This window comes from Macaca nemestrina, chromosome 3 (genome assembly GCF_043159975.1).
Source record: "Macaca nemestrina isolate mMacNem1 chromosome 3, mMacNem.hap1, whole genome shotgun sequence".
Lineage (NCBI taxonomy): Eukaryota > Metazoa > Chordata > Mammalia > Primates > Cercopithecidae > Macaca > Macaca nemestrina.
Window position 1 is genome coordinate 170,297,072 of NC_092127.1, and position 288,358 is coordinate 170,585,429.

Consider the following 288,358-nt stretch of genomic DNA (forward strand, 5'->3'; position numbering starts at 1 on the left):
CACAGTCATGAAACTGATTTGAAGTGTCTCCCTGTTCTAAAGGAGGTTGCCCAGATGTCTCTATGACAGTGGGTCTTGCAAAAGGAGAAATGTCCTACGTTCAGGGCCACATTGTTGCATGGTGGAAAACCAACTCTTTCCTTGACTCATACTGGCTTCATGGACCCTGGTATTATTTGCCCCTCAACTTTTGGCAGCCATGGTTTTTCATGTTTCATGTTTAGAGAGCTGGATTCTCTAAACCCAGCTGACTACATTCTTAGAATGATGACAGTGCAGGAGAGGCATAGTTCCACAATTCCAGCAGCCCCCACCATGTCTTTCCTGCCAGAGAAGTAGTGCAGAAATTCAATTCTGTAGCCATTTATTGAACACCTTCTATCTTCAAATCTCAGGCATTTGGAAGAAAGTACAGTTCAACGTATTGGTTTATCTATGGCTCATAAAAGTGATGACCCAATTTTTATACATATATCAGAAAATTAGTGGATATAAGTGCTTAGTAAACAGTATATGACAAACAAATGCTCTTTAATTGATTTCTATAAAAAAATTTAGCTCCTCAAGGGACAAATTATTTTTATTAATTCACTTATTTATGCAATTATTCAAAAATATGTATTAAACATCAGATATTTTCCAGGCACTCTCCCATACAGTGGGAATACAAAAGTGAGTGACTTTGTATCCTTATACTCCATGAGTTTGCACATAAACAGTGAGACAGGGAAAAAAAAGTAAGGATAATAGAGTACAAACAATGTTATGGTAGAAGTCTTTGTCAGGACTATGAGAGATCGTTGGAATAGAGATGTTAGCAAAAACAAGGGAGAAGTCATTTCATAGAGGTCTTAACTTGAAAGACACTCATAAAGCAATTGAAGGAGAGACGTGTTCCAGATGGAAGGGAAAATGTAAATCAAGTCACTGAGACATGACACAACCCAGATCAATAATATGGGAGAAGAAAGATAGAATAGGCTATAGGAAATAGTGCTGCAATAAACATGGGAGTGCAGATACCTCTTTAACATACTGATTTCATTTCCTTTGGATATACACCCAGTAGTGGTGGGATTGTTGGATCATACAGTAATTCTATTTTTAATTTTTTAAGGAACCTCTATATTGTTCACAGTGGCTATACTAATTTACTTTCCCACTGTTTTGTTCTCACACTGCTATAAAGAGCTACTTGAGACTGGGTCATTTATGAAGAAAAGAGGTTTAATTGACTCATAGATCCACAGGCTTAACAGGAAGCATGACTGGGAGGTCTCAGGAAACTCAGAATCACGGTGGAAGGCAAAGGGCAAGCAAGCACAGCTTATCATGGCAGAGCATGAGAGACAGAGAGCAAAGGAGGAAGTGTCACACACTTTTAAACCATCAGATGTCATGAGAACTCACTGACTATCACAATAACTGCAAGGAGGAAATTCTCCCCTATGATCCAGTCACCTCCCACCAGGCCTCTTCTCCAATTTGACATGAGATTTGGGTGGGGACAAACAATATCCCCCACCAACAGTGTATAAGTGTTCCCCTCTCTCCACATCCTTGCCAACATTTGTTATATTTTGTTTTTTATGTGTCAGAATAAAACTTAAAATAATAAAAAAGAAAGAATAGGGAAAAGACAAATCGGAGCATCTTTAGGCATTGATAAAGAGTTTACACTTTATCCTGTGGGCAACAGAAGCCACTGAGCAGAAGAAGGACTTGATTAGACTCAGAGTGATTTGGGGAGATGTAACAAAGCAAACACATCCAGGTGATGCCTGCAGTTTTTTGCTAGAAGCTACAGACTTTGACATACTCAGTAGACATCTGACATGAAAGCAGGAAGGAGCTATAGTCTCCAGAATCTGATAGCAACTTAGAATTTGGACTCTGTGAAGGGCAGAATAACAGTTCCCCCAAATATTTCTATGCTCTAATGTCCTAAACCTGTAAGTATGTCACTTTCCTGGCACAAGAGACTTTCAATAAGGTGTTGGAGCTTAAAAAATGAGGAGAGTAAACTGGATTTTCCAGAGGGGTCCAATATAATCACATACACTTTCCCAGTTTCCCAGGTATGTTCAAATAGAAATGAGACGGAAGAAGAAGGAGACATTTGAATTGTGTGCAAGGGATGTGAGGAAAGGGCCCGTGAGCCACAGAATATAGTTGGCCTCGAGAAGCCAGGAATGGCCTTCAGCTTATGCCCAGCTAGGAAGCAAGGATCTCAGTTCTACAATCACAAGGAACTAAATTTTGTCAAAAACCAAGTGTGTACGAAGACAGATCCTCTTCTAGAAGCTTCAGAAAGGAACAGAGCCCTGTTCTCATAGTCTATTGTTCTAGAGAACCATAAAAATGAATTTATGCTGTTTCAACCACTGTGTTTGTGGTAATTTGTCAACAACAGAAAACTAACACAGATTTGAAGGCAAGAAAGGTATCTAGGTGGGAAGTGGGAGACAAAAGAAGAATCTTTCAGGGAAATTGAAACATATCAAAGAGGTAAAGAAGAATAAAGAGAAGCCATAGGTCCAAGGGAGAAAAAAACTCTAGGAAAGGAATGATCCAAATTGACAACTGCAAAAAGTCAAGTAACACAGGACTGGCAGCTTTGCCAAAGCCAATCTTCAAATCTGCGATCAGAATCTTTAAATAATTAAACCAGAAGGTGAAAGTATTACTGGCCTTCAATCCCTGGATCCTGGGTCCTTTGGACTGGTGTCCTATAACCTTAAGTTCATCATTTACTAGAGATGATTGGACCCTACCTCATTTAAGTCAAGAGAGGAACTGTCTACAGAACAAGTTAACAGCATGTAACATAGTCTCTATCTCACTTCTGACTTAATGACTTCATGTTTTGTAAACTTGTGCCTTAGTAAGTAAAACTTGTTATATTTCAAAGCACACAAAGCACTATCCACAAGTCTAAAAACGAGTAGTGACTTTCTTTATTTCTTGGGATTTCAACAGCAGTTAATGTGGTAACCAAAGTGCCCAAAACTTCTGGTTGATCACTCCACTTTTCATGAATACATACAAAATTTTGAGTGACTATTTACATTTTTATTTAAATGTAGCTGCTTTAGACCTACTTTCTTCACTTGAGGGAACTGGAATATTATATCCCAAGTAGTATATCTCAAATATATCTGTGGGAACATGCTTCACAAATATACTTATGGGAACATAACTTATTGATCTTTGTAGTCCCAGCAACTAATCAATGGCGGGAACACAGCATGTCAGAAATATTCTTTTCCTCACTATACTAGTGAATAAGTGAGATTGGTAATAAATTGGTGAATTCACTATAATACCCAAAACACAATTTGCCGCATAACGTTCAAAGACTCCCATCACCATGCATAATATTCATACTATGTAAACTTACTCTTTCAAAACTTGTAACAGAAAAACCACCTAACATTAGCATAGAGATAATATTCAAAATACTGCATGCTCCTACACAACCTCATGGAGCTTTGTTCCAGAAAGTAATTGTTCCCAGAAAGTACCTTATCCTGACAAGGCTGGTTTGGCAAACAATTATGATGTATGTCCTTGACTGTATTCAAGTTCACTGAACAGTACGTATTTTCTTTTCCGAAATAGCAGAGCATTGTCTTGCCCCAAGCATCCCTGGGAATACTTGGGTGTTATTTGAGATTCTCTAGGCAGCTTTTTGAAAGATTTCCCCAAGTAGGTCTTTAATTGTTTTCTTTGTCCATGTTATTCCAAGCCTGCTTCTGTATATTAGGCCCCAGCTAAAGTCTCCAGGGCTCCCCCACAACCCACCCCAATAAAATGCAATGATTTCACCTCGTGGAGTTTCCAGACTGGTAAGGGACTCAGAAACCACTTTATCTGACTCTGTCAGTGAGAAGATGAGAAAACAGAGACTAAGAAAGCAAAGTGAATTGTTCGGGGATAAGTCTGGGTAGTGGCAGAGCCAGACTTCGATGCTTGGCTTCTGATTCGGAGGTTCTGATTTGAATGTTCCTTCCAAAACTCATGTTGAAGTTTAATTGCCATTGTGATGGTATTAGGAGATGGGATCTTTACGGGATGATTAGGTCATAACAGCTCTGCCCTCATGAATGGATCAATGCCATTATCATAGGAATGGGCTCCTGATAAAAAGACAAGTTTGGCCCCCATTCTCTCTCTGTCTTGTGCATGCTCACCGTCTCTCATTATGTGAGGCCTTCCACAATGTTATGAAGCAGCAAGAAGACTTTCACGAGACACAGCCCATGACCTTGGACATTTCAGCCTCCAGAATCATAAGCCAAATAAATATATTTTCTTTATAAATTACCCAATCTGTAGCACTTTATTACAGAAGCAGAAAACAGAGTGAGATTTTTTGGTTCTTCCTCAGTATATAAGGATGAAATTTGTAAATTATGAAATCAGACAAAATACCTCCTGGAATCAATTCATGATTTCCTTCAACGGAAGTCGTGACTTTAAAAAAAATTCTAAATTAATTATTTCTATTTTGTCACTTTCTTTCAGCCACACTCAAAACATACTGTCAGATAGTTATTCTATTATTCATGTATTCATTCATTATTTTATTATTTATTGGTTCATCTATTTATTATTTCAGCAAGCATTTGTATAGTAGTTTATATTCTCCAAATGTTTCTAGGCACTAAAACTACAGATATCAGAATAAAAATGTAAAGAAACTTTTTGTTTTGGAGTGGAAGGAGGTCACCAAGAAGTTAAGTTTTATTGCCTTTATGTGTTATGTTTTTAATTAATAGTGATGTTGACATCTCTTTTCTAGCAAATTTAGAGGCCTGTGTGAATGTAAAAGAGGAAGACATTTTAAAATAGGAAAGTTCGAACAGGAATCCCCCTAAATACTCATTTTTATTTCTTCAGCAAATTGATTTCCAAATAGTTTAATTTAATGAATGTCTGGTAAACCCCTTTGTAATAATAAGAATTTCCTTGGACACTGACGAAATGAAGGGTAGGAAATAGATTTTTTTAGATTGATAAGAAGATGCATTCTCTTCTATTAACATATTTCATGCATGGCGTTTGGTCCCCTCCTTGTAATAGTTAACTGCTGAAATATAAGAAAGAGAGAGAAGGTCGGGGAGGGAGGAAGGCAGTGAGAAAAGGGAAGGGGAGGGATGGGGAAGGGATGAGAGAGGAGGAAGGAACAAATAGAAAATAGATATAATTGTTTCCAGAATTTCTGGCCAGAGATCCAGCTAGATGTCTTTTCCTTTGCCATGTTCCAGTTAATTAACTGGTTCTTTTAAAATGTAAAACATGAAAATTTCCTACGGTGTCCATGAAGGTGCACCCCTCAGAGCTCCCTTCAGGTGAACCCACTACAAAGGGGCATGGGTAGCCGACAGCCTCCAGCCACCCTACCTGTGGATGTAGGGCAGCGTTCGCACCTCGACCATGTTCTCCTGGGGCTACTCCCTACTGGTGACTGAGCACAGCAGGGACACTGGAGCTTGACCCTTCCTGCCCAACATGGGCTCCTCCAATAGGTACTCTGCTCTGGGAATTGCCATCAGCCTGACTTGTACTCTCAGAGCAGCAATCTGAGGCCTCTTCTCTTCTTGGACCATCATGCCTCCCTCGCTTTCTCCCTGGAGTCGTGCCTGCGCCATGGCTGGGAGACGTCCTCTGCCTTTTCTTGACCATTGTGCCTCCCTCTCTTTTTCCCTGGAGTCATCCTTCCACCATGGCTGGGACGCTTCATCTGCCTCCTCTTGCTCGCCTTCCTCTCTTTATTCACAACTCCTCGAAACAAACATCAATTAAAGAAGCTTCCACACATAGATAATACTAATAATGATCAATATAAGCCTCATTCATTTTTGAGACCTCTCTTAGTAAGTTCTCTTTTTTATTTCAAAATTCTGAGCAAAATGAACCTGCCCACACCCCACCCATCTTAGGAGGAAAAAGAACAGAGAAAAATCATCCACAGTCAAATTTTGTAGACATGATATAACTGGGAGGAGATGTCTGAGTTATGGACAGCAATTGGATCCAATTACAACTTTTCTTATATCTTGGGGCCCCTGAATGCTGACTTCTTCTGTTTTCTAATAGAAATATTGTAGGAAAGCAAGCATGACTAATATGTCTAAGCAAAGAACAAAAGATTAAAGATAGGAGCTTTAATAACCTGTTCATTCTTCTCCTTTGTCCCTTGTCATAATTACATAAACCATCTTTTGTGATGAAGTGTCCAGGGGCTTGCAGGAAGCACTTGTACTGATCTAGGAACGCTGCTATGGACTACATCATTTTCCTCCAAAAAATCATCTCTTTCCCAGTGAAGTAAGCATTGTCATAGGGCTGATGGCCAAGTGTCTCCTAATACAGTGACATACAAAGATGTCTTCTGAGAAAAGAAAATTAATTATTTGACTGTGGTTAACTTCTCCTAAGACAACTTACTGCTGTTATATATTGGTTGAACTACATAACCCAGAACCATTTTTCTTAGATTAATTCAGAAACACCTACAACTTTGTCAGAGCCCAAAAGTCTCTCAAAGGAAAAATATTACCAAAAGGAATTAAGTTTTCACAGTCAATGCCAAGTTTAGTCCAAGAAAAAGTGGGGGTGGAAGGAGGAACTCACTACGGGCCTCACCGCATAAGAGACAAGGGACAGAACCACGTAAGAGACGAGGGACAGATATACAGAATAAAAGGATCCCTTTTCAATGTCACTAATTTCCTGTTTCTTTTCTTTCTAATGAAAATGTTGGAAAATAATACCAAGGCGTTCAAAAATGTTTAAAAGTCCCTTATCCTTCCTGACAGGTATTTTCTCTTACCATCAGTTAAATTAGCAATTTTGTCACTAATAAAGCAAGGTCCCACTTTGTTTTCTGCAGTAAGTTTAATAGGAGTTTCTTAGAAATTAAGATATGGGAAGGGTGAATCATAGTTGCAAAGTAAACTGTTAGAAAGTCATGTAAAATATGCTAACTGAAGACTTATGGTCAGAATCTACCACATGAACTCAAGTAAGCATGGACACTAGGATTGTTTTATTGTTTGTTTGTTTGCTTATTTGTTTTTTTTGTTTTTTTTAAGCTGTGCTCCTCAGAGTCCCCAGGCTTATTGGGAGGACTTTTGAAGAGGGATGGAGACACTATTGGTACCTAATATTTCCTTCTCTGCCCCTTTCTGTTTCTTTGAAATGTCTTAACACCAAATGTGGTAGGCGGTTGATACAGTTTGGTTGTACCCCCTCTAAAATCTCATCTTGAATTGTAGCTTCCATAATCCCCTATGTGTTGTGGGAGGGACACGGTGAGAGAGAAGGAATCATGGAGGTGGTTTCCCACATATTGTTCTTGTGGTAGTGAATAAGTATCACAAGATCTGATGATTTTATAAGGAGAAACCCCTTTTGCTTGGTTCTCATTCTCTCTTGCCTGCCGCCATGTATGACATGCCTTTCACCTTCTACCATGATTGTGAGGCCTCCCCAGCCACATGGAACTGTGAGTCCATTAAACCATTTTTTCTTTATAATTTACCCAGTCTTGGGTATGTCTTTATCAGTAGCATGAAAATGGACTAATACAGCAGTTTAATCTCCCCAAAGATGTCCATGTCCTAATCCCCAGAACCTGTAAATATGTCACCTTACTTGGCAAAAGGGACTTTGCTGATGTAATTAAGTAAAGAATTTTGAGAGGTGGGAGTTATCCTGAATAATTTAATCGCAAAGATCCTTATAAGGGAGAGAGGGAGGCAGGGAAGTCAGAGTCCATGAAGGAGATGTAGTGGCAGAACCAGAGGTTAGGCGCTCAAAGGGGCCCTGAACCAAGGACTATAGGCAGCTTCTAGGAGCTAGAAAGGCAAGGAAACAGATCTTCCCTATAGCCCCCAGAAGGAATGCAGCCCTGGTGATGCCTTGATTTTAGTCCAGTGAAACTCATGTCAGACTTCTGACCTCCACAACTATAAGATAATAATTAGGTGTTGCTTTGAGTCATGAAGTCTGTGGTGATTTGTTGCAGCAAGCATAAGAAACAAATGCACTAATGGACTAAAACAAGTGTTTTCACAACTTTTACATCCATAAGCTTTGTCTGGGGTGTTCATCAGGTATCAGTTTGAAGGCTCCACTCCCCGAAAACCTAATATTGGTTGTCTGTGGGGAAGCCTAAGAATCTGCATTTTTAATGAATGTATCTTCCCCACTCCGTGATTCTGGTTCTAGTGTTTTACCAACCACACTTTGAGAAACATTGACTGAAACCAGGATCACCATCAACAATCTTATGATAGACAGGCACAGTGGCTCACATCCGTAATCCCAACACTTTGAGAAGCCGAGCCAGGAGGGTCACTTGAGCCTAGGAGTCCAAGACCAGCCTGGGCAACATAGCATGACTCCTGTCTATACAAAAATAGAAAATGTTAGCCAGGTGTGGTGACACGTGCCTGAAGTATCAGCTACTTAGGAGGTTGAGGCAGGAGGATGGCTTGGACCTAAGAGTTCAAGGCTTCAGTGAGCCATGATTGCACTACTGCACTCCAGTCTGGGTAACACAGCAAGACCTTGTCTCAAGAAAAAAGTCTTATGTTCCTAAGTTTCTTTGGCAACAATATCCTCTAACTTGGCAGTGCACTTATGTCTAATAAGAAAAAACCATGAGGACTTTCCTTTTTTTCTTTTATCTCTGTGACAAATAACCACAAACTCAGTGATTTAAAGCAACACATACTTATCTTACAGGAAATCACAATGCTAGTTGAAATGATGTTGTAACAGGTGCCCCCTGGAAATTTCAGCTAACATCCCCAAGAAGGATGGATCAGTCACTGAATTTGCATCATGTTACACAGCAAGCTTCCAGCGTATCTTGTAACTCTGTTCATTGTGTCAGTGCATTTCAATGGAAAAGTTAATGCTTGCTTCATCAAAGAAATATTAAATGTAAGGGAATATAAGTCCTGGTCTTGTCATTGGAAAGCCTAGATCAAACACTCTTCTCAGTCCCTGCCCGGATGTAATGTTCTGGGCAAGAACTTTCTCCTCTCTGCACCTGTTTCCCGTACAAACAGGATTTAACTCAACAGTCCTTTAAGTTTCTTTGGCAATAAGATCCTCTAACTTGGAAGTCCACTAAGTCTACTAAGAAATAAACAAAAAACACTAGGACTTTCCTTTTCTCTTTCATCTCTAATTAATTTCATTGGTTTGCTAAGGACATTTATGAATATTAAGATTTTTCTTTTCCACTTTCAGGTCTGTATTTTCCCAGGAAAATTATATCCTTCCAAACAGAGATACAGGTACACCCAGAATATGCATAGTTTCAATGACTGTTTCTTTAAAGCCACACCATCTCCCCAAAGTCAATTGAAATAAAAGCCTAATGGCAAGGAGACCAGCATACTGACAGGCCGGCAACATTGAGTGCTGATGGTGGCACCCCCAGACTTCATTGTCTTCATCCCAAAGGCCAGCCTGACCAATATGGTGAAACCCTGTCGTCTCTACTAAAAATACAAAAATTAGCTGAGCGTAGTAGCAGGTGCCTGTAATCCCAGCTACTCAGAAGGCTGAGACAGGAGAATTGCTTGAATCCAGGACGTGGAGGTTGCAGTGAGCTGAGATCACGCCACTGCACTCCAACCTGGGCAACAGAGCAAGACTCCATCTCAAAAAAAAAAAAAAAAAAAGGCAATGGGCAGGCATACACTGCGCCACAGCAGGCTCTGAAAATGCTGCCAGAGGGTGAGTTTTTCAGAGCTAGATTTCTGATCAGACCCTACACTTGGGGTTTATGCAACAGCATCCATGCCTCTGTGTTTTTTACCTGCCAACTTTCCACCTCAGCCATGACATATGTAGCCCTTGCCTCCCCACCTGCCTAACACACCATTTTTAATTATTCTGTGACTCCTGGGCCATGCTGTTAATCAGCTCTCTCCTTTGTTTCCCCTCCTTCTTTCTCTGACTGGCCATATCCTTATCAGTTCGGCGGTTTGGCATCACTTCTAGGACAAGATAAGTGACAACATTTCTCCACTCTGAATTGCTCACACCAGACCTAGAGCACTCAGATTAGTTTGTGGGGTGTGTGAGAAGCTTGTTATTATATCTCATGAAGGAAATTATGATGTAGGGTTAAGAACATGCACTTTGGAATCAGAAAAGACATCAGTTGAGATTTGGCTCTACCAACTACTAGATATGGAAACTTAACGAAGACCCCCAACTTGCCTTTACCCTGGTTTCCTTATCTAGAAAATGAGGGTGATATTACTTAACTCAGATTACTGTGGATATTAAAGATGATGCTTCTAATACACCTAGAACATATGAAATGGCTAATATGGTCATTCATATTCTTCTCAGCCAACTACATGTTCAGAGCTGTGGCACACAGAATGGCTAGACTCAAAATCACATCACATAAAGACTTGCATCATCACAAATATTTGGCATGAAGAAAGAAACAGGCAGAGGACAGGACTGTTTTCTTCAAATATATCCAAAAACAAGAAAGAAAAATTGCACATGTTGTTGTCTATCTACTGAAAACTGAACAAGTCAATAGAAGAATTTCTTCTCAGATTAACAAATAATTTTCTGACCACTAGTACTGTATGAAAATGGAATGAACTCTCTTAAGAGGTAGTGAGTGCCCCATGGCTGAAGGAATTCAAGGGAAGACTAGCCAACCACCAGCGGGGCGGCAGGGGGCAGCGGGGGGCGGTGGGGGTGCGGGGGTGGAATTGTACAAGGGATCCAAGCATGAGATAAATGATTGGATTTTTATGACATTTAAAATGCCTTCCAAGTTGAAATTTTATTGTTCTGTGATTATTACCAGTCCCAAAAGCAGATGCATGAGATGTTTAAAAGGTGAAAGGGAAACCAATCAGTTTGGCTCCCTGCTAGCAATTCTTCAAAGAGATAGATGGGCTAAAGAGGTTTACCACATTAGTAAAACTAAGGATTGGGTATGCAATGTTTTGCGTCTTCCCTTTCACCATGGCTCTTAAATGTGCTTTTCTCAGCTACAGCCCTGTAATGCCAAACTCATTATGTAAAACCTGAGTGGATGGATACATTGTGAGAGATGCTTTAAAATGTAAACTCAATGGCAAAACCCATTACATCAAATTATGTTTACTTAATTAGCTAAAGGCTCAAAGGTAGTTTAAACAGGTAAACCATCCCTCTCCAGCTGAGAGATCATAAAAAGGGATGTGAAGGATGATAACAAGTATCCAAGGATTTGTAAAATGTCAGGAGCAGCGAGCTAATGAGTATTAAGAAAGTGTACATACAAATGTTTTTGAAGTCTTAATAAAGGTTAGCAAATTGCTCTCTCGCTAGATTGCTCTCTCTCTCTGTTTCTCTCCCTCTTTCTCAAAATGGTTCAAGACTATCTCATGGAAATGGAAATTAGCAGTCTCATAATTGAAAAGAAAATGTATCAGACACTTTAGAAAACATTATTTAGGAGGGAAATTCAATGAGAGCATTTAAAAGAAACCTGATTTTTACACGCACATGTGCACATACGCACAAATTACTCCCAGAATTAGGGATTGGTCTCAGGCCCTGACATCAATGCTGGGAAAGACTTTCACTATGTAATTCTAATCCCTTAAATAAAAAATAGCAATCCGTAGTTTGCAAAGGACTTTCACAACTATCTTACTTCATCTTTACTGCAACCTCTGTTCAGATAGCTGGGAAAATGTGAGGATCAATTGTATTCTTTCTTTCATATCTCAGGATCTGTGACCAACACATATTGTTTAAATGCATGCAACTGGGCACAGTGGTTCATGCCTGTAATCCCAGCACTTTGGGAGGCCAAGGCAGGTGGATCACCCGAGTTCAGGAGTTCAAGGCCAGCCTGGCCAATATGGTAAAACCCTCATCTCTACTAACAATACAAGAAAGTAGCAACCTGCTGAGCGTTCATGGGATGAGTTGTCCATGGGATGAGCGAGTTCATGGGATGACCTGAAACCAATCACCCACTGCATGTTCATGGGATGAGCTGTGTTTTTCTCAAAGATACTTCACCTTTCAAATTAGAATTTGGCGTGGTACAGCATTAAACTTTTCCTACTACTACTGGCAATAATGTTAATATCGAACACTGACTAAGCACATGCCATGTGCAGGAATCAAAATTCAGTACACCAAGAGAAGGAAAGCGTTTAAGATTTAAGCCACTGTCTTGGGTTGCAAAAAAAACAAAAATGGCAAGGCATGAACAGCAAAAAAAAAAAAAGAGTGTCCACTTGTTTAGGATTAAAAAAAAAACTAGTAATGAAAACAGCCCTGGGTCTGGAGGAGATGTAAAAACCAGCTGTTCATCAAGGGCAGCTGAAGGCATGGGAGAGCCAGGGGCACACAGGAAAGCAGCCTGCCTGCTCAGAGTTACAATGCTCCAGAATGCTTTTTGTTTGTGTGAAGGAATGTACAACCCAGTGATTCACACTGCAAAGCTTATACTTAGCTCTTTGCAATGTGTGCCAGCTCCTGGTGTTTTCCCATTCGCTCACTCAGATGTCAAGAGAAAGACAGAATAAAGGTCCAATAAGAAGAACTTGAAGACAAACCGCTATATTTGGATACAGATATAACCCTCTGTCTATAAACATAGTGTCCGTGAGGCACAAAGCTGCTTAATCTTTCTCTCTTTGTAGGCTTCCAAATCCCATCTCGTTTTGCATCTGCTGTGTTTTGTACAAATGCCAATCCCCTCCAATTCAGCCATGATGTCAAGTGACAAAGGGAAATCCTCCTGCTTGAATTCTCTCTCTTTCAGCCTTTTTGCTTCAAGTCTCCTTCAAACAAAGACTTTGCCTCTGATTCCTGGCCTGAGACCACTTTCTTAGATGACACACAGCCTGATGTGACCAAGCAGTTATTTATTTTTTTTTTAAAAAAAAGGTCAATGCCTAGATTCACCCATGATGTAAATTAGAGAGTTGCAGCCTCATCAAGGTCCCCCAATGATGCCTCCCAGTGAGAAAGGAACTATTGGATTTCCATCTGTGTGTTTCATACCATTGGTGGCTATTGTTTAAATAAACATTACTTTGTATAGCTTATTTTAAAAAATTCAATACATGTTGGTGCCTGGTTAAAAAGAAAGAAAATTGCAGTATTAAAAGACTAGTATTTTCAGAGTCTTGTGATGTAAATTGCTAATTTAAAACCCAAAATATTGTTAAAGTGTCTTTATTTAATAGCAGGTGATTGCAAGCTGTAATTTGCAAGCTGTAGATGCAGATGGTAATGTTTTTCCTCCCTTTTCAGCAGTGCAGTACAGTATTTACTGCAGATCTATGCAGACACGGAACAGCCAACTGTGAAAGAAAACACTCTGGAGCAAGATCAACCCCAAAGTTTGTAAGACGAAGATGGGTTTTGAGACCTGCTCATCGTGTCTCAGCCAAGGCAAGGTCGTCTCTTCCTGGGCGTGGAGGGTGCTTGTTCATAAAAAGAAGCTGAAGGTGCAGCCTGTGGGTGTGTCTAGTGCCTGCAAATGTCAAAACATGTGCATGAAAGACTGGTATTTAATTTAGGCTAGACTTATTCATTCTGTGGCTGCAGATAACCTAAAGAAGAGAGAACATGTGGGTATAGGATTGGAAGACAAAATGAAGGACACCTAGTTAAATGTGAAGTTCAGATTTTTAAAAAATGAATACTTTGTTGGTATAAGTATGTTCCACGCAACTTGGGATAGACTTATACTAACAAATTACGTGGCAAATACTTGTATCAACAAAGTATTTGTTATTTATCTCAATTTCAAATTTCACTGAGAATTCTGTATTTTTATTTGTAACACCTTGCAATCTTATGTAGGGAGAAAGGGTGAGAAATAAATAACAACGTCATCTGCAAGTGAAGGTGATGGGAACTGGCATTTACTGAGCACTGACGAGGGACTCACTTGCTGCTCTCCCGTGTAATTAAGGCAATTACTTACCAGGTAGAATTTTTTTTTTTTTTTTTTTTTTTTTTTTTTTTACCAACCACATTTCAACGAGGACATAATTGTGGTTCAGAGAACTTTAGTAATAGTCCCAAGATCATATAGTCTACCAGAAGCCTGAATTTGGTGACCAAGGTTGCTATGACTTTAAAGACTGAGTTATTTCCATAAAATGATACTGCTGCCTCACCTTTATTCATTCTCTCCCATGTCACTTAGGGAACTGGGAAGAAATGCAGTGCCTATATCTAGCTCCAGTGGCTTCCCAACTCCCCAACCCCCACAAAAATGCAAACCCACAAACAAGCCCATCTGTCTTCCCACTTATCTCCTTCCTCGCATCCTTACCCCAGTGGGCAAATAAAAGCACTATTTGCCTGTTGAAGAGGAGTTACAACTCTTTCTTAATTCATGTTATCCAAGTAGCGTCTTTGTAATTATTATATTCTCTTTTATCTTATTGCGGTCTATTACAAAAAGACCAGGGAGGCTGGCTTTCTTTGGGCATTTACACTACTTTTGCAGGATTCCAGGAAGTGGTAACACAAGACCCAAACAGGAACAAGGGGAAAGGGACTGTTGATTGTGCCCTGAGATGTCATACCTCCTTTTGCGCTGTTGCCCAGTCCTGAATGGCTCAGCGATCCATCCCCTCCCCAGTAGGAAGTCCTGATTGACCTCCAGGGTTTTTCAACAGGTGTCATATTGACATTTGGACAAAATGATTTTATATCGTAAAGGACAGCCTGAACATTGGAGGACACTTCTGATTCCTATATCCTCATCCGAAATACTCCAGACATCCATTTAGTCACTTTGTAAACCAAGAACATCCCTGCACATTTCCAAACACCTCTGCTGGTGGAGAGGCACCTCTCCACGGAGCAGTCTGTTGTCCTTGCTGTTCACTAGTAGAGTGGGCAATATTCCTCAGTTCTGGTCAATGAGACATGAGAGTAGTTCTGCTGGGGGTTTCTGGGAAAAATTTTCCCACACTATAAAAGAAGGGCAAGGAAGAAATGGTCTCTCTAACACGGACGGATGTGGTCAAGTCTGCGTGTGATGTCTAGTGCTGCAAAAGCGATTTTTCACCCATGGAAACAAAAACTGAGAATGAAAAGATGCAGAGTACAAAAATGGAACAACACTGGCCCCCTGATAGCATCATTAATCTGCTGAATTAGCAAACCCTGGAGCTGCCCTACCTTGAGGTTCCTGTTAGAACAGAATAAAACTGCCTTACTATTGAAGCATCCTAAGTTGGGAGCGCTCAACCCACTGGCAACTTAGAGCACACAAGCTAGCACGAGGTTACAAGAACATTGAACCTCTGAAAGGAGGATAAGGAAAGAACAACGAAGAGATTAGGGGAGTGTGAGGTGCTAGAGACATTGCTGGGGACATCTTTGGCGTATTATGATCCAATGGCAAAGAGGAGAGAGTGAAGTCAGGAAAATGGAATTTAAACCCTAACTTTATCACAAATTTGCTCTCTGATCTTTGGTAAGGCACATTATCTTAGCCTTAAGTTTCTGATTGAAACACTATCTGGATTAGACCTACAAACCTTGCCACTTCAAAGCCTGTGGGCCACACCAGACCTACCCTGTTTCTCACTGGTGCAAGGGCCCAGTAGCCCCATATACCATCACATCCCATAATGCTACAACCAGGCCTCTTCACTCATCTTACCTGCTCATTTCCTGGGCCATGTGAGCTCTGGGTCCCATTTAAACCCACTCCCTCTTATGAGACCTTGATACTGTGTTCTAAGGCTCTGATTTAAATGTCATTTGAGCCAACAATCAGCCTCAAGATATCTGCTGTGTCTTTTTGCCTGCACCAAATGGATTTTACTCTAATTAAAATGTCTAAGATCGATTGTGAGGCACCCACATTTAAATTACCTACATTCACTTTCAAGGAGCATTTACTATATCTTTTAAATAAAGAATGAATAAATGCTAACCTCTTACACTGCATTCCATCCTGTTCAACCTCTTATTAATGTTTATTTGCAGAAAAATAAAAATTACTTGCCCTCATTTACTGAAGGGTATTATATAAACCACTTAAATATAGTATTCTCTAGCGCCATCTAGGGGATTTCAAACCAAGAGAAAGAAATGGTTCAGCTGAAAGAGAAAAGCAAACCCTGAGAAATCAGCTATGACTCGCAAAGTAATTTCTTACACAAATCTGATTTTGGGTAATCTTTCATTTTCGTTTGGATAGCTGAGCAAGGTCACACATGATACTGCACCTGGGGAACGCCTAAATGAGTAAAACTCGTGACCTTGGGCCCATATGTTGTAGCCTAATATCTCACAAACATAACCTTGAGAGACAAAAGTTTCCCCACTGAAATCAATGCTTCTTTCTAAAATCAAATCATGCAGAATTTGCTGATATTTTTAAAATGTGTTTTCTGGCTACCTGGTACCTAGATATTAATCATCGACATGTAAGAATTCCAGCAAGTGCTCTTTGAAGCTAAAGAAAAAAACCCAGAGTGATTGACACTTTGCAAGGACTGTGTGCCTCCATCCTTAGCCCCTCACACAACGTGCAGCAGATAAGAGTCTCTCCTAAATGTTATTTAATGATATGGTATTGCTTGATTATGGGGATGCCCACTTCTTGCTAATAACTATATGTGACTAAATTGCAGTAGTCTCTGTTAACTTAAATAAGCACTTTTCTGGAAAGGTCCACATGCCCACTTGTGCCAGGTTGGCATTTTTCTCATCGGTTATTGCAATCATCCTTCCCCCAAAGCCAAAAATCATTTAATTCCCATTTTACAGATAAGAAAACTGAGGCAAAGATAAGTAGAATGTCTTCTCCAAAATAACACAATAAAAAAATGCATCAACAGGATTTTGAATCCATGCTATGCTCTAGCCTCAACCAGTGTGCTTCCCCCACCCGTGTGGAATTTCAAATGTAGCATTTAAATATGACTACTAAATGTCTTACAAACTGTTTCAATCAAAGGCAAAGTACACATTAGGCTGACACCACATGAAATTCCTGATACTCAACCATTTTCGACCTATAAAAAAGCTTATGTGTGATCCAACAGAATACACTCCCAAATTCAAAGCTACTTTCAGGCTGGTAAAAAGAAGAAGCTTTTGTTATGGTTATGTAGCATTTCATTTAGATGGAGTTTTTCATGATCTCTTCACTAGTGCAAGGTCCAATTAATTAAACTGGATTACCTCCAAGGATGCAACTTCCTCGTGTATACTTTTGTGATTGTCAAGGCCAAAACTCCTGAATATCACCTCCAGGCTGTATTAATTTTCATTTATCCCACAAGTATTTTGTGACAGTAGGTACTGGCAAGGCAGCTGCAGCACCATTTGTTCATAGTCACTTTGTTGAATGTCTGGCTCTAATCAATGTTACTTCTCAGTTAGCTCATTTGGCTAGATTAGGTCTCCATGCCAGAGTGAAAAGAGGAAGATGATGGGATGGTCAGGAATAAGTGATGGGTGAGAGATGTTTTAGAATGCACCTTATAATATCTTATTAGCTTATAGAAATAAAAAGCACAGTCTGTTTAACATCTGTTCTCAGGCAACCCTAATGTAACCTTCGATGGACCCTACAAAGGCCACGTTTCTCAAAGTGAAGATGTTCAAGGCTTATTGGTCCCTGATCTAATAAAGCTAGTGATTTCTGCTTACTATTCAGTCAAAAGGTAGTTGTTTTACAACAGGGATTATAATCTACTTTTACTTTATCCCCAAATATTTTCTCTTAGTTTTTGCCTTTCTAAATCAGTAGGGACAAAAATAATTAATGTATAAGTATATACAGCCCCTTCCTTTTTCCTAACCCTCACGACTCCCCTCCCTGCCATCACACACACTCACAAAGCCCACAAAGGAAGCATTCTGGAGAGTAATCAAAGAAAAATAGGATGGGGAAAGAAAAGTGGAGTCCACAGAAATGGAGGTAGAGAAACATTTCACAGAAAACTAAAAGACAAAAAAGGAAAATAAAAACTGGGACAAATGAGTAGACACTGTGGCAAGCAGCTAGGAGAATGAAAGGAATAAAATGGCACTCCTTTGATATTATTCAATAAATTCAAATAAAACTATAACATTCTAATTATTCCAGGATGTTAGACTATAGTCCTTTGACTATGACTCTGCAGTGAGACTGGGCTAGGGAGAGTCCCAGGATTTATTCATATTATGCTAATATGGTATAATGAGAAAGCCATCAAGTGCTTCATGCGGAATTAGCGGATACATTCCTGCCCCATCTCCTCTAGTATTCTGGGAATTACTGCATAATTTGGTCTCTGATTTTTATTGCCCATTCTGCACAGCAGCCTGACAGTCCAAGTCTCCACGCTTCAATATGCCCCTTGCCCTCAATAACTCCTCACCCCAAAAATCTCCTCACAGTATCAATTCTCAGTTCCTTCAAACAAGAGGAAGTTTATAGGTTCCAAATGGACAGAGCCCAATAACAATCAGGATTATATTTTTAGTAGGATTCTACCCAACAGAAGGTACCCATTAACAATGCCTCAACACATCTGCAAATCATCATGATGTTCACTAAACCAAATATCCCAGAGATCCCTCCTCAAAGATGATGAAACTCAGACATCAGGCAGTTGAAGCCTCAGTGATTTTCCTGACAGCCTTATTCTTATACTAAAAAACTTCTCTTGGTAACAACAGTAGTAACTGCCTCACAGATTTCTTTTTTTCATATATTTTTTTCTTTCTGTTGACTCAGCCCAAGAGACAGACACTAACAATAATTTGAAGACCTCATTTAATCCTCTATAACACCTTTTATCACTTGATTATCATAATCTGTATCACTATTTTTGAAAATCAACTGACTTCAACAAGCCCCAATTTTATCAGTATACAAAAAAAAAAAAAAAAAAAAAAGAGGATGTCGCAACATTCCTTTTTCCAATATGATTTTCTGTATCCTACTGGATACTTTGAGAGGCATATTGCTCTTGACTAAACTTTAAGTATTTAAGTACTGTGCTTAGTTTATAGTTTTAAATATTCTTGATATAATAAGTTCAGTATTGACATCTTGGATGTGTTGAAAAGCACACTGGCATTAGAATTGAAATACCTGGGTTCATTAAGCTTCTACATTGTCTACAACTACTAGTTTCTTAACTAGTATGAAGTAAGCTTAAATAAGTAACAATTTATCTGATCTTCATTACCTCATCTATAAATTGAATATAAGAAAATTATGTCAATAAAGGTAGGAGAGTGACTGACACAAACACATCGAAACCTCGGTGGTTAAACACAATGGAAAGTCACTTCTTGATGTAACAGTTAAGTATGGATGTTTAGCTTGCTCTACTTCAATATGTCCCTTGCCTTCGATGACTCCTCACCCCCAAAATCTCCTCACAGTGTCAATTCTAAATTCCTCCAAATAAGATAAAGATTGTAGGTCCCAAATGGTCAGAGTCCAATAACAATTACGATTATATTTCTAGTAGGATTCAAATCCGCAAGATTGAAAGAGCCTGGATCCCTGAGTCACTGTGTGGAGGACTGAAGTGACTCAGGGATCCAGGCTCTTTTAATCTTGTATATTGGTCAGCCCCTTCACTGTTTGTTAAGGGCCAGTTAGCAAATATTTTAGGCTTTATAGGCCATATGTCACAACTACTCAATTATGCTGTTGTGGTGCAAAGGCAGCCATTGACAATAGTAAACAAATCAGTGTGGCTAGCTTCAACAAATCTGTATATACAAAAACAGGTGGCATGCCAGATTTTACCAACTGGCAGTAGTTTTTAGACCCCCCTTGGGTTATTGAAGTCATCTTATGGATTCTTTGCAACCAACTGGCTGATGGCAGAAGATCAGAGCATGACGAACAGCAGGAGTTTGTAATGGGCTAAGTTTAAAAATAGCATAGCATAGCTGGGCGCAATGGCTCATGCCTGTAATGCTAGCACTTTGGGAGGCTAAGGCGGTGGATTCCTGAGCTCAGGAGTTCGAGACCAGCCAGGGCAACATGGTGAAATCCAATCTCTACTAAAATACAAAAAATTAGCTAGGCATGGCAGTGTGTGCCTATAATCCCAGCAATTCAGGAGGCTGAGACAGGATAATCACTAGAACTCTGGAGGCGGAGATTACAGTGAACCAAGATCATGCCACTGTACTCCAGCCTGGGTGACAGAGTGAGACTCCGTCTCAAAAAAAACAAAAAAACAAACAAACAAAAAAAAATAGCATAGCATTTATCACTTTTGCCCATTCCATTGGCCAGGACATGGGCACATCTAATTTCAAGGAAACCTGGGAAACAGCTTGTGTTTGCCCAGAAGGAAAAGAAAATCAAGTTGTGTGAATTAATAACATTCTCTATCAAAAACACTATCTTCAATGGTTGTGGAGAGGGTCATATGAGATGATGAGTATGCAAAACTACTTTATAAATTATAATCTGCTATGCAAATGTAGAATGCTATTTTTACTATAATTACTGTATGCAATATTTCTATGAATAACTAACTTACCACCAGGGAGGGATAGCCTCTTTAGAAAGAAGAGAGCTTATGGGTATAAAAGGCACTTAAAATTTTTAGATCAAGCAGAATATGCAGATTAAGCCCCCCAAGCCAAATAATCATGGCCCTTTCCTCTAACTTGCATGTCTTGAAATGTCCTGAAATTTCCTCTTCCTCCATGGTAAAGACAGCTTTGTATGCATAGAGGCAATTACTGAAGCCCATTTTTTGGTTATCTCTATACTCAGATTATTTACTGTACAACAGAAGTTCATTTATAATACCCTTCATTGCCAGAAACAATAAGTTGAAAATATAAAATTGAAGCTATCCATAGTATTAACTAATTAACTAGAAATCCATGCTTAATATTCTCCAAGAGTAAAGCTCTGTGCTGGGAAGATAGGACACATCCGAAAGCATATAAGCTAAGATAAAAACAATTCTCAATGTGATCCCTTCAATCAGATTATGAAGGTCTCACTTCTAAACCATTTAATGTTTGAGATCAGGTCATGGTTTTTTTATCAACAGCCTTTTCACAGAGTAGCATGAGCAGCACAATTAGTTCACTAATTTTAAAGGGTTTCTCATTTGTTTGTTTTCTTTGAATGGTAGAATTAATCGTGGAGAAAGTGAAAATGTCAAAGATTAGAATGAATTTTTATAAAATAGGGTGATAAAATATGGATGATTCATTTATTTACCTAATTTTTAGCAAATTGACAAATTGAAGGGACTTCTTATGAGGCAATTAGCCATCCATCATTGGTTGTTTCGAACAAAGCAAGCAAATCAGACATTTGAAGGAATTTGTAGAGTGTGGAAGGTGGAGTGTAGATGGCTATGTTGACAAGTAGGGACAATGGTGCCTTACTAGGAGTGGTGACCTGGTTAGGTACCTATGTCTCTATGATATATAATCTCTTCACTTCTAAATAGCTAGTACTCAATGGATAGGTGTACATAAGGTCTAGTTTGCTCAAGAAAGTCCCAGTTTGCACTTGTTCCCCAGTATAACTATTAATAGTGTCCTCATGCATGCTTCAGAGTGTCCCAGTTTGGAATGATTCATTATGTGGACATGCTGTCCATGGATATGTGTTCATGACTTGATGTGCAGAACATGGGGAGATGGCACTCAAGCAGCCTCTTAGTAGCCACACTCAAGAGGCTTGAAACCTGAAATGCCCAAAGAACTAAACGTAGAGCAAACAACAGGATCCATGGGCCCATAAGTGAAGGACTGGTTGTAGCCATTTCTCTCCCATAAGCCTGGTGAGAAAAATCCTCAGCAGAGAGAAAATGACCAATAAGCACTGATCTGTGAGCTGTCACTACTAGAAAGAAGAGGTGATTTGAGAATCTGTATGAGCCTTAGCCACCATTGCAAAAAATTCCGGACTTTTGCACCTAAAATAACTTCTCAAAGTTTATAAAGTTCCAGAGTTCCTATTTCTCTTTCAATGTCTCTAACCATCAACTAAATCATTTCCTTATGTTAGCCTAGGGTGATTTTTTTTAATTTGTTCATTGTCTTCTGATTGATTCTGAACTTTATTAATCATAATGATAAAATTTCAAATGGCAGGAGTTCAGAGGGAGCTTAGACAACATCCAATCCCATGCTCCTCAAGATCTAATACACAGAGAGAATGAATGGCTTCCTCCAAAGCATTGACCTTTGGAAGGCTATGATGGCTCTATTCCAGTCTCTAACTCTTTACCAGTATTCCTACCTCCTTTATCCAAGTCATAACAGACACCAGTGCCTGCTTCCTCTTGGTCATCAATTCCTGCATTTTAAGGTAGCATTGACACTGGAGAGGTGTTCTTCTCTCCAGGAGATTTGGGAAAGAGGAAATGAGCTTAGCATTTGGCCAGAAAACGATGAGTGTTCACTTAAGCCATTATTTTTAATTGTATGGATAATGAGAAGACTCTTGCTTTTTTTTTTTCTTTTGATAAGGCAGCATTCACTCTTTAGTCAAAAGCAAATGAAATGCTTCCCCTTCTCTTAAACTCTCTCAGAACTCATTCTCTTCCTAGGTTGGCCAGAAAAAAATCTCTCTAAACTCCGAAATGATCTTTCCATTTGTTCCTTGTTGTATCCCCACAAACTGACCTAGTATCTTCTGCTGAAGGTGCTCTCACTATATATTTGTAAATTAATAAGTTAATGAAGGAATGAACATATTCACCAAGGTAACATGGAGCCAAAACGTAACAGTGTGTTGGGCACTATACAGCCATATGTGTCCTGCCATAGATTATGCCTCATTGTTGCCAAGACTCCTACTGAGTTGAGGAATCTCTAGAACACAGATGCCTAGAAGAACCCAGAGCTGCCTAAGCAATAGAGCTAAGCTAAGACAAATAGGAGAGACATATGCAGAAAACTTAATGACACTACAAAGTAAAGAGATTCTTTCCTAGGGGAGAAAATTGGCATTGCAGAAAAACTGTGAAGAGACATAAGAGGTAAATTGTTTATTGGGGAAGATGGTAGCAATTGGGGTATATAAAAGTGAGAATGAAGGTTGATGGTTGCAGGCAACAGAAATGTTAACTCAGTCTAGCTCAAATAATAAGATTCCATATTTTCTGACATAACTGGTAGTCCAGGGCAGGTAGGCCTCTGGGTTGAATGATTCGGTGACTCAAAAGGTTATCAGACATCCAAGTTGCTTCCCTTGGCTCTACAGAGTTCTCAGAACCAATATGACCTCTGAATGACAGCATGATGACTAAAGCAAGTGTCACATCCAGATAATAATGCCCACAGGAAGAGGAGAGGCAATCACTCCCCATGGCACTCTCTCTATTTTATTTATGTGTGTGTTGTTCATTTATCTTTGGAGAATGCATGCTCTTTATTACTATTAATGAGGCTTGTAATCCCCTGACTATAGTTTTCTCCCGGAACCTGAGCAAACATAATTCTTAGAGCAAGAATTTGCACCTCTCTTTTGCCAGCAAAGAAACTTTTCCAAGGAGTTCTCAGAATCTTTCCCCTCACATCTCATTGACCAAAATTGGATCCCATGACTGTTCCTATCACGTTACTCACAAGACAAATGAAAATCTCCTTGCTACCCTTGTAGGGTTGTAATCAGCTTCTGCTGAGATCTACGGCTGTGTGGAGAGGGGTAAATACCTAAAAAAAAATAAATAAATTTTTAAAAATTTGCTAGGATGGAGGAAGAAGAGGAAGCTGCCGTGTGAGCAACCAGAACGAGAGCGTCAACGAAAAATTAGCAACCTAGGTTAGCTCTGGAACACGTGAAGATTAGAGTAATCCTAAGAAAAATATCTTAAATGGGCATAGTGCTTGACAGTTTATAAACCCTTCCAAATTTCTGAAGCAGATAAATACTATTATCCCATTTTTACTGATAAATAAATCAAGATTCAACTGACTGACCTGCAGAGTTTAATAGTTAAGAAGTGGTCACTGTATGTGAAAAGCCAAACATTTAATTAGTGAAGATTCGTCTGACTCCCTGAAATAAAACTTGCAAGTTAGAGAGTTGTAGAAGGAAACTTCCAAGAAATGGCGAACGCCATGTGAAGCTGTAAGTTAAATAAATTTCGCTTCTAACCATGTTATTTTTGGTACATCATTTATTCCTCTGTTTATTTATTCATTTATTCAATAGGTTGTTACATGCAAGACAAATTGTCCAGAGCCTGGGACTAAAGAGGTGAAAAATTATTTCACCTATGTATGCACTCCTGAGTTCACAATACAGCAAGCAAGATTCAAAGGTAAGCACTGACCACATTTCCTAATTTGAATATGTCATCTATTAGAAAACATGTAAATAACTTTGAGGGAGGAGAAGCAGAGCAAAGAAATGTAACATTCAATGTACATGTTGACTGTAAAATATTATATATTTTCCATGTATATGTAATACATATACATTGCAGAATTGTTCTAACCTAGAGGCAAAAAACTATCAGAAGAGGAGCAGTCTGGCAACCACAGCGCAGCTGAAGTGTTATAACAGTGTACACACACAATGCCTCATGGAAGCACAACAAGAGTGAACAATCCACTCCCAAAGGAGGACATGGGGGATGATGTGATAGAGGTGGCATTTGAAATACGGGCAGTCAAAAATGATTTGGTACTTTCTAGATAGAGACAGTAGATTCCAGGAAGAAAAACAACACAACTAAGACATGGGGACAGGAAGCAACCATGAATCATCAATTAATTGTGGCTTTAGACCAGAACCTTTCTTATGGATGGGGAGAGAGAAATGGGGGTGGGAGGCTGATGGAGGGAAGGAAGAGGGGAGAGAGAGCGAAAGAGAAGCTGGGTAAACATATAATCTAATTCACCCCCTCATGAGATATTCAGCTTCCCAGTTACTCACTGAGTCACTTGGGCCAAACCCCTCAGGATGTGAGTCCCAGGCCCACCACTCATTGACCTGGTTGTATCGTTAAACTTTTCCAAGCTTCATTCTGTGTACAAGCAGCAGAGTACCCATGACTACCTCCTAGAAAGAGCTCTCAGGATACATGATGTTGCTTATGAAGCACGGAGCTCCGTGCTTGGCACATGGTAAGCATTCAATAAATAGTAACAAGCTAACAAAAACAAGAGAAGGACTCTATTCTTCAGTCTTGACACTCAAAGAAGCACCCCTCTCAGGTGCCAGACACACCCCTTCAGGTGAACGAGGTGGCAGACCGTGACCTGACTGTAGAGACATTCCAGTGGACCTCACTTCTGCAGCCACTCTTGGAAAGAAGGTGGAGGTGAACCTGGGGAAGAGTTGAGTGGAACTGAGAGAGGAAGAGGAAGAGAAATACATGCAGAACTACCACGTGATTCCTGGGGTGCCGGGGAGAGAATGTACCCCGAGGTATGGCAATTTCAAAATGAGGACACTAGCATCCACTTTTTATTTGAAGATGTCTGCAAACGAGAGGCTCACAAATTAGCCCCCCTCAGTGGGCTGTGAGGGACCCGGATTGAAGTCTGTCTCACTGTCAGAGGGGCATCCATCCCACTCCCTGTGCTCTGGAGGCACTGAAGGCCACTTGGTATATCTCTGGACCCCTGAAGGGGGAAGTATAGAAACTAGGGGGACACAGTCCTGACACACCACTCTGAACATTAGCCCAGAAGGTAGGCATTGAGGGCTGGCAGAGCCCAAAGGGAGAAGTGACAGCTCCCTCACCAGAAAGCCTATGTGCACCACATCCTCCATCACTGATCCAGCTGAGAGCCCTGACATCAAGCCAGCCAGCCAGGGGTGTAGGATGCTTCCCAGGGCCCCGCCAGTTCCCAGCTCTCATTGCACCCATCTTTGAACCATGGCAACAGTGGGGACCAACACAGTGATGATGTGAAAATTAGCAGCCAGTAGAAACTCAGATGCAGTGGTCTGAATTCTTGTGACCCCCCAAAATGCAAACATTAAAATCCTGACCTCCAAAGCAATGGTAGTAGGAAGTGGGACCTTTGGGAGGCCGTTAGTTCATGAAGGCAGAGCCTTCATCAGTGCGATTAGTGCCCTTAGAAAAGTGACCCCAGAGAGTTCCTTTGCTCCTTCTACCATATGAGTCTACAGCAAAAAGACAAGAACCAAGAAGCATATGCTCCCCAGACACTGAATCTGCTAACACCTTGATCTTGGACATCCAGCCTCCAGAGCTATAAAAACAAGCACTGAGTTTATGGTATTTTGTCATAGCACCACGGATGGACTGAAACACTAGGAAAGGAATTACATACGCAAACCTTCTCCCCATTAACCCAGATGCCGACCTGAAGGGGAAGAAGAGAAGGAAGAGTAGAGCCTTGAATCTCACTGAATATCAAACCAAAAGACACTAAGCTTTGAACCATTTGAACTTTGTAGGTCAAGATTCTGTTTCCTGATGCAGGAGGCAATGGAAGGGCTCATAAGCTAAGATGAGTTCAATCACAGAATACACAAGTGTTGTACACTTTAGTTGTTCCCAGTGGATGAGAACATTAGAGCAGTAACACTTAACATTTATTGAACGCTTGGTTTTGCTAGGCATTAAGTACGTGCATGACTTACCAAATTTAATCCTCCTGTTATTCCTATTTCACAGATGAGGAAACCAAAGTACAGTGGTGAAGAGCTTCATGATTCAAATCTCATATTCTTAGTCTCTGCGGTAAGAGCAGAGGAGGTTAAAGGAGGAGGAGAGTAACAAGCTCATTCGTCCTGTTTCTTGAATGGAGCAGCAAAGGTTACCCTGATGAGAGGTGAGTACAAATATCGCCTAATACCCATGAAACACAATCCAGTGAAAACCATACCTTTCCCCAGTCCATGGGGTATGCCATTCTAAGTCAGATGAAAAGAAAAGTGATGTTCCCAGGCAAACTCGTGACAGGTTTGGACAATGCTTGTCTGTCCCCATTTTTGGTCATAGATCCTCCTTTCTCTGTGATTTGGATCCCAGCTTCCAGGCTTCACAGGTATGTAATCTTGCAACTACATAAACCTGAGTAACTTCACTTCCCCACACCTCAATTTCCCCACGTGTACAAGAGGACTCACAATGCCAACGTTTCAGGATTGTAACAAGGACTGGACAGCACACTTAACATCTGGTACAAGGTAGGTTGTTATTTTCAGCATCTTAAGAACCTCACCCTCTCAGATACCAGTTCAGTGAGAAAGCAAATTTTCTCTCTCCACTACTTAAAAGGAATAGGATAGAACTTAAACGTGTTCACCTCCCAGGGCATTTTACTAGCAGCACCTCGAAAATCAAACCACCTTTAAAACTACAAAGGAATCCGTTTCTAATAGAAAAATATATAATTCCCTGTAAAATGAGTTATTATTCCAATTAAGATATTCTGTGGGACAAATTATTTTTATAAAACAATGAAAACAGTTTTTAAAGTTTTCATTTGTTTCCATGCTCTCTCTTTTCAGAAAGAATTTGAGATTGCAAAGAATCAAAGGCAGCAAAAATTTTGAGATCAATAAAAAAAGAAACAGAAAATCAAAAATCAACAGAGAAAACGGAGTCAGCTTGCTCTTAAAAACTGACCCATCTCTTATAACCAGAGAGATTAGCTTAGACTGTCCTTCACATTATACTTTATTTACTGCCTTGCAAAGAATAAGAGTTGCTCACTGTGTTTATTTGCTGTCCTCCATATTCTCCATTGCACTATTCATGTGTAATGTTAAAAAGAATTTCATTGAATATGATTTGAAGTATTACAACAGGCAGCTTGCTTCTTAATCTATGCATCTTTGGGGTTTTTGAAGAAGAAATTTAATTCTTTGATGTAAAAGGGAACTGTTAAAAGAGTTGGAATCTCTGCACCTGTGTATATGTATTTTTTAGCAATAAAGCAGCATGGGCTGAGAATGAAAAAAAAAAAAAATTAGTCACCCAGAGTGACGGATCCTAAATGTAAGGAAATAGTATTTGTATTGTTTCTAGAAATATATACTTTTAAAGCATTTTCATATATGGTTTTATTTGTTCTTCACAGCAATCAATGAGGAATTCCCACTTTCAAGATAAGAAAACTGAAACCCTAAATATGAAACCATCTTTTTGGATCCCACTGCTATTGGCCGAGACCCAGGGGTCTTAAATCTTTGTTCAATGTCTTGTTACTTCATGACCCCCTATTTAATAAGGGGTAGAATTTGGAAGCAGGAAATGGCTTCAGAGGTTACCTAGTCCATTTTTTAGAGAGCTTGTTTCAAAAATACATGTGTGTTGATATTTATATAAACAGGATTAAATTTCATAAAATAGCATTAAAATGTATTATGACCAGAAGTACATGCTTGACTACACATCTGGTCACTTTACTTCAGGTTTGAGGTAGGCCTGTTTATGACACAGAAATAACCAGAAGGTCAAATTATGGAAATGACCCCGGTCACTTTTGTTTTCTCATTTAAGGCACCAAGGGTCTAACCAGATTCATGTTATCCTCACTGGTAAGTCATGAGTTCGGCATTTTTTTTGAAGACTCCATGGTTAAATAATGCTTAGCAACATCATCTTCCTGAAGCAATTCTCTTCTAGTCATGATTAGCCTTTTCTAATGATTCTGCTCAGCTAGGGTTTTTAGTGTTTTTTAATTGCATATTTTATGATATTTTAATTTTATGTTTATTCATTATTAATCATCTTTATTATATTTTAATTGTCAATGCAGCGTCCTAAGTAGGGAGAGGGAGCACTTCACAAATAAGAATATTAATTTATATGCCTTAAAATAATAATTCAGATTTTAATAAAATTATTTCCCTTAATAGGTCTCCGTGGAATGTAAAACCCCTGCCCTTTAATAAACTAATGACATATGAGGTGAATATCATTAGGCATTGTGCTTACTTCTAACTAAAACATTTTAAGCAGCAATAGAAAATCTTCAAAATATGTACCTAAAGGCAAGCTGCCTATTCCCTCTTAAAAGCATTCTAGGAGTTGCACAAAGGGATACAAATCTAAGCACATTCTCTCTCATGCCTGCATCTGTCAGGAGGATGAGCAAATCAGCACTGCCCATCCCACTGTGGTCTCCAAAACCACTCTGTACCTGACACACCCAGTAAGAGGGAGGGGTTATCTGTCAGCACACCACTCCACAAAACATCTTGAGTTTCAGGATCATTCAAGGTGCACACCTGTAAGTCATCATATTGTCCATTGGCGACACTGGCTACCACTCAAGGATGCCATAGCACTCTAGAAAAATCAGGTAAGCCTCATAGCTTCTCTGCCCATGGAAGGGACTGCTGGTTCAGTATTACAAATGGGGGAGTTGAAGCGAAGGGGAAGGAAGCAACTTTTGCAGTGTTTCACAGCTGCCATGGAGATTCACATGGAGAAACACAGGTGGCTGAGACTGCCTGGCCCCTCATTAAACACATAGTGTGGTAGCTTCTCTAACAAATGAGTGAGCCAAGGAGAGGGGCTGGGGAAGAGACACTTTGGGACTTAGAAAACCAGAATAAGAAAGCCTAGTGGTGGCAGGTATATCTAAATAGTTTTTACCTGAAAGTGCCCAAGAACTATTCTCTGTTTTTCAACCTTGTACGATATGTCCCTGATTTCACACCGTCTGTCCACCTTCTCGACTCCTGGGTTCCTACTTCTGATGCCCACAGCTTCAGGCTGACTCCTTGGCTTTCAATCTCCTCATCCCTCCAGTAGACAATTATGGGGATGATATCCCTGACGCCTGCACCCCACTGAGAGCAGTTCCTCACCCTACTTTTGTCCAGTCAGATCATGGAGGACTCAGTCTTTAGGCAAAAGAGTGTGAAGAGACTCTTGGATTCCCCATTGAGTTCTTCTACTTCTCTGTTATGAACAAAGGGAAGAAGTTGTGTGTGTACTTTTAAGTGAATTTACTTTTTTGTATTGCTGCCAAGGCTTAATTATTGGCAGCAATACAAAATGCTAATGTTAATTCCATTCATTGATGTATAGCTTTCTTGTCACAAAAATTTTAATAATCTGCTCTCATTTTGTAATCAGCAGCAGTAATTTGGGATGCTGACGTGTCTTCTTCAGGGAAGAGGTTACTACAGCCATTTGAAATTAACCTAATATTAACATAATATCCCAATGTCGTTTTAAAATAGTGTTATTATAACGGGCATATCTGTTACTGGTAGGGTTTTACTATGTTCCTGTAAGTCTCGTTAATTTTCTAAATGCAAAATCTATTTTAAAAGACCCTTAATAGAAAAGAAATACAAAAGTCTCTAATCTTCCAATGTAGGTGGAGGATTTTTGGTGTTTTGTTTTGTTTAGCTTAGTTTTTTTTAATTAACTGTTAAAATAATTTCTTTCACATTACTCAAATGTTATCCTTTGGGGTCTCAGAACAAACCAATTTACTTCAATAGAATCAGTGCCATCATTCTGTTTACAAGACCAAAGTTTATTGGAGCATGATTACTAAAAACAACCATCCAGAAAAAAAAGAAAAGTGACTTCCATGAACTCTCAGTTAATGTGATCTCTTATACTCCCCACCTCTTACACACACACTCACTCATTCACACTCACACACACTCACTCCTTGCAATGTAATTGCAGCTCTTGACTTTTTTTTTTTAATTTATTTATTGTTATTATACTTTAAGTTGTAGGGTACATGTGCATAACGTGCAGGTTTGTTACATATGTATACTTGTGCCATGTTGCTGTGCTGCACCCATCAACTCGTCATTTACATCAGGTATAACTCCCAATGCAATCCCTCCCCCCTCCCCCCTCCCCATGATAGGCCCCGGTGTGTGATGTTCCCCTTACTGAGTCCGAGTGATCTCATTGTTCAGTTCCCACCTATGAGTGAGAACATGCGGTGTTTGGTTTTCTGTTCTTGTGATAGTTTGCTAAGAATGATGGATTCCAGCTGCATCCAAGTCCCTACAAAGGACTCAAACTCATCCTTTTTTATGGCTGCATAGTATTCCATGGTGTATATGTGCCACATTCTCTTAATCCAATCTGTCACTGATGGACATTTGGGTTGATTCCAAGTCTTTGCTATTGTGAATAGTGCTGCAATAAACATACGTGTGCATGTGTCTTTATAGCAGCATAATTTATAATCCTTTGGGTATATACCCAGTAATGGGATGGCTGGGTCATATGGTACATCTAGTTCTAGATCCTTGAGGAATCGCCATACTGTTTTCCATAATGGTTGAACTAAAAAAGAGCCCGCATCTCCAAGACAATCCTAAGTCAAAAGAACAAAGCTGGAGGCATCACGCTACCTGACTTCAAACTATACTACAAGGCTACAGTAACCAAGACATTTTTAGAAAAGCATTTAGTAAGTGATTATGAGAATGGGTCTGTCTCAATCTCTAAATGACCCGTTAAAATTTCACTGTGAAATCTTCTATTACAACAGCCAACCCCTAGAGTGTCATGAAACTCAGCCCAAGGAGAAGAACAACAGAGCTGTAACATGTTGAGACTGGAAGAAACTTTTCAGGTCCCTTAGCTCCAAGTTCTTACTTTACCAATCAAGAAGCAAAGTTTAATGAAAGATGCCAGAATCACAAAGATCATTGCAGCCCCGTTAGCAATAGTAGAACCCACTTCAAAGAGCAGGGGGTAAATATAAGAAGTCATTTTTTTTTTCTTTTTGAGATGGAGTCTTGTTCTGTCACCCAAGCTGGAATACAGTGGCATGATCTCAGCTCACTGCAACCTCTGCCTCCAGGGTTCAAGCAATTCTCATGCCTCAGCCTCCCAAGTGGCTGGGACCACAGGCATGTACCACCACACCTGTCTAATTCTTATATTTTTATTAGAGATGGAGTTTCATCATGTTGGCCAGGCTGGTCTCAAACCCCTGACCTCAAGTGATCTGCCCACCGCGGCCTCCCAAAGTGCTGGGATTACAGGCATGAGCTACCGTGCTCGGCCATAAAATTCTCTTTAGTCAGGCAGCAAGAAGGACAATTCCCAAACACATATAAGCTAATTTCTTTTTCTTTCCATCATTAACTCTCAGAGGAAACTGTTAAATCAAAATGTCTTTACAAGTGAGAGAAACGGACAGGGATGACAGCAACATAAAGCTTGAATTCTGAGAATTACACTATAAAATGGACACAATTTAAGAGATGTTAAATATGCAGAAGAGGCCAGGCACAGTGGCTCATGCTTGTAATCCAAGCACTTTGGGAAGCTGAGGTGGGCGGATCACCTGAGATCAGGCATTTGAGATCAACCTAGCCAACATGGTGAAACCCCTTCTCTACTAAAAATACAAAAATTAGCTAAGCATGGTGGTGGGCACCTCTAATCCCAGCGGCTTGGGAGGCTGAGGCAGGAGAATCACTTACACTCGAGAGATGGAGGTTGCAGTGAGCCAAGATCACGCCATTGCACTCCAGCCTGGGCAACAAGAGCAAAACTCCGTTACAAATATATGTATATGCAGAAGATGCCTTAGAGACAAAATGATTTGTAGTAAATAACCAAGATTTTCAAAATGCATCCTTTATAATAAAAGGTACTAGCTTATCTAAAAAATGAGTGTGCCAAGGATAAGGGATGGGAAACAGACACCTTGGGACTTTGGAAAACAGAATCAGAGAGCCTATCATTGGCAGATTAGTGGGTCCCTAGCTCACGACCTTGAGCCCTCCAATCGCTGTGTGTCCCTCTTGTGAAGACACCTTGGGCTATCAGCCGTTGTTCGTAAACATTTATGTCTTAAGACTATCTCCCTTTGTTCTACCTCTGTGCTCACCGCACAAGCTTCTCATTTTAAATTCACTTCCAGAATAGATTTTCCAACATTGTAGTCCAGTTATATAGGTAGTTAAACTTATATTGGTAAATTACTTAAATTGGCATTCAAGTTGATACTTTTTTGCTTGTAGGCTTGCCTCTCGTAAGTTAGTTTATTTGAATCTAGCTTATGGAAACAACAGGAAAAAATATAAGGTATAAGTGAACAGTTGAGACCTGAAGCTGCCTAAGAACAATTTTCTATTTTTTCAACCTTGTGTGCTGTGCCTCTCCCCTGGGATCACGGATTTCCCACTGTCCATCCACCTTCGCCACACCTGGGTTCCCACTTCTGATCCCCACAGCTTCCGGCTGACTCCGTGACTTTCAGTCTCCTCACCCTTCCTCTAGACAATCATATATCCTTGACATCTGCACCTCATACAGGGCAGTTCCTCAGCTTACTTTAGCTTCAAGCAAAAGAGTGTGAAGGTAACAAATTAGAATAAAACCCTAATGCCTTTATTTTTCTTCATCACCACTCTCTTTCGCAGACTGAATCAGAATATAATTTTTTCCCAATTCCAGAGAGATATCTTCTGACTTTAATCCCTAAAACCCACCAGCAGCCTTCCTGTTATTCTTAAGGAGAAGGGTTCCTGGATTCTGCATCATCTATGGGTTTGAGAACCAGAAAGTCTGGGTGACAGGTTAAAATCCTTTCATTAAATACTCACGATCCCCTACGAAAGTCATCTTGGACAGCTCCATAGAGCTTGAGAGCCAGAAAGAGCCTCAGAGACCAACTAATGTGACCCCATCTATTCCACTATGACTCTATTTATACAGCAAGACTTCTCCAAAGACACATATATTAGAAATAAAACTTAATAAACTATTCTGACCCCCAAATCTAGGTCCTTTTCTTATCCCACCAGGCCTCCCCTTTAAGACTTAATTGTATTAGCAGCAAATAAAAGAGTAGAGCATAAAGGAACTGCTACAAATAAATGTTTAAAATACAACCCTCAACAAGCCTTCCAGTATTTGGTTCTTTTCCATATTTCACCTGAAATTTTGGTGAGAAGGAACGATTAAGGCAACTGATATGTTTTGGCTTATCCAAATCTTATCTTGAATTGTAACTCCCATAATTCCCAAGTATTGTGGGAGGGACCCAGTGGGAGATAATAGAATCATGGGGCCAGTTCCCCCCATACTGTTCTCATGGTAGTGAATAAGTCTCATGGGACCTCACGGGAAGTTTTCCCTTTGGCTTGGCTCTCATTCTTTCTCTTTGCCTGCCACCATATAAGACGTGGCTTTTGCCTTCTGCCATGACTGTGAGGCCTCTCCAGTCATGTGGGAATGTGAGCCCATTAAACCTCTTTTTCTTTATAAATTACCCAGTCTTGGGTATGTCTTTATCAGTAGCATAAAACAGACTAACACAGCAACTTTAATTTTCAGCAAGTTCTGCTAGCATTGCTCAGCTGGTAAAAGGTAAGACCGTGTCTGCCACCACAGGAAAAACGTCCTGCATGAGAATGAAGCCAACACAGAAGGTGGATCAGAAAGCGGGAGATGTTGATAGCATTCTGGCAATGTCTTTGGGACATCTGGAAACAGGTAAGTCTGAAGCTAGGCCTGGAAGTACACCTGAACATTTCAGTTATGTGAGGTAAAGAACAAAAATATCATTTTTACTTAAAGTGGTTTAAGTGATAGCTCTCTCACCAGAAAAAGACCTATGCAGTGATGAAGTCTTCATGCTGTCTGAGGGCAAGCCGGAAGAGTCAATGTGAAGTTCAGGAGTGAGGTCTGCACAGTATAGCATAAAAAAAAGCAGGCTGCCGTTCCAGGAAGTGCCAAGCTGGGCCTTGGATTTGGAAAGGAAGTGAGTGTCTTTTCTATGTTTCTGTGTTCTAATGTGTAAAACAGAGACAGTACCTCCTTTGGAGAGCTATGCTGAGGACCAAATCAGCTTACAAGTACAAAATGCTTTGATCAATGCCTGGCACTATAATATGTATTTAATCATATGTGCTTTGATACTAGACACTGGTTCGAAAATGAACATTAAAATGTAATTTACGGTCTTAAAATGCACATGTCACTTGGACCATGCTCTCGATTGCTCAGAGACCTCATTACTTTTGGACAAGCACAGCAGGGAATCTGGGGGAGCCCTGGATAGTGGAGATGGATCAAAGGAGTCACTTTCTCTGCTCTGAGAATTATATAACAGGATCCAAGTTACCTTGTTGTGTGACAGCCTCATTAATATGTGTGTCTTTGTATACATTTTAGCTTACCTTTTTAGATTCTAGAAAAAGCCAAGATGTTATTTTACTCCTTGGCAGCTACAGCTGTAATACTGACTACTGAGTTCTTCAATCCTTGGTGCAAAATAAGGGTGACCAGTCACCCTTATCATTTGTAGCACAGTGATTTTGCCAAGCCTTTAGCTTCTGAGGAAGTTCCTTGCCTATCTCTTCCTCAGGCAGAGCACAAGTCAGAACAATCTAGTAACAAACTTCTCCCCTTCAAAAGTCACTCACTTATGGCAAAGTACTTGCAGGATTTTTTTTTTTTTCGAACTCTTCCTCCCTATTCCTTGTTTGTGATGTGAATAGACCTTGCAGCTAATTATCAACATGAATAATAGATGATGGTGAGCCCAAGAAATAAGTCAAAGGTTCCAAACAGTTTTATCCCCAGTTTCACACACACAGGTGTTCTTACAGACAAGCATTCCATTTTAAACATGTCAGCACATTTGGGGATAGAAACTTTTTGGTCCTAGCCTTCTCACAGTTGGCTCATTAATGAACATTGTGTGCAATCAATAAGTTACCGACTGAGAGACTAAGAGTTTCTTATCTCTACCTTTGCATGTTCAAGGGTCTCAGAAATATTGATGAAACTGCATTCTTTTTTTCTTCTCTCTCTCTCTCCCTCCCTCCCTCCCTGCCCCATGTGTCACAATAATAGTTAGAACAGAGAAGAGCTTTGCCAATGTGTAATTCTTTCTAAGCCCAAAATGCGTCTTTTGGTCACCTTGCCTTTCCCTGTCATTTCATCATCAAGTAAAAGTTCCCACCTAAATGACAGGCCTTTTTAATAATAGGTTGGAGCTTTGCAGCAATTTCAAGATTTGGGGTAAGATGTCTGACATTATAAGACATGATAAATGTCTAGTTAAGGAGGCAGTTCGAAGTTCCACAGAGGCAATGGATTGGGTTGAAACAATGGACATTCTTTATGACAACACTTGTACTAAGTGAAAATGGTGATGCTCACTTTTTTTGGCATGCTTTTGGGGTATCCAATTTTTTACGGTTTTTCTCCTTAATGATTGTAGAAACCATCGTGACAGACGGCATGCTCAGGTAAATGTAGTTGACCAAAAGAATCAAATGGGCCGTTAGTGAATTACTATCAGGCCTGCAGGTATGCATGAATAATTTTGGCTGATATCCATAACATTCTTATCTACACTCTTGCTAGTCTTTGCAGCACACAGACAGGGTGGACACAATTGCCTTCTCTTTGGGCATGCCAGCTAACTGGCACTGCTGATGCAGTCTGCCCAGGGGGTCAAACATCCCCTCCTCTGAGCATCACAGAGGAAGGAGAAAACCACTGCATTCTGCCGCTCTCTTTGGCAAAAGGAGAAGTCAACAAAGACACAACTCTTCCTCCCTCTTCAGTATCCCTAGGGAAGCACACAACAGGCAGAGCTCAATCTCTGGAAGCAAAGAGACCCAAATTTCAGCCCCAACGTGACCAGATACTCACTCTGAGGACTTCAGCACGTGATTGCAATTGCATGATAAACCTTGTCTCATCTGCAAACATGGATTTAATCAACACTACCTTTCAAGATTCTTGGGAGAATTTTATGTCAAGTCACTGACAGAAAGAAGCAGCTTTGAAAAATAGTAGGTACTGGTAAAAATTTCAGAGAAAGTAAAAGAAAAATTTAAGAAACAGAAGTACTTAAGAAGAAATATAAACTATGTTACTATCTGCGACAAAGTAGCAATACTAATATTGTCACTTATCATACTATGCTGGTGTGTCCTCTGTAGGTAGTTTTATGTGGTTATGAGAAGCAGGATTGTCTAAAAATGACTCTCGGGGGTCTCTCAGAATTGGCTGAACAATGAGCTAGTTGGTACTGGGGCTTACTTCTCCCTTCTCCTAGAAAGAACTCCACATAACTCAGCTGCGATGAGGTCTAGGGGCCTCCTCAGCTAGGAGGAGATGCTGCAATGAGCCACAGGCCCAAAACCGCTAGGTGCTGGGCAGCTAGGTTTCCCAGACAACCCCTTTAAACAGCAGCACCCCAACCCAGAGTACTTGGTGCTCAAGTAGTATATTTGTCATCTGCCCCAAAGTCACATGCAGTTGACAAAGCCACTTTCTCACCTTAGTAGCACAAAGACCTATAGTAATGGGAAACACATTTCCTGCCCTAAAATGGTTTGTCCTGCAGCATACCCTTGCCCCAGACCACCTCTCCTTGAGGATAGTGAGAGCTTTCAAGACTGTACATCTTTTTGTCTTGCTGATTCTTGTTTTGTAAATTTCCTGAATACAGCTTCTTCCTTAACCCATGCCCTGTGATACTGTGGAAGCTCTGTGGAATCTTTTGCAAAACTGTCTGGAATTCCAGAATTGTTTTTCAGTCCATCCTAAAGATCTGTTATTGAGTTCCAGTCGTATCATTTATCATTAAATAGGTGGAAATTCTTTGTGCAGAGAACTCTACTAACCCCAGGGAGGCAAATAAATTAAACACCATCGCTGCCCTTAAACGGTTTGGCTTTGTCATCATCCCATTGTCATTCTGTATCTTTAGTAGAAAGGAAAGTGAATACAGTAGATTTTGTAGAACAGAACAGAAATTTATTCTTAATAGTCTCTGTGTCATCCATTGGTTGAGAATAAATTATGAACCAGGAACCCTACTGGCCACTTTATAGATGGTGTTTCCCAAGATTCTCAGACTAATCCCCTGGCAAGAGAACTACAGTTCAGAGAGGTTAAATAACTTGCCTGAGGTCACACAGCTGGTGAGTGATGAAGACGAGTTTTGAACTCAGTTCTGCTCTCGTAATAATAACTTATTCTGCTTCTCATACCACTTGAATAGCCAAAGGGAAATACAGAGTAGATGAATTGAGTTGGACTCAACACCAGCACATTTAGTTTATTTTTCTCCAGTCACTAAAACAGTGCCCCAAGGGCCAGAAAGTCTGCATGTGTCTCTGTAAATGGCTCATTTATTTTCAGGAGTGACTTAGTCATTAAGGAGAAAAATAAGCGGACTAGTACCAGACACACAAATCACTTTCCAAAGTATTTGTGTCCACTGATCAGCACTCCTAACGTTAATATTTAAAGCCCTGTCATATTCGAAATGCTTGAGGTATCAGCTGAGTTTTTAAATTGTGAATATAAAGACACATAAAGACAGAGTTTTTGAAGTTATAGCAAAGTTAAAAACATGCAAATAAAATAAGCTGATTTTTTTTGTAGTTTTGCATAGTCTTTCAAATACTTACTGTTTTGGGGGGCCTGAGGCACAGTTTCCCTAAAGCAACATAAAAGGGTGGGGGAATAAGAAGTGAGGAAGTGTTACAAATGACTTTAATGTACTTTATAAATTTCATTAATACTACTGCTATGGCCTGAATGTTTGTGTCCCTCGAAAATTCATATGTTGAAAATCTCCAACATGATGGTATTAAAAGACGAGGACTCGGAGGTGATTAGGTCACAAGGGTGGAGCCCTCAGGAATGGGATTAGTGCCCTTATAAAAGAATCCCCAGGGCCTTGTCCTTTCCACCACATGAGGATATAGTGACAAGTTGCCATTTATGAACCAGAAAGCAGCCCACATCAGACACCAAATCTGCTGGCACCCTTGAGCTTGGACTTCCCAGCATCAAAAACTATGAGAAATAAATTTCTATGGTTTATAAGCCATCTACTCTATGGTATTCTGCTATGGCAGCAGAATGGACTATGACAACTACCATCAGCGGTAAAGATATAGACCCAAAGGAAGGTAAAATGAAATTCACATTTGTTCATAACCACCTGTGTTGGGTACTATTTGGGAATATAATCTATTTTAGTTTTCAGGTAGTGAACATTTATGTTTATTTTCGGTTTCCATCATCTGAATTACTTCCTATTAGTAATTCAACCCCTAATGAGTCTTGCTGAGAGGTTGTGCCTGCCTGTGTGTTTTAATATTAACACCGCTATATTGGCATATTTCTTCAAAGTCATCAACTTAGGACTTTGAAGTTTAAACCCAAGAGATTCTGGAAAGCATCACCGGAACTTCATCTTCCATCACCCTGCAACAAGCAAGGGTGAAGAAGGATGAAAGAAGTTTCTTCCTTCATCACTGAGCAATAGGAAAGCTCAGGAAATTACTTTCTGAATTGGAGGCTGGGTATCACAAGGCTGGGATTTGTCATCACCACGACACAATGAAAGAGCAATGAGAAAAGGTCTTTGCAGAATGGGAAGTTGTCACTTCTGCACATAGCAAACATCCCTTACCTGTACAGGGAGCTTGTGGGCCATGCTGAAAGGCAGCTGGAGGCATCCAGGGTTTTGAAGTTCAAGTCATCCTACCCTCCCTTGCTCACACACCTAATCATCTGACTTGGTGGGGAGAGAGTGGCCTAAGTGACATTGAGTCATGATGAGGGGTACTTCCCTACTGGCTAGCAGAAAAGTCTGTCTCTTGATAAAAACAGACACTGAGACTTGTGTTTAAATACAGGAAGCACTGCAAAGTTTCATGAAGGCTGTGACAGTTTTCTATCAGAAGATAGCAGGACCACTGGTGGTTTGAGTCTAGCCTTTGATCTTCAAGTGAGGGAAAGTTATATCGCATCACCTCCCTTAGACACCTTGAACACAATGGCGTGGCTCTCTTGGTCATCTTCAGAATGTGGGCTTAGAAGCGAGTTCACCAGGCTTTGGTCTCTATACCCTACTCTTTGTAAGGTATACCTTTTGCCCAATTACCCAGCAATTTATGTGCCTTCATTTCCTCATCTATAAAATAGGAATAACAATAGCAGCTATCACATAGGGTTGCTATAAAGAATAAATGAAATCATTTATTTAATATACCTCAAAAGCAGTGCTCAAAATGTTACCTGTCTGTAAATCTGCAGATATCCTTTGTCTGCTAGATAAGGATGAATTGGCATCATTCCAGTGAATTTTGTGTTTGGCCCTCCCACTTCCATGCTCCCAAACATCATGGCAAGGCCAAGTCATTTTACTTCCAGAAGTTCTCAGAAAAAGCCAACGCGAGATTACAATAAGCTTCACGGGCTTTAGGTAAGGATCAAATACCAAAACTATCAAAATCACCAAAAATGGCTAAATATTGACAGGGGTGGATTTAAAACTTTTCAAAGATATAAATGGGTCTTCTTGCTGTTTCTTGAGTATGCTGATCATGGTCTCACCTCAAGACCCTTACCCACACTGTGCCCTGTGTCTGGAACTCACTTCCGCCAGCCTGCCACATGGTTGGATCCTCCTTGTCACTCAGGTCTCACTGGGCTCAGAGACCTCCTCCATAGAAAGGCCTTCCCTCACTATCTTATTTGACCACCACATTTACAAATATACACTAATCTCTCATTTCGCATTATTTTATGAAGCTCACTGATTATATATTTCATTCATTTATTTTTGGTTAACTTGTTCCCACTCCCATCCCACTGGAATGTGAACTCCCTGAAAGCAGGGATCTGTTCATCTATTTCCACAGGAGCTAGAGGAGTAACTGGCACACAGTAGGTGACCCATGATTATTTACTTAATGAATTAAACAATGAATCCAATCCCATTAACTCCGGTATGGTGCCAGTTAGCAATGGGACTGATAGCTTCAACTTTTTTCAGTTTCAGGGCTTTAGACTTGTCAGGTTTTGTCAAGGTCGCCCAAGGGCAGTGATTTTCATATTATGCTCCCTGGCACAGCTTTCCAGGGCAGACTGTTCCCAATTACTGCTCCACTCAGTCCTCAGGGTGGCTGGATCTTTGCCTCCAGCATAGAGCAGTGATCTCCGGGTACTCTGAATTCTATACAAATATTATTATCACTTGAGGAGTTACGCTCCATGGAGCCAAATGTTTCTAGAAAAAACAGGAGCAAATGGTGTGGTGCAGGTGAGGAACCCAGGTGCCTGACTGCCGGATCCTCAAGCCTTGTTTTAACAGAGCATCTCCAGTTCTTTACAGCTTTACATATTGAACTTCCATAAATTAGAACATGTACAAAAACACTTCACAGCAGCTTAAATCAAGATCTGAGGGATTTATGCAGAGGCAGGTAATATTCTTAAGAGTACCGTTACAGACCCTCCAGAAACACAAATATCTATGCTCCAGTGCTTTCATGTCCACCTCAAATTCATGCCTTTGGATTATGTGTTGATGGCACACTTTTAAATCACAAATTATCCTGCAGAAGGTAATACCTGAGTCCTTGACACCTTAGAGAGAATTAGTTCATCAGGCCACTTTCCTGGAGGGTGTCAGGAGAGCTGGGGTCCTTGGGAAGTGACAGGGGCCAGAGTGGTAGCACTACAAAATGAACAGAAAAGCCTCCAATAGGGGATAGGGGTGAAACCAAGATCATTGACCTGTCCTAATGCCACCCTGGGTTCACACAGTCATCGAATAACATCGCCCTATGTGCCCCATTCTGTCTGTACACAGACCACTCAGCCCGAAGCCACTCATGAGCTGGCAGCCAACAGTGCTTCCCACTCAAGCCTTCTCCATGTCTCCTGCCAGTGAAACAGATTTTCAATGGCCTCTGACTGTGGGATATTGCTATCCATTTGGTGGTAAATTTCCAATGCAGGGCAGCATAATGATTTCCATTAATGCTGATAGTATTCATGCGGCTAAAATCCACATGCCCCCAGCTAAAACATTTCCCTGTAGAAGTTGCAGCCCTTATCTATTCAGAAATCCTTCATTACAGGTAGGTAATGCGTTTGCTCTGTGCAGAAGTCTGATGCACTGTAATGGCATCCCTCATCGTGCCTTTGAATCCTTTCAAACACAAGGGGATTTTTATGTGTGTGTGTGTTTAGTGACTAGGCCTAGACTTCCATTTTTGAGCATCCTGCTACCAGGGTGGATAACAGGAATTGGTGTTCTTCTCAGGCTTGGTATTAGGAGGTTCTTCTCTCTTGTAAATATATTTCCACATAAAACAGTGTTTCTCATCCTGAACACTACTGCCTTTTGCACCAGTTAAGCATTTATTGTGTACAGGCTGTGGGGGGCTGTCCTGTACGTTGTAGGATATTTAGCAGCATCCTTGGCCTCTGCCCACCAGAGGCCAGTAACACTTCCCCCTAGTTGTGACAATCAAAAATGTCTACAGACATTGTGAAATGTATCCAAGGGGGCAAAATTGCCCCTGGTTGAAAATCGGGAACATGAAACAACATGACAGGAAAGGAAAGATACCCTTTCGTGTCCTAAAGCCCAAAATGTGAAATCCAGTCTACACACATGGATACCAAGCCCTACACATTTTATATGTTCTCTTAGCCCCACAACAACTTTACAAAACTGCAATCTTTATTATGTCCATTTTATAGGTAAGGAAACCAAAGAGTAGAGAGATTAGGAAAAGGAAACAATTCATCGTGCCTTCCAATCCTTTCAAACACCAGGGGATTTTTATGTATGTGTGTGTTTAATCACTAAGCCCAGACTTCCATTTCTGAGCATCCTGCTACCAGGGCAGGTAACAGGCATCAGTGCTCTCAGTCTTGATATTGGGAAACCACACATGGAAACCCACATGGATACCAAGAAAGTGAGTATTTATAGGATCAGATAGGGCAGCAGATAGGGTCATTAAGCTATGACAAACATCAGGGAATGAATTCAGATTTTACTGGTTCTGAATTCAATAAAGTAAGAATTCCATAGTTAGAGTGGGGCCATAGAGATCATTTGGGACAACTCCCACATGAAACAAGGGAGGAAACAGGCCCAGAAGTAGTAAGTGATTTCTGAATGATCTCACGTAATACTAGCAGAACCTAGACTAGAATTCAAGTCCCCAAAGTCCAAGCTGTGAATTGATTACTTCTTTCATCCATTAGGCTACTCATCAGTATGTGCTTGGTTTATTCATAATGTACATCTTTTCTATTTCATTTCATATAAAAATGCTAAGCTCAAGTCTGGAGACCCAAGGGGAAAAAAAAAAAGCCATATTTCTCAATAAAGGTAATGGTGGCCATTTATCGAGTGCCTTCTATGTATACCTGGATGAGGCATTTTAAATCTAGCATTTAACTTTGTCATTTTTAAATGTTGTCATTGAATTTTTACAAAAATTCTAGGTAGGTGGTACTATTACCTCACCAGTAATATTGACAGGTATAATTAGGCCTTGCCGTCATATAACTAATGTAGCAGGAGTGGGGAAACAATGCCCAGCATTGTAACTAGACAGACATCAAGACCCCTTCAGGGTTGGTATCTCTGCTAGGGCAGAAAAGAGCGCCTAGTCCCTGCTGTTGGTAGAGAAGCCACCTACCGTGATATGTGGAAAAAGGAGGAACATTTGCAGCAGCATACTGCTGGGGTCAAACTTCGGCTCTGTCTCTTTCTTTACATTTATTGAGCTAATCATAGACTATCCTAAGCCTCAGTTTCCCTATTTGTAAAGTGGGGACTTTAACAGACTCAGAGTGCAGTTAGTATAATTATAAAACAAGACTATGCCTTAAAGTCACAAAACCCAGTTCCTTGTACATAGTGAATGTTTACTGTTGGTCCCCTTTCCTTTTCCTAATCTCTCTATTCCTTGGTTTCCTTACCTATAAAATTGACATAATAAAGATTGCTATTTTGTAAAGTTATTGTGGAGCTAAGGGAACATATAAAATGTATAGGGTTTGGAGGTTCATAAATATCAGAACTTATTATTTCTTACAAATGTAAATGGATCAGGGAATATCTTTAACAGACCAACCCAGGTGACGATTAACAGAAGTATCAGAGAGATGAACTAGGATGCATTCCTTCAAGCACCCACCTCTCCCAACCCTTTCTACCAATTAACAGGTGAGAATTCTGAGAATGCTAAAAGCCTAATAATTTGACCAAGATTTCTCAGTAAGCTCACTGTGCTTTTTTGGCTCCAGGATCCAGCCCTTTCCACCACCTTTCTTGTACTTCCCATAGGCTACCTTGAGCCTAGTTGTATGTAAGCCTCCCAGGATGACAAGAGCAACGCTCATGTCACAGGCTGACTATGTCCAAGTCCCACTAAAAATTTTATCCTGTGTTATCATTGAATTTGAAGAATTAAGATGTGACTAATAACAGAGCAATATCCACCTAAAATGAACTGCTGCAGTGCAGCTCCTGCTGGATCAGCTCCAATCAGCGGGCCCGTACCAGAGGCTCTGGACTCCAGAGATTCATTCAGTTCCCAGCTACTGTCACCACCTCAGAACACCCTTCCCTGATCCTCCACACCAGTTTGTCTTCCACGCATCACCTGTTCGTCTCCACAGCACTTACAGGTATCTGGAAAGAGCATGTTTATTTGCTTCCTGTCTCCCACACCAGAATGGAAACCCAATGAGCGCTTGACTTGCCACTCTAATTCACATTCCCAGAACAGTGTCAGATTGATACCAGGTTCTCAATAAATATTTGTAGAATCAATGAAGGCATGAGTAAATTTGAGCTGGAATGCCTATGCCCTACTTGCGAGCCTTTCTTGCACCCTTGTCCCATCACTCCCAACCCGTTCCAGTGCCATATGTCCACCAAACAGAAACCCTGGAATTCAATGACAGGGTTGAAGCAAGAGTCCTAGCAAGACTACACATTATTAAAGCAATTCGTTCTTTTGAAGCAGGTTTCAGGGCCTGGTCTGGCTGGTTCCAAACCAAAATCTTGGTAGTTCTACTATCTTCCAAAGTTCTGGTGATCTGTAGCCCACATGCCTCTAAGTGTACCATGATTTGATTCCATGCAAACCAAATGCTGAGGAGTCTGTGAGACCCGAGACTGCACTTCAATTCGACTCAATAAACATTTTCCAAGTACCTTCCATGTGCTAGTCATTATTTAAGCAAAACAGAAACTGTATTAGTCAGGAATCTTTAGAGAAACAGAATCAATATATAGATAAAATAAATATATATTATACATAGAAGACTTATTATAGGAATTAGCTCAGGCAGTTACAGAAGCCACTAGGCTGGATTAACTGTCTGCAAGCTGGAGAATTAGGAAAGCATCATTCAGTACAAGTCCAGTCCACAAGCTTGAGCAAAGGGGGAGGACGGTATGAGACCCGGTCTAAGTATGAAAACCTGAAAACCAGGAAGAGCAATGTCCAAGGGCAGAAGGAGATGGATGTCTCCATTCAAGCAGAGAGAGAGAATTCACTTTTCTTTCACCTTTTTGTTCTATTAAGACCCTCAGTGAATTGGATGATGCCCACTGCACTGGGGAGAGCTACAAGGTTTACTCAATTCTCTAGTTCAGATGCTAATGTGTCTGGAAAGAGCCTCACAGAGACACCCAGATATAATATTTTACAGCTACCTGTGCTTTCCTTAGCCCAGTCAAGTGGACTTGTAAAATTAACCACCACAGACATCCTTACCAATATGATATGGGTTGTTCTGGCAATGCTCTTCACCAGAAACTGATATGGATAGAAGACAGGAGAATATTGAATAGAAGAGGGTGGTTCCCCAGCAAAGGCCCTACCCTCAAGCCTGGAAACCCATGGCTTTAAATGGGAACAGGCATTCCTGGTTTTGAGCCCAAAAGTTGTCTTTGGCCCACCACGCTCCCCTATTCTGTGCCCATATAAGCCCCAGATCCCAGGCTCCAGAAGTAGATGGGGAGATGAACAGAAGAACAGAAGAATGACAGAACAGCACGGCAGAGGAGAGAAGGAACATCTGAACACCAACAGGAGTTCAGCTAGGGATCATTGGAGAAGAGATTGGTTGCTGGACAGCCAAACTCCACGGGAAGATGATCTTCCCACTCCATCCCCCTTCCAGCTCCCCATCCATCCCACTGAGAGCCACCTCCACCACTGAATAAAACCCCCATATTTATCCTTCAAGTCCCTGTGCAACCTAATTCTTCCTGGATGCCAGAAAAGGACCTGGGTACCAAGAGGGCACTGAACTGATTAACACTTAAGTAGTCTGTGGACAGCAAAATTAAAAGAGTACACTCTAACGCATGCCCACTTAGGCTTTGGGAGTCACAGATACTCACCCCTAGATGTTGTGGTGGGTCTGGAGCCCCAAGGCACTTGCTCCAGCTCTTCCACCTGCCTGTCTGTGTGCTCCCCCTCCTGTAACAAGGTGGAGGTAGGGGGAGTTAAAGCACTTGGTGGCTGAACACACAAGTCACACCCTTGTTGCACATCCTGCCAGGGAGATAAAGGGACTCTCCCATTTCAAAACTATTTCCCCTGCTTTGAGACACAGGGACTAAAAATTATGTCATTAGCTTAAAGTCCTCAAGAGCACTCAACTCTAGCTGAGTATCCACATGAGGGACACCATCTTAGCCACTCTATTGGGGATTATTTTACCAGATACTTGCAGGATGGCAATCCCAGGAACCCTATAATGCAGCACGGGCCCTGGGAAATTTGATCACAACAAGGAGTACCAGAAGTAAGGAAATAGGCTACCTAAAGGGATAGAAAGAGAATCCAAAAATAAACTCTACCAACTTCAGGCAGTGGAGTAAATGCCTGGGAACACTTTCCTTGGAGACAGATAGACCTGCAGTCTCAGCCTGACTCAGCCTCCCATTAGCTGCATCAACGTGGGCAAACTGTTTAATGTCTCTGAGACTCTGGTTCTTTGTGTGATGCAGGAAAAATAATACACACCTCATAGGTTTCTTATGGTGAATGAATGAATGAATGATTATGTGCAAAGTATTTAGCATTGTTTTAGGCTCACTAAGTGATATTTATTTATTATTATTATTATTCTGAGCTTGCTTAAGTATAGACCTCAAGAGGATCAGCCAAGACCAGTGTACACTTTGGAAATATCCTTTCTAAGGACAAGAAAAATGTCTTGGAATAAGACTCCATAAATCCCTCTTTCACTGTGCCTGACAGAGTTAAAGCAGCTTCCCCAAAGTGCTTTGGCTCCCAGGGGCCCTTTACTTACTGGGAAAATCTGCTTCCTCCCTCATGTGCTCTGCTCATCCTCCTACTCCCATCTGCACCAATTAGCAGGGAGCAGATTGTCAGAGACCCAGGAGAGCACCTTGAGAATGGGAACGCCATGCTAGGAACAGGTGAGCCTTCGGAGCCTGTGCAGGTAATGGGGTCGAAAATGAAGATGTATTCGGGGAAGAGAAACTACAACTCTGCTGATAAAGTGATGAAGTGAATGGAAATGAAAAACGTGGCATAATTTGTTAAGGAAACACTAGCTGCTGCAGATAAAGGCAACGATGAGGGAGGCTGGATATTGTTGAAGGTTATAAAATGAACCAGCAGTCATAACCTGAAGCCTTGCTGTGACACAAAGGAGAGAAATTTTACTGCCAGTGTTTTCTTTATATTTTAAGTGTTTCTATATTTTCAAAGAGGTCTTCAATTCCCTAGTTATCTAGCCCTGCCCACTGAATAAATATAGGAAATGACTTTAGATTAACATAAAAATACAAGTTTATGCCTATAATCAGAGTAACTGAACTGAATATAAGCCGTTTGGATTCTAGATGGTGTATTTCAAATACCAATTCAGAGAGCCAACCCCAGAATATTTTCCTAATCACCCATGTAGAATGGTATTCTCGAGTTACCACTACAATGTAAAACAATTTGACCAAGGAAAGGTGATGAAGTAGATTCCAGTAAATAGAAACTGGTGTGAAAATTTGCCCCATGTATAAGTATGTCCTCCAGGAAGGTTTGTGCATGTTTACCAATCAACATATTTTTCATTACTTTAACCTGTTGTGATAGTGCCTGTCAATCCTTTCTCTCCTAACCATAGATGTATGATTGGATTGGTCTCCTCTCTCTCTCTCTCTCAATCTCTCTCTCTCTCTGTCTCCCTGTCCTTCCCTCCCCCCGCTCCTGAGGAATACCACTGTTTCTGATAGTTTACTGGAGGAGAGATTTTGTGGCTTAGAGGTAGGGCTAGCAAGGGCTCCAAGATGCAGTCACAGAGAAAAGCAGAGAACAAACCTCTAAAAGTCAGAGTGGCTTCCTCAACTGTGAATGACTTTCCCAGTACCTAGGAAGCCTGGCTGTACTTCCCCTTTTGTTCAGGGATTAAAAGAGAGTTATCCTACCAATAAACCCCCTTCTCTTTAAACTAAATAAAGGAAGGCCACAGATCCCACAAGGGTAACCAGCTGATTTACATGAAGCTTAAAGATTCTTCATCGTTTTCCTGACAAGTGTCCCTTTGGACTTTGCTTGAATACCCCCTTGAATGCACACTCATTACCTCACAATGTAGTCCATGCCATTTCTCAACAACTCTTCCTGGCAAGGTACATGGGGACAAATAATAGAAATAAATGTTTCCATCAATTAATTGATCAATTAAGGATGCAGATGAAGCCAGAACAAGAAAGCATAATCCCAATCCTGTTACATAACTTCTCCCAAACCCTCTTTCCCTCAGGACTGGCAGCTATTCACACACCAGTGGATCAGGAAAAATGGAGCCCTTTTCATCACCTTGCTCTCTATCCAGGTCTGGACCACCAGAAGGATAGTATCAAAGGGAGGACAAGAAATTACCCATAAAACATTATAAAGCACGGTGTCTGCCTCCATTAGACTATGGCTGGGCAGCCATAAATATGGCCCTGCTGACTTTTTCTGTCCATGGTTCTTTGTATAAAATTGTGTTTTCAATTCTAGTGATGGAAGTAATGTATTTTTGTCATAGAAAATCCACAAAAATGGTAAATCACAAAGAAGTAAATAAAAACAAACCATAACCCCACCGCCCAAAGATAACTCCTGTCCTTTTGATATATATCCTTCCAAGGGATTTTGTTTATTTATTTACTTTGTTCCTTAATTATAATATTTTTCATAATGTTTTATAATTTGCTTCTATTTAATGTAACACTCTACCATAAACATTTTATTTTATGTTTTAATAACTTAAACAAATTAAGTTATTAAATTTCTTCTCCAACATAATCTTCAATGGCTATGGTGTCCATGTGCATGGAGGTGCCATTATCTGTTTATATGATTCTGCTTTTGAGTGGCACTTAGGCTGTTAGCAGCTCTATAACATGACATATGATGGAGGAAACATCAGGCACTCTGGGACCAGAGAAGAAGAGCTCAGACAATAGGCTTAAGAGGTCGAGGAGAGTTTCCTGGAGGAAGTGATTCTTGAATAGTACTTTTCAGATTGCAAGGCAACACATTTATTTAGTCCTTACGATTGGCCAAGGCAGTATTGGCCTTAACATTTCTCTCAGCTTGACTAAACTTTAGACAGGCTTCTTCATGTTTCTAGGTCACTGACCTCCCTTTACTTACAGCATTTTCTTTAGAAAATTTGTAATTATAAATTCTCCCTCTGTCCCTTTGAGAAGTAAATCTTCTTAAAAGCCTCTTGCTAGGTTTATACTCCAAGAATGCCTTTCTCAAGGATCTGGGAGCCATCCTTGGAAATGTCATCATCAAGGAAAATAGAGTTCCTATCCCCAGTTTCTGTGGAAAGGTAGGAGCCTAGCTTTAGCAGCCACCTTGTTCCAAGTTGGAAAACTTTCTTCTGTCATGAAAATATGAGGAATTTTAGTTTTCCTTTGGGTGAAACCAATTAGCAGAGAGAAATAACCTACAATGACCCCATCTCAGCTCATAAAAACTCTTCAGCCCTTTGTTTCAGCAGAGTTAAGCTTAGACTGAGTTCTGGGCTCTCCTCCCTATTCTTGAATAAAGTGTAGGAGACCCAGAGACCACCACCAAAAGAGCCACCTTTTAGCTCTTAGTGGGCACTTCAATTGAGTCAAGAAACCAAATTGAAAATAGGCAGATTAATAAGAGAGAAGCATATAAATTTTATGAGTTTAACATATACACGGGAATCTTCACAAAAAAAATGAAGCTCGAAGTGGTCAAAGCAAGATATTTTCATACTATTTAGACAAGGAATGATACATTTGAGAAGAACTGACAGGACAAGGAGGATATGGGTAGAGACAGTAAATTTCTACGGAAGTCACTGGGAGATATATGTGGTGTAGAGGCATGTAAAACTAGTGGAAAATAAAGATTAATTCAGTAAGTATATTTATTCAGGTCCATTGCAGCCCCAATTTCCCAGTCTCTGGTGATAAGGGCTATTTTCTCTCAGGTATGGGGAGGATACCCCTCCCAGATGAAGGATTTTTTAAGGTTTGCTGAATCTAGGAAGAGACAGGTCATCAAGCCCTTTCTGAAGTTTCTTCAGTGTTTTTCAACTCAAAATAATCAATATACCAACTTGGTATATTTGGGAATGGCACATTCTTCACTCCTTCAAAAGTCTTCCTTGACTGTTCAATTTTTATCCAGTACAAGTTTTGCTTTGATACAATAAGAGAAGAGAGACATAGTCACTTCCTATTGTGCAAGTGAGGAAAACAGGACTGAAAGAGAAGTGAAGTGACTAGGCACAAAATCCATGAGTACCTAGACCAGATGTTGGTGATATTCCTGAGTTCTCTTCGAATTCCTCCATGCTGCATTGATAAGAGAGGTTGAAATTAACTAGCATGGTTTATTATACTGACAGCCTTACTGACTTGCTGGCTTCTCTATGCTTCTTCATCTACAAAATGAAACCATAATACTACAAACCTACAGGGTACTTGTGAGGGTTAAATGAGTTAGTAAATGAAAAGTGGCAGTTTCCGGCACATAGAACCTGCTATTCTTATTAACATCATTATTATTGTTACTATAGAAGAGCACCGATTTTAGAATCAGAAAAGTCTGGGACCAAATTTATCACCAACTGGGTGAGGGTATTAGGCAATCAACTTGTTTCCTAATAGATTGTGGAAAGATTTAAATCACATAGCAGATGCAAAGCAAATGGTTCACATTGGTCCTGTGGTAGGCAGAATTCTGGAGAGACCTTTCAAGTTTTCTGGTGCCCAGTTATTCAATTAAATACAAATATAAGTGCTGCTGTGAAGATATTTTGCAGATGTAATTAAAGGTCTAAATAAGCTAACCTTAAAATACAGTGATTATCTGGATGGGCCTGATTGAAACATGCAAGCCCTACCAAAGCAGAAAGTTTTATCTAGCTGGTTGCAAAAAACTGAAGTCAGAGAGATTCAAAATGTGACAAGGATTCAACATGCAGTTGATGTCTTTGAAGATGGACAGAGCCACTTGAAAAGAATCTGAGATCAGCCTCCAGGAGCTAAGAATGACCCTCAGCCAACAGCTGGCAAGAAATTTATTTCTACACCCCAAGGAAGCAAATTCTGCCAACAACCTAAACAATCTTAGAAGTGGATTCTTCCCCAAATCCTACAGATAAGAGCATAAATTGGTAAATACCTTGATTTCAGCCTCGTAAGACTCTAAGAAAAAAATCCAGCCAAGCCTGCCCCAACTTCTGGCCTACAGAACTGTGAGATCATAAATGAATGTGGTTTTCAGCCACAACATTTGTGATAATCTGTTATGCATGAATAGAAATCGAATACAGGTCCTGTGTGACGTTTTTGTTTGTTTGTCTTTGTTTCTATTTTCCTCCTCAAACATAAACCCAAAGTAGATGCAGGGGTGGCAACTCAGCCCTTTCCTATGTGCTCACATGTCCCGGCCTAAGGTCAAAGTATTGTATTATTCCCCTACGACATCCTGGCTACACAGGCAAGCATCCTGGTTAAAAGTCTAAGGCAGCCTCAAGAATCCCTTTGAAAATACACTCGCTTTTCAAGCCTCAGCACCAATGCACTAAAGAGATCAGACTGTTTTCAAAATTGAGAAACGCAGGCAAGTCCATTTGTACCTTTTTATTGACATATCTGACCTTGCTGGAAAAGTATGTTATGTTTTGCTATAAAAATTATCAGAGAGTACAGCTTGCTGTGTGATATTTCATATTACAGGACAGAGCACTCAAAGCCACTCTCCTCGAAGGAGCGCTGCCACCGCTGAAAATCTGTAGAATCTTGATGAGATATTTTTTTTTTCCCCTAGCATCAGGTCTGCAATGTTAACTGGGCCTCACTGTTAGCAAGTGATTCAGCAGATGGAACCTTTGTGTGACATTTCCTTGATTGAATCACTCCACCAAGTACAGGTGTAGTTGTGAGTAAAATAATCAGTCTTGGACTTTATTTCTCAAAATTATTGTTTCCTGAAAGCTCTTGGTGGACATTGAGAATGCCTGTGATCATTGGGTTTGTTTGGATGTTGACTCTTTGGACAAATCTCAAAACTATAACCAAAATTCAAGTCAGGGCCAGTGAAAAAAAATAAAATAAGCCCTCTTATCATTTTGTCCAGATTTCTTGTCCTCAGACAGAAAACTTATCCCCTTAGGATAGCTGTGTTACATATTCTAATCTCTACCTACTGTAAAATGACAGAATGTCCATGTTGGCTCTTATTTGTTCATAATTCAATGAAGCATTAACTTATATATGCTAGGGACAGTGACAGATGCTGGGAATACAAGTTTAAAATTAACATAGCTGTGTATTTAAATAGGAAAGGCAGATATTAACCTTTCTAAGGAACTCGTGCTGCCCCTTCATCTCTTTCTATGGATAGATCAGGATAAAAGGCAGATTGTGGAATATTAAGAAGACAGTTGAACAATCAGGGATCACTCCTACCTATTAGATACATAACTTTGCACAAGCTGTATAAGTTCTCTAAACCCCACTTTGATCATGTGTAAAAAGGGAGTAATAATCAGATTGACACAATGAGGGTATTGTTAAGATTAAGGAGAAGTCTTAGTCCATTCAGGTGGCTATAACAAAATGCCATAAACTGGGTGGCCCATAAACAATAGAAATTTACTTCTCAGAGTTCTGGAAACTGAGAAATATAAGATCAAGACACAGATTTTTAATGTCGGGTGAGGGCCTGCCTTTTAGTTCAGAGACAGCCATGTTCTTGCCATAACTTCACATGATGAAAGAGGCAAGGGAGCTCTGTGGGGTCTTTTTAAAAAGGGCACTAATCCTGTTACATGAGAGCTTCATCCTCATGACCTGATCACCTCTCAAAGACCTCACTTCCAAATACCATCACACTGGGATTAGACTTCAACATTTGAATTTTGGGGAGGACAAAAAACTCAGCACATAATAAAAGCAATCAAGCACATTTAGAGAAATTTCTGGTTTGAAACTTGTCTTGGTGATTAATTATCATGTTTAATAGGTATAACCAATGTTACATGTCATTTAGTTATAAGCAAATGAGTTTACTCCCTTCAAAATTGCATATATCTAAGGAAAGAATCTACAATCGGCAGAGTCATAATGATTTACTCTCAGGATAGTTTTTTTTTTTTTTTTTCTAGTTTCTAGTTTCCAGTTCTGATAGTGTAGGGTTTCTTTTTGTATTATATTTCTGTATTTCAAAGCAGAATATGTGTTCAAAATGGTTATGAATATCATAAGGTATATTCCTGTTTTTGATTCAGACATAGGCTGAAATTAATGAAAATATACATTTTTGTTTTCATTTTTAAGTTTGTACAAGAGACTAATAATAAAACAAACCTGATGATAATAAGTACTTCTCAATCATAACCATTTTACCAAACTCCAAAGGATTGCCCATTACTTTCAACACTAGTCATGTTTTCACCACTATGCCTGGATTTTGAGAAATACCTAAACAAAAAAGTTCTAGCCTCTCCTCTAACACAGATCTTTGGATAAAGCACCAATTGGGTTTATATCTCAGTATCTCCATCTGTATAAAAAAAGTGTTTGATATGCTTAAAAGTACCTTTAACTAACACAATTATATTATTTAGTTATATAGCAAAATAAACCTCCATAAAATACGTGAATGGTCCTTTAATGTTTGTTTGAAAACAAAAGCCAAATTAAGATAGCTATTCAAATAAATGCATTGAATTCTGTAAAGCCTCAGCTAAAATGTGTATTCCTCAAGGCAGTACCTGCATGGTATTTGTTTTGTTTATCTGATTCCCTTCTGACCTATTGCTATAAACACCATAGGCACTTGATATATTTTCATTGAATAATTGATTGACTGAACCCACGCAACAGGCTCCAATTTATGTCTCAGACTCAGCTACATCTATTGAACCTACAAGAGTGAGTGAATCAGGACAGAGCCCCAGACACAACCACAGCAAACAAATATCACCCCCCATAACCCAAGCTCTAGGTCTAATTTGGTCATATAATGAGATGTGCAACTATCAACAGTTCTTAATTGGGTTTCACTGCACATGAGAGGGTTTTGTTTGTTTGTTTGTTTCCTTTTCCTCAGTGTGCTAGACCTCAAGACAATACTTTCCTGTGTAAATGCTATTTTTTTTTTTCAAAACAAAGAATGTGATGGTTCATATATCTTTTAGGTCAAATATTGGAAAATGTGAAAGCTTGCGGAGAGAAGCCTTTGGTCTCCTTGCCACTAGAGTGCTTAAGATGATTTTAGGCAACTGTCTACCAAGACTGTGTGCTCTTTCTGCCCTTTGCTTTGTTTTCCTTTGAGGAACCAATCTATTCACTGATCCTGCAAACATTCCTAAGGCATCTGGCCAGACACGGGGCTGGATGTGAAAGTGAATAATCAAAAGCATTCCTGACCTCAAGTAACTCATAGGTAAAGAAAAATATTTAACTGCTTTAACTTTAAGTATTACATTAATCTTTGTGATTGCAATTGCCTCTTAGGAGTGTCTACTTCCCAGGGAGGTTGTGAGATGAAGCTCAAATGAGATAATGCATGTAAAAGAACAAGTCCAAAGCCTCGGATTTTGTAAGTGCTCCACCAATACCAGCTGAAGACAATGGGAATCAGGCCCCCATCGTTACTGATACTTTCAGCGTTTAGAAGAACAACTTTTCTGTTCTTGTGATAGTTTGCTGAAAATGATGGTTTCCAGCTGCATCCATGTCCCTACAAAGGACACAAACTCATCCTTTTTGATGGCTGCATAGTATTCCATGGTGTATATGTGCCACATTTTCTTAATCCAGTCTGTCACTGATGGACATTTGGGTTGATTCCAAGTCTTTGCTGTTGTGAATAGTGCCGCAATAAACATACACCACATGTTCTCACTCACATGTGGGAATTGAACAGTGAGATCACTTGGCCTCGGGAAGGGAAACGTCACACACCGGGGCCTATTATGGGGAGGTGGGGGGAGAGATGGCATTGGGAGTTATACCTGATGTAAATGACAAGTTCATGGGTGCTGACGAGTTGATGGTTGCAGCACACCAACATGACACAGGTACACATATGTAATAAACCTGCACATTGTGCACATGTACCCTAGAACTTAAAGTATAAAAAAAAAAAAAGGAATAGAATAGTCCAGAAAATATAGAGTGTATCAAATCTAGTTAAGTAGGTATTGTTTTGTAACAATTTTTAGTTCTAGATAGATGATAGATTGACCTATCAATAGATAGATAGAATGTATACATTGGATCATGATGTAAAATATGTATCTTACTAAGGGTGAAGGTCAAAAAGGTTTGAAAATGAGTTAGACCATGTTGCCTCTCTTTCTCAATCTTAGGAAGATGCTTCTTTGAATTATAGCAAATTTGACATTTTAAGAATTTTTCCCACAATGTTGAGGGCATCACTCCACTCCAAATAATTTTTTCAAAGAATCACTGAATCCGACATATTTGAAGTATTTTCAACAAGTTGTACCAATCCTTCCAATGATTATAGAGTAGTAAACCAAAACGATTCTTCATTTACTCTTTCCTAGGCAAACCCAACCTTGTTTTATTAAAATTTGTATTACAATTAATTACTCTGACTATAATAAAAGACATCATGTTAACAAAAAAAATAAAAAAGAAGAAGAAGAACAACTTTTCCCCATCAATGGGTAGAAATGTTCCTATGATGGGTGACTGAGAGTGTAACCTTGAGTCTAGAGAGGCAAAGCCATGGGAGTGTGCCTTTCCACAGGGAGGTCTGGGGAAGAGGAAGCAGAAGTCAAAATAATTTCCTTTCCTTGAAACCAGGCTGTTGATGAATTTCTGCTTCAAATATTTGTTCCTCTTTTAGGTATGCTGCTTTTCATTTTCTTAGCCCTCATCTGTCTTTCTAAGGTAGCTTGTTTGCCCCTTTGTCATAGAGTGTCACTATGTTCTACGGTACCAGGAGGCAGTACAGAAAATTGCTCCATGCTGAGACTGAGAGGCTGGGAAGGAAAAGCTGCTCTCCCCAGAAGACAAGACAGACCCTCACGAAGACCTGAGAGATGGCCGACCACAGGGGCTCTAGCCACACGGTGTGGCTAGAAATGCACATGTCATCTTGGAGTCATCTACTTCCTCTCTACACACATTTGTCTCCTCGATAGCCAAGTACTGAAGATTTTGCCTTCTGAGGACTTCTAAAAACTGCCCCTCTTCTCCACCCTAACCAGGGTTTGATCTCTGCAGTGGCTTCCTCACTCTTCCCCTTGCCTTCAATCTTGCATCAAGTCCCTTAGCTGCATTAAAAAAAAAAAAAAAAAAAAAAGGCTATGCTCCTTTCGTTGGTTTCAGAGCTTCACGGTCTGTCTCTTGCCTCCCTCTCCAGCCTCACTTCCACAGTGCTGTCTTCCACTTTGTCCCCCAGCAAGACTGCATTGCTTATAGTTCCCCAGAACACCATGTGTTCTTTCTCTCTTTGCTTCTGCTCATGCTGTCCCTTGGCCTAGAATGTTCTCCCCAAACCCCTACTCATCCTTTGAGGACAGCAAAGGACCTTGCCACCACCTAGAATGACTAACCCACTCAGATTTGCCTGGGAGTTTTTAGGTTTTATCATGAAAAGACCCACATCTCAGGAACTTCATCCCTACCCTAGTCCCTGATCTCCTCTAAGCTTTCTTCACCCTCCCTGATTAGGTTAGGTACCCCTCCTCCATCCTCCTTTAGTACAGATCCTCTGTCATTACCACATTTCAGCATGATTAGATACTGATGTATCTTAACCCACCCTTTGACTCTGAGCTCCTTAAGGGCAGGAACTGTATTTATTTAATTTTCTTCCTCTTTTGTATCCCCATATAACAAATACCTGGAACACAACTGGCAGTTAATAAGAAGGGAAAGGAGAGAGGGAGAAAAAGAAGGATAAAACAAAGGAAGGAACAAAGGACTGAAGGTTTGTTATAGTAAAGCATATCGTTTAGCTCCAAAAACGAAGACATCATGGGATTCTCAGTCACCATATGTATTTTTAAGAACCAGAAATACCATTTGACCCAGCAATGCCACTGCTGGGTATATACCCAAAGGATTATAAATCACTCTACTGTAAAGACACATGCATACATACGTTTACTGCAGCACTATTTACAATAACAAAGACTTGAAACCAACCCATATGCCCATCAATGATCGACTGGATAAAGAAAATGTGGCACATATACACCATGGAACACTGTGCAGCCATAAAAAATGATGAGTTCATGTCCTTTGCAGGGGCATGGATGAAACTGGAAACTATCATCCTGAGCAAACTAACACAGGAAGAGAAAACCAAACACTGCATGTTCTCACTCATAAGTGGGAGCTGAACAATGAGAACATATGGACACAGCGGGGGGAATGTCACACACTGGGGCCTGTCGGGGGGTGGGGAGAAAAGGGAAGGGGAGCATTGGGACAAATACCTAATGCGTCCAAAGCTTAAAACCTACATGATGGGTTGATAGGTGCAGCAAACCACTATGGCACATGTATACCTATGTAACAAAGCTGCACGTTCGGCACATGTATCCCAAAACTTAAAGTTTAAAAAAAAAAAAAGATGTAATATCTATTGATTTATTTTTTTCTTGTAAGTAAACCTCTTTCTATAGTAATACATGGAAGTAGATATCACTGTACTCTCCAGTTCAATTAGATATACTGGACATTGGTTGGGGACTAAATTAGCATAAATGTTAAAAAAAGTACTGTAGCAAATAAGCACCAACATTTTAATGTCTTAACATAATAGTTTATTTCTACTTACACAGAGTTGAATTTAGAATGCAAGTGTTCCTCACTGACAAGCATCTCTGCTCCATATGGTCATTCAGGGTCCCAGGATCCTTCCAACCGGTTTCTCTCTCATTCATTGAGGTCAAAGTCTTCTAAATCTAGGCAGCAAACAGGAAAAGAGCTTAAGGGCAGATGGTGGGCAATTGTATAGACCAGTCCTGAATGGGCTGCTGGACATTACTTCCCTCTCATCCCATTAGCTAGAACTCAGTCACACGACCATGCCTAACTGCATGGGGAAGCTGAGCTGCTCAGATGAGCTGTTGAATGCAAGGTGATGAGCACAAAGCCTAGAATCTTGTAATATGCATTGGCTACTGATATTATTATCACTGGTATTACCTACCCACCTTTATGCCAAGGGCATTCTAAGCTAGGGGTTACCTTTTTTTTTTTCCTGATCCCTCTGAAAAGCCACCACAAACTTCCCACCATCTGCTGTTCCCTTCATCAATCCCACCCTCAGGTCCTTTTCCTGCCTCAGAGATCCTAAGCCACTAGGAGAAGAAAAACAGAGTTCAATTTTTTGACCAGTATTTTGAGAGCCCCCAGATAAACTGGGATTCCGGTATCAGCATGCCGAGCAACGCTGCCTTGATGGAAAATGAAGGGGAGCTGGATATGGTGTTTACAGTGTGCCGTTCATGTAACGCTTCTTTCACCTGGTGGAAGGGCTAATGCTTAGTTGTCCAACCCACGACTACAGGTTCCTCACACAAGGAGCTTGTTTATACTGGCAGATGCGCTTGTGGCTCTTGTCTGACTCATGTACAGTTTATACCTGCCTGGCTATTGCTGTGGTGTTGGGAGCCAGGCCTGTGCCCCAGGGAAACTTGGCCTGGGATAGTCCCTGATTCCTCAAATGGAAGGTGTAAATTAAAGAGAGAGAGAGAGAGAGCGCGCACATGCACATATAAATTAGCAGGATAGATAAGGGACAAGAGTGTGCATTGCTTTAAGCTCTCAGGTAAGTGCCTGACTCATCCATTTAAAGGAAGTTGTGGGCAAGCCAGGAACCCAATTGGCTAAGCAGGAGAGATGCCTCTAAATGCTCATCTCTGCCCACTGGCTTGAGGCCCTCAAGTGTGGTATAGAACTGGAAAGTGTCAAGAGTGACTGAGTTCTTCTTCTGGTATGAGAAAGTTAAACTCATATTCAAACTGGATGTCAAGGCAACATAAAAGTGTAAGAATTCACTACGACCACATATATACTAGATGTCAAGTGTTACAAAATGCAGCACTTTCCATCATCAGACAATGATAAACTATAATGAAATACAATTGCACTTTGTACTCAACCATGCATTTTATGAGGCTTCTATAAAGTTTTACCATCAGACTCAAAAAGCAATAGTAAACCCCTATGATTCCTATGTTCTACTTTCCTGGGTGCCTTCAACAAAAAAAAACTATTGATTTTGAGTTGTCTGAAGTACACTCTATAAAAAATTACCCACAGTCCATGACTTTCTTTTTACCAGGCTCAAATAATAGGAGAAAATAGGAGGTTCCTACAGAATTACACATCCAAGGCAGTGATATAGACTGTGGTTAATGACAGCCAGCATTTCAACTGTGCTCAAACCTGATCTTAGAAGCCCAAATCCTGGCAGGACAGGCCTGTCTTTATGAGAAACCCACGTTCTTTCTAAGACCAACTGAATCAAAATAGAGATAGTAGAGACATATTATTTCAACTACACAGACAACTTTTATCTTCATGCGTTTTTAAATAATTCCTTACTATTTTTCATCCTCACAACCTTCTTGTGATAGATATTAGCCTTATTTTACAGAAAAATAAACAATTTAAGAGTTCAAATAGGTTGTCCAAAGTGATAAGGGTATGTTATAACAGTGACTAGAATCCAATTGTTCTGTTGTGATTCCTGGGACTTGCTCTGTCCTGATTGCCTGCTTCTCACCGTACAGTATCAAGAACCAGAATGAAACCCTATTGAATGTCATATTTTGAAGAAGCCCAGATATGAGACGAGAGAGAAAAATCCGAAGGCTATTAAAAAAATCACAACCACAACTTAGTCCAGAGTCAGTGATCCCCAAATAAAGCTGGGAAAGATGAAATCCTTAAAAAGCAAGAAGAATGTAATCTGGAATGGGTCCAAAGATGATGCCTTCATCCATTCAAGCTGTTGTAACAGAACACCATTACCTGGGTGGCTTATAAACAACACAAATTTATTTCTCACAGTTCTGGGAGCTGGATAGTCCAAGATCAAGACCCTAGAAGATCTGGTATCTGCTGAGGGTCCGCATAGCTTATAGATAACCTTGTTCTTGCTGTAACCTCAACATAGTAATAGAAGGGGCAAAGGAGCTCTTAGGGTCTCTATTATAAGTGCATTAAACCCATTCAAGAGGGCTCCATCCTTATGACCTTGTCATCTCCTAAAGGCCCCCCCTTCATAAAATCATTATTGTGGGCACTAGGTTTCCACATATACATTTGGGAGTGGGTAACATAAAGGTTCAATGTATAGCAGATAAGATGCAAGTTCCAACAATGGCACCATTCAAACCAAGGCTACATGGCACAGGGGCTGGATCACAGCTTTGTCCTGTGGCCAAAAGAAATGCAAGCAGTCATGGGGTCTTATTCTAGATTCCTAAAGAAGAAAGATGCCCTTAGTCTCCTAAAGCTCCTGACCTCAAACCTTTAGGCAAACTGCTGGTAAAGGGGCCCAAATGTTTAATTCCCCTCACACCAGCAAGCTGCTTGTGGTTATAAAGCCCTGCAGGCAAGGTGACAAAGCGTTAAAGGAAGTGTTTCCAACAGTGGGGTTTATTCCATTTCTTTGCTTACTTTCCCTGGAATGCCTGCAGAAAAGAAAGACAATCAGCATATGAACAGCTGTGGACAATTCACAAGGAGATGCCTAGATCTTCTTAACTGATGGGAATTTATTTTCAGGTTTTAATTTAAAACACGGAGCTGACCCAAAACCCATCATTACAGTCACTTGCTTGTGAATTTTCCTTACTAACTTGTGAATCTTCTCCATCACTGTGCAGGGTGTTTTCTGTCTTGTTTTATTACACTGCGTTTTTTCCCTCCCTTCGCTGATTGCTCTGCTGGAGCTTGATGCCAGGTAGGCTGGTGGGCGAGGGTGGGTGGTGTGGCTGTGCATGGAGATATTTGCACCACACCTGTCTCACCTATAGCACCACTGCCTCCAAGCAAAGATCCAGCTACAGAGAGAGTAAAACAACCTCCAGGAGGCACAGGTGCTGCCTGGCTTTCCGTTTGTAAACACGGTTGTCTTGTGCACACCCATAATTGCCGAAATCATTTGTAGCCTCCCTGCCACATTCTTCCCCTTCTACCCCAAATTGTCCCCTGAAAATGTATTTTCAGTTCCTTCTGAGCATGTATTACCCACAGTATAAACGCAGTCATCTGTACAGAAGCATTTGTGGCATCAAGACAATAATAAGAAATGACTAGAAGAAACTGGTGGCAAGTCAAAAGCTAGTAGTAGCTGATAGCTTTTACACAACATGTCTCAGGCAATTTGGTAAGTGTGGTTTCAGCCCACACGTGGGAGACACCCAGCTGGTTAATAGTCTGCCCCAATCTGCATCAGATCTTTCTGGCAACGCTCCTCCCCTCACCCTCATCACTCAAATGAAAAAGCAAGTGAGTGCACCTTTGCTATTAGATGCTGACTGCAATGCAGTCTTGTCTTAGTTCCTGAACTCTTTTATTTGGAACCTATGTTAGAAACAAAAGATAAAAGGTTGTTTGCACATTTTATTTAGCCTATTATTGGAGTTTTAAAAGCCTGTTTTCTTCACCAAAGCCTTCAGTGTCTTGGCAAACATAACAAGTGTGAACAGGCTGGAGTCTCACTGTAACCGCTATCACAGTGCAGCAGCATTGCATGTAAGCAGAGTTGTTACTGCCCCCACTCCACTGCCCCACTGCTGGGTCCTCAAGGCAGGGGCTTAGTCTTATTCCAATATGCATCCCCCCCACCGCCAACACAGAGGTCTGCAGGGTGAATGCTTTCGAAATGAATTGAATGCCAGGGACTTTATATTGAAAATGCAAGAGGATTCCTTTCCTCCTGAAGAGGTCTCCTCATGGGTGATTTTCATTTTCTCCTTTAGCCTCTTCTACACTTTTTTCAAATTTTCTGACATGAGCATTTATTACTTTGATAATCATTTATTTGAAAATAAGTTGTTTAACAATGAAGTCTCCTTAGAAGACTCTGGGACCTGCCACCAACAGGGTAAATTTTTTAGGTGTGAAAAATATATAACATGCAGCCATTTCTATGATCATCCCAACCTTAGCTTTATTAAATCATCATCTGCATGGAAGGCAAGGGGAAGCTCTGTGGGGCCAACTCTTCTGTATCCTTGTAGTTACGAAGGGACAGTTATCTACAGATGGCGTATTTATAGAAGGTACACCTCTTATATGTATGTATCTGTGTATGCATGGGCAAAAATCTCGACTACAGCTTAGGTGGTTGGGCAACATTTGTTCCCTGGTCACAAAAACAATCTAAGCCTAGATTCTAAAGATGTCATAACCTTTTTCCTATGGCCATATGTCTTTTTATTTGGAGACAGGGTCTTGCTTTATCGCCCAAGTTGGAGTACAGTGGCATGATCATGACTCACTGCAGCCTCAACCACCAGGCTCAAGAGATCCTCCCATCTCAGCTTCCTGAGTGGCTGGGACTACAGTCACACACCATTATGCCTAGCTAATTTTTGTACTTTTTGTAGAGATGGGGTTTCGCCAGGTTACTGAGGCCAGCTGGTCTCGAACTCCTGACCTCAAACGATCTACCTTCCTTGGCCTCCCAAAGTGCTGGGATTACTTGCATGAGTCACAGAGCCCAGCTCGTATGTCTTGATAAGGCCCCAAAGGCATAATTGCTGGAGCTCAAGTTTTACCCCATAGCCAATAACAACTTTAGTTTCTCACACTGTGGAAGGGGTAGATTCTGAGCTCTCCTTGCTGGCAGTTACTCCATGCCATGTCAAAGAAAGAGTTCTTCATTGATGTTCTGCCCTGCCTCTGCACCTCTCATGGTCATCCTAGCTGTTCCCTCAGAAGCTTCCCCCATCATCATCCACACCCCTCTCCCCTGCCACACACACACACACACACACACATGCACACACATCACTGAAATTGCTGCCACTCTCCTGGGGGAATAGGGTCCCTTGGAGCAGACATTTGCCTAAACCCAGCCCTGCACTGGTGTTCTTCTCCCAAACTTCTGGGTGTTCCATGGACTAGGAAACATGTTTACCTCAAATTCTCTGAAGATGAGGGTATTGATTTCTCATCTGTTCTGTTTGGGCAGTGACAGGAAACCCTAATGGATATGTGCTTCCTGACTTCTCTCTAATGTTTCTAGGATCTCCTCTGTTTCTCTTTTCATTGGAAAAGAAACATGAAGAGAGAAAAATTCACCTTGTCCTGGTCACCTTTTCTCTTACTAAATAGCTAGATTTGCTCTTGCTCCTCCATACCAGTGAGGGCAACTCCAGAAGCCCCAAAAGGGGCTCAGCTCTAAATGGCTTCATTAGGTGAGCATGGCATGGAAGCCAGGGAGGGCAGTGGAGCATTGACCCAAGTAAACACCAAGGGCAATGAACGGCAATGGCCTATGGGAACCAGGGTCTTGAGGCACCCCAACCTCCCTCCTAGATCTCCCTCTTCCTGGGTATAGGCTGTGTTTAATACCTCCACTGAGGAAGTTTAATAACTTTGCTCCTGACAGTTTTAGGCTCAGACCCTGAAAACATCACAACATGGGAATAGTACTTCAGTTGAAAAATCTAGGAAAGGGCTCTCAACAGCCTGGCAAGGGTTGTTGTGAGATCAGGGCTCCAAAACATGTCTATTCCCATTGTCAAATGTGAGCCCTCAAAAGAAACCGATTTGCAGATATTACAGCATCGTTTCAAAGATGAGGGAACGGAGACAGAACAGACTTAAATGACTTTCTTGGTGTCTGAGAGTTAAAGAATGGGAGTAGAGAGGCTCTCATACTGCTTTAGAAGTAGAAGGTAATGATAAGTGGGCTGTAATAGTTTGAATTAATTTACTGTTTTCCAGAGACTATGCTAAGCACCTTTTATGTATTATCTCAGTTATCGTTCCATCAACTGAATGGTATAGGTTCTGTGATTATGGTCATTTCACAGAGGAGAAATTGAAGGGATACAGAGTTGAATAATCTGCTCAAGGGCACACAATAAAGAGGAAAGACTTAGCCAAGCGTGCACTCTCAACCACTAATTTATGATGTGGTACCTGCGCCCAAGGATCTGTTAATCTATTAGCATTAAAAAGTTGACTTCATGAAACAACAGGGACAGATGCTATAGAATTAAGTGATAAGTTGTGTAGGCTAAACCATAAGTTCTACAGGAATTCTGAGCAGGAAGATATTAAACCTATGGGACCTAAAATTGTCATGGAAGACTTGATGGAAGAGGCTCTGGGTTCCAAAGGATGAAGAGGAGTTAGTTGAACAAAAAAATGGTGAGGTGACGTTTAAGGAAAGTGGCATGATGACAGCACTTAAATGTCAGCATTTATGATGGCAAGAGCAAAGGAATGCAATAAAGAATAACTTGGCATTCTGGAAGATGGAGAGAAGGAAATGAATTAGAATGGAAAGGACAGACTTTGAATCTTCTTTGTCCTCTCATCACTTCATCTTGTTTTCATTATGATTTTTATACTTTACATCCCCTCTTCAGAATCTGATAAAGGCTATGCTTCCTCTTTCCCTATTAAAATGTACATACATGCTAAAATCTGGATTATATGTAAGCCTTACAATAGACCTCTTATATAAAAGACCCTCTTCTCCCAAACAAGCCCATTCATGAACCTCAGGTTCAGAACTCCTGCCCTCAAAATTTCTAGGTTGGAATGGTTTCATTCTAGGTTAAATAAAGCCAGGCACCAGGTAAAATAAGAACTACCTGGAATAGGAAGACCTGGACTCTACATCTTGGTAATTTCAGATTCAGTCTAGGAACTTGATATCCATGTCCTAAAATACTCAATGCCTTCATTTGGGAAGTATTTATAGAACACCAAGGATATACAAGAAAGACTCTCTGTGCTGAGCAGTGAGGAAACAGTCTAAAAAGGGACCCTGCCTCCAAAGAACTCATGGCTAAGCCCCTTGTCTTGATTCTCACTCTGACATTTCTGCTCATCACCTAACCTTGCCATTCTCCTTGAGTTGCAGGAGGTCTCATCATCTTGCAGGGTTTAGGATATACTCCATTACTCTGACACTTCCTTTCTCCATCCTATGTTCTTCATTCACCTCACATTTGCCTGCTGAACAAAGTCTTTTTAAATAATTTCATTCTCACCTATAAGTTTTCTAAAATACAATTTTAATATGTGCATGCTCTCTCTCTATATATATAGATAAATAGATATAGATATGCAGATAGATAGATAGATAGATAGAGAGATAGATAGATAGATAGATAGATAGATAGATAGATAGATAGATAGATAGATTAGATAGATAGATAGATAGATAGATAGATAGATAGATAGATAGATAGATAGATAGATAGATAGATAGAGAGAGAGAGAGATAGAGAGAGAGAGAGAGAGATCTGGAAGATCGTCTGGCTTATAGAGAGCCAGGCATCTTTAAAGTTGAAGTGGTAAAAACTTGACTCCACCACTTCCAGTCAGAAGGTCTTGGAGAAGATGAAAACCCCTGGCCTCAGTTTTAATACCAGATGAGTAGGGATAATCATCATGTCTACATTTCACAACTAATGCATTTTTTAAAATAACCTATACCTAGTGTCTGGCACTCAATAGTTACTCAAAAAATTGTAGGGTATTCACTTCTCCATCTGTATCAGCATATGTTATGTATTACTTCACATTTTAAACTCTTAGCAAAGCCTACTTAAAATTTTTATTTTCAAAAAAATGTTGGAATTGCATGTATTATTTAAACTCAGGAGGAGTGGGAAGGTAGATTTTTGTAGTGACAAAAAAAGCAGTATTAAATAATACCTTCTTCATGTATTGCAACATTTGGCATTACGCCTGATTTCAATTATGAGATGGCATTGCCTAAATACAGTTTTCTACTTCAAATGAAATACATGTCCAAAGGACTTGATTAACCACACAATGAGAGGTGTTTTTTTTTACTTTAAAACATCAGTTATGATTACATGTATTGCTAGGGATAAATTTCAGCACCAGAAAATCTTGTTAGATCATTGTTTGTAATCAATTAGTCAGTGTAGAGGTAGGGCTATACATTCTTTAGCTATCTTCTCTCTATAACTTTTGATAATTTCCTTTATTCTTTTTATTAAAGATATGACACTCAAGAAGCACCCTAAGCAGTTGTCACTGCTTTGCAGATGGTTTACAAGTTACCTCCCTTTCCGGATCAGTTTCTCACTCTGACAGAAAGCAGGGGTCCACTGCCATACTGCCTGCCTGATGGTGACAGGCAGACCCACACTAGACTCCCCGAGGATTTTGCACAAAGCAGACAGTGCCTTGGAAAATCACTGTGGATGCAAAACACCACCATTAAAGAAACTATTTTAAACTAAATTGATTCTTTGTTCTTTAGCCAATTGGTTAATCCTCCTCTTGAGACATGCTTCCATTTAGAAAAGCTAAAAACACGGCTCGTGGCCTGAGACTTAGAGGAGACGAGGGATATGCTGACATAGACATTAAGTAGGATTGAGCCGAGAGGGCAGCTGCATCCTGATGAGCTACTTTAGGATTTGTCCAGGATCTGCAATCTTTTGCGGCAGGAGCACATCAGTGGAAGGGGTAGTTCTAAAAGAAGCCAAGGAAAACTGAGACAGGAAGGCCTGAGTGTCTGAATCAATGATGATGCCAGCCAGGAGGGTCCATCACGGGCATGCCAGCCACTAGATTCCAACAGGGTCTCTCTTCCCTGCTGGGATTTTTGAAATAGCTCCAGCTTCCCTGAACTATGTGAAAAATCTCTGGTAATCAGGTCTCCACCTTCACAACATGGTCCTGAGAGAATCCTTGGGGGTTAGAAGCAAAACAATTGAAGCTGCCCTGCTGAGCTTCCATAAAGGAGGATGGGGGAGGGGAGGTATATGTGGGAAATGGGGGAAATGGAATGAATCCAGGAAGACAGGGTCATAGTCAAAGCCTCATAAACAGTTCTCTTAAAGTAAGTATTTGTAACAATTGTCTTTTTCATGTTTAACTTTTTGCCCTTCTTTCATTATTATGTGGTGTCTGTTCAATGAAGAAATATAGAGAAACAAAATAGAAATGTCACAAATTCTTACAATTATTTCAGTCATTTTTCTATATATGTGTTGTTAATATATGTCTTTTACATAAGTAAAACATATTATAAATTTTTTAACATAATTATGCATTATTCATTCAAGTTTTATAGGATGTATGTATTAATATCTGTAATAATTACATAGAATCCTATTGTATTACTAAGCCATAATTTAAAATTTAGTTTCCAATTTGGGGACATATGTGTTGCTTCCAAATTTTCAGCTATTGTAAGCAACTGAGAAGAGCATTCTTGAACATACAATAATATGCATTGTTCTAAATATCCTGGTAGGACATGTGGCTTAATCACCCTTTTCATCCCAGACCCTGATTTCAATGTCTGGTTTATGATAGGTCATGTAGGCATGGGATGTTTCCTGGGCTAAAAGAAAGCATAGCACCACACACTCAGTCCAAATTTTTCCAGGAGCTGGGTCATTCTAGGCATTCTCAGAGGCTCTGACACTGTCATCACCCTCAAATTTTTATTGAACCATTGCTTCATGGGAAACACACAGGCCACATGCTTCCCAGACAGACCAGCTGATACAACCCTGGTAAGAACCACCTCAGAGGCCACCAGAGTTATATTCCACCCCAACCTATAATGAATCTAGGTCAGAACTGACTCTTCCTGCATCTACCTTAAGAAATTTAGAACAATGACATTATAGGATATGGTTCTCTTACTCCCCCTCTGTTTCAGATTGTTTTGGAATAATTTTTTAAACAGAAACTATAAGATTGATTGGCTTGGGAATCTGTACTGAAGAAGGAGTGAGTTGGAGTAGGTGAGTGTAACTGTCTCCAATTAGAAGTGCCATCCATACATATAATAAAATATTCAAAGGCTTCCCAGGGATGTCAACTTATTCATAATTGATTTAAATGAATCACTGAAATAGAGTCCTTTAATCTCTCATATAACATGTCTCTGAAAAATTAAAATTGGAATCACAGTACAATTTTTTAAAAATCCAGCAAGTGTTTCAATTACCTAGATGGGTTTGTCATTTAACACAACTGCTTCATGAAGCATCGCCCACCCTCGAGGTGGTTCAAGATTTAGGCTCTATGGTCTTTAAGATAAAATATAACCAGGAGGATATGAATGGCATTGTCCTTCATGTAAAAAGTGAAACTTTAAATTATTTCTCTTCTTCAGAAAACAAATGAAAAACAAACAGAAAGAAATCCTTAAACTGCTCACCTTCACTGTATCTACGATGTTGTTAAGTCTAAATGCAGGTATATAGAAGAGTCCCCAAAGTAGGTCACTATGTGGCTTCTGCCCCATGTCATGTTTGGGGGTCTTGGGTGGTCCTAGTTGACCAGCTTCTCCAGAGGTCACTTCTCCACTTTGGTCCAGTTTGCACATGTCAAAGATGAGACCTACTTATGTAGGCACCATCAGTTCAGACAGTGTATTCTCGCAGTGTTCCTGCAACATAGATAGCAGGAGCAAGCTGGTGGCATGGGCCAGATACAATCAGGGATCAGATGACTGCCTAACCAGAAGGGTTTCCGTCTGGAGACCCTTCTTAGAGTTTGGTGGAATCTTCTCCCTTTCTTTTTCTTTTTTTTTTTTTTTTTTTTTTTTTAGACAGAGTCTCACTCTGTTGCCCAGGCTGGAGTGCAGTGGTGCGATCTCGGCTCACTGCAAGCTTGGCCTCCTGGGTTCATGCCATTCTCCTGCCTCAGCCTCCCAAGTAGCTGGGACTACAGGCTTCCGCCACCACGCCTGGCTATTTTTTTTTTGGTATTTTTAGTAGAGATGGGGTTTCACGTGTTAGCCAGTATGGTCTTGATCTCCTGACCTCATGATCCACCCACCTCAGCCACCCAAAGTGCTGGGATCACAGGCGTGAGCCACCACACCCGGCCATCTTCTCCCTTTCTTATACCTGTGTTCAGTCTGGATCAGTTACCAGGTGTTTTTTGTTTTTGTTGTTGTTGTTGTTGTTTGTTTGTTTTCTTCAAGAGAGTTTAAGCTATTCTTGTAAGGATGATGTATTAGTCTGTTTTCACACTGCTATAAAGAACTGCCTGCTGGGTCATGTACAAAGGAAAGATGTTTAATTAATTCAGTGTTCTGCAAGGCTGGGAAGTCTTCAGGAAACTTACAATCATGGCAGAAGGCAAAGGAGAAGCATAGCACATCTTACATGGTGGCAGGAGAGAGGTAGCACACAGGGGAAACTGCCACTTTTAAACCATCAGATCTCCTGAGAACTCCCTTGCTATCACGAGAACAGCATGGGGGAAACTGCCTTCATGATCCAATCACCTCCCACCAGGTCCCTCAACACTTGGGGATTAAAATTTGAGATAAGATTTGGGTGGGGGGGACAGAGCCAAACCATATCAGGTGAGCTTTGTTTTAAGGCTCATGAAAGTTGCATCTGTACTGAGATAGGCTTGTCTCTAGAAATAGGACTTAGGATTTTAGGTCCCATTGTCAAAGGGACCCTGTGATCCCCAGCCAGCATTAGAAATCCCCAGGCCAGTTTACATCATTATTGCTAAATGACAATGTAGGCCCTGCAAGATGTTCGGGTGAGTCTTAGAGTTCTTCATCTTTACAGCATGATGTGTTTCTTACAGTAACTACACCCTGAAATCTCTTTGCAATGATGTAGTGTTGACATCACTTTGCACCAGCTGATGAGAGAAAACTGGGAACATGCCCTCCCAAACCCATGTTCAGTGACATCCAGTTAAGTTAAATTGGTCATGATGGGAATATTTACACCATGAAGTTGGCAAACTCTACTAATCATGGCATTTTCTTTTCTTTTTCTCTGAGATCCAGTTGTTAATCATTTACCAGTAACTCACTGCTTTATAACCTGGCCCACAATCCAATAATTCACCTCCTCTGACCAAGTACTGCTGGTGCAGAGGTAAGCCTTGGGCTGACCACACGCACACTCATAGGAACACTCAAAAAGTATTTCTTCACGAATTAATAAAAGACTAATCTTAGACTAGTGAATGATAGGCATTGTCTTCTATCCTAAGAAAAGAATGAAATTCTTCTCCAGTTCTCATTTTCACTGTAATATTCTCAAGACACTTTGACACCCTGAACTCTCCCAGCAGTTAAAATAAGAAATTAAATTAGGAACTCTTGAGCAGCTTATTATAAATTGCTCAAATGTCCATTTGTCAAACCATTAAGGTTTTCAGAATAGTCATGACCCTTTTCTGGGTATTCTGGTTAGTGAATAATATATACCTGCAAGCATGTCCCTGATGTCCAGTCCCCAGTGAACACTTAGCATTCAGGTATGTTGATTGGCTCATGTTCCACAAACCCCAGAATCAGATCCTAAGTGAGAGCTGCTACTTCCCTGCTGTGAATTAGTATCTTTCCACATGAATGCATTAAATAGCCATCATTAATAATCATTCATGCACGGAACGAACAGACAAAAGATTTGCAGGTTATAAGTCTACACACTAACTTCATTTGTTCATTGATTTATTCAAATGTCATGGCTAAGATAATAACAAATTTTAGCTCTGCTAGCTTACACGGATTTTAACACTTTCTCTGCCAGGCTGCATTACTAAATGATATATTTTATAAATCTTTTGTTTAGTGGAAAAGAATAATTGAATAGAGATCAGACATTAGTAAAATACTTTATGTATCCCACTAAAGACAAATAGCTCACAGAAGCTTTAGTCAAACATTAAACCGCTTTATGTGATCTGCTTTCGCTGTATCCCCGCCCAAATCTTATCTTTAATTATAGCGCCCATAATTCCTATGTGGCATGAGAGAGACCTGGTGGGAGGTATTGGATCATAGGGATGGGTTTTTCCCATATTGATCTTGTGATAGTGAATAAGCCTCCCAAGATCTGATGGTTTTATAAAAGAGCAATTCCCCTGCACACGCTCTCTTGCCTGCCACCATGTAAGGCGTGACTTTGCTCCTCATTTGCCTTCTGCTATGATTTTGAGGCCTTCCTAGCCATGTGGAACTGTGAGTCAATTAAACCTCTTTCCTTTATAAATTACCGAGTCTTGGTTATGTCTTTATTAGCAGTGTGAAAACAGACTAATACACTATGCCAACAGTTCTTTTTAATAAAAACTCTGAAACACCAACAGGCTGCTTGGGCTTAAAAAAGAAAAAAAAAAAGACAATGTCACTTTTGTTTCCCTAAGTCCATAAGCTCTTTGAATATCTGAGGCCAGATTTTTGTCTACTGGAACTCATTAAATGGGATAGAACCAATCACCTATTGTAACAAATTACCACATACTTAGTGACTTCAAACAACACAGGTTTTCATTTTATAGTTCTAGAGGTCAGAAGTCCAAAATAGGTCTTAACTAAAATCAAGGTATTGGCTGAACTACATTCCTTCTGGAGGCTCTAAAGAAGAAAACATTTCCCTGCATTTTTCATCTTCTAGAGGCAGGCTACATTCTTTGACTTGTGGTCACTTCTTCTGTTTTCAAATTCATCAGTGTATCATTTTCAAATTTCTCTCTCTTTTTCTCCTTCCATCATTGTATCTCCTTTCCTCTTTCTGCTTCTTCTACTTTCCTCTTCTCTTTCCCTTATAAGTACCTTTGCAATTACATTGGTCACATAAAATAATACAGAATAACCTCCCGACTTCAAGATTCGTCATTTATTCATATGTCCAAATTCCCTATTGTCATTTTCATGTAAGGTAACATACTCATGGTTTTTAGAGATTATGACATGGTCATCTTTAAGGGTTTATTATTCTGTTTACCACAGTGAGGAATCTGCCATGGGAGACTAGAAAGATAGTAACTTTTGGTGTGTAGTAAAATCAATTGGCAAAGTATTGCCTACATTAATTTGGAAGATAGAAAATGGATTTGTGCACCTGACTAAGGAGATTTCCAGGCAGAAGACTGAAAGTGCCAACGGGCTCTCATGTATAAGAAATAGAGAGATTAGATACAGAGAGCAGTATTAAGTATGCAAACAGAATTTCAAGGAACTATAGAAGATGTACTAGGTTGGAAAATAAAACTATTTCACATTTTTTACTATCTTTAGTCAGTAAAAGAGTCAAAACTAAGAAATAGCCTCAGGGTTGAGATCAAATCAAAGGTTTATCTATAAGACCTTTAGTTAAAACCTCAGAAATATTTAACAGAGTACCTAGTTAGCCCCTCTCAATTAAACTAAAAAGTTTTGGAAAATCTTAAAGACAATGTCCCACAGCACCCTGACACTCTGCCCAAAACAGAGAGAGGTCTGCCTTAAAAAGGATTATGGAGTGACTTTCGAGGCATGAAATCAAATTTATACAATTCCCACTGAGCGGCATGTGGAAAATTTTGTACTAGCTTGAACTACAAGGAGAGAGAAGATTCAAAATGAAAAGAAGTTCTGGATCTCCAACTTTCTATAAGCAGGAAGCAGATTGAGAAAGCTCCTTAGCAGCAAACACAGGCTATATCTTTTAGAAAAGGGAAGACTAGAGGGTAGAGCTAAGACCCAAAGAGAACCATGGATTAGGAAACCATTCTCAAGAAGCAGAACTGGGTCCTAATCAAGGAACATTTCTTTGCCTAGAACAAGAAGCTCTGACAGTATGCACCTGGCTGAATTTCAGAATTGCTATGGGTCAGTGACAGCTATGTGCCTCCTCCTACCCTTCTTCTTTTAGAATGAAAATATCTAATGTGGTTATTTTGACTCTGTCCTCTGTGTCACCATTGTATATTAGGCATCAGGGATTAAGTGACTTATCTTTTTAGTTCACAGATCTCAAGATCAAGAGAAGCTCACTCAAAGTCCTCATCCACATCTAGATCAGATTCAGATCATGAATTCATAAAATTCACTATGGTGTCATGAGTAAGTGAAATTTTGGGAATCCTAAAAGGTGTGGTCATATTACATGTGGAAGAAAACAGACAGCAGGCTATCATTGAATGTTCTATTAATCACCCCCAATAGATCACACCTCCCAGGATACATGCTCTTGTTGATTCTCCTACTGCATTGAGTTAGAGCTTGGCTTCATGAATTTCTTTGGCTAGTTTTACATCAACAAACATAACTGATATGGTTTGGCTGTGTTCCCACCAAAATCTCATCTTGAATTGTAGCTCCCATAATCCCCATGTGTCATGGAAGAGACCAGGTGCCAGGTAATTGAATCATGGTGGTAGTTACCCCCATGCTGCTGTTCTCATGAGAGTGAGTGAGATCTCCAGCAATCTGATGGTTTTATAAGCACTTCCCCCTTCCCTTGGTTCTCATTCTTCTCTCTCCTCCTGCCTTGTGAAGAAGGACATGTTTGCTTCCCCTTCCACCATGACTGTAAGTTTCCTGAGGCCTCCCCAGCCATGCAGAACTGTGATTCCATTAAACATCCTTTCCTTTATCTAGTCTCTTGCAGTTCTTTATAGCAGCATGAGAACAGACTAATACAGTCAATTGGTACCAGGTAGTGGAGCGCTGCTATAAAGATAACCAAAAATGTGGAAATGACTTTGGAACCACATAACAGGCAGAGGTTTGGAACAGTTTGGAGGGTTCAGAAGATGACAGGACAATGTGGGAAAGTTTGGAAGCAGAGACTTGTTAAATGGCTTTGACCAAAATGCTGATAGTGATATGGACAATAAAGTCCAGGCTCAGATGGAGGTGAGGAACTTGTTGGGAACCAGAATAAAGGTGACTCTTACTATGTTTTAGCAAAGAGACTGGTTGCATTTTGCCCCTGTCTTAGAGATCTGTGGAGTTTTGAACTTGAGAGAGATGATTCAGGGTATCTGGTGGAAGACATTTTTAAACAGCAAAGTGTTCAAGATGTTACTTGGGTGCTGTTAAAAGCATTTGGCTTTATATATTCACAAAGATATGGTTTGGAATTGGAACAAGTCTAATAGGGAAGCAGAGCATAAAAGTTCGGGAAATTTGCAGCCTGGTGATGTGCTAGAAAAGAAAAAAACGTTTTTCTGAGAAGAAATTTAAACCAGTTGCAGAAATGTGCATAAGAAATGAGGAGCCAAGGTCAGGCACGGTGGCTCACACCTGTAATCCCAGCACTTTGGGAGGCTGAGGTGGGCAGATCACAAGGTCAGGAGTTCAAGACCAGACTGACCAACAAGGTGAAATCCCATCTCTACTAAAAAAATACAAACATTAGATGGATGTGGTGGTGGGCGCCTGTAATCCCAGATACTCAGAAGGCTAAGGCAGAAGAATTGCTTGAACCTGGGAGGTGGAGGTTGCAGTGAGCCAAGATCATGCCACTGCACCCCAGCCTGGGTGACAGAGCAAGACTCTATCTCAAAAAAAAAAAAAAAAAAAAAAAGAAAAGGAAGAAAGAAAGAAAGAAATGAGGAGCCAAATGTTAATCATCAAGACAGTGGGAAAAATGTCTCCAGGGCATATCAAAAGTCAAAAGTCTTCACAACAGCCCCTCCCATCACAGACCCAGAGGCCCAGGAGGAAAAAGTGGTTTCATGGATCGGGCCCACAGCCTTGCTGCTCTGTGCAGTCTCAGGACTTGGTGCCCTGGATCCTAGCCATGGCTAAAAGGGACCAAAGTACAGCTCCAGCCATGGCTTCAGAGGGTGCAAGTGCCAAGACTTGGCAGCTTCCACACTGTGTCGAGCCTGCAGATATACAGAAGTCAAGAACTGAGGTTTGAGAACTTTTGCATAGATTTCAGAGGATGTATGGAGATGCCTGGATGTCCAGGCAGAGGTATGCTGCAGGAGCAGAGCCTTCATGGAGAACCTCTGCTAGGGCAATGTGGAAACGAAATGCGGGGTTGGAGCTCCCACACAGAATCTCCACTGGGGCACTGCTTAAGGGAGCTGTGAGAAGAGGGTCACGGTCCTCCAGACTCCAGAATGGTAGATCCACCACAGTTTTCACCATGCACTTGGAAAAGTTGCAGACACTCAATGCCAGCCCATGAAGGCAGGCAGGAGCAGGTCTGTATCCTGCAAAGTCACAGGGGCAGAGCTGCCCAAGGCCATAGGAGCCCACTCCTTGCATCACCATGACCTAAATGTGAGACATGGAGTCAAAGAGATCTGGAGCTTTAAGATTTGACTGTCCCACTGGATTTCAGACTTGCACGGGGCCTGTACCCCTTCTTTTTGGCCAATTTCCCCCATTTGGAATGGAAGCATTTACTCAATGCCAGTACCCCCATTGTATCTAGGAAATAACTAACATGCTTCTGATTTTACAGGCTGATAGGCAAAAGGGACTTGCCTTGTCTCAGATGAGACTATGGACTTGGACTTTTGGGTTAATGCTAGAATGAGTTGACTTTTGGGGACTGTTGGGAAGGCATAGTTGTGTTTTGAAATACGAAGACATGAGATTTGGTAGAGGCCACGGGCAGAATGATACGGTTTGGCTGTGTCCCCAGACAAATCTCATCTCGAACTGTAGTTCCCATAATCCCTATGTGTCATGGGAGGGATTCAGGGGGAGATAATTGAATAATGAGGGCAGTTATCCCCATGCTGCTATTTTCTTGATAGTGAGTGAGTTTTCATGAGATCCAATGGTTTTTACAAGTGACTTTTCCCTCTTTGCTTGGCACTTCTCCTTCCTGCCAAGATGTGAAGAAGGACATGTTTGCTTCCTCTTCCGCCATGATTGTAAGTTTCCTGAGGCCCCTCCCACCCTGCAGAACTGGGAGTCAATTAAACCTCTTTCTCTTATAAATTACCCAGTCTAGGGCAATTCTTTATAGCAGCATGAGAACAGACTAATACAAAAACACAAAAAGAGATTTGAAAAAAGCGTATGCATTCGGAGTTTGTCCTCTTGAAATGCTTCCCCCCACAGCCATGGCTCAGTCCGTCTTCCTTGAGAATGAACGACCACTAGAGGAAGAATCCCAGTCATCTCAGCTGACCCAGCTGAACCCAGCCTCCAGCCAACTTTCTGGCTCAATGTATCCATGTGATTGTGCACAGACAAAAACCAGAAGAGAAAAAAAAAATCACCCAGCATACTCACAGAATCATTACAGAGCAATAAATAAATTTATTTAATAAATAAATAATTTAACAGAAGTAAGGGCTCAGATGCTGCTGAGAGCATATGAAGCCGAGTTCCAATTTAGTTGCCCTTTTTCTAGTACCTAGAGTCAACCTATCTCCCCATCTGCTAAACCACCCAGGATTCCACTATAGCTTCCCTTCCATTGGTACTACATTATCTCTCATAAATCTCATTCTTCATAATCACAGTCTAACTCTTGTCATCACTTGCCTTCACTCCAAGACTCCCAGAATTTTATTTATGGATTTTCCATAATGTTTGACCATTTAGTCAATGTTTAATGAGTTTTTAAGATAGCATTAGCCCTTATGTGATTCATCTTCAGGCCCCTGTATTGTAGTAGCCCAAGTTATAAGGTTATAAGTGTGTCATTGACATAAAGTTTTATCAAAAGGAACTGCCATAGTAGCCTGTTTTAGAAGACACTTCTCTTCCTCAAAATATTTTTTGTTTTTGCAAAAATATTTGGTGTTATTTTAAGTACCTTTCTTTTCCCCTCAAGGTTCTACCTAAGCCCGGGCTTCCAAGCAAAGTCTAAGAAAAATTAGAAACATCAACCACATAGATTGATGAGGCAGATCCAAATACTTCAGTGCCCAAGTGCCTCCTGGGAAGTAACTTCCATGTGAAGGAAAGGACAGTAACTCTTCCAAGATTGTAGCTCACTATATTGTCTCTTAGAAAATGAAAGAGGAAATGATCCAAACAGGCTCCCTTACTCACTGCCAAAAACACTGGAAAGAAACAAGATTTTCCCTATATTATTTTGGCTGCTGCAATCTTCAAACCCATGACATGGGCAGAACAGTATTATCATTTCCCCTTTATGAATAAGGGTTCTGGCTTCAGAAGGATAGGGGACTGACACAAGGTCACAGGGCTTGCATGGGATATAACCACAGCTTAAACTCAGATTCCTCTCTGAAGCAGGATTCTGATAATTATTGCTTTTTGGAGAAACTTGGATGCAAGCTCTAGATATTTCCCTTACTGGACTGGTGAATTTGAGCTCATTTTGTTACTTCCTATGCCAATTGTGGATAATAGTAGTTGCATTACAAAATTGTTATTAAGATTAAATAAGATTGGGTGGAGGGGAAATAGCAATTAACAGCAGTTAAGTATGTAGACACTGAGCCAGATTGCCAAGGTTCAAATCCTAGCTCTGCTACTTTGAAGCTGGGTGGCCCAGGCAAGTTGCTTGACATCTCTGTGCCTCCTCTTCCACTACTTTAAAACAAAGATAAAAATAATAGCCTTACCTCATAAGATTTGTCGGAGATTAAAGATGGGCTAATATATGAAAGCTCTTATAACAGGATCTGACTTATAGTAAGCACCAGCTCTCATTACGTTAAGCCTGGCATAGAAGTGACATTCAATTGGTTATACAGTCAGTGCTATTTCTAATGCTTTTACTTTGAAATTTTAGAGTTCACAGATTCACATCAAATGTCCAGTTTCTGAACCAAGAGACACAACTCCCCTTAGTTGGCACCATCAAAGAAAAAAATCTTTACCAGAATGAATAGAGAGTTTGTCTCTTCTTTGATGAGACACAAATAAAATTTTGCTTGCCTGACTGTAGCTGACTGTATTAAATAAATTATTCACTAAGAAAGAAGAAAAGATTGAACATTTTTGAACAAAAATGACAGCGCCAGACCACCTAAGAAAGCTCCGTGGTCCCTTGTGGTGTAGAGCAGACACAGCTTAAGGATCAGTATCTCAGAGAGCCACGACTGTGCATCAACGATTCTACAAACCTGTGACTCTGTGCTGTGGGGGTAAAGGAAGAAGTCAATCAGAAATGTTAATAGATTCAGTGTCTGAAAACAGAGGAATTTAGACGGGCGGATCACGAGGTCAAGAGATCGAGACCATCCCGGCTAACACGGTGAAACCCCGTCTCTGCTAAAAAATACAAAAAACTAGCCGGGCGCGGTGGCGGGCGACTGTAGTCCCAACTACTCGGGAGCCTGAGGCAGGAGAATGGCGTGAACCCGGGAGGCGGAGCTTGCAGTGAGCTGAGATCCGGCCACTGCACTCCAGCCTGGGCGGCAGAGCCAGACTCTGTCTCAAAAAAAAAAAAAGAAAGAAAGAAAGAAAGAAAGAAAGAAAACAGAGGAATTTAAAAATAAAGACAGAAGTTCTGTGCATATCCCAGGAAGCTCCATCATATGCACATTTCACTTTTACATTTTAAATATGTGCTCTCAGGTAAAGGAGAGGAAGAGAGTTAGAGAGATTAGAAGACAGAGAAATAATTACACAAAGAATGCAGCACTTGATTCCAACCAAAACACCCCTCCATGATCCTATGCCTGGAAATGAGAGTGACATTGGGTCATGACTCTGCTCCCCTCTCAGCAGATTCCCATGACTGTCTCACCTCACCACAGAGAGTTATGGGGAGCTGCTTTCATACAAATGGCCCCAAATCTAGGGTTACGGGGAGTTGCTTTTATACAAATGGCCCCAAATGCAAGCCAACCTCTTCCCCTGGTGCTCCACCAAAGAAAGAGCCATGGGCTCCAACCACGGAGGGTGAACTGGAAGCAGTGGATTTTCTAAAACAAATGTCAGCCTCCCATGAATTCTCTTCTTAAGGATTTTCAAGTATAACCTCAACAACATATTTTCACCTTTCATGCAACTCTTCTGTTCTGTGTTTCTTAGAATTTATGTCAATGTGTTTCCTATCTGAGTCCGTAATGTAACCTAGAAGAAAAAGCTTCAGTCCTTCCATAATGCAAGAAATCAGGCCTTCTCATTTCACATCCATTACTTTAATTGGATTGCATTTTGATGATTTATAGTATTGCAATCTTGTAAAGAAAAGGAAAATAGGGACATTTATCACTGCTTCTCCGATCCTAACAACTATCATGTCTTCAACCCATACAAGTAACTCAGAGTATGGAACCTACAACTGCTGGACTTCAGCTGCATTCCCCAGAGGGAATGAAATGTTCGCTGTAATAAAAGCAAGAGATTTTTTTTTTGATGAAAATTTAGCATAACTATAGTAATATGCTTTCACCTTCTGGTATGAAAGTGGTGCCATGGGCAGTAGGACTTGTTTTAAGTTTATCCGAAACCAATTTATACTCAGGGGGTTCAAGTATTACTTCTTCCAGGAAACTGAATGTGCGTGGAGAGGGACAGAAGTACATTTGAAGGGACTTTCTGAAAGAGAACTTTTAACACAGAAGAGATTCAGGTAAACAAATGTTTTCATTAGGGTCAAAATTTCTTTTTTTTTTTTTTCCTCTTTTTTTTTTTTGAGATGGAGTCTCACTTTGTCGCCCAGACTGGAGTACAGTGGCATGATCTCGGCTCACTGCAGCCTCTGCCTCTCGGATTCAAGCGATTCTCCTGCCTCAGCCTCCTGAGTAGCTGGGATTACAGGCACCTGCCAATACGCCCAGCTAATTTTTGTATCTTTAGCAGAGACAGGGTTTCACCATGTTGCCCAGGCTGGTCTAGAACTCCTGACCTCAGGTGATTCGCCCACCTTGGCCTTCCAAAGTGCTAGGATTACAAGCGTGAGCCCCTGTGCCCAGCCAGTGTTAAAATTTCTTAAACTCGAAGTTTCATTTTATATATAAAATAAAAATGGACTTACCCTCTTTTCTCTTTATTCACTTAATTATCCACATGTCAAATTCAAATTTTAGCCGAGGTTATGTTATCAAAAAAAAAAAAAGCAAAAAACAACGACTAATTCTAAATTGATAGCTGCTGAGTGGTGTCTTATTGAATCTATGAAGTCGTCATTATTACTCCCATGCTACAGCTGAGGAACCTGAGGTCCTCTGGGATATTAAGTAACATGCCACGGTCTCATCAACGACAGAGTGAGGATTGAACACAGGTCTCCTGACACTAAAGTGTCTTTCTACTTTATGATCATTCAGCATCTGAAAACAGAAGAATCATTTTCAAGAATCAACTCTGAATTGTAGGACCAGAGTAAAGGTAGCTAGTCTTACTCTTTTCTCATAGTCAGAGATACCTGTACTCTGACATGAGTCACTGACCGAGTAAATAAAGAGGAAACACCAAGTCTTCCTGTCCTTGGCCATTCCTGTCTGTGCTAAGACATATCAAGAGTTACAGAGTCTTCTCTCTCTTCAGGGCAACTCTTCTTCCCCAACAGACAGCTGGTAACAAGGGCATAAATCTATGGATATCACAAATCAATCCATCAACATCCTAACCAAAATCAGAGCAAAAGATGCTTAAAAGCCTATAAGAATTCACTAAAAACTAAATTTAAAAGTATAAAAGGTTTAGAAATTTAAGAATGTGTCATAAAGAAAGAGGTATTTGGGTACCAATAAAATTGCACCCAGACTGCTGTGCACTCCACAGAGGAGAAGGGCTGGTTCTATGTTTAATGTATCCAGAATTCTCAGTGGTGGTCCCTGGGCCTCTTCAAGCCAGAAGACTTCTCGTTTTCGCAGTCTCTGTGAATTAGAACTGCAGCCACCAAAAAGCACTGGCTGCAGCAGGAAAACTTAAAAAAGAAAAAAAAAATGGGTAACTTTCTATCCCTCAGGTAGATACATGCAGAGTAGGCAAAAGCAAAAATTAGAAATTCCCCATCACTCTGATGCAGTCTTTCCCCCAGGATTCTCCCAGACCACTATGCTGTCCACAATAGCAATGTGTTTCCTCACCCAACCACAGAAGGCTGACTTCTTCAGCAAACACGCTGTATTTCATGCACCTTGATTCTGTCTCTTCTATATTTCAATTTTCTAATCCATTTCTTCCAATAGCTTTCACGAGAAAAGGGGAAAGGAAAGCTTTCAAACTATAATGTGAAAGTGTACAAATGAATAACCATATGAATGTGCACTTCCGGGTGTATTTAAGTGAGCATTTTGATTCTATTGACAGATCCCAAAATGAAGTGAATACTAAAAAGTAAGTTCATTTCTCAAGCAGAATTCAAATCTTCCAAAATCAAGCAGAAGCCAGATTATTTCATTACGTGATCTTGATAATAGCTAACCATGCATTGTTACTCAATTATGTATGGGAACAGCTTAGTTGTGAGTCCTTGTTTGTGAGTGTTATCATCGCCATCCGCGATCCAATATTTACACACTTAAGTTTTAAATATGCGTTGCATCTTACCACTTACAATGATCCTAAATACTCTCCGAGGTACAATTTATTCATTTGTATAATGAGGTTCAAATAGCATAATACCCTTTCTAACCATCTTCTTTACAAAAAAATAGTCCAAGACCTTTAATATACCTGAAATATAAGCATTTTATAAATTCTTATTTAAAACAAATGAAAGTCAAAAAAGTAACCTAATGAAGCAATCAAAGCAATGGACAAAAGTCAAGGGAACTGGGTTCTAGTTTTGATGCTTTACTATCTGCTCTGTTTATCCATTGTTGCATTAAAAAACACACACAAATGTAGTGGCATAAACGACAGTGTTTTGTTGTTCCTATTATTTCCTCTCACAGGGCTCGGTGGACGAGTCGTGTTCAAGTGTTCTAATGTAGTTGCAGTCCGACAGTGGCTGGGCTGGAATCACCTGTAAAGCTACCTCACTCATATGTCTGGCTGTTGGCACTGGTTATCAGCTGAGATTTCAGCAGACGATATTGGCCCAGATCCCTATATGTAATCTGGACTTCTTCACAGATGACAACTGGGTTCTAAGAGGGAGCATTCCAAGAGCTAAAGAGAGCCAGGAGTGCTGCCTTTTGTGACCTAGTCTGGGAAGTCATCTAGCTTCCCTACTGCTTCTTTCCATTCAGTACAAGTTAGCCACGAAGGCCTGCCTATATTCAAGGGAAAAGAAATTAGGGGCCACCTCCTGAAAGGAGGAATGTACAAGAATTTATACCATCATTTTTGCAATTACCTCAGTGGCTTTGGTCAACTCACTTAACATCTAGGGTGCTGTGATCAATAACTCATCCAAATTTGTCATTTTGGTGTCTAAAATTTGAATATACAACAGCAATGAATTCAGTTGTGTATAGTCTGTTCTCATGCTGCTAATAAAGACATGTCTAAGGTTGGGTAATTTATAAAGGAAAGAGGTTTAGGGCTGGGTGCGTTGGCTCAAGCCTGTAATCCCAGCACTGTGGGAGGCCGAGACTGGCAGATCACGAGGTCAGGAGTTCGATACCAGCCTGACCAACATGGTGAAACCCTGTTTCTACTAAAAATGCAAAAATTATCTGGATGTGGTGGCAGGTGCCTGTAATCCCAGCTACTTGGGAGGCTGAGGCAGAAGAATCATTTGAACCTGGGAGGCGGAGGTTGCAGTGAGCTGAGATCGTGCCACTGAGCTTCAGCCTGGGTGACATGAGTGAAATTCCATCTCAAAAAAAAAAGAAAGAGGTTTAATTGACTCACAGTTCCACATGGCTGGGGAGGCCTTACAATCATGACAGAAGACAAATAAGGAGCAATGTCACCTCTTACATGGAGGCAGGGGAACTCCCATTTATAAAACCATCAGATCCCATGAGACTTATTTACTACCATGAGAACTGTATGAAGGAAATAGCCTTCGTGATAGAATTATCTCCATCTGGCCCTGCCCTTGATGAGTGGGGAATATTACAATTCAACGTGAGATTTGGGTGGGGACACAGAGCCAAACCACATCAAGCTGCATTTCTCAAAATATTTGATTTTTCAAAAGAGCAATAGCAATATTAATAATTAACACTCATTGTGTGATTACTATGCTAAATGCCTTAAATATATCCTATAATCCCTATGTCATAGGTACAATTCTCATCCCCTCAGATCCCTATAGATGCACCTTAAACTCAGTAATAAGTTAACAATCAACAGAACTAGCAAAATCTATGTTTGCAGTTCCCCACATAAAGAATAATTGTAAATATTTCTTTAGAGTTTGGTGACAGTGATGTTATTTTGGTTTAAGACATATTTTCCGTACTGATCATTATTGGGGAATGTTACTTATTCTTCATATGGAGAATGAACATAACCTCCCTAAGTCTGTTTCCCAAGAATAAATCATCCCCAAAGAGATGTTCTTTAATCGGAGGACGAACGTGTGTTATGATCCTGCCTGCAGACCCTCACAAAAGGACCCTTGAAACCACATTTGAGGATACCCATCTATTAAAGAAAACTCTCCATCCTCCCTCAGAGGAGACATTCAGCACTCATAGCAGGCCGGACTGCAGTGAAATTCTGAGAGCAGAACTTAAGAAAAATACCAGAGCCCAAGCCCAAGTATTATCGAACACTAAAGATGCCTGCTCCTTCCCCAGAGCACTCCATTTTGACCAGTCTTATTTTTTAAAACACAGCCACAACCTTAACAAGAGGTGCATGTGAAAGCCAATCCCAGCGTGATCAGGGACACAGCAGAAGAGTGAGTGTGTGCAAAGGCCAGGGGTGAAGTTAGAGAGAACCGGCACCCCCACTGATTATTGACATATTGACCGACTTAGAAAAGTCAGAAAGTCAGGCCATCCCTGAGTCTTCCAAATCCACATCACTTTATTGTAAATGGAAAAGATCCTTGCACAGAAGCCAGAGAGCACGATGCAAAGGGAACTAAACAAGTGCAGGCCCAGGTGCAGCCAAACCTCCATCATTTCCAAATGACCAGAATGACAATTTGGAAAAGGTCAGATTTAATTTGACACAATTGCCCACAAGGAGCTTGACGCCTGTTCTGTATTAGCCTTGGATTTAGAAAAATAAAAGGGAGAAAGAAAGAAAAGTAGAAAATACCTAAAGAAAGAAAGGAAAGAGCAGACGCCGTTTAACTTCCCCTTGGGAATTCATTCTATTAAAAAATGTTTTCATGCACAATTGGCACTCAAGGGCCTGGGGTTTTATTGTATATCAGTAGAGCAATAAGTGTATGCAATAAATAAATCTAAAACTGAGGTTGCTCAAATGAAAATATGCCTCAAAAAAATAATCAAACTGATCTCTTGAGAAATACAGAGGAAAGTCCAGATAAATTTAATAATAGAAATTATCAAAATGGTTGCCATGCTATTAGATTTTTACCAGTTTCAAATACCTGGTGAGTAGTCACTGCTATGCTATGAAATTTCTGTTAAGTAATTAGTTTTGAAATGTTGCCCAGACTGGTGTCGTTATATGCTCTTCAAAGGGGGATTGGAAAGACTGTGATTGTTCCTGTTTATTACTCCAGGAAAACTAGAGCATCATTAACAGGATGTTTGAGGTGGCACTGGCTGTGTCAAGATCTGGACCACATTAAGCCACACACACAAAAAGTCTTAACCCAGGCTTTGTGGCTTATTCCTAATAGGCTCTTTTCAATACAGCCAGAGTACTCATTTTCTAGCATTCTCTGGAAATGCAGAGATTCCAGAGTAGAGACCTTGCCCTTAAAAAGCTCAATTTAGAGAAATGAGCAAGGATGATGCACAGTACCTATATAAAATAATAAACCACTTGATCACAGCTTTGTTTTACAGTTTCCCACACTGGGTGAATTAATTATTTTTCCCCCTCATCGTAGGTAGTCACTTTTTGACCAACACAAACATTCAGAATTAATTAATGTTGCTAAGTGCTTTCTATGTGTCAAGGACTATGCAAGATGCTTTCAAGTGTTTATATCTTATTTGATCTTTCACCCATCACCTGGGTTCAGACTCTAGCTCCTCCTCATACGACAGGATTTGGGTAAGTTCCTTAATATTTCTGAGCTTTGGTCTCCTTATAGGTATAATGGTTATGATTATTGCACCTACTCATATGGTTATTGCCAGAATCAAATAAAATAATGCTTGCATTTATAAATAAAGGTTTTCTGTTGTAAACAAATGAAAAAAATAAGACTTGAAAAATAAGTTTGGAGAAAATAGAAAGATTAATGAAACAGCTGGAGGATCAGGCTCTAACCAGACAGGAAACTAAAGATTCCCAGGAAGTGTTCACAGCAGAAAGCACACAACAGCCTGTCCATAGCGTTGCTTACACAGTAAATGAACTCTAGCCATTGCTTTCAGTTACTTTGTTCAATATGTAAGATCCCCAAAGCAAAAAGTCTAATTAACCATACTTGGATTATGTGATTGCCCTTTAACAATACTTAGTGAAGCAAAGAAAGATCTGGCAAAGGGGACCCATCAGCTCCAATGATGGCAAACAGGGCTCCTGGAGCTACATTCCCACCAAGATCATACATACTATAGGGAGAAGCAAATCTCCCAGAGAAAATCAAATGCTATCAGGAAAGGAGAATGAGTGCTACATAGCCATCCAGGATGACAGAAGTATACTACAACATGAAATGCATGGTATATCTCAGAACTCAGTAAATGGTCATTTTCCAAAATTTGGTTATTATCACTCACATTGTGCAAAAAGAATAATAATAATAATAAATACACTAACACTCTAGGAGGTTAGTTCATTTTCCTAAGTTACTCACAAAATTAGCCAAAGCATGTGAATTCCAAGACCAGCCCTTTTCTAATGGGAAGAATTAGACATGGTAAAAAGCTGGAAAAAACAAGGAGTCATTTAGAAAGATGAGTACTGAGGAAAATCTGTTTAAGATTTTTGTTCTTAAACTTGCTTTTCCTTGGGCACAGCATGAATTTTCAATGTCATGCTCTTAAGTTAAAGCAGCCTGATCTGTGATCTCTGGACATCCATACCTTTGAGGTCAGATATCATTACTCCCCACCGAGGAAGCTTCCTGCTCAACAAAAGAAAAGCCAGCTTCCTCAGAGAGGTGAGAAGGGTGTAAGTACAAGTTTTAACCTCCTGTTTTCTGATGAAATGGATAGGGAATAGAAGTGTTTATGAAGTCAGACACACATGAATTTTGCAGCTAATCTCACACGTAGGAAAGACCACCTGAGGCAGCTGCGATAGCAGGAGGAATTGGTATCTTCTGACTGTTATCTAGAGAAGTTTTCCCAAGCCTAAGACCTCAATCACTTCTAATTGATAGCAAAGGCTGTGGCCCCCAGCAAAAACACTAAAACTTGAAGAAAAAGAATACATCTGGTCTCATGGGTAGCTTCTCCACCCCCACCCCACCATCACATCTCCAAGGAAGTCAGTTGAGCACATGGCAAAGGTCTGTGTACCCTGGATGGGGGGAGAAGTGCTAAAGCTGCATGAACTCCTCCAAAATTCCAGCATATTAAGACGGTTGCTTAAGGTCCCCTTTGCATAAAAACCAGACAGGCCTTTGGGGAGAAACGGAAAGAAAATTTTAGGAAAGATGGTGAGATCCTTAGGCATGTGAATAAATATTTCTGGAAGATACAAGTGTTGGGGGAAAAATATATAAAAGGATGTGGAGCTTGGATATGATGAACGGGGCAGATGCTTACACTAAGGAGAGAAGTATCAAGCCACCTGGATTCTGCCTTGAGTCACTGGGTTTTAGGATTGTCACTTAGGGACACTTTTTGAGGATGGCGATACTCTGGTGCTCTCCAAACCCTGGAGCTTGACCTAAGTCCCTGGGCAGAAAAGAATGCACAATGAGGAGTCAGTCTTCTACAAGAGCTGTAATAACTGAAGGAGAGACACTAAGGTGAGACAGGGGCAGCAGAGCTAAGAGCAAAGAAGCTGCAAATGGCAGAAGAGGAAGAGGGTGGTAAATGACCCAATAGAAAAGAGAAGCAGCTGGAATTGGAAGCAAAAGCTCCAAGGCGGGGCCACAAAATAGTAGAGTGAAGTGTTTCACCCATGGAAACAGAAGCAGGAGAATGTTATCAGCAACAGAGAAGAGCACCCAGGCAACCATAAAACCAATGGGAAAGGCAGACATCTGGGTCAACCACACTGTGACTGCTCTTTGTGGATATCAGTCATGTGCACGTGAATTTCAACTATGCACACGTGCGGTACCAACCATACGCATGTGGATACTGACTGTGTGCATGTGGATATCAACCCCAATCATATGGATACCAACTATGTACATGTGAAGCAACAACCACGTGCACATGGAATACTGACCATGTTCATGTGGATACGACCACATGCACACGAATACCCACCACTTGAATGTAAATGCCAAACTTATGCATATGGATATCAACCATATGCCATTGATACTGACTATATGTAAGTGAATATCAACCATGTGCACATGATTACAAACGATGTGCAAGCAAGCATATTTTCTAAGGAATCATCTTAAAAACACTAAGAGGTACATTATTAATCCTGTTTCACGGATAGGGACACTGGATCTCTGGAAGGATAAGTAACTTGCCCAAGGTCACACAGTTAGTATAACCAGGGTAAAAACCTAGGCCTCTCTCATAGCCCACATTTTGTCTCTGTTGCATTATGCCCATATCCATGGGTGATTCTCACTCCCAACCTTCACTGCCACCCCCTAAGACTGGCAAAGACCTGTAAAGCAAAATCTGACTTTTACGGAGTTTTACCATATTAAGTGGCTGGAGTACAGTGGTTTGATCTCCGCTCACTGCAACCTCCGCCTCCTGGGTTCAAGCGATTCTCCTGCCTCAGCCTCCTGAGTAGCTGGGATTACAGGCACGTGCCACCACGCCTGGCTAATTTTTGTATTTTTAATAGAGACGAGGTTTCATCATGTTGGTCAGGCGGGTCTCAAACTCCTGATCTCAGGTGATCCGGCCACCTCAACCTCTCAAAGTGTTGGGATTACAGACGTGAGCTACCATGCCCAACCTAACTGGCCGTTTTTATAAACAGTGTCCAATATCAATTTTACTTGGTTCAACGTTTTCGATATAAGCCTTGTTCTAAGCATTTTACATATGTCATCTCATTTGGTCCTCACAACAGTTCTTATGTGGTAAGTATTCTTATGGTACCCACTGACTAGATGAAGAAGCTGCGGCCAAGGGAAGTTAAGAAACTTCATTATTACACAGCCAGTAAGGGACAGAACAAGAACTGAAACACAGACTTCTCCACGATGCTAAGCTGCCTTCCTTCGTATAAAAATTAGGGGAAAAACAGCAAAAATATTTATAAAGTCATCTATGTTTTATCTTTTTTCAGGAATATACCTTGATGAAGTTATTCATTCACCAACTATTTATAGAGGGCTTATACTCTGTTAGGCTAGCCATATCCTGATCTGACTCTCATCTGGGAAAACGATCTGCCTGTAGCACATGTGGCACTCCATCCACAGAGTGTTCCTGCAGTTGGAAATCTTAAAATCAACTGAGAAGAGTCCTGCCCTCCTTTCTTCCTTCTTTCTTTCTCCATTCTTCCTTTCTTCCACTCTTCATTCCTTGCCTTCTTTCTTCTTTTTTCTTATTCTTATGATATACCATTTGATTTTTTAAAAAAGTAATAATAATTTGTGATGGTTTATACAAACAAATCAGAGCATGTGTAGAAAATGTCAATAGTAACGGCAGCAAAAGCCAAAATTGACAAATGGGATCTAATTAAACTAAAGAGCTTCTGCACAGCAAAAGAAACTACCATCAGAGTGAACAGGCAACCTACAGAATGGGAGAAAATTTTTGCAATCTACTCATCTGACAAAGGGCTAATATCCAGAACCTACAAAGAACTCAAACAAATTTACAAGAAAAAAACAAACAACCCCATCAAAAAGTGGGCAAAGGATATGAACAGACATTTCTCAAAAGAAGACATTCATACAGCCAACAGACACATGAAAAAATGCTCATCATCACTGGCCATCAGAGAAATGCAAATCAAAACCACAATGAGATACCATCTCACACCAGTTAGATTGGCGATCATTAAAAAGTCAGGAAACAACAGGTGCTGGAGAGGATGTGGAGAAATAGGAACACTTTTGCACTGTTGGTGGGATTGTAAACTAGTTCAACCATTATGGAAAACAGTATGGCGATTCCTCAAGGATCTAGAACTAGATGTACCATATGACCCAGCCATCCCATTACTGGGTATATACCCAAAGGATTATAAATTATGCTGCTATAAAGACACATGCACACGTATGTTTATTGCAGCACTATTCACAATAGCAAAGACTTGGAATCAACCCAAATGTCCATCAGTGACAGATTGGATTCAGAAAATGTGGCACATATACACCATGGAATACTATGCAGCCATCAAAAAGGATGAGTTTGTGTCCTTTGTAGGGACATGGATGCAGCTGGAAACCATCATTCTTAGCAAACTATCACAAGAACAGAAAACCAAACACCGCATGTTCTCACTCATAGGTGGGAACTGAACAATGAGATCACTTGGACTCAGGAAGGGGAACATCACACACCGGGGCCTATCATGGGGAGGGGGGAGGGGGGAGGGATTGCATTGGGAGTTATACCTGATGTAAATGACGAGTTGATGGGTGCAGCACACCAACATGGCACAAGTATACATATGTACAAACCTGCACGTTATGCACATGTACCCTACAACTTAAAGTATAATAATAATAAATAAATTTAAAAAAAAGAAAATGTCAATAGTCTCTACCTGACCAATTCCAATTGCCCCCTGAAAAATCCCAAGTTAGTCGTTTAATGGGTATCATTTTGCACTTTGTCCATGCCAGCACTTACCAACTTATGTAGATATTTTCAACATACATATACAGGCTGCAATATACAACTGTCATGTATATTTTGCCATACAGCTCTTTACAATTGAGATGTACCATACACATTACCCTGAAACTTGCATCGTTTCCCTTAATACCATATCTAGAATATTCTTACATTCCCACATATTCATTCTTTTTTATATTTATATTGTATTCATAAAATCTCATAATGCAGAGGTCAGAAGACTACACAGTCTGTTGGTCAAAACTGGCCTGCCACCTGTTTTGTAAATAAAGTTTTACTGGCACTCAGCTACATTCATTTTTAATGTATTTTATATGGCTGTTTTCTTGTTTCAACAACAGAATTGAGTAGCTGCTACAGATAGTATATGGCACTTAAGTCTAAAACTAGTACCTTTAAAAAAACTGTTGCACTTCTCTGATTAATAAAAAAAAAAAGCTGAATATTCTCTCACATGTTTATTGTTCATTATATTTTTTCACCTGTGAATTGGCTATTCATTTTCTTTGCTAGTTTTTGTACTGTGCTATTAGGAGTATAATATACTTTTAAGCAAGCTTGCTCTGAATACCACTAGAATTAGCTAGAATCCTGGCCCCAATACATATTAACTGTGTGACATATAGAATATTACCTGATTTTCATGTGCTTCAGATTTTTAAGCTATAAAATGGGATGGTAACATTGCCCCACCTTTTCAAATTATTGTAATGATATAACAAGGATTTTAAAGATAGCTATTCTTCTTATTTGTTATTTCTATTTTCTTTTTCTCTCTTTAAAAAAAATCTGTCTAATCAAAACTCTCTCTCTTTTTTCAAAAACAATCTGTGTAATCAAACAGCAAGTGTATTTTGCAACCTCACCCTTGAAAATCTCCAGGATACATTCAATGCATTGCATAACATCTATTGTATTCAGAATACTGAGAACTCCTAAAGCCACTAAATATGTGTTTGGCCTCTAGTGAGGTCTAGGAGGTGCACAGCTAATAGGATTAGAATATTCCGTTGGTGTGATTTTTGGGTGGTGTGGGAATAAATATCTTTTCAGTATTTCATTTAATATATGTTTCATTTATTTGTTCAAAAATCTTTTCTGTATCAGTCTAGTAAATCATATATGAGTTTGGCTATAATAAGTGAGGTTCCTGCAGACTCTCAGAGATAGCATTCCTAACATTGGTTTTATTGTACAGGACAGTAGAAGACAGAACCCCAATTCCACCAAGCCTGTGATCTACCTTGATTGAAAAAAGTAATTCCCACTAAATTCCGATTGCCTAAAATTTGAAAAAAAAATTCACATCCCCTCCTTTATCTTTTATCTATGCATTCTATTAAGCTTACATGTACATGTCCTGTTTTTGCTACCAAATTGCAAATAGTGTGAGGACAGACTAAGCATCTGGTTCGCTTTTGTGATCCTCACAGTACGCAACAGAATATGTTCCACAAAGCAAGTGTTCATTAAATAACAACTGAATGAATGAATATCAACTGCCTCACATTTTTTGGTTCTCAAAAAAAAAAAAAAAAAAAAAGCAAAAGAAAGAAATTTTAGTTAATTTAGAGCTTTGGGTCATTGAGTTCCAATTAACTGACGTCCTACAGGAACTGGAATCTCTCTAGCAGTTCTTCTCTCATGAGAGAACACTGGAACCTAAAGAACCTGGAATTCCTCATGGGGTCTGATTTGGAATTTGCAACATAAAAGTTGAATAAATTTTGTCTTGAGTTTTCAAGACTTACATTGTTAAAATAGAGCAGAATAATAATGATAATAATAATATTTGGAACCAACACCTAGTAAGCATGTTACATATATCAGTTAATCCACCCCAAATACTACAAGGTTGGTCATATTCTTATTCCCATTATATAAATAAAAACTCTACAGCACATGGTGATTAACTAACTTGCCCACAGTCACACAGCTAGGATGTGACACACTGAAATTTAACCCCGCACACATGGCTCTAGGAACAACAGCTTCTTCTCTACATTGTAGTAGAAACATTGCCAAACAAAGTCACCTAAGAACAAATTGCCCGAAGAGGTCAGATCTCTTAAAGCACTAGAGTTAGAATAAGAAAGCATGAGACTGACTCCTGGACTAACAATTACCTATAAGCAAAACTTCAAGCAAACAAGTCGAATGCCTTTCTTGGACCTTGGTTTTCCTCATCTAAAATGGGGATAATACCAGCGCAGAATCTACCTCACAGTTATCTAAATTAGAATGACATAATGTATACAACAAGCACTTTCTAAACTATAGAGCAAGCTATCATGGTTATAAGCCCAAATATACTGGAATCTTACAGTTTATGTTGGGAGAAGAGTGTAAGAGTTGGGGAATATCTTTAAAAGGAAGTGTTAGCTGTATTCACTGATCCCCGAAAAGTAGATACAAGTAGATAGAGGGGAGATGTTCAGAATACTTATATCTCAAAGAATTTTTTTTTTTTTTTGAGACAGAGTCTCACTCTGTGACCCAGGCTGGAGTGCAATGGCATGGTCTCGGCTCACTCCAACTTCTGCCTCCTGGGTTCAAGCGATTCTCCTGCCTCAGCCTCCCAAGTAGCTGGGACTACAGGTACGAGCCACCACACCCAGCTAATTTTTGCATTTTTAGTAAAGACGGAGTTTCACTATGTGGGCCAGGCTGGTCTCAAACTCCTGACCTTGTGATCCACCGGCCTCGGCCTGCCAAAGTGCTGGGATTACAGGTGTGAGGCACTGGCCCGGCCTAGACCTCAAATTCTAAGCATTCCAGATTACCCAGGCCATCATGACACTGTAGCTGAATCATACAGCTAATTATTTCAATTATCCTCATTTCACTGCCGTGATATAACAGGGATTATGAGTCGTATTATAAAGAGACTAATTATAATGGCAAATTCCACCAAAAAGATTTAAAAATAATTTTAAGTATGTTGCCAACCCTATGGGTTATTAAACGTCTTTAGACTAGAATTAACAGAAAAGGAACTTCTAAAATTAGAGAATTCGACATCTGTATGGCAGGAGGAAGGAGAGGAGAGAATTGGCCAGAGCTATGTGTGATGATGCAATTCTGTGGTTAATTTCTACTTTCCTAGTCCCAGGCCTTTCCTTAGGCTCATCCCTCTATTAAAGTCTCCTTTCTTCCACCCATTAAAAAATGTTGTATCTAAATGCCACCTTCTACATGAAGCATCTCCTGGTCACTGCAGCCAGAGGGATGCTCTTCTCTGAGAATCACTCTATTTTTATTGTATTTCTCATAATGACTTAGAAAAGACTAAGCTCTTATAACAACAACAACAAAAAAAAAGACCCAGAAATATTGTGACATGAACAACATGAAAGTTTATGGCTTTCTGTACAAGATTCCTGAAATGAGGAATCCAGGTTGGGAAAGCAACTCTGCTCAATCCAGTCATATAGAGACCCAGATTCCCCCCATCTTGTGGCTCTGCCATCTTCTGGGGCATTGTCTTCCACATGGTTATACTATGGCAAATAGCATAAATCCATGGAAATAATTTTCTTTTAAGCAAGAGAAGCAGAGCTTGAACATATCATTTCTGTTCACATTTCACTCATGGCTGCACCCAGCTACATAGAAGGGTAGGAAATGCAGTTTCTCACCAGAGGAAAGAGAAAACAGTTCTTTTGGATAACTGATTGTTCTCCACTCCAAATTCTTATGGTACTTCTAAAGGGCCTTTTGATAGAGTTCCTTGCATAGGTGTTTTATTTTCTCAACTCATTGTGAACTCTAGAAGTGCAGGGGTCACTGAAACTCACAGGATTGGACTTCTGTACCATGGCAGCTCAGTGCTCCACACTAAGTTCAATTTGTTGAAATGAATGGATGAATGTTCAGTTTTTCATAGAAAGACCATGGGTCCTTTGTCTGCTCTTTCTTTTTGTAATATCTACCTCCATCATAATTACTTATAAATTTATCTTTTTAATATCTCTTTCTCTTATGTACATTGTATCCGTTTATGATACTATAATAAAGACAGAACCAGGTCTGATGTGTATTCCCACATAGGAAGTACACACAAAAAAAATTATTAAATACTGAAGGCGTATATTTGTCAAAAGTTATTGCTGGCTCGTTAAGAAATGCCCAAAATGAGAGTAGGTATTGAGGACTGTAATGGAGACAGGCAGGCTGGCTACAAAATGCATTCCCTTCATTCCTGTTGGTGTTGGGTATCATCTTCAAGGTGGGTTCTGTCCAATAAAATGTGAATACATGGGCAGAAATGAGACCCACCACTTCTAGCTTTTGAAGCTGTTAAACCTTCAAGGCCATTTTTCACACATTCTTTCTTTGCCTGTTGACAAGATACAAGAGAGGAGATTAAGGCCTTAGGGGATGGTGGAGCAATCGGCAGAAATGATAAAGGTCCCTGAATGATCATGTGGAGCACCACCATAGGGTTTGCGTGAAAGTAAGAAATACTTTCCTTTGTACTGAGTCATTGATATTTTGGGTATTTTTTGCTGAAGCAGTTTGCCTACCCTAACTAATACAGGAAGAGAACCCCAGATGATGCTGTCTGATAGTTCTTACATTTTTTCAGCAAGATATTCTACTTTTCTCATTTTCAGAAGTCAAAAACACTCCTGAAAATACTTTATTGGGAATAGCCAATGGCTATAGTTGGGACAAGGCTTACTCTTAGGTCATATTGATAGACAAGGGGTAACAAAAAGGATGCTCTGACCAGGATCATGGCACCCACCAAAATGCCTGAAATTCTCACAACTAAAAATTCATTATTTGTAAGTTTTAGGATTTGTTTTTCAAAACAGTTTTACTGAGGACAAGGGACATACAATAAACCACAACATTTTAAATGAAGAATTTTAATATGTTTGTACATATGTATATACCTATTAAAGCATCACCACAATTAAATTAATAAAAATCATCATCCCCAACCATAAGTTTTCTCATGCCCATTTTCAATTCATTCCCCCCTTTCCTTGCTATCCCCTCTTCATGACACCCTCATCCCAGATAATCTTTCATCTGCTCTCTGTCACTATGCATTAGGTTATATTCCCTGGATTTACTGCTGTCCCCTCAAGTATCCTTGGGGATTTTTTTCCAGGACACTCCTGTGGATATCAAAATCTATGGATGCTCAAGTCCCTTATGTAAAATTATGCAGTATTTACATAACTTTCCCACATTCTCTTTTATACTTTAAATCATCTCTAGATTATTGATAATACCTGATACATTATAAAAATCTATATAAATAGTTGTTATAGTGTATTTTTATTTGTACTATTTTTATATTGCATTTTAAAATTTTTTTCAAATATTTTTTATCTGTGGTTGATTGAATCCACAAATGCAGAATCCCTAGATATAGAGATTCTTCTGTATACATAAATGGAACCATACAACACGCAATGTTTTTTGGTCTGGCTTCTATCATTTGCCATAATAATTTTGATACTATTTCTCATTGTAAAGTGTGTCGATAGTCCATTCCTTTTTTTACTAGGTAGTATTGTACTGCATGGATATACCACAATTTGTTTATTCATTCACCTGTTGATGGACATTCAGGTTATTTCCAGTTTGGGGCTATAACAAATAAAGCTGCTACAAACATTGATGTAGCAGCCTCAGTATGGGTGTGCGCTTTCATTTCTCTTGGATAAATACCATGGAATAGAAGGGCTGGGTCATTTAGTAGACACATGTGTAGCTTTTAAAGAAAGTGCCAAACTGTGTACCAAAGTCATTACACCAACTTTGCATTTCTGCCAGCAATGTATGGGAGTTCTATTTCCTCTATATTTTTACCAACACTTGGAATAGTCAATATTCCTGATTTTAACCATTTTAGTAAGTATGAGTGATATCTTATTTGCCAGAAGCAAAAGTCACAAAATCCACTTTTAAAATGCAATTTTGACATTGTCAAAAGAATGTGAGCTATAATGGTAGAAAAACTGGTTACGAGTCTTCACAATATCATATATGTAGGCACAACTTTGTCAAGGCACTAGGATATTCCAGAGAACACCACACACAAAGACTTGGAGGTCTGAAAGAGCATGGGGCAAAATGACAAGTAATTCAATAATGGTAGAGTGGAGTATGGAATAAGAAGTAAAGAGTGGCAATAGATAACTCTACGAAAGCAAGGTGTGGCTAGTTCATGAAGGGCATGGCATGCCGTGTAAATGAGTTAAGATTATGACCTTGAAAATGGGGAGTTCTGAAGTGGAGGGTGATGTGATCAGATTTGTGAATTAGAACCTTCAGCTCTGTGAGGACCAGGCTGGAGAAGAGGTGAATCCACAGGAACAGAGTCCATAAGAAGATGATTATTTTAGTGCAGATCAGAGGTAATGGGGACCTGATCTAGTGAAATAGCAGGAGGGAAAGAGAAAATGGAAACTGAGACACACAGGAAAGCCAGACTTGAGGGATAATTTCCTGGAACTTAAATGACTTGCTTTGAGCAGAGAGATAGGCAGCCTGTCTCCTCATAAAATAAGAAATAGGCCAGGCACAGTGGCTCAAGCCTGTAATCCCAGCACTTTGGGAGGCCGAGGCAGCCAGATCACAAGGTCAGGAGATCGAGACCATCCTGGCTAACCCGGTGAAACTCTATCTCTACTAAAAACACAAAAAAAATTCCCCGGGCATGGTGGCAGGCGCCTGTAATCCCAGCTACTTGGGAGGCTGAGGCAGGAGAATGGCATGAACCCGGGAGGCGGAGCTTGCAGTGAGCTGAGACTGTGCCACTGCACTCCAGCCTGGGTGACAGTGAGAGACTCCGTCTAAACAAAAAATAATAATAAGAAGAAGAAACAAAGGTTGGAAAACAGGTTTGTGGGTGAAGCTGCTAATTTCATTCCATTACTCCTGAGATTAAAGTATCACTGATTGTGAAAATGAAGGCATGTGGAAGTCAGATTTGGCCTTATTCATTCAAAATAGGTGTATTAATTCTTATCTATGTGCCAGGTATAGTAGGGAAATGGAACTATGTGGTAAGGGAAATAAGAATAGAATAGGAACTATATATCACAGTTTCACTGCTAGTTAGTTTTCATTTATCTTAGACAAGTCTTTTGAACTCCTCGTTTACTCATCTGTAAAACAGAGGTAATAATGGCAATTTTGAACATTTACAATACAATAAAGAACAATACTACATGAAAGCATATGATAATTCAAAGTAGAAAATGCTAAGAAGCATGCAATAGACATAGAGAGTTTGGGGGCTTCAGAATGGTGTCTACTTCCTGTTGGCTCTCTGGCCATACATGGCAATATATAACTATGTCCTCATCATTTTCAACCATAAGTAATGGCAGAATCTTGAAGGAATGAGCCCATAAGGCACTTTAATGTAGTAAAAGGAAAGTCATGTCACAGTATGCCAATCATGGCTCAGACAGCAGGAGACCTGGAGATATATGTCTTATTCCTTCCAAAGGCCAGAGCGAAGGGAGATCAGAGAGAAAACATAAAGTTACTCAGGGCCACTAACACCATGTGACTCCACAGGAAAGCAGAAACTGTTCATAGGTTTGCAGCCTATTCCTCAGCTATGAAGGTGCTTGTCTCAATGGGAATAACAATTTTCTAGGTATCAGAAGACTAGAAAATTAGTTCTAGCACTACCACATAATAGCTATGTGACCTTGGGAAAGTCACTTACCTTCTCTGGTTCTCTGTGCACTCACCTATAAAAGTGAGGCTTAAAATCATCTCCCCTAACACTGCCATCCCTAACAATGTATGCTTATCTGATACTTTCCTGGACAAATTGGCCCTTGAAAGGGGAGCTCCTTCCCTTTGCTGATAAATATACTCTGTTTGCTCAGCAAGATTAAGTAACATAATAAATATTCTAGCCAAGCACTGTTTGGACTGTGACACAGTTTAACAATGCTAATCTGCTGCATGGCAGTCAAAGCCTGCATCGGCTTCACATATTTATAAAGATGTCCTTGTCATCCAGTGCTTGGGTCAATTTTCAACTCACATTTGCATTGGTGACTTCATTTAGCCACCTCTCTGTCACTGGTTTGTTAGCTGGGTCTTCAGCACATAACAGAGGTCATCCATGCAGAGCAAAAGAAAATCTCTACATATATTGTGGAATATAAATATTATTAAGTGACCCAAGGTTTTACTTTAGGAATCTGGATTTCCTGAGAATGATTTTTGCCCTCTTTTTCATTAACTTGGCTAATCTCTACAGTTCAAGGAATCTGGATTTCCTGAGAATGATTTTTGCCCTCTTTTTCATTAACTTGGCTAATCTCTACAGTTCAGCACCCTGGACAGGGGTACCACACTGAGTAAGCTGATGCAGGTATCATGGGGAGAACTTAAGGGTCTGTTTGGTGGATTGAAGAAAGCTGCCTTCGGACTTAAATGGGGCAGAATATCTTTGCAAGCAGCATAGTGAAGAACTACCTTAGCCAAAATGTGCATGCGCTGCAAATGAGAGGTTGCTATTTTCCAAAGAAGTACTCATAAAGTGAGGGGAGGCAAGAAAAAAAACCAACTCAGACAACTCTCACCAGTATCTATTACTGTAAAATGCCAGAAGCAATTATGATGTCATGTATTGTCTAAAATTGTAGCAGTGAGACAGCTTGAGATGCAGTCGGAGCTAATAAACCAAATAAAATCCGCCGAGTTTTACTGCATTGTATTGTTTCTTTACACAATTATAGGCAGTGAGAAAGGCATCCGCCACATTATACTCGATTTATTCCTTCTTTATTTTCTCTTTTCTCTTCCCTTCCTTTGTTAAAAATAAAGTATGTGAGGTAGGTTTGGGGATTTTTAAAAATCTTTCCTTGATAGATCCAATGTAACTTATTGTTGCTAGCCTTGAAAATATACCCTGATTAAAATGTGCTTACCTGTTTTGTACTTACTTCAGCAGTAAACATCTTAAAAAAGAGCAAAGAGCTTCCCATTTTAAATGAGAAAGAGAAAATGAAAATGATGCTTGCCACTTGGGATCTTTCTAATAAATTCTGCCGAAGAGGGTCCTGTGCTATGGGGCTCATTTCCAAGATATTTCTTTAATCAAGATTCTAAATCCAAATATATGCTTATTTAACTTCCCTTGGATCTGAGAGTATTAAGTTTTTTTTAAAAAGTCAAGAGCTCCCAGCACTTTGGGAGGCCGAGGCAGGCGGATCACAAGGTCAGGAGATTGAGACCATCCTGGTTAACACGGTGAAACCTCATCTCTACAAAAAATACAAAAAATTAGCCGGGCATGGTGATGGGCGCCTGTAGTACCAGCTACTCAAGAGGCTGAGGCAGGAGAATGGCGTGAACCCAGGAGATGGAGCTTGCAGTGACCTGAGATCACACTACTGCACTCCAGCCTGAGTGACAGAGCAAGACTCCATCAAAAAAAAAAAAATCAAGAGCTTTTTTTTTCTTCATTTTCAATGTAATAAAAATATTCCTACTTTCTATGCAGTTTTCAGATAAGATCAATTGTTTTATTTATCTCAAATGCTAACAAGGATTGAGCTGCCAGGAGACTTCCAGACTCGGGGGCCCTCAAGTTGGTTTTTTCCCAGGGACCCAGCCAGCTGGTATTTCACACATTTTAGGAGAAGCCACAGAAGCTACTTCTTTATAGTTAAACCAAGGAATGTATCCAAAGAGGTGGATTCTTTTTGTTTTGTGTTCATATGATATATTTTCCTTCACAAGCTGTAAAATCCTTCACATCTCACTGATGGGGAAAATAAAGAATACAATTGAATGGTATCAGAATGTGCACAATCATTTCAACTGAACTCAAACTGCTTTCATAGGTCACATTTCTACTTGCTTCAGGCTTCTGTGCTTTCTGTCCATCTCTCACCATCCCAACTTATGGTGAATAAAATCTTCATGCAGTGAACATATTAATTATGTGAATTGCATCTTCATGTAGGTTGTGAGAGTTCTCAGGTCACATCTGTGGAACACCAAGGCCAAAAACACCCAACTCCACAGGGATGTTGTTTGCTATGCCCTTTTGGTCATCAGTAGATTGATTTTCATGTTCTGGCTACACAAACAGTTAGCAAAGCTGAGCATTGTTTCTTGCTTTGCACTGAAGACCCAATTAGCAAACACAGTCAATGAACAGGTCAAGAGTTGAGGTTCAAATGATCTCCTTGAGGCCAAGTATCTCTGTTTGAACAGCTTTCCACTGACCTTTGTCCTCATCACAGGTGATCTCTTGTAAACGTGTCACCAAATTCCATGTGCAGAGCTAAAGAGAAAATAAATCCTGGTTTATCCAAATATCATGTGTCACTGCACAGTCAAATCAAATGGCTCCAGAAAGACCATTACTGCTAAAGAATAAACTGTTAGCACAGAAATGTAAGACTCTGGTCAGAAAAGGCTCTGAACTGCAGAGATAAATAAATACACAGTGAATATTTAGATATATCCTGTGTTAAGAGCAATTTAAATTCAGTGTTACTTTTAACTCATAATAGACCAGATATGTAAGTCTCAGTGTGTTGGTAATCCCCTGTCAGTAAAATGACAGGGCTATCTTGTCATTGACTACACTTAAGTCTGCGACTATAAATTCACATCAGATTTATGATTTTCTGAGCCTTCCTGGCCAATAACACATTAGGAATGGCATTCTGGCTAGTTGTTTTACTCACCACACATTTTATAGATTATAGTCTTCAAGACACCAAGGGGTTGTAAGACTCAGATAATAAATCTACCAGAGATTAGCTATAGGGATCATGTTAAACATCTGACCCACCCAACACACTTGCAAGGATAGGTCCAGTCTATTTGTCTCCTGTGAGATGTAGTTGGATATACAGGCTATACAGCTTGCCCCAGATGGAGAACAAATTAACCACAAGCCCAACTAACTAGTTCCTCTGTAAGTCAGCATCAGTAGGAGTGGTCCAGGGTTCTCTGTCATAGTAGCAGCACCTGGAGTGAGCAGCTCTCCACCACTGCCTTGTTGACATGCTGATGGGAACAAGGACTTGGCTTTCTTGAAGTCTTTACAATTTTCTGCAGCCCCTGGCCCCGAAAACTCATGAAACTGACTCCTCTTGGGAACTGGAACAGAAAGATGATGATCAGAACAGAGGCATGCATGGCCACATATAGACTGGCCTTTCATGAAGAGGAAAATAATTTTCCAAAGGCTGGATTCATTCAACTGGAAGTATTTTTGACCAGCTCTAAGCATTGCAGTTGGGAAAAACAGAACGAAGCTAAACAAAACTGTCAACCCTAACTTCATAGCACTTGCAGCCTAGTCAGATTGACAAGCAAAATAAGGGATGAATGACAGAGCCACCTAATAACCTAAGACACATCCTTGGGGCTGACCCTAACTTCAAAAGGCTGTCGATTTTTACTCGTTAATATTTTTCTAGTCCATGTAACAAACTTGTTCGTGTAATCCCTGTATTTATAAAAGTAAAAAGAAAAACATTTTTAAAAATTCTAACCAGTATTCTCTTCCTTTCTCACCACCAGTACTTTAAAGTCACAAATTTGCCATCTTTTCACTTTTATGAAGGTACATTGAGTAAAAGGAAGCTAACCAACATTGTCTGAAATCTACCTAAAGTTAAGCAAGGGTCAGGGTGTCTTCACACAATGTTTCAGCCACTTGTTTTATTGCAGTCCACACAGAGGCTCCAAATCTCCAAGAAGACGAAACTAGAGAAGATGACAGAACAATCCTAAAGATGTAATAGATTTGCCAAGATCTGTGTCCTCATTCTTTAACAACATCATGTCCTTATGCTCATCTTGTGCCTCGTTCAATCCTAGTCCCCAAGCCCATTTCTACTGCCCAGTCAGTGGATACACTTGATCTAACCTGTTCTTTGGCAACACACAGTGGCGAAGCACACATCTCACTTCCCAGAAATGAGATGCCCAGAAATAAGATGCATCCTAAAGTTATGCAAAGAGGTAGAAACCACTGAGTTTAATATAAAAGCAGTTCAGAATGCCGGTTTGAAACCAAGTATCCCCCTGCCTCTAATCCCACCATTAGAAAGCCACCTGGTTGAGTCTTGATTTTGATTTTTTGAACCGAAGTCACTGTTAAAAATAAATATCCAGTGAGAACTTAAATCATTTCCCATGTTACAAGACAGGGTCCCTTCACATCTAGTCCAACCTAAACATAAAGCTTGGGTTTTCCTTTCCATAATGTCCCTGCCTCTCTAAGCCTAATGACCTCCCTCCTATATTTTAAGACTCGTATGTATGTCCCAGCCCACAGAAAAAAACTTGAAATCCCCCCACCCCCACCGTTCCCAGATTTTCAATGGCCTCATGAAGTCTCATCACAGTTATCTTCCTACCAGACAATCCATGAGCCACCTGAAGGCAACTCTCCACGAAAAGTTCAGCTCTCACAAGGGCAATGAGGCTAATGCCTCCACTAGCACAGCTCCTCCACCTGCCTGAATATGGCCAGTCCTCTCCCCACTGGCAGTCTGCCTGTGATGGCTGAGCTTCCAGGGTACTCTCTGGTACTCTGCTTTGCTGTTCCTATTACCCAACCCACACCACGTCTTCACTTGCTTTGCACCACATTTCCCATGAACTCACTTCTCTCCTGCCTCCCCTCCATGAGGGTCACATATCCTCCCTGCTTCAGCTCTCTTTCATGCAAGGAGGTGAGGTGATGAGCAGCCTGGTTCTTTGGTCCTTACTATATCCTCTTTCCACTTCTCTGGTTGTGGCACTGCTTCCCTTTGAACCCACTTTGAAAGTAAGAAAAGCAAACCTGACTGTTTATTCTCATTCTTAAAAGCCATATGGATGCCTCTGACCAAACAGTGGATGATCACATAAGGCAAACAGAGAAAAAGAAACATGAACATTAACATTTCAAAATACATCTTGTTTCACCAAGTATTGGCATTTGACAACTGAAGAAAATCAAGGGGCTATGGATTCCCTACCTCCAAGGACTGCTAAAGGATGGATATAATACATCTGAAGTGTTTAACATGGTGCCTGGCACACAGTGAGGCTTATTAAGTATTAGTTATTGTTCTTATTATCAGGAAAAAGGAAAGCTAATTTGGAAGTAGCCTAGGAGAGACAAAAGGAAAAAAATCGTGAACATTTCCATCATCGCTCAAGCTTAATGGAAACCAACAAGACCAGGCCTGCCATCTTGGTTTCTCCTCTGTCCCCAGTTTCACTTTGACTCAACTTTTCTCCTATGGCAGCTTGTTATATCCCAAAAAAAAAAGTCAACTTGATCTACACTCAGACTCTGAGTTAATTTTCGTCCTGTTCTTTGAAATTTTCTAGCAGGGATTCTGCTGTGACTGTAATTATATCCAAACACTTTTACAAAAATTCACTATCATCTGTATATTGTAGAAGATAATATTCCTACCACACCATTGGTGGCACCATTAGCCCTCCAATAACAGGACGCTGGGTGAAAGGGTCCCCTTCAACCCACAACAGAAACCCTTGACAACAGGTAAATACTACAAAACTGTGCATTAGAACCCAAATCTAACACACTGTCACCACAGGGAAAGCCAGTTTAAAATCATAAATGTCAAGATATAATTAGCTTAAAGGTCAGGTTTAATTATAGTTGTTGAAAATGAAATACACTAATTACCGAAACCATGTTGGAAAATTATTTTAATGGTTGGAAATGTTTTGTTGGTGCCTTTGTTTCTACAGAATGATGGTTCCTGATGCTTGATGAAAAAACTTGGTGACGAGCATTTGCTTCCCTGCATGGATAGAAGCAGAGAACAAAACAGAGTTGATGAAAAAGCTTGCAACTCCAAGCAGCCCCACAGAACAGTTGCTCTATGTTATTGTATTATTAATCATTTTCTTATAATCGGTGCTTTAGATATAATTTTAATGAAGCTTCAAGAAAAGCTCAATGCATTACATTGTAACAACAGAGGAAGCACATTTATCACTTGGTTTGTAGGTTTAATGGCAAAACAAATCAATAAATAAACAACTGCTGAGAAAATAACTCAATAACTGGAAAAAGTTGTTTCACCTGTAGGATTTCTGAGATTTCTACTGGGAATATTTATTGGCTCACCTAAGTATTTTTCTTGTGATTTTATCATCTCTTTCCTTTGGGCTTCCAAGGAATAAAAAGTTTGAACAATCTTTCATTTAATTTTATGTTTTGTCTGTTGTTTTTAAGAAAAAAAAAATAAGTGACAATACTTTTCAAAATTTGGCTCAGTTTTAAAGAAAAAAAATTGTAATAAAAAAATTCCCAAGAAATCTAAGTAATAAGCAGGCACAAGTTTTCAGAAGTCTTCATAATTGGTAGAAAAGCCCTTCGGAAGATTTAGTCTGAATACTGATATAACCCCATAGGGAAAAAAAAGGAGTTTTATCCAGTGTGGTTCTCATATGGAGATTAGCACTCCTGAAGAGAACTAAAACATCAATTTTTGGAGGAAAAAAAGTTGTTAAAAAAGGCAAGAACCTACAGAATGTGTTTTGTCAAAATGGAGAACAAAAGGCTAAGGAAAAACAGTGTTTTACTGTCTGAAAGACACATTGAGAGAGACAGTTTTAGCTGAGAGAGGAGAAGCTGCATGACACCAAAGCATTTAAATAGCTCCAAAAGAACCCACTTGTGACAAAGCGAGAGCAGAGCTGTTCTCCAGTAAGCCACAGACAATGCAAGGAGAGTCTGCACTCTGCTCTAGCTCAATAATCCACAAAGAAAATGGCATTTAATTAAGAGTTGCCTGCCTTCCAGGTACTTATGACATTGAAATTAGTGTGGACATAAGGCACTAAAGCTGACATCAACATAGTTCACCCAAGAAGTCATTTACTTAAGATTTACAACCCACTGTAAGAGAAAAGCGAAAATTTATGAAAGGTTTCCATCTGGCAGGCTATATCATTAGCATTCAAACTGATAGCAGCAATGATTTAAATTTCATAATCTAAGTGAAGATATGCATCAAAAATTCTTCTAAAATATGTCTAATAGCTCTAACTGACTTCTTTATTAGAGTCTGCCTATGAAAAAAAATGTCAGATATCAATGAAGAAGTCATCAAATGTTAATTTTAGTCTATCCAACTGATAGAAATTCATAATAAAGTAGCATCATTGTGGCTGAAACCCCCACCTAAGCTCTCTGAAAGAGATGCAATAAACTAACTCCTTTTCATTGCTTTAAAAATAAAACCCAATTGCCTTGTTTCATCTGGTTATAACGAGCATTTTAAGTCATAACAATGATTATTTATTAAATACCAATAGCTATTTTGGGGGATGGAGCGGGGAGAGAGTGCAGTCTTTGGCATGTGTTGTTCAGAGCTGATGAATAAATCCTGTTAACAGAGAGAAGGAAAGACGTATAAATCTCCTACTGCAGGAGAACCACTGTCCCATCCATTTTTCTGAATTAAAGCTCACTGTCACTACAAAATGCCCTCATGTTGTCAGAACGGGACTGTGTAAGAAGATAAACCCTTGATATTCTCCCTTAAAAATGCAGACAGATAAATGTTTAAAACAATAAGAAACGTGGTTTACATATCAGAATATAACATACCAAGACTTAGAGCACCCTCAGATGATACTGGGTACCAGTTTAAAATACATTTAACTTTAAAGGAAGTTAATATAATTCCCTGGGTTTTATGTACAATGCTGCAGAGGTAAAGAGAAAAATAACAGTTACAGATTCAGAAGACAGGCTGGAATTAAATTTGGTTCCACTACGTTTTAGCTCTGTGACCTTGAGCAAGCTATTTATCCTCTCTAGTATTCTATTTCCCCATCCAGAAAACAACACCTACCTCATAGGATTGTTGGATGAGAAGTGAGATGTTATATATGAAGTTTCCAGTGCAATGGTTCACAAAGAGTTTTTAGATATACAAAGCTTATCCAGGATATCCATAGAAATGAAAATAGGATGTTTTCTATGAAGCTTCTAGACCCCCCCAACCCTTGAACCTGGCTGTAGGAGTTGAAGACACAAGGTGTGACAGAGACATACCTTGTATACAGTGCACCTTGTATATTGTCAATTTTTCTTCTTGGCTAAGGAACAGCCAAGTATGTCCACATATGTCACACAAATGTACCCAGAAAAATAGGCCCCTCCATAACTCTAGGGAATACCGTGATTGCTCTCTATGTTGGGCAAGTATGGTCATAATAAGTACTATTTGCCAGATATTTCTTGCTCTCTGCCTCACATGCATAAGATGTTTCCTGGATTTTTTGTGTGTTTGAATAGGGTCATGCTAGTTACAAATAATGAATCAGAAATACAAATAACAGTGGGATGGAGTAGCCTCTGTGAGAGCCCATCGTTCCTCTGGTACAATAACCAGTGGTGTTTAAGACAGTGGTCACTGACTCATCCTGAATGATGGTGTAGAGAAAGATGCCAGCCAATTCACAATGGACATGGACCAGGTGCAACAAATAAGCCTTTGTTGTAGCAAGCCACTGAGATTTGAGGATTGTTTGTTCTCACAGCAGGCCCTGATTATCCTGACTGACACAATAGGTACTTTCTACTGGGATCTGATGAAATGAACGAGAAATGAAGAGATAGGTGTCCTCATTTTTTAAATTATTGTGCAATTATGTGATCACTCAATTCTACCAGAAGCAGGGAGTAAGGCATCAGGGTAGACCTTATAAGTAATGCTTGAACTAAATTGTGATCTTAAAATATTTGAGGGGTTTATTAAATTGATTGGAGGGAGGGACTGTAGAAAAACATTTTCAACAGAGTAAGAGGTGGAACTCTCAAAGATTTGTCTGGAGAGATAAACAAGATGAGAATACAGGGTCATCCTAAAGCCTCTACAAAGTTTGGACTTTATTTGATTGGCTAGAGGCTATTCTACTACAAAATCTCTGGCAGTTTACGGTGAAATGCCTGGACAATCCCAGATTCTGACATAATAACAATGACATCACGACAACCTCTGCTGGCAAATGCCACATGGTATAGCTCACAACTTAGAAAAGATTGGCTGCTGATCGTTCACAACCCCAAAGAATAATGGAAATCAAAATTGTAAAGTTTACATTTAAAAAATAAATTATTCCCAATCTTTAACACTGAAACTCAGTTAATAGCAGACATTTGGTACACAGTTTACAAGTTATCCTAATGCATTGATAATTTCTAACAAAAAACTTCTACTGTGGGCCAATGGAAGCCATCGAAGAGCTCTAAGCAGAGGAGTGACATGACTGGAGGTGCACATCTTGAAAAAACTTATTTAGAAACAGTGGGCTAGATGGAATGGATAGTGTCAGATGATGGTTAGGACACCATTTAGGAGACCGACACAGTTATAAGTTTTTACAGCTTATAAAAATAAGAAGGGGAGTGTGCCCATCTACCAAATTCCAAGAGAAATTTTCCAAGAGAAAATTTGTCTTTCCTGGTATCTGCGGTTGTTTGAAAACTATCTCCAAATAAACTCTTTTTTTTTCTCCCAGTAATATCTCAGTGGCAGTACTTTTCAACTTGGTTTCTACCATTTGTCTTTCCTTGCTTCCTCATCACCTTCACTATTGCTTCGTCTCGCCCCTGAGAGAACTTATCAATGTGCTTTAAGACCTCGGGCAGTTGATAGAGTGGGGTACTCTGTTTTCCCTAGAAAACCATGGTTATAACAGTCCAGGTCAAGATAATGAAGGCATGAACTGACATGAAATTCAGAAATGAAATAAAGAAGAGCTAGAAAAAGGAAATGGTAAACTACTGAATTCAGTACACCTTGTATATTGTCAGGGGAACACACTTTTCTAGTTTAATAACCAGGTTCCTGGAATGCTGTAGGCACTCAACAAATATTTGCTGAATAAATAAATAAATCTGAAAAACAAAATGCAAAGTGCCAAATGTATGCTAGGATGTACCAAGATGAATCAGCAATGACTCCTGCTCTGAAAGACTTTCTCGCGCTGCTGTTAACCCAGAATCTTAAAGCACGGATGAAATACCTGGCACCAACACCACCACCTCTCCTTCGTTTTCTGCACCCATAGCAATCATTTTAAATTGGCCACTATGATTTTTCACTGTTGAACCTCCACGCATAATCAGAAAATCCTTCAGAAGACAATGTCCCAGAAAATTACTGTCAGTTGATCAGAGTTGACAAGGAAAATGAGACTTAATCACGTAGTCACCTATTTCTCAGGCTTACCAATATGCTGAATGAGTCTGAAAGGAATTAAGCAGCAAAACAAAACAGAAAATAATATATTCTTTGTTTTATTCCTACTCTCCATTTAATTATGTTTCTGTGTCCTAATGGAGGAAACCTGGAGCATGTAAGGTGAGCAGATACTGATTGACAGGTCCCCAGTCTCAAAACGGGTAACTGAAGGCTAGGCCTATGTGGGTTGAAAAAAGGATGGGAAGGAAGAAAAGATGAAGTGAGTAGTGCGGCCTATACAAAGTATTTATTTTGAGAGAAGAAGAAGAAATGTGTTCTATTTGTTTTGTTAATATAAAATGTGCAAGGATGCCTCCTACATGGATTTTTTCAGTCCAAGTCATCTAAGGTAAATAAGAACTGTGAGAACCACATCAGACTGAAAAGCAAGAACTATGTCTTACTCTGCTCTCACAATGAAGTCATAGAGTAAGCAGCAATAACATCAACCACCCCTCAATTTCCCAATTAGTACACAGGGAGTCAGAATAACTTTCAATAATGATAATGGCCACTTACGGAATGCCTAATGTGAACTAGACAATATTCTAAGCACTTTGCATATATTATCAAATCCAGGAATATGTCTCCCTTGGAATCAAGAATAGTGAAAAGGCATTCTCCTTTCGCTTTAGCTGTAATATTCTCCCCACGTGACACATGACAGAAATCAGGGCTCAGTAAGATTAAGGAACTCGTGCTCACATCATGTAAGAAACAAAGATGGCATTGAACTCAAGTCTGTCTGGTTCTGAAGCTAATCATAGTAACCACTATGCTATCTATATAGAACCTGCTAAATGCCATTTTTCAAATTACAATCAGGCAGTTGGGTTAAGACTGAAGCTTCAGAAAACAGTACAATTCCTGTGTGCTGTGCTAACACTTCTATTTAGGAACATCACATTGACACGGTTCTGAAAATGAACTCCATTCAGCAAACCCACCAGTTTAATGGCTACCTGTGTCCTGCTAGGTGCTAGCTGACATCAGCATATAAAGCACTTTATGAAGTCTTTATTGACCTGTAAATGTCGCTCCCACTACTAATGGAATAGTACTTATGCACCACTGGACTGTGGAAACCTCTACCACTAGGACTCACTCGGAATGTTAACCCGGGCTGGCTGCAGATAAATGAAGCACTGTGGCTGGTTAATCTTCCCAGGACCACAACACAGACACAGTGGAGTCCTGGTGAACCGACTCACTCTCTTTTTCAAGAAGCAGACATCCCTCCTTAGCATCTGAAATTGCTAGATGATTTTACATTGCATCACACAAAAAACAGGACATTCTGGAAATGTGCTTTCTCAACATTTGACCCTTCAAACCTAGAGGAAGAAAAAAAAAACTGGCAAAATTATTTGGAAGGATGAAAGATGTAAATGCTGTTATAAGCGTCTCTCCAATGGTAAATAAGCTTTTATTGGGCGAATGTAATTAGAGACAGATTTCAATGCCGCTTGGATACAGCTGTTTCTTCCTCCTGGCTTCAGACTGTTGCTGGATCATTCTGCGGCCATTGGCAATTTAGCCAATCAGTTCCGCCTCAGTGCACCCAGCTGACCTCCTTCTCCACCGAGATGATGGACCTGCCTATGAAGACTGCTCAGAATTCCAAAATGAGGTACCCAAATCTCAAAGGCACCTTGAAATATGCACCTCCAGTGACACAGCTATCAGGTTTTCCCTTATATTAGTATTTGTTCTGGGTATGTTTGTGTTTTAGGAGGCCCTTGGAAAAAAAAGAATTCCTATAATCAGCCTGATGCTGCCAGGCAATGGTTTTTGCTTCTCCTAGATATCCTGTCACTGCCAGATAATGGTTTTTTGTTTCTGTTAGATATCAGAAAGAATTAAGGGAAAGTATTCATTGTCTACTTTTCTAAATGGAGGTATGTAGAGATCTCTGTATAGCACTAAGAGAGAGACTTTCTGGTCAGACACAGAAAGACAAATACAAGGTAATCTCACTTCTATCTGGAATCTAAAAAACCGCAAGCTTACAGAAGCAGAGGGTAGAATGGTGGTTACTGGGGTCCAGATTGGGGGCAGAGGAGGAATTGTGGTGATTAAAAAAAAGAGAGAGAGACCATCTCCTACAAAAGCAGATGCATGTAGATGTTCAAGGAATGTTTTTAAACCACGCTTACTTGCTTTTTATGGGTATGTAAAACTAGGGTAAAGCTTGTCTCTCAATGCCCTAAGTATGGTAATATAAAAGAGTGACTGGATGTCACAATGGACCCAAAGTCTCTGCTTTGAATGAAGCAGTAAACAAAGTAAGAACATCCCTGACCTTAGGTTAATCACCAGTTGCCTCAACAAGGACTTAGCTACAAGCTTCAGAGTAACCCACTTACCATCACTTTAATAACAAGAAAGTTTTATAAACTCCTGACCCAATCTCTTCAGGTCAGAAAATCTCCATTTCTACATAGGACTGGAAACAATACAGATAGTACTTGTATTTGTTAGAAAAAAAAACAGAAAGAAAAAATCCTTAGACCAGTCTTGGTCTGTTGGTGTTCTGCAGTTTCAGCACCCGTATCATAAACAAGAATCAAGTGTGATAGGGAAGAGAAGGGAGAGAGCACCAGTTTGGACAGAATATAAAATAATCCAATTCCACCCTACATTGAGTAACTAGAGGACAGGAACTGTGACTGTGGTCATAGCCCTGGCCTCACAACACTAAACACAGAACTGTCTCTTAAAGTTTCTCGGCTGGGCACAGTGGCCCACACCTGTAATCCCAGCACTTTGGGAGGCCAAGGCAGGGGGATCACTTGAGGTCAGGAGTTTGAGACCAGCCTGGCCAACATGGTGAAAACCCATCTCTACTAAAAAAGAATAATAATGATACAAAAATTAGCCAGACATGGTGGTGCATGCCTGTAGTCCCAGCTACTCCAGAGGCTAAGGCAGGAGAATCGCTTGAACCCGGGAGACGGAGGTTTCAGTGAGCCAAGATCGTGCTGTTGCATTCCAGCCTGAGCAACAGAGTGAGTGAAACTCCGTCTCAAAAAAATAAAAAAAATTTAAAAAGTTTCTCTACAAATGCTTACTGAATTGGATTAGAGTAGACAATGATGTACCAAATGTCTAGGGAGGATAACATTTGGGACTGAATAGAAAAACATTGTTTTATTACAGCTTTAAATGTAGTCCTGCTTTTGTTTGCAAGGAGACTGCAAATAGAACAACTTCTTGATTCTATTGGTATTAGAGTCCTAAACACAAGGAGACAATATATCACTGTCTAAAGGCAAGGGGTCCAGCAAATCATCACTGAACACTATCTCAAAAGGTTACTTGGTCAACCTTCAACTTAGTGACAGTTTCCAAGACCTCTCTTTCCTTTTGTTCTAAAGGACGTTGTACTTAAACAAAATCCAAAGTCCTTTCGATATGAGTTACTATTGCTAGGTAACAAATGACCTCAAATTTAGCGGCTTCCAACAACAATTTTTCATCTCACACAGTTTTTAAGGGTCAAGAATCTGGAAGTGGGTTTAGCTGAATGGCTCCAGGTCTCTCATGAGGTTGCCATCAAGCCGTTGGCTGGAATTTCAATGATCTGAAGGCTTGATTAGGGCTCGAGGACCTGTGTCCAAGCCTACTCGTGAGGCTCACAGGGTGAGCCTCTTCATAAGGTTGTTTTCACAAGATAGCCGCTGGTTTCCCTCAGAGCAAGTGATCTAAGAAAGAGAAAGACACACACACAGGGAGAGAGGGAAAGAGAGAGAGGCCGCATTGTTTTTCATAACCCAATCTCAGAAGTCACATACCACCATTTCTGCCATACTCTATTGGTCACGAAGACTAATCCTGGTAAAGTGTGCAAAAGGACCACACAATAGTATCATTGGGTACCATTCAGGAGAGTAGCTACCACACTTATCAAGACCCATAGTGCCTTACAAACTTCTCCCTGCCGGCCTCCCCAGACTCACATCATGCCATTTTCCCCCATGCCCACTACCCTCTAGTCAAATGGTCTTGTGACACTTCCTAGAAAAACGTGAAACTTTTCCCTCCTCAGTCCCTATTTATTCGCTCTTTTCTATGCCTGAAATGCTTTTCTTCTGCTTCTAAGACACATCAGTCCTTCTGATCTGATTAAACACCATCTTGTCAGGCCTTCCCACAACCTCTACTTCAAAAATTCTCCATCCTGTGATACCCCATTATTTATTTCTTTTATTGTACATCTGTACTTATGTTTATTCATGTAGCTATCTGCTTATGGCATTTTTCTAAATACAATAAGCACCATCAAGACAGAGATCATCTCTGCCATGAGCACTGTTGTATCTCCAGGCACAAAATTGATGCTCATGAATATTTTATTGTCTGAATGAAAAAGGCACAGTCAACAGTTCTTTCCTGTCACCGTCTTGTATTCTAACCACCTCAACTCACACCTACACAGAGGACCAGAGGACATTTTCCCAAGTCAAGTCTCAAAGCAAACCTTCTAACAAATATTCCCCACCCCACCCCCCCCAACACACACTTCCTTCATCTCCTAACTCAGTTTCCTCTGAAATGATCACCAACAATAAGGTCTAGACTGATTTAGCACCCTTAAGATTTTCTTCTCCACCACCTGGTATGGCACCAGACTCTCCTTTAAAAGTCTCTAGAATGTCATCCCATAACCTTCTGTTTAATCTAGCTTTTCTTTCTCTTGCATCCAATCTCTACCTGGTTGCCTCATACTCAATTTCTACTGCTCAGACCAATAGTTTTAGGTCGGTGTTTTAGCACATTCTGTTGGCATGAGCTCTGAAGCTCAGCATCATCCAATGATGCTAAATTCCTGACCCCTCACCTGCAGGCCTGTGGCAGGGCTGGCTCTATACCCACACTGAGCCAGAACTCTCAGGACCCTTGCCTGAGTCCAGTACTCAAGCATTAGCTTGAATTTGAACCATAGAAGAACTTCAGACAACTGGTGACTCCTTGTTTTTATCTGGCCTCTTGTTCTCTAGAGATCTTTTTATCATTTTCTATTAGTTCATTTTCATGTTGCTGATAAAGACATACCAGAGACTGGATAATTTACAAAAGGAAGAGGTTTAATCATAATCATGGCAGAAGGCAAGGAGGAGCAAGTCAGGTTTTACATGGATGGTAGCAGGCAAAGAGAGAATGTACCAACAGGGGAAATACCAGATGCTTATGAAACTATCAGATCTTATGAGAACTCACTCACTATCACAAGAACAGTATGGGGGAAACTGCCCCATGATGCAATTATCTCCATCTGGCCCTGCCCTTGACATGTAGGGATTATTAAAATTCAAGGTGAGATTTGGGTGGGCACACAGAGCCAAACCTTATCACATTTGAACAATCATGTATAAGGTTTTCAAATACTCAAATTCTCTTGAGTTATCTTTCTTCAATTGGACTTTGTTAGAGCATAATGGCTGATTTTTAACAGGGGCAGCATATACAGAAATACTTTATTGAATATTTTACTCCCTTATCCCTAATTCTGTATTGCAATGTGAAATCCACTGGTAGACACGGGTTCTAGACCAAACTCTGAACTTATCTACAGCTTCCTTATCTGTACAGTAATAATATAGGCCTAGATGCTCTGAAAGGCCTTCCTAAATTCCATAAGTGCAATACACAATATCAAGGCACATGTGGCTTTTCCTAGTTGTTTATCTCTGATTTTTTTAGGTACTTCTGAAGCCAGATACCAGTTTCCTCAGCAATGTGACTGAGATACAAAGCCCCAAGTCCTCTCTTTGCTTGTTTTGCGTGATCCAGATGGCCGCCTTCATCTATCTGGATCCTTCGTTCTCCTTCTTTCCTCAGGGATATTTTAGAATCAGCTTCCACAAAGATGAACATTTCTTTACCCTGAGACTTGTACTAACCTTCAGGGACCTTGTACAAATCACCTTTAGCAAAGGTGTTCTCATTCATTACTGTGGCTCAGCTTTCTAATCCACCGAGACAAGAATTCTGTCACATTTAGAGAAGGCTGAAGGCTTTCTCTGTTAACTTCCCAGATGCTTCCAGGATCAGGAAAACTAAAAAAGGAAAAGAAAGTAAGAAATCTAAACTGTTTGAACCTGAAGGTCGAAATATAGATACTTTAGCCTCTTTTAGCTCATTACAGGAAGATATTTCCAAGCATACTCTTAAGAATGACATAAAATATTTTCAATTTGCTTCATTTTCATGGTCAGAATTCTTGTGTAAGTTTTGGGGTCTAAGAACTAGAACTCAAGTCACACTCAGAGTTTGTCAAGTGCTTGTTAAATTGAAAAGAAAATAATAAAATAATATTCTGTACATAATGCATTCTGTGTTTTCATACCTATTACCTGATCTTCACCCTTTACTCTTTGTTATCTGTTAGGTATGCAATGAATTAAAAGAAGAGATTGTATTGTCTTTATCAATAAAAAAAAAGGAGCAAAAATATCACTTTGGTAATTTTTAATGTAATAATGGTGTTATTAACAAGCTTCTAGGAGAATTTTCCAGCTAATAGTTGTCATGACATTTTCAATCACAAGTGCTTTTATTACTAAACAGTGACTGATGGGCAAAAAAAAAAAAAAAAAAAAAAAAAAAAAAAAAAAAAAGTGGTAATTTTAATCATGCTTCAGGTACCTCTGAAAACTTCTCAAGTTTTTGAGAGCAATAAGGGGTTGAACTTCCTCAGTCTGACCCCAGTTTCTCCATATACTGTTAAAACAACTCATGCCAGAAAATATTTCTTTCTAATCTTCTTTTTTTTATTAAATCCCCACTGATATTTTTCTATAGAAAAATCAGGAGATATAGTTCAGAGTCTGTGGTTAAAGAATCCCACTTGGGCGTTCCTATCAGAGGTTTTAAACTAAGAGGATTTCTTCAAAGCCTATCATGAGAGAATTTTTCAGTTATACAATGTACCAAGAGAAAGAAAATGTCTCAAAATTATCTTCTCTTGAGTGCCAGGCCTTTCTGTTTCCTACTGCACACACTTTAGCTATAATGCCATCGATTTAAATTCGCTACTTATTATTCACCTTTTCCTTTGAGATTATTAATTATTGTTACTATGTCTTCAAAACAGGTTAAAGTCATGCAAGCAAGTGAACAACTCAGGGCAGAGACACATTTCACAAGCCTGCTTCATTATCATAGTTCATCCAATTATTTTTAATAAAACGATGATATAAAGGACTGGTTAGAAGATGGCCGAATAGGAACAGCTCCAGTCTCCAACTCCCAGTGCGAGCGACACAGAAGACCGGTGATTTCTGCATTTTCAACTGAGGTACTGGGTTCATCTCACTGCGGAGTGCCGGACGATCGGTGCTGGTCAGCTGCTGCAGCCTGACCAGCGAGAGCTGAAGCAGGGCGAGGCATTGCCTCACCTGGGAAGCGCAAGGGGGAAGGGAATCCCTTTTCCTAGCCAGGGGAACTGAGACACACAACACCTGGAACATCGGGTAACTCCCACCCCAATACTGCGCTTTAAGCAAACAGGCACACTAGGAGATCATATCCCACACCTGGCCGGGAGGGTCCCACACCCACGGAGCCTCCCTCATTGCTAGCACAGCAGTCTGTGATCTACTGGCAAGGCAGCAGCGAGGCTGGGGGAGGGGGGCCCGCCATTGCTGAGGCTTAAGTAGGTAAACAAAGCTGCTGGGAAGCTCGAACTGGGTGGAGCTCACAGCAGCTCAAGGAAACCTGCCTGTCTCTGTAGACTCCACCTCTGGGGACAGGGCACAGTAAACAATAACAAACACAGCCGAAACCTCTGCAGACGCAAACGACTCTGTCTGACAGCTTTGAAGAGAGCAGTGGATCTCCCAACACGGAGGTTGAGATCTGAGAAGGGACAGACTCCCTGCTCAAGTGGGTCCCTGACCCCTGAGTAGCCTAACTGGGAGACATCCCCCACTAGGGGCAGTCTGACACCCCACACCTCACAGGGTGGAGTACACCCCTGAGAGGAAGCTTCCAAAGCAAGAATCAGACAGGTACACTCGCTGTTCAGAAATATTCTATCTTCTGCAGCCTCTGCTGCTGATACCCAGGCAAACAGGGTCTGGAGTGGACCTCAAGCAATCTCCAGCAGACCTACAGCTGAGGGTCCTGACTGTTAGAAGGAAAACTATCAAACAGGAAGGACACCTACACCAAAACCCCATCAGTACATCACCATCATCAAAGACCAGAGGCAGATAAAACCACAAAGATGGGGAAAAAGCAGGGCAGAAAAGCTGGAAATTCAAAAAATAAGAGCGCATCTCCCCCGGCAAAGGAGCGCAGCTCATCGCCAGCAACGGATCAAAGCTGGACGGAGAATGACTTTGACGAGATGAGAGAAGAAGGCTTCAGTCCATCAAATTTCTCAGAGCTAAAGGAGGAATTACGTACCCAGCGCAAAGAAACTAAAAATCTTGAAAAAAAAGTGGAAGAATTGATGGCTAGAGTAATTAATGCAGAGAAGGTCATAAACAAAATGAAAGAGATGAAAACCAACACACGAGAAATACGTGACAAATGCACAAGCTTCAGTAACCGACTCGATCAACTGGAAGAAAGAGTATCTGCGATTGAGGATCAAATGAATGAAATGAAGCGAGAAGAGAAACCAAAAGAAAAAAGAAGAAAAAGAAATGAACAAAGCCTGCAAGAAGTATGGGATTATGTAAAAAGACCAAATCTACGTCTGATTGGGGTGCCTGAAAGTGAGGGGGAAAATGGAACCAAGTTGGAAAACACTCTTCAGGATATCATCCAGGAGAACTTCCCCAACCTAGTAGGGCAGGCCAACATTCAAATCCAGGAAATACAGAGAACGCCACAAAGATACTCCTCGAGAAGAGCAACTCCAAGACACATAATTGCCAGATTCACCAAAGTTGAAATGAAGGAAAAAATCTTAAGGGCAGCCAGAGAGAAAGGTCGGGTTACCCACAAAGGGAAGCCCATCAGACTAACAGCAGATCTCTCGGCAGAAACTCTCCAAGCCAGAAGAGAGTGGGGGCCAATATTCAACATTCTTAAAGAAAAGAATTTTAAACCCAGAATTTCATATCCAGCCAAACTAAGTTTCATAAGTGAAGGAGAAATAAAATCCTTTACAGATAAGCAAATGCTTAGAGATTTTGTCACCACTAGGCCTGCCTTACAAGAGACCCTGAAGGAAGCACTAAACATGGAAAGGAACAACCGGTACCAGCCATTGCAAGAACATGCCAAAATGTAAAGACCATCGAGGCTAGGAAGAAACTGCATCAACTAACGAGCAAAATAAACAGTTATATCATAATGGCAGGATCAAGTTCACACATAACAATCTTAACCTTAAATGTAAATGGACTAAATGCTCCAATTAAAAGACACAGACTGGCAAACTGGATAAAGAGTCAAGACCCATCAGTCTGCTGTATTCAGGAGACCCATCTCACACGCAGAGACATACATAGGCTCAAAATAAAGGGATGGAGGAAGATTTACCAAGCAAATGGAGAACAAAAAAAAGCGGGGGTTGCAATCCTAGTCTCTGATAAAACAGACTTTAAACCATCAAAGATCAAAAGAGACAAAGAAGGCCATTACATAATGGTAAAGGGATCAATTCAACAGGAAGAGCTAACTATCCTAAATATATATGCACCCAATACAGGAGCACCCAGATTCATCAAGCAAGTCCTTAGAGACTTACAAAGAGACTTAGACTCCCATACAATAATAATGGGAGACTTCAACACTCCACTGTCAACATTAGACAGATCAACGAGACAGAAAGTTAACAAGGATATCCAGGAATTGAACTCATCTCTGCAGCAAGCAGACCTAATAGACATCTACAGAACTCTCCACCCCAAATCAACAGAATATACATTCTTCTCAGCACCACATCGTACTTACTCCAAAATCGACCACGTAATTGGAAGTAAAGCACTCCTCAGCAAATGTACAAGAACAGAAATTATAACAAACTGTCTCTCAGACCACAGTGCAATCAAACTAGAACTCAGGACTAAGAAACTCAATCAAAACCGCTCAACTACATGGAAACTGAACAACCTGCTCCTGAATGACTACTGGGTACATAACGAAATGAAGGCAGAAATAAAGATGTTCTGTGAAACCAATGAGATCAAAGATACAACATACCAGAATCTCTGGGACACATTTAAAGCAGTGTGTAGAGGGAAATTTATAGCACTAAATGCCCACAAGAGAAAGCAGGAAAGATCTAAAATTGACACTCTAACATCACAATTAAAAGAACTAGAGAAGCAAGAGCAAACACATTCGAAAGCTAGCAGAAGGCAAGAAATAACTAAGATCAGAGCAGAACTGAAGGAGATAGAGACACAAAAAACTCTCCAAAAAATCAATGAATCCAGGAGTTGGTTTTTTGAAAAGATCAACAAAATTGACAGACCACTAGCAAGACTAATAAAGAAGAAAAGAGAGAAGAATCAAATCGACGCAATTAAAAATGATAAAGGGGATATCACCACCGACCCCACAGAAATACAAACTACCATCAGAGAATACTATAAACACCTCTACGCAAATAAACTGGAAAATCTAGAAGAAATGGATAATTTCCTGGACACTTACACTCTTCCAAGACTAAACCAGGAAGAAGTTGAATCCCTGAATAGACCAATAGCAGGCTCTGAAATTGAGGCAATAATTAATAGCCTACCAACCAAAAAAAGTCCAGGACCAGATGGATTCACAGCTGAATTCTACCAGAGGCACAAGGAGGAGTTGGTACCATTCCTTCTGAAACTATTCCAATCAATAGAAAAAGAGGGAATCCTCCCTAACTCATTTTATGAGGCCAACATCATCCTGATACCAAAGCCTGGCAGAGACACAACAAAAAAAGAGAATTTTAGACCAATATCCCTGATGAACATCGATGCAAAAATCCTCAATAAAATACTGGCAAACCGGATTCAGCAACACATCAAAAAGCTTATCCACCATGATCAAGTGGGATTCATCCCTGGGATGCAAGGCTGGTTCAACATTCGCAAATCAATAAACGTAATCCAGCATATAAACAGAACCAAAGACAAGAACCACATGATTATCTCAATAGATGCAGAAAAGGCTTTTGACAAAATTCAACAGCCCTTCATGCTAAAAACGCTCAATAAATTCTGTATTGATGGAACGTACCTCAAAATTATAAGAGCTATTTATGACAAACCCACAGCCAATATCATACTGAATGGGCAAAAACTGGAAAAATTCCCTTTGAAAACTGGCACAAGACAGGGATGCCCTCTCTCACCACTCCTATTCAACATAGTGTTGGAAGTTCTGGCTAGGGCAATTAGGCAAGAGAAAGAAATCAAGGGTATTCAGTTAGGAAAAGAAGAAGTCAAACTGTCCCTGTTTGCAGATGACATGATTGTATATTTAGAAAACCCCATTGTCTCAGCCCAAAATCTCCTTAAGCTGATAAGCAACTTCAGCAAAGTCTCAGGATACAAAATTAATGTGCAAAAATCACAAGCATTCTTATACACCAGTAACAGACAAACAGAGAGCCAAATCAGGAATGAACTCCCATTCACAATTGCTTCAAAGAGAATAAAATACCTAGGAATCCAACTTACAAGGGATGTAAAGGACCTCTTCAAGGAGAACTACAAACCACTGCTCAGTGAAATCAAAGAGGACACAAACAAATGGAAGAACATACCATGCTCATGGATAGGAAGAATCAATATTGTGAAAATGGCCATACTGCCCAAGGTAATTTATAGATTCAATGCCATCCCCATCAAGCTACCAATGAGTTTCTTCACAGAATTGGAAAAAACTGCTTTAAAGTTCATATGGAACCAAAAAAGAGCCCGCATCTCCAAGACAATCCTAAGTCAAAAGAACAAAGCTGGAGGCATCACGCTACCTGACTTCAAACTATACTACAAGGCTACAGTCACCAAAACAGCATGGTACTGGTACCAAAACAGAGATATAGACCAATGGAACAGAACAGAGTCCTCAGAAATAATACCACACATCTACAGCCATCTGATCTTTGACAAACCTGAGAGAAACAAGAAATGGGGAAAGGATTCCCTATTTAATAAATGGTGCTGGGAAAATTGGCTAGCCATAAGTAGAAAGCTGAAACTGGATCCTTTCCTTACTCCTTATACAAAAATTAATTCAAGATGGATTAGAGACTTAAATGTTAGACCTAATACCATAAAAATCCTAGAGGAAAACCTAGATAGTACCATTCAGGACATAGGCATGGGCAAAGACTTCATGTCTAAAACACCAAAAGCAATGGCAGCAAAAGCCAAAATTGACAAATGGGATCTCATTAAACTAAAGAGCTTCTGCACAGCAAAAGAAACTACCATCAGAGTGAACAGGCAACCTACAGAATGGGAGAAAATTTTTGCTATCTACTCATCTGACAAAGGGCTAATATCCAGAACCTACAAAGAACTCAAACAAATTTACAAGAAAAAAACAAACAACCCCATCAAAAAGTGGGCAAAGGATATGAACAGACATTTCTCAAAAGAAGACATTCATACAGCCAACAGACACATGAAAAAATGCTCATCATCACTGGCCATCAGAGAAATGCAAATCAAAACCACAATGAGATACCATCTCACACCATCACACCAGTTAGAATGGCGATCATTAAAAAGTCAGGAAACAACAGGTGCTGGAGAGGATGTGGAGAAATAGGAACACTTTTACACTGTTGGTGGGATTGTAAACTAGCTCAACCATTATGGAAAACAGTATGGCGATTCCTCAAGGATCTAGAACTAGATGTACCATATGACCCAGCCATCCCATTACTGGGTATATACCCAAAGGATTATAAATTATGCTGCTATAAAGACACATGCACACGTATGTTTATTGCAGCACTATTCACAATAGCAAAGACTTGGAATCAACCCAAATGTCCATCAGTGACAGATTGGATTCAGAAAATGTGGCACATATACACCATGGAATACTATGCAGCCATCAAAAAGGATGAGTTTGCGTCCTTTGTAGGGACATGGATGCAGCTGGAAACCATCATTCTTAGCAAACTATCACAAGAACAGAAAACCAAACACCGCATGTTCTCACTCATAGGTGGGAACTGAACAATGAGATCACTTGGACTCAGGAAGGGGAACATCACACACCGGGGCCTATCATGGGGAGGGGGGAGGGGGGAGGGATTGCATTGGGAGTTATACCTGATGTAAATGACGAGTTGATGGGTGCAGCACACCAACATGGCACAAGTATACATATGTAACAAACCTGCACGTTATGCACATGTACCCTACAACTTAAAGTATAATAATAATAAATAAATTTAAAAAAAAAAAAAAAAGACTGGTTAGAAAAGACCAAGAAACTTTGGGAAAAGTAAAAGTTGTTTTATTTAAAGCACATTAAGTATGAGAAATGTGACTTGCTTAATACTAGGTTTCCATAGTTTTATATGGACATATAAACAAAGGTATAGATTATATATCAAAGCTCTATACTGAACCATTTGTATTAAGGCAAAGGAATTAAGCAAATCATTGTCTTTATTGAATATATCAAATATTTCATATATGAGATATCAACTGTTACCTAGAAAAAGAATATTTTTTTACATATCCTATATCCCAAATGTTAAAAACTAAATATAAAGAAAGGATTAAAATGGCAAGAAGAATAAATCAATTTTTAAAATCTTAATTTATTAAGATCATTACCATTTTTCTTCTGATTCCCCTGCAAGCAGAACCTATGATAATGTCATCTGTGTTTTTGCATTGCCCAAGAATATTCCCCAAAACTCAGTCTAAGTCTCTCTCTTTCTTCCCCTATAGTTAGGTATCAACAGAGAATTCTTTTTGTTTTCTGCTAAGAACTTGGCCAATAACAAACAAATGAAACAATGAAAGCCTCTAGTCCTTGCAGATTTGGCCGTTATAAATCTGGAGACTTGTGCAGTTCAATAAAAACACCACATTCCAGAAAACATTAACCCAACTACCACGATGATTAAAAATGAGTGCAAACCCATTTGTTGTCTATCACACCACCAGACACAAATCAGAGGGTAAGCAAGGGATACACAAAAGGCTGCAGATGCAGACTGTTTCACATGGCTTTTCCCTGCTCCTGGGAATTCAGCTGCCAATGATGTTATCTACATTCAATAATAATAATAATAAATAAACACCTTGCTATGCTACTTTTCATTGCTATCTCAGAAAAACTACATATCCACAGAAGGGGCTGTTGGCAAACCCTGGGCTCTGCTGGTTCTTGAACCACTCCCAACAGCATCCAACGCTGTGAAAGGCCACATCTTCAACAGGGAGTGAACAATATCTCCACCTTTAGCCTTCCAGAATCTCTGAAAGGCCCTCTCCCTGCAGACATTTCTTTGAAATTGACACCACAGATGGGCCTAAGTATGTTATTTTCCCTAAAAACAAAGGCGGGTATGAATTTTTAAAAATACAGTGTGCTCTGCCCAGAGGGGACAGAGATCAGCTTTTTGTACCTTAAAGCACAATGTCTGCCTGCCAAGCAAAGGATGATGAGCCATTCCAACGACTATTTGCAAGGTACTGGGTTAAAGCACTTTTTGCATGTAGTTAAAATCAAGCAAAGAGTCAATGGAAAAAATTCCCCATGAAATGGCTTTTAGATGTCCTTGTTCATTGTTCATACAAGCAATTATCTTAAAAGGAGATGCTCATCTGTTCCAGTCACTAACATTTATACCCATCCAAGCCACGATTAACTCCTATTGAAAATTTTGTTTTCATGGTTACTATGAAACTTAATCATGTTTATGGATAAAGCCAGTTTAGACATTTGAACCAGGCATCTCTTGCAGAACAGTCTACATCATTGTGGACAGACCACAAAAGACCTTCTAGATAAATGCTCCCCATAATCTGTCACCAAAGCAACATGAAATCATATTCCACAGATAATGGGGAGGAGAGGAGGGACTTCTAAAATATTTTTATTATCTTCAAGATACACTTAAGGGAAAACTGAGACATACGTGTGTGTATGTGTGCACACATATGTAATATTTTGATATTGTTTGAGTAAGTGGATAGATAGATTGATTGATAGATTGATTAATGTAGATTGGCAAAATACCTCTCTTAACCCACATTAAACTCCCTTCTCTTCAGGAGTAGAGAAGCTAGAAAATTCATATAAGGATAATAAGTACGTGTGAGGAATTTTACCCCAACAAAATGTTAATGTATAAGTAAATGGCATCCAAAAGTTGTACCTTTTTACTTGAATCAACATTTTATTGTAAAGAACAGAAACTCACTCAAACTAGTTCAAGAAAAACACAGCAGTAGGGGTTGTTACAATATCTAAGGCAGGAAACTAAACATAGTTGGGCCTCTCTGGAAATGGTAAATTCAGAAACTGAGTCTTCTCTTTCTGTTTCCCGGGGGCGTATTTCTATATCTGTTTATATGCTCTGTTTTTCTTGTTTCTCTTCCTAAATGCCTCTGTGTACTTATGTTACATAAGGCCCACCATGGGGACCCCAGTCTCTGATCTTTCAAATTTGGTCTTCTTAGTCAGACCTTCTGCTATGTGCTACTGCTTCATTCAAATTCCCAGGAGATAGATTCTGATTATCTGTAGGTGAAGCAATGAATTCACTGGCCTTCGGTCAGCGATTCCTCCCTGCCCAACGGCAATGCCTGGGAAATAGGGTACCATGGGATACAAAGCTTCCACTTGCAGACAATATGGCCCACTTTCCAGCCATGCCTTTGGAAGTCTGGAGTCTGAGTGAGAAGCAGCAGTCTCATCCTGATGTTTGACATGGGCCTGAGGTGAATTACAGAGGTTCAGCTCATTTGTCATCTACACCAGCTTCCTTCTTGTACCGCAAAAATCTAAAAGCTGTATCTCCCATATTCCCTTGAAAACAGATTTCTGAATACAAGCTAGTTTCCGCTCATTATAAACACTCACATGAGATTTCAGAAGGTGAGCATGAGGTGGAGTTCTTTGTGCTGTTTTGGTTTTCCTGTGGCAAATGTCTGAGTTTACTACCACAGCATTTGACGTCCAGCCCTGTGCCTCACAGAAGTTGGGATAAGTCAGGAAACTGGCCCTGAACCACAGCCAAGCTGGGGTGTTCATGAGGACCACAGCTCCAAGGGGGAACCTCTTAATTCCCTATACTCCTAGCAGAGGAAACAGCTTCCCTGGGAGACCAGTCTAGTGCATTGGTTCCAGGGATATTCCCATGGGCCCAGCCACATTCAAAACACATCAACTTCCAAGGATTTCTTAAGCACCTAGGTCCTTATGTTAAACCTCTTTCTGCTAAAAAATAGCCACAGTGGTTTCTCCTTACTACAACTGAAAAGGTCATTGAGCCCAGTTCAATAGGATTTAGTATCCCAATCAAAATCTAGAGGAGAGAGAAAGATGATCAGTCAGGGAGTGTCTCATAGGAGCTGAAAAAATCACCCTGAGGTAATTAAAAGGTTTAGGCTCCATTTGTTGACTAAATGTAGGGTATGCCTTTGAATAAAACTATATAAAGTATTATCCAAAATGTCCCCTGTTGATGAAAAAATCAGACCTGACAGTAAAGTGGTAAGGATGGATTTTATTCGGAAAGCATTGTGATAGAGGACACAAGAAAGCCCTCAGTATAGAAATGAGTTCAATTCCAACTATGATAAGGAAGAGTGGGGATTTATTTATAGCCAAGGTGTAGAGTGAGGTATCAGTGGATGGATAAAGGAAATATTAGGGTTGTGGAGGATGCTGGCTAAACTGACTTAAGAGGATTCTTGCTGAAGACAGGCCAGGGTGATCAGATATCATCTCGAGAACTGTGAGGATAAGAATTTGATCAGATAATAAGGTGATGGGATACCTACGTGCAGGAATCTCTCTAAACTTACTTAGGAGGATTTTTGCAAAAATTGGATAATGCAAAGATAGACATTTAAGTCCAATGATCTAGGCCTAATTGAGAAGAGAGTTCAGAGGAGCTTGACCGGAGAGAGTCTTTGTAACATCTACCCTGATCTAAGTGGTACAGGGCTCAATTGTGACAGCAAAGGGCTCTAAAGAATTAAAAAACTAAGCCTGACCTCTTGGTAATTAAGAAAAGTGATTGTCACATTTTGAAAGCTACAAGAAGCTAAGTGAAAGAATAAAGTTACTGATGAGAGAGAAAATCATTCTCCTTGCACCAGCAAGATGACCACCATGTTGAGATTAACTTTAGCAGCCACAGAAACCACAGTGATAGATTAAAAACTGGACCCTTGAATGGAGACTAGCAAGGATAGTTGCAGCAGGTGAACATTAGTAGAAGCCAAACTATGAGACATCAGAATAAGTAGGCAAAATGTCCGTATTCCCATCAACCAATAGTGAAGTCTAGCCCTTCTAGTCTGTGACTGAAAGTCATTCTTCCTGATATCAGTATGTGATCACATTTATGATCTTGTAAGGAAACACACTGTTTTTATTTTCCTTGGCAAAAGTAACATGAATCTAAAGAAGGGCTTACTCAAATACTCTGTTATTAGAGTTCAAGGGATAAAGTCAGAGGTGAAGATGGCACTCGCACATAGATTTGAAAACCAGGAAGAATATGGATGAACACAAACATATTTAGAATCAAAAGAAGAAGAAAAAGATTTAGAAACTGATACCAAAAACAAAAATAAAATAAGAAAGACCAATTTCAAAAGCAAAGGAAGAGAATAACAATGACAACGGTAAAAAGAAATTGATTAAACAAATTTATTGAGTGCCTACTATGTCCCAGGTAACATTCTAAGCCCTGAGGGTATTTTAGTGAATAAAAAAACAAGAAGAAAAGAGGTGACAGGTAGTGAGACTTAAGAAATTCTGTAGGTAGGTTAGGATAAGATCAATGAAAGGCTTTCATAAAGCAGTTTTGAATTGTCCTTTAGAAAATAAGAAGCCATAACATTTTATTTTTTTATTTTCAAGAAGATATTTCTAACCCACGTTAGAAATGGATTAGAAATAGATAACATATAACATTTGGAGTATATAGAAGAATTAGGGCCTAAATGAATAGTTCAAGCAAAAATCATCTTCTCTTAATTTTGGATACTTTCTAATTACTTCCTACGTTGAATAATTAAATAACATTAATCATTGCAGACACATGCACATGTATATTTATCGCAGCACTGTTCACAATAGCAAAACTTGTAACCAACCCAAATGCCCATCAATGATAGACTGGATAAAGGAAATGTGGTACATATACACCATGGAATACTATGCAGCCATAAAAAAGGATGAGTTCATGTTCTTTGCAGGGACATGGATGAAGCTGGAAACCATCATTCTCGGCAAACTAACACAGAAACAGAAAACCAAGCACCACATGTTCTCACTCATAAGTGGGTGCTGAACAATGAGAACACATGGAACAATGAGAACACATGGAACATCACACACCGTGGCCTGTTGGGGGGTGGGGGCAAGGGGAGGGAGACCATTAGGAGAAATACCTAATGTAGATGATGGGTTGCTGGGTGCAGCAAAACACCATGGCATGTGTATACCTATGCAACAAACCTGCATGTTCTACACATGTATCCCAGAACTTAAAGTATAATAATAATAATAATAAAATCATAGTGGAAAATGCAGAATGAAAAGTGTTTCTTATTTTGGTTTGTATGTAGAAGGGTATAGAGAGTACAATTTGTGGCCTATTGAATTTGAAGTACCTATATCTTTTAGAAGTCAGGCTTAGTTCAATAGGTCGATGATTGTAGTTTGAGAATTATGCCTTTCTGTTGAGGTTAGTGGACATGTTTGGCAGACCAAGAGAAATAAAACCATCAGTTTCTCCAGAACACAAATAACTGGGGGCTTGGAGTTTACCTGGATTTTTCAGTACGACTTCAACTGCACTAACTCTGTTTTCTCTCCTCAGGTTTCCTCCAAAGATAAATCCCATGCAATTACCTCCAGAAATTTTCATAATCTTGAAGGCAGTAGCAAGTCACTGATTGCTCAGTTAGAAAAGCTTCCAAACAGATTTTTAAGTCAACTCCAAGGAAACAAGGTAATAGTGTCCAAAGGCACTCAGTTACACAATCAGGACTTAGTACAAAGCCTAATGGACTGATGTGCAAAACGAGTTGAGTTTGAAATAACAACAGCACTTTATAGAAGTTTAAGTACATCTTCTGGACTGAACATGCCACATTATTTACTCTCTTCCCCTTCCCCCACTCCCCTCCACCTTGACAAGCCCTCAAGCACTATTATCTCCTAATACACAAGCAGCATGATCCAAAACTCTTTGGCCATAGTTTATTGGACATGAAGTAAATGTCTGAAACAAATTGAGCTATTAGATTCTTTCTCCTAGGAATTATCTCCTGGAAATCACTTAATTAAGGCAATGCAAATTAGAAGATCATAAAAACATAGGAACTGAGGCTGCCATTTTGAGGTGCTCTATTTTGAAGAACCATACGCAAGCTGATGCATACCTTCAGTCAGAGAAAAATAAAGCAGATCTACAGCATGAATGATAAACGACGTGACTCAAGAACAAGAAAGATAAAAGTGGTAAGTTTCTGACATCATTCCAGTTTCTTGGGGAATGACCCGAGAGCTTTAGGGACAAAAATTATCGGTGTATGGATGCTCTTAACCTTCCCCTTTATCCTCATTAGCCTCTGCCAATGGTCTCCTTTTTTCCATACTTACAGGAACTTTATTTTTGCAGGCTAGATTTCCTTTAAGTTGAAGGTTTTAGGTAAACTGCTGGCAAAATGGGAGGAAACTGGGAAGAATTCTTGCCTGAATCAGACAGGTTTTTAAAAGCCAGAGAACATGTACTAAAATAGAAAAATAAAGCTGGGGGAGCACTGACTGTCAGAAAAAGTTCTAGAAGTATCTTGTTGAATGAGAGACTCTGGAAAAGTCTAGGGGTCAAGAGAAACAGGAAGGAGATTTGTGCAAGTGTTATTGTGGTTTTTGAATTAGGTTGTTTTTAATGGTCTTCAGAAGACCCAAGAAAATAACATTCTTATTTACTATATTTTGGAAGCTGGACTATGCTGGTATGAAAATGACTGGGTACTGAGACATAGGACATGAGGGCCTCTAGATTTATGTGGGCTAAGCCTACAATATATTTTCTATTTTTCAGCTAAATTGAGTGAATTTACATTTCTTGTTTCAGAACCCTTCTTTAGACATCTTCTAAAAATTCTAAGATTGAATCCTGAACTGATTTATTGTACCATCTCTCCAACTCTGGCTGTAATACAAGGCTAGGGCTAGGTATCCTTTTCTTATTTCACAGAAGGAAAAAAAAAAAGAAAAAATGAACTCTGTAAGATCTTTTAGGAATAGAGAAATATAGAATTTTACTCTCTTTTCCCTCAATAGGAACCACTTTTAATTTAGATAGAATTTCTATATTTTTGGAAAGTAAAAAATAAACAGGCAAATAGTAAAACAAATACCAAAAAAAAACCTCTGTCTCTGTCTTTTAATTCCCACTACCCTAACACACTGGCCCTTTACCCTCCCATCTCCCCTCCCCCATTTAACGTCCCCTAAATGTAATGATATCAAGTTCATTGCCATTTAAGTCTTTCCTCATTCAACAGCCAGGGAAATTGTCATTGGTATGCAAAGTGGTCCCAGGCAAGGAACATTACTCTTTAATCTCCTAATTTTAATTGGTATGCCATCATGCAGACTGGTGCTGCTAATGGCCTAGTTTGTAGATTAAGACCAGCAGACCTGAACTGCGGTGTGCCATTAATTACAAATAAAAAGAGGAAAAACACTGAACAATGATAAATGTGACCATTCCAAATCAGAGAGAAGATGATTCTTCCTCATCTCCTCCAAGGTTCATGACCCTATTTCAATGTCCATTTGCAACAGGATTCGAATTAATGCTTTCTGCTTGGTCAGATAATTTCAGAACAGTTGGTAAATTGAAATGATTTGCTGTGTGTACACCAGTGTGAGTGTCTGGAGCAGGAAATGTTGCTGAATGACTCTCACAGAAGACATTGTTTTCACTGATAGAGTCGTTTCTTTCACTAAACAAATATTTTAAATGAAAAGACTTTTTCACTATTTAAGGAAAGTATGTTTTCCTCCTATGAAATTAACTATTGTTATTACTTCTGGTGTCTTTTCAACATCCAATAAGCAAAGAGTCTAATACATGTAATCTTTAATAGAGTCCACACATATATCTATCACCAGTGAAGGAAATGAAAGTTCCAAATGAAAAGGTAAGTTACATATCTACATAGATGGTAGATACAAGATTGATAGATACGTAGATAGATAGATGGATGGATGGATGGATGGATGGATGGATAGATAGATAGATAGATAGATAGATAGATAGATAGATAGAGTCTATGAAACATGGGTAGAATAGTCTAATTAAGGAGTGAATCTCTTCATCTCTTGGAAGAAACAAGAACCACTGCCAAGAACAAAAGAATAGACAAAAAAAGAGATTGCATTACTTTGAAAAAAAACCAAAAGATATAAAATACAATAATGTATTACTGCCTGTCATTAGTTAAATTTTGTCCCCCAAAAATATTTTAAAGCCCTAACACCAAGCACCTATAAATATGACCTTATTTGGAAATAGATCTTTGCAGATGATTGAGTTATAATGAGGCCAATCTGGTGGGTCCTAATATAATAAGACTTGTGTCCTTATAAAAAGGAGGGAAATTTATACACAGAGACAGACAAGCACAGAGAGAAGATGATATTTAGACACACAGGGAGAAGATGGCTATGGGATTTCAGTGATGTATCTACCAGTTAAGAAACCCTAAGAACTGTCAGAAAATACTAGCTAGAAAAGACAAGGATAGACATATCTACAAGCTGAGGGACACCAAGAATTATCAGCAAACATCTAGAAAAGGCAAGGAAAGATTCTCCCCAAAGCCACCAGAGACAGCATGGCCTTGCTAATACCTTGATCTTGAACTTCTAGCCTCCAGAATTGTCAGACGATAAATTTCCATTGTCGTAAGGCATTCAGTTTGTGGTACTTTGTTACAGCAGATCTAGCAAATAAATACAATGCCTATCTCGATTCTGTACTCATTTTCCTGCTGTCATTATTCTAACCTACCTGTATTTCCTCTTCTTCTAAGGAGTTTAGTTTACAGAAAGCCTTAGAGAAATAACAAAGAGTAACTAATAGTTCTTGAGATCTTTCAAAACCCAGCTTGTTTCATTCTTAAACAACCCTAAAGGTATGTATTATCATCCTTTCTTGTCTGACAGGAACACCGGATCTCTGAAATATTGAGTGTCTTGCCCAAGGAAACACAGCTAGAAAGTAATAGAGCTCAGATTTGAGCCAAAGCCAAAGCATGTTGCTATAAGAAGCATTCTTCTATATCACACTGCATTTAACAATGTTTTAGGCTGAATAAAACAAGAAAAAACTTCTAGAAGGACTAGTGAACTTTCTGGAAAATAACCACATTATTTCAAAGCCAATGTTGCTGCAATGTAGAATGGAAGATTCTGGTGACAGAAGAGGAGGGGTGCAGGGAATTAGTGAGGGGAATGGAAGACAGGGTCCACAAGACCCTCCTCCTCCTTGACCCTGAGGCCAGGACATAGGACTCCTAGGCACTACCCTAGGAATGTGGGTTGTGGAAAGGCACAATAAGGACAGAATTGTCCCTCTGCTACAAGAAATGTGATACTCCTTACTCAACTCCAGAAATCCACCTTCACAGTGGGGAAAAGGAAAAGGTTGTTTTTGCAGACATTGGCCTCTAATCAGATATCTGGGCTCATTTTTGGAGCCGGTATTGTAAACAGAGCAGGTGCCCAGAACCTGTCCCTAGCTATGCAAAGCAGTTGAAGGCATCTAGGGAGTATAAAGATAGCATGGGGAGAACAGACGCCAAGAAGCACAAAGATAGCGTGGGGAGAACAGAAGCCAAGAAGCACATTCTTTACCTTTGTCAGATGAGAGAAACTTCCTGCCCTGATAGGGGGTGGCCTTCTGCTCCCCAATTACAGGAGGCCATTTGAAGTGTGTCAAACACTCCCAGACCACAAGGAAAAAGAGGGCCCCTCTCTGTCTTTTTTGTAGCGACAATGATTGAGTATCGGCATCGGCCTGGGAGCCTGCTGAGATGATTTGTTGTTTTTCTGTTTTGTTTTGTTTTGTGCCATTAATATTTTCAAATCTTGTGCCTCTGAGACACTGTCCAAAAACAACTGATGACTAGCGCAACAAAAACAACTTTTCACATGAGTGAAAATAAAAGTCCTTAAATAATAATAATAACCATCATATAGTTTCTGATCATTATATGTCAGGTCCTGAAGCAATATGGACCTGTGATATGAAGCAAGTGCTTTGCAAACATTACATCATTTAATCCTCTCAGCAATCCAGTAAAGCAATTGTTATTATCACCATTTTACAGAGGGAGAAACTGAGGCTCAAAGTGAGCAAATTGACTTGCTCAAACCAAACAGCTAGAAAATTATAAGGCTGCCATGCAATCCTGGGCTTATTTTATCCCTAAGCCTGCATTCCATTTCCTACAAATAAAGAGATGGTTTTGGGGTGGGAAGTTCTGATAAAGGAGTGGGGAGACTGATGGTCCCTGCACAAGCTTCCCATTCCATTTAATGTTTTAGGCCCTTTAGCCTCCAGGATTGAATCAGAGCTGGGCAGGTAGCAAGGGAGGACCAGGAAGCTGAGTCATGAGCAGAAGAGTCCTCAACCAAGGTGAAATTCATCAACTCAACAGCACCAGAGGCTCAGGGAACAGTGCAGTCTTCTTGGGACAAAGGAGAGCCTCCCTATGTTCCTCTCCAAAAGCTCCACATGCACCAGGGGTACAAATCTGACTACTTGGCCTAAATAAAAAGGTAAGGGAGCCCCTGTCATCTGTTCCATCCAGACCAAGGTGACAAATGACAAACGTGAGCTTCCAAATCCGCAGATCATGCATTTCCTGAAGAAGCATCACTTACAGCTCCCATCATTACATGCAAGTGGTTCTCAGCCTTTCTTCCCAACCCAACAGCTGAGAGCTATTGTCCCCCCAAGTAGCGACAATGACTTCCAGAAAGTTACAAGGAAATGGGGGATTCAGTCTGTCATCTGACAAGGAAAATCATTAGAGGCCAAACCTAATTCCAAGATGTCTGTAGGCATCCACAGAAGAGTGAGCTTGAGGAAAGCAACTGTTTCTTACTCACTTTAGATTTTTAGCACAGTTTGGGGAACAAAGAGTATGTTCAGTGATATAGTTTGAATATTAGTCCCCACCCAAATCTCTTGTGGAAATGTAATCCCAATGTTGGATGTGGGTCCTGGTGGGAGGTGTTTGTGTTTGGGGGTGGATCCCTCATGGCTTGGTGCTGTCCCCATGCTACTGAATGAGTTCTAAAAGAATTCTGGTTGTTTAAAAGTGTATGATACCTCCCCATCTTTCTTTTGCTCCCACTCCTGCTATTCAATGTGCCTGCTTCCCCTGGGCCTCCTTTACCTTCCACCATGATTGTAAGCTTCCAGAGGCCTCCCCAGAAGCCAAGCAGATGCCAGCAACATGCTTCCTGCACAGCCTGCAGAACCAAGAGCCAATGAAACCTCCCTTCTTTATAAATGACCTATTCTCAGGTATTCTTTTATACAGCAATGCGAGAATAGCCTAATTCTTTCACTAAGTATTTATTGTAGAGAGGGATAGATGACTGGATGGTGAGTAGTATTTGAGGTGTTCGAAGTATTCAAATACTTCAAAAGTATTCGAAGAGAAAACTTGCCAAAGGTTATAGTTAGAGTAAAGCAAGGAATGGGGAGAGAAGATGAACTATCAAGAGGATAGGAAGAAGGACCATCATTTACTCATTCGACAAATATTTACTGAGCTCCTACCATATGCCAGGCAATTTCTAGGCATTGGGGATATGGAGTCAAGAATCCCTGCCCTCACAGAGCTTATATTCTAGTAGGGGAAGGATGGTCAATAATGTAAAAGATTACTAAGTATATAGTACATTATGTTCATACTATTACATCCTACAGAATTAAGATAAATCTATACGTGGGAAAGAAAAACAAAGATTGCGCCATTTTTTTTTCTTTTCTGACTTTGTATGCATTCAAAAATCCATCCGTGGAATTTACCACATTAATAAAATAAAGGGAAAAAATATGATCATCTGAAAAAAAAAAGTGATAACTGCTTTGGATACAAAAAAGTGTGAGGTGGGTGGAAAATGCCACAGACTGCTGCGGTTTCATAGACCATAGTAATGAGAGACCCCATTGAAATTATGCCTCTACAAAGTCTTGCAAAATTGAGGGAGTAAGTCATGCAGTTATCTGGGGGAAGATAATCAGTGTCAACAAAGACATACAGTGGGAGTGCCCTGAGCAAGGCCTATGCCTGGAGCACTTGAGGGACAGCAGAAAGAGAGTACAGCTGAGATGATGACAGAGGGTTAAGCTTCAGGAAATCACACTGGGAAGGCCATGGTAGAGGTGCAGGTTGGAGGGCTTGGGCAATTCTACTGAGTGTAAAAGGATCCAAGGGAAGGTTTTGGAAAGCTGATTAGATGATTAATCTTCCCAAAGTGTAGATTAACTTCTACACTTTGGCTTCTGTGTTGAGAATAGATATGAGGTAGGATAAATGGGTGGGATCTGAGAGATTATTTAGGAGGCTGCGGAACAATTCAGGTGAAAGACAACGTTGGTTTGAGCCTTGGAAATGGCAATGCAACTGCTAATAATTGTCAGGTGTTGGTGCAGTTTTGAAAATAAGCCTCTAGAATTTCCCAATAGGCTGGATGTCAGAATGGAAAAAAGAAGTCATGTGTAATTCTTTATACTGTTGGCCTGAGCAACTAGAGTTACCATTAACTCAGATGGGAAAACTGCCAATGGAGCAATTGTAGAGAGAGATGAGGAGTCAGCTGGGGACACTCATGTTCAAAGCATCTATTCCATGGAGATGTAAATGGTGGTGTTGGATGCAAGACTCTGAAATAGAATGGAGATGTCTGGCTAAGACATATAAATGTGGGAGTCACCAATTTATATGTGATATTTAAAGCCATGAAACTGGATGAGATCACCCAGGCAGTGAGTGCAGATGGAGAAGAGAAGAGGACCAAGGACTGAGCCCTGGGGCTCTCCAATAATAGAAAATAAAGGTCAGAAAGAGAGAGATGAAAAAAGAGTGAGAGAAAGAGAGAGACACCAGAAAGGAGAAAAACCAAAGGAGGATGGTGCCCTGAAAGTCAAGCGAAGCAAGGGTTTCTAGAAGGAAGAAGTGAGCAAGTGTAATAAATGCTGTTGATATGTCCAGTAAGACAAGAGCTAAGAATCAACAATCGGATCTAGCAATTCTGAGGTCACAGTTGACCTTGACAACAGCTAATTCAATAATGTGGTTGGAGCAAAAGTCTGACTAAAGGGACTTTGGGAGAGAATGGGAAGAGAGAAGTGGGAAACAGTGAGAACGGACACATATTTTTCAGTGTTTTACTGAAAACAGAGAAGAATGGGAAAAGAAAACAGAGGAAGAAGAAAATAAATAGCACACCAAGGAGTGGGGAGATGGGAGCAGCCCACTCCAGTGTAAGCAGCAAGGTGGTGCCTTATCTGTAGTAAATTTTAAAACAATGATTTTTAAAAACTGGCAAAAAATTAGTCAGCTTTATATTATTATCATCGGAGAACTGTTCTAAACAACGTCTGTGATAAAATACTACCCATTCGAGCCTGCTTCTCTCACCACCACTATTCATTTGCTTCACCATTGGAAAGAATAAAGGAAGAGAAAAAAGAATTAATTAAAATGTATTTTGACTTCCACATAAAATCCCTCTGTGCAAACTGCAGTGGTACAAATGCAATATAGTGACTGTTGTCGGTCCCTTCCTGGCAATAGGTAGAGTGGCACATTGGATCATTTCCCAACCTCCTGATTTGGCGTCTCATATCATTCCCTTTTGTCTTATGGAGGCAGTAGACTTCCCAGACACGACTCTAACTGAGCAGAATGGACCTTCAATAACTACAGTTATTGTGTTATTCAACACCTCTATTGTGTTGAAGAAGGCATTGTTGGGCTGGTTCCACCAGCAGATCTTCACATGCCACTGTATGTAAAGGAGATGCCCGCAAGCCTCACCCTGGGTATATCAATCTATTAATCAATAAATGAGCCAGCAATTTTTAATGAAATGCCTACCACATAGACAGTTCTATGCTAGATGTTGTAGAAAATTAAGAAAAGAGTCAGAACTTCCTTTCTTAAACATCTATCTAATCATTACCCTATTGTGCTCACCAAAATCATCCTAATAATGAAGTTTTCACCAAATCTTGGCTCTCAAGCCAGATGGCAGTTAGACATGGCCACAAGACTGCCTTATCATCAAAGAAAAGTGAGTAACAGTGACATGTGTCCCTTCTGTGTTGAGGATTTCAGACAACAGACATACTTGCCTATATTCTCTGTCCTCTTCCTGTGGGCTGGAACCCAGGATGCAGGGGCAGGGATGCAGCTTTGAGTGTGAAGACAGAAGAGATGCAGCAGAAGACAATGATGCTCAGGGGGTAAAAAAGGAATGACTTAGAAAGATCTAAGATTCTCAGTGATCACATAGAACAAGATGCCCACCTAGATGTGTAAAATGGCAGATCAACACAACACAATTTAAGCCAATAATCTCAGAATCTAATTTGGGATGGAATTTTGCATCTTCCCTAAATAATGTGCTTTTCTATTTCCAAAACCTTCCACATCTCTTCAATGCCAGGAAAATAAAGTGAACATTGCTCAACGCCCACACAAGGTCCTTCACTACCCAACCCTACCTTACTTTTCCAGTGATGTCATCTTGCACTCAAGGCCCCATCTCTGGGTGACATTCAATGAGGTGTGGAGATCTACACAGGCCTAACATGTTCAATAAATAAATAAATAAATGTTTTCAATTGATATTAACCTGAAGGCAAAGTTAAGACCCTTTTTATTTATTTATTTATTATATATTTTTGAGACTGAATCTCACCCAGGCTGGAGTGCAATGGCACAATTTCCACTCACTGCAACCTCCACCTCCTGGGTTCAAGTGATTCTCCTGCCTCAGCCTCCCAAGTAGCTGGAACTACAGGATGCACAATCATGCCCGGCTAATTTTTACATTTTCAGTAGAGGCAGGGCTGGGCGCGGTGGTCCAAGCCTGTAATCTCAGCACTTTGGGAGGCCGAGACGGGTGGTTCACTTAGGGTCAGGAGTTTGAGACAGGACTGACCAACCTGATGAAACCCTGTGTATACTAAAAATACGAAATTAGCCAGGCACGGTGGCACATGCCTGTAATCCCAGCTACTTGGGAGGCTGAGGCAGGAGAATCACTTGAACCTAGGAGGTGGAGTTTGCAGTGAACTGAGATCATGCCATTGAACTCCAGCGTGGGCAACGAGACCAAAACTCTGTCTCAAAAAAATAAAAATAAAAATAAATTAAAAAATTTTTTTAAAAAGTAGAGGTAGGCTTTCACCATGTTGCCCAGGTTGGTCTCCCAACTCCTGACCTCAGGTGGTCTGCCCACCTCAGCCTTCCAAAGTGCCGGGATTACAGGCGTGAGCCACCATGCCCAGCCTTAAGATCCTTTTTAAAAGGATCAGTCTTTGGCCTGACATGGTGGTTTACACCTGTAATCCTGGCACTTTGGGAGACAAAGACAGGAGGATTGCTTGAGCTCAGAAGTTCGACCAGCCTAAGCAACATGGTAAAACCCTGACCCTACAAAAAAACAAAAGTATTTGCTGGCCATTGTGGTGTGCACCTGTAGACCCAGCTACTCAGGAGGCTGAGTTGGGAGGATCCCTTGAGCCCAGGAGTGTGAGGCTGTAGTGAGTCATGATCTTGTCACTACAATCCAGCCTCGGAAATGAGAGAGAGATACCCTATCTCAAAAAAAAAAGTGCCTTTTTTATAGTCTCTGTCTCTTTCAGTGAGTGAAAGAGAATGTGGTTTCAAAATCATGAGTCTTTTCTCCTAAATGAAACAAAAGAAAAATTATTTCCTTTCATTTAGAAACTGACAAGAGAGGACAATTTTATAACATACTTTTTAAATTATGAACTCTTTAAAGGCAATTTTAGGTTCACGGCAAAATTACAAAGGAAGTATAGATAGTTTTCATATACCCTCTGTCCCTACACATACACACAACCTACCCACAATGAACATCTCACATGAGAATGATACACAAGTTTACAATTGATGAACCTCCATTGACACATCACTGGCACCCAAAGTCCATAGTTTACATTAATGTCCACTCTTGATGTTGTACATTCTAAGAGTTTTTGACAAATGTATAATGACATGCTTCCACCACTGCAGTATCATACAAAATAGTTACACTGCCCTAAAAACCGTCTGTGTTCCACCTACTCATCCTTCCCCAACACCAAGTCCCCACTCTTACATGAAGGACCAGGAACTGAAAGTCAACATATGGATTTTGAAAATGTGAGCAACGCATTTCTTCCCTTTAGCCTGAAGAGAAATTCATTCCTGCACACTTGTTCATTTTAGGAGCAGCCAGTGTTGCAGCAATGTTTTTACTTCTGATTATAAACTAAGAGATTTACAAGGACCCATGACGAAGAATATATTTCTCTCTCTTTAACAACTAGAGAGCCTGCAGCAAGATGATGATGTTAGGGAAAACTAATAATGCCTCATCGTTGTTCACAAGTCTTGTGGTATACTTCACAGTTTTCCAAATTCTTTTACATACAGAGACTCATTTGTTTTTGTACATGTCTTTCTACTCTGCCTACTAGAGTTTATGCTCCATGTAAACAGAAACTTGTAGTATTTATTTGTGTCTCTTTATTTTGATAGCTACTTGTTGTTAAGTGCTAAGTAAATGTTCCATAAATTTAACTGGATTTAAATTCATAGTAACTCTGGGAAATGGTGGGACAAGCAGTAGCATCACTACCAGACTGCTGAGGAAAATGAAGTTCCAATGTGAAAGAACCCTCTCAAGTTTATTCAAGTTGCAGAATCTTAAACTACATGAGTAGAGGTTGTGGGGGGATCCCTAGTTCCAACTATAATTTAATTCTTGCCAAATTATCAGAGAAAAGGTTGTCACTTGATTTAACTGGACTTGAAGAAATAAAGAAATGTAATATTTCTCACATACCTGGATTTTTGAAATATGATTCATATTTGCTACATGTTCCTGCCTTTATTTCATGATTTATCAACCCTGGACAGCACCTACTAGCTCTTTGCCATGAAGGATAAATAATTTGGTTCATTAATATGGCCTTCTACCTTCCCTCCCTGCCTCAACCCCCAAATTGTGTTGATTATATTATTAGATTTTTATAACTTGGAATATGACAAACTCCATTTCTTGAATTTTCAACTTTAACCAGTATTGACAACTTGTTATCAAAGAGAAGAAAATTACTTCCTTTACTTATCCTTTTCCTTACCTCCCTTTCCCTTCTCACCCCTCATTTTGTTGTTGTTGTTGTTATTTTAAGTTGTCAATGTATATGACCTTTACATTCTGTTTCATAACTCTAACCTCAAGTGCAACAGATTCTGCCTATATGTGCACCTATGCAGCAACTCAAAATTATAAAACAGCATTTGCATGTGGGCGCTTATGCAAGTATTGTTCAATGTAGAATCAAATAGTGTGGCTCCGCACATGGTCAAGGAAATAGAACCCTATATACTGAAGCATTATTGGTAAAGAAAAAATATTTTCAGTCTTACTCTAAAGCAGTGCTTCTCAAACCTGAATGTGCACATACATCACAAAAGATTCTTGTGAAAATGTGTTTGGTCTCTGGTGAGGCCCAAGACTGTGCATTTCTAGCAAGCTCCAGGTGATGTCAACGGCACCTGCCAGCTCATGGACTATACTCTGGGGAGCAAGTCTCTAATGAATCCTCTTTTCATAACTTTTCAACCCCCATCATTTCTTCTGGGTCATAGCGAACCTCAAATGTTTTTTAAATCTATTATTACCTTCTTTCTTTAACTCCCATTTCCGCCACTCTTAAGGCTTCTATTTAGAAAATTCCATATTATCTTTGTCTCTATTTTCAATTCCCTACAACAGAATGCTAATTACTTATCAGGACCACTTTTAAAATCAAGAGCCTGCTTTGGGATTTTTAAGCAAAAGCATTTTCGCTTTGTTTGTTTGTTTGTTTGCTTGTTTGTGTGTTTGTTGAGATGGAGTCTTGCTCTGTCACCCACGCTGGAATTCAGTGGTACCATCTCAGCTCATTGCAACCTCCACCTCCCAGGTTCAAGCAATTCTCCTGCCTCAGCCTCCCGAGCAGCTGGGATTACAGACATGCAACACCATGCCCAGCTCATTTTGTATTTTTAGTAGAGATGGGACCCCATTAGTCAGGGTGGTGCTTAGTTAAGTATTCTTATGGTAAACTCATGTTCATCTCTGAATTCATTCATGTTTATTTTCTTGCCTAGAACTCCAGACTTAAAAGATCCTACTTCCAACCAAGTGGCCAAAACATTTTTAAAACATGTTAATCAACAAAATCAACTGCCTCCAAAATGCCATTTCCCTCAAAATATATCATCAAGGCTTCATCTTAATTAAACATTTTCCTTCTTGAAATTTAGTAATTGGACCCTGCTCCTTGAATCATGATCCACACCCTTCCCAAAAGCATATCTTAATTTATTATGCAGAAAAAATTATAAAGCTGCTTTCTTCATCACTGTGACACTTACAAATGGCACAGTGAAGAAATCATCTAGTCATTTAAAAGTCTCTCTGAAAAGGTCTATAATTCATTCTCATGGCAAAAACTACAACGTGAAAAAGCAACGTGATAAATAAATCCAGCCTAATGAGAAAATATTGTTATGAGAAGGAAGAAAATGATGCAATTAATCCATTTTTAAATAATCCTAAAATAATGCTGAGGTGCTCCCTGGATTCCGTATCTTGAAATATGACTAGTCATTTTTTTATTTATCCTACAAACCCTGATTACACAAAAGCAATTATGAGAAAATGTGTAATAAAACAGCAGGTGATGCTGAGTGGAATTGAGAAAACTGCCTACGGAGGAAAAAAAGGAAGTCATTCATTGCTAAGCATCCCTAAACACTATGCTTTAGGAAGAGTAGTGAATATACATTTTAAATATTTGGAAACTTCAGGATGTCTTGAATAAAAATATACTCCCCTCCCCATTTTACAGCTTGGGAAAACTGAGTCAGCAATCATCAATTGCCCTAGATTTCTGTGGTACTTAACCCCAGAAGGGCGCTTGGAGCACAGTTTGATTTAGAAGTGTAATTAGGAGCCTTCTCTCACTTAGCTGAGTCACCTGCTGTCTTGTTGCACACTTCTACTAAAATTAAATGCATTAATTTTTAAAACAGAGTCCGAGAGAGGCCCATCTGCAGTGTAATCAAAGTAAATTATATTATTAAGTGTTAGGAGGTCCAAGGCACAAAATAAAATAAAATAAATATGTATAAAAGACTAACAATGCCCTAGGCAAAGAGCTAGGGAACTGTTGATCATATCACCACTAAAGCTGCTACCGGCAACTTTAATATATAAAGTATATTAAATATTTTATAATATGTTTAATATAAATTAAAGATTATATATAAAGACTCAGAATATAAAGACTAAGGCATTGGCTGCAAATATTTTGTTCCCAAAGGATAGTTTTTTCCAGTGAGAAAGAAAACACACTAAAAGTAGAATTACTGGTTTGCTATGTGATGAAACCCTGACACAAGTAGCTGACTTTTTAGATAATATTTTAAAAGTTTATCGGGGACCATTTGTGAGGGTATATATTGTCACCCAGTGGGCTTGGTTTTATGAAACTTCACATTTTTTAGTTTGCTCCCCAATTGAGACAAACCACTCCATCTGTTGCTTCCTATATCCTGTCTGTTTGATAGAGCCATCTTTCAAAATTAGAACTCACTAGGGTCCAGGGCTCACTCTTAATTTTAGGTAAGTTCTATGATATGCCTCTGCCCAAGGTGTCACCTAGAGTTTTCGAGCATTCCTCTTCAGGAGTTAGGAAACTTAGGAAACTCCCAGGAAAATTGATCCTTTCCACCTAAGGGAACATAATGGGAACTACAAGAGAAACCTTGGGTATAATGCAAAGAGGTTAACAACCTGAAAAATACCAGACCTAGGGCAAGGAGATTGATAAGAAGGGAAAAGGACTCAGGCATTGGGCAAAGAAGGAACTAACCAGAATACAATAGAATGAAAGCCTAAAAGAAAATTCAAGGAGGCATTCCTTCCCCCAAATTGAAACAAGTTGTTCAAGGCGCATAGAGTGGCAAAGGCTAAATGCACTCTAGGGGTGTCTTGAGGGGAATAGGGACCAAGGAATAATACATCGACCTTCTTTGCTTCCATTGCTTTGAAATGGCTTCTGCTGCATTCTTTGGTTCAGTGACTCCTGAGATCTCAATAAAGCAAGTAACCCTAGCTTTAACAACATTAAGAATTTCTTGGCACATCTATGTGCCCACAGTGATTCAGACCAGGAGTTGGTACACTGTAGTCTGCAGGCAAATCCAGCCTGCTGCCTGTTTTTGTAAGTAAAATTTCACTGGAACACAACCACACCCATTGATTTAACTACTATCTATGTCTGCTTTCAAGCTACAACAGCAGAGTTGAATAGTTGGCCACAGAAACCATATGGACGATGCTTTAAATATTTACTATACAGCCCTTTACAAAAAAAAGGTTGGCTGACTGCTGATACAGACTGCTCCCCCTTCAGCCCCCAACAAAATAACTGATTTTGCAATAGTACAGGGCAACTCTGGATTTCATCCATTACCACTACTCCAGAGGTTTTTTTCCAATACTTGCTGATAGCATTTGATGTATTATGCATAGTGAAGCATTGTAGCATAAAGCTGAAGAACACGGGCCCCAGAGTTTACTAGCTGGGTTCAAATCCTGTCTTTGCCATTTACTGGCTGTGTGACTTTCAGCATGTTGTTCGACGTTTCTGTGCCTCTGCTTCGCTCATCCATAGTAGACAACCTCTTCACCACCCTCCTAATATACATGTCCTTGTGTATTCACCTCCCCTTAAGTATAGGCTGGACCTAATGACATGCTTCTCATTAATGAAATATGGCAAAATCAAGGGGATATCACTTCTGAGATTGGGTTACACAAAGACTGAAACTTCTGTCTTCCTCTTCCATTCTGTTCTCTCTTGCTTGCTCTGATGAAAGCCAGCTTCCATGTTGAGAGACATCCAGTGGAGAGGTACACATGGCAAGGAACTGAGGGAGGCCTCTGGCCAACACCCAGGGATGACCTGAGACCCTCAGTCCAATCGTTTGTAAGAAAGTAAATCCTGCCAACAACCACAGTGTGAGCCCTGCGAGGGCCCTGCAAGGACTACACCTCCATCTGAGATCTCAAGTACAGTTTTATGAGTGGCTCAGAGTAAGAGGTACCCAGTCAAGATCTGACCAGATTTTTGACTCATAAAAGCTGCGATATAATAAATGTTTGTGGTTTAAGCAATTGTTTGATGATTTATGATTTACGTGATAATTTGTTACTCAGCAATAACTGACATTTAGTATTATGAAGAATAAATTCATACACATAAAGTGCATACAATTATGCCTACCAAATGTTCAACAAGTGTTCGTTATTATTGGCTTATAAGCTTGGTTTTCTTACTTCACTTTCACTTGCATTGCTTCAATTAGAGTGTAGTGGTTAAGACCATGAGCTGACTGTATCACTTCACCTCACTGAACTCTGTGTCCTCACCTGTAAATGTGGTTAGGAAAAGAATATCGAACTTACGAGATTTTTACATGTATTAAGTGGTGCTTGAGTTTGCTAGAGCTGACATAACAAAATGTCACAGATTGGGTGGCTTAAACAACAGAAATTTATTTCCTGACAGTTCTGGAGTCTAGAAGTACAAGATCGAGGTGTCAGCAGGTTTCATTTCTTTGAGGCCTCTGTCATTGGCTTTCAGACGGTTGCCTTCTCACGTATGTGTTCACATAGTGATTTGTGTGTGCACATGCCTGGTCTCTCTCTCTCACTTTCTCTCTCTCTCTTGCTCTCATCCTTTCTCTCTCATTTTCTTATTTTGTCTCTCTTGATCTCTTCTTCTAAAGACACCAGTCATATTAGATTAGGATTCACCCTAATAACCTTATTTTAACTAAATTGCCTCTTTAAGGACCTGTGATAGGTTGAATGTTTGTGCCCCACAAGACTCATTGCTGAAATTTCGTTTCCAACATGAGAGTGTGGAGAGGTGGGTCCTTTAAGAGTTAATCATGAGGGCTATACTCTCATAAATGGATTAATCTATTCATGGATTAATGGATTAATAGGTTAATGGATCAACAGATTATCATGAAAGTGGGACCGGTGGCTTTATAAGAAGAGGAAGAGAGACCTGAGCCGGCACACTCAGTCCTTTACATGTGATGCCCCAAGCTACCCTGGGACTCTGCAGAATGTCCTCACCAGCAACAAGGCCCTCGCCAGATGCAGTCCCTCAACCTGGGACTTCCCAGCCTCCATAACTATAAGAAATATATTTCTTTTTAAAAATAAATTAGTCTCATAAATTCTGACATAAGCAATTTAAAAAATGGTCTAAGACAAGATCTTACCTCCAAGTCCAGTCACATTGAGGTCCTGGGAGTTAGAGCTTCAACATACAGATTGTTGGGGAGATACAATGAGGCCCATAATAAAAGGATAATTCAAAGAAATTATCTCCACAAATGACTTGGAAAAGTATGAAGCCCACAAAAGGCAGAAAATCCAAGTTAGCTCTTATTAATATTCTTTCCAATATATATGGTGAAGGAGCTAGGGACATGCTCATATGATTTGGCTGTGTCTCCACCTAAATCTCATCTTGAATTGCAGCTGCCACCATAATTCCCACAATCATGGGAGGGATCTGGTGGGAGGTAATTGAATCATGAGGATGGGCTTTTCCTGTGCTGTTCTCATCATAGTAAATAAGTCACATAAGATCTGATGGTTTTATAAAAAGAGGAGTTCACCTGCACAAGCTCTCTTGCCTTACCTGCCACCATGTAAGACGTGTCTTGCTCCCCCTTCGCCCTCCACCATGATTGTGAGGCCTCCCCAGCCGTGTGGAGCTGTGAGTCAATTAAACCTCTTTCCTTTATAAATTACCCAGTCTTGGGCATATATTTATTAGCAGCATGTGAAGAGACTAATAAACTTCATCCCAAAATATGCCTGCTTTGTATATTGATTGTTTCATGCAGAAAATGTTGGAGAAACTGTACTTGTAGAAAAAGCTATCTGACCTGCCATTTCCTACAGCAAGCCCTAAGAATTCCTTTAGGAGGGGTGCCTTTCCCCACACTAGGGTGAGAAAATAATCCCTGATCACCAAAGAGGATATTGTCTCTGCGGTGGGCCTGAACAAACTCCCTGACGTAACGCTTATCTTCCACGAGATTTACACCCCCAATATATCTCCTAGTGACACCCTTAGAATTTACTGCTCCTAGCCTAGAGATCCCTTTGTCCTGTCATTTCTTCATGAATGTATCACTATTTGTCTACAAAGTATGAAAGCATCTTGCTTTGACTGTTCCTTCAAATGTTGCTCTCTTGTGAAGATCCCCATGTACGTGTGAAATTAATAAAGCTTGTATGCTTTTCTCTGGTCAGTCTGTGTTGCATCAATCTAGTTACTAGACACAGCCAAAGATCCCACATAAGGACTAAGATAGGTAGTGCGATTTTTAGCCTCCTCTACAATGGAATGCAGAATTTTTAAGTTATGAGGGGCTGTAGACATGCTACAGTCAAAATCCCTCACTTTAGAGAAGAGGACACTAGTAGCCTAGAGGAAAAAGTATATATCAGAAGCCACATCAAAACCTTTCACTTTCTAACATACCAGTGGATACATTTACTAATCCCAAATCACAGGATAGATGCAGAAATCTGGGATATTGGCTTGCTGGGTATAGAACACAGGCACTCAAGAATCAGGATTTTAGAACTGAAAAGATTCTTAAAAACTATTTTAGTATTCTTAGAGAAATAAGAAACAAGGTGTACAGGTTCTCCAGTTAACAATGTAGGCAGGAGTTGAATTCATGTCTATTATTTCCTTGAAGAAAGTTACACTGAATGGCTACTATATAGCAGGCATTTTGCCAGACACCAAGGATAAAATGGTAAACCAAACAGATATGCACACTACTTTCGTGGAGTTTGGAGTCCAGTTCTAGATACTGGTAGAAAGAAACCAACAACAAAAACTACAATGCAGTAGACTAAGGACTGTCCTTTGACAGTTGCCCCTTCCCTAGACCACCAAGTGTTGCTTGGTCCTGCACCCTTCTTATCTCTATTCCTTCACCAACTGCTCTCATTCTTTCCATGTTTTCTAATACAATCTTGATGTTGATGACTCCTGAAGGTGTATCTCCAGCTGTGACTTTTCCTCTCAGCTTCCAACTCCTATATTGAACTGTATCCTGGACCTCTCAACTTAGATCGTTAATCAATATTCCAAACTTAACACATTTAAAACCAAATGCTTCTTTCTTGAGTCTTCTCCATCTCATTAAATGAGTATCCCCCGGTGTATCCAGCTACTGAGGACTATAGAGTAAGCAGGAGTTAGCCAATCAGAAGACAAGAAAGTAAGTGAGGACCTGCAGTTGCAAAAATCCAAAAACAGAAATAATATGATGTATTTAAGGAATCAGAAGTTAAACATGGCTTGAGTACAGAGTTCAAGGCAGAGAGCGACAAGAGATGAGGTTATGAAGGTGTACAGGGTCCTGTAAGTCATGATGAAGAGTTCAGGTTTATGTACAAAGTCATGAGGAAACACTGAACTGCTCTAAGCAAGGCATAAAAGATTAATATTGCATTTTTTGAACACTCTGGCCACATTAAGGACAATCCCGAAAAAGAACAGTACTGATGGCAGAAAGTCTAACTAGGAGGCTATTGCAGTAACTCTGGAAAAAGGGAATAATGATCTAAACCAAAGAAATGACAGTGGGGATGTACAGAAGCAGAGAGATCTAAGAGACATTGCATAGGTAAAGATAACAAACATGGGAGTTGTGTAGTTAGGGTTGTGCTTCAGTTCATTTTTTGTTGTTTATAACAGAATACCTAAAATTGGGTAATGAAGAAAGGAAATTTATTTCTTACAGTTCTGGAGGCTAGGAAGTCCAAGGTTAAGGGACCTTATCTGGTGAGGACCTTCTTGCTAGTCTGCAGAGTCCCAAAGTGGTACAGGACATCCCATGACAAGGGAGCTGAGTGTGCTACCTCAGATTTTTCTTCATCTTCTTATAAAGCCACCAATTCCACTCCCAGGAAGGCTAAGCCTTCATGACCCAATCGCCTCTTAACAACCATAACTTTCAATACTGCCAACATTGGGGATTGCATTTTAAGAAGAGTTTTGGAGCGGACCAATATTCAAACCATAGCAAACTGCATTTGGTTTCATGTAATAGAAGCCCACTGCAATGGCTCAACCAAATAAGAGTTTTAGTTTTCTTACATTACAAAAGTCTGGCTATAGACTGTCCAAGAATCTGTGTCTACTCAAGGAAGCCATCAAAGATTAGGTTCTTCCTAGCTTCCTGCTCTATCATCTAAAGCATGTGGCTCTTATCTTCATGGTTGAAAAATGGGTGTTCTATCTTCAGGCATTGTTTCTGCAGGCATTGTTTCTGCCCTCAGGAAAGGAAATGGGAAAGAGGAAGGCAAAAAAATTGAACTAGCTTAGTCTGTTATTTAATATCAGGAAAACGGATTCTCAAAAGTTCTAAGAGACTTCCACTCTTATCCCACTGGCCGATAGCGGGTTATGTGATCACCCCAAGTCTCAAGGGGTGAGTATTTTTATTGGATTATATTACTGCACTTAAACAAAATCAGTGTTCTGAGTAGGAAAGACGGGAAGAATGGATATTGGGTAGGTAACTGTGAGTGTCTGCCATAGAGTCTGATTGGATCTGATGGCAAGAAAGAATCAAGATTATTGCCCACATTGGTTTAAGTGTTCTCACTCCCACAGCCACCACAGTAGGAAAAGAAACAGTGGGAGGAAGGGGAGACAAAGTTTAAAGGGAAACATGAGTTCCACTTAAGACATGTTGAATGTGTACTACCTGTGGGACAATTACTCATAATGAAGGTCTGGAGCTCATAAGAAAGTTCTGAACTAATGATATATGGTTGAAATGCTACTACATGTCTCATTCAAATACCCATGACCTTTCTACTATATCTGGCTGGTATTGTAAGCTTCAAATCCTTACTCTTTTAAAACCGCTAGCCATTTATGACTAGTACTCCAGTGATCCTCTCTGGAGTCATAAAAGCTTTTTAATTTATCCATTAATATTGCATTTTATATTGACCAGAATGCAAAGAAAATAGAATTTACATGGCATCAAGCTAAGCAATTTTTATTTCATTTGCTACCTGCTATTGGTGTGTTTTGCTTTCTCAGGATCATTCCTGAAAGGGAAAAAAAAATGGCAAATGAGAATCACTCATCACTTTCATTGGAGACTAACTGATGGGAGATATTCCAGCACTAAAGAAATAACATCTTTTGGCAGGGTTGACATCAGTTGACATTTCACATCCTGGGATTGGACAGGAACATCTGGAATCCTACTTGAGCTCGCTGGAAAACCTCAGATCCAGCTGCTACACAGTTAGACCACGTTTGTGTCCTAATCTCTGCATACTGCTTTTGGCTACTCCAATTAAGTAATTATATTAGATTAATTAATTAGATTGGCTTACTGGTTCAGATATTTGTAAGACTATTTTACCTTACAATAGAACAGTCATTACATTTCTTACTTTAACCCAGTCCTTGTTAACTGGGAAGATTCGTTTTAAAACAAAACTCCCTATAGAGAATTCAGAATAGACAAAACTTAAAATGAGCCATAGGAGGACGGTTCTATAATAGGAACTATAATAATACCGCATGATACCATTTTGAAGCAGCAAGACATGTCTGCAGAAGATTACCAGCATGGTAAACATGTGGCTTCTGTTGGAAATAAATGGATAAAACATTGTATAACCCTGCTGGTGGGCAGAGGAATAGAGGTATCTTTCAAAATACATAAAACACTACAGTTTTTAATTGTAATCACTGAAGTGAATCACTTTTCAAAGAGCAGCCTATAGAATTTCATGTTAATCATAGTGAGGAAAGAGAAATGCAGGAAATTTAAGCTCCTCTAGAAATATGCTCAATATTTTCTCTGTTGCATCTCTTTTTCTTTGCTTATGCTAATTGTTTCAGCTTTTCTCAAGGTAATTGCCAGATCACAAACTTCTAGTCTTCAGATTTTAGTTGTAGACCCACTGTTCAAGTCAAGAAAGAAGAAAATTATGAATGCTATTCACCAAATATTTCTGACTTTCCATCTTCCTGGCCATTTATGATTTATGGGATCACATAGCTAATTTTGGCTAATGTGTTGTGAGCAAACACATCTTATGTCATTTCTGAACCAGTATGAGATTCTGTTGCCTTTCATTTAACTGTGTCAGTTTCTGACAACACTCAAGACAGTGGATCACTGAGTGACCAAGATGGGCTGATCTCCCACTTCCCCACCTTCATTCAAAATTCCACAATAGAAATTTATCCAGAATGGGCTGGGCATGGTGGCTCACGCCTATAATCCTAGCACTTTGGGAGGCCAAGGCAGGTGGATCACCTAAGGTCAGGAGTTCGAGGCCAGCCTGGCCAACATGGTAAAACTCCATCTCTACTGAAAATACAAAAATTAGCCAGGCATGGTGGAGGGCACCTGTAATCCTAGCTACTCAGGAGGCTGAGACAGGAGAATCTCTTCAACCTGGTAGGCAGAGGTGGCAGTGAGCAGAGATCGAGCCACTGCACTCCAGTCTGAGCAACAAAGAGTGAAAGTCGGTCTCAAAAAAAAAAAAAAAAAGAGATTTATCCCAAATGAGAAGTAAGCCTTCGTATTTAAAAACACTGAGGTTCAGGGGTGTTTGTTACCACAGCATAATTTGGTCTATTTTTACAAATATAAAGAGACATATTTTTATATCTAGACTACTAAAGTATTGTTCAACATGTTTCTTTGTGTACTTTTGTAAAAACTTTAAAAGACCCATTTTAACAGAGAAAAAGAATAGTTATTAACCGTACTTAAAACATGACCTTAACTAGAACAATTATTAACATTAGCATCTGCTCATTTTTAATAATGACAACAATGCTACTTTCATCTGTAAGGGAGTTCGTTCTTTTATTAACACTTCTTTCTGATTTCAGAAGTAAAATATGTTTATTGATAAAAATACGAAAATGCACAAAAAGCAGGAATAGAATTTTAAATTGTCCATAATACCTAAACTCAAGGATAACCACTATTATTTTTTTACATATAAACTTCCAGTCTTTAAAGTAGGGTTCCCGTTTTCAATACAGCTTTACTTCTACTTTACTTAACAATGTATTGTCAATATTTCTCTTTATCATTAAATATTCTTATTCATCATTTTAATGGATGAATGGTATTCCATTACATTGATGCCTAATGATCTGTTAAATTAACTCCCTACTGTTGAATACTTAATTGTTTCTACTTATTTTTTGCAAAATAATATTTGCCTACAACTAGAATAATTTTCTCAAAACTAATTTTTGGAAATTCAACTGCTGCATCAAATAGAATGTAAAATTTACAGGATTTTGACCTTGTTTGTCAAATCACACTTCAGTAATGTAAGTATATTTCATAGTCCATCCAGCATTATATGAGAATATTTATTTCCTACATTCTACTAACATTGGAAATTCACCGACATTGTATCAAAGATGAAAATCAGTTTCAAATTTGTGTTCAAATTTTATGCATTCAAATATATTCCTCTTTTCCTTTGTGTTTTCTTTCTTTGTTAAAAATGTCTTTCGAACTCCAAAAATATATTTACCTACATTTTATTCTAGATCTTTTATTGTTTTATTTGTTAATATTTCTTTAAATAAGCCATCTGGATTTTTCTGTTTTCTGTTTGTGTAATACGAAAAACATATTTAACTTAATTTGTTGTTTTACTAAGTAGTCATTTTTTTTCCTAAGCCATCTAGTGGATAAGCTATTCATTCTCTGTGTGTATTTGGGTCTGCTTCTTGGCTTGTATCAATTCCATAGTGTTTCAATTATCGAGACTTTCTTAGTATTTTTCTTATTATCTAAACAAGCACACACAGGCAGGTAGGTGTGCACATATATGCACACACACATGTTGAAGACAGTCATTATTTTTCCTTTTTGAATTACCTTTCAATTCTTCAGAGTGTTTTAATGTCTAGAAATCTTGAGCATTTCATGTCAGGGGCAGCACCGGACCTGATGCAGGAAGATCTGTCTGCCAGTGGAGAAAGTTTCAGGTGAATTCTGCAAGGCAGATGACAATATGATCAGGGCTGGCAGATGGAACTTCTTCTCAAGAAAGTGTCACTCTTTCTATCTAAAAAATATGTCTTTCATTTCTTTTTTTTTTTTTTTTTTTTTTTTTTGAGACAGAGTTTTGCTCTTGTTGCCCAGGCTGGAGTGCAATGGCGCGATCTCAGCTCACTGCAACCTCCGCCTCCCAGGTTCAAGCGATTCTCCTGCCTCAGCCTCCTGAGTACCTGGGACTACAGGTGCAAGTTACCACTCCTGGCTAATTTTTATATTTTTAGTAGAGACTGGGTTTCACCATGTTGGACAGGCTGGTCTTGAACTCCTGACCTCGTGATCTGCCCACATTGGTCTCCCAAAGTGCTGGAATTACAGACGTGAGCCACCATGCCCAACTAACTGTCTTTAGTTTCTTAATATTTACATGTGCTGTGAACAAGACCCTGTCCCTGTCATTCCCGCCTTAGAAGGGAAGAAACAAACAAAGAGGAAATTGCCATACGTTGTGATGAACTGTTCCAGCAGAAGTGAGTTCAGGGCTTCTGTCTAAGAACACAGACCTTTAACAAGCCTGTATTAGATAACTACAAATAGCCAGGTCACAATTTGGGATGCCACAGAGAAACGATAGTGAAAACCTCTGCCCCTTCTCCAAAAAGGTCGGGATTTTCCAAACACCAAGTTCTATAGTAGTGCAGCAGGTCTAGATTCTGAATGATGCTGGTTAACCATGCCCTGCAACCACTGATTTTATTAGGCATGCACCACTACAAAATATAAATACTAAATAATTTACTTAAAGCATTTTTGTTGGAAATAGCATGCATGATTAATTTTGTCCTTGATGTGAGATGCAAGCGGAATTGTTTCTATCTAATTGGCAGTTCCCTTCAACAGCTTATTTTCATTAGTAACCACTTGTCTTTGCTTTTCTTGATGCAAAGTAAACATCATAATGATTCAGAATGTTTTTAGGCTTTGGATGAGATTTTCTGCTTCTGACTCCAAATAGAGACAATTTCATAGACAGCCCCATAAGGAATATGAACTAGGACTGTGATATTCACAAAGTGGTCAACTGACTAGTTTCCCTCAAGAGCTTATCAGAAATACAAAAACTCAGACCCCAATACAGACCTAATATATTAGAATTTTCATTGTGACAGACAAACCCCAATGATTGTGTGCACATAAAATATAAGAAGCTCTGACCTAGGAGACATGGTGGAAACTCAGAGCCCAAATATCTCTCTCCTGTTATTACTCCATCATGATATATTTGGGGCTTAACCATTGCATGTGTGATGTTCAACACAGACAAAGGGTTGGATCTAAAAAACAGTAAATATATAAATATATACACACACACACACACACACACACACACATATATATATATATATATATATTTTTTTTTTTTTTTTTTTTTTTTTTTTTGAGACAGAGTCTCGCTCTGTCACCCAGGCCGCAGTGCAGTGGCGCGATCTGGGCTCACTGCAAGCTCTGCCTCCGGGGTTCACGCCATTCTCCTGCCTCAGCCTCCCGAGTAGCTGGGACTACAGGTGCCCGCCACCACACCCAGCTAATTTTTTGTATGTTTAGTAGATACGAGGTTTCACCGTGTTAGCCAGGATGGTCTTGATCTGACCTCGTGATCTGCCCACCTCAGCCTCCCAAAGTGCTGGGATTACAGGTGTGAGCCACGGTGCCCAGCCAAGAAACAGTATTTTTTTAAAACCCACTCTCAGTTTCGCCTGAGCCTGTATCTGCTTGAACACCGTTGCTAGGATGTCCCTTCAGGGCAGAAACCAACTAAGGTCAAATTCTGTTTTTAGTGTGAAAAATTTAAAAGAAATGTCCAACATCGGGTATGTGCTTGGAAAAAAAAGGTGGGGGCAGGGCTTGTTTGAGTCTTTCAGATAATGGAATACTCTCCAGTTGTACGAAAAAAACGTTATAGGAGATAAATATTCAGTAAATGGCATTCACACTGTAGTGGGATGCTTTACGAGAGACACTTTTGCTTCTCTCTCATGTTTATGGAATTCTAGAATTTCAAGGTTGACAGAGTCTTCAGAGATCTTCTGGATCTCACTTCTACTTTCTACTCTGCTTGAACACCTCTGATGATGGGGGACTCGTTGCCTGTAGAAAGGCAGTCCATTCCATTTTATGGAAGCACAAATGGTTAGAGAGCTCCTTCCTCCACTGACTTCAAAAATATGTTTCTCTGTAGTTTACGTCCTGTGATCTGGGGTCCTGGCCTTTGTAATTCATGGAATAACTTCATCCTCCTCTTCATAAACTAGTCCCTCAAAATCTGAAGTCACTTACCACGCTTTCTGTTCTCCAAATTCAGCATCCCCGTATACTATAAATTATAAGGAGTAAGAAAGGAAAATAAACTACGATTCGAAGTCAACAACAATTTCTTATGGTTTAGACTTCCCTGGCCTGGCTACTTTCCCCTGGGTACACTTCAGTTTCTGTCCAACCACGTCCATGTATTAACACTCTCATTCATTTATTCAGCAAATATTTATGGAATCATTGATTGCTTATTGAAAGTGAGGCACTGTTCTAAGCACTGGAGATGTAGTAGTGAATATAATCAACAGAATTCGAGTCCTTGTGGAGTTTACATTTCTAGCTGTAGAAATAAGTAATAAAAATTGCTATGGAGAAAAATGAAGCTGTGAAGTAGGAATAAAGAATTATTTCATGCAGAGTAACCATAAAAGCCAATATCTGAGCAGAGACCTGAAGAAAGTAAGAAAGCAATCCACGTGGGTGTGGGAAGAAGTATTCCAGGGAGAGGAAATGGCACGTGGAAAGGCTCCAAGGAGAGAATACACATGGTATGGTCTTGGGACAGCAAAGAAGCCACCTTTTTTTTTTGAGACAGAGTCTCGCTCTGTCACCCACGCCGCAGTGCAGTGGCGCGATCTGGGCTCACTGCAAGCTCTGCCTCCGGGGTTCACGCCATTCTCCTGCCTCAGCCTCCCGAGTAGCTGGGACTACAGGTGCCCGCCACCACACCCAGCTAAGTCAGCTGGGTCTAAGTCACCTCAGAGGTGAGGAGGCAGGAGCTGATTATACAGAGACCTGTAAACCACTGAAAGGACCTTAGAGTTTTTTCTCTGAGTGAGATAGAAAGCCACTGGTGTGTTATAAGCAAATGAACAACATAATCCGACTTAGGGCTAGATAGTCCTCTCTGGCTACTGTGTAGAGAATAACTGGGCAGCGTGGAGAGGCAAAGAGGGATTGGATGGGTTTGCAGAAAAAGCAAGGAGACTATTGAGGACACTATGGCAATAAGCTGGGAGGAAGACAGTGGCTTAGATGAGAGTGGTAATGCTGAGAGTGCTAATACTGCTTTGAGTTGAAGCCATTCCACAAGGAATCTTTCTGTTCTCAGTACTGATTTTCATGGGACTGTCATTCAATGTAACCTACAATCTTGGGAACTTAATGCAGGGAACATATGAATCTATAACTCCACCAGGCTCTAGTGATTTCTCCAAAGAAATGCTTAAGCTCTCATTTCCAAAACTCTCTCTCTGCCTGACCTTCTAAGAATTCCTAGAATACCTCAAATTCTTCCTGGATACTGTTCTAGCATCTGGTGATATGGGATTGCAGGATCCAAATGCATGCCATTTGCAACAGCCAGCCCAGAAGAGCAGACACTGACAGGGTGTTATCCATGTTCCCTCTGAACTCACAATTCTTTGAATATTGATTGCTTCCTAAGACAAGCACCTGTGAATTTTCCCCTACTGGATTTAGAGGACTCAGCCCAGGAGTGGTGCAGGCCAGAGGGACAAGGAATATACCATTCCCAGGGGCAGTCCTTTTAATGATGGAAGTTGGAGAACAATACCCCAGGCTACTTTACCTCTTGGGTGGAACCACACTGAGGCATGTTTGGCACTACCTCTCAGAGGCGCTTGTCAGAAATCACCCATAGTTGCCCAGAGGGGTAACCTGCTCATTAACACTCACTGTGTTGGTTCTTTTTCCTTTTCAATCTTATTTCCTCATTCCTCCTCTAGTGTTTCTTGGCACTATGTTCGAAATACGTTATGTGATTCAAATCTCCATCTGCTTCTGGGGGAACCCAACCCAAGACAAGTAGTACAAAGAGAATAGTAGAGAGCCACTCCTCTTAGCAATGCAGTGGGCAGACTCTTCTGAAGGCAGTGAGCTATCTCAGTTAATTCACAGTCAGTTACAGATCAAACTCCTTGTTCTACTCTTTTCCCCATTCTCGCTACTGTGCTTGAACAGCATTTAAATTTTTTTTTAAAGAATATTATTAACAAAGGGTAAGTATTTGTCATTTTAAAGAGTGGCGAGGGAGATGACATAAGCAAGATAACAGAATAGAAAATCCAGGATGCCCCCTTTCCCCACAGAGAAACCAATTCCACAACACATGGACCAATTCCCTTTGTAAGAAATCCAAAGAAACTGAGAGGCCCTTGCACCCCAGGTCAGGGCAAAACCAACTGCATCAAAGTCAGTAAGAAAATTTGTGGCACCCACTTGCCACAACCCCTCACTTGCCATTGAGCCCATAGCTTGATATAGTACAATTGGGGGAAAACTGTCAACTCCTGGCTTCTCGTTGGAGAAAGCAAGAGAAGACTGAAATATCCATCCAATGTGCAGGATTTGTAGGTGTTGCCTAAAGGACTGGTTTCTGTCTCTCTTGTCTCAGAGTGCTGATGTGACCCAGCGTACTCCAGATGACAGAAGATCACTGCAAATGAAAAAGAACTGGGTGGCTTGCTTAAAAGCCAGAGAACCTGAAATACCACAAAGAGAGACCAAGGATGCAAGAAATTAAGAGATCCTGAAAAAAAGAAGAAAAACCAGCAAATGCCTCTAACTGAGAATGTACTTGAACAAATCCAGAAAAGATGCATCCACAGAAAAAGTTTGAGAGGCCTCTGGGATCTTTAGCCGGGCTGACTAGGAAAGGTCTTTCTCTGTCTAAAGCCATTCTATAAAGACTGGGAGAAGCGACTGTTTTTTTTTTTTTTTCTGTTGTTGTTGTTGTTGTTGTTGTTTTGTTTTGTTTTGTTTTTTTGTTTTTAATGTGCAAATCCCAGCACAAAGTTACAAGACACATGAAGAAATAGGAAAGCATGGCCCAATCAAAGAATCAAAATAAATGAACCCTAAATAAATGAAAGCCTATAAGATACTTGACAAAGAATCAAAAAATAACAGCCATAAAGATGCTTAGTGAGCTCAGAAAAAAAGATACATAATCAAAATTAGAATATCAGCCAAAAAAAAAAAAGGGAAATATAGAAAAAGTCAGATAGAAATTCTGGTGCTGAAAAATACAATAATTGAACCAAAACATTTACTAGAGTGGTCCAACAGCAGACTTGATCAAGCAGAAGAAAAAAAAATCGGTGAACTTGAAGAACTGTCATTTGAAATTATTCAGTAAGAGAAGTAAAAAGACAAAAGAATAAAAAGCATTAAGAAAGCCTAGGAGACTTACAGATAACCAAAAGAAGTTGATAAATTCCTAAAGACATACAAGTATCAAGAGTGAATCATTAAAAAATAGAAAATCTGAATGTATAGTGATGAATAAGAAGATCGAATCCATATTCAAAAACCTCCCAGAAAAGAAAAGCTCAAGACTAGAGGGCTTTACTGGTCAATTCTACCAAACTTTTAAAGACGAAGTAATGTCAATCTTTCTCAAACTCTTCCAAAAAATTGAAAAGGAGGGAATACTTCCAAACTCATTTTATGAAGGCAACATTATCCTGATATCAAAGCCAGACAAAGACACTATAAAAAAAGAAAGCTGTAAGCCAATAACTCTAATAAATATACATTTTTAAATCTTCAACAAAACACTACCAAACTTAATTGAACAACAAATTGAAACTATCATACATCACATTCGAGCGGGATTTATCCCTGAAATGCAAGCACGACTCAATGTATGAATCTATCTATATGATATGTCACATTAACAGAAGAATAAAAATCATATGATCATCTCAATAGATACCAAAAAAGTATTTGACAAAATTCAGCCCCACTTTATAATAAAAAAACTCAACAAACAAGGAGTAGAAGAAAATTACCTCAACATGATCAAGATCATATATGGAAAAAAAAAAAAATGCAGCTAACACCAAACTCAAAGATGAAGAACTGAAAGCTTTTCCTCTAAGATCAGAAACAAGCCAAGGATGTCCAATCTCACCACTTTTACTCACCATGGAACTGGAAGTCCTACCTAGAGAAATTAGTCAAAACAAATAAATTAAATTTATCCAAATTAAGAAAAGAATAAGTAAAATTATCTCTGTTTGCAGATGACATGATCCTATATGTAGAAAATCCTAAGGTTCTTTTAGTTCCTAAAAAAATCCTGTTGAATAAATAAATTCAACGAGGTGGCAGGTTTCAAAATTAACACAAAAAATTGGTTATGTTTCTATACCCTAATAACAAACAATCCAAAAAAAGAAGCTAAAGAAAATAATCCCATTTATAATAACATCAAAAAGATAGTTTGAAATAAATTTAAGTTGGCCAGAGATTTTTACACTGAATGCTACAAAACACTGGTGAATGAAATTAAATAAGACACAGATAAATGAAAAGACATCTCATGTTCATGAATTGAAAGATTCAATACTGTTAAAATATGCACATTACCCAAAGTGATCTATAGAGTCAATGCAATTCCTATCAAAATCCCAGACTTTTTCACATAAATAGAAATAATAACCCTAAAATTTATAAGGAACCACAAAGGACCCCCCGCCAAAGCCAAAAGAACTGTGAGAAAGAGCAAAGCTGGAAGTCTCATACTTCCTGACTTCAAGTTTTATCACAAAGCCATATTAATCAAAACAGTATGGTACTGGCATAGAGATGAACCTGTAGATTAATGGAACAGGAGAGACACCCTAGAAATAAACCTATGCACATTTAGTCAACTTATCTTCAACAAGGATGCCAAGAATACATAATGGGGAAAGGATAATCTCTCCAACAGATGGTGTTGGGAAAACTGCACATTTAGTTATAAAAGAATAAAATTGAACCATTATTTTACACCACAAACAAAAGTCAATTCAAAATTCACTATAAAATTAAATGTAAAATCTGAAACTATGTAACAGCTACTAGAAAACATAAGAGAAAAGCACTATACCTTCTTTCTTCCATGGTTTCTTGAATACGACATCAAAAGCACAGGACACAAAAGCAAAAATAGACAAAAGGGACTACTTTGAAAACCTTAAAACCTTCTGCACAGCAAATAAAACAATCAACAGGATTAAAAGGCAACCTATGAATTGGAAAAAATATTTCCAAATCATATATCTGATGGGTTAATTTCTAAAATATGTAAGAAACTCCTATAACCAATTGCAAAATAAATAACTCAATTTAAAAATGGACAAAGAGCTTAAATAGACATTTCTTTTAAGAAGCCATACAAGTGGCCAGTAGGTAAATGGAAAGATGCTCAACGTCATTAATCATCAGGGAAATTGAAATAAAAACCACAATGAGGCCGGGCACTGTGGCTCACACCTGTAATCCCAACACTTGGGAGGCAGAGGCGGGTGGATCATTTCAGGTCAGGAGTTTGAAACCAGCCTGGTCAACATGATGGAACCCCATCTCTACTAAAAATTAGCCAGGCATGATAGTGGGCACCTGTAATCCCACCTACTCAGGAGGCTGAGGCAGGAGACTCCTTGAACCCAGGAGGCAGAGATTACAGTGATCCAAGATCGCACAACTGCACTCCAGCCTGTACAACAGAGTGAAACTCTGTCTCAAAAAATAAAAACGACAACACAAAGAGATATCACCATATCCTTCACAACTCTTAGGATGGTCATTATTTAAAAATATATATATATATCTCAAGTATTGGTAAGGTGGTGAGGATGCAGAGAAATTGGAACCCTTACACACCACTGGGGAGCAAGATACAGGCACTCTATGGAAAATAGTACAGAATTCTTTGAAAAATCCTAAAATAAAAATACCATATGATCCATCTGTCTCATTTCTAGGTATGTATCCAAAATAATTTAAAGCAGGATCTCAAAGAGATATTTGAACTCCCATGTTCATTGTGGCATTATTCACACCAATCAAGATGGGAAACAACCTAAATGTCTATCAACAGATGAATGGATAAAGAAATATGTGATATGTATACACAATGGAATATTATTTAGTCTTTTAAAAGAAAATCCCATGATTTGTTTCAGCATGGATGAACTTTGAGAACATTATGCTAAGTGAAATAAACCAGTCACAGAAGGTCAAATACTTCATTTTACCACTTACATGAAGTATCTAAAGTAGTCAAACTCATAGAAGCAGAAAGTAGAACGGGGGCTACACTGCTGTGGATGGGGAAAGTGAGGTATTTATTAATACAGTTTCCGTCATGCAAGACAAAAAAGTTGTGGAGATCTGCTGTACAACAATGCATATATAGGCCTGGCGCAGTGGCTCATGCCTGTAATCTCAGCACTTTGGGAGGCTGAGGCGGGCAGATCAGTTGTGGTCAGGAGTTTGAGACTAGCCTGGCCAACATGGTGAAACCCCATCTCTGCTAAAAATACAAAAATTAGCCGGGCATGGTTTTTTTAACAGGTGCCTGTAATCCCAGCTACTCGAGAGGCTGAGGCAAGAGAATCACCTGAACCCAGGAGGCAGAGGTTGCAGTGAATAGAGATCATGGCATTGCACTCTAGCCTGGGCCACAGAGCGAAACTCCATCTAAAACAAACAAACAAACAAAAAATGCACATATAGTAAATACCGTAATATTGTATTATCCATTTAACAAATTTGTTAAGAGGGTAGATCTCATCTGATGTGTTTTTTACAATAAAAAAAAGAAATTGTGCCAGCAACAGTCACATACCTATGCATTGAAATGTACAGTCAACAAATTCCAATTGGATAAATTATTTTGGGTAAGGCCTGCACCTACAATCTAGAATGACTACCCCTTTGTCTCAGTTTTATTACTGACCAGCTGTGTAACCCTGGGCAACTTTCTTGCCTACTCTGGGCTTCAGTTTCCTCAGTAAAATGACTACAATAAATTAACTGTAAAGTTGATCCTAACAAAGTTTTATGACCCTGAGTTTCTGGTTTACTCAACATAACCTTCATGCTAAGAAACAAAGTTATCAACCAACTGTCCTTAGACAGACCTGATTTTACAATTTCATGTAGCTCATTGAGGCAATTTCTTCCCTAGTCTATTCCTCTGTGCTGAACTTCTTTAAGTTTGACACTCTAGATATCCGTGTGCCTCAAGCAAAACAGTTGACAGCCATGAACCCATCATGCCCTGAGTCATAGGAAGTAATTACTAATAATCCTAATTCTGGTTCATAGTTTGCTTGTCAGTAATTACAGCTGCAGTTGAATGCTTTTAGCATTAACATCAGCCCGGAGTTGCAGCTCCCTCCTCATCTCAGGGAAATGGAACTGTGAGTACCTTTCAAAGCAAGGTTTGCTGCTTTTTTGCCTGGAACACTTTTTAATTGGGTATCATTTGGAAATTTCTAAATCCCATTTTAGAGCTTCTGGTCACTGCGTTACTTATTGAAGCCCTAAAAGCTAGTTATGAGGCATGCCTGAACAGTGCGAATGTCAAAGCAAAAATTATGATCATCTCTGCTTTCTTCCGAGAATGAAAAGAGCCATCATTTTGACCTTTTTTTTTTAATATACTAAAAGAAATCTAAGATAGCAAAGCTGTATGAGAAAGTACTTATGAATTTGGGACTGAAATTGCACTTCTAATTTAAGAGTTTTCCATCAAGTTAGGAGAGTTTAAAATTGTTGGGTTGTTCAGAAGCCCACAGACTATGTAAATGTACAATTTGGGTGTATCCACCCAAGTGCCTGACTAGAAACTTTAGTCATCTTTACCTTCGCCCTCTCTTCCCCACCCACATCTAGTGAGTCAACAAACTCAAGCCATCCTACTTTCCTAATGATTTTGGAATTTACTTCCGCACCTCCACCCCCATTACTGCAGAAGAGGCAATTAAAGATCTCATTACTTCTTCAGTGGGTGAGTGGTTGGCTTGATCCCAGCCCCTCTTCACCCCAGGACTCTCCTACACGGACACAAGAGATGGCTTTACTAAAGCACAAATTGGAGGCTGATTTTCTGCTTTTAAATACATGATGGCTCCCTGGGGCATACATGAGTCAAAGCCTTAGTTTGGTACTTCCTACTTCTTTAGTTTCTTCTCTTAGACTTCCGCTTCATCACTTCCAGCTGTCTAAAGCCCACCCACAAGACTTATTATTTGTCATGCCTTGAATTCTAAAATGCTCCATGCACTTGCAAATATTTGTGTTAGCTCTTTTCTTTGCCAAGAATTCCCCCACTTTATATACTGAAATTTTACTTATCTTTGAATATGAAGCTCAACCATCAATTTCTATGAAACTTCCCACAACTCTTTTAGAACAGCTCAATTATCTTTCCTACACGCTTCCCTAGAACATTTATTTATTCACCCATTCACTCTTTTTCATTCACTAACTCTTTAAGAAGCAACTAAATTCAGGAGATATGGACTCCTGCCCTTGGGAAGCCTACCTTCTTATAGACTATTTCTACCACATAGTCTTTTTACCCATATTTTAATCAGTGTCCTGTGTCCTTCATTGGACCACAAACTCCTTGAAGGAAAGAGATCCTTTTATTCAGTGCCCAGAACAATGAGTGATTTTCAACTAATATCTATTGAATTTTACTTAAAGTGGCTTATCTTTTGAGTATGTATGTATAAGTATGTATTTGTATTCACACCAACAGACTTACAATACCTTGTACTTTGGTAGCTGTGCACTGTCCTAGAGATCATCTATATGTCACTATCTAGCTTAAAACAAAACAGATGCTGGTGCAAACATCTCATCAGCATTCGTGGAGGTAATGAATAAGAAGCACTTGTCACAGTGACTGGCATCTGAAATTGCTTAATAAACACAAATCCCTCTTCAGCTTAATTTGAGTAGCCCTGCATTTCTTAAGATTTAAAATAAGCTGGTCTTTGTTTAAGTTTGATGAACTTTTCAAGTAAGAACATCCAACAAAGCAAGAGTTTTCATCCAACCCATTTCCTCAAAGAGTTTACCATTCAATCAGTAACAGCAGAGGCATTTGCAAAGAAGAGTAGAAAAAGGTGAATATTTGAATTTCTGTAAGAGATCTCGGTTTCAGGACCAGCTCTGACATGAATAACTTCTGGAAAATCACCTCATTTCTCTGTTACTTAGTTTTCTTATCTGTCAGGGATGGGGACGTTAATAACACTTTTATCTCCCTTGAAGACTTTTGTGGATAAAAATATAATAACTGTAAAATTAGCCTGAAAAATAAAGGTAAAAGCTTATCAAATGTGAGGTAGTATTTGTAATAGTAAAAACTTATGAAATGCTCTCATGATTGAAACATCTCTGAGGGATGTCCCCAGGCACATATGAGGCTGTTTGGTAAATTGATACACATATGGTCAGGGATTTAGTGGCAAGAGATAATAACTCCTCCCCAGGTCCTCTTGGGACAGATAAGAAACAAGTATAGCCAACCCTCAGTGACCTGTGATAACAAGGCCAGGGATGATATGGATAAACGGATTTCGCAGATTATCCAAAAATACAACTTTGCCCAATTACGACCTCTAAACTTTTGCAGAAATTCCTTTAAAAAAGCCAAATTACTTTCACCTGGACTCATAACCTACATACGTTTCACCACCAGTTCCTACCCCTTCCCATGCCTAGATACAGCTGCAAAAAAAAAAACAAAACAAAACAAGAACCAGTAAATCTGCTGGGGCAGCTGCCTTACCTAATGCTGAGCTACCCGTGAGAACTCAGTACATTTTATTTTCAGAGACCTGTGAGGTGCTGGCCCTGTTCACATTTTCCTGCGGCAAGGAAAAAGCCATCTAGGGCCTGCCAACCCAGAAAATTCTGTAAGCGACCTCAAACCATGGTAATTTCCCCCAAGCTGCCTGAAGGAGCTTGTCCCTTCAACTGATCCCTTGGCAGCAATGAAATCAGGTCTTGGATAATTCCTAGTCCAGAACTTTTCTGCAGATTTCCAAAGCTGGGGCAGGAAATGGCTTAGAATTGAACAAATCTGTTATTTGAATTATTCAACAATTCTTTCCCTGACAACCCCATGAGGGAGTTGCTTTCCTGTCATTTCTCATTATGATAGCTTTTCTTTCCCTTCTTTTTGCTGCTTTTCCTGAAATATTGGCAAGATAATTCAAAAACACTGTGAAAAGCACCTTGGGAACGACCATCTGCGAAACAGCAGCTCCATAGGTTACATGCAGCTTCATCTTACCTAGGAACTCAAGAACAAAATGTAGGCAGGTTAAAAAGCAGGAAATCATTGATATCCTCTCAATGGGAATTAGAGCAACATTGAGAAAAATGAACTAGTGATGACACCTACTTCAAGTGCCTTGCATTCTCATTCACTCATTGATTCAACGAAGGTTTGTCAAGCATTTGCTCACTGCTAGACACTCCAAAGAGGACTTTTGGGTTCTATCTGTCCAGTTTCTAGAATACTATCAGTAACTGCAGCATGCAATTCTCCTCCAAATCTGTCCATTTTCCATTTATGCCAGTGAAATAAGTAAATAGAGAGAGTGCAAGGTAGGATGGCAGCCATCCCAGTTTGCCCAGAACTAAGGGAGTCCTGGGGACATAGGACTTTCCGATTTTTTTGGTTTTTGGTTTTTGGTTTTTTGGTTTTTCTTTTTTTTTTTTTTTTTTTTGCCCAGACCAGAATGCAGTGGCACGATCATGACTCACTGTAGCCTCAACCTTTTGATCTCCTAGGCTCAAGTGATCCTCCTGCCTCAGCCTCCTAAGTAGCTAGGACCATAGGTGTGCACTACCACATCCAGCTAATTTTTTAAATTTTTTGTGAAGACAGTGTCTTACTGTGTTGTCCAGGCTGGTCTTGAACTCCAGGACTCAAGGGATCCTCCCGCCTCAGTCTCCCAAGTGCTGAGATTACAAGCATGTGCCACCATGCCCTGCCTCAGTTTTCAAACTGAGAAAGTCCTGGGAAAATAGGGGTAAGTTGGATTTGACCTTTCACAATCTTTTCTGTGACTTTTGATGATTTTTTTAAATCCTTAGGCCTCAGTTTCCACATCTGTAGAATAAAGGCACAAGAATAGATTATCTCTAAGAATTACCTTCAGCTTCAGTATTCTAAGAGTGAATTTAACATGTTTTTAGGATTAGAAAGGGTTCTGGAGCGGCTATAAAGATATCGGGAGCTCCTTAGAAATATCTATCCACAAATAAAAATAACACTGTGTTCAAATCCGGCTAGATTCCCAAGATTACAACGATCTAATCTAAACTTAAGCCACTCCTTTTAATTAAACATCTGCGTTCTTTTAATTAAACATCTGCGTTCTTTGCCTCCATGCCTGGATAAACTTAGCTCAGCACAGGGAATGTTCTATTCAGAAACTGTGACAGAGAATCCCAGAGTCTGTTCCCGTAATAAATAGCTTAAAATTATATTCAGCTGGGTTCCTTAAGCAATTAAGCAGGGTGATCATCTCATAGTATTTCAGGTGAAATAGACTTTTGTTGCCATTAGGTGCTTTTGTATTATGGGTAAGATTGTAGAGGGAATTAAGGAGCACAGACCACGTGAATAATCACATCTTTGAAAGAATCACAAGAAATCAGAGGATGGGAAGATGGAGAGAGGAATGAAGCCCGATTCAAATTCTAATGCTAACTTAGACAAAGACTTGACTTTACCTGAACTTTAAAAGCCTCATCTGTAAAATGAGAAAAAAACACATTTCCCAGGGTTGTGTGAGGGTAAATTTGTTCTCTTTCTTTAAAAGTGTGTATGTGTTTCTTATCTTCATCAATTCTTATATTTTACATATATACATACACACATACGTGGATTTATGTATAAATACATTTTTATTTTATTTTATGTTTTTTAGATGGAGTCGTGCTCTGTTGCCCAGGCTGGAGTGCAATGGCACGATCTCAGCTCACTGCAAGCTCCGCCTCCTGGGTTCACGCCATTCTCCTGCCTCAGCCTCCTGAATAGCTGCGACTACGGATGCCCGCCACCACAACCGGCTAATTTTTTGTATTTTTAGTAAAGACAGGGTTTCACCGTGTTAGCCAGGATGGTCTCGATCTCCTGACCTCATGATCTGCTCGTCTTGGCCTCCCAAAGTGCTGGGATTACAGGCGTGAGCCACCGCGCCCGGCCCTAAATAAATTTTATTTTATAAATTCATCCTTATATTTTATACATGTATTTTATATATATAGTGTATATATAAACTATATATAATATATACACATACTTTATTATATATAGTGTGTATATATGTATAAAAACTATATATGTACTACTATTCATATAAAATATAAGGAAGGATTTATAAATAAAATTTATTTGTATAATTATATATAATATATGCTAATATATACAATTATATGCTATATTATATATATTATTATATTATATATAATTTATACTAATATATAACTTGAAGGATTTACAAAATAAAATTCATTTATATATAAACCTATATATAATTTGTATTATATATGATATATGTTATACATTATATGTAATTTATATATCTTATATATGTTATATATAATATATAATTAATTACATATTTTTATATATAATTTATACATGCAGTCAACCCTTGAACAACCCAGGGGTTAGGCGTACCAACCCTACACAGTCAAGAATCCACATATAACTTTTAAATCCCCCAAAATGTAACTGCTAATAGCCAGTTGTTGACCTGAAGCCTCACTGATAACATAAAGCTGATTAACATATATTTTGTATGTTATATGTATTATATACCATATTCTTTTATAATAGAGAAAATACTATTAAAATTATAAGGTAGAGAAACTATTTTTACTGTTCATTAGGTGGAAGTGGATCATCGTAAGTGGAGCATGGCCTTTAGGTTCATTATTTTCATGTCGAGTAGGTGCAGAGGAGGAGGAGGACGAGGAGGGGTTGGTCTTGCTCTCTCAGGTGTGGCAGAGGAGAAGAAAACTCATGTATAAGTAGACCCATGCAGTTAAAGGGTCAACTGTACAAAATGCTTCTAAAAACATTAATATAGAATACTTAATGTCCGACTGCAACAGTCCTTGATATGAAGAGCACGTCTAAATGCCAAAAAGACCATGCAAATCTAGAGGAATATGTTGTGAAAGATTAAGTAGCAGAACCACTATCTGTAGCTCCTTCAAGTTCCGTCAGATCTGCTTTTTGGCTAACCCAAGAGTCTCCCAGATTGAAACAGGAAGTAAGGTGTCATTGAGCTCCCCTCCATGTCTCTGAGAAGCATTTTCCCTTAAATTGTTGGAGACATACAGCAATCAAAGAGTATTTTGTGATCCATAGAATCTCATGCTAACAAAGGCCTCCAGATGCCCTACTCTGATGATGCTTTCTCCAACTTGGAGAAATGCTCACCCAGACCCTGCTTGAGCAGAGTCGGGAACAGAGAACTAATGAGCTCCTAGGGTTTTTATTCTGCCTTTTTGCCTTTATTTAATGCATCTTCCCAGATTCAGTTCATCATTGATCCATCTGATTGCATGCTTTGGGATTCCTGAGGCTAATATGTGCTAAACACCATGCCTACGACACATACAGTAGGTACTCAACAAATGGCATTGTTCTCCCTTGCACTACTTTCTTCTTCCTACGTAATTGCTGGCTCAAATTAGGGCATGGTTAGCATTCTTTTAAAAAAAGCTTTTCTGGGCCAGGTATGGTGACTCATGCCTACAATCCCAGCACTCTGGGAGGCTGAGGCAGGCGGATCACCTGAGGTCAGGAGTTTCAGACCAACCTGACCAACATGGTGAACCTCCCCACCCCTCCGCCCCCGCCACTCTCTACTAAAAATACAAAAATTAGCCAGGCGTGATGGTGGGCACCTGTAATCCCAGCTACTAGAAAGGTTGAGGCGGGACAATCGCTTGAACCTGGGAGGTGGGGTTTGCCGTGAGCCACGATCACAACACTGCACTCCAGCCTGGGCGACAGACCGAGACTCTGTCTCAAAAATAAATTTTAAAAAAGCTTTTTCTGATGTCCAGGAAGACCTGCCATGGGCTGACAACCATGATATTCCTCTGGGAATTAACAGGGAAAATTCAAGAGGAAGATAGGAGAGCAAAGTAGCAATTTGGCATTGGGATCTGAATTGTATTTGCAAGGAAAAAAGGCTCCCTTGCCTTTAGATTGGCGAGTGGCCCAAGAGCTGCTGAAATTTCATTTCAATGGTAAAAGTATATTGCTCCCCCAGTCCTTACACCCGTGGCTTGGCAATGCTGTCTCAAGTTTGATTTAACTTTCTTGCCAATACACGGGAACAGATTGTTAGAAAACAATTATCTCAAGACCTCCCTCAAAACTGTGCTGTTTTTCAACCCCATTAGGGTTGAGATAGCGGTGTACGATTGCAGGATGATTTATCTCTCAATACTGATCTGTTCCTACATTACTGGACATTTCCTCCACAGCTGATTCCATCAACCATGCAATCATCTGAGCAGCTCTGCAGCCCGTGCTCCCCTGACAGAGCCGCACTTGCTATTTATCTTCCATGCCGTCTCTCACTCTTGTCAGTTTTAATTCTGCTCCATTCTCATTCTCTTCTCCTGTCCCCTGAGGGTTCTGTCTGGAACATATTATTATTCAGTATTTACAGGGATGTGTCACTTGAAAAATGTCACCATTGGAAATGACAAAAATTCAGGGATTTGCACAGAATCATCTGTGCCCCAACCACCATTTTGAATTTTTATTCCATGATGTAAATTCCGCAACTACCCGTGAATCTCTAAAATTATTGACTTGGTTCAAAGGAAGTCTTAGGGCGGGAGTGTGGCATTTGCGAAAATCCTTCCAGTTTAATTGCAAAGGTTTCGTTTTGGAGGAGACTTTATTCAACCTTCTATTTTTAGAAAAAAGTGTAATTTAGAAATGCTGACACCATTATTAATGTTGTCACACAAGTAAGGCCTCAAGATCTATCCCTAAACCTCTAAAATGTATCACTATAAATTGTCTATATTGTTTTATCAAATGTATTTCTTTTTTAATAATGGAATTAAAATGCTTACATAACTAACACCCACGTAGCACTTCTGGTGTCCCAGGACCTACTCTAAGCATGTATACACACATATGTTACTCCTCAAACCAAAATGTTATCATTGCTATTAGAAGAGGGTATTTGGGCAAACTGTTAAATAGAAGGAGAAGTCCATTTATTCAACATATACTATACCCTCAACTTTTTCACATTGTCTTTCAGATGCTGACCACAATTCTGAAAGTAAATATGGTGATTTTCGTGTTCACAAAAGAGAAAGATGAAGGATTAAAGAGTTAGCAGACTCACGGGGGTGGCTCGGCCGGTATCTTAGCCTGTATCTGTCTGATTCCAAATATTCTACTTCTCAATGTCCCGCCATGCCAATCTCTATCTTTGCCTTTGGAAAGGGATCTGATATGCCAGGTTATTGTAAAAGCTTCTTTCTTTAAGTTTTGGCTCAACCTTTGTCCTGGTGTAACGTCTCGTCAGTCGAAGCTCAGCCATCTTTTTGTATCCACCTCGGTGCCAATTCACTTTGTCCAGATTTATCATGAAGGAGGCGATGAGGTGGAAAAAGTGTACTTGCCTTTTCCCTAGATTAGACTAGAGTGACACAATATTCTGGAGCTGTCATTGGACCTGCACTGGTGCCAGGTCACGTGAGCTGACTCCCCTTACGAAAATGAAAGCATCCTCCCCCTGGTACATCCAGGCTCACTGGAGCTCTATACTTGAGTGTGGGGCCCAAGGTACAGTAGGGAAAACATTCGTTTAACTTGCTTTGTTCAGTAAACTATTTCCCTAAAGGGTTCTACATGGAGCAGTGACTGGACAATGGGAAATAAGTATTTCTTTGTCCCCTGGCCAGTCTGGCATATCACAGACAACTTGGAGGAAGCTCACTTGGACCAGAAGAACCAGAAATTGGGAGCATGCAATGGCAGAGCATGAGGGCAAGGCCACTCACCAGGAGGGAGACCCAGTGAATGGGGAGCAGGTGGCAACAGGAAAGACGGGAGGCCAGTCTAATAGGAAGGCAAACACCAACAAGAGGCAATTGTGGGATAATTTATGGGAAACCGAGGCATGGTCTGCAGAAGCAACTCCCTGCACTTCCAGATGACCCCAGGGAGATGAAAAGAGGCCTGATCTCTGAGAACCCAATCTTCTGAACAAGTTGTCAACATGCTAATAAGCATAGTGTCTTACTCTGTAGCAGGTAACTTTTGCTCTATGTGTTATTAACTCTCCATCTTCTCAACAATCATATTGAGCAAGTGCTACTTCTATCCCTGATGTATGTATAAATTTGTCCAACCATGTAGCTCATAAGCGAATTAACTGTAAATTCCAAACCTAGATACACCGATCCTAGAAACTACACCCTCACCACTTTCCTACCCACCCCCACCTCTTAAAGTTGAAGTGAGAACTAAGTAACAAGGACTTATGAGCTGCAAATTTAAGTGGAAAGCACTAGTTCAAGCATTTGTTTGAAACTCCCCACAAAATTTGTACAACAACCCTATGAGACAGTGTGTCCGTCAGCATTTGGTCAGAAAAACAAAGATAGTTTGCGTGTTCTAAGCATCAATAGTTCTAGTGCAGGAAATTAGAGGTTTGCAGTCTTTTGGAAAGGCTTAGCAATGGAGTTCGGGGAAGCCACCAGGACCTTTCTGCCTGCTGCTGTATCTATGCAAGTGGGAGTCGACACTCACCCAGAGGCCACTGAACACCTTAAGGGCCTCTGGGAGGGTCTCTCTGGCTTCTCAGTCAGAAGCCCTGAGATAGGTAATTCTTAGGCTTACCTGAAAGCCATTATAAATCTTTCATCTACCTGCTCACACATTTGCCTGCAACCACCTCCCTTAAAACAATGGCTTCTGCTTCTCTTCTTTTAGGAAAATCTCACACAAGTGCCTCTCCTTGGCAGACGCTACACAAAGCCATACACAAAAAGATGTTCTAAGAACAGTAGTTATTAGCTTCTCCACAGTACACGGGAGACTTAGAGGGCAGTAAAAATGCATTAAGTTGAGAACAGATGATCTGGTAGAATTAGGTGTAATTAGTATACCCATTTTACAGTTGATGAAACTGAAGCAGAGGCACAAAGTGGTTAATCAATTTACCCCTAATCACATAACTTTAGTAAGTGATAAAGCCGTGATTCAAATGTAGAGGGTCTGGCTCCATAATCCATGCTCTTGCCATTGCTTAAGATTGTTCTCATGGAAGACTTAGCTCAGCACAGCTTGGCACACCCATCAGTGCTACACTCATTGTGGTGGCTGGGTTCTTATTGTTACACTTCTTGTGTTACTATATTTGTTCTTCTCATAATTAGCACAACTGGGATTGCTCAGCTATTACCCATAGAATGTTGGATACCCCCACCCACAGTCTGCCCCACATCTCAAGGCAACCTAGATGGGTTTTCTTCCTCTAATGAATGTATCATTATGACTTAGTCCAAGATCTCTAAATAATTACCGGTTCCAAAAAATCAGCATCCTGAGTATCCACAGATGTGTGCGTGAATACATGCATACATGCACACGCGCGCGCACACACACACACACACACACTCAGTCTTTGTGAGCAGCAGTGTAACTGTATTTCAATGGATGCTATTGATGAGGGCGAGTTCCAGGAGCTTCACCCAGGCAATCCCAGCTGGCCAATTATTGCAGGCAGCCTGCTCCCACCTATTCACCACACAGAACACATGTCAAAATGCACTTGGAAACAACCCTAGGCTGCAACACACTGAGAAAGTGAGGCTGAGTGTCGGACTTGCTGACTTTGGGCTGCCCGGCATTGCCCGGAACGCGTGTGTGGTCTCTGATTCCATCTCTAGATACTGCAGGGAAGGCTCTGTAATTGGAAAATGCTGCCCAAGCAGAAAGTCTGCCTTGCTTAATAAACAGGGCTCTCTGAAGAAGTTCAAAATTACCAGAGGAGAAACACAGCCTAGTGTTACCATCAGTGTTCTAGAACTTGCTGAAATTGATCCAAGGTTTTAGCTGCAATCTTTCTCCTACAGCTCATTTAACCATGCAATTAGGCAGTTAAGTAGATGCAAAATATTTAAAATTAAAGATGCTTCTCATCAAGCCAGTGGTCAGAACTTTTTAAAGTAAATGATCAATTTGCTCTTTCTTCATTGCTTTATTCATCTCTCATTCCTATCTATCCCCAATCATGCTTAGGAAAAAAAAAAGAGAGCGTGCTTATCTTAACTCAGCAATTTCACGATTTCTATCAAATGGTAGGAGCAAAAATAAGAATTTGGAAGATTTTAAATGAAAACGCTACAGAGCAGAGCAAGGGCACAAACATGTGGCTTATAACGTATTTTGTAAGTGTAGGGGAGGAAATTATGCATGAATACCCAATTTCCATGATAGGAAGGTGAACAGCCTGTTTCACGACTGCAAATTCAATGCTGGAAATCACATCATTCTGAACAGGTATATAGTATTATATTCCGATTGAGAAAGGAATGCCATGCAAATGCACTCGGCAAAAAGGTAGCAGAGGAATATTGCATCTTTAATAGGATTTTTTATTCAAATGTGCTGAGCCAAACCATTTAAAATTGCATTTGAATAGTAAACAGATAACATCATCGTTTTAAAAAACCTGCACACTTGTGCCAGATCAACAGAGAGCCTGCAAAATAAAGACAGAGAGAAGGAGGTATCAGCTCTGAATAGAAAATAAAATTAAATGTGACTTCTCAGTCATGAGGCTTTCTTCAGGCCTCAAAAAGGTAAAGCAAGGTTAACTCCATCCTTCATCAGCACAACTCTGGGAAGGTTTCTGAGCCAGCAGATTCTTCCTCATCAATGTACGTTTTACAAACACAAATTTAATTTGAGTAGAGGTTTTTCTTACCTCTTCCACCAAATTGCTTTAGTTTCATTCATCAATTTGCATTATTGGTGTTTAGTATGAGATATCAGGGAAAGGTGAAGGAGAAATGCAATCAGACTATGGTCCCCACAGAATTAAAATGCCAGTGATTCAAATGCAAAGGACATCTAAGGATGCCCAAGAAACCATAGTAACCATCATCCCTTCCAGGAAAGCCTCAGTTTCCCGGAATCCTCCCAAATGAATTCTTATGTTAGACAAAGTTTCTGCATAACTAAAAGCTAGACCTTTATGTGAGCAGACATTCCTATCAGCCTCAGTTTTCCAAAAATGTTTTAAATACAGTTTCCTAAATAAAATATACAGATGAGTGCTCTGTGGGGGAAAGGGGTCTTTTGTCTACTTTAATTAGCATTATTCAGGAGAAACTCACATGGGAGAGGAAGAATTTCATGAGTCGAGGAAAGCACAGATGGCTGTAAGCTGAAGAATTCCTCAAATTTTGGAGAACTTCTGAGGCCAGGGTTTTGTGATCTGTCCATGAGGCAATGTCGTTTTTCTCTTTTCTGTGTAGTTTATCTCACCAGGTTGCCATCCAGCCTTCTGTACATTCTGTTCTCCTTGAAGAAAGCATCTTGGTGAAGGAGTTGGAGATTTACACCCAGAAAGGCTGAACTGGAAGTTTCTGGTGTGTCCCACCCAGAGGAACCCTGTAATGGATCAGAGGCCAGTCTGAGGCTTGCCTATAAAGCAGGGGGAGGCACAATTGGAATCACAGAACCAGCACAGCAGAGATGCTAGATTGTATTGTGCTTACATGATGACTTTAGGGTTTGTTTTTTTTTTTTTTTTTTTTGAGATAGAATCTTGCTATGTTGCCCAGGCTGGCCTCGAACCCTGGGCTCAAGTGATCCTCCTTCCTTTTAGCCTCACTGAAGCTGGGATTACAGGCATGTGCCATCATGCCCAACTTTTTGAGAATTTTTTTTTGTCATGGCCCAATAACTTTTTAAATTCTATTTACAAATTTCTAAATACATAATAGTGAAAACATCAAAAATATAAAAAGGTATTCAGACAAACTGTCTCCCACTATTGCCCTCTAACTGCCCTGCTGTCATCTCTTTGAATAGGTGACCATCTGCTTTTTCATTATTATTCATCTTTTATTTATTTATTTAGAGACAGAGTCTTGCTCTTGTTGCCCAGGCAGGAGCATAATCTCCACTCACTGCAACCTCCATCTCCTGGGTTCAAGTGATTCTCCTGCCTCAGCCTCCCAAGTAGCTGGAATTACAGGCATGGGCCACCATACCTGGCTAATTTTTGTATTTTTAGTAGAGGCAAGGTTTCACCATGTTGGCCAGGCTGGTCTCGAACTCTTGACCTCAAGTGATCCACCCATCTCGGCCCCCCAAGTGCTGGGATTACAGGTGTGAGCCATTGCACCCAGCTGTTATTTTTCATATTTCCAGAAAGTTTTGATGTGTTTGAGTCACGGCTTCTTGGTTTCTTCAAGTATCTTCTAGACCTTGACATGCTTGACATCTCAGGCCTGATTTTTCTCTAAGGATCAGACTTCTCAGTTTTTGTATTGATCATCTTTCAAGAAATGAAAGCTTGTCTTTTCATTCCAATTCAGAACCACCACCAAGATGTTAATAATATTTTCAGACACAAATACAGTTTCTTAGTAAGTTTGATCATTGTTTTGGAATATGAAAACTTTGTTTTTTCTCAGGTAAATCCATCATTCTGAAATGATCTCTCACTAATGACAATTTAAAAGGATTAAAACCAGTCGTACTCACCCATACATCAATTTGTTCTCTCTGAGTTTAAAGGTAGATCTTATTATCTCAGAAAATGCTGTTGATGGTATTTGCTATTATTTTATGGTATCTGTAGGTTTTGTTTGTCCAACAATCATTCCCCCTACTTTTGGTGACTATACCCCATTTTTAGTTGGAGAACAATCCCTATTCTCAGCCCTTGTGTTTCAGATTGAGTTGATACAATCCTTTAACAACAAGAATAGACATGTGACCCTTTCCAGGCCAATCAAAGTCAGATATCCCACAGATATTGTGATTAGTTTTGGGATCATCACATGACACAAGCAGACCAATGAAAACTTGCCCTGGCCCTTTTATTGTCTGTCTTGGGAAAGAGAAATTCTCTGTACTCTGGAGTTGTCAACCCACAGCTACTGGAGGTCGTCTTGCCACCCACTGATGGACCCTACACAAGAGTAAAGCTACTTCATAGTATCTGTGGTGGGAAATTACAAAGAAAAGCAGAACTGAAAAATAGAGAAAGACAGATCCTAATTGTTTAATATCTGAATCCAAAGTCTCCCTTTTCGAAAATGTGAACTAGCTAATCCCCTTTTGTTCAAACCATTTGAATTGATTTTCTGCCACTAGCAACTAAATGAGTCCTTTTATAATATTTAATTGCAATAGCAGTTGACCTACATTTATTCTATTTAAAACTGACCATTGGTTCACTCATACCGCCACTAATACTTCTGTAAGATATAGTACTGTACATAGACCAAAAAGCTCTCCAAATATGATTGCTTACCTCTTTACAGACAGTAAGCATTAAAATATGCTGGTACCATGTATCGACTGGTATGAGATATTTGTCTAGTTCCAAAACCTGATGAATTTCTACCTGGATTGATACTTAAGGTCCTAAAAAGTATTTTTAGGAGGCTGACACTTGTAATCTCAAGAGTTCATCTAGTCCAGTAACTTCCACATCAGTAGTTCTGGCCCCACCTGACCTCAGAATCAGAACCTACAAGAGCAAGACCCAAGAATTGATATTGTTAATGTCTTAGCACCAATATCTGTCTTAGTCAATTCAGGCTGCTATAACAAAATGCCATAGACTGGATGGCTTATAAACAACAAAAATTTATTTCTCACAGCTCTGAAGCCTAGGAATCCAAGATCAAGGTGTTGACAGATTTGATGTCTGACTTCCTGGTTCATAGATGGTGATATGGTTTGGCTGTGTCCCTACCCAAATCTCACCTTGAATTGTATTAGTCCACACATGTCAAGGGCAGGACCAGGTGGAGATAACTGAATCATGCGGGCAGTTTCCCCCATACTGTTCTCATGGTAGTGAATAAATCTCACAAGTTCTGATGGTTCTATAAGTGTGAGTTCCCCTGCACAAGCTCTCTTGCCTGCCACCACGTAAATAGTCCCATTGCTCTTCCTTCATCTTCCACCATGATTGTGAGGCCTCTACAGTCATGTAAAACTGTGAGTCCCTTAAGCCTCTTTCCTTTATAAATTATCCAGTCTCGGGTATTTCTTTATTAGCAGCATAAGAGCAGACTAATACAGATGGCTGTCTTCTCAATGTGTCCTCCCACGGCAGAAGGGATGAGGGTGCTCTCCAGGGTCTCTTCTGTAAGAGAACTAATCCACCTCCACTTCACGATCTAATTACCCTCCCAAAGGCCCCACCTCCTAATGCCATCACATTGGAAGTAAGAATTTCAATGTATAAATTTTGGGGAGACACAAACATTCAGTCTCCAGCAATTAACAAAAGCCTCTTGGTGGGCATTATGTATTCAGTCCAGAACTACTCTTCAATCCAGCCTATATCCTAATTATCAAATGAAACCCAACAGTTGAACCCTACCTTTTTCTTCATGAGATCAAAAGATACATCTTCCTAATATCAGAATTCCTACTGTTAGCCTCTTACGGCTTTGTATTTTCTTATTCTCTCTTAATACACATACAACCTTCATTCATAAGGAAAAATATGTCACAGGCAAATTGCACTGACATACCAACCTGCATCAATGGCCAGGAAATTGGTAGATTCCTCCTACTTTTGCTCACACTTCCATTTTTAGTATTTAAAGATTGATTATTTAAAATCTCTCAGTAACTTTTACCAGATACCCCAACCATGAGACTGGGAAATCAAAAGAATCTCATGATCAGAATCATCACTGTGTTCAGTTAATGATGCATATAGAGTTCTACTGGTGTCAGTGACCTAGCACAGTGCTAGACAAAAGAGTAAGTTTCAATAAATATTTCTTGAGCACAAACCATGATTGGATGAATGAAGAATCCGCTCTATCAAGACCAGAGCACATTCTCAATCATCTCCTTTCTGAATTAAAAATCACTCGTCTTGCATTCACCTGAGGAAATCATTGAAGAAATGACCATTCTACAGCTCAGCATAGAAGGCTGTGGCCATCCAGGACAGAGGAAAGAGGCTCAACTTAGAATCTCTTAGAGATCGTAAAGATGATTTCTCTCTATTCCATATGGATCAGAGACTGCAAACTTAAATGCCCCCAGGGGGCAGGCATTTAAGGACTAAAATAAGGGAGGTATAAGATTTATAGTCCTCCAATTTTTTCATATTTTATTTTTAGTTCCACAAAACACACTCAGTCTCAGTGTTGCAGAACCACAAGGTTTAGAGCAGCATGCATTCTCCATAGGGGTGATATCGTTCACAAGGGGGCAAAAATTTGTTCCGGAGAAGTGCAAAATTCTTAGGTAGTACAATGGTTTGTGGTCTTCCAAATGGCCACCATAGACAAACCGATACACCGTGTATTTATGTTATTAAAAATCTTTTGGGGATCGATAGGCAATGGGGGGGGGGGGAAATATCCTCAAAGGAAACTTTCTTAGGATAATGATAAAAATGTTGAGAAACATCAAGAAACTGGAAAACTTTGGAATCTAAAGGGGCAGATGTTTCTCAGCGGCAACTGATTTGTGGCTATGTGAAAATATGGCAGAGACATATTTTTTAAAAGAAACCATAAATGTAGATATTTGGATAAAATGTCCCAGTTTTTAACTATTTATTTTAAAAGAAAATCAACAATAATTTTTTATGGACCAAACAAATTATATCTCCAGGGCCATGTGGCCAGCCAGTGGCCAATGTATAGTCAACCTCCTCACTGGAAATTTGAAGGAATTGTTATGTCCTTAGAGAATTTGGTGATTGCTAATCAGTTAGACAAAGAGCAAAGACATTATTTATGCTGCACCTTTTTAGGAAAAGCTTTCATCATTTAATCGGAAAGTGAGTTATTTGCCCATTGGCAAATTTGAGAAACTTTTTTTTTTTTTTGGTTCACCAATATTAGCTAAGGTGTCAATAATCTTTGAAAAGGGGCCTTAGTCTTTCCAAAGCTGTTTTTAGATGAACAGAACAATTATTCCATGGAAAGCGTTCTTGTGATACACTCAGGCTTTAAAGTTCTGCTTTTCAAACTAGGAAGCCTAGTTGCTGCATAAGTAGAGATTTGTTTATTCTGCTTATCTCAAGCCATAGCGAATATTGTCCCTGTCTCTAAATGGTCAGATTTCTGCCTACCGTATCTTAATTCTGCCTTAAAGCGATAACTCCAAAAAGTTAGAGACTGTGTTTACTGAACTTGTTATACTCACACAAAAGGATGCTAAATATTTGATGATAATCTTCCCGTTCTTTGAATTAATAGGAGTGCCAATCTAAACAGCACATGTTGAACGAAAATTTTATTTTAATTGCATTTCCCACATTCCCTTCCCTTCACATAAATTCTAAGAATAAAATTAAAGTCAGCTCTAAAACGTGTGTCTTTCCTCCTCTAAATGACATGCAGACATTAGTTTTGCCTTAATCACTTTTCATTTGAGCAGCTTAGGAAGGCTCAGCATGAATTTTTTATGTGTCAGATATACTCCTCCACCTGCTCAATCCCTTCCTGCTGTTTCCTGCATTTTCCCCCATCATGCTTTTACTTGGGAAAATCTATTTCCTCCAAGATATTCAGTGTTTTTTTTAAGTACTTTTACCCCCGGTTTGCTGGAACAATGCTGAGTGTACAGGAATTTTGGTAAACTCAGCAGTTCAACAGGCAAACATGGAAAGGAAGTGTCAAAGTCATTGGGGAATGTGGGGGACACCCGTTAGGCATATCCCACTGGGCTTGAGGAAGCCCTGAAAGGCCTGGGAAGCATTTTCCTTTCCAAGATGAGTGAAGACTTTGTTATTTCCTATCTGTGTTCACCTAGAGGAGCTAAGTTCAGGAATTAAAATTTAATGAAGAATCAAGTTTGAAATTCTGCACCAGTGCACAATGCTTATAAATACACCACACTGATACTATCCGGGTATTATAAATAATACATGTAATGTTGATTAAAATTTTGATGTAAATTTCTAAAAACTTTATTAAAGTTGTAAAATAACTGACACGGGTTGTTTATAGTTAGGTGACAACTTAATTAATCAACTTCTGTCTCCACTGCAATAAAGACTAGAAGAGCATATTCCCACTTTATTTTTATCCCTGAAGAATGAGCCAGAAAACACAAAATTATCTCCCTTTCAAAACACCAAATTATCTTTCTTTCACAACAGTCTGAGTATTAATTGTGAAGCATAACAGCACATAGTCATTGCCTAGACTAATAATTAATCTGGAAAATACAAATCTCTGACATTCAACTGGTGAAGAACTGAAGTGATAACCAGGGAACATTTATTCACACTCAGTCCGGAAGTGATCATTTTTTGTCTTGGTACAGAGAAAATTTTCAATTTTCAGGTCACTAAACAATTTAATTCTTTATTAGAGATAAAAAATTAAACACACAAATCATCACTACATGAGAGAAAATGCATGTATACTCATATATATTGCACGCTGGTTGTCTCAGTATTCTTGTTTAATGAGACTTATCCCTTTTTAAATAAGAAGTCCCAGGCTGATATTGAAAATGAATAAGATGATGGCTACAGTAATGTTTGAGATAGCCAGTCTTTTATGACTTTATTATTGTCCTTTGGCAAGAGTTTTATTACAAATGAAATACTTTAAGAATTACTGTAATTCCTGTAATTGATGCAGGCTCTCTTCATTCACTCATTTACTCAACAAACTTACTGCCCGCCATGCCCTATGGTGGCATCAGGAGGGTTGCCAGCGTCAACTAGATGCAACTACGTGGTCTACTGAGTTTACACTGCAGCAAGAAAGACGTATTATGGACATAAATAACTCGTGGAAAGGAGATAGAGCCAAACACACCTGGATTCAAATCCCAATTCCATTTGACTCTTTGAGTCTCAATTTTCTCATACACAAAGTATGTCTAGCAATATTACTTATATCATAAATGTCATGATTCAATGGCATAATTCGTAATAAATTCTTAACACAGTGTCAAATACATAGTAAGTCTTCTTTTTAAAGAGTTAATTTATCCTCCTTCTATAGTTGTAGTGTTGTTGTTGTGGTGGTGGTGGTGGTCATTATCCTCCAAAGGAGTAATTGTCAGGATGTGAACTCTTAGCATACAAGAGGGGAATATGATTTATCATTACCTAGATCTGCACTCTTTCAAATGATTATTCCGACTCTCCCTCTAGGCTCAACCATGTATAATAACTGTCTTCTTAAACCATGCTTCAAATCTGAATCATATTGCTAACACGAGCCCTGGATTAGCCATTAAGCAATTAAGTCTGTGCTTAGGACAGGAAGGGAAGGGAGGGGTCACCTGGTAGTTTTCTCCCTAGTTAGGAGAAAAACCTAGTTAGGTGCATGCTTTTAACTCTTTTACTGTCACACTCAACTTCAGTGGAATTTTTTATTATCTTCTTGGAGTGTTTGACTTCAATCTCCATTGCTTAGGAAATATTTTCTCAGACATGATGAGTAACTGAAGTTTAAAACTTTGGTTCAAAGGTGTCATCAGATACCACGTTTGTTTTAATCTCATGGAGTGAGAGTGTCTGGTTCCCTTCCAGTGTCAACAGAACTGACTGGATCTGGCTAGCACTTAACTCATCAGTTGATTTGTGTAACAGACCCTTAAGCTCTTGATTTTTAAGCAGTGGTAGGGCCTAAGAGCAACCACTGTTGGACAGTGCTTAGGGCATCAACTGGCCATAAGCTAACCCTGTTAAATATCCATGGGAGTTTACAACCTCTCTGTCTCCAGTATCCTGATAACCACTTTTCCACAGATGTGTGAGCCTGACGCCTCATGCCTGGGGATAGAATTGCATTGATGATTTTCATAGGCTCAAGATTGCACGACCTCTCAACATTATCCAGCCCAACCTCCTAGTGGAGGTCTAAATCCTACTTCTTCTTTTGGTGGCCCTATAAGTCTTTCTGCTGCCCTTTCTGCTGTGTTCTGCTATTTATTGTGACTACAGCACTTTTTAAAAGATATTTTAGTTTATTTTAAGTTCCAGGATACATGTGCAGGATGTGCAAGTTTGTTACATAAGTAAATGCGTGCTATGGTGGTTTGCTGCACCTCTCAACCCATCACCCAGGTATTAATCCCCGCATGCATTAGCTATTTTTCCTGATGCTCTCCCTCTCCCAACCTCACCCTCCTAACAGGCCCCAGTGTGTGTTGTTCCCCTCCCTGTGTCCATGTGTTCTCATTGTTCAGCTCCCATATGTGGTGTTGGGTTTTCTATTCCTGCATGAGTTTGCTGAGGATAATGGTTTCTAACTCCATCCATGTACCTGCAAAGGACATGATCTTGTTCCTTTTTATGGATGGATAGTATTCTATGGTGTATATGTACCTTGAAATACTATGGTATTCCAGAATCTACAAGGAATAGATTTTCTTTTTCCAGTCTATCATTGATGGGCATTTGGGTTGATTGCATGTTTTTGCTATTGTGAATAGTGTTGCATTGAACATACGAATGCATGTGTCTTTATAACAGAACAATTTATATTCCTTTGGGTATATACAGTTGGGTCAAATGGCATTTCTAGTTCTAGGTCTTTGAGGAATCATCACACTGTCTTCCATAATGGTTGAACTAATTTACATTCCCACCAACAGTGTAAAAGTGTTCTTATTTCTCCACAGCCTCTCCAGCATCTGTTGTTTCTTGACATTTTAATAATCACCATTCTGACTGGCATGAGATGATATCTCATAGTGGTTTTGGTTTGCATTTCTCTAACGATCAATGATGTTGAGCTTTTTTTCATATGTTTCTTGGCCACATGTGTGTCTTTTTTTTTCTTTAGAAGTGTCTGTTCATTTCCTTTGCCCACTTTTTAATGGGGTTGTTCATTTTCTTGTAAATTTAAGTTCCTTGTAGATTCTGGATGTTAGACCTTTGTCAGATGGATAGATTCCAAAAATGTTCTCCCATTCTGTAGGTTGTCTGTTCACTCTCATGATAGTTTATTTTGCTGTGCAGAAGCTCTTACGTTTAATTATATCCCATTTGTCCATTTTTGCCTTTGTTGTAATTGCTTTTGACGTTATCCTCATGATATCTTTGTGCATGCCTATGGCCTGAATGGTATTGTCTAGATTTTCTTTTAGGGTTTTTATAGTTTTGGGTTTTACATTTAAGTCTTTAATCCATCTTGAGTTAATTTTTGTATAAAGTGTAAGGAAGGGGCCCAGTTTCTGTTTTCTGCAGATGGCTAGCCAGTTTTCCCAGCACCATTTATTAAACAGGGAATCCTTCCTTCATTGCTTGTTTTTGTCAGGTTTGTCAAAGATCAAATGATTGTACATGTGTGGTCTTCTTTCTGAGATCTCTATTCTGTTCCATTGGTCTATGTCAACTACAGCATTTTGAATGTATTTCCGGTATAGTCTAAATTGATTTGTGCTGTCATTATTTGCTTACATGTTTACCCTTTCAGGATAACACTTCACCCATCTTTCAGTTCATAGCAATTGACTCACACATACATAGTAGGTGTTCAACAAATATTTTAAGCAAGTAAATTTATAATTTAATGAAAAGATGTCAGTTGAAATAGATGAAATGTATGTAATACTTCTTATCAGGTCCTAATTAGATTGAACTCTAAGTAATCTAAATAAGCATAGAAATGTTCTCTTAGATTCTTTCATCACAAACGTTTCTAGACCTGAAAACCCAAAGTTTATAATCAGTGATTCTCAGATGGTTAATAAAGAATGTGTATAGGATACTCAGTCTTCTCAGAAAATATGAAAGGCAATTGAGATGTTCTGGGTCACTTGTATTTCCACTGTAGTTCATTATGAAATAATTAGTTAAATATCAATTTACCTTGAATTATTATCTTCTTCCAGCAACTAGCCTACTTTTCTGAACCTCTTCCCAGCAACACACCTCAATACAATTGTCTATTCTTGCCATATCCATCCACTCCCTATATTAATCGTCCAATAACAGTTCTCGGCACTTATCTCAATGGACTTAATAGCAGCATGTGGCATACTTTATTGCTCTCTTCTTCTTGAAATACTCTCTTCTTCATTCAGCCACTTCTCAGTCTTTCTTGGCTGGTTTCTCTTCATCTCCCTAACCTGCAAACATAAGGGCGTCCACACAGTCCTTGAACTTTCTTCCCTTCCCGCTCATCAGTCACTTCTTTAGAAATCTTATCTAGTCTCCTAGCTTTAAATACCAACTATACATAGAAGGCTCCCAAATTATTAGCTTTATTCCAAACTCACCCATCAATTAAAGTTACAAATACAACTGCATAGATAACATCTCCACCTGGACATCTAACAGGCATCTGTTGTGCCAGACCCCTGTTAGCTGCAACAGTCATGATACCAGGTTCAAAGCATTGAGGAAGTTACTCAGAGCTGGCAAATATAACATAGTGTTTACTGAAGGGAACTTACATACAGAGCAGTCCAGTGGTGGCTGCCTGGCCCGGAGAACCACCACAGCCTACAGCAAAGCTGCAGTTTATACAGCATTTTTCACTTAGCACCCTCTTCCTGACAACCTCCACCTGAAAACTGTTATTCAACCCAAAACAAAGGACCTCCATCCCATGGACAAAATGGTATTGGAGCTCAGATGTCCCTCAGAGATAAAGAATGAATCTCTAGGTTGGACACTTTGAGATTCCTTAGCTTTGGAGCTTGGCACACACATTTAGGTGTGTCTGCCATACAGGATCATTCTTGGGTAATGCTTAAGTTATTACTGTCAGGTACATCTGCCATACAGCATCTCTAACCCAACATGTCTAAAACTGAACTTTTACTGTTCCTACCTCACATCATAATAACTGTTTCCTTTTTTGTGGTTACTCAGACCAAACTCCTGGAAATTATCCCTGACTCCTCATGCCTCACAGCCATTCTACTTGCAAATTCTATTGATTCTCCCTTCCAGATACATCCAGAATCTGACCACTTCTCATGAACTCCACCCTGGTCCAAGGTCCATCATTTTTTGCTGAGATTATTACAAACGTTTCCTAATTATCTTTCTGTTTCTACTTCTGTTCTCTCCACAGTGTATTCTCAGTACACTAACAGAGTGATCCTGTAAGTGGGATGATGTCATTCCTCTGCTCAAACTCTCTGATGGCTTCCATTTTACCAGAGCAACAGCTGACATTTTGCAATGGCCTGTAAGGCCCTGTCAGATGTTATCTGTCGTTTCTCCATCTCTCTGGTTTCATCTACCATCTCCTCTTCACCCACTCTGCTCCAGATACAATGTCTTCCTTGTTTTTCCTCAAACATACCAGAGCCTAGAACAGGTTTCACAGAGGATAGGTATTTGATGACTATTTGTGGATGTAGAATTGAAAGAAGGAAGGAATGAAGGGAGAAAGGAAGGAAGGAAGGAAGGAAGGAAGGAAGGAAGGAAGGAAGGAAGGAAGGAAGGAAGGAAGGAAGGAAGGAAGGCAGGCAGGCAAAATGCTCAAATAAAGCCTTCAAAGGTAAAGTGGCTGTTTTTAAAATAATGTGCTTTGTTATCTTGTCAATAGAAATACTCTTTAAAATATGTCTGAGCAGAATCTGGATTTTGATACCAGCTTTAAAGCTAAATTGTAGGGGTTTGTAACCATTCTTACCATTCTGTGTTTCCAGATAATCCTCTAAGTGTCCATAGACAAATGGAATGAACACATTATAGAGCCTCAGAATGGTTTCAGAAACAATCAAAACATTTTATACCAAAAACATAATATTCTGAAGTATTACTTAGGAGCATGGCATTCATTTCATGGACAAATCAAAAATGCAATCTGAAGAAATTGATGTTATGCCAGAGAAAAAAAGTATACAACTTAAGGGAAAAATTGGGTTGAGAGAACTGAAGTGATATCAGATAATAGAAGTGATATCAGATATTTCACCAACCAATGATATCAGATAAAAATATCAGAATAAGTCTCCATAAACATAGACACAGTTTTTTTAATACTTCACAGATCAATTTCAAAGGCATTCTCATTGTCCTGCAGAAATCAAAGATCTGGATCTATAAAACTTCAGTTACTAAAATTTTAATATCCTTGATATTATTTTAAGAAAATGTATCATAACCTTAAAGTCCACAAACTGTGGAAACACAGTAAGTTTTGGATCCAAACTATGAGCTGGAGGCTCTGCAGACATACAGGAACAAGGAAATGGATGTCTACCAAGGGAGAAGCAAAAAGCTGATGTCCCTGCCTGCCTCACAAAACTAAAAGTCCTGATATGATAAAGCATTTCAATGTTTCCTTTCTTCTATCTGTCTACTCCATCTAAGTCGTTTATTCAGATACCTAAAGCTTGATTGTTAGCTTTTTGTTTGCCTAAAGGGTATTGCCTGCTTGCCTACATGATCAAGCAGAGTTCATCGAATGTAATTTAACTTATTTCTGATGGTTCAGCTGCTTCCAGAGACACAGCGTGATATAGCGATAGAGAATTGGACTTTAGCAACAAAGCAAGGCCCTGTCTCAAAAAAATAAAAAACTACGGAATTGGAGTTTAAAGACAGTCTGACATGCGGGATTACTCCCTCTTTCACTCACAAGACATTTGACCTTAAACAAAGTTATTTAAGCTCCCTAACCCTCAGTGTCTTCATTGAGAAAATAAGAACATTAACACTATTTCTGCAAGGATCCAGTGGGATATGCACAAGAGCAGCACTCAAATGTGCTTGTGACTCATCACCTTGCTTCCATACCCATCGCCAGCACAGCCATTCGGGACCACACTAGCTGCCAAGCATGCACTGGATGAGAAAATTGAGATTGGCCTTTCCACACTACATAGATCCTGGTACATTTTTCTGTTACCCCAAACCCCCTTGGTCCCAATTTCTTCTTTCCAGATTGTCAGCCATGTGGTCCCAACATGCTTTGCAGCCAAAACTATTGTCTCAGCTATCACAGTTCTCGCACCAAATTGCTAGAGATTTTCTGGTTCCTCCCTCCCCTAGGATCTTGCTGGTGTCATTTGGCACATCCTTTGCTGCTCTCTTGGTTTACAGCTTCTATTCTACTGTGACTGGCACCAATTCACTGTGGTACTTAGAATTACAGAAGTTTAAATACACTTCAGATCTCTTATGTAAGTCAGTATCACGAACTTTAATGCATGGACTTGGGAATGGCAATTCAATCACCCAAGATCTTTTTGTGGGGGACAGAGGGCAAAGGCAGGATTTCAACCCCCATCAGAGTCTGAATACCAGCTGTAGTCCAAGACAATGTTAACCACTGACAGGAAGATGGGTAATTACTAATAACCAATATTTGCTAAGTGGTCTCTACCATTTTAACTATATGATATCTTTTAGATCTGTTATTATTCCATTGTACAGGTAACTTGCCCAAGTTCACCAAGCTAATAAGTGGCAGATCTGAGATTTAAGTTTCAGGTAGTGTGACTCAAAATCTTTGGCTGCTTCCACTGGGCCACACCACCCTCCCATGCAGCCCTCCAAGAGCTCTCAGGTGAGCAGGGTGGGCTGGAAGACAGACTGAGAGAATGCACTCCTAATGGAAGCTGGTGGAAATGGACTAGGATATGGTGGACAGGTGGAGAGGAGTTGAGAACTGGGAATTAAAGAAGCAAAAAAAGAAGAATGAGCTAAGCAAGATGCATTCAGAAAAAAGTAGGCAATAGTGACTAAAAAAGGGAGAGGCCACCACAGCCCAAACCTATAAACACTCAATGGGAAAATCGTTAGGTGTGTTGGACCACATCCTTCAAATAAGTCAAATATTATCCATGATGAAGTAGGTCACAACTTCCTAACCAGTGTGAAATGTAGCATGACATTAATCCCTTTAGTTTTCAAGGATGGGGCCAGGAGACAAAAACCTCTAGGTAAATTCATGTTTTTTTTTTTCCAGCATACTTGGACAGTGCAAACAGTATCATGATATAAACAAGGTTAGGAAGCCTAGGATAACCACTCCCATTCCTTGTCATTCTCTCCATGATGCCAGTGGGCTCTGGTACCTTCAGAATATTGAGATTTCTGCAAACCTAAATCCTTGAATTGGCAAGAAAGCCTGGTTTGGAGTGTCAAGAACTGAGAAAATGACATGAAATAAGATTGTCCAAGCAGTTTACAATATCTGAAGGGATCTAATAGAGCATCAAGAAACAAAAGCAAATGCTTCCACTGAAAATAACATTGAGGATTCCAGCAGGTTCCTGGTAATCCATCAGTTCACAGGACATACAGCAAGAGAGATAAGCAACCAGGGTCCCTCAGAGGGAATGAGGCAGGGCTCATTCTTGTTGCTTGTGACTCTGTATCCACAGCAGCAAGGCTTATTCCAGACCCCCTCAGGCAGGGGAGCTGAGGTTGCTGACACATTTTCTACCCAGTTCAGGATCAGCTCAGAAATTGCCAGAATCTGAGGGTGGGTATCTTGATCTATTTGCGCTGCTACAATGAAAAGTACTGTAAACTGGGTGTACAACAAACATTTCTTTCTCATCGTCCTGGAGTCTGGGAAGTCCAACCTCCAGGCACTGGCAGATTCCATGTGTGGTGAAGGCCCATTCCCCGTAGATAACACTGTCTCTTGAAACAGCTCTCTAGGGTCTCTGCTCTAAGGCACTAATTTCATTCATGAGAGTTCTGCTGTCATAACCTAATTACCTCCCAAACACCCTACCGCCTAGTACCTTCACATTGGGCATTAGGGCTTCAACATATGAATTTTAGGGGAACATAAACACTCAGACCATAGCAGTGAAAGAGGAAGAGCACCAACTCAGTCTAGTAGACTCTCAGGAAGGCACAGGCAAACCTCATACGTTCCCTCATGGCTTAGCATCTTGAAAATTGTTGACCAGCTGAAAGAAGGTGGTATCCCCTTGGAAAGGACTGTTAAAAGAAAAACTTCAGCCGAGTTAGATTGAAAGGAATTTAATTGAACAGTGAACGATTCGCGAACGGGGCAGTCCCCAGAATCACAGCAGATCCACGGAAGCTCCAGCACAGCCACATAGTGGAAGAAGATTGATGGGCAAAAAAAGGGAAGTGATATACAGAAATCAGAAGTGAGGTACAGAAACTACTAGATTGAGTACAGCTCAGCATTTACCTTATTCGAACACAGTTTGAACACTCGGCAGTTTATGAGTGGTCGATGTATGGCTGCTGGGATTGGCCAAGACCCAGCCACTGTTACAGGCACACACTCCCAACTGAGGTTTTCAACCTTGTCTACCTATTAAGTTAGGTTACAGTTTGTCTACAAGGACTCAGATAACAGAAGTATGGAGTCCCTCTCAGGTCATATTTAGTTCGCTTTTACAGGACACAATTAGTACATGCAAACAGGGGACCATGCCCCTATTCATCCCGTTCCATAATCAGAGAAGAGGACAGGAGCATAGCATTTACCACTCTCTCCCTCAACACAAAGCCCAAACTTGTTGCTTGGTGTAAAGGCCCCTTCATGGGTCTTCAGGACTTTCTGTGGCTTCGGGCATCCTCCCTCTCCATTGCAGTGATTTCCATCGCCTCCAATTTACATTAATCCATCCCTGCCCCAGTGCAAGTCATGAAGTCATGAACCCCAGAGTTTTTCACCACACTTTCAACCATCCAACCTCTGTGGGTAATTCCACGCTTCCGAACCCCCATCTGTGCCATTGACGCAGCTTTTTGGAGGAAGCTGTGCCTCGTTTGGTTCTCATTACTGGCAAATATAAGGTCAGGAAAATGCGTTGGCAATTCTTGTGGATTTCTGGCTCCCTGCAAAATCATTCATTCCCACGGTGCTGATGTCCCATCCCCAGGTGACAACTATGCTTTTTCTACAAAACCCACCAAGGACTCTATGTCTAGGGGTGGGAAATGGGCAGGAACAAAGGCAGCAGCCAGTAGCCCAATATTTATTCAGCCCCTTCTGACTTACTGTCTGCTTGCAATTTCCTCCCATTCCAGGACTTGGTTTGTTCTTGAAAGAAGCTTCTCGTCCTCTCTTTCTTATTCATCATAGCTGAGAATGTCACCTCTAAAAACTTTTTCTCACCCCTGCTTTGACCAAATAATGTAGCCTCCCAACATCCTCCCTTGGCACTCAATATTACATCAAATTCAAATAAACCACAGTTGACTTTAAAACCCTCCAGCAATTCGTGTCTGCCTACATCAACTCCCACACCCCTCAGTTGCTCTTGTCACATGAACCTCCTCGCAGCCCTCTTGCCTCCACAACTTGCAATTCTTCCTGCCTTTCTTGCTCTCTCACCCACCTGAATGAACCTCCCATCCCTAACTATCAAATTACTGGTTTGAGAAGAAACAGGAAAGGTTGAGTCAGGTATCCTAATGCATATTCTTTCCCTGCTAATTTCTGGCGCTATGACCTTGGGAAATAGCAGTTATCATCGTGATAACAAAGGCGGCATTTATCAAGCACTTTTATGTTTTTAACCCATTTAATTCTCACAATGGCCCTATGAGACATGAACTACCATTATCCTCATTGTAAGGATGTGGAAAATCACCCAACCTCTCTAAGCCCAAGTTTTCTGATTTAAAAACTGGAAATAATAATATCTGCTTCTCAAGGATAAAAATTAAAAAATATGTATGCTAACATGGTGAAACCCCGTCTCTACTAAAAAATACAAAAAAATTAGCCGGGCGTGGTGGCGGCACCTGTAGTCCCAGCTACTCGGGAGGCTGAGGCAGGAGAATGCCATGAACCTGGGAGGTGGAGCTTGCAGTGAGTCGAGATCACGCCACTGCACTCTAGCCTGGGCGACAGAGCAAGACTCCATCTCAAAAAATAAAAATTAAAAAAAAAATTTATATATATATATATATGCAATATACAGCATATAATTTGTCAGTTTCCTACCTTTCTAGCCCCATCGTTAAGTGCACCTTATTCACTATTTCCTGCAATGTTTGCCTCTCTCGGAATTCTCCACCCAGCTAAACAAAAGAAAGGCTAGTGCTCTTCTTCAGCAGTTAAATATTGTTCCTTCCTCCTCTCCTCCAAAATGCATTAAGAGCTACACTAAGTTTTTCTTAAAGGAAACAGAGGTCGTGTCTGCTGTGTCCCAGAAACATAATGACCTTCAGCTCAGCACCACTGCTTCACAACGATTTGCTTATGTTTGAAATAGAAGTGTGACTTTACCTTTAGAAGGGGGAGCAATTGCCTATTAAACATGTGAACCGAGGCCTTTTCCCTCTGCAGAGATCTTTCCTCTTTCCCACCTGTTTACTGAAATGCCTTCACCAGAGGACAAAGCTTGTCATTCCACAAAGCCAGACTTAAAATACAAATCTCACTGAATGAGTTAATTCTTGGATGTGACTACAAGTCACTGGTTTCAAATCTTCTCTTGCCAGCAGGGATTGGCAGAGATGAAGAGAAACAAGAGGCAGAGTTGCACACAGAGTTGGTTGTGTCGGCTTAGCTATTTATCCCAGAAATAACACCATGCTTTGCCATGCCTAGTATAGACATGGCTACAGTGACAATCAGGATGAAATGTACAGGTTCATGTGATTCCTTAACAAAGAGAAGATTGTTAACTATGATTGCAACCTACCTATAGCCAATGTAGAAGACTTACCTCAGTTTACAAGGTAAGCCCCCTCTGTTACTTTACTTATAACCTTGACATTATTTGATAATTAATATTCATACATCCACCATCCCCTAAAGCCAATAAAATTATCAATATTTCACATATTTCAAGGTAGGACTAGAGTTTGCCATCCTTAAATAAATGGCATCTCATGGAAAGATTATTTTTTTCCACGTTAGTAAAAGACACTGAATAAATATTAATACCTATAATTATTTTCCTGAAATAAATAAGGTGAAAGAATAGTTAGTGCTGTTGCAGACAGCCTCCAAGATGTCCACAGAGATCCCTGCTCCCTGGTATTCACACACTTATACTAGTCCCCTCTTCTCGAGGATGAGTTGGACTCACTGAGTTGATTCTAATTAACAGAATATTGTCCAGATGTGAGAGGTATTCAAACCAGAGTGACTCCATCTTGAATGAGTCTGGGAAAAAGAAGGCTGGGATTTGCCAAGATGCATTCCCAGGAGATTAGCTGTTCCTAGCCTCAAGATGTTTACAGCTAAGAGAACAGGTGAATAATGTTTACTTAACAGACCCAGGCCCAGGAATGTTCTGATATCCTTATATCTTGAGAACAAAAGCATACCTAATTTTGCTTTAAAGATAATAATATCGATTCTTGCAAAATATAGTAATTAAGAAAATTAATCCTTTATCACAACCCTTGTAATAGAGTACATCTCTTCATGATTTTTGTTACTGTTTTTATCCTATCTATAAACAAGCATCATACTTAGGGTGGGCAGGTTCTTCGTCTTACTTTTGGGAACATCTTACTCTGTCTATGGAGTAGCTTTTCTTTCACCCCTTTACTTTTCTTTTTTTTTTTTGAGACGGAGTCCCGCTCAGTCGCCCAGGCTGGAGTGCAGTGGCGCGATCTCAGCTCACTGCAAGCTCCGCCTCCCGGGTTTACGCCATTCTCCTGCCTCAGCCTCCCGAGTAGCTGGGACTACAGGTGCCGCCACCTCGCCCAGCTAGGTTTTTTTTTTTGTATTTTTTAGTAGAGACGGGGTTTCACCACGTTAGCCAGGATGGTCTCGATCTCCTGACCTCGTGATCCGGCGGTCTCGGCCTCCCAAAGTGCTGGGATTACAGGCTTGAGCCACCGCACCCGGCCCACCCCTTTACCTTCTTAATAAACTTGTTTTCAGGTTGCACTGTGGATTCACCCCAAATTCTTTCTTGTGCGAGATCCAAGAACACTCTCTTGGGGTCTGGATCGGGACCCCTTTCCAGTAACAATGGTAATGGGATGTCACTTCCGGGATCAGGGTCTAGATAGATTATGGCTTGTGCCTTTGGTAGTCACTACGTTTTTTGTTTGTTTGGTTGGTTGGTTTTGGTTTTATGTTTCTTTTTTTTTTTTTTTTTTTTTGAGGCAGAGTTTTCACTGTTGCTGCCCAGGTTAGAGTGTAATGGCGCAATCTCGGCTCACTGCAATCTCTGCCTCCTGGATTCAAGCGATTCTCCTGCCTCAGTCTCCCAAGTAGCTGGGATTACAGTCATGCGGCCTGGCTAATTTTTTGTATTTAGTAGAGACAGGATTTCACCACGTTGGTCAGGCTGGACTCAAACTCCTGACCTCAAGTGATCCACTGCCTTAGCATCCCAAAGTGCTGGGATTACAGGCATGAGCCGCCGTGCTGGCCCACCCTCTTTTGCTCTCTTACTTGCCCAGGGGAAGTCGGCTGCCATGTTTCATCCCGCCCTATGACATCCACGTAACACAGAATTGAGACAAGCCTCCAACCAACAGCCAGAAATTAATTAACTGAGGCCTTCATTCCAACAGGTTGCAAAAAACTAAATCCTTCCAACAACTACATAAGTGAGCCTGGAAATGAATCCTCCCCTAGTCAAGCCTTCAGATGAGACTGTTGCTCTAGGTGATGTGGTGCCTGCAACCACGTGACATTGAACCAGAAAAATACCCAGATAAACCATGCCCAGATTCCTAATCCAAAGAAATTGTGAAACAATCAACATTTGCATTTTAAGCCATTAACATCTGGGGTGATTTGATACACACCAATACATAACTAAGACAAGTGCCTTTTGAACTCCTTTTCCCTTAAAATCCCAGAGGATTTAACATGACTTTCAGAATTATAAAAAATAAATTTTTATTTCAATATTTTATTTAAATTCGGGGGGTGGTGGGGATAGAGTCTCACTCTGTCACCCAGGCTGGAGTGCAGCGGTGCCATCTCAGCACACTACAACATTTGTCTCCCAAGTTCAAGCAATTCTCCTGACTCAGCCTCCCAAGTAGCTGGGATTACAAGCGTGAGGCACCACGCCTGACTAATTTTTGTATTTTTAGTAGAGATGAGGTTTCACCATGTTGGCCAGGCTGGTCTCGAACTCCTGACCTCAAGTGATCCACCCACCTCAGCCTCCCGAAGTGCTGGGATCACAGGCGTGAGCCACCACACCCAGCCTTTTATTTAATTGTTAATAGAATTCAAAACATCAGATGAGCTACAGCCTCCTTGTTTTCTGTTACTTATTCTAACGCTAAAATAAAAACAAGCATTAAGACATTCTGGATATTGGAACTCAGAAGCTTCTGGGTTTTTTGTTTTTTTTTTTTAATATTAGAATTTAAGGATTACGTGATATAGTGGGATTTTAAAATACCACATTAACAATATATCTCTCTGGTAAGCACTCATAAGCTTTCTCTGAGGATTGCAGCATTTTAGAGTCTCTAGATAACATCTAAAACATCAGTTTGAATTAAGCAAGCTGAGCCTTAGAGGGGTTAAAAGAGTCTCCTGTGGTCCTGTAGAATTAGCACGTGGCAGAGCTCAGACAGAAACCTACACTTTCTGATTCCAGAGCATTTCTCATTCCGTCTCACTACTTCGAGAAACCAAGAAAGCATGGCCAGCTGTAATAATCTTGTCCCTTTTACCCAAATAAAATTGAACATTATTGGAGAAAAATTAAAATGCCCTGCAGCCGCATAGCAATCCCTGATTTGTTGTCATCATTTTCAACTTGCAGTCTGCATCTCAACAGCAAACGGGTAATTGACTGGCCGGTTTATAAACACTCTTGATTTCACAAGTAGATTTTATGGGGCAAGAGCTCTCCTTGGGGTTAACTTGCTCTTTGCATAGGTTAATTTAAATAGCAGTGAAAATTTAGCTTGAAAGGATAATTACAATATTTCACCTCCTTTTATCTCAGGTTATGTAAATGAGGCTTTAATCTTCTCACGGTTCATATTATATTAATACCGAGAATAAAAAGATCTCAATATATTGTGTGCTGTCAATCACGTTAGAACATGCTCCCACAGTCGTAGTGGGTACAAATTGAACTAATTCCCATAATGATGTGTTGTGCATATTATCAACACGTAAACAAATGGACTTGTAGCTTGGCAGAGTTCTCACTTGGGCAATGTAAGTTGTCATTTTAATTTGATTGCAAAATTGGGGTTTTTTTTTTTTTTTGACATTTCTGCAATATCAAGTATATTTATTGAAAAACTAGGGGTAGCCCCAAATAAGCAAATTCAACTTCTGTCCCCTTTTAACCTACGGTTTTCACATCCTGCCAAAGGTGATGCAAGCACTAACCCTGAGTGACAGGACCTCGATGTAACCTTGTCCTCTTCTTTGCACCACAGCTCTTGTGAGACACTCTGTCATTCGCAGTATTGAATAGTGAAATGTGATGGTTAGAGAAATGTAGCATTGTCTAGTTTAATAAATATCAGGAGGAAACTGGCAGATAAGTTTTAACCCCAGGGCATTTAAAAAACAATCAAAATACTGTTCTCCATCCATATAGTGTTCACACAACACAATATGTTTATACTAGAGTTTAGAGACAGAGTGAAGTTGTTCTATTATACCTCGAGGGCAAGCTTAAGGTCTAATTCCTCCATGAAGACTTCTGTGATTGCCCCAACTCTGAACGATTACTCCTTCAACTGTGTGACCACAAGACCTTTTTAGCACCATTGAAAGGCAGTATATGATAGTGGTTAAGAGTATAAGTTCTGTGAATAGACTGGCTTCAAATTCCACTACCACTACTCACTAACTACAGATTTGGAGCGAACAAAGTAACCTCATAAATGTCCATTTTAACTATAAATGAGGACAGTATCTGCCTTGTAGATTGTTTGACATGATCATATAGAGAGACTAGCACTGTAAGGGACACCCGATAAACCTTAGTCCCTGAGTATTTACTATGTGCCAACCAGGAACATTCACTTCTTTTATCTCTTTTAATTTCCATAATAACCCTCTGAGTTAGATATGATTTACCCCACTTTACAAATGGAAAGTCAAGGCCCAGGGATTATAATCAACCAGCTCCACGACACGCTGTTAATTAGCTGCAGAGCTAGTCTCTGAACCATGGCGTTCTGGGTTCAAAACTTACATAGCCCATCTCTACAAAATGTCACCACACATCACCACACTTGCGCTTCTGGAAAGTACCGTCTTCAGTCTTCAATGGTTCTAGCATACCTGAACGCAGACATATCTATTTCCCTCACTGCATTACGTTTCTCTGGGGTAGGAATTGTTTCCTATTCTTCCTGGGATTTCCAATGCTTACATAACATTTAACTTATAATAGATGTCTATTAAGTTTCCTTGAAATAAAATGAGCTAGTTGCAGCTTCCCTACAGAAACTATTACCCTTTATTAAGGAAAAATTTCTAACAAAAAAGAAAGGCCACAAATTTCCTTGAGCGAAGGAAAGTGTTGAAAGATGAGCAGACACAGTCGTGGGCCCTGAGCTGTCAAAAAATCAAAATGGAACGGAGAGGCTGCCAGAGGCATCTCTTCTCAAGCCCACCAATCAGTGTACACTTATTGATTATCTTCTGGATGCTGAACTAACCTTATGATATCAGTAGCTTCCAAACAGCTAGGCCAAGCTGATTTCTGACATCCCGAAAAAACTATACGGGTGACCAACTCTAAAGAACACTGAAGAACCTCTATTTTAAGTTGTTCACAAAAGTTTATAGTTCCATAACAGTCTGTCTGTCACACCTAAGTCCCCTCAGAGAAGGAAGTTGCAGTTTTCAGTTCCTACTGAGGAAAAGAAGTTTGCAGATGCTGCACCTCTCTAGAATAGATAAATGTCAGGAATGTAGTCCCCTTCACGTGCAGGGTGATGAGAGGTTTATGTTGTTGCATTTTTCTGTGTTGGTAAAAATGAGTTCTTAAAGTTTTAAAGACATCGACAAAAAAAAGATATTTGTGAGAATAGAGGATTGGTGAATAGGGACAACCAGATTTTCACAAGCAAAAGAATGAAATCGGACCTCTATTTTATACCATATACAAAAATTAACTCAAAATGGATTAATGACCTAAATAGAGAAGCTAAGACTATAAAACTTTTGAAAGACAACATACGTGTCAATCTCCATAACCTTGGATTTGGCAATGGATTATTCAATATGAAAACAAAAGCATGGGTGACAAAAGGAAAAAGAAGATAAATCAGATTTCATAAAATAAAAAAACTTATATAATCAAACGACATTATCTAGAAAGTGAAAAGAATACACAGAAAGAAAATATTTGCAAATCATAGATCTCATAAATGTTTGATTTCCAGAATGTATAAAGAACTCCTACAATTCAACAAAAAGACAAGCAACACGATTTTTTAAATGGGCAAAGCACCTGAATGGACATTTTCTGAAAGAAAATATACAAATGGCCAATAAGCACATGAAAAGATGCTCAGCACCAGTAGTCATTTGAGAAATGCAAATTAAAACCACAGTGAGCTAGCACTTCACACCTCCTAGAATGGTTATAATTTAAAATAAAATAAAATAACAGAAAGCAACAAAAATTGGAGAGAATATGGAGAAACTGGACCCCTCAGTACATTGCTGAAGGAAAGTAAAATGGTGAAGGTGCTGTAGGCACTGTTCACCCATTCCTCAAAAAGCTAAACATAGAATTACCATGTGACCTAGAAATTCCACTTCTAGTTACATACGCCAAAGCATTGAAAACAAGGATTTAAACAGTTTGTTCCAGCGTTATTTATAATAGGCAAAAGGTGAAAACAACACAAGTGTCTATCAACAGGTGAACAGGTAAACAAAATGTGCTAAATGCGTGCAATGGAATATTACTCAGCTGTGAAAAGGAATGAAGTTTTCATAGATGATACAACATACATGAACCTTGAAAACATGCTGAGTGAAATATGCCAGACACAAAAGAACAAATATTGTATGATTCTACTTATATGACATATCCAGAACAGGCAAATTCATAGAGTCAGAAAGTAGATTAGCGGTTACCAGGGGCTAGGGACGGGGGGAAATGGGGACCTGTTGCTTAATGGTTACAGAGTTTCTGATTGGACTGGAAAGATGACGAAAAAGCTTAGGAAATAGTAGCATGATTGCACAACATTGTGGATATAATTAATGCCCAGAACTTAAAGTATAATAATAAAAAAAAAATTGCAGGTAACACAAGAGCATCTATAAAAAAATTTTTTTTTTCTCCATGATGAGAAAGTATACAACTCAGTTTGAGTGAGACTATCTCATGAAATGACAAAAACCAAGTTATCCTGAATATAGTCTAAATTCATTCAGGAACCTAGAGGGTAAAAGCAACACCGGAAGAATTACACTTCAGGGTTTGCAGTGAAAATGGTTTACAGAAAAATGTCATTTTCCTCTTGGGGATCAGTCTGCTGTTTTTCTTTAAATATCTTACATAAACTTCTCCCAAGCAATAAAGCGGCAATTGTAATAAGAAAGAGCATATATTTAGACTCTTAAATGTCTTCTCAAAATGACAAAACATTGAGTTTTACTTAGAAAAAGATAGTAAGTGATTACAAATGGGCCAGTAATTTATGACGGGACTTTAAACCCAATGTTTTTCCTTGCATACCATGTGACAGAGAACAAGAAATGTCTATAAAGGAAAACCCTGAAAGCCACAATCCTACATGAATGTTAGTAAGCATTTGCAGAACATGTTGAAGGAAGCCATAACTTTGATTCTGCTGTCTCAGACTGGATGAGAGGCACCCCTTAGCAAAGAGGTACTAGTAAGACTTACTTGGGACAGGTATACTTTACACACAGATGTCAAAATCTGTATTTTTAAAACAAGCCAAGATTTACAACAGGCAAATCAAACTAATATTTATGCATGTGGTTTTTACAAAGGAGCATTTTTAGAATATTCTGAACCTCACTTTTTATTTATCCTTGACAATGATAGTCAAAGTCTCACATGAGAAAAAAATGTGAAGCGTTAATGTCACCATTAGGTAGGCACCATACTTTCAATGGGATTGGGAAGTCATTAAAACACCATGCTTTCAATGGAATTGGGAAGTCGTTCAATAATAAGCTTTGTTATTAGGTGCATTTTTGAAGAGGAATCAAATCTGGAAAAAAAAATTGTTTATTCAACAAAGAATATTTGAATGTCTCTTATGTGAGCCAGTTTGATTTCAAATACAAGAGTGGATTTCTGGTGTCTATATCTTTTCCTTAATATCTACCCTTTATTTCCCAGAACATTGGGAGGCTGAGGAGGGCAGATCACTTGAGCCCAGGAGTTCGAGACCAGTTTGGCCCACATGGTGAAACCCTGTCTCTACTAAAATTACAAAAAATTAGCTGGGTGTGGTAGAGTATGCCTATAATCCCAGCTACTGGAGAGGCTGAGGCAGGAGAATCACTTGAACCCAGGAGATGGAGGTTGCAGTGAGCCAAGATTGTGTTTCTGCACCCCAGCTTGGGTAACAGAGTGAAACCTTGTCTCAAAAAAATAAAAATAAAAATATCTTCCCCTTCTCTAAGACACCGTTCCCCTTCTCCATGCCACCCCTAACCTCAGCATGGACACCTAGTCTCTCCTCCCTTAAAAATTTCCAGAAAAATTCTAACACCCACCCATTTTTTTCTCTCTTTCTCCAGTGCCTAAAGCCAGGCTCAGCTCATAGTTATAAAGTTTGTAATTTATTTATTCAAATAAAGTGATCGACACGTATTTGCTGATGAATGAATATCTAAATGAGTGAATGAACTTTAAACCATGTCTATTTGAATAAAAATAACTAAACAAATCTAAGTTCTCAAAATCACTAGCTAGAATAAGGGTCCTTCCTTTTGGCAAAAGGTTTATACATTTGAATAGAAGAACCCTGAGAAAGTGAAGCAAGAAAATCTAAGGCCAAATAAAATTCAGTTTCTTCAATCATTTCTTGGTTTAGTGTGGTTTTACTTTACTTTGGCCGTTTTAAATCTCCACTACTAAAAGATGGAAGACGTGCATTTGAACAGGCGTTTATAACATTCTGTAATGGATGATAGCATCAAACACTCACTGGACAGGGAAGAATTCAGCACAGACTTTTATTCTTGGTTTTTATGGTCATACTTACAGAGAAGAACTTATACTAGTTACTTGATAAACTAAGTCTTAAAGAAAGGCTTGAATTTATAATTTTGACCCTCATTGTAATTGAGATAATTTATGTTTCCAATAAAGTTAGCTAATGGATATGCTGCTTTCTAAATAAACAAATAATTTTGTCTCATACAGTACAGTCCTCACCAGAAAGAAGAAAGTTGAGTCACAAGGCAAGTTGGCTCCCACCAATCATGGGGTGACTGTTCCCTGAATGCAGGCAAAATTCCTTAGAGGAACTGCCACGCAATTTCAGAACCCTCTTGGTAATCAATGTTTCGGCGAACTGAAGTCAATGGATAATTGCTACTAATGTGTTAGACGGAAGGTTCACATGCTTTGGATCCAGACATACTTTTGAATTTCAGTTCTATTTCTAACAATAAGAAGGAATAATAATTTCCCTAGGCAAGTTATTTAACCTCCCTAAGCTTCGATGTCCATATCTCTTCAAAGCTTGTGTGAGGAGATTAAAGTGTCTAGTGAAGAGCAAACACTCAATATATGTTAGCAACTAGGAAAATGACATTGGATGTGGTAGTCATGAAACTCATGTGAAGTTTTATGTAATTTCTCTAAAGTCACTCTGGTAGAAAAGAAGAATTGGAATTCGACCCTACTACACAGCCCAAAATACAATCATTGTAGTGAATCATTCAGCTGGGTTTCACTAGACAAAATGATAGAAGTACAATAAATTCCGTATAATAGCCAGTCAATCATGGTAGCTTTCTGGGGCCATATTATCAACATCTTTAATGTTGCACTCATAAATTTAGACTTCCCCTCAGCATTATCTAGTAGCAGAAAATCATTCCCTTATGATAACATTCAGCTCTACTGACGTTATCAGTTAACCAGCGACATTCAATTAGTGAAATGCCAGGTTCTCCTATTGAAAACACTCCAGGAAAGATTTCCAGATCTCAAAAACTGACCACAAACCTGAGTGGTGTTTAGAAATAGAAAACTTGTCTTGAACTGCATGGAGCTTTGGGCTTTCAAAATGCCAGTCCCTTTGTATTTCTGTCTTTTTCATTTCAAATGAAAGGGTTTCATCAGACCATTGCTCATGTCTTGCCATGTTGATAATGGGAACAGGTTCACAGAGAAGCACTTGAGGCAAGACTTGTTCTCAGGAACGTGACTTGCCGTTGCCCACAAGCACAAATATAACACAATCAATTAGACAAATGGAAACTAAACTAAATGATGGCAAGGGAAAATATAGGCATGTCAGGAAGGTAAAAGCAGGGGGTAAAATTAAGCGAAAACATGAAAGTGATATGATTTAGAGGAAATAATACTGAGCTGAAAATAGAGCTGTGAGGTTCTGATGGCCAAGGATTTACCTATTTGTATAAATTAATTTGATTATAACATTCATATTGTCAATGAGAAGAGGAAAAAATGCATACTAATTTCTTAGAAGAAACGATGTTTCTTCCTGGAACTTTATACCAGAGTTGTTCAATAGAAATACAATTTGAGTCACCTATGAATTTTAAATTTTCTAACAGCCACATTTTAAAATGTTAAAAAAAATGATGACATTGGTTTTAACATGTTATATAACCCAATATATCCAAAATATTATCACTTCAACATAGTAAATATATAACACTACTACTAAGACTTTTTATTCCTTTTTACATACTGTCTTCAAAATATGATGTATATTTTATACTCATAGAGCATCTCAATGGAGATGCTAAATTTTTATCAGAAATACTTGATCTATGTTTGGATTTCACAAATGGACGGTTGAAAAAGTAGATTCACATACCCAAAGTGTTCCAACATCCGTAAACGTTCTCTCGTGGCTGTGTTCACTTTTACATTTGATTTAATTAAAAATTAAATAAAATCCAATTCCTCGTTTGCACTAGCCATATGTCATTTGCTCAGAAGTCACATACAGACAGCACAAGTCTAAATGAAAAGTTGTGTCCAGGCCTTCACATAGAGGTTACTGAGTAATATAGAATACAGTATCTTTAGCAGTACCCCCAAAAAACCTCCGTTTCTTCAGAGAATTTCTTGATGTAAGCTGAGGGCATAATGCCAAAGCCCAGCTCAGAGTTAAGCAGAAGGGCAAGGCCATTATGTCTACTCATCCTGCTCTCTGACGTTTTAGAATGAAAGGATCTCTCTACAAATGCTCTTCAATAAACTTCATAACAGCCTAAAAAATATTTCACAGACAAAAGATAATACAAATGAAATTAAATTTAAAATGTCAAATTTCATTTATAAATAGATGCAGGGGTTCATCAATGAAATTTGAAAAGACTTTGCACTATTTTACCCTTCTCCATTTCCTGGTCTCTGTAATCCTGTTATGAAAACAGATGAACTCAAGCATATTTATGTCAAAGGATAGATGAGAGAGAGGAATAATCACAATATAATTATAGCAGTAAACAAACAAACAAAAAAAAGGAGGGCTTCATCAGAACTCCCAAAGTGAAAATCTAAAGAAAAAAATGTCCTATTTTTCTCATTTGCTGTTAATTTAAAATGCCTACAATTCTGTCTACAAATCAGATTGGTGAGGAACTTTCCATTGAAATGGACATATCCATCTCTAGAGGAGATTCCTGATGGGAAGCAGTCCTCCAGCTCCACACTGTCTCCAGTGGAGCTCCTACAGCAGCCAGGGACGATTATCTACACAGTAGGACGTGCAGAATAAATAAAGGTTAAATGATTATGAAAATGTGACCAACATCTGAGCAAACAGCATGTACCTTGGCAGGAGGGATATCCATTTCAGGGCAAATCACAGCCAACTATGGAAATAAACTTGTCAGATGCAGGCTGCCACGGCATTCTTAGCTGCAGACCTTCTCCCAGGCTGCTGGTTCCTAAGAAGGATTCCAAAGTGGCTCAACAGCCCCCCGCCCAGCCACCCCCAGCTTCCTGAGCTTCCTAAGGCTGGTTGTAGCTGCACTGCCTTCACCTCCCATTACCACTTTCACGGCTGTGAATGTCAGAGAGCATAGTCTTTGAACTCACAAGTACACACTGGAGACAATGAGATAAGAAAAAACAATATCTGTGTAAGTGTGAGGCCTCAGGAGGGAAGAATTTTAGGCCTCTTGGTCCTTACAGTTAAGCAGGATGAGGGATATTTTGGGCAGACTATACTACAAGTAATGAGATCTCTCTTAAGGGGAGTTGGTGATGTGGACTGACTGTGGGCCAAGCACTGTTTGAACAGCGTGAATGATCTCATCTCATAAAACAGAATAAAGTAGATTGTATTGTTATCTTGATTTTTTTCAGATAAAGAACCTAAGATACAGAGAAAGTAAGTAACTTGCCCAAGGTCTCACAACTAGGAAACGGGGAACTGAGATGTTAGCCTTAGGTGGTGACGCTAGAAACTTCACTCTTAACAGCAGTGCTACAGTGCCACCCTATGGGCCTGCTAGAAAAATCCACTTGTCAATGAATCCAGTTGTTATGGACTGAATGATCGTGCCCCCCTAATATTCATAGATTGAAACTTAATTCCCAATGGGAGGGCATTTGGAAGTTTAGGACTTTGGGAGGTGATTAGGTCAGGAGGGTAGAGCATGAATGGGATTAGTGTTCTTATTAAAGAAGCCCCAGAGAGCTGCCTTGCCCCTTTTGCCATGTGAGGTTACAATCGCCTGTGAATCAGGAAGCCATCCCTTACTAGACACTGAATATGCCAGCACCTTGGTTTTGGACTTCCAGAATCATGGAAAATAAATACATATTGTTTAAGCCTCCCAGTGTATGGTATTTTATTATAGCAGCCAGAACAGACTAAGGTACCAGTCAAAGAAAACTCTAATCAAAATTTAAACCTAAGGAATAGAGGAGTACATTAGAAAGAACTGATGGAGCCTGAATGCAGTGGCTCACACCTGTACCCAGCACTTTGGGAGGCCAAGGTGAGCATATTGCTTGAGCCCGGGAGTTTCAGACCAGCCTGGTCAACATGGCGAAACCTTGCCTCTAAAAAAAATACAAAAAAATTAGCCTGGCATGGTGGTGCATGCCTGTTGTCCCAGCCATTTGGGAAGCTGAGGCAGGAGGATCACCTGAGCCTGGGAGATCAAGGATGCAGTAAGGGATGATTATACCACTGCACTCCAGGCTGGGTGATAGAGTGAGACCCTGTTTTGAAAGAAAGGAAGGAAGGAAGGAAGGAAGGAAGGAAGGAAGGAAGGAAGGAAGGAAGGAAGGAAGGAAGGAAGGAAGGAAGGAAGGAAGGAAGGAAGGAAGGGGAGAAGGAGAAGGAAGAGAAAGGAGGGAAGGAAGGCAGGAAGGTAGGAAGGAAGGGAGGGAGGGAGGGAAGAGAACTGATGGTAGGCAGTGACTCTATTTAAATATAAATACTTGTCAGTTGTGTGAATTATATACCAAACAGAAAGTAAACCTCGAGCATTATGAAAGGTGTAATCAACAAAAATTGGGAGGTATAGGGTGAGCAGATAGGTCAAAATATTAACTTTTTATGGCAGCAACTCAAATTCCAAATGTAGTTTTTTTAAAAAAATGATAGTGATGTCAACTTCTTAATGTTTTCTTCTTAATAATCTCTTTAGTGGTATCTTTGAAAAAATATCCCTTGTTGTAAAAAAAGAAAATCCATTTAAAATTTTACCTTTCCTTCATTTTCATTTCTTCAGTTTGAATGAAAATAAAGTTAAAGCTTTTTTTAAATTTTGAATTTTAAATAGTTGTATTTTTAACAACTATTTTATATTTACATTTTACTTTACATATTCAATAGCACCAATAGTTTTGTATCTTATTCTTGCAGAAGTGGACATAGAATCATATCTGGAATGATGAGTTGTCAATATGAATGTTGTTCACTTCCGTAAGCTTGCATTTGGGAAGTTTTTATGATTATTCTTTCCATTGCTGTTATTAGAATTTCATTTATTCAATTGTCACGTATTTACTGAGCAGTTACAATATAACAAGAATTGTTCTCAGCTCTGAGGATACAGCAATGAGCAAAACAAACTCAGGCCTTGGCTTTGGAACTTCTGTTCCGGGGAAACCAACTGTATTAGTCCGTTCTCATGCTGCTATAAAGAACTGCCCAAGACTGGGTAATTTATAAAGAAAAGAGGTTTCATTAACTCACAGTTCTGCATGGCTGGGGAGGCCTCAGGAAACTTACAATCATGTCAGAAGGTGAAGCAAACATGTCCTTCTTCACATGGCAGCAGGAAGGAGGAGTGCAGAGCAGAGCAGAACAGGGAGAAAAGCCCCGTATAAAACCATCAGATCTCAGTGAGAACTCATTCACTATCAGAAGAACAACATGGTGGTAACCACTCCCATGATTCAATTACCTCCCACCAGGTCCCTCTCCTGACAAATGGGGATTACGGGAACTACAATTCAAGATGAGATTTGAGTGAGGTCATAGCCAAACCATATCACCAGCAATAAACAAATAAACACACACCATTGTGTCAGGTATTGAAGAACAAGAAGAGGTAGACAGTGATAACAGGCAGAGTGATTTTTACTAAAGTGAAGTAACCTCTCCAAGGTGGTAATATGTCAGTGGAAAACAAAAAAGTTCAAGAGGGAGCCATGTAAGATCCTGAGGGAAAACATCGATGAAGAAAGAAAAACCAATGCAAATATCCCAAGTCAGGAAAGATGTAACAGGGTAGTAAAGGACCTCAGTGAAATTCAGCACTGAAGCTTTCAAACTTGAGCCAAGTACTTAGTAAACCTGGATGGCATGCTCAAATTCAGGCTATCTACTGCCTGGGTAATGTTCAAATTTGAGCCAGCTTTTATTCATTTTCATTTTTGTATTGCCTCCTCAACAGCTCCCAGTCTCACACAGCAACCTCCTTAGGCTTAGATCAAAGTTCTTACTTTGTATGAAATATTGAAATTAGCAGACAACCTGTCTGTGTATTTTCCCAAAGCAGTGATCGCCCAAGTGGAGCATGTTAAATGCTTACTTAAGTAAGCTAATGGCAACATTTAAAGTTTTATTGACATTAAACCCTTTCAAAAGTATCTGACAACCTGGCTAAAAGTATGTATACTGTGTGGATCTCCTTTATTAATGAGGCAATTAATCGTGAGAATTACCAAACTTCACTGAGAACCCAGCAGGCTGCTGTGAAAATGGAGCTCTGGGCTTCTGCAGAAATCCTCAGTCAAGAAAGGTAGCAGTCGCAGCTGAGAAGTCCTGGTGTGATTGACAGCCGTGTTTATTGATTTTGGATTTTGAGAACAACTCCCAGGGGGCTGGTATCAGCGAGTCAGAGGCAGAATTTGATGAGGCAGATGGGACCCTGAGGGAAAAGCTCATAAGGCAGAATGGTGGAGTGCCCCTTCCCTGACCCTCACAGGCACGATAAGAGATGGTCTCTTTCTCATTTTAACAGGGATTCATTCCCACCAGGCTGCATCTGAAGAAGAGGACAGCCCCCAAAGAGCAAAACTCTTTGGGGGGAAAAAAATTAAGCTTCTTAAGTGCAAACTTTCAAACCGCCACAAACAGGCATGTGCTTCAGGAAAGAAGGAAGGAGCAACACATCTGGTACCCAGGCTTCCACCACACCCACAGCCAGGATTCTGTTACAGATATGAAAGGGCATAGTGTAGACAATATCTAATTATGATTTAATGATTGGGAAATGAAGAGACAGGCTTGAAATCCTCTTCCAACTGATATCAACTTTGCATTTTTTAAGCTTTCATTTATTGCTTTGTAAAATAGAATGTAGTAATTTAATGTCTATTATGAATTAATTAAATGTCTGTGTGTGTGTGTGTGTGTGTGTGTGTGTGTGTGTGTGTGTGTGTGTGTCCTATCACCTGCATGTGAACAGATTCTAGCAGATTCCAACAAGACATTTTGGTAAGGGAGGCTCGCCTAGCACATCCACCACATCACCTGCCAGCAGGGACAGATGATGGGATGATTCAAAGCAAATGAAACAGATCATCCCTGTCTCCTAAACCCACAATTCCAGACACACTCAAGTGAAGGAGCACTAGGGTGTCCTGAGGGTTTTATCACCTGTGCAAAACAATGATGTTCTTACTTCTATCATACACAATAGGAAGTAACTTCTCTGACAGAAAATGTGACTACATGATATGTATGCAAAGTCAAATCACAACCAGAAACTCAAAGGTCCCTGGAATAAAAAATATAAACTGTCGACCTAGGAGGGCTGTGTGCCTCTAGAGAAGATTTTTACATCAACATCCTCCAGATATGTGGTCATTTACCTTCTCATCTCTTCACATTGTGCTGTGTTTAAGTATTAACAGAGGCCAAGGTTTTATTACAAATTATGGGAGGACAAATTTAAGTTGTAAACATTCCCACCTAACTGCTAACTTAATTGATGTTTGCAAATTAGAAAATGTCCCGTTGTTTGATCCTAGAAGTACAACACTCTGTCCAGTGTGGTCAGTGGAAACATAGTGTGAGGCTTATACCACTGCTCTGGGTGCTGGCCCAGGACCTTCCCTCCTCTTGCCTACCACCTACTCCTCCCTGCCCTCAACACCCTCACTGTCATGCCTAATAAACTCCCAAAGGAGAGGAGGAAGTCTTTGGGAATGCAGCAGAAACCGCAGGTTGTCCATTGTGTTAGTTCATTCTCATGCTGCTAATAAAGACATACCTGAGACAGGGTAATTTATAAAAGAAAGAGGTTCATTGGACTCACAGTTCCACATGGCTAGGGAGGCCTCACAATCATGGTGGAAGGCAAAGTGAGAGCAAAAGCACGCCGTACGTGGTGGCAGGTCCCAGACAGCGTGTGTAGGGAACTTCGCTTTATAAAACCATCAGATCTCGTGAGACTTATTCACTATCATGAAAATAACATGGGAAAAACCCTCCCGCATGATTCAATTACCTCCCACCAGGTCTCTCCCATGACACATGGGGATTACTACAATTCAAGGTAAGATTTGGGTGGGGATACAGAGCCAAACCATATCATTCATCTGCCAAACTCATTCTCTCAATCTTCCAAGTTGAATTGAATGGACTTGAAGGTGAATGCAGGCTGCTTAGCTAGACTACATTTCCCAGCCTCATTTTGTCCCTGGGGGTCTGGGTTGCAGGGAATGGTCTGCACCTCCTCTGTGTGGCCTCACCCCTCTGGAACCTGGATGGGACATCAATCCAGCTTCAACCATGCAGAAAATGGCAACACGCTAGAGGATGGCCAACCAACAACTCGGAAAGTAGCTGCCCTGACAACTTGTATTGTTCACACCAATGCTGTCTCATAAGAGAGAAATAAGCTTCATTCTTTGAGCCATTGTATTTTCAGATCTGTGTGGCAGCTACTTAGTTTTACCTATCTGACACAAGAATTAATGACAAAACCTACTGTAATGTTCGATTTTATGTGCCAACGTGACTGGATGAAGAGATATCCAGATAACTGGTTAAACATTATTTCTGAGTGTGCCTGTGAGGGTGTTTCTGGAAAAGATTGGCATTTAAATCAGTAGACTGAGGAAAGATCTGCCCTCACCCATGTGGGCAGGCATCATCCAATCTGGTGAATCTGGTGAGGGCCTGGATTGAATAAAAAGTTAGAGGAAGGGTGAGTTTTTTTTCTCTCTCCTTGACCTGGGATATCCATCTTCCCCTGCCCTTGGACATCAGATCTGCTGGTTCTCAGACCTTCAGACTCCAGGATTTACACCATCAAACCTGCAAAACCTCCCCACTTCTCAGCCCTTGGATTCATACCAAGTTACACTGCCAGCTTTCCTGGTTTTCCTGCCTGCAGATGGCATGTCATGGGACTTCTTGGCCTCCATAATCCATTGAGCCAACTCTCATAATACATTTCCTCTACTATACCTATATCTATCTATCTATCTATCTATCTATCTATCTATCTATCTGACTATACACACACACACACACACACACACACACACACACACACGCATACACACACATATCCTATTGGTTCTGTTCCTTTGGAGAACCCTGACTAATATTGTTCCATGAAAGGGCCGTATATGCAAAGTAACCCACAAATGCAGAAGGAGCCAGGAAACCAAAGAACAAATCAGACAAATGCAGTTTGTCAGTAAAGAGTGGAACTCACAGATGAAAATGGACTTGGGGGGCCACAAGACAGGTAGATCTCCACAACAATATACTCCCCAGACCCGGGGCTTGTATACCATAGGGAAAGGTACATGTACTCTATAGAAACAGTTAAAGGCAACCCTTCAGAAAGCTATGTAGATCAAGACCTATAATTTGTGTGACAACATCAAGATTGCTTTGATCTAAAAGCGGGATTTATAGTGAGTACACGTTCGTACACTAGGGATGGCAAATAAAGTACAAATCAGGAAACATTCATGGGACTGCAGTTAATCATAAGTCAACATGGCAGATTAGCATCCAAGATGGAGCCACTTTCGCATCCACAAAAAAACGCCTATGCTGTGAATATACAAGAAATCCAGCCATTAATTGCTATCTGGCTCATAGCTCATTGATTAACATGTTCCCTGTTTTTCTAACCTCTCCTTTCACCTAGAAATCCTCCTCCTTCCAGATTTATCTCCAATGCCACTCCTCTACAACGAGAGCCACACTGGCAATCTTCCACAAAATCTCACGGTTATGTCACTCAAATGCCTCATCCAAAGTCTGGCCCATAGAGGGTACACAACTATTTTCCTTTCTGCTAATTGCTTACTGTCTTCTTGTGGATTTAAATATGACTTTGAGGACTGTGGCTTGGGTAAGCACTTGGATGGCACACCAGTTAAGATGAGGAACTGAACAACTATGAAGGGAAAAGAAGGTGGGCTCTGGAGAGTTCAGTCACCTGAGCTGTTCTTTAGAAAACTAGTTCTAGGAGAGAAATTAAAATACGATCTAATGGAAAAAAATCAGTACAAAATAAATTAAAACAGCCTATCAATAATAATCAGAATTTTTTTGGTCAGTGAGAACCAGAACTGGAAGGAAGAGAGAGAGAGAGAGAGAGAGAGAGAGAAGAGAGACTTCCTTTATTTCTTTTTTTTTTTTTTTGAGACAAAGTCTCATTCTGTCACCTAGGCTGGAGTGCAGTGGCAGGATCTCTGATCACTGCAACCTCTGCCTCCTGGGTTCAAGCAATTCTTGTGCCTCAGCCTCCTGAGTAGCTGGGATTACAGGCATTACAGGCATGTGCCATTACACCTGGCTAATTTTTGTATTTTTAGTAGAGACAGGGTTTTGCCATGTTGGACACACTGGTCTCTAACTCCTGGCCTCAAATGATCCACCCGCCTTAGCCTCCCAAAGTGCTGGGATTACAGGCTTGAGCCACTGCACCTGGTGTAAGTTGGTGTCAGATTTTGATAGAAGTCAGAAAAATAGGTCGGGAATAGATTGTGCATAAGTTACATGTCTAGGTAATGGAACTTGAAATTTATCCTCCAGGTTAGGGTCACTCAAACATTTTAATAGGGTCCAAAACATCCTAAATCCATAAGAGTGAGGGCATCATTAATTTGTAATGATAGCCATGATGAGTTGAAAGTGTCCCTGCTTAGTAAATAAGTGGATTCGAATGCAGATCCAGTGCACATCTATTTTCATTTTGTTAAGAATGTAACGATGCCGAGTTCCATGATGTCACTTTAGTGGATTTAAACTTGAGTGGTTTAAAAAATGATGCTTAGTTTAGGCTGCAGCCAAGTTACGTGGAACTTAACATAGTCAGTTACATAGAAGAAACACGTAGTTAGACTGAATTCACCTATTGGTCACGGAAAAAATTTACTTAGGTAAAATTTATTTGCTAAAATTGTAAATGGGCCACATCCAAAGTTCAGGTCGAGCTCTTGGTTGCAAGCAACAGAAACCCAACTTTCTAACTGAATCCCTCTCCAAACCCCGACCAAAAAAAAAAAAAAAATCAAAAGGAGTTTACTGGCTCCTATGTTAGGGAGATTCAAGAAGAGCTAAACTTCAAGGGAACAGCTATATCCCCAGCCTTAAAATTGCATAATCAAGATGCTTATCTATTCCTACTTTTATATCTGTTTTCTTCTGCTTTGGTTTTATTCTCCAGTTGCTTCTCACTACATTGTAACCAGACCACGTTCACTAGAAAATCCAAATGTATATGCTACCAATTTAGTAGGTCCCAGAGAAAGAAGAGTTCCAATGCAAACGTGGGGCTTGGATAGGACACAAGCCTAAGGTCATGTGCCCATCTGTGTATGAGTCCTTCTGACTCTGGCAATGCCCAAGGGAAAGTTGCTTGCATCAGAAGAAACAAGATCACAGAACAAGCAAAACCAACATATACCTGCATATTTCATCAGTTCAGTCAGTCCCTTCTCTGGTGCCATACACTCTCAGGAGATACCTGGGTTTTAACCAAAGAATAAATAAATAATGTTAGGGGCTGAATTGTGTCTCCACTCCCAAAATGTGTATATTGAAGTCCTAACCCCCAAAACCTCAGAACATGATGGTGCTTGAAGATAAAGCCTTTAAAGAGGGGATTAAAGTTAAAATGAGTTTGTTGGTGTGAGCTCCAATCCAAACTGACTGGTGTCCTTATAAGAAGAGAAAACTGGACACACAGACACCAGGGATGTGCATGCACAGAGAAAAGATGATGTGCAGAGATGGAGAGAAGGCGGCCATCTGCAAGCTGAAGGGAGAGCCCTCTGGAGAAACTCAACCTGCCAACACCTTGATCTTGGATTTCCAGTCTCCAGAACTGTGATAACATACATTTCTGTCACTTAAGCCACCATCTGTTGTGTTTTGCTATGGCAGCCCTAACAAACTAATACAAACAAAATACTGGAAAATTAAATTTCTACCTGTGGTAGATTAAATATCACCACAAGTTATTTGCAATTTCTCCCATAAAAAGGATCCCATCTCCTCGCCTCTTGATGCTGGGCTGGCCTTAGTACTTGGTCTATCCCGTTGTAATGAAGTAGGAGTGACACTGTGACCCTTGGAGCTCAGCCCTCGAAGGCACTTGCAGCTTCTGTTGCTGGAACCCAGACACTACATGAGAAAACCAGACCAGTCTCCTCAAGGATGAGAGACTGTGAGGATTGTGTGCAGAGACACAGTCATCCCAGCCATTCCAGCCAGACCTTCTGAAGCCAAACATGTAAGTGAAGTGAGACCATCACGGAGCAGCCAGCCCCCAGCAGACCCACCAGCTAAACGCAGCCACAGCAGGCAAGGCCAGCAGGAGAACCACCAGCGAACCCACCAAATCATAAGAAATAAGAAATTGTTGCTGCTTTAAACCACTAAGTTTTGCTGGTTTGCTATATAACAACAGAAACGGAAAAATTCGTAACACAAACAGATGCAGAATGTTTTTTGTTTCTTGCTTTGTGGATGTGGTATGTACAAAAGTATGTCATAACCAAATTGTACTGCTTAATATTGTCTCAAAATTTAAGTAGATATAAAAATAAAACTATTTTATTAAGTATATTCGAATAAGCTACTTAAACACAGGATCAACATACGTGTGATTTTATCAATTAAAATAGCAACAATTTTCAGATTTTTCATTTTGCCAGGAATAAGTTTATTACAAATATCTCTTTCCTGTTGCTCTGATTATCTAACTGGTGGATGGTTGGAAAGCAAGAATTTTCCCTTATTTGTAATGACTCCGTAGGTACTGTGTGACTCAGTTTTTGTCCAGTCATTCTTAGTTTTATTCTTCATTTAAACATGTATCCAGGAGCAAAATGTGTAACAATAAAATTAACAATAAAGTTGCAAATTATCAGTGGCACCACATTGTATTACATATTTACTTGAATTAGACCATCATTTTAAGTTTTATTTAATTAGCTTTTATTTATTTGCAGAAATATAATTAACACGTTGCTGAAGACTGGTCTACTGAGCACTGCTTGCAAAATGGAACCCCACTGATACCTCATCACCACAGCTGCTGATGCTCCCTCAGTGGTGGCCATGTACTGCTGGCTGGGCATAGAAAATCAGCTGGTTGTGAACAGTTTATGTGCTCCCCGGGCCTCCAACACTTTCTTCTCTACCCCACGAGGATGTCAGAATACAAGTGAATGAGAATGGCTTCATCATCATAGAAAATTGTGAATATCTCTTAACATATTTTGATTTCTAAAACTAATAAAAATCCCAAATTCATGTTCCTTAACTCTTTATTATTCTTCTTATTATTATTATTATTACTATTATATTATTTTAAAGACAGGGTCTTGCTCTGTCACCTAGTCTGGAATGCAGTGGTGTAATCCTAGCTCATTGCAGCCTCAAACTCATGGGCTCAAGCAACTCTCAGCCTCCTGAATAGTGGAGATTACAGGTGTGCGCTATCACACCCAGCTTTTTAAACTCTTATTAGGGAAAAATCGTGTACAACATACAGATTTTGCCTTCCAGTAGTGGGTCATGAGGATGGGACTGCAAATTCCACTCTAGATAACGCAGAGTCTGAAGGACGGGAAGGTTTTGAGTTATGTGGTCACTGTGATGTATTTAAAAGACCGATCCAGATACAAAGTGAAGAACTGATTAGTACTACTATATAAATGTCCATAAATGGTTAGGAAACAGCTAGGAACTAATTACAAAGGTCCAGTCAAGATATACACAGTATCTAATATCAAAGATGGCCCCCAATGGACCATCCCTCCCAGTATTCATGCCCCATGGAATCGCCTCCCTTTCAGCTGAATTGGACTGTGATTCACTGGTGAGCAGTAGATTGCAGCAGAAGGGGTTTCCATGGCTAGGTTGAAAGAACCCTCACAGCTTTTACCTTGGTCTTTTGGAACACTCATTTTGGGGAAAGCCAGATGGAAGGTAAGAAGTCACCTGAGACCACTGAGACATGAGGAAGCCCTATGGACAAGCTACATAGAGAGGTAACGTGGAAAGAGATGTTCAGCCTCCAGTTCTTCCAGCCATCAAAGCTCAGGCACCAGACACAGGAATGAGGACACCATCTTGGACACAGAACTCAGATGACTCTGGAGAGAACTGCAGTTCTCATTGACATCTGGCTGTAACTTTGATAGACATCTGAAGAAAGAATTGTCCAAATGAGCCCAGTTGATGCACACAAAAGAGAGAGTGCAAGAGAAACAATAAATGTTTACGTGAATAAGTCTTAAGGTGGTTTCTTATGCACTTATACTAAGCAAAATTATCTATAGGAGATATTACCTGGTAACAAAGTAGAACATTGTTCTAAATCATGTCTGTTTTCCTCTATGATAATATTAAACTAAACATTTATTTAAAGTAGAGTGTGGGCCAGGCGCGGTGGCTCAAGCCTGTAATCCCAGCGCTTTGGGAGGCCGAGACGGGCGGATCACGAGGTCAGGAGATCGAGACCATCCGGGCTAACACGGTGAAACCCCATCTCTACTAAAAAATACAAAAAACTAGCTGGGCGAGGTGGCGGGCGCCTGTAGTCCCAGCTACTCGGGAGGCTGAGGCAGGAGAATGGCATAAACCCGGGAGGCAGAGCTTGGAGCAGAGATCCCGCCACTGCACTCCAGCCTGGGTGACAGAGTGAGACTCCCTCTCAAAAAAAAAAAAGTACAGTGTGTTAGTTTGCAGGGGCCACCATAACAAAATATCACAGACTGGGTACCTTAAACAATACAAATTTGTTTTCTCAAAATCCTGGGGGCCAGAAGTTCAAGATCAAAGTGTCCACAGGTTTGGTTTTTCCTGAGGCCTCTCTCCTTGGCTTGCAGATGACCACCTGCTCGCTGTGTCCTCACAGGGCTTTTTCTCTCTGGACACACACCCCTGGTGTCTCTGTTTGTATCCTAATCTCCTCTTCTTATAAGAAAACCAGTTATATTGAACTAGTGCCTACCCTAATGGCCGCATTTCAACCTAATTTCCAAGTACAGTCACACTCTGAGGCCATGAGAGTTGGAACTTAACATAGGAAATTCAGGGGAGACACAATTCGGTTCATAACACTTACTGACCACGGCAATGCTGCCTCAAGGCTGTTTCTATTGTGAACTAGCATCTGTTATCTATAAATGAACACAGACTCAATAAACGACTGAACAGGGAAGGGCTAAAGGACTTACCTGAATTTGAAGGGGATTTCCATGGATGACTAAGTGGCATATATGCTGAGTCAAATAGCCATCTCCCTCTCTATACTTACATCCATCTATCCTAGAGATACACTTGCTGTTTCTTGTCACTATCACCTGAATGCCTAAACAGGGAAGAGATTAAAAGGCCATTTGTAACTCTGTATGCCTAGCTAGTGCACGCTCAGTGCTTGGCACTATGAGTGTTATAAAGAAAAGCAGGAATTTGCTTTTCTTGCTCCTGGGGTACTCACAGTCCAGTAAAGGGTACGGTGGGGTAATAAACACACAAAGTGCCCTGGAAACGAGGGGAAGGCTGAAGAGAGAGCACTTGCACAGTCTGTGTTTGTCCACATGAGCAGACACACACACACACACACACACACACACACACGCACATGCACGCAAACATCACGCTCCACTTGGGAAATCTCCAAGGCTCTCAAGATAATATTTGAGACATGACTACAGGTCAGCAGAATTATGTGATTCTGTTGCCATCATCAGTATTGATTTACTTGCTGCCCTAAGAGAAGCTCTATAACCTCCCAGGGACATAATCTCCCATTTTCACTGAAGGCAAGGCCCTTTTTGACAGCAGCATGTGGAGAGTCTATTAGCTCACTGTCAAAGCCAGGGCTCAGACCAAACCCAGACAGCTTAATTTTCAGGCTTTATTTCCCAACTAATGAGTCCACAGCCTCAACCTCAGGCTTAAGCTCTTCACCCCTGGTTTTAACTTCACCCAGTCCCTGAGCCCTTCCTTGTGTGCTCTAAGATGACATGCTTCTCAGATCCCTTGAGGCTTAAACTTCACTTCTGTGAGTTTCTGTGTTGCTTTCCTATTGAGTCAGCAAAATATAGTCCTCTATTATATATCCCTTTTCTTGTTCCAGAAGGAAACTCTACTTTAGATCAATAGATACACCTACTCTTGGATATTACCTATTACAAAACTCCAAACTCTTTCCCCACTCTCACTTCTCTCATAGCATTTATTTTGTATCTAAATCAAGGTCCTTTCCACACTCTGCTTTCAACTGAGAATTACTGAGAATTGTCGGGAATTACTTGCCTCCTCCCCCAGATCCTCATTCCCATAAGGAGCAGGGCCCAACAGAGGCTCTGGAATTCCACTTGGGGGAAGATTCGGACATGATGATCTGATTGGAAAGAGGCTCGGAACTTACTTTGGCATTCTGTTTTTATAGCAAGTGTACTGATTTTACTTTGATTTTATCTGTTTATTTGGAGTTGCTTGAAACTACTTGCACTGCAAGTTTCCTGTTTTTACTTCTACTCATGTTTATTTTGGATGGTGTTATGGACTTGCATCCCCTACAAAATTCTTATGTTGAAGCCTATCTTTGGGAGATAATTAGGATTAGATGAGGTCATATAAGGAAAGCCCTTATGAATGAGATTAGTGTCTTTATAAGAATCTGGAGACAGCATGCTTTCTTCTTCTATCATGTGAGAGTAAGTGAAAAGAATGCCATCTGTGGACCATGAATCAGGCCCTCACCATGCCGTGATCTTGGACTTCCCAGCCTCCAGAACTGTGAGAAATAAATTTTTGTTGTTTAAGCCTCCCAGCTTATGGTATTTTGTGATAGTAGCCCAAGCTTACTAAGAAAAATTCGTAGCAAGAGTAGACACTATCATAACACTATTATAACAAATACCTAAAATAGTGGAAGCAGTTTTGGAACTGAGTAAGGGGTAGAAGCCCAAAGAGTTTTGAGATGCATGCTAGAAAAGTCTGGATTACCATGGACAGACTTGTAAAGGTGATTCTAATGAGGACTCAAAAAGGAAAGAGGAGAACTATACAGAAAACTTCTGTCTTCCTAGAGAATTCACAAGTTATCACGAACAGAATGTTGGTAGAAATATGGACAGTAGGCCAGGAGCAGTGGCTCATGCCTGTAATCCCAGCACTTCGGGAGGCCAAGGCAGGTGAATCACTTCAGGTCAGGGGTTCAAGACCAACCTGACCAACATGGTGAAAGCCCGCCTCTACTAAAGATACAAAAATTAGCCAGGCAAGGTGGCACATGCCTGTACTCCAGCTACTTGGGAGGGAGGCTGAGACAGGAGAATCACTTGGACCCAGGAGACAGAGGTTGCAGTGAACCAAGATCATGCCACTGCATTCCACTCTGGGCAACAGAGCAAGATTCTGTCTAAAAAAAAAAAAAAAAAAAAAAAAAACCACTATGGACAGTAAAGGCCATTCTGATGAGGTCTCCAATGGGAATGAGGAACAGGTTATAAGATAATGGAAAGGAGGGAAAGGAGACAATCCTTGTGTTTATAAAGCAGCAAAGAATTTAGCTGAAATGTGGTTCATTTCTAGTATTTTGTGGAAGGTGGAACTTGTGAGCAAGGAAATTGGTTTTAGCTGATAAGATTTCTAAGTAAGGTGTTGAAGGAGCACCTTGGTTCCTTTTGATCATTTATAGTGAAATGTGAGAAGAGTGCTCTCAAAGATGAAATTGTTAAGCAAAAAGGAACTAGAATGTAAAGATTTGGAAAACTCTCCACCTATCCAAATCACAAAAAATGAGAAAACATGTTCAGAAGAGAACACTAAGGATGTGACCAAGCAATCCTTTAATAAAGAGATTAGTGTTGGCTTGAACCATCAACTTAACCAGCCAGCCCAGCAGGAAAACTGCCAGTTTGAAGTGATGTAAAAGAATGAAGGAAGACTGTCAGACTTCTTAGATTTTATAGAACAAGATTATAGTGCTGTTCAACTCAGAACATGTGCTATTCTTTAAAGCAAGGGAAGAGGAACCCCAAAGGCAATTCAGAGCTCATCGCTACCTCTTCAATTTCAAAGGGTAAGGAGGCATCACCTGAATTTTAACAGTATAGATGGTCTCCACCCACAGCTCCTAGCAGAGCTTTGGGAAAATGGTGGAAATTATGGTACAATAAAGGCTCCCCTCAGAGTTAACCTCACAGTTGCTGCTGGCTGTCATAAGTCTTGTCCATATTAATATTTCATGAAACACCTGGCATAGTATGTACAGAGAATGCAACATTTAGCTATAGAATGACACACTCAGATGAATGTATGATCCGGAAAAGGACAGAGCAAAACAAAGCTTGAGAAGGCAGAATACCACAAAGCCAGTTCTAGTGCAAGTTCAGTTCATACAGTTACATTTAGGCAGTGTCCAAGATGACCACATGGAGGCCTGAGAAATATTTAAAAATAAAATAAAAGTCAGCCCAGTACTAATAACAATTTCACTGATCCCAGGAAACGTAACAGTGGGTCACCTTGAAGCAAGTACTGTAAAAATTTAGAGAGAAATATCAGCTACCAAGTGGTGGTCAGACATTACAACAAAATTAAGTTCCTCTGACTCTTGAGTGCCAAGCTCTCTCCATAGGCATCCTGCCCATTAGCCTGCTGGTATCTTGATCCAATACCCTTGAGGGCCGTAAGTAGCAGCTTTACAAGGGTAATTGAAAGGGTATTACTGGCTGCCTATTATTCATCTCTTGATCACCTAACACCATGGTACCTATTAGGATGAGCTAGTAGACACTGCGCAAAAGGTTGCCTCGGCTGGAAGCTTTTCAGCTGCTTATTTAACAGGAGACAAGCAAAGCAAGATTCTCCTCAAATCCTCTCATTTTGGACCAATCTTATGTGTTAATTAATCATGATTACACTATACAGTAAGCATATTTGAGAAAATTAATTGGCACTAGCCTCAGGTAGTGTCCTAATTAACAATATGCTGAAGCAGCATTCTCCTTGTAAGTGTAAATACAGTGTTGATGTCATTTGCAAGACAACAGTATGACTGTGTGCTAGGCACACATGCTAACAATGCTACACTGAATATTCAAGAACTTTCTGTCCTTCGACCTTTCTGACTTACTGTCTTAGCTGGGTGGTTATGTATAGTCAACTACTGGCAGAATATGTGTCTCAGCTTCTTAGGCTATCTTAATCCAGAAAAAAATAGAACATGAGCGGGAAAATATCATAGAGGTAGGAAACCTTAAAGATCAATTATTCACTTTATTCCACCAGGCCCTATGAGTTGAAACATCACTGTCCAGAGTTGAGCGAGATGTGATGGAGAATGCATATAATACATTTCTCATCTACTTCGAGTGTTTGTTAATAGAGAAATGAAATAGAGCTGTTGATAAGAATGGATGATGACCCTCCCATGTCCACTGAAGCTGTATGTGACCTTGGCCTTCCTTTAGCACCCTTTCCCACTCCCAAATCTCCCTTACATTTCACTTTCTCTATACCGCAGCAGTTTCACATTGGAAGTAGGACTCACACACCATGGAGAAAGAAGAGGAGAATTACAGAGAGTAGAAAATCAGTGTAATCTCTTCATAAACCTATCTCATATTTGGGTCAATTTTTCCATAAATGCTGACTCTAATTCCATGAAAGGAAGAGCCCCTTTGCAAAGATTGAGCTCAATGAAGAAAAGGAGTTGACAGTGACTTGGGACTGTTATTTGTAGGGAGAAGTCAGAAAGCTGATAATGGAATAAAGCATCTGCCTACTCATTTGCTCCAACAAAAATGAACAGAATGAATGTGGAATAAAGGTTTAAATTGGTCCAGAGAAGCCAATGACTGTGGAAGGAAAGAGAAGGATCCAGTGTCAGGCAGAGGGGGAAGTTGGTTTGTGATTCAGTCTCAACCAAGGTCTCAGCCAATCCCACAGGGAGTTCTGGAACTGAGATGATACTCAGAACAACAACAAGATGCAGAAAAAAATCCATTATTTCATTTTTATATTTTTAAAGACACAGGTTCTCAATGTAGGTGTGTGTAATCTATTTCAGGGCAGGTTCTCAAGAAAGCAAACTGAGATGGAAACTAGCATGCAGGAAGTTTACTGTCTACTGCTTTCAGGAACAGCATGGGTGGGAGAAAAAGGAAGAAAACTTTTTTTCTAAGTCAATATTATAGATTCATCCATAGGAAAAAAATTATCAAGAGCCTATTGTATGCCAGGCACTAGCCATTAAGGATATAGCAGTGAATAAATCTCCTAGTCCCTGCCCCCAGGAGCATTTTTTCTAGTAGGAGGATCCAGCAATCCACCAGTAAACACAGATCTGTAATGTAACATCAGGTATTTGTAAGTATTATTCAGAAAAATAAAGCAAACGTAGGGGATAAAGTGGTGCAGATGGTGATTTCACATAAGGTGATCAAGAAAGGCCACTGTGACAGGGTAACATTTAAGGAAAGACTTGAAGGAAGTGAAGAAATGACCTGGGCATGTATTTGGCTAAAGAGTATTCTAAGAACTGTTCGCAAAATACACTCAAGAAACACATCATTATTTTTAATAACTCACTGAGTTTCCATAATACAGATGCCCCATAATTCACTCATCTACTCCCTAGTAAATGAGCGTTCAGAAAGCTTCCAACTTTTTTCCATTGCAATAACATCATTGTACACATATCTTTAGTTACTGTTTACTTTTATTTTGTGGAATAAATTAACTGGAGATTTCTGGGTCAATTAATATAATATTAATATATAATATACATAATACATGTTATATATGTAATATATAATAAATATATAAAAATATTTATGTATTATATATTATATATTATGTTTTATATAATATAATATATATGTTATTATATATAAAACATATATATGTTATATGTTATATATGTTATATATGTTATTATTTATATTTTTATGTTTATATTTTATATTTATATTTGTATTTTATTTATATTATATATGTTATTATTTATATTTATATATATAAAACATATATTAGAGTATATTGTTATACATAGAAAACATATAATATATGTATTATATATTATATTATATATTATAAACATATATGATATATAATATATAATATATATAAAACATATATAATATGTAATTATATATGATATATAATATATATATAATTTTTTTTAAAGACAGGGTCTCGCTCTGTCGCCCAGGATAGAATGCAGTGGCATGATCTCAGCTCATGCAATCTCTGCCTCCTGGGCTCAAGCCATCATCCCACCTCAGCCTCCAAAGTAGCTGGAACTACAGGCTACAGGCACATGCCACCATCCCTGGCTAATTTTTGTATTTTTTGTAGAAATGGGGTTTCCCCATGTCACCCAGGCTAGTCTCAAACTCCTAAGCTCAAGCAATGAACCCACCTCAGCCTCCCGAAGTGCTGGGATTACAGGTGTGAGCCACCATGCCCAGACTCATGTTTTAATAAATACTTTTTCAACAGTATATAGCAATTCATAATCCCACTGATAAGGTGCTGTGAAAGGTCCTGTGTTCCCTCATTCTCACCAGTTTTTATCAATTTGTCTTATTTAGTTCAGGCTGCTCTACAAAGTACCATAGAATGGATGGTTTATAAGTAACAGAAATTTATTTCTTATGGCTCTGGAGGCTGGAAGTCCGAGATCAGGGTGCCAGCATGGTCTGATTCTGCCCAGGGCTCTTTACCCAGTTGCTGATGGCCGACTTCTTGCCGTATCTTCACATGGTAGAGAGAGGGAGTGCTGGTCTTTTCATCCTCTAACACAAGGGCACCAATTCCATTTGTGATGGCTCCACCTCATGATTTATTACCCCACAAAGGCCCCACCTCCTGTACTTTCCTAACACTTTCACGTTGGATATTTAGGCCTCAACATGCAAATTTGGGGTTAGACACAAACATTCCATTTATAGCACAACTTTTTAACCTCTTGCCTTTGCTAACCAGTATGAGGATCTCATTTCTTTTTTATTTGAATTTTCATGATTACTAGAGAAGCCGAGCAGCACGCCCTGTTTTCTGGTTTTTCTTGCTTACATCCTTCTAGTGGCTCATTCATGCCCTTTACCTCATTTTCACTTAAGTTGTGTGTCTTTTCCTTGACAATGTGAAAGAACTTTTTGAAAATTAGGGATATTAGCCCTTGCCATTCATATGTGTTGCAGATATTCTTAACATTCCGCCAGTCTATCGTTTGATTTTCTACTCTGTATGATGCATTTTTTTCTGTGAAGAAGTTTGTAATTTCAAGTGGCCAAATCAATCAATCTGTCTTTTATGAACTCTAATAAGATAAGATTTAGCAGAGATAAATGCAAAATTTTATTATTTATTTCTATATTTATTTCTATATTTCTATATTTATTTATTTATTTATTTATTTATTTGAGATGGAGTCTCAGTCTGTCACCCAGGCTGGAGTGCAATGGCGCCATGTCAGCTCACTACAACCTCTGCCTCCCAGGTTCAAGTGATTCTCCTGCCTCAGCCTCCCGAGTAGCTGGGATTATAGGCGCCCACCACCACACCTGGTTAATTTTTGTATTTTTAGTAGAGACGGGGTTTCACCATTTTGACCAGACTGATCTTGAACTCCTGACCTCAGGTGATCCACCCACCTCAGCCTCCCAAAGTGTTGGGATTACAGGTGTGAGCCACTGCACATGTCTGATAAATGTAAATATTATCACTTATCAAATTCAGAATTAAAGTTCAGAAAATCCTGTTGCCAGAGATTTTGAGGTTGGGAAATTAAGATCATTTAAAAAAAATAGAATTTGAGAAACAGAAATCAGATCTATGAAAGTCCTTTGAAACATATTTTGCATTCATAAAATAAAAGAATAAGGACATAAGTATAAATTAGTAACACAGGTACTATAATATTAATTGCCATTTACCATTCTTGCTTGAAACTTTTGAGCATTTCTTAAAATTTCAGTGCAGTGCTTGTAAATTCTACTTATTTTCTTCTTTGCCTGGTTCTTCATTCAAATGATCAATGCCTTCTTGATTGCGTGACTCAGAAGATGCTTCGGTCCCCTCCCCGGATCACATGTCTATCAAATCCTCTCTCTCACATCTCGGATCCCGGCTCCTCAACTCCTCCTCACAGATGTCACCTGAATACCCTTAAGAGTTTACTGTGCTTTATCTTCCTTTGTCTCCCCAAGGATTCACTGCGAAAATATCCATCCTTCCTCTGCCATCTGCTTTATCTCCCCTTTCCACTCCCAACTCCCAATTTCCTCTCTTTCTAATTATCCCCAGCAGAAGTGACTCACAATCCACACAATTCTGTTTTTCTGGAACTGAAATTCCAACACTTACCAAACAGGTGTACAGAAGTAAATTTCACTTCTTGTGCTACATTTTGAAGTTGGAGAAAGATTATCAACCCTCAATTTCGTTCAGAAAATCACAGACACTGCTGCGGGAGACAGTTACCTGGTTTAATAACCCTTCGTGTAAAATTGATCCAGGGCTATTAGTTTTATACAAGTTTGACATAAGCTAACAAAAGTATAATAGTGTCATGGAAATTGAAAACATTTATAGATATTAATAGAAAAATATATTCAAATCCAAAGAAGGACCTAATCTTCTCAGTGGCTATGGAGAGTAGGGGGATTATCTTCATCAACCCACATCTTCCTCAGCCAGTCACAGCTAAGTAGAATAGCATCAACATGATTGGCTTAGATCAAACTGATTCTCCACTGTGGGCTGGGACTGGGGCTGGGATTGGCATTCCCTGAAGCACATGGTCAGGGAAGAGTATAGATACCTAAAAAATAAAATTATGTTAGAAAATGTAAGGAGAAATATTTGTTTCCCACTCCTCATGTTTCCTTCCATGTTGTAGGGAACTCTATTAATATAGAACTCTGGGCCTCATTTATTGCCAAATTGATTCAATTCAGGTCAGTAGGAAGGGGAATGGAATGGTGTATTTGAGTCATAAATTTGGAAGGATAATTGGCCAGGCTGACCCCAACACCTCACCCCACTCCCTCCCTGTGACTGAACATTTTGAAAAGCATGCAGTACCCCTACGCATATCTGACTGGGACACAACTCCAGGCAGGAAGGGCCTATAGCTTACAGGGTGGCACAGATATATGTAATTCAGGGGGACAGTTAGCCCTTCCAATGCATGAGCCAGGAACACCAGAAAATTGACAAGATGGAAAAATAGGGAAACAAATTCCTTATAGATTTCTTGAAGCTTCTGGTGTACAAGAGCCCCCAGTTTGGGGCCTGAAATGTGAGGACAGGGTGTTATGATCCTTTTGGTTGCTAAATGTTTATTTTGATCCATACAACCCTATTACAGACACTCAGAGGGCTTTAACTGCCAAACCCAGATCAAGACATAGTAAATAGAGCATCTTCACAGAATGGATAATTACTGCTCAGAGCACCTATATCCGTATGGCAGGATCCACATGGAAGGTCTAAAGAAAAGGGATCTGGGTCTCAACAAAGGACTAGGACTCAGCAAACGCAAAGGCCACAGGGCCCCAGCCAGGAAGGGGCCTCCCCAGCACAGGCCATACAAAGTTTAGCAAAAGCGAGACTTGCTCTTCTCTCCTCAGCAAATGCATGTGCCTTCATCAGGCATAGGGACTGTCTAAGGATGCAGATTATGCTTGCTTGGGCTTGAACTTAGCTCAGCTTTTCCTAAGTAGGCATTGTCTTTGGTCAGGTTTACCAGAATCAAACCCTAACACAAGGATTCACATGTGAGCAATTTACTTAACTGCGGCCGGGCACGGTGGCTCATGCCTGTAATCACAGCACTTTGGGAGGCCGGGGCAGTGGATCACGAGGTCAGGAGATCGAGACCATCCTGGCTAACACGGTGAAACCCCGTCTCTGCTAAAAATACAAAAAATTAGCCGGGCGTGGTGGTGGGCACCTGTAGTCCCCGCTACTCGGGAGGCTGACGCAGGAGAATGGCGTGAACCCGGGAGGCGGAGCTTGCAGTGAGCCGAGATCGCGCCACGGCACTCCAGCCTGGGCGACAGAGCGAGACTCCATCTCAAAAAAAAAACAAAAACAAAAAAAAAACTGCTTCCGGGAGAAAATGAATTAAGGAATTAAAGGATGAGGGGAGAAGCCAAACTAGGATGCAATTTCTGGTCAAGGTGCAGCCTCAGTCTGAATCATTGGGGTGTGCTGGAGTATAAATTACATCACAGAATTTGTCCTGACTCATGGCAAGCATGCTGGGTGATTAGACTCACCCGCACAAGTATGGAAGTTAGCATTCTGAGAGCCTGTGGGGGTGATTTTTATCTTACTGAGGATCTGCTCTTGATTCTATAATTTCTGAGGCCCAGAAGGAATTTCACGGAGCAATGGCCCAGGTTGAAAACTCTGCTCCACCCAGGTATTGACAACTCCTCTAGCTGAAATAGCTAAAATGCAGCAGAATTAGACGTTGACAAGATGAATTTTGGCCTCGATGCAAACGAACAAGCCAGATCTCAGAAACCACACACTAAGAACGGATTGCTACAAAAAGAGAGAGTCTGGATTCCTAGTAATTTTATGAAAACAAACAAACAAAATCTCTACTCCCTAACTTTGAATTTTATTTTGCAAGAGAAAATTAACACCCAATTTTTTTAAGTTCCTGTGTTGTCTCTCTGATGCTAGCAATCAAACAAAATTTCTACCTAATATAATTGGTGAACTACCTTCAGGAATTTTTAAATCCTAGTTTATATCAATGTTAGAAGTCAAAATCCTGTTTTGCATTTGATTTGGGTTTTTTTTTTTTTCTGGCAGTGTAGGGATTGTTGCATTTTTAATTTCTAAATTATGTTCAACATGTGTCATATATATTACTTCTCTCATTCATGCATTTATTCATTCATTCCTCCAGCAAATATTTATTGAGCACCTGCAGCCTGCCAAGTAGTATGCTAGGCTCTGGGGATGTTAGACAAACAAGACAGAGTCCCTTCCTCTAAAAAGTGCAGATTTAGTAGGAGAGACAAAGCAGCGAAACAAATACTACAGTGCAAAGTGTCAAACACTATGATAAATGTTTGACAGAAGGGTTGTGGTATCCTGGAGGATATGAGTTATTTCACCAGTAGCTGGAGGCAAATGTGCAAATCGTAGCATACTCTGCAAAGAGCCACAAAGGAAAAGATTGTGCATGTCCTCTCTCTGCTCTGAGAGGTCTTTGAGTCATCAGCTGGGTGTTGCAGCCGTCCCTTCTGTTAGAAAAGAAACTCCAAGAGCAATCACATCTGTACGCACAGAGTAAATAAACTGAAGTCTAGAGGTGGGAATGCAATGTGATGAAGCTGCCAGCCACATACACAATTCTTTCTCTTACTCTCAGCTCAAAGTCCATTGAAGGAAATGCAGACAAAAGCTGTCCTTGAAAAATCTTTGTCGTCTCCTTTTTCTTTGTCTTGTTTTACTGCATCATTGTGGTTTAGTCTTTGTATTTTTTCTCATGAAGATGCCCTTGTGAAATTTACCCAAGATTGAATCTTACCTTTTAGTCACATTTAATATTTTCAAAACTACAGTGAGTTTGTATCAAATGGCAGTACAGTTATGCCCTGAGATGAAAGAGGGTTTTTTTTTTGTTTTTTTTTGTTTTGTTTTGTTTTTTTGTTTTCTGAATTACTTTAAGGGAGTTATTCTCTTGCAAAGTTTTCTCTTTGCCTTCTGGGTTAAAAGAAGCAATTATGAATGGTGAAACCTGGAGAATAGACTCTTGGAATAGACTTACTCAGTATACAAAAAGGAAGGGAAGAGAAGGAATGAGCCATGCTGTCTTTTCAATCAGATGCTTTCCCCAAGTGGGTTCACTCGCCCATGATTAAATGGGAGATGAGCTATTGGGAGTGCTGGCTGTGGATCACACCATCTTTGTCACCAATTACTGTCTTGACCACTGCCTCCAAGGAGTGACCATAAAAAAAGCTCAAGCAGCTTTTTACTAAAACATTTCAAAAACAAAGTCATAATTCTCAGAGTACAGAGGAATAGCTATGATCGTCTAAATCTATCTTTTATATGATTAAAAAGAGAAAGAACATGGGCGTCTCCCACTCATTTTTCAGAATGCCCCCACTTGGTCACTCCCTGCACTAGCTGAGTGCTGAACCCTTCCTGATCTGACATTTTCTTTCCTTTATCCTAATTCCTTCACGGTTTTAATTCTGTCTGTTCTATTGAAGTCTCCCACCTACATCCATGTGGGGTTGATATGATCGAAAAAAACAAAAGAAACAGCTGCAAGAAATGAGATGCAAGTGATAGCGAGAATTCAGCAGAAACATTAAATGAAAGCAAGAAATGACAAGAAAGAGAGATAAGTTTCCCAAGACTGTGTTGGGATATTACAGGGAAACCTTGGTCTCCCACCATCTAAGCTATTGGGATTCCAAACTAATTTAACCTAATGATAAAGGGCTATGTAAACCCAGCAGACTAGGGAGCTTGGGAATACACAGGCAATTGACATTAGTCATACTTATGCATAAAGCTCATTGGAGTGACCACTGCTTCTTGTTATGGTGTAGACAGTAGCAACAGGGTATCCTGCCCATACGCAAGAAAAGGAATAGGTCAGATAAGCTACAAAATCATAGTTTAAAAAAACCTAAGAGTTGGAGATGAAAAAACACCTAAATAAACTAAATTTCATAAAATGCCAAGCACTAGAAGACACCACAGCTGCCTTCAACCCTCAGGGAACAGTGAGAGGGGGAGGAATTGGCAAAAGACGAAAATAAGAAGACTAGCTGAACTTTCTGTGAACTATTAATGGTTATAGATGGACCAATATTGTGGATTAAAATACTAAAGTTCCCAGTGATACAATGAGTCTGCACCCACATGCCAAAGCTTTCTCAAGGGCCTTCTCTGAGTGCATGGAGGTAGTACACCAAAGGCTCAGAGCAGAGCAAAAGACATGAGAGAAATCTCTCATTGGTACAATGAGGCTTCATGGAATGCAACAAAAAAGCTTCAGACAGGGTCCCAGGCCTTCCCCATGTGTACTGCAATTGTCCAGTAAAGGCTGGGGACAGGACAGCGAGGTAGAGAGATATTTATATTTTTCTGGATGCATAGAGCCAGAGGGCAGTGCTGGAAAGCAAAGAGAAATCCCAGTGACCCAAAAAGTTGGCAGCCAAGTCGTAAAACAAAGAGAAGGTCCCCACAATTCAGAAAGCAGTTGCTAAGCTATAAAGCATAAAAAAGATTTCCAGAGTCCTGCTCTGTGGAAAGGAAAGTCCTGATATTATCCTCAAAATATTTGAAACCAGAATGGACTGGATCTAACTAAAACTGCAACAAACCCAGACCCAGCTCAACTAAAGATTAAATCAACTCAGTCTCATGCACTATTGACCTGAAAGAAGGAGGGGTGGTCCTTTCTGAAGGGAATTATCATTTACTTCAATATATACAATTATTTACCCACATGATGAGCAGACAATCAAAAACTATAAGACTTATGATGATGTAAGGAAATATGACCCATACTCAAAAGAATAGTAGTTGGAAGCATAGCCACAGATGCCCCAGATCTCAGAATTAACAAAAAAGATTATAAAATAACTCTGATAAAAGATTAATAAATCCATGGGCAGATGGGGCATATCAGCCCAAAAATGAAAGCTATAAAGAAAAAACAAATAGAGATGCTAGAAATGAAAACTACAATATCAGAAATAAATAATTTATTGTAGGTCTTAACAGCCAAGTACACACAACAGAAAAAAAAATGAGTAAGTCTGAAATCATTCAATAAGAATTATTCAAGTTGAAATACAAAGACATAAAAATAATGAAAAGTGGAAAAAAGTACCTGAGATCTGTGAGATACATTCAGATGGTCTAATAACAAGTAATTGCAGCCCCAGAATGTAAGGAGAAAGAAATGGAAAAGAAATGGCAGAAGAAATATTTGAAAATATAATGACTGCAAGTTTTCCAAAAGCAATTAAAGATATATTCCAGAGGTTCCAGAAAATCCATCAGATTTGCAACAAAGAAATGCCAAAAGAAGTTCTTTAGGATTATAGATAAAGATAACAGATGGAAGCTTGGATTTGCAAGAAGAAATGATGAATATCAGAAAAGGTGTTATAAATATGTGTATAAATACAGAATACCGTGTGTGTGTGTGTGTGTGTGTGTGTGTGTGTGTGTGTGTGTGCTTCCATTTTTTTAAAGTATTAATTGTGTAAACCAAAATCCGTAACTTTGTTTCGTGGGATTTTTTACATATATAGAAGTCAAATATATGATTCAAGATAGAAAAGATTCAGAGGCTACAAATGGAATTATAACATTGTAAGATTTTTACATTGTTCGTTAAATGGGATACTATCATTTGAAGGTAGCTTGTGATAAATTAAAGCTGCATGTTGTAATCAAGAGCAACCACCAAAAAAAAATTACAAAAAGTCAATAGGGAAGACAAAATGAAAAATTTAAAAACACCTGTTTAACCCAAAAGATGGCAGGAAAGGAGAACAGAGAAACAGAAAATAGATGTGATAAATAGAATATAATTGTATCAATGACTGTATTAAATGTAAGTGTTTTAAACACTCCATGTAAAGTATAAAAATTGTACAGCTGGACACAAAAGGAAATTCAATTTTATGCTGCTGACAAGAAACATACTTCAAATACAAAGGCAGGTATAGGCAAAAAGAGTGTAAGAAAAAATATACCATCCAAACACAAAGAACAAGAGAGCTAATGTGCCTCTATTAATATAAAACAAAGACTATTCAAGACAAAAAAAATACCAGAAATAGAGACTTTTAGTAATCATAAAAAATTAATTCTTTTAAAAATATATATAATAACCCTAAGTGTTTATGCACCTAATGACAGACTTTAAAATACGTTGAACAAAATTTGACAAACTAAAAGAAGAAATAAACAAATCCATAATTATAGTTGGTGGTTTTAATACCTGGTAAAGAGAAAAAGAAGGGAATAAGATAAGGGGAAATGCCTCATGGAAAACAGGGGTTCAGTGACATTCTACACGGGATTATGATTTGTTTCCCAAAGGTACTTCATTTATTAATACACTGAAAATAAGTGACTTGTTTCTCTCAATTTCTTTCTTCCCTTCTTGTGGAAGTTTTCCATTCTATGTTTTCCCTTCTTACAACTCCTTGTTTTCTAGAAATCACTTGCAAGGAACATTCAGTCACCTACTGCTACACTAGAAAGCTAGGCTTCTCTTGCGGCATTCCACAGTGAATCCCTTCGTCAACATCTAGATCTTACAAAATGAGGTACCTCAGCAAGCTATGAAGAGAAAGTATGTTCTACCCCCTTCTACGTTCTGCCACATCACCACAATAACCAATCCTATCATCATCATCACAACTGGTTCCTTCATACCTTTAAAGTCCCTTCAAAGAAGACATCCTTGACCACTTCCCCTGAAATATAAGTCCTCTTCCATGAGTATCCTCTCTCAGCAACCTTTCTCTCATCAATAAAATTAATGTATCATTAATGGATTATTTGTGGGGTTTTTTTTTTCCTCTCTTTCTCCCCTAAGACAGTAGTGTAGGAGCTGGGACTTTATCTGTCTTGTTCACTCCATTAGATTCTAAGAATGGGAATCCAAGACTAAGGAAGGCTATGCCCTTTGGCCAACATCACACATCTAGAAAGTGACAAAACCAGGATTCAGACACTTATCAGCCCAGTATTTCTCCTTCCCCAACATCCAATGTGCTGCGTGAACTCCTGCATGCTGATATGATCAATCAAATATTCAAGATTAAAAAGAACTAAAAGAAGAAATAAAATATTTTATCATCATGATTATATGTTTTAACGTTTTAATTTTCCTCAGTAGAGGGGAAAAGAAGAAAGTACGATGAGTAAATTCTAAGTAACTGGCTTAAAATGCAACCCACAACAGTGTTCCTTAAAAGTAATTCACTCAAGTTTCCTGAATGAGTCATTTTCCCACTCACCATTTTAATAGAGCAACACAAGCTACTATAAAAAAAATCCTGTAATCTCAGTGACTTTACACAAGAGATGTTTATTTTTCATTCTTGTGCAGTATAAAATAGTGTTCCTAATTGATGAGTAACTTTCCTGCAAGTGGCCATGTAGAAATCCATCAGCCTCAAACTAAGAGAGGGGAAAGAACCTTAAATATCACATGTGGGAAATCTTTAAGAGGGAGGTCTGGAAACAGTGTATATCAGTGCTTCTCAAATTGTGACATATATTAGAATGACCAGGGAAGGAAGCATGCAGATTCCTCAACCCAATCCCCAGAAATTTCTATTCTCTAGTTCTGGGCCAGGACTCAAGAATCTGCATTTCCAACATGCTACTAGGTGACGCTGAGCCCACTATCTGGGAACCACAGATTGAATAGCACTAGTATATACCACTTCTACTGATATTTTATTGGCTAGCGCTCAGTAATATGGCTACACTCAACTAAATAGGGTCTAACTGTATGCTAACAAAGAAGAGGAACGGGGTTTGATGAACAGCTGGACAGTCTCACCTAAATATGATTTTTTTTTTTTTTTTAGACGGAATCTCACTCTGTCACCCAGGCTGCAGTGTTATGATCTCAGCTCACTGCAACCTCTGCCTCCTGGGTTCAAGTGATTCCCCTGCCTCATTCTCCCGAGTAGTTGGGACTACAGGCATGAGCCACCACACTCTGCTAAATTTTTTTGTATTTGTAATAGAGACTGGGTTTCACCATGTTGGCCAGGCTGGTCTCAAGCTCCTGATCTCAAGTGATCCACCTGCCTCAGCCTCCCAAAGTGCTGGCATTACAGTCGTGAGCCACCGCACCCGGCCCCTATATGATTTTTTTAAAATTACTTACTTATCCAGGCAATCAAGGAACCAGGAAATCAAACAAGAGAGATTAATAAGCTAAAATTACACCTCCTTCTTCCAGTCAATCTTTGACCTTGAATAAGATTTCTCACTTAAGGAATCACAGTCAATTAAGAAAAGATCAGTGGCTATATTTTGACAAATGATTCTAATACATTGAGGCTAAGAATGAGAAAGGAAAATAAAAGACCAAGAAACGTGCACGCATGCACGCACACACAAACATAGGATATTAGCCAAGGAGAACCACATTTGTGTACCAGGATCTAGGCAAACCTACTCTTGCAAATAGAAATGCTAATGGGCCCTTAATTCTTGATAAAATATTAGCAGTGCTCTAAGTACACTCACCCATCTCCAGGAGACCACATTTAATGCATATAACTCCCTGACCTTTAAGATTTTACTTATATTTATCAAGCTGCCCCTGAGAGTCCTTACTCTGTTCCCATTTAGCCATTGGTCATGGGATAACAATGCCCTGTGGTGTAAGTAATTGCTCAGGACAGTCATTGCCTTCCAGGGTTTCTTTCTTTCCCAGAAAGACTGTGTCTCCAGGATTGGTGGGACTTAGAGAGGTTGTTTAGTCTCTTCTGGCCTTCTGGCTAGAATATACTTAAAAATTGTTTCAAAAAATAGAAATCTGAACTTCACTCGGTAACCCTTTCCAGTTTTCATCCACTCTCCCTAATAAGGAATTCTGACTTAGTTTAACTTAAGTACCTCTCATTGCAGTGAATTCATTTCCTCTCATTTTGCCCACAGGGGAAACAAGATATTTGGCTACCAGTATCATAAGTTCAAGAGCTGGTCAAAGACTTAGTGATCCAATGCATAAATGATCTTTACTGACCACCATAATATATGACTCATCCTCAGCTTAGCACTTGGGACAAAAAGTAGACAAGTCTATTATCTCAGCAGTAGGAAGTTACTGTTAGTAATAACAAAGTACCAATAGTTTCAAATAATATTTCTTTTCTTTTCTTTTTTTTTTTTTTGTTGTCTTTTTTTTCTTTGTTTTGTTTTGTTTTTGAAACAGATTCTTGCTGTGTCACCCAGGCTGGAATGCAGTGGCGCCATCTTGGCTCACTGCAACCTCTGCCTCCCGGGTTCAAGCAATTCTCCTGCCTCAGCCTTCCAAGCATCTGGGATTATAGGCACCCACCACCATGCCCGGTTAATTTTTGTATATTTAGTAGAGACGGGGTTTCATCATGTTGGCCAGGCTGGTCTCAAACTCCTGACCTCAGGTGATCCGCTCACCTCGGCCTCCCAAAGTGTTTGGATTATAGGCATGAGCCATCTGTACAGTTTCTCTGTAACTATGAACCTCAGAGTAGTATAGTATAGACACAATGGGCAACAGTAAAGTCCCTTTTCCTAGGAATCAACCAAAATTAGATTCTTAGGATCGGGGGGACATTTTCACAGTCATCTGGGAGCTGGTTGCAATTGTCTTAAGTAAACAACAAGAAAGTCATACTCAGCACTCCCCCCAAGTTCAGTGCCATTCACGATTCATTGAGTGCCACGTCAGGGCAAATGCTGAGATCTGCTTTATGACTGATTTGGTTTGACTGTGTCCCTACCCAAATCTCATCTTAAATTGTTGCTTCCATAATTCCCACGTGTTGTGGGAGGGGACTGGTGGGAGATAATTGAATCGTGGGGGTGGTTTCCCCCATACTGTTCTCATGGTAATGAATAAGTCTCAGAAGATCTGATGTTTTTATAAGGGGTTTCCCCTTTTGCTTGACTCTCATTCTCTCTTGCCTGCCACCATGGAAGATGTGCCTTTCACCTTACACCATGATTGTGAGGCCTCCCCATCCACGTGGAACCATGAGTCCATTAAACTTCTTTTTCTTTATAAATTACCCAGTCTCAGGTATGTCTTTATCGGCAGCATGAGAATGGACTAATACAAGGACAGACAAAAATCAGGGCAAGACTTGGTTGCTGTCTTTCTGGAAACTAAGAGAGAAGCAGTCTATTTCAGAAATGGAATTACATTTCCCCCAAATGTCAAATCTCATTGGTTGATGGTGGCTGTGCTAAGTGCTATGATGAGAATTATGAAGCTTGGTCTAGGGTCAGTGAGAAAGTACTAAGGACTAATTAGCAGCATTTGCTCAGGACACCGAGTATGAGAGTGGCAGCATGTTTTCCAGGTGTTTTCTATCTCCATCTAGTATTTCAGACTGAGACTCTCCCCAGATAGGAGAAGAATGTTTACCCTACCTACCACTTTCCACCATTGAAGTTTCCTGCAGACAAAGATAAGGTCCCAAGAAGAGGCCACTGGGCCTCAGGGACTTGGTTGGTTAGCCATTGTCATCCCACTATCACCGCCCAGAAAGGAAGCAAGCCTTTGTTACTTTCTTCTCCCAAAAAGAACACTTGAATTGCACAATATCTGATCTTCCCCCATGTATGTTTGGTGTGATAATTCCTGAAACAAAAAGCAGGTACAAGGGGAAATTACAAAAATAAACTTTCTCAATATCCAAGACAGGATTTCTTTTTCTTTTTCTTTGAAGTTTTCTCATTTTGGCTCTCCTCCCACAGAAGAGGCCTCTGTTGCTCTCCCTTTAAAAGTGTGACCTGAGAATGAACAAACACTTCTTTCCTGAGACAGCCTGACATTTTTATAAAGTGCTTTATTAACATCTGAAAGAAAAAGGAAATAATTACAGAAATGCAATGGTGTAAAAATAGTTCGGTTTCCAAAGCACAGGTCTGTGAACCTAAACATAGCAATAAATCACAACTAAAAATGACCCCCCAAATTCCTCATCCTCAGTCTACTACCCCAAGTCCTCTAGCAAGGACCATTGCCTGGATCCCTTCCCATCTCTCAAAAGTGACCTTGGGGTACCTTCTTGTCATCCTGATCCTAAGAATTAGTATAAGAACAAGTTCCAACCTCTTTCACAGTTCCCACCTCTCATCTAGGGTCTTCCTCCTCAATTTCAGATCCAAGTCACATAGCCAGTTGCTGAAATGTGTTCATGGCAGTGGTAACTGGCATTCCCTGAGAGCTCATGAAGGATAATTGCTCCTGCCTTTACCTGCTTTCACTGAATTCTGTAAAGACCTATTTGGATGAGTCATCCCTCCATCTCCCCACCTATTCACATAAAGAAATTGTCTTACAAAAGTCTACCCACTAGAGTTTTAATATACCCTAACTCGTTGACCATGGCTTGGCAAGTGAAGCTCTGAGGGAAGAAGAGACTGAGGCTGGTCCAGGCTCAGTGGGAAAGAATGCAATGATCAATTAGCAACCTCTGTCATGAGTGTGGGAAGTCCATTAGCATGATCCATAGATGTATTTAGCAGCCCCAGCTTGAATTGTGTAATAAGCATAACGGCAATCCAGAGTGAGCAAATAAAAAACAGGCCATTCTTCCCTGTCAGCTGGGCCAAGAAGCATTCATTTGGTCTGTGTGAGAATGCAGCTACAGCAATCATGGGGGAGAATAATGCCAACTTTCTAGACTAATGATTAATCCACTGTTCTAAGTAGCTCTAGGCCTTTTCCATCACCCCTATTCTACTTTCAGTCAAAACGTTGGTCATCTTTAAGAAAACTTATACTTGTTCACATGATATCTATATTCATCCTCTGTTGTTACATGGATCTGTTGGGAATGCTGTGGTGATCACTTTCTTCAACATAATCAGGCCATAACCACTGACACCAGGCAGCTACCTGAGCCACCTCGCTCTCCAGCTTCTGAGTAAAATTGAGAAAGGCTGTTGGGCTGCAAAACCAGATGGAATCCATTACAAGTTTATCTTATTCTGGCTAAGTTATATGTCCAATATAGAAATTAATCATAATTTCATAGATTAAGAAAAAGGACACGTCGTTTCATGCTACAAACAAATATCCAGGAGTGAAAATGCAAGCACTCTCATAATGAATATAAAATACAAGACAAGGGTTCCATATCTAGTCCACGTTTCTGCTCCTAACTTTGGCTCTCACATTGCATAAAGTAGGAAAAAACAATAGGTTTGGGATGTTTATACATCAGAGGCAACCATATCAAAAAGACTGTAGGGGCGAGGCTTGGTGGCTCAAGACTGTAATCCCAGCACTTTGGGGGGCCGAGGCAGGCAGATCATTTGAGCTCAGGAGTTTGAAACCAACCTGAGAAACATGGCAAAACCTTGTCTCTACAAAAAATACAAAAATTGTTCAGGTGTGATGGCACATACCTGTACTCCCAGCTACTTGGGAGGCTGAGGCAGGAGGATGGTTTTAGCCCAGGAGGCGGAGGTTGCAGTGAGCTGAGATCAAGCCACTGTACTGTAGCCTAGGTGATGGAGGAGGAGTCTGACAAGGAAGGAAGGAAGGAAGGAAGGAAGGAAGGAAGGAAGGAAGGAAGGAAGGAAGGAAGGAAGGAAGGAAGGAAGGAAGGAAGGGGAAAAAGAAAGAAAGAAGAAAGAAAGAAAAAGAAAGAAGGAGAGACTATAGGAAATAAGGAAAAAATTAGCCTAGCAATAGAGAGAAAAAGGCAAAAAGCCATCTTACAAATAGTTAAAACTCTCAGATAACAACAGATAATATGCAAATAAGAAATAAGGAATGTGTTCTCTAGTATTTCTAGCATATATTAATACCTTATTAACACCTTATTAAGATTCTCCTGAGAATTGCAAGCTTTTCAGGATAGGAAAAAATGTTCCCATTCAATCTACACTGTAGAAAATGGCTAGCAGGTGTAAGGTTAAAGAAATCTGCCTTATTATTGAGGTAAATTCTTGGCATTACTGGTGCCTGGGTTTCTGGTGAGACATTATCAGATAATTTAGAAATAAGGAAGATAAGATTGGAGTTAGAACCTTAACACCAATAAAAAGAAATTAGAAAAGAGATAGGCAAATTTATCTTAAGGAACTAGAATAATTCATGTAATTAACTCCCTTAATTCAGATTCTATGCCAAACAGTCTTTTTATTGTGATTTCTTTCCCATGTCATCTGTAGTGGGTTGAGCTGTGTCTCCCAAGGAGACATTTGCAAGTTCTAACAACTGGTACCTGTGGACATGACCTTATTTGGAAATAGGGTCTTTGTAGATATAAGTAAATTAAGGCCAGGCACGATGGCTTATGCCTATAATCCCAGCACTTTGGGAAGCCAATGAGGGTGGATCACCTGAGGTCAGGAGTTTGAGACCAGCTTAGCCAACATGGTGAAACCTTATCTCTACTAAAAATACAAAAATTATCCAGGCATGTTGGTGGGTGTCTGTAATCCCAACAACTTGGGAGGCTCAGGCAGCAGAATCACCTGAATCTGGGAGGTGGAGGTTACAGTGAGCCAAGATCATGCCACTGCACTCCAGCCTGGGCGACAGAGCGAGACTCGGTCTCAAAAAATAAAAAATAAAAATAAATAAATTACAAATCTCAAGGTGAGATCATCCTTGATTTAGGATGGGCCCCAACTCCAATGACTGATATCTTTATAATAGAATGGAGCGGGAAATTTGAGACAGAGAAACGCAGAAAAAAAGTTCATGTAAAGATAGAGGCAGAGGTTGGATTTATGCTGTGATAAACCAAGAAATTTCAGAGCCACCAGAAGCTGGAAGACACAAAGAAGGATCTCCCTTAGGACCTTTGGAGTGTGATCCTGCCAACACAGTTTGGAGTTCTGGCCTCCACAATTATGAGATAAAAAATTCCGTTAATCTAAGCCAACATTTTTATGGCAATTTATCGTAGCAGGCCTAAGAAACTAATGCACAGTCTGCTTTAAGGAAAAGATTGCACTGGCCTAAGGACTCAAGTGTCTAGCCCTTAAGCAGATATGTTACCATTGTATGTTTTTAAGTTGACGTTCTATTTCTTTAAAGCCATTCATACACTTGGTGTATTAGAAAATAGGTTAAGTTATACTGCGGCGGTAACCCCAAATCTAAGTGTCTGGACATGCTACATGCCCACCAAGGGTTGCTAGTAGATTGTGATCCACACAGTCACTCACGAACTGAAAATATACCATGTTGTAGATGTGCCATGTGGAACACACAGCATGTTGGGTGGCAGCAGCAAAAGACAGTGTGAAGTCCTAATGAAACAAGTAAGCAGTGACAATGAAGGGGCCCCAGGTAGGGGAGAATAATTGTTCCGAGGCTAATCACAGACAACCCGCTGGCATGACATCCTGTTCCCAAACACCTCTTTCTGCACATAGTCCCAACGGCACGAACTTATCTGCACATAGCCCCTCCAATACTTCCCTCCAGCCCCTGTCTCTTGGCAAGCAGCCCCTTCTCTGCCATGCACCCTTGCAACGTATCTTTGTATTTTCTCTAATAAATCTGCTTTTCTTTACCTACAACTGTATTGGTAAATTCTTTTACCGTCTGCAACGGTGGGCCCAGCCAGCCACACCCATGCACAAAGCACATAGAAATTTCACACCAACTCTTCTATCCCTTAACCCAGAAGAGAAACACAAAACTTCTGTTCAGAGTCTGCCAGCAAAACTAGTCACATGGCCCTGCCTTATTGCAAGAGCAATGGTAAACACATGGGAGTAAATAAAATATTTTGTGAGCAAGACTTTTGTTACCACACTTATGAATCCACATGGGTAAAAAGATGACTCTTTTCTCTGTCGACTCAAGAGGGAAGCCCTGAGATTGTAAGTTTGAAGTTTAGTCCTTGAATTGTGGCAAACTTCTTTTGTGCTTCTTATAACCTATAAGGTGGTGACACCAGGTGACTTTATCTGGGCCGCATACCATCCTCCTATGTCAGCACTACATGCAAAGACGACATTTTAAAACCATTTTTAATGTCTACAGTACAAGAATACTGAAGAAGCTCTCCAAGGTCCAGCCCAAGTCTAGCCTTCTGTGACTTTCATTCCAGACCGACGGCAACTTCTGGCATCATGGTACAAAGGTACAAGCCATCCCACCCGCACCCTCCTTTCAGGTACTACAAAATTTTGAGGCCAGGTGAGGTGGCTCATGCCTATAATCCCGACTCTTTGGGAGGCCTATCTTGGGGGATTGCTTGAGACCAGGAATTCAAGGCCAGTCTGGGCAACATAGCCAGATACTGTCTCTACAAAAAATAAATAAATAAAAATTTAAAAAAATAGCCAGGTGTGATGATGTGCACCTGTAGTCCCAGCTACTTGGGAGGCTGAGGCAGGACAATTGCTTGAGTCCAGAAGTTCAAGGCTGTAGTGAGCCATGATCCCACCACTGTACTACAGCCTGGGTGACGTAGCAAAACTCTGTCTCAACAGAAAAAGGATTCCCGAGGCCACGCACGGTGGCTCACATCTGTAATCCCAGCACTTTGGGAGGCCGAGGCAGGTGGATCACCAGGTCAGGAGATCGAGACCATCCTGACTAACAAGCTGAAACTCCGTCTCTAATAAAAATACAAAAATTAGCCAGGCGTGGTGGCAGGCACCTGTAGTCCCAGCTACTTGGGAGGCTGAGGCAGGAGAATGGCTTGAACCCGGGAGGCGGAACTTGAAGTGAGCCAAGATTGCGCCACTGCACTCCAGCCTGGACAACAGAGCATCTCAGAAAAAAAAAAAAAAAAAAGGATTCCCTGCAATTCTCAGGAAAGGTGGTAACCTGGGACACTGAAATATTTTTTCAGTTGCAGTACCAAGACAAAGGCCAAAAAAAGAAATTTTATATACCAAACCTTTATTACAAATTCTCCCTGAAATATCTATAGACCATTGTAACTTACTAAGTGGAGCCACATAAACATAAAAAAAACTTTGATATTCTGAATCATGTGGCACCTGAGGGTCATCATTCTTAATAAGACACTGTACTTGGAGTAGGATTAGCCCTCCCAAAGCAAGAGGAAACGACTTCACCCTGAGGGACTCCAATCATGGAACTGTTCCAGATGAGTTCTCACCTTCCAAAAATCATCTGGAATCACACCTATCCTATTTCATCCAGGTCTCAGGAGCCTGAATCCAATCCAAGTTTCCTTCTCACCATTTTCAAACAACAACAGCAAAATCTGGATTCCAGTAATTACCACTGAGTACGATTTAGGGGAAAAAAAGTAAACAGTCTTCAAATTGCGATCTGCTGCAATTTCCAGCTGAGGTAAACAAGCTTCACAAACACAGACGTTTGCAGAAAATTCTTCCTGTGCTGGTAAAAAATGTTTTCAAATGGATGCAGGTGGTCCTGGTGAGATTCCAGCACAGCATTGGGTATTCCCTTAAGGGCATGTTCCCTTCCTGCTACTTAACTGTTATTTTTGTCTACAAATTAATAGGTGCAGTTAACCCGGAGTTGGGATTTAACCAGTGAATGGGGAATTGGAACCTCAGAGATTGCTACACAAAGGAGGGAAGCAAGGTTGTTCCCACAAGCCCTGTCAGCTCTAGGTAATGACTCCTTAAGGTCAGAAATAAATGTCTTTCCTTCCAAGGCAATTGGCCTCAAGGAAGAGCAAAGGAGAGCTCATTTACCCTACAGCAAACTATTCAAAAATGGTGGAACTTATTAGAAGAAATGTCATGTCCTGTCACCAGCCTTGCACTGTGCTGCTTGCTACCCATTTAAAGCAGGGAATCTAGAGACCTCTACTTTCTATCCTCATTCAATGGCATAATTGGACACCACAATGAACAAGTCCCAAAGGCTGTTGCACAAAGCAGGGGAAACCAGATTCTGCCCCAAAAGACTGGTTAAAGAGGTGACACTTATCTAGATAATTGATTAAAGAGAAACAAGAGGCTGGGCGTGGTATATGATCTTAATTTCCCAACCTCAAAAATCTCTGGCAACAGGATTTTCTGAACTTTAATTCCAAGTTTGACAAGGGATAATATTTACATTTATCAAGCCATGGGGGGTGGCTCACTCTTGTAATCCCAGCACTATGGGAAGCCGAGGCAGGTGAATCATGTGAGGTCAAGAGTTAGAGACCAGCCTGGTCAACATGATGAAACCCCATCTCTACTAAAAACAAAAATTAGCTGGGCATGGTGGTGGGCACCTGTAATCCCACCTACTCGGGAGGTTGAGGCAGAAGAATCACTTGAACCCAGGAGGCGGAGGTTGCAGTGAGCCAAGATGGCACCATTGCACTCCAGCCTGGGTGACAGAGAGACTCCATCTCAGAAAAAAAAAAAGAGAGAGAGAGAGAAAACAAGAGTGCTGCATGTGTCCATGGGTAACTTTCTTATGGTTAGTTTAGACTTGAAAACTAGGCGTTAATACTAAAGCTTCTGAACGGACCTGCTTTCTCAGGCATTCTTAGTCCATATTGACTGAATGAAGATGAATGTGATGCTTTGTCTTCTCAACAGATTCTGCTGAGGGTTTGATAAATCCAAATGATAGACCAAATTTAAATGATCCAGATTAATCTACTGATAAATGATTACCTACTACCTAATGTGATAGACTAGTCAGGATCCTTCCCTCTTTCATAGAAACAACACCCAGTTTGTTCAATGAAATACTCCTTACTTCAATCTCATTTGATGAGTTTACATCAGTGATCTCCAACATTTTTGGCACCAGGAGCCAGTTTCATGGAAGACAATTTTTCGGTGTACCAGGGCAGTGGGGATGGTTTTAAGATGATTTAAGTGCATTACATTTATTGTGTACTTTATTTTATATTATTATTAAATTATAATATATAATGAAATAATTATACAACTCACCATAATGCAGAATCAGTGGGAAGATTGCACTTGTTTTCCTGCCACTACATGGTTCTATCTGGGGGTGATGGGAGACAAAGACAGATCATCAGGCATTAGATTTTCATAAGGAGCACAAGACCTAGATCCCTTGCATGCACAGTTCACAGTAGGACTCAGCCTCCTGTAAGAATCTGCCACCACTGATCTGACAAGAGGCAGAGCTCGGGCAGTAATGTGAGCAATGGGGAGCAGCTGTAAATACAGATGAAGCTTCGCTTGTTCACCTGCCACTCACCTCCTGCTGTGCAGCCCAGTTCCTACCAGGCCAGGGACTGGTACCAGTCCATGGCCCTGGAGGTTGGGGAGCCCTGGTTTAGATGATATTAAACCCGCACCTGGCCTGGCTGATGAGAACATTACATCCTTCAGCCGCCAGGATGGACCAACATAAGTGATCCAACTAAAACCAATGACTTTTGCTGGGAAGACAGGTGAAGAGACAGGAAAAAAAACAGAGAGAAACTGTTTTGCCTTCTCATTTTCTTGTCATCCAGAAGCCTACATTAGTCAGAGTCAGGCTGCCACCCAGAGGGAGAGGCCTGAACTGGGTGACCATAGAGATAAACCAAGGGAAGTAGAACTGAAGGATGGAGAGAAACCAGGACCTGACAATCACTGGTGGCATCATTTGAGCCCAAATCCAGCCATGTCTACAGGTAAGGTCCCCAAAACTTTTCGATTAAGTCAATAAATTTCCTTTTTTATGAAGTTGTTTAAACATATTCAGATAGGAGGTTTTTGTTACTCCACACTGAATTAGTAAAACTTTCCATAAGTATGTGTTTAACACTGTGAAAGTAATTTTAAAATACGAAACACATAGACTCCTCCAACAAGAAATTTACATGCTAGTTAATAGAACACATATTGTGGTACACAGGAGTAGACACTCGTTGTTATGGTTTAAACAACCTGGCACTCTGATCAGTTTTCAGAAAAATAGAGCCTGAGAAGTTATTATAGTTCCATGGGAAAAGGAAGTGGGGTTACCCAAGGTCCTGTTTTTAATTCCAGCTATTGAGTACAAAAAGGACCCACTACAATGATGATTTGAGAGTCTTGTTAGAGCAGATTTAGAGACCTTGAAACCTCCACCCACCACCATAATTTCTTGCTTTATTGTTCAGAGTGCCTGAAGCTTTAGATTCTGAATTCTAAGTTCTTCAGGGTAAAGACCTTACATTGGAATCTCAGCTACACAAAGCACAAAGAATGTCAGAGACGCTATATATATAAATTTTACACAGCAGCAGTGATGAGAGAAAAGGAGTTACAAAGAAATTGTACTCCTCAGAGCTTTATGAAAGTAATATTTCACATTGAAACAAGAAAATCTGGGAAACAGTTTGTACTACATAGAAGTGGAAAATTGGGAAGTTAAGATCTGTGTTTTTAATATGTCATGATTAACTTAGGAATGGAAATTGGAAATTTATGATCTGGATCACTCTCCCTCAGTGAAATAATGCCTTGTGCTTATTTTTGTAAACTATATAGAAATGAATCTTTAGGTTAAAAGCCCAAATCCTTTCATGGATCCATTTCTTCCTTTAGTGATCTATGCATTTAGAAAATTGGTATATAAAGTAATATATTAAGATGGAAACTATAAAACATTTTGAAAAGTATTCAGAGTTTTGATGTATTTCAGAAAAATATAAAATTACAAAGTTTTACAGGCATAGGAAATGATACAAGCAAAAATAGAAGATCCTAAGAGATATTTACAAATGATAAACAAATGTGAGGTATAGACAAAAACTAATTGACATTGGCATCCTCTGAAGCTTTTCCTATTTTCTCTTCCACCTATCCTCCCCTTCCACCTATCCTCCCCACCAAAAAAGAGAAAAAAATGCCCCATAATACAGATACCCAAAGGGCAATTACATGTATCCTATAAAACGTTCAAGCTACCACTAGCTCTTTGTGACATTCGATAAATCAAGAAGGAAAAATTGATCATCAGACTTTTTAAAAATAACAGCTTCATTGAGATGTAATTCACATGCAGCTAAAGTTTACCCTTTTAAAGTTTACAACTCATTGGTTTATGATATATTCACAAACTACTGAAACTGCCTCAGGAAAGTCTGCACAGAGATTAGTATTTGTCCAATTCATTTAGGTTATCTAATTTGTTGCCATGCAATTGTTCATAGTATTCCATTATGAACCTTTTTCTGTATATCAGTAGTGATTTCCTTTTACTGTCCCTAATTCAAATAAATTTAATCTTTTCTCTTTTTTCTTGGCCAGTCTAAAGTGTGTTAATTAAAGTGATCTTTACAAATAACCAATTTTTTATTTCAATGATTTTCTCTATTATTTTTCTGTTCTTTCTTAATTTCTGCCCTGGTCTTTATTATTTTCTTCCTTTTGTTTGCTTTGGGTTTAGTTTGCTTTTCTTTTTATAGTTGCTTAAGTTAGAAAGTTAGGATATCGATTTGAAATTTTCATTTTTAATATAGGTAGTTAAAGCTATAAATTTTCTTATAAGCACTGTTTAAGTTGTATCCCATAAGTTTTGGTATGTGTGTTTTTGTTTTCATTCATTTCAAATTATTTTCTAATTATCCTTGTGATTTTTTCTTTCACTCATTAGTTATTTAGGAGTGTTTTGTTTAATTCCCACTTATGTGCAAACTTCCCAAATTTCCTTCTATTACTGATTTCATTTTTGTCCTTTTAATCCTTTTGTAATTTTAATCCTTTAAAATTTATTGAGGACTATTTTATGACCTAACATATAGTCTGTTCTGGAGATAGTTCCATGTGTGCTTGAGACAAATACACATGTTGCTGTTGTTGAGTGTGGTGCTCTATAAATGTCTGTTGAGTCTAGTTGTAGTCTTCTTCAGGTCTTTCATTTTATTGATCTTAAGTCTGGTTGTTCTATCCATTGTTAAGAATGCGTTACAAAATCCTCCAACTATTACTGTTAGATTGTCTATTTCTCCCTTTGATCCTATCAGTTTTTGCTTCATGTGTTTTTGGTGTTCTATTGTTAGGTGCATATATGTTTATAATTAGTATATCTTCCTAATGAATTCACCCTTTTATTATTATAAAATGTCTTCCTTTATCTCTAGTAACAATTTTTATCTTAAAGTCCTTTTTGTCTGATAATGTAGCCACTCTAGCGCTCTTTTAAGGATTGTATGCATGGTATATATTTTCCATCCTTTTGCTTTAAACCTATTTGTGTCTTTGATCCTAAAGTATGTCTCGTATAGAAGCATATATGTGGATCACAGTGGTTTTGTCCAGTCTGCCAATGTCTGCCTTTAATTGGAGAGTTTAATCCATTTACATTTAATTTATTACTGATAATGTAGGATTTATGTCTGCCATTTGCTGAGGCAGGGGGGGTCTGTGTATGTCTGTTTTTTTTTGTTCTTCTATTCCTCTAATACTGCCTTTTTTTGTTAAATAGATATTTTATTGTATATCATTTTAATTTACTTGTTTCTTTTACTATGTCTTAGAAGTTATTTCCTTAGTAGTTTTCATGAGGAATACAATTAACATCTAAAAACAATCTAATCACATTAATACCAATTTAACTTTAATAGTATAAAAAAAACTTTGCTTCAGTACAGTCCCGTTTCCTCCACTCTCCTTTGTAGGACAGGTCTGCTGATGATACATTCTCTCAGATTTTGTTTTGGTTTCCTAGAAATACCTTAATACCCCCTTTATTTATGAAAGATAGTTTTGCTTGATATAAAATTATTGACTGACAGGTATTTTTCTTTCAGCAGTTTGGATATGTCATTCCACTGCGTTCTGACCTCTACAGTACTCCTACTGTTAATCCTAATGAGTTGTTCATCTCATTGAGGATCCCTTGAACGTGATGAATCACTTCTGTCTTCATATTTGCAAGATTCCTTGTCTTTGTCTTTTGTTTTGTTGTTGTTGTTGTTGTTGTTGTTGTTTGAGACAGAGGACAGAGTCTTGCTCTGTCACCCAGGCTGGAGTACAGTGGCATAATCCCAGCTCACTGCAACCTCCGCTTCCTGGGTTCAAGTGATTCTCATGTCTCAACCTCTCAAGTAGGCGGGACCACAGGCAAGCACCACCATGCCCAGATAATTTTTTTTGTATTTTTAGTCGAGATGGGGTTTCACCATGTTGACCAGGCTGGTCTTGAGCTCCTGGCCTCAAGTGATCCACCTGCCTCAGCCTCCCAAAACGCTGGGATTATAGGCATGAGCCACCACGTCCAGTCTCCTTGTCTTTGTCTTTAGATAGTTTGATTATCATGTGTTTATTGTGAATCTCTTTGGGTTTATGCTTTTAAAGTTTAATGAGCTTCTTGAATGTATAGATTAAATTGTTATCATATTTGGAAAACTTTGGATATTATTTCTTCAAACATTCTTTCTGCCCCTTTCTCTCCCCTCTCCTTCTAGATCTCCTACTATGCATGCATTAATACATGTGATGATGTCCCTCAAGTCTCTGAGGCTCTATTCACCTTTTCTTCTTATCATTTCTAAGACTGGATAGTCTCAATTTACCTGTCTTCAAGTTCATTTATCCTTTCCTTGTTCTGTTCAAGTCTAGTACTTCTTGTAAATTTTTCATTTCAATTATTGTTCTCAACTCCAGAACTTATATTTGGTTTTATTTTTTTAATAATTTCTATCACTTTACTGATATTTGGTGAAGTATCATTCTCATACTTTCTTTTGGTTCTTCAGACACTGATAGCGGCAGGGTGCAGACAAATGTCTATGCAAATGGGGCATGTCCCTGGTGAAATCCTATGTTCAAGCTAAAAAACAACCTGAAGGCTGAAAGACTGGACTGCTGGTCCTGGATGAAACCCAGACCCAGAGTGAGAACTTCTGTTCCTGTTTGCCTGCCCTTTCCTGATTGATTCTTTCTGAATAATGCCTTTTAACCAATCAAATGTTGCCTTTTCCAATACTACCTATGGCCTGCCACTCCCCTATTCTAAGCCCATAAAAGTCCAAGATTCAGCCCCACTGGGGGTACTTTCTTGCCTTTGGGTAGGGGGACCACCCCCCATGTTCCCTCTCCCTGGAAAGCTGTTTTGTCACTGAATAAAACTCTCCACTCTGCTCACTCTTTGATTGTCAGTGTATCTTCATTCTTCTTGGACACTGGACAAGAACTCGGGAACTATTGCACAAACCAGAGTCAGCCCACGAAGGCTGATTTGACAGGGTACCTCCTACAGCAGGTACCATGCCTCTGGCATTGCTGGCTGGAGATCCCTGACTGGCAAAGGGACCGAGAAATATCCTGTATCACTGCCAATCAATAAGAAAGGTTCTGTTACAATAGCATGATAAAAATAAAATCTCAATCACTTAATCTTCAAATTGTATATCTTATTCCTACTACACATCTAGATGTAGGGTAAGGGGAGATCTATGGCCATCACACAGAGACCCAGGCTAATGGAGGCTTCATTTTCTATAGGTGATTTCAACATTAACACTACATGGTAAAGTGAATCTCCCACTGGTTCTTTTTTAAAATTTTTTCCATAAAGTGAAAGTAAGTTTATTAAGAAGGTAAAGGAATAAAGAATGGCTTCACCATAGGCAGAGCAGCCCCCACTGGTTCTTAAAGAGCTTGAATTTCACTGGCCCAAACGAATCACTTGACCATGCCTAACTCTGAATGGATCAGAGGTGTGTAATTCTATCATATGACAGGAAGAAGAGAAAAGCCAGTTTATGAACAGTTAAAATGTCTATGACCATGAGTCTTATCATTTTATTCTTTATCATTCTTAATTTAACAAGGAATATTTAGTGCTAAGTATAGATGTCAGTTTTCAGAAGTCTGCTTAACAAGTAAACACAGAGAAAAACTGCCTAGTAATATATTAAATTTTGGTCACCACTCAGTTTATTTCCCTAGAGAAATCTGGTAAAATAAATTCCACTAGCAGAATTCTGGATTCCCCTGTTAGAGTTGGCAATGATGATAACTCTGGGGATATTGTGCCCCCAAATGATACCATTTAGTGGGGGATAAAAAAAGGAGGCAGAGTTTCAGTGTCATTCTTAATATCTATTCCTTCATTTAACAGACAATGATTGGCTGGCACACACTAGTCTATTTCACTCATTTAAAAAACATTCCATAGCAGTCCATTATTTGACAGATTCAGTTCTACAAATATGCATTAGCACCTGCAATGTACTAGAAACAAGCAATGCCAAGATGAATTCAATCCAACTCTACCCTGAAAAAGGCACACAGACCAATGGAAGGTAGTGGTCATGTGATTAACAGATTACAATGCAAGGGTAGTGTTTGACAGCCAAGTTTTACTCTCTCAGTAAAACTGACCTTCAGACCCATGGAAAGCCTCAGAATATCTGCCCTCCCACTCCTACCAAAACTACAGTAGAGAAAATAGGTAATTGGGTAGGATAAACTAATGGCCCCACTTCCAGATCACTAATTTTCAAATATTCATACATAATAGAAGTACCTAGAAAAACTGATATCAATGTAGATTCTCAGAGCCCATCTCAAATGTTCAGATTCAGTTGATATAGTCTTTGCTGTCAGACCCATGGGTGACAGTTATGGATTTTATTGCGTCTTCCAAAAACTTCATATGCTGAAGTTCTAACCTTTGGTTTTCCAATATGTGAGCTTATTTGGAAGTGAGGTTGCTGCAACTATAATTAGCTAAGATGAGTTCACATTAGGGGTGGGCCGTAATCCAATATGACTGCTACTTTTATGTATTACTCTGCTTGGGCCCCCATAACAAAATAGCACAGACTGAGTAGCTCAAATCACAGAAATGTGCTTCCTCACTGTCTTGATGCTGATGGTCCAAGATAAACGTTAAGTTTACCATCAGCAGGCGAGTTTCCTCTGAAGCTTCTTTCAGTGGCGCCTCCTTCTTACTGGGTCCTCACGTGGCTATCTCTCTGTGGGCCCACATCCCTGGTGTCTTTCTGTGTGTCCAAATTTTCTCTCCATGTAAGAACAGCCATCGGATTGGACTAGGGCCCATCCTAACCTCATTTTAACTTAATCATCTCTTTAAAGGCCTTGCCTCCAAATATAGTCACATTCTAAGGTACCAAGGTTAGAGTTTCAACATATAGATTGGGCAGAGGGAAGGCAAACATAATACAGCCTATATACTTTACAAAAAGGGAAAATGTAGACACAGACTCAAACGGTGGGAGAATGCCATGTGAAGACGAAGGCAGAGATCTGGTGACATAACCAAAACCAAGAACACCAGACTGCCAGCAACCCATCAGAAGCTAGGGGAGAGGCCTGAAACAGATTCTCCCTCATGCACTCAGAGGGAGCCAACTCTGCGCTGACACCTGGATCTCAGACTTCTAGTTTCAGAACGATGAGACAATCCATTTGTTTGTAGTCCACCATGTGTGGTCCTCTGTCGCAGCAGCCCTAGCCAACTGATCCACCCTCCTTTCCTGCCACAGTCAATGCCACCAGATGTCCTGGTTAATAGTCCTGAATTTCTTTGCCTGAGACCTTTCCCTGACTGCCAGAGTTTACAGGCTGGGATATTAATGCTCCAGAAGCCACCTTCAAATAAGAAGTGATGGAAGTTGGTGTGTAAATACCTCAGATCCCTGCCCCTCAGGAGTAATAAATGTTCTGTAGGACAGAATTCCTCTAGAGTGTTAACCTTCAGTTGGGGGCTTGATAACGTACCAAAAATCATCTGACCCATCTTCTCTGCCCTCTTCCCCACTCCCCCACTGGGGTTTCTTTCACCACCCCCACTTTACTTAATGCTTGCCTCAGGTTCTGTTCCTAGGGGTTGGATCATTCCAGGATGGGGCCTTCAGATTTGCATTTTACAAGCTCCCCTGTCACTGGAATGCAGGTAGTTTGTGGATCACCACTGGAGGTATACTGTTTCAGGGAATCCACGTTCTATCCTTGAGGCCAGTGAGAGAAACCCAAGTCTACACAATTAACTCCTATTTGTTCCTATCTGGCACAACCATTTTGCTGAACTGAGCTTTAATGTGACATCATCCTTGATCACTATAAGTGAAATAGGGATTAAAAACAAGCTCTAAATTCATCATAAAACTCTAAAAAAAAATTCTAAATTCATGATAAAACTCTCACTATATATATAAAATTCCTCCCAAGATTTTTTCTTTCTCTAAGAATTTTATGCCAGGAAAAATAAATTTCCTCTAAGGACCCAAAATGCTTCTCTGTAATAATGAGAGGTGTGGATTTGCTTTTTCCCCTTTTGGCCTGGTGACCAGGAAGCTCCAAGGCAAATCAGATGCTCAGTCACTGTAATTATGGAGCCCACATTCATATTTGCTTCTCATGTCTTTCATGCTCTTACATTTCAATTCCACCTATATTTCCTTTTGGAAAGAGTCAAGGGAAAGGGAATAAAACAAACAGTAGAGTGTGAATGAAGAATAATAAATTTTCTAAGGTTACCGAGGCACCAAGCCAAACAGCTTTTCCTCTACATTTTCTATGATGGACTTTCTCCCAAGGAAATTTTATGTGGAGCACTTCATTGGCAAAGAATACATAGGTGAAAGGGACTCTGAGTAAAAATGATTAATGGCATTTGACCTGAGCCAGTCCCCCAATTACACCTATTTGGCCTCTAAATCTGAATACATTCTATGCTAAAAAAAAAAAAAAAAAAAAAAAAAAAAAAAAAAAAAAAAAAAAAAAAAACATGTCCAGGAAAAGGAAAAGATTGACTCAGTCAATAGGATCCCCAAAGGGAAATTTTACCATTGCTGTAGAACCGTGGCTGGGGAACAAAGAGCCCATGCACATTTCCTCTTGGGAAACCCCTGTTGAGAAGATGAGTTCTATTTTCCTTTCAGTTCAACTCCAGAGGGCCCACTTCAGACAACTGCAGTTTTCTCTACTGAGTCACACTCCTCAAGCCCAAATACCTGCCAGCCCCACGGGCGCTTCAAAGAAATCTTAGAGGCATTACTGTGCAGAGAACACGCTCAGTGGTACCCTGAAAGTGATAGCTTCTCTTCATAAGGAGAGACACAGAGAAAAGACACAGGGACTGATAGAGACAGAGTATGCGAAGCACAGACTCATCTTCTCTAGCAGTTGTCTTTGCAGAAATTTCAGCATATTGTAGGCATTCAACATGTTGGGTTTGAGACATTATTTATTCGACAATATATTATTTAATTCTTTAAACAACATCCTCACAAGACAGGTAAGAGAGAAGACCATTTGGATCTCAGAGGTGGGCAAAAAGAGCACAGAAAGATTGTGACTTATTTGAAGTCATATATGGCAAATGACTTAGGACTATTTATTCCCAATCATTCCCTAACAACCTGTACCTCCTCCTGCCTTTGATATCTCAGTTGATATCATCACCACCCACACAACCTCTTTGGCTGAAATTCTCAGAGTCAAGCACAGCCTCTCCTGCTCCTTCCCCTCCTATATAAGTGGCCAGCAATCGCTTCTGTCTACCCCAGTGTCTAAACCCTCTTCTCTGTCCTCATGGCCATGACCTTGCTCCCTCCTTGTCTCTCATCAGGACATTCAGCAAGTCAAGTGGTTTCCAGTCCATTCCATTTTGAGACCACGTTTGCAGAATCTGAACTAAGGGACTAAGCAATTATGTTAAAGGAAGGAGAGGCGTGTTCTCTGCTCCAAAGGAACTTTTGGGAGGAGAAGACAGACAGAAAACTCCAGTGTGTGAAAGTACTAAAATGGGGCCATGGGGCCACAGGGCACAGGCATTCATTAATTCAGTCATTGAAAAAATACTTACACAAACATCGAACAAACTTTGTGCCTGACACTAGGCAAGGTGCTGGAGATCATCTGTGAGTAAGACCATCCAAAGACCCTGTACCCATGGAGCTTGTACTTTCATGGAGGACACAAACAAAAATATTGCATTGATAATAGATGAGATAAATGACAGATGAATAGAGAGAGGGTAAAATCAATTACTGTAAATAAAAATGAAGCCAGAGGGGTATCAGTGTAGGTTCTAATATAAATAGGGTGATCGAAGAAAACCTCTCTGGAGATGCTGTGGGAGCTGAGACTGGAAGAAGTGAGGCAGTGCACCCAACACCGATGCAAAATCTTCCGGGCAGAGTGAATGGTAAGCACACAAAGTGTGCAACACGAATGTGCACTTCCTTCCAACCAGAGCCAGAGCCCAGGAAAGCCTCATGGAGAAGACAAATGCGGGCTGACTGAAAGAATGAATTAGGCAGCCAGGGATGGTGGCTCATGTCTGTAATCCCAGCACTTAGGGAGGCCAAGGAGGGTGATCACCTGAGATTAGGCATTCGAGACCGGCCTGGCCAACATGGTGAAACCCCATCTCTACTAAAAATGCAAGAATTAGGCAAGCATGGTGGCATCAGCCTATAGTCCCAGCTACTCGGGAGGCTGAGGCAGGAGAATCGCTTGCACCTGGGAGACAGAGGTTGCAGTGAGCCAAGATACCATTGCACTCCAGCCTGGTGACAGAGCGAGACTCCGTCTCAAAAAAAAAAGAATCAGGCCAGGCGCTATGGCTCATGCCTGTAATCCCAACACTTTGGGAGGCCAAAGCGGTTAGATTGCCTAGCTCAGGAGTTTGAGACCAGCCTGGGCAACATGGCAAAACCCCCTCTCTACTAAAAATACAAAAATTAGCCGGGCGTGGTGGTGTGTTCCTGTAATCCCAGCTACTTGGGAGGCTGAGGCACAAGAATTGCTTGAACCCCAAGAGAGGGAGGTTGCAGTGAGCTGAGATCGTGCCACTGCACTCCAGCCTAGAAGGACACAGCGAGACTGTCTCAAAAAATAAATACATAAATAAAAGAACGAGTTGCTGCCAGATGGAAAAGTACAAAGCGCGACCAGCTGAGGGCAGACACAGGCAGAGCACAGAGCCAGGAAAAAGGAGTGATTTCTCCTGGGATCTCCACATAGTTAGAAATATCTGGCCACCAAACAGCTTTGATCTGTGCCACCAGCTTCCTATTCCATGAACTCTCTAGGCTTTCTGCCTCATCTTTATTCAATCTGAGCTGTCTTTGCATGCAGGCATTTCACCAAGAGAAGCTCTTGGAGATTGGAAGCTCCTATTAAAAGCTGGCTCACTCAGGCACCACAGTAAAGGCTTTGGCCCATTTCTACACACTGGACTGGCCTGAGGGTCCTGATGAGAAGAAAGGGGGTGGGGAAACTAGTGCCCACAGGTTCCCAGAGAGGTACCCTGCAGCTTTCAGGGGTACCCGCCCTCCATTCTGGGCATTAGCTCAGGATATGGGCTTGGACATTGCTTTGCTTCACTGACTTTTTTGCAATACTAAGCATTGCCTCAGTTTCTCCATCATTAACAAGGACCAAAAGTCTGTGCCCTCCCCTTGCTTTGCAGAGCCCTGTAAGATTAATTATGCATAGCTTATAAAGCCTGGTAAACTCCTCCAAGCACAGCTTTATGCAAATACGAGATTATGCCTTCAGTGGCAGGCAGAAGGTCGGTTTTCATTTCTACATCAGCTCTCTTGATTTTTTTGCTGTAGAAAGAAATCCATCACTCCAGTATTCACAACTGGAGGGGGGAAAATGTCCTAATTTTACTTCCATATAATCCAGAAGCATATGGCTCACAGATCTATTGCGGAGGAAGCCAAAAGAGGCCAGATGAGGCCTCACCAGGCAGAAGGAGCACAGCAGGGGTAAGCACTAGGACAAACAGCAGTAAAAGAAAGAAGGAATGCCAGCCGCGATGACTCATGCCTCTAATCCCAGCACTTTGGGAGGCAGAGGCAGATGAATCACCTGAGCTCAGGAGTTTGAGACCAGCCTGGCCAACATAGTGAAACCCCATCTCTAATAAAAATAAAAAAAATTAGCCGAGCATGGTGGCAGGCGCCTGTAATCCCAGCTACCCAGGAGGCTGAAGCAGAAGAATCACTTGAACCTGGGAAGTGAAGGTTGCAGTGAGCTGAGATCATGCCATTGCACTCTAGCCTGGGTAACAAGAGCAAAACTCTGTCTCAAAAAAAAAAGAAAGAAAGAAAGAAAAAAAAATGAATTAGGCCAGGCTACAAGAGGAGAAGGGAAAGAAAGTAGGACACACGGCAGAGGTAGACAACCAGCCCTTACCATGCACACATCCCCAGGATCAGGAGGCTTACAGGAGGCACCAGGAGAAAAACCAGCAGCTCATTGCCTTATCTCATAAACCAACTACTTCTGCATGACCCCCTGCAATCACGGAACCACCTGAATCTCAATCATCTTGCTGAGAACTTGGGTGTCATCTTTGGGTCTCCCTGTCTTCTCACAATCTAGTTAAGGAAGCTTGTGAGGCACAAAGTAGGGCTTTGAAGACAACCCTTAAATACAAAAGTTAGCCAGAGTGGTGGTGGGTGCCTGTAATCCCAGCTACTTGGGAAGCTGAGGCAGCAGAATCGCTTGAACCTGGGAGGCGGAGGTTGCAGTGAGCTGAGATCGTGCCATTGCACTCCAGCCTGGGTGACAGAGCAAGACTTTGTCTCAAGAATTAAAAATAAATAAAAATAATAAATAAAAAGTTAAATTCAACCACTAACTGGAAAACAAGACTATTCCACCCACGAAGTAGCCAGAGCCAGACCACACCTGTCTCCTGGAATGAGATCTCCCACCAAGAAGTGACTCTTGTCTCCAGTTGTCTCATCTGTTTCCCAGACCCACCCTCAGCTCCCACCTTCCCCTCTGAGGTTTACACCTGCCCTTTGGGACCCTTGACTTCTCAGCCAAGAATCCATGCATGTCTGGCACTGACGCTCTATATTCAGGCTCTTTATGTCTTGTGTGGAGTGAGGCATGCCAAATTCTACCTCTGCAGTAACTACTGAGTCTTTTATTCACTTACTCTCATGCATTTAACAGATAGGCACACCACTCCTACCATGCATCATACACAATCGTGAACACTAGGACTCAGCGCACAAGCAGGAGAAGATTCCTGCCCTCAGCTTGGCACTGGAGAGAGAAGAAACACCAATAGGAGATGGGTAGTTGATGAGTGTCTGAACCACTAAAAACAGGTGGTCAAGGAAGGCCTCTCAGAAGAGGTGATATGTGACAGATGAGAGACAGCCCGCCATGCAGAGATGTCAGGGAAGAGAGATGGGGCGTGAAGGAGGACAGCCAGTTCAAAGGCCCTGGGGCAGAATCAAGCTACATTCAGAAACCAGAGGGAGCTATGTGGCTGGAGCAGAGAGAAAGGGGGAATTGTGAAGAGATGAGAGCAGAGAAGTTCCTCAGGCACCAGATATTCTAGGGCCCTGTCGGCTACGGGAAGGATTGAGGGTTTCGTAAGTGAAACTGGAAGGCATTCAAAGGTTTAAAACAAAGAAGTGATTTGTTCTGATTTGGGTATATATTTAAAGATCACTGTGCCTGCTGTTTGGAGGGAACAAAAGGAAGAAGAGAGGCCTATAGGGGCAGTTGTGGGGTCCAGATGGGAGAGATGATGGATCTGGAGAGGGGGCAGCCATGGAGATGGTGGTCCTTCCTGCTGTTCACCTACCTTCATGCAGACCCTCCTCACTTCTTGCCCAGACTATTACGGTGGCATCTGAATTCTTTATCCTTCTTCCCCAATCTCTCCCACATCAAATCAACTCTAACACCACTACCTGGTAATGCAGCATAATGACAGCAGGGGAGCCACGGCTGGATGCCTGTGGAATCCAATTCACCTCCTCCTTATTTGCACATCACCATCACCCAATTTGGGTTAATGAGAGGCACATGAGAGCTGACAGGGTGGCACCTCCCAGAAACCTACTGCTTTCCTGAGATAAACAATAACAGACTTGGCTGATACGAGATCTTGGCCCAGTTTTTGCCTATGGTACAGGCCCCATGCCCAGAGGTGGCATGGCCACCTGTTAAGGATGGTGAAGCTCAAAGTTAGAAGAGACCTAGTTCCCAAGAGCATCTTTGAGCCCCTGGAGCATCCCCTGAATAGCCTGCCTCTGAACTCTTTTTTCAGCTGAGGAAAATGAACCTCTATTTGTTTAAGCCACTGTAGTTGAATTTCCATTAAAAGCAGCTGAACACATTTTTGCACCAAAGCAAGAAGCTCAGGGAATAAATTCACCTACAGCAATAGATGATGTTAGCCCCAAGCGTGTGGCTCATAAAACAGAGGGAGAATCGGGTTCTGATGAGAGCTAAGTCACTGTCATATAAGGATTTTCAATAATACAAACTCTTAGTTTCTGTGGGGTAGTTGCTAGAACTCCACGATCTCCATATGGGCAGATGTGTTAATAGAAGAACATCGGGCCGAGGCCCAGGGACTCAGCTCCCCAGGGGAGCTTGTTCTGGATGCCCAGGTTCACTCCCCTAAACTCTGTGCATCCTGGGAGCATACAGAGAGGCCTCAGAACGTGAGCTCCAAAGCAGTCACCTAAAAACAAATCACAGCCGGGCACAGTAGCTCACACCTATAATCCCAGCACTTTGGGAGGCAGAGCCCAGGAGTTCAAGACCAGCCTGGGCAACATGGCAAAACCCCATTTCTACTAAAAAGTAAAAAATTAGCCAGATATGGTGGTGCATGCCAGTAGCATCAGCTACTCGGGAGGCTGAGGCAGGAGGATCGCCTGAGTCTGCAGAGGTCAAGCCTGCAGTGAGACAAGATGGTGCCACTGGACTCCGGCCTGGGCAACAGAGTCAGATCTTGTCTCAAAAAAAAAAAAAAAAAAAATCACTTCCATGAACTGCTGGGTGTCAGAAGGCTAGATAGGGTCTGGAACAGAGACAACTCCTTCTCCTATAATGGTAATTGGTAAATTGTAACCATAATAGGTTCATTGCCTGAAACACATGGCAAGTCAGCGCACCAAGACATTGAGTTGCAGCAGAGAAAGAGGTTTAATCACAGGGTCACCAAACAAGGAGACAGAAGGAAACCTCAAGTCTGTCTCCTTGAGGAGTTTGGGGCCAAAGATTTTAAGGGTTTTGGAGTGGGCCAAAGTGTGGAGATCATTGATTGGTCTCAGAGTGCAGGATTAAGTCATGGGACAAGGAGGTAAAGAAACTGTATTCTCATGCCAATTCTCTGTGAAGGTCTTTAAACCTGTTGGCATCAGCTGTTTTGCTGGAATTCAGGATCTGCTTAAGCAATTCTGAAACAAAAGGCTTAGGATTCTAACGTCAGAAATCCTAGCTACAGAAACAATGGGGATGCAAATAGCCGGTGTCTAGCATTGAGAGGCTTTCAGTTACTCGGAAGTGGGTCAAAGTGCAGCCTGGTTAATGCTTACTTACAACTATATTTCTGTCCAGAATTCTTGTTAACCATGTGAGAATGGCTCCATTCCAGGGTCCAAAAGAAACTCAGAGGTGGGGCCAGGGGCATCCATGGAGACCACCAGTCAGGCTGAAGCATGACATTACAGGCTCTGGGGGTCAGTCCAGACACAGGCAGGCAGCATCTCGAGGCCCTGTAGTTGGAAAAAGAAAGGTTTCCCAGCAGGGAGAGGATGGAGCATATGAGTCACCACGGAACTTGTTAAAATACAGATTCCAAGTCAGTTGGTCTGGAGTGAAGCCTGAGAATTGCTAACAAGCTCAGAGGATGCTGAGGCTGCTCAACAGGTGACCACACTTTGAATAATGAGGAGTAAGAACATAGAATAGGGAATGTGTGCTATGGGTATAACCAGGAAGCTACTGGGAGGTGTGTGTGTGTGTGTGTTGTGCAGACATGTGTGCTCATATTTTGACAATTGTTATGAGCAGGGACTCAGCAGGAATCAGATGAGTGAGAAATGGAGTTTAATACTGGGCAGGTTACCTATTGTTGACAACAAGAATTAAATCCTGTAAAAATATTTAAAGAGGTTTATTCTGAGCCGAATATGAGTAACCATGGCCCCATTTACAGTCCCAAGAGGTCCTGAGAACATGTGTCCAAGGTGGATGGTTTATAGCTTGCTTTTATTCATTTTTGGGAGACATAAGGCATCAATCAATACATGTGAGGTATACACTGGTTTGGTCCAGAAAGGCAAGCTCACCTTTCCAGAATGAACTAATGTATACCTCACATGGTATAGTGGGGGTGGGTAGGGAGGGAGTTTACAGATCACAGGTGGATTCACAGGTTTTCTGACTGGCAGTTGGCTGAAAGAGTTATTAAAAAACCTGGAATCAATAGAAAGGACTGTCTAGGGTAAGATAAGAAGTTGTGGAGACTGAGGTCCTTGTTATGTAGATGAAGTCGCAATAGGTGGCCACCCTCAGAGGCAATAGATGGCAAATGTTTCCTGTTCAGACCACTAAAAAGTGCTAGACTCTAAGTTAATCTCTTCAGGATTGGGAGGCCCTAGAAGGGGAAAGAACTAGTTACCTTAACAAAGATTCTTTACAGATGCAAATTTTCTTCCACAAAAGATGGTTCTGGAGGGCCATTTCAAAATATAGCAAAGAAACATCTGGGGATAAAGAAGTTTGATTTTCTTATTTATCTGCTACATGATGTTATGCCAGAGTCGGGTTGGAAAGTAAGTCATGTTATAAAGGGTTAAATAAAAACCATCTGATGAGATTTTATGGTTTGTAGGGCATGACAAACCTTGGTCCCTCAGATAGGAATTCAGGCAAGAGATGAAAAGGTCAGAGTTTAGTCCTCGCTATGTGGAAACTCAAGACATTGCTGAAGATAGTCCCAGAACAAGAGACACCCTTAGGAGCCCTGCCCGGCCAACATCACTGCAGCTGTGAGCACTGCAGCACATGACTGGGCCAGCATCCTCTTCAGATCCTCAATCTGGGTGGCTGCAATACACAGACTAGAGAAACTATCAGTTTCTTCCTATGTAGTCCAGGTCTGCCTATGTACCTACCTATGCAGCTTCCTATGCAGCTGCCAGTTTCTTCCTGTGCACTCGGTTGCGAATGTGGTAACTGAAAATCAGTGCTAGGACTGAGTAAGGCCCTTGGAGTTCTTGGACTTGACACAGAAAAAAATAAAAGACCCCAGAAAGGTCAATACATTCCTGCAATAGCAAGCTGGTGCTCAAGCTATATAATCTAAATATAAGAAGGGGTTTGACCTCAGTATGAATTCTAAGCCAGTAAAGCCAGACAGATTGCTTACCTTTATAATCAGTGAAAACAATAAAGCTATTTTCATTTGAAAGAAATTGAAAATGCAGAAAGGGCCTGGCCTTCTGAAAATTGCTCTAGATTGACTGCAAAACCAAGCATGCCCACGCTTTTCCAAAACTTAACCTGTACCAGCAGCTTAAATACTTAAAGTCACAAGAATGTTCTTCTTTGCTCTTAAATGTGGACATGGGGGGGAAATGGGGAAGAAAGGGAGGCTGGATCTAGAGAAAATATAAAAGCTGGAGTGGATTTGACCTCTCCTCTTTCAAGCTTGTTTGGAACTGTGTGAAGAAAATGTTCTGGTCTGTTCTATCCCTCTCTGTTCTCATTTAAGCTCCACTGAGACTGTATTTTGAATAAACAGAGCACAAGAGCAGTGCTTTGGAAGGAGCTTCACAGAGGTTGAATGGATAGCAGAGAAAAGAGCCTAAAGCATGAAGATCTTGGGGCTCAGAGTCAAACCTGAGTGTCCTAGAAAGCCTGTGTTTTCTTTCTCAAAAGTTTTATTTTTCTTCTCATCTCAAATTCTGATATCCTCAGTTTGGGGTGGAAAGAGTAAATCTGGGAAGGATTGAGCCCCAGGAAGGAGCCCATTGGATCTGGTGCTGTCCCCACCCCACCCCACATGCACACAAACCTCCAATACAAACCTCCAGCTCAGCCCACAACAGCCCTGACTCTATCCTGCTGGCTGCCAGGAAGTCACCCCAGCAAGGCTGGAGGCCACAACTGCTATCTTCCTCCATATTTGTTCAATAACTTTGCTCTGGAATTCTGAGTGAAGGCCTTGGAATCTTGTATCTCAGGAGATACATGTAAAAGTGTCCTTAGTCTGGGCACGGTGGCTCACACCTGTAATCCCGACACTTTGGGAGGCCAAGGCAGGCTGATTGCTTGACCCTAGGAGACCAGCTGGGGCACCATGGTGAAAACCCACCTCTACAAAAAATACAAAAATTAGCAGGGCATGGTGGTGCCTACCTGTAGTCTCAGCTACTCAGGAGGCTGAGGCAGGAAGATTGCTTGAGTCTGGGAACTCAAGGCTGCAGTGAGCCATGATCACACCAGTGTATTCCAACCTAAGTGACAGAGTGAGACCCTATCTCAAAAAAAAAGTATAAGCAAAAGAAATTCCCTTTTATCCTTCTGATATGGTTCGGCTGTGTCCCCATGCAAATCTCATCTTGAATTGTAGCTCCCATAATTCCCCTGTGTTGTGGGAGGGACCCAGTAGGAGATAATTGAATCACAGGGGCGGTTTCCCCCCATATTGTTCTCTTGGTAGTGAATAAGTCTCACGAGATCCGATGGTTTTCTAAGGGGAAACCTCATTTGCTTGGTTCTCTCATTCCTCTCTTGCCTGTACCATGTAACACATGCCTTTCACCTTGCGCCATGACTGTGAGGCCTCCCCAGCCACGTGGAACTGTTTAAACCTCTCTTTCTTTATAAATCATCCAGTATTGGGTATGACAGACCTAACAGGATTGAGGGGAGCCCTGAGCCTAGCTCATAGCTGACACAGTTTCTCCAGATCCCTCTGGGAGAGGCTGGAGGGGGCTGTGGGTAGAGCTGTGGTGTGCTGTAGTGGAAAGAAAGCCAGAATTGGGGATATCGGGGCCAGTCTTAGATGGTGGTAGTTAAACATCTCACCCAGTATCCATTCTAGAAATACCTACTGAGGCTATGCTAGGTGCCAAGCTCTGAGATGGACATTATGGTGCAGTCACAAACAGTATAGACAGGCCTAGAAGAATGGTTATATATATATATATATATGCATGTGTGCATGTGTGTATATGCATATTTATGCACCTGTGCACACAAATATGCACATACACATACAATTGCAGAGAAAATCATGGAATGGAATGGACAGCTCTAGGGAAATGCTTATCGAGGAGCACTGACCTGACCTAAGGTTAAGGAAACCTCCCTGAGGAAGTGATGTTTAAACTGAGCCCCAAACCTCATAGAAGGAGGAGGAGGAGAAGGAGGAGGGGAAAAAGAGTCAGTTATTGGGTATTTACAATGCATACAGCACTGTCCTAAACATTCAGCATCTATTAACTCATTTAATTCTTACAACTTTATAAAACATGTACTATTATTATCCCCATTGGGCAGATAGGGAAACTGAGGCACAGAGGATGTAAGTAGCTTGGCTAAAGTCATCCTCTCTGATGTATCAGTGATGTTCCTAGTCACCTGCACTGACTTTAAAAAATCTCCGAAGAATAACTAAACTGAACATGATGGACGGACAAACTCAAATGCCACTTTGCATTTTTAATCTTTTCGACCCCCAAATCATTCTCTGCAACAGGAAAAGGCAGCAGCAGTGGTGGCTGTGAGGGCTGGGCTGTGGGAGCTGCCCGGGATCTTTGCAGCCTACAATGGGAGGCTCTCCTGTGCCCTTCAGTCACAGTCAATACGTGAGTGGACTCTGGGCCCAACCTACCTGGGCTCCAATCCCAACTCCAGCACGTATTAGCTGAGAGGAGTGGGTGACTTATTTCTCTCTGTGTGCCACTGTTTTGTCATCCGTAAAATGGGAATAAGTATAGCACCTTGCTATTATAAGATAATTACTATAAGGTATTACTATAAGGTATTACTATAAGGAAGCCTTGCCTTTGAACTGGGGTGGAGAATCATTCAACAGTCATTTATGTAGCTTTGTCCAAAAATTCAGTGCTTTCCCAAAAGGCATCATATGTGTAAACCAGAGGTAAAGTCAGGCAAGGCTTCATGGAGGAGGCAGAATATCATGCATTTGTTCAGCAAAGATTTGCTGAGCAGCTGCTAAGTGCAGGCCATTCAGTATTCTAACAGTAGGAGTACAGATAACAGCTAGTGAATTGCTGTTGCTCTAAGCCTCCAGGCCACCCCTGCCTGAGGGCTTCTCCTTCAGGATCCTGGGAATTACCCCCAATTCACCAACCAAAGAGGCAGGGAGAGACTTGCAGAACCTCAGGACCTGCTCCAGGGCTCCCACACCCAATCTCTTTAGCAGGAGAACACAGTCTAGTGGAGAAGATAAATAAGTAAACAACAAGTTACCAAACAGTGTGGGAAGAACAGAAATAGAACTACCTAGAGCATAGGCCAACAGCCTCATGGGTGGAGCATGATAACTGGCTTTACCAAGGAGGCGATTACTGACAACAGGCATAGCTGGGAGCCACAGAGGATCAGCATCCCAGGAAGGTTGGAGGGGACAGCAGCAGAAGAGACCTGGAGGTGAGAAGGAGCAGACTCTGACAGGTTAAGAGGTCCAAGAAGCAAGATCACAGGGCATCTGTTAAGAGTATTATGAGGCAAGGAGACTAGGAAGGTGGGTAGGGGCTAAATACTGCCCAGCCTGGGATGTAATGAGAAGTCATTCAGGGACAGGAAGCTGGGGAGTGCATTCTAATAAAATCACCCTTGTGGTGGAGTGGGAAATGGACCAGAGGTACAAGAGGATGGAAGTAGAGAAGTTGCTGTAGGAATTGGTACAAGAAATGACAAGGTTCCCAACCTAAGTAGGGACAGAGTGGGTGAAAGCTGACAGGGGAATTGCAAAAGAAGCAGAAAGGATGGGTGCAGCTGCTGAATGGAGAGGATAAGTGAGGTGGAGCAGTTCAAGGAAGGTGTCTAGATTTCTACCCAATCACACAGTAGATGGGATGCCACCTCCCAAGCCAGGGTGCCTCAATGGGAAAGACAATGGTCAATGATACATACAGAGGAGATAAGAGATCATGTAGCCACTGCCATTGTGAGATGGCAGCCAGAGGGATTTTTAACAAATATGCAAAAGATGACATCACTCCTGTGTTAAATTCCTGCAATGTCCCTCTCTCCCTCAGAATAAGATCTAAGTCCTTTGTTCCCTTAACCACATAATCAGGCCCCGGCATCTCTCTAACCTCATTACCTATCTTCGGCTTACTATTCTTCAGGGACACTGGCCTCTTTCTTTTCCTTTTTATTTTTATTTTATTTTTATTTTTTGAAATGGAGTTTTGCTCTTGTCACCCAGGCTGGAGTACAATGGCACGATCTCAGCTCACTACAACCTGTGTCTCCCAGGTTCAAGCAATTCTCCTGCCTCAGCCTCCTGAGTAACTGGGATTACAGGCATGCGCCAACATGCCCGGCTAATTTTGTATTTTTAGTAGAGACAGGGTTTCACCATGTTGGCCAGGCTAGTCTCGAACTCCTGACCTCAGGTGATCCACACGCCTCGACCTCCCGAAGTGCTGGGATTACAGGCATGAGCCATCGTGCCCGGCCCTCTTTCTTTTCTTTATATCAAACTCATTCTTGTTCCTAGATACTTGTCCTTTGCTGTTCCTTTCATGTGATTTGTGTTTCTCCCTATTTTTCTTGTCATCCACAGCGCCTTTTAATGGTCATCTTCCCAGAACCACTCTCTCTGACCACATGACCTAAGGTTCTCAACCCACCTACACCTACCCAGCTATTTGCTGCCACCTTTCTTTCTTTTCTTTATCGTCTGAACAGCTATCTGAGATGATCTGAAGCGTGTGTGATTGATTAGTCTTTTTCTAGTCTCCCCCACTGAGATGTAAGTGCCATGAGGGCAAAACTGGGTGTGCCATTTTGCCCCTGTACTCCTCAATGCTCAGAACAGTCCTGGCTTACAGTAAATCATCGGTAAATATCTCTGAAAGAATGAAGGGACCCATGTGGGGCATGGGACCATCCACAGTGTTTGGTTTTGACTTTGAGGGAATACTGAGGGGGGAATGGGGTATACAGTATTATCAGTCAAGTTGATAATAAGAAACAGACATCATGCTCATGGGATGTTTGAGGTGAGCTTAGTAAAGAGACTCTTTACAAAGAGGTGTGCAGAATGGAGGCAATTTACAAGGGATGAGGAAGAACCCCAGGGTTAAGAACAGCCAGAAGCTGTTACTTCTCCTGGTGAAAGGCATAGGGAGACAGTTCCTAGAACCCAGAGGCAGTAGAAGGCACCTGCATGAGCTGGGAGCAACCCAGAGAGAAAAAGCCTGATAAATAACCTCATCCTCCCAGCACTGGTCTCCTGTCGATGCCTCTCATTGGATAAATCCAACCAGAAGCCAAGGAGAAGAGAGCCCAGGTGATGAGATTCCTATAGCTCAGCCTCCCAGGCAGAGAATGTTGGGGGGGGGGGGGAAAAAAAAAAGTAGAATGTGTCTCTGAAGGACAAAAGGAAGTAACCTGTGCATGTTTTTATCAGTACCATCAGAACACATACAATAGAGAAAAAGTGACTCACCAAAATGAGGCTGGATGAACAACAAAAGCAATGTATTTCCACCATGCATACAGAGTGACAAAAAAAGCCTCATTTTCCATCACCTCTTTCTTGTCCCTTTGGAGTCCAGCCTTCTCTTTCTCCCTGGAGCCCCACCCCCCAACCCCCCACAGCTTTGCACTGCCCTTTGCTTGTCAGACATGGGAGCAGCACAGTGGCTGCAATCTGTAGAATCATCCTTTACATGTTGGCATTGCCTTGGGTTGTGGTGCAGAATAAACTGGAGGCATAAAAACAGATCGGTGCTCTGAAATTCTCACTGAGCTCAAAAGCAGCAGGAGACAGTAGAATAAGAGATTTGAATTTCATGCCCTCATCACCTGGGCCACGAGTTTTGGAAATGCAGAATTTTTAAAATGCTTACCTTGGAAATGACACGACTCAAGCTTGGAATCCTCAGGAGGATTTAGGCTGCCCCGTGTGTTCCCCACAGATCTGGGTGTCTGCTTTTTCAGCACAGAGTTAAAGCCTGCAGACGTGGGTACACATATTCCAATGATTTCATTGAAGTATTTTGTGTCATTTGATTCTTAGGCATCTAATTCTGTGTTTTGTCACAGTCTCTACATCACAGGCATAACCAAGCATTACCTATTAAAATCTTTAAATGTAGTAGGGTTTAAAGTCCCTTTTTCTCATATAATAGAAACTTTGTGGAGGGGAGAAGAGAAGGAAAAGTTTAAATTCCATCTTCCTCTTGTCTAAGGAGGCATATGCTCTGTGGGGACGGACATCTTCTACCTTAGGAAGAGGTAGTGCATGAAAATATTCCTGCTTTCAGGGCTTGCACTTCAATGAATGTCAGTGCCAAGCAAGCCTGACCCCCAGAGCTCCAGGCCCTCAGGGGTTACCATTTGCTCCTGGGATCCCCCTTCACTGTGAAGACACCTCCCTAATGGGGACCCCACCATTGAAGGATATCTGTTTTCTTCCCTTTACATCATTAAAATCAAAGATCGATGCTGTGCTCTGGGAGGGATTTTGCAGGGCCAGCCGGTGCTCTGATAGATTAAGCAGCAGTGCCTGATAATCGAAAAGTTTTCTCTTTGCAGAGTCACCCTCAGGCTTTAGAAATAGCCTGGAGTTGGAATGGGAGAGCTGTACGCAGGCCTTGGGCAAGCACTGGGCCCTGTGATGGCCCTGCTAGAGGCTGCGTGTGAATAGGTAAGAAGCAAAAGTGGAAAGAGAGAAAATGAGAATATTGGGGTGGTGGGGGAGAAGAGGAAGCAGAAAAGAGAAAAGAATAAAATAAAGATTAACATAATGTGTCCATAGTAACTCATCTAGAAAGTAGGACAGGCAGGACTTAGATTCAAACCTGGGTCTATTTGACTCCAAAGTCCATCTTGCTTCCTCTGTAACAGGAGAGGAGCCACAGGCTATTCCCAGCTTATGAAGGGTACACTTACAAGGAGAATTCTCAGTAGATCTGTCTAGTTCTCCTGACTCCCACAAAAGCATTTTCAGTGTGAGCCAGACAATGGGCTGGGTGTTTGAGGCCCAAAGATAAACAAGACATAGTTCTTACCCTTGAGGAATCCACAGCCTCGCAGATAGGTAAATGTGCCAACAAATAACTACATCCAAAAATTGTAGTAAAAATAAGAACATAGCCGGGCGCGGTGGCTCAAGCCTGTAATCCCAGCACTTTGGGAGGCCGAGACGGGCGGATCATGAGGTCAGGAGATCGAGACCACCCTGGCTAACACAGTGAAACCCCGTCTCTACTAAAAATACAAAAAAACTTAGCCGGGCGAGGTGGCAGGCGCCTGTAGTCCCAGCTACTCGGCAGGCTGAGGCAGGAGAATGGCGTAAACCCGGGAGGCAGAAGCTTGCAGTGAGCTGAGATCCGGCCACTGCACTCCAGCCTGGGTGACAGAGCGAGACTCCATCTCAAAAAAAAAAAAAAAAAAAAAAAAATAAGAACATAAAGAAGTATAAAATGCCAACAGACCAGAGATGGAGGAATAACAATTGATCTAGAGAATATGACAAAGATATATAAAGATGGGGTTACTTGATACGGGTTTCAAGGAATAATTAGGAGTTTCAACAACAGACGATGGCAAGAAAACATATTACCAGCAAAGGAAGAGTTATTACAAAAGGGAAATATGGGAACAATATGTGGACATAATGAGGTGGCAGATTTGGTTCCATAAAAGCATGAATGGCACCAACATGGAGAAACTGCCCTAGAAAACAAGAAATTCCCCATTGCTGCAAAGGTCCAAGCAAAGTGTAGACCAATCGTGTGTCAATAAAAGGTGGGGAATTCCGCTTAGATTCCTTGATGCTCTTTGCAGTGTTCCTGATTCCCTCTGTCTATGACTGAACCTTGGCTCACTCTGGAGTTGGAGTATGGTGCTCTGATGAAGGGCACAGTCCTGAAATCAGATAGTCTTGAATTGGAACCCCAGCTCTTCACTTGCCTGGGATCATGTGATTGAACCTCTCTGAGCCTCAAATTCAGCACCTGTGGACACTGTCACCTACCTCACCTGTTAGAATTAAATGAATTTGTGGTGTAGAGAACTCAGTAGTGTCTGGAGTGGAATATGAGTCCACAGTATATAACCACGAACAATGACATTATGATTACAGCAAAAGGTGGTGATATGATTAGGCTGTGTGTCCCCACCCAGACCTCATTTTGAATTGTAATCCCCATAATCCCCAGGTGACAAGAGAGAGATGAGGAGGAGGTAGTTGAATCATGGGGGCGGTTCCCCCATGCTGTTCTTGTGATAGTGAGTGAGTTATGATGAGATCTGATGGTTTCATAAGGCGTTCTTCCCTTCCTGCTGGCTTGTAAAGAAGGTGCCTTACTTCCGCCTCACCTTCTGCCATGATTGTAAGTTTCTTGAGGCCTCCCCAGCCATGCTGAATGGTGAGTCAATTAAGCCTCTTTCCTTTATAAACTACCCAGTCTTGGGCAGCTCTTTATAGCAATATGGAAATGGACTGATACAGGTGGGAAACACCACCAAGGTAGAGTAGAGAGCTTGAACCTGCTTTATCATCGCACTATGATGCTCTTAGGTGCTGGGGTGGCAGTCACTGATAAGTAGGCACCATGGACAGGGCAGGAAAGGGTTGAGGAGGGTAAGTCGTCTGAGTGCAGGGGTTGATCCTAACTTTATTCAAAATTTTATATTTTATTTTTTATAGATTATTTTTGCATTCATTTTGATTTTTTAAATATTGCATTAACATATTATTTATATTGATTCTTGATCTTTTTTAGGGCTGTCTTAAATGTAGGCAAATGCCTCACTCCCCTGAACCTGTCCTAAGGTGGACCACCTACCTGTCCCCTCCCCAGACTATTCCCTCATGTGCCCTGGGATAAGCAGCCCACATAGCAGCCTGGCAGGTCCTATCTTTGCTTTAAGATCCTCCCTCGCAGGACCCCCTTGCCTGTACTGAGGGTCCTGTGAGGTCCAAGACTAAATGAAAACAGCTTTTAAGTTTGTGTTAATACCTGACTTCACTTGGTTCATCTTTTTTCTTCTTTCTTTCTTTTTTGCCTGCCCTATTACGAATTTTATAAAATAAAATTGAAAAGAAAAAACTTCAGAATTGGAAGGTAAGGGCTTTCCACTCAAAAATCAGCCTGAATTGTGTCATTACCTTGAGAAACCAGAGTGAACTGAAACTAATACATACAATTCACATAACCTCCAAATGAGGAGTCTTCGTGTGATTTTTGCCAAGAGCCTGTGCTCAGAGGGCTTGCTTTCCAGGTGTAAAGTGCAGCAGGCTTCTACTAGGCAATGGCCAGGCATGTTTTGCAAAGTGTGGAAGCCTCAATAAGTCTCCACGTTAGCAACTTCCTTAAGTCCTGGTCCTGCTGACTTCTTTCCCTCTGCACCAGCCCTAAACAATGCTGTTAAGTAATTCAGTTTGAAGAACTCTCATGGAGATCAATTTTACTAATGCACACACAGCATAATAGAGACTGAGCTACTGTAGAGAGAGGAATCTCTTTTTTTTTTTTTTTTTTTTTTTTAAATCAGAGAACAAGAACAGGAATTGCCGATCAGGTTGGAGCCATGGCCTAGGGATGGCTTCCCTATGGATTAACATTTCCTGACTTTGCACTTTGCAGAAAGGTTACAACTATTTATGTTACGTGCAAGCTATGCATAGTAATTAGAACTTCTGCACAGCTTTAACCATGACAGTTGGTGGGATTTCAATGCAGACATCAAAGACCCTGAATTTCTGGTGACAGTTGTCACTCAGAATTGGCAGCAAGAGCCTAGAAGAAGCCTACACTTCTCTCTCTCTCTAAATCACTCTGTCTCTTTATATATATATATATAAGGCAGTACATATTTTATATACTGCATATATATATATATGTATGTATGATTGCTTCTATCATTCCAATGTAGTCTTGATTCCTTTCTCAATTAACCCTTCTGTTATACACTTTTATTTTCCTAATGTAAACAGTTGCATTGTGAAGTCTGCAACTTAGCCACTATTTGCAAGATAGAGATCTAGTTCAAAGGCAAACCTTGGTCAGTGTAATGACTTATTCAAAACGTGCTGTGTTAATAGAAGGCAGGCATCAACAAATGGCAAACCACATAGAAACAAAGCATTTTAAAAGGTGTGGCCTTAAATGCTTTTTAAAAAGCATTTAAAAGATATTCTAGAAACTACTCACGGAGTCATTTTGGACAAAGACCAAGTGACTGCCTTGGTCTATTTGGGCTGTTATAACTGAAAGATTCTCTCTGGGGCCTGAAAGCTTAAGGGAATGAATAATTTCTCCGTTCTCAGGCCCAGTCGCAAGGCACAAAACTACTTGCGCCAGCAGCTTGCACCAGCAAGATAGCAGAAGCAGGAAGAGAGCCAGCCGGAAGACATGTACCCTGGCCGGAAGACACCTACCCCTGAAGATCGATAAAGAGGCCATCTGGGCACCACGTAGCAGTTATGTCCGTCTCGTACACTTCCTGTTTACAGGAGACTATAAAACCCCTGCCCCGTCCTCACTTGGGGCTGACACCATTTTAGGCCTCAACCCGCCTCTACCCAGGCACTCATTAAAACAGCATGTTGCTTCACACAGCCTCATGTTGTCTGTTGGCGTGCTCTTGGGGTTCGAACCAATACAAGAACCTTTCAATAACAAAATGCCATAAACTGGGTAGCTTATAAACAACAAATTTGTTTCTCACAGTTCTGGAGGCTTGAAAATCCAAGATCAGGGTACCAGGAGATTCAGTGTCTGTGAGAGCCCATCTTCTGCTTCATACATGGCACCTTCTGGCTGCACCCTCACATAGAATAAGGGAAAAAGGTCTCTCTGGGAATCCCACTCATGAGGGTGGAGCCCTGATGACCTAATCACCTCCCAAAGGCTCCACCTCCTAATACCATCCATTTGGAGGTTAGGGATTCAGCATATTAGTTTTGGGGAGACACAAACATTCAGACCATAGCAGTGACCTGTGAAGTTTATGCACATTAAGCCCAGCAGTTTCTGATTATGTGAGCGATCAGACTAACACCCTGTATATCTTCTGGTGTGCCCAAGTGTTCTATAGAAAATCCATTCTCTTAAAAGCCATGATTTTCCAGTAACAGAGCTCCCCATTTATATGCCTCTGTGACTCAGATTTTCCCAATATAATTTTGGCTATATATTAAGTGCATTTGCAGCTTGAGCCCATGAAAAAGTAGGACATCAGAGAAGCATTAGATCACCCGGGCTACTTCATACCACTTAGAAGATTAGTAATCTACAAGGACACAGAAAACTTGTTTTAAAATGCCTTTTGCTTTCCGGCGTCTAACTTGAAATAGATTTCCAGGAAGTGAAGATAAGGGGATGGGAGGGCAAGACAAAAACTAACATGCATGGGGCTCTGTTAAGCATCACACATTTTACTAGGCACTCACAGACCTTCTCACATACTCTAGGTTGTAATGATTTGAAATAATCAATCCTTCTGCCTTTTTCTTTATTTTCAGAGAAACCCATTTACTGCGAAGAACCTCATGTATCTCATTTTAATGAACTCTTTGTATCAGTTTGGTTGCAAGTGACAGAATCTCAATTCAAACCAGTTTTGGCAAAAATGGAAATTTATTGACTTTACTGCAAATAAAAATTGAGAAAGCAGACGTGGGGGAAGAGCAGGCATGCAGCCCAGTTTGATGACAACCGGAAAAGCCTGGAGATTGAATCTCATCAGGATTTTGTCCCCAAATCCTCTCTCTTTTTTCCTTTCACTGTTGGTTTATTCTTCTTTAATGCACACTGCTTTTCTCCTCATGTTGGGGCTTGGGGGAGGCGTGACAAGGCCTCCGCACCCGCACCCCAAGCACTTGAGCGTAACGTCGTACAGCCTCTACTTCAGATAGGGGATTAACCAATGTCTCTTAAGACCAAAAATCCCAGAGAGAAGATCCATAGACCTAGCCTGGGTCAGGTGCCCAAAGGGAGGGTTCAAGATGGACACAACTAGGTCGGTGGTCACCATGGTGATGGGACGTGAGCACTTTCCCAGGAGAAAGGGGACAGTGTGCATAAGTCTCCTTTGAGTTCCCTCGACCCATCCAGAAAATCTCTCTCTCCTTGGTCAATGCCTAGTTTGATTCCTAACACATGAAAGACTTCAGTAAATATTTGTTGAATGTCAAGGGTTAAAAAACTGAAAGTAGAAGAAAGGGAAATGAGCAGAATAGACAAAATCCAGGGCTGACGATGATGCCAGTTCAAAGTAACATCTCTTCCCTGCAGGGGAGCTCACTACCTACAAAAGTGCTGTTGAAAGCCCCAGGGGGAGTCACTCAAGGGTGTGCAAAAGAAGTGAGTATGCCTCTCCCCACTGCTGGCTCTCAGCTGGAGCAGACCCTCGGTCCATACCGATAAGACGCTCCAGCTGCCAGTGTTCCCAGGCTTATTTTATCTTCCCCCGCAACGATATTATTTTTTTTCCTTTTAGCTGGTATGAGAATCCTTCCCCCAGGGAGAGACCCAGTTTTGTCAGGCAAGCGCTTTGATCAACCCACTCAGGGGCTTGGGTCAGCTGGTGCTGGGATCAGAGGAGCAGGCGGGGCTGCTTTTCTTCTGAGAGGAGGCAGAGGTGGAGGAGCAGAGGGAGGAGACAACAAGTCATTGGCACATCCAAGGAAGCCTCAGAAGAAAAAAGGTTCTAACTGTGTGAGGTGCCTGGGATCCGCTATGTGAGCCCTCCCCACGACTCCCTGCATCCTTTACAAAACGTCAGCAAGCCCCCGTCACTCAGGAGGATGGCCTTCTCGGGGAAGCCTGAGAAAGGAACAGATTTTGTGTCAAAGTCAGAGTGGGGAACATGAAGAGTCTTGACCGCATGGGCAAAGGAGACAGCACTTGGCTTAGGTTCCCAATGCACAGATGTGAAAATGACCTGCATGTCATGCCATAATGTGCACCTGCTGGGGCCCAGGCAGGGCACCACTGCAAGTGTCCGAGGTGAGGACAGCTGGACTGCCCTTTCTGTTCCATAAGGAAACAAGTCCAAGTTCTAACAAGTCCATCTGTTACGTCTAGTCCTAGTAAACAGGTCCCAAGTTGCTGTTACTTTGCTGGGTATTCTGACCTGAGGTCTTTGACTCTCTCCTCTTCTCTCTCTATTATCTCTCTCTCTCCCTCTCTCTCTCTCTCCCTTTCTCCTCCAATCCACTGTGCTGTGCCTCCCTCTGTCTGTTTGCTCTTTATCCTACTGTCATCTGGAAAACTCTTCTTTCTCCTTCAGATCTCTCTTTTTTTTTTTAAATACTTTAAGTTCTAGGGTACATGTATATAATGTGCAGGTTTGTTACATAGGTATACATGTGCCATGTTGGTTTGCTGCACCCATTAACTAGTCATTTACATTTGGTATTTCTCCTAATGCTATCCCTCCCCCTGCCCATGACCCCACAACAGGCCTCCATGTGTGATGTTCCCTGCCCAGTGTCCAAGTGTTCTCATTGTTCAGTTCTCACCTATGAGTGAGAACATGTGGTGTTTGACTTTCTGTCCTTGTGATAGTTTGCTCAGAATGATGGTTTCCAGCTTCATCCATGTCCCTGCAAAGGATATGAACTCATCCTTTTTCATGGCTGCATAGTATTCCATGGTATACATGTGCCACATTTTCTTAATCCAGTCTATCATTGATGAATGTTTGGGTTGGTTCCAAGTTTTTGTTATTGTGAATAGTACCACAATAAACATACATGTGCATGTGTCTTTATAGTAGCATGATTTATAATCCTTTGGGTATATACCCAGTATTGGGATCACTGGGTTAAATGGTATTTCTAGTTCTAGATCCTTGAGGATTCGCCACACTGTCTTCCACAATGGTTGAACTACTTTACACTCCCACCAACAGTGTAAAAGCGTTCTTATTTCTCCACATCCTCTCCAGCATCTGTTGTTTCCTGACTTTTTAATGACCGCCATTCTAACTGGTGTGAGATGGTATCTCATTGTGGTTTTAATTTGTATTTCTCTGATGGCCAGTGATGATGAGCATTTTTTCATGTGTCTGTTGTCTGTATGAATGTCTTCTTTTGAGAAGTGTCCATTCGTATCCTTTGTCCACTTTTTGATGAGGTTGTTTTTTCTTGTAAATTTGTTTAAGTTCTTTATAGATTCTGGATATTAGCCCTTTGTCAGATGGGTAGATTGCAAAAATTTTCTCCCATTCTCTAGGTTTCCTGTTCACTCTGATGGTAGTTTCTTTTGCTGTGCAGAAGCTCTTGTCTAATTAGATCCCATTTGTCTATTTTGGCTTGTGTTGCCACTGCTTTTGTTGTTTTAGTCATGAAGTCCTTGCCCATGCCTATGTCCTGAATGATATTGCCTAGGTTTTCTAATAGGATTTTTATGGTTTTAGGTCTAACATTTAAGTCTTTAATCCATCTTGAATTAATTTTTGTATAAAGCGTAAGGAAGGGATCCAGTTTCAGCTTTCTACATATGGCTAGCCAGTTTTCCCAACACCATTTATTAAATAGGGAATCCTTTCCCCATTTCTTGTTTCTCTCAGGTTTGTCAAAGATCAGATGGTTGTAGATGTGTGGTGTTATTTCTGAGGACTCTGTTCTGTTCCATTGGTCTATCTCTCTGTTTTGGTACCAGTACCACACTGTTTTGGTTACTGTAGCCTTGTAGTATAGTTTGAAGTCAGGTAGTGTGATGCCTCCAGCTTTGTTCTTTTTGCTTAGGATTTTCTTGGCAACGTGGGCTCTTTTTTGGTTACATATGAACTTTAAAGTAGTTTTTTTCCAATTATGTGAAGAATGTCATTGGTAGCTTGATGGGGATGGCACTGAATCTATAAATTACCTTGGGCAGTATGGCCATTTTCACAATATTGATTCTTCCTATCCATGAGCATGGAATGTTCTTCCATTTGTTTGTGTCCTCTTTTATTTCATTGAGCAGTGGTTTGTAGTTCTCCTTGAAGAGGTCCTTCACATCCCTAGTAAGTTGGATTCCTAGGTATTTTATTCTCTTTGTAGCAGTTGTGAATGGGAGTTCACTCATGATTTGGCTCTCTGTTTTTGGTGTATAAGAATGCTTGTGATTTTTGCACATTGATTTTGTATCCTGAGACTTTGCTGAAGTTGCTTATCAGCTTGAGGAGATTTTGGACTAAGACAATGGGGTTTTCTAAATATACAATCATGTGATCTGTGAACAAGGACAATTTGACTTCCTCTTTTCCTAATCAAATACCCTTTATTCTTTTCTCATGCCTGATTTCCCTGGCCAGAACTCCCAACACTATGATGAATAGGAGTAGTGAAAGAGGGCATCCCTGTCTTGTGCCAGTTTTCAAAGGGAATGCTTCCAGCTTTTGCCCATTCAATATGATACTGGCTGTGGGTTTGTCATAAATAGCTCTTATTATTTGAGATACGGTCCATCAATATCTAGTTTATTGAGAGTTTTTAAGCATGAAGGGCTGTTGAATTTTGAAGGCCTTTTCTGGATCTATTGACATAATCATGTGGTTTTTGTCTTTGGTTCTGTTTATGTGATGGATTATGTGTATTGATTTGCGTGTGTTGAACCAGCCTTGCTTCCCAGGGATAAAGCCGAGTTGATCTTGATGGATAAGCTTTTTGATGTGCTGCTGGATTCAGTTTGCCAGTATTTTATTGAGGATTTTCGCATCAATGTTCATCAGGGATATTGTTCTAAAATTATCTTTTTTTGTTGCGTCTCTGCCAGGCTTTGGTATCAGGATGATGCTGGCCTCATAAAATGAGTTAGGGAGGATTCCCTCTTTTCCTAGTGATTGGAATAGTTTCAGAAGGAATGGTGCCAGCTCCTCTTTGTACCTGTGGTAGAATTCGGCTGTGAATCCGTCTGGTCCTGAACATTTTTTGGTTGGTAGGCTATTAATTATTGCCTCAATTTCAGAGCCTGTTATTGGTCTATTCAGAGATTCAACTTCTTCTTTTTTTCCTTTTTTTTTTTTTTTTTTTTTTTTGAGACAGAGTCTTGCTCTGTCATCCAGGCTGGAGTGCAATGGCATGATCTCAGCTCACTGCAACCTCCATGCTCTGGATTCAAGCAATTCTCTTGCTTCAACCTCCCAAGTAGCTCAGATTACATGTGTGTGCAACCATGCCTGACTAATTTTTGTATTTCTAGTAGAGACGGGGTTTCACCATGTTGATCAGGCTGGTCTTGAACTCCTGATCTTAAGTGATCCACCTGCCACATCCTCCCAAAGTGCTGGGATTACAGGTGCAAGCCACTGCGCCCCGCCCAGATCTCATCTTTAAGAATCCTTTTCTTACGGAGCCTTTCCCTATCTCCCCAAAGCTAAGTCCATGTTCCTTTTATGTGATCAGGTTCTCCCGGCTCATCTCAAACATCACCTTGACCATGTTGAGTTATGATGGTTTATTTGCAAGTTATCTGCCTGTCTCTTCCACTAGACTATAAATGCAGGGAGGACAAGAGCCTGGAGTCTGTTTTGTTACCATCCCACCCCTAGCCCTCTCCAAAGTGTAGTGCCTGCCACATAGCAAGTGCTCGATACATATTTGTTGAATTTATTGAAGAAACCCACTAATCTACTAACTCTTATGATCCACTTGGCCACTGTGACAACCTCCAGGAAACAAATACATGGGCCCTGACGGCATCAAATATGTGCTGTCTCTAGGGCAGCTACGTGAAACCATAGAAGCAATGGCAGAACCTTCCAGAAGCCTCTTCATTGTCCTCGCTCTCTAAGCACATGAAACAGACACAGTGTGGTCCTTATTCTCAAACAAGCCTGAACTCCCATGAAGAATAATGGACACACAGAAAGCCAAGGCTCACCCACAAAAGACAACAACAGAGAGAAGGCAGTGAGCAGTTAAAGCCCACAGAAGAGAGGTCTGTTCCAAGAAGAGGAAGGGACCATTCCCAGAGGACTTGGCAAACAGCACCTGAAAAGGTGGATTAGATTGGCAAAGTGTTGAAAACATGAAGACTCTACTCTTCACATCTCTGCAAAAAGGTAGCCATGGGAAAACCAGAGCCGCCCTGAGGTGGGGAGAAACCCTTGTAGCTAGAACTGATGATTCACAAAGGAAGAGGAGAAGAACCAAAAGCCTAGAAAGAGCTCAGATAGATCATGGAAGTCTGAACTCCAGGTTATAGAGTTTGCACCCTGATCTCTAGGTAATACAGAGCCTTGGAGAGCTTTAGGGGCATGTTTCCCTCAAAATAGAGGCTGGGGACAATTAATCTGGCAATATCAAGGAAGTGTCAGAAGAAGGAGGCTCCAGCAGCAGAGGGGTAGGCTAGGAGGCTGCAGCGGTGGGGGTGAGGTCAGAAGGGACTCATCTCTTCCAGATCAATCTGGACCACAGAGGCAAAGTGAGGAAGAAAGGAGGTGAAGGGAAAGGAGGGCCAGGCTTGGGGGTGCATTGTGAGCAAAGAAGGATTTTACTTTTTTTTTTTTTTTTTTTGAGACAGAGTTTCACTCTTGTTGCCCAAGCTGGAGTGCAATGGCATGACCTTGGCTCACTGCAACCTCTGCCTCCCCAGTTCAAGCAATTCTCTTGCCTCAGCCTCCCGAGCAGCTGGGATTACAGGTGCGCACCACCACACCCAACTAATTTTTGTATTTTTAGTAGAAACGGGGTTTCACCATGTTAGCCAGCCTAGTCTCAAACTTCCGACCTCAGGTGATCCACCCCCCTCGGCCTCCCAATGTGCTGGGATTACAGGTGTGAGCCACCACACCAGGTCAAGAAGGATTTTATTTTATCTGAAGTATTTTAATTTTTTACAAGAAAAATGTATTTATGTGAAACTTAAGTCATTAAAAAGCATTTAAAATTTTTAAAGGAACAAGCAAGGGAGATAATAAGAAAGAATTAAAGGAAGTTGAAAGAAAAGGAAAGATTGAGGCAGAGCAGGAAGAAAGGAAGACAGGGAAGAAAGAAAATAAGAAAATGTAATTCAGTAGATTCAGGAGGATTATTCATTCAGAAATATTTACTGGGTGCCTTCTATGTGCCAAGTCCTCTTATAGGCACTAGGATAAAACAATAGATAGGATAGTAAAAGTTCCTTACCTCGTTGAACTTATATTTAATGGAAAAGACAGATAATAAATGAGTTGATGCACAATTCCAAATAATTATAAGAAATTTTTTTAAAAAGCTAGCGGTATAAAAGGAGAAACAATGTTCCTGCTATCTAGTTATTATTATATAAATATCAACCACCAAAGAGTGGGTTTTAATAATCATCATCCTTTGTTTTTTCTCTTGATTCTGCAGGTTGGGCAGGGCTGAGTGGGGACAGCCCATCTCTGCTCTACTCAGCATCCCTAGGGCAGCTCTGAGGTTAGAGGCTGGAACCGTCTGGAGCCTTTTCCTCTCACCTGTCTGGAGTTGATGCTGGTTGGCAGCTGGCACCTGACGTGGTACTATTGGCTGGAACGTCACATGGCCATGGAGGAAACCTATGCTACTCTCCACGTAGCAGAGGCCTCCTCACAATATGGTGAGTAAATCCCAACACAAGCATCCTAAGATAGATGAGAGACAGAGAGGGTGGGGGGGCGGGGCATGAGCCGCAGGCTGACACTACCTTGCATCTTCTAATCTAGCCTCAGGGGTCCTCCAGCACCACTTCCATTGCATTCCGTTCCTAGAGGTGAGTCACTAAAACTGGTCCATATTCAAGAAGTGGAAAATTAGATTCCACCTTTTTATAGGAGGAGTGCTAAAGAATTCATAGATGTCACAGACAGCAGTGTGAGAGAATGGTATGTATAGTAGATGGTTAGTAAAGGAGACTCCAAAATCCTTATCAGTCAGGATTCTCCAGAAAAACAGAACCAATAAGAAATTAGATAGATAGGTAGATAGATAGATAGATAGATAGATAGATAGATAGATAGATAGATATGATATGCACATATATAGATGCACAGATCTATGTAGACATGCATACATAGTACATATATAAGCCTATATACATATGTATGTGTATATGCAGGCATATGTGTGTGCGTGTGTGTGTGCATGTATAGGTAGATATAAAGAGTTATATTTTAAGGAGTTGGCACATGCAATTGTGGGAGCTGGCAAGTCTGAAATTCACATATCAGGCCAATAGACTGGAAACTCGGGCAGAAGTTAGAGAATTGGGAACCACTGGAAGATTCTGGGCAGGGGAGTAGTATGATCCACTTCACCCCATTTAAAGATGGCCCTGGCTGCCAAGGAGGAGGTATGCTGGAAGGATTACCCAGTGTGAGCAGCTCCCCGGTCCAGGAGTGGGGAAGGATGGGGTGAAGAGGCACCTCGCAGGACAGCCCTGAACTTCCCATGCCCGCTGATGCAGCACAGTCCGCCATGAAACAGAAATGAAGAAATCAACCTGGGGCCTGGCCTAGGAATTCTGTTAGAGAAGGGTTAGTTTTGAAACAAAAACTGAACAACCCTCTAGAATAAAAGCAGTGGGAATTCGGGCCTAGAGGTGGCCTGCCGGCTCATGACTGCAGGTACGGTTCACAAAGGCAGGGCTTAGAGGTGGTGTCTGAAACCATGGGCATGAGGGGCTCAGGAAGGGCAAGAGAGGGAAGACGGCACAGGACTTCCCAGCCACCAGTTCCTTAGGATTACCTATTCATGACCACAGACAGAGGTTTCACGCGTTGTGGGAAGTAAAAAAAAACAGTTTGAAGAGAACACTCCTCTGTTCTCAGCCTCCTGAAAAGGTCACGCGTGTGATGAGGTATTAAAGGCAGTCCGGGAGACAGTTGAGGGCCAGCAGTATGCAGGCATGCATTACTTATGAGACTCCACTGAAATGTAAATTGGGGTGAGTTTATTGGTTCCCTTGGTCTTAAATGGAATCATAAAGTATTCATTGGGTCCAGCGAAGGCCTTTCAGATCGGGAGCTCTGCAAGATATATGCGGCATACTAAGGTTACATTAATAAAAAATAAATAAATCCGTGTCCAGGAAACTCGTGCTTGTGCACTATAAAACTGCCCATTCTGTAGATATTAATGTTTAATGTGTTTGTAAAAAGCCGTCGGCTTTGCAGAGCACAGCAACAAAAACGTCCCGCACCCCTCAGTACTTAACATCTCAGCACGTCTCCTAAGTGCTCTGGCGGAGAACACGCCGGCCTGGGTGGGAAAAGAGAGTTCTGGGCAGCGCCTACTGGAGCCGCATTAAAACGCTGCTTCCCTAAGAGAAAACGTGCTTGCTTCCTCACCCATCAGCCACTGCTACTGATGTGAGGGCGAGTCAGACTTGCATGCCCACCTCCACATACGACTGGCTCGCCGTGCTCGGGAGAAATGTTAAGAGAGGTTGCTGTTCTCAACTGAATATGTAATGACTAGAAATCTGTTTAAAGAAAGGCACTCAAAAGATAACTGTTTCAAAACAAACAAGGTTTGTTTTATGGAAAATATCTGATAAACACCTGACTCAGAGAGGCACAAATATTTCTTTTGCTTCAGACCACAGGCACAACCCCACCTGTTTCCTAGACATTTCTAGAAAGTTCACAGCAATCGATGGGCATCATCACTTTCCTAGGCACATCTGATTGGCTGTACTTGGTAGCTGTACTTAGTTCTGCTTTTGGTCCTGACTCAGTGCAGAGAAATCTCTGCTTCCCCTAAGCTTGTCTGCAGTCTGGAAACAGGCTGCCCGCCCCCCCTCCGCAGACCTGCTGACCAAGCCTTACCGCGTTACCTTTCACCCTGAGGCGCTACTTGGAACTGAATGGTAAAATAGGAACAGATGGGTACACAGAACAGAACTAAACACTCAGGAAAGGGAACAGATACTTAAACCCAGCATCAGGTGCTCCACCCCGCTCACCAGCAAACTGTAGCAAGGATCTGCAAAAAAGGAGTGGGAGCAACAGCTAGAGATAGTCCTCTCTCTCTCTCTCTCTCTCTCTCTACCTCTCTGTGTGTGTGTGTGTTTCTCTGTCTCTCTCTTGTCTCTCTCTCTCTCTCTCTCTCTCTCTCTCTCTCTGTGTGTGTGTGTGTGTGTGTGTGTGTGTGTGTGTGTGTGTGTCTCCACATTCTGGAATTCAGCAGATCCATTTTCATTTCTGTCTAGACTTCAGCACCCACTGGCTGTGTCCCTGATGTCAGGGACCAAGCTTTCCCTGACAGAACAAGCCTTCTAGCTTTAGAAGTGCTGGGAGAAACCTGGGGCCCTGCTTCTTATATGGTAAGATGAAGCCAGGCTTAAGATGCTCCAAAGGAAAAGCTTTGCTTCTCACATCCGGTATTGTGGAGTCAATCGTGTTCCCCAAAATGATAGGCTGAAGTCTGAATCCCTGGTACTTGTGAATGTGACCTTATTTGGAAATAGGGTCTTTAGAGATGTAATCAAGTTGAGATAAGGTCATCCTGGCTTAGAATGGGCCTTAAATCCAATGACTGATGTCCTTGCAAGGAGAGAGAATTGGAGACACACAGTCATACAGAGGGAAAGACTGTGTGAAGAGGGCGGCAGAGACTGGAGTGACGCTGCCACGAGCCAGCCAATGCCAAGGACTGCCTGCAACCACAGGAAGCTAGAAGAGCCAAGGAAGGATTCTCCCCTAGAGCCTTCAGAGAAATGATGGCTCTGCCAACATCTGAACTTCAGACTTTAGTCCTCTAAAACTGTAAGACAATACATGTCTGTCACTACAAGCGGCCCAGCTTGCAGCAGTGTGCTATGGAAGTCCTGGAACACAAATGCACCCAGGGATACATGGGGGGAAGCTCAGGAATGAAAAAGAGAAATCCCTGAGGTCAGTGGCACAAATGAGACCACGGTGAACATGAAGACATTCACAACTGGCCCCAAAGAGGCCTCCCATCAGGGCCACACTGAGGTTGCCAATAAAACCCAAGCAGGCAGGATGTGGTCAGGACACATCTATCCTCCTGAAATGTCCAGGCAGTGTCAGCCACAAGAAAGGTGTCTCCAAGAGCCTTGCCAAGGCAACAGAAGAACTGAGATGAGAGGAGTTGACCGCCCAGAGAGGTTGGGAACAGGAGGAGGCTCAAACCGCCATGTGACCAGGCAGCCACATCGCATCATGGTCTGCTCCAAGGAGAGGGGCTGACTGTCCCCAAATAGTTCCCCTCCAGCCTGCCACAGAATTGTTATTTCTAAAATGCCTTAGCTAAGAAGCACATAAACCACTCTCCACTGGTGCCATGACTCTTCCCCGCTGGGACACAGGGGCTGGAGCAGGGCCTAGTAGAGACTAGACACTCCAATGAGCGGAATGACTGCACCAGTGAAGGAATGCGTGATTTGGTAAAAGCAGAGAGAAGAGAGGAGCCCCCCTGGATCCCAGAAAGTAAGCGGCGGGGAATCTAGGGCTGTAGGAAGCACAGCAGAGGAGGGGCTTCTGGAAATGGTGGGCAGAATGGGCATCTTGAAGGGCAGCTCTGGAATGCCAGGCTGACTTAGTGACCCAGACTTTGCTAACCCTCCAGCCTTCTCTCACTCCCTTCTCTTATGTTTTATGCCCAATTCCAAATTGTTTCCAGTTGTCTACACTTGCCTTGCTATTTCGGGCATCCAGGCCTTTGCGCATGCTGTTTCCTGAGCCTGAATGCTGTCCCATTGCATTCTCCAAAACCATTGCTTGTCATCCCCCCTCCTCCAGGAAGCCCTCCTGGATAACCCCATCCAGGAGGGCTCCTACTTGCACATCCGACGGTATTGCAACAACCTGGGGTCTTCCAGGGCTCCCTCTTTAGCTCACCTCTATATCCTCAGAAACTAAGACAAACTCCAGGTGAATGTCTAACTTAACTGGGGCGGGATGGGATGGGATGGACAGGACAGGACGGGACGGGATGGGATGGGAGTAGGGGGATGTGGAGAGGCGGGAAGGACAAGGACAAGGATGAGGCTGGCCCAAAGAGGGGAAATACCGAATCAGGAATGGGCCAACAACCAAGACAGATTTGGGGTCTGAAGGGATTCTGCCTGGAATAAACCTGGTTTTGAGTCGTCTGTGAATGCCCTTTAAAGCAGAGTGTGGACATATTTATTTAGGGAAGAAACTAAAGGAATGTGAATCGCCTGGTTTTTTACTCCAAGTCCTCCTGGTTTGGCTTCTGGGATCTGCTTTCCTCAGGCAGCCTCAAGTGGGCCTCCGGCAGCAAACAATCCTGAGGACAATTAATGTCAGCCGTTCTAGAAATCAAACTGTGACTTCTTGGTATCAAGTCCGCCATCAGCTTATTGAAATGGACCTGCCTCCTTCCCCTTTTCTCTCTTGAATGATGAGGAAGTGAATGAATTAGCGAATGAATGAATGAATGAATGAATGAGGTTTATCATGGCAGGATAAATAATACTTGGTCCTAAAAACAAGCATAACAGTGTGGAAACAGCACAGGTTTTGGAGTCAGATGGGCCCAGTTTAATGTCACTTACCAGCTCTGTGACCTTCTGCAAATGGCTGTACCTCTGAGGGGCCCCAGTCTCTCAGCAGCAATATGGTTGTTAGCGAGAACTAAAGATCAACATATAAAGTTTCCAGCACCTAACAGGTGCTTCGTGTCAAGAGTTTCCTTCCTCATTCCTCCATCCTCTCCTTCCTCTCTCCTTTATTCCTTCCTTACAGTCCCTAACATTTGATAAACATCTGCCAGATGGCAAGCCTTGTGTGCAAAGGGCTTTCCTGTGCATCATCTCATTTAATCATTGCTCGCATCCTTATGGGTGAAGGCTGAGGTTAAATACTCTCCTGCATTAGTTTTCTAGGGCTGTTGTAACAAAGTACCACCAACCAGGTGCTGAAAATCACAGACATGTATTATTTGACAGTCTGGAAGCTGCAAGTCCAAGCTGGAGGTGTTGGCCCAGATGCCTCCTTCTGAGCGCTGTGAGGGAGAATCTGTTCCGTGCTCTCCCGTCACCTCTGGTGGCTGCAGGCATTCCTTTGCTTGTTGATACATCACCCCAATCCCTGCCTTCACCTTCGCGTGATGTTCCCGTTGTCTGTGTCTATCTCTGCATATAAATTTCCCCTTTGTAAAGAACACAGTCATATTAGTTTAGGGCCCGTCCTCATGATGTCATCTTAACTTGATCATCTGCACAGACCCTATCACCAAATAAGGCTACATTCACGGGTCCTGGGACTTCAACATCTTTTGGGGGACACAGTTAGACCCATAACACCTCCCAAAGGGCAGAACCAAGACTCAAGCCCGTATCCTTCTGTCTCTCTGCCTTTCTCCCCAGAATTGCCTTGGGTTTAACTTTTCATGCTTCAGTTCAGGAAAAATGCAGTGTGAGCACTCTCGCCACAGGGAGACTGCTTGGGGGACAGCAGGTCAGATTGGAAAGAGACCTTAAGTGTCCTCCAGTACAATACTATCATTTTACAAATAAGGATGTTGAGGTCCGAAGAGGGACAGTGACTTGTACAAGGTCACACTGCTGGATAGAAATGAGCCAGGGCTAGGACTCAGGTCCCAGATTCCCCCTGCAGACATTGTCTCGGCTGTAGAAAATTCCTGCACTAATCCCGCACCAAGAAGCTGCTAGCTCCTACATTCACACTCCCCATGAATGCTGGGGAAGAAAACATTTTTTAAACATAAATTTCTGAATAAAAGCTTCAAACGCCCAGTTGCATCAAATGACTGCAGTAAGCGAAGTGTCTGTTTTAAGCAGATGAACAGACTATTATTATTATCATTATGATGATGATGATGATGATTCTAATACTCAGGACAAAATTGTCAGCAAGTCCAAGAATGCCACTTGTGTCCAGTTTGAAGAAAACAGGTGTAGAAAACGACCTACGGAAATGGAGTCACAGTTTCAGCTAAATACATATTTAATTCCTTATGTATTTTTTATATTTTGTTTTGTACAGGACTGTTTACCCAGTTAATGGGGAAGTGGAATGTATTGTCACCAAGTTGCTGGGGTTTTTTTCTTACTCAGTCTTGAAGTGCCCCCTAGTGAAATGTTTTTACTTTTTAAAAGTTGAGAATTAAGCCAGAAATAAGATTTTCAAAAAGCGGAATAACATTTTAGAAAGAAATGGGGACAAATCGGAGGTGGAGGGATGGCTCCTTTGTTTTAAGGGGATTTGAACGTGATTATTTTACAATCCATTCCTGAGCCCTTTTCTGTATGCGCCCTCACGCTGGTCGCCTTGTAGACTCGTCCCTGAGAAAGGAGGGTTTTACCTCCAGAGCGCACACCAGAGAAATCTTGCAAGCTGACTTGCAGCCAGGCAGAGGGGAGCAGCCAGCCTGCCACAGACACTGTGGCCACAAAAAGGCCAGGGATTCCGCCATTTTCTCAAAGAGGAGTTATGAAACCTATGCCAACGCTAGGTTTGTGCACGGGCAGTTTTAGGGAGCATCTTTTGATGTGAGGAAATCTGAGAGTCATTCTTTGGTCACTGCAAACCATGCAATGCTGTTTGTACTGAAAACAGCATTTGAAAGTGGAGCTTGCGGAGGGAAAGGGAGAAGGGAGGAGGGCATTTTGGAATTCTCTCTACTTTCTGATCATTTTTGCTATAAACCTAAAATTGCTCTAAAAAAGTGTTTTAATTTTTAAACAACATTTGATAGAGCAAACAAAACCCAAAGGAAGTGGTCTTAAAAGGCAACTAAACATCAGCTCCATCTAACTGACAGTTTGCAACCTTGACTATAAAAAATGTGCATTTCCAGTGCCCACGTTCAGAGGTTCACATTTAATTGGTTTACGGTGGAGCAGGCATTAGTCTCTCAAAAGCTCCCTCAAGCAACCTGATATGCAGCCTTGGTTGAGAAACATGGACCAAAATGAGGCCCCCTGCCCAGACACCAGGCTTTCACCAAGTTTCTTCTGGAATGTGATTTGGGTTCCCTTGGGGTCCTCCTCCTACAGGCAGGAGGACAGGAGTCACTGGTCATGCGGAAGGGAAGGACATACAGTATGCCCTATCTCCTGAGCCCCTGTGGCAAGTCACTAAAGTGGCTTCCCAGGTAAGCAGCTCACAAGAGGATTCAGTTCTCCACGTCAACTCGAATAATCTGGGTAATTTTATAAATGGGGACGGGCCACAAAGCAGTGCTGCAGTGTGGGCTGCATTCCAACCAGAATGCAATGCTCAGGAGGGCAGTGTGCCTCCCGGGAAATGCACCTGATACTGACAAGGCTGCTGGGCACAGCCCAGGGGCCACAGCAGCACCACACAGGCTGAGGTCCTAGCCATGCCTCTGTCCTCAGCAGTTCCGGTGGCCTCTGTCTGTTCTATCACCACAGGTCTCAGGCCTGGGCACTCCCCTTGATCTTTGCAGGGTGGAGGAGGAGAGGCTGGTGGAAAACGCTCCTGATGACGTCACGTAAAAACAAGAGCTTCTCAGCAGTTCTCTCTTCTTCCCCCTTTGAAGGCAAATTGCCATAGAATTCAGCTGTAGATTGGATGTGGGAACAAGCCAAGGGAATGTCCAAGGTCATACCATAAAAATGGTGGCAACTACCAATTTCAGTGGTTCCCAAACGCTAATGCTCTTAAGAATCACCTGCAGCTCTTCAGAAAGATTCCCAGATTCCTAGCCCCACATAGAGACGCTAATTCGGTAGGCCTGGGCTGGTTTCCAAGAATCCATTCAATCGTTCAGCAAATATTTAATAAGTTCCTACTACATGCCAAGCTCTGTTTCTGGGCCTGGGGACATGGGATTGAACAAATAGCCCTTTGCTGCCGTGGAGCTTACATTCTAGTGAGTGTGATCTGCATTTTTAACAAGTTGTGTATGTGTTTTAGGTGCAGGAAGTTCCAGATCATGCTCTAAGAAGTGCTAATCATTCAGCATGCTCTCATTATAGACGTGGAAGCTAAGGACCAGACAGGGAGGTAACTCACCATGAATTTCTCTGTCCTGACTGTGGGCCAGTTCTGCCAACACCAGCCCCTCCTCTTAGCCACACTGTCTAGAGCCATCCAAACATTCTGCAGATGAGACTTTTGTTTTGGTTACTCCTTTCCATATCAGAATCGAATAAAGGAAACACCTGCATTAGCTGTTAATCTTGTATGTCTGAAAATCAAACGACCGATGGTATGGTTGTCTGATCAGCAGTCACACAGCAAATCAACGCCAGAGGTGCCAAGAATGTGAAGGGTGTACTTCCCACCCTCTCTCAGAAGCGCAATCCCTCCCAGGCCGACTGCAGACTTCCTCTGGCTTTAGGATCGCCACACTCATTGCACTGTGGCGTGGTGCAGCATTCCTGTTACTGAAAGGCTTCTGCAAAATGCTGATTCCTAGGCCTGCCCCCGCCATCTCTGGGGATGGGACTCAAGAATCTGTATTTTATAAATGCTCGCTGGGTAGTGCGGATGTTATTTCCAGGTGTGGAAACCACCAACAGAGGAGGAGAAGCCCAAGATTGTATTATGTCAGAAAGTTCCGGGATCAAGCCCCAGCTCTGCCACCTATTGGCTGCGTGGCCAGGGATAAGTTGTTTGACTTCTCTGAGATTCAGTTCCTTTATCTGTTAAAATGGAGTAAATATACCTCCCTCACAGAGTTGAGGGTGAGGATGAAATTTAAGAGTGTTTGCAGGTGTCTGGCAGGAGGCCCCGTGTGCAGTGGGGTGCAGTCAACAGCTACATTTACTGATAAATTGCAGCCCTGACCAGGCCTGGGAGTAGCTCAGAGTAAGGCTCTAGACCCACTCAACTTTGGGCAAGTTATTTCACTTCTCTGAAACTCAGCTTTCTCATCTTAAAATGAAGATGATGCTAGTCATCACAATAAATTATTGAGTTGTTTTGAAGATTAGACAAAGGGTGAAGCAAATGTTGACTGTTTTTATCCCATGCTCCTTCTGTACCATTGCTCATTCCATTAACTCTTTTTTTTTGTATTTTTTAAATTTTTATTTTAAGTTCCAGGATACATGCGCAGAACGTGCAGGTTTGCTACATAGGTATACTTGTGCCATGATGGTTTGCTGCACCTATTGACTCATTCTCTAAGCTCCCTCCCCTCACCCCCCACCCCACAACAGGCCCTAGTGTGTGTTGCTCCCCTCCATGTGTCCATGCGTTCTCTTTGTTCAACTCCCACTTATGAGTGAGAACAAGCAGTGTTTGGTTTTCTGTTCCTGTGTTAGTTTGCTGAGGATGATGGATGAAGCTGGAAGCCATTAACTCTTTTTAAAGCCTAACGATTATTCTACCACCTGTGTTTATCCCAGCCGGCTGCAAGAAGCCATCAAGATGTAATGGGAAAACCAGAGGCTAAGGAAGCCAAAAGTTCTGGGTTTGAATCTCAGCACATGACCTTTGCAGTGTGTCTCTGATTGTTTTCGTAACATCTCTGAACCTCAGTTTAAATGCCATCAGTGAAACAGGCATACAAGGTTCTCCAGACTTCAGGAATAACCTTTCGATACTGGTCTAGTGCAGTCTGACCCCTCTACTATGACTTTTATGAGCCTCGTCTCTCATTGTATTCCTGAGAGCCTGTAGGGAGCCTTTGCATGTTACCAAAAGCAGCGCCTGCTGCTACTAGGCAGCTCTCACTTCAGACCCCTGAGCCAGCACCCCTGCTGCTCCTCTCTTGCTGTCATGCTATAATCATGTCTTCAAGTCACTATCCTCTCCATTCTACTGTGTCCCAAGCATGGGACATCCCCTTTCTATTTTTCCTGCAAGCACCAGTAGCATAAGTTGTGGTGTTTTTATCTTGACCAAAGGCCTGAACAACACATCAAGAAGTCTCAATATTTAAAAAGACCGTCAGTTTCTATCAGCTCTATCAGCTGCCGCTGCCCCCAAAATCCATCAGCTTTGTCCCTTCTTGGGGACTCCACTGAGAAAGGAAAAGGGACTAGAACTTCTTGGAGGATGGAGGGACAATGTCTAAAGAGGCCCCGGTGGTGGAGCAACAGCCTAGAACACTCACACTTTGAGAGCTGATTCTGAGATTGTCACCCAAGAAAAAAGAGGGGTCTCTGCCCAGGAAAAGCTGAGTAAGGGGATCCAGAGAATGCCCACTGCGGAGGCTTTGTGGAGGAGGCCCAGTGGCCACATGGAAACCAAGAACTCACTGCTGTCAATGACCACTGGCTCCACAGGCCCTATGGCTCTTGTCAATGCAGGAGAGGACAGGTCCCTAGCCGCTGACTATCCAGCCAGAGTGACACCTGTCCACGCCACAGCACTGCCTGGCATCATCCAACCCCCCTGTGAATACACAGGAATACCCCAAGACACCTGGGAACACAAAGGTTGATGGGCAGGGACATTTCACTGGGTGATGAAAGGACAGAAAGCCTCCCTACCTATTTCAAAGGGAATTTCACACCTCTCCTAGTGACCTCTATCAGGGGTTAATGACACCCCTCTTTGTGTCTGAGGCCAGCTCTGCTCTTTCTCCACCCCACAGGGAGAAGCGTCATTGTTCTCTGACACTTGGCACCCAGCAGACAAGGGCTCTAGCCAGAACCAATGTGCTGCTTGGCGGAACAATGTGCTGCTCAGCTCCCTGCTCTCAGGAGGTCTCTTGTTTCTGTAGGATATTGGAATAGTGGATAAAAGACATCACACATTTGACAAGAACTATGGAACTGTTCACAGAGTGAACTCTAACATAAACTGTGGAGTTTAGTTAATACTACTGTACCAGTATAGGTTCATCAACTGTAACAAACATCCCATACCAAGGCAAGATGTTAACAGTAGGAGTGCCAGCTGCAGTGGCTCACATCACTAATCCCAGCATTTTTGGAGGCCAAAAGTGAGAATTGCTTGACCCCAGGAGTTCAAGATCAGCCTGGGCAACAGAGTGAGACCCCATATCTACAAAAAAATAAAGCAGGAGGATCACTTGAGCCCAGGAGCTCAAGACCAGCCTGGCCAGCATAGTGAGACCCCCATCTCTACAAAAAATCAAAAAATTAGCCAGGCATGGTGGCACACACCTGTGGTCCCAGCTACTCAGGAGGCTGAGGTGGGAGGATACCTTGAGCACAGAAGGTCGAGGCTGCAGTGAGCCGTGATCCTGCCACTGCACTCCAACCTATGCGACAGAGTGAGACCCTTCTCGAAAACAAAAATAATAGGGAGAACTGGAGAGAAGAGGGCGCAGAGAATATGCTGCAATCTCTGTATTTTCTGCTCAATTTCTATAAGCCTCAAACTGTTAAATTGTAAAAAGTGGGGGAGCATTGGCCAGGTGAGCTTCCCTTGCAATGGAACGTATGGTCTCACCCATCAGAGTAAGAATCAGTTTAAATGTCAGCCAGGCAAATATATAATCATCCCTGTGCAGAAAAATGAAGCCCACCTGAGCAAATACACACATGTGCACCCACCCCCTCCAGCCCTTCTGGGCCGTCAGCACAGTGGCCCCACAACCAGACCACTAATTCTGGGGGCGTGGGGCCACCCTTCATGCACTGCATCCCTGAGGTCAAAGAGGCCCTGGCACCTCCTTAGTTGTAATAAGCAGTAAAATCCCCACTAAATGCTCAGTTTCAAGTGTAAATGAACCAGCCCACAGGAGACCACCCGTGGGGGCTTTGTATTATATCCCAGCTGCTCTCAGGGCTGGGGATTATTTACTCATGAAGGTGAATACTTTCTCTGGGGCTGCTTCCCGCCAGCAACATTTCCCCAGGTCTACCTCCTGATAAATATGTACAGAAGATAGCAGCCAGAAAGTCTGCATGCCCCAGTGGGCGAGCCCCCGTTAAATCTATCCAGGGCTGATGAAAGCCACGTCTGCCCACCCTGACTTAGTCAATTTGTCGGCTCTAGGGGAAAAAAAATTACATGGAAAAGAATGGCCAATTTTAAGACAGAGGTTGCTTTTTCATTATTGTAAAACATTTAGTATACAGGGGTATTTATCGCCCTTTGCTTACTGCATTCCGCTCTGCTTGCTAAAAATAAGGAGCACAATGTTCCCATTATCCTGCAGGTGGTTAGATTTGCCTTAGCAAAGCTACCAGGGAGTTGAGTGGCATCCCCACTTTGCCAGGAACACGGCTGAGGGAAGTTTCTGTGCAGCGACCCCACCAGGCGCCTTAACAAACACAAAATGACACCACCAGATGACAATAACCAAGCAGGAGGAAAGACTTTGGTGGTTTTAAAAAGATGAAAGCATCCCTAATGCAAAATTTTCCCTCTGCGCAGAACACCAAAAGAAATATTTCCAGGAGATGCCTGTCCTCTCGGCGCCTCCAAATCACCCCTTTGCTCACCACTTTCCCGATGCCCCTCACACATTGCAGGTGGGTATAGGATTCTCCACTCTCTGCTCACATACGTGCCCTTATAAGAGAAATCAGTAGTGAGGCATTTACTACAACTTCCTCCCCGCCGTCATGTCCTGGAAGAGCACTGCACCTCACAGGTCTCACCCACAGATGATGCTCAATAGATATTTGTTGCCAGAGCAGAGAAAGGA

At 40.6% G+C, this 288,358-nt stretch overlaps 1 long non-coding RNA gene across 1 annotated transcript; it reads right to left on the reverse strand.

Annotated features, from left to right (window-relative positions):
* Window positions 1-101,119: 101,119 nt before the first annotated feature.
* On the reverse strand, window positions 101,120-241,036 carry LOC105487810 (uncharacterized). Its single transcript, XR_011620643.1, has 6 exons — window positions 240,934-241,036; window positions 239,902-239,959; window positions 150,815-150,931; window positions 147,954-147,989; window positions 114,212-114,367; window positions 101,120-101,172 (listed from the first exon to the last, which is right to left on the reverse strand). It is a non-coding gene; the product is annotated as an uncharacterized lncRNA (long non-coding RNA).
* Window positions 241,037-288,358: the final 47,322 nt, after the last annotated feature.